The following is a 288358-nucleotide window of genomic DNA, read 5'->3' as shown; positions in this document are numbered from 1 at the left end:
TTATGTATATAAGTAACAAAATTTATTTTTAATATATTTTTAATTAAAACATAAAAAACGAGGAGCAACAAAACCATAAAACCAATGAGACATTTGACTTTGTTTTTGTGAAACTAATGCATCATTGTCTGGTTTGATGGCAGTTGTTGCAATTCTTAGTGAGTTCCCAAGGTGTTCCTCAGAGATTTTTGGTGAAATTTTACTCTTCCTGTGATTCATCTCTGAAAAGTTTTGTTCACAAATGTGCGTACCACCAAGAAGAGATGACATGAAGGAGGCATGACTGTGAGGTGAGAGATATTTCTCTCTGGTAAAGTAGATCTTTTAAAAGTCTAGTAAAGAAACCCAATCAAATTATTCTTTGAGTTGAAAGTCTGATTGCAATTCTACACCTTCGATTAGAAATTGTGCAGGTAATGTATTTATGTCAACTGAAAATGGATTTGCAAGTATACAAAAAAAAAGGATGATTTTTTCAGAAATCTATCAACCTATTCTCAAAGTCCTTTATCACAACAGGAAGCACAGCTGCATATTTTTTGCTGTTCACAGGACTGTGTTCAGCTGACACATCAAAATGCATACAATTATTTGCCATCACTTGAGCTTGCCGTAATTTAAGTTTCATTTCATGTGGCGTTATGGTTTGAAACATAGCATAGACAACTTACTTTTCACCTTGCAGATACATGTTCAACTCATTTAAATGAGCCACTTGTGAGACATTTTTAATCTTCATGTTCTGGCACAAATTTTCTTTTTGCTTCCATAAATGACTTGATTTTATTTCACAAATTGTAAAATCTGCTTAGCATTTTACCCTGACTTAGCCACCTTCCTTCAGAAAAGTAAATGATGTCCCCATAACCAGCAGCCATACTTCTAAGAAACTCCTGGATCTGGCAATGATTTGGTCCATTGGACATTATGAAATTCACAGATTTGATGACAACTTGCATGACATTGATCACTGTTAAAGCTTTTGCATATAATTTTTCTTGATGCATGATGCAATGATATTTTGTCATATGTGAGTTGCCAGTGGCAATTGTATCAACTATTAATTTTATAAGTTCCTCTTTTTTATCACTGTCACCTGGGTGCCAGCAGATACGTTGACAAGGTTTAAGAAAATTGCTTTCATATAATTTTTACTGCTTCATACAAATCAAGAGATTTAGTTGTGTCTTTTAATGGCACCAAAGAAACAATTTCTTCAGTGATACTGTGTTCATTATGAATACCTCTAATGAAAATGGCAAGTTGAGTAGTATCTGTAGCATCAGTACTTTTATCTATTGCCACAGCATAAAAACTGAAATCAGCAGCTTTACTCTCCAGATTTCTTTTGATAGATTTTCCTTTTCTTCTGTTCGTCTGTCTACAGTCTGATGAGACAAAATTATTTTAAAGCTGTTTTTTTTGTTTGTTTTGTTTTCACACAGAGTCACAGAATGGTCTGGGTTGAAAAGGAGCTCAAAGATTATCCAGTTTCAACCTCCCTGCTACACGCAGGATCGCCAGCCACCAGACCAGGCTGCCCAGAGCCACATCCAGCCTGGCCTTGAATGCCTCCAGGGATGGGGCATCCACAGCCTCCTTGGGCAACCTGTTCAGTGCATCACTACCCTCTGTGTGAAAAACTTCCTCCTAATGTCTAACCTAAACCTCCCCTGTCTCAGTTTAAAACCATTCCCTCTTGTCCATCACTATCCACCCTCATAAACAGTCATTCCCCCTCCCATTTATATGCTTCCTTAAATTACTGGAAGGCCACAGTGAAGTCTTGCAGGAGCCTTTTCTTCTCCAAACTCAACAATCCCAGTTCCCTCAACCTTTCCTCATAGGAGAGGTGCTCCAGCCCTCTGATCATCTTAGTATCCCTCCTTGGACCCGTTCCAAGAGCTCTGCATCTTTCTTGCACTGGGAGCCCCAGGTCTGGATGCAGGACTCCAAATGGAGCCTCACAAGAGCTTGGTAGAGGGGGACAATCACCTCCCTCTTCCTACTGGCCAGTCCTCTTTTAATGTAGCCCAAGGACGTAGCTGGCCTTCAGGGCTGCAAGTGCATACTGCTGGCTCATGTCCAGCTTCTCATCTATGAGAACCACTGCAAAGATAGCGCACAGCATGGGGTGGTGCATTGAGACCCGCGCCGGGCCGCATTCAACCCACATGCTGTGAGTTGGCCCTACCTGGTCTAGTCTCTGTCCTGAGCTGCTGGAACACAGTGTAGTGCAGAAAGGACTCTGTCTGTACTTAAAAGTAGAACTTACCTCTGATAAAAAAATGGTTTCTTGCTGTAGCAAGGCCTACTTCCAAGTGCTCAGTGTATAACTCCCACCACCTGTGGGATGACTTTCTTAAAAAGTTTAGCTCCTTGCACGCATACAAAACAAGCATTGCTTATTAGTTTAAATGTAACTTATTTTATTGTAATCTATGATAATAAATTTAGACCTTCCCATATGTCTCCATGTTTTGCATTTTAGCTTGAAACAACCATTATTTAAGAGAGAAAAATAAAGATCTAATTTCAACTGTAATGGATCCAGATTTTAATGAAGATTAACCAACCTTCCTCTGATCAGTGGAGCAAGGTGATTATACCAACAAAATGAATTTAGCAGCATTGCTGTTGCTATGTATGTCAACTTATTATATGCAGTAATAACTTGAAAGCATAATTTTATTAATTACCTCCAAGGCAGTTGATGTTTTGTTGATGGAAGGACACACCATGAATGCAGTCTAATTTCTCCTGCAATCATGTGTTTACATCCTCATGGAAATCAAACAAAATTAATCATTTGCTGAGTGCTTTGTCAAACCAAGAGCTGTAAGAGGAATGCCCACCAGTTTACTCTACAAAGTCCATGTATTTATTTGACATCTCCAAATCACAGGAAAACAGGAGCTGGGTGAGCAGTCAAACAGAAATTAAAGCGTTGTTTTAACTCATGGGTCACAAGGCAGAAAGACAAGAATGTAGGAGCAGTTGTCATCTCTACCTTAGGGACCAGATGGAAATTCTCTCTTCCATTGCCATGCACAGACAGATAGGGTTTGTGAGTGGAGAGTGGCAAAAGTCCAGGTCATCACACCCTGCAACCAGTTCTCTTCCTGGAGGTGTCTCTTCTACTGCATCCCCAGGGTATTCCCAGGGATATATCCCCATGTGGGGAAAATGATCGCATCCCACTGAAGCCAGCAGTGGTTCCCCCCCATTGTCCCTCAGCTCGGTGCGTGTTGTCCTCAGCAGCCAGCAAGCATAGGTTACACATGGAGAGTTATCTTTGAAAATGAATTCTGAAACAATGCATTTAACATATGAAAGACTGGGAATCCAAAATGAAAGTTTTTACATACTTGGCATTCATTTGTAAGTTGGCAGTGACAGCTTTCATCCTACAGAAAACATTTTTTATCTCATGAAAGTTGAAAATAGCTTTGTGCAGTATTGGTGCCTCTCGCTAAGATGGGGCTTTTCATCCGTGACCTACTTTGCTTTCTGCACAATATACCTAATGAGTAATAATGACTTTGGAAAGGGCAGCACTGGAGAAGAAGGTGAAGTTAATGCCTTAAGATGCTGTCTGTGAAAACATCAAACAGAATATTTTTCAGCAGGTTGAATAAGAGAATCCAGTTAGAGTACACAGTTTAAGAATTAAACAACACTGGGCTGTTGGCCAAAGGCTCATGGGGTGGTGGTGCTATGGCTACACAGGGCACAACTGCTTGACATCCACCTCCCTTTTCCCCAGCAGTGGGGGCTGATGCACTTCTCCAGCTTCTCTTGCCCTCATCCATCCCTGACTCTCCTTCCCTCCACATCCCAGCCCCACACCCCATTTGTCCTGCATTACCCTAGGGGATGTTTAGTATCCTTGCAGCAGTTTTAGACAACAGAAGGAAAATTTTACATTTCTATTAATACTGTTAGCATTCTCCTGGTCTTCCTTGACTGAAGTACTTTTATTTTGCTGGAGTGGAAGAGATACAATTTATTTCTCTTCTAGAGTGACTAAATATGTTCTACCTTCCAAGATTATTTTGTGCTTCAAGGTGAGCTGAGAATACTCTTGACTGCAAAACTATTCCTCGTTGAACAGTGTAGAAGAAAAATAATTTTACATACATTATATTTGAAAATTCGTGGCCGTCAAAGTCCCTGATGGCTGGAAAAAGGCAATGATTCACCCATTTTCAAGAGAGGTAAATAGGATGACTCAGGGAACCACTGGTTGATTACTCTCACCTCACTGTTGGGGAAGATCATGGTACAGGCTGGAAGCTGCACTAATGCACATTGAAGAGAGGAATCTGATACAGGACAATCAGTATGGCATTATCAAGGGTAGGTCTGAACTACCTAGTGGGCTTCTATGATGGCATAACTGTGTCTATGGACAAGGGAAGAGCCACTGATGTCATCCATCTGGACTTCAGCAAGGCCTTTGACACAGTCCCCCAAAATATCCTTCTCTCCAGGTTGGAAAGATAAGAATATGATGGATATGAAGCAACTGGTTGAGAGATTGTACCCAGAGACTGATGGTCATTGGCTCAGTGTCCAGATGGAGTCAATGACCTGATAGTGGCCTTTCAGTATCTGAAGGCGGGCTTTAAGAAAGAAGGGGACAGACTCTTTAGCCAGGCTCTGTTGTGATAGGACAAGGAGAAATGATTTCAAACTAAAAGAGGGGAGGTTTAGACTGGATATAAGAAAAAAGGGGTTTTATTTACGAGAAGTGTAGTGAAGCCCAGAGAAGTGGTGAACGCCCTATTGCTGGAGACATTCAAGGTCAGGCTGGGTGCAACTCTGAGCAACCTGATCTAGCTGAAGGTTAATTACAGGAGAGTTGGACCAGATAACCACTGAGTTTCTCTTCCAACTCACATGATTCTATGATTCTATAAGAAAAAAAAGCAACATGTGAGCTTCTAATTCAGTAATATGCAAGCCACAATAATCAGAAACCTGGGAACTGGTTTCTGATTTGGTTTCCCGAAAAGCATAAAATGTCTCCCTGAGAAGTGAGTAGTAAATCAAACAGGGCAAGTAGAGAACAGATAAGGGCTGCATGAGGAAGGAGAACAGTGAGCTTGCTGTTGGAAGGCGAGCAGGAGATGCAGAGGGGAGTTGTTCTTTGCCTCAGTCCCTGTCTTCACAAGGAGCTGCCTGCTTCAGGCTCAGCTACCGGCGAGGATTGATCCAGAGGATTTATGTGCGAGTGATCAGTGGGTCCAGGCTTGAGCATATATTCAATCTCATGCCAATTAGAGTAAATACATTCCAAGGAAAGTGAGAGCTATGAAAGCCATGTGAAGCAGAGAATGACAACTGGCTTCCCTCTCATTATGTCTGGCAATATAAAGCTGTATTAAAATACTGATATTTTGCAAGGCCCTTTATAATACCGACATGATCTGAAGTGGTGTTTGTTTAACGTACCCAGTGTTTTAAGTAGGTCAAGTTCAAAGCCTAGTCAATATTTGAAAAATCTCTGCAAGTTAAAAAGGCAATGAGAAAAATTAGCATGTGAGTCAACGGGAGCTTTTCTTCCCAATTGTACTTTGCATAGGGAAAATGAGGACAGTACACAACGAATTGCTATTTGTGTCCCAAATACCCAGTTTCTTCTCTGACTTTCCATAGGAGAAAAAAGAATTCTGAAACACTTTCTTTCTGAGCTCTTACTTGATCATTCTCTTCTCTAAATTGGGAAATGGAAACTTTGGTTTCCCGTTTTAACTTTGCCAGAAAAATCAGGAGCTAAAAAGTGAGTTTTATTTAACCTGAATCCCAAACATATGTACATCCTAATTACAGTATATCGCTGTGACTTGGAGATGCTGGATATCAGATATATGTAAAACAAAATAGAGGCTATGAATGACAGAAGGAGACATAAACCAATATATAAACTATTTATTTCTTTACAAAAAAGCTGAATTGGAAGAATTATCTAAGTGACTGCAGGATAGTAGGGCAAGGAGGGAAGAAAGGAGGACAGCTCTTGCTAGCACAGGCCAGTGACATTTAGGCATGGTTTTCCTTACATCCTTCATTAGCCAGTGGGCTTCCAGAGAGCAGCTCAGAGCAGGTGCTGTGAATCATTTTTTGACAGAAACTCTGGGTGAACTCTATTAGTACTTCAGTTCAGACAAGGAGCACACCATTCTCTAAGCAATTCTATGATTCTATGATTCTGATTATCCCCACTTACAGCACCGGTTTCCATGTCAGAGCAGCTCTTGGTGTTCTTCTGGGTAAAACCAAGCTGGAGGAGGCACTCTGCGAACACCCGAAGTGCAACAACCCCTACATCTAGAGCACACGAAGAGCAAAATTTCCTGGCTCAGGTGAGTTCAATAGCCAAAGCAAGGTGGGATAAACATCTCCCAGTGCATCTTACAACTGCAGCCCCTCTAAAACCAGCACCGTCCCTGCAGTACGAGGTAGAACATACTCCAAAGGACACACTGCTGATGGGGTGTATCCAGACATGTGACCAGGGGAGGTTCAAGTTGGATGTTCAAAAAAATTCCTTCTCAGGAAGAGTGATGAGGCACTGTAACCCAGTGGTAAGGCTGCCCAGGGAGGTGGTGGAGTCACCTGGACTTGTTCAAGGAAAGAGTAAGTATGGCACAGAGGGGTATAGTTAGTAGGCATGTGGGGATGGGATGGGGTTGGACAAGATGATCTTAGAAGTCTTTTCCAACCTTAATGATTCTATGATTCTATGACCTGAGATGCACATCAGCTCTGCCATGATCGAGAGGTACTTTGGGAGCCACAGACACTTCACAGTTTGATCACCATTTAAATTCTAATTTGATGTACAGGCACAGCTGTGGCTTGTCTGTATGACAAGTTATTGGAAATGAATTTCTGGTATCAATATATGGCCTTGGGAATTGGTCTCCTGATCACTGCCCAGTGTGCTTCCATGATTCGCCCAGGTGCAAAACTGTGCAGCAGGAAGGGTTTCTGAAAAATATTTTCAGACTAGACAATGGCAAGGAAGAAAGAAATGAAGCAGTGTACGATGTGGAAAGATGCCACCATTACTGTCTGGGTGCTATTCTGCAAAGCTACATAAAATCTGGATTCTGTGATGCTAAATGACAAAATTCCCACTGATGTTGATGGGGCCAGAATCTGATTCTTGTCAGTTTGGGATCTGTTAGCCTGGAGCTTTTCATCAGTATTTGATCCAAGTAAACCAGCGGACTGAAAACTGAAACCAGAATGCAGAAAAATTCTGCATTTCTGTGAGCAGCAAGTCAGTCAAATGAATGTAAAAATCAAACAATGTTAGTTTAGTTAAGATTTTCTTTATTTTATCTTTACAAGAGTGTAACAGGACTTGGATAGGTATTTCTGCATTTAGTTGTAATGCTAGCTGTGATACCAAGCTCCTACCCAAGTTTAATTCACTAAATGAACAAACCACAAACTGGAACAGCAGTTTTAAGCTAAAGCTATTGGTTATGATCCTAAAATACTTTGGATATAAGACATGTGAAATAGTTTTTTTGTGAAGTTAAGTGCTTGAAACTCTAAAAAAAGTGTGATAAAGAGACAAATTATTTTTAATGTGTTTTATATTAACATTGGGGATGTAAGGACTTTGTCAGTGTCACAGCACAAACAATGGATTATAGTAAAAGCAGGGACAAGAGTGGCAGTCTTTATACAAATTTGAGACATATTTCCCTCTTTCAAAAGAAAAACATGATGTCAGTGCGGTTAAATAATTGCAGTATTTTGAAAAGATTGTTGTAGTCTTCCGTACACAAATACACACAAATTCTGTGAGAGATGTGAATGCTAACAAACTGTCTTAGCCTCATATTAATTCTGAGGCAACATTGATGCGCTCCAGTTTTACACTTCACTAAGGACAAACAATGTGGCAAAATATTAAAAGCTATGCAAACACGGCTTCGGGATTTCATTTACAAGATTCTTTTGAAAACAATATTTTTTCTCACCTAATGCCCTCATGAGAGTATATTTCTCATTACATTTCTGCCAACTGGAGAATTCCAGTCAAGTGAGAAGAAATAATGAGCTACATTACAACAACCAGCCACAAGAAGATATGAGTAATGCGAAGTACTCCCCACTACCAATGCTGCATAAATATGCACCTTTCAGGGAAATGACAGAAAAGGTAGTGAGGATATTTCCCTGCACACACCTACTCTGACCACACAGCCAACCTTTAAAGACTCCTTTGCAAATACAACTGCCCAGTGCTTGTAAGCCGCTCTCAGATGGTGAGGGTAATGTCATGACTCTTCAGTGCCTACTAAAAGAGGGAATGAAGGTAAGGATAACCCTTCAGCGTTGTGAGACAATGAAAGTTTGAGTGATCTGCCTCCTCCTCTGGGGACCATGGTGTCTTGTGAGCTAGTCTTGCCTTAGGAGAACCTAGAAGCCAGCCCCAAACATACATTTCAGAGATCATAGAATCATAGAATCTAGAGAGTTGGAAGGGACATCTGAGGGCCACCTAGTCCAACTCCCCTGCAGTGAACAGGGACACCACAGCTAGACAGGTTGCCCAGGACCTTATCCAGACTCGCCTTGAAAGCCTCCAGGAATGGGGCATCAATTACAGCCCTAGGCAGCATGTTTCAGTGCCTCATTAGAGTGCACACAAAGAATCACCTCTTGCATTATTGTTCCTAGAAGGTAAAACTTTCGCATTTGTTGTAATGTTCCTGCAAGAAGCCTACACATCACCTGGTCTTTCCCATGCCACAGAGAAAAAATATATATACTTGCTTTCAGAGGCACACTCACCATGCCTCAGTCTGAAACATTTCTATGATTGATCTATCCAGGCTGCAAAGCTTTAGGCAATTGCTTAATTAGTCATGAGTTTTACACTCCTCAAGCTATTTGAATTACACATACAGTATGAGCAGCATGCACCTTTCATTGTAAAATTCTTTGATTCTTAGTGTCATTACTAAATATGAATATTTGACCTAGGATGACTAAAACAACCCCTGGGTCTGGACAGACTTTCACATTTACCCCAGTCTAATCTTCAGGCTCAAATGTATTATCTTAGGTAGTCTGGTTTAAGTAATACAGTGAACAGACCATTCACAGGATAAGAATTTGACTCGACTTGACTGGACGGTTGCACTCAGAGAGCTGTGGCCAGCAGCTCAGTGTCAAAGTGGAGACTTGTGACAAGTGGTGTTCCTCAGGGATCAGTGCTGGGATTGGTGCTATTTAACATCTATGTAAGTGACATGGTCAGTGGGATCAAGAACACTCTTGGCAAATTTGCAGATGGCACCAAACTGAGTGGTGCAATTGACATGCCAGAGGGAAGGGATGCCATCCAGAAGGATCTGGACAGGCTTGAGAGATGGGCCCACGCCAACATCATGACGTTCAGCAAGGCCAAGTCCAAGGTCCTGCACTTCTGCTGGGGCAATCCCAAGCACAAATACAGGTTAGGTTGAGAGTGGCTTGAGAGCAGTCCTGAGGAGAAGGATTTGGGGTGTCAGCTGATGAAATACTTAGCATGAGCCAGCAGTGTGAACTTGCAGCCCAGAAGGCCAAGCATATCCTGGGTTGCTTCTAGAGAAGTGTGACCAGCAGACTGAGGGAGGGACTCTGCCCCTCTACTCTGCTCTCATGAGACCCCCACTGGAGTATTGCATCCAGTTCTGGGGCTCCCAGCACGAGTAGAACATGGAACTGTTGGAGTGGATCCAGAGGAGGGACACAAAGGTGATCAGAGGACTGGAGCACCTCCCTTATGGGGAGAGGCTGAGAGACTTGGGGCTCTTCTACCTGGAGAAGAGAAGGCTCCGAGGAGACCTTCATGTGGCTGTCCAGTACCTGAAAGGGGACTACAGGAAAGCTGAAGAGGAAATTTTTATATGAGCAAGTAATGACAGGACAAGGGGAAATGGTTTAAACTGGAAGGGGGTAAATTTAGATGAGATATTAGGAAGAAATTCTTTAATGTGAGGGTGGTGAGACACTGGAACAGGTTGCCCAGTGAGGTTGTGGATGTCCCCTCCCTGAAGGCATTCAAGGCCAGGCTGGATGGGTCAGTGAGCAACCTGGTCTATAAGGAGGTGTCTGCCTATAGCAGGGGGATTGGAACCAAGTGATCCCAATGGTCCCTTCCAAACCAAGCCGTTCTATGATTCAGTAATTCTATGTCTCAAGAAACCAGCTGGATTACAACCCTGCTTGAGTTTTTCAGCAGTTTGGAGGACTTACAAAATAGGGAGTCTGAAAGGCACATCTAAGCATTATTGGTGGGACTCAGATCTGCAAAAGCAGGACAATTTTACTTGCTGCTGTAGGATTTTCATTGCAAAACTCAGATATAGGGAGAGAGGACACTGAAATGGAATTAAATATTCACATAAAAACACAAATCAGGATTTTTTTTCACTTAGCACATGGAGTTTTTTCACAATTCTTGCAGCCAGTTTGACAGACAGCGTATCAGTGCAGAACTAACGCTGTCAGAGCCAACTGCGTGTTCTGCAGCATAGAACAAAGTAAGAGATTACTGTGAGAAAGTTTGCCTCAAGGCTGTGTTTCTAATAGACTTTAAGACCATAAGATAAAAACAAAAATCTGTGAAAGAAGCATTAAAGAGATGCATTCACGGGAGGAAAAATAATTAAACTGTGGGCAACATTTCCAGTGTAAGCAAGAGAGAAAACAAAATGCACTGCATTGAATCAAGTTTTTGGTGATCCTTACCTTTAGCCATTAGTCTCTTACCTCTAGTACCGCTCTGTGAGTTCATTTTCTAAGGCCACCCCCTTCGTCTCCTCACTGCAGAGTGGAGCAAATAACTTCCTGATCTGCTCTTCTCACCTTCCCTTCATGTCCATTGGAGAGCAGGCTTCAGCACTTTGTTTGCTTGCAGGAAACTAGTTTATGGTGATAACATTACGCTTTTCAGGATACAGAATGAGGTCCCCGGCCCAAGGAGATTCCAGACTGCAGAAACACAATATAGGCAATCGCTGGAGAGAGGAGAAACACCTTGTGAACGTGTGCAGAGGGAATGGAGGAAGTGGAAGTCTTCCCAGGGCCCAAATAATAGGGCTGTGTATTGGTAGGACAGATGATTTATTTCTCTTCTCTTCTTTCCCTCATATGCACAGAAAAATGCTCATTTAATGATTGCAAGCGTACACAAGCATAGTCTTTCTTTCAGGACCAGATAGAAAGGAGATACTGATTATGAGGATGCTATTGCTATACCTTCAGCTATACCAAAGGGAATAGTGAAAGCTGCTGGCAAAATAAATTGCTTTTTTTTTTGCATCAGAGTTCCCATATATTAAAAATGTCCCACTGTGCAAATTCCTCTTTGAAAGGAAAGCAAGAAGGACTGAGGTTGGAATTAGCTCTGGTAAACTGTAAAGAACTGAGGCTTTCTAGAATTCAAGTGCTGAGGCGGATGGCAGAGCTAGAAGGATTACATTAAAATTAAAAAAAAAAAAAAAAAAAGCAGAGAAACCCACTTTCAAACTAGCACATTTCAATTACTGACATTATTTAATATTGAGCCATAATTTATTTAAGCTTCTTACTTTGACAAGTTACTGTATAGCAAAAGATTCTGATTCTGTTCTTATGCAATAACTTTGTTTTCATTGGTATGTGATATGAAGAGCTTTCCATGCTCCCTTATCACGAGGAAATCCACTGGAAAACAATTATTTTTCAGACATAACCCCCCACAGGAGAAGTGAGATCAGACTCTGTGTACATATTTTGAGGATGTAGTTAACAAGCAGAATTAATTGCATTAGTCTTGTAAAGACTTCATCTTTCCCAACCTTGAGTTCACACTTTAATGATGTTTTATGAAGTCTTCTGATCTTGAATAGCACGGTAGTTTAAAAAAATCCTCCCATTATCACTCTAGCTGTCAAAAAATAACTAGATGCTCAAGACACTTTCACTAGGGAGAAGAAATTGAGGAACTGATGATAGAAATAAATTGTCTGTATGGGTATCATTTTGCCTTCTCAATTAGGTCCCTGTAAGAAAAGATTCTGGGAGTTCTGTGCTCATACAAATTCAGACAGTGTTATATGCTTCCTCAGAAAACAGAACTGAATATCAAGGGTCAGGATAAACTGCATGGGTTCAAGGCACAAGCTGGATTATGAGATGTGCTTATCTGTGGATGGATTCCCAGCCATGAGGGTTTTCCCTGCAGCAGTGGGCTTGTGCTGAGCACCAGGCTGACATCAGATGGTGGGATCCCCACTCTGCATGAGCTTCTGCTTTGCCCTTTCCCTCATCCTCCTTACAAGCTGCCAGCAAAACCACCATGCTCTACAGAAATAACTGGCAAGGAAGATCCACAGTGATTGCTCCCAGATTTCTGTCTGTGAGAAAGATGTTTCTTATTATCATACAAAAATATAGTCTTTTCCAATTGCACTTCTCAGAAAGTAAAGTGCTTCCAGTTCCTTTCCTTTGTGGCCATTTTTGGAGGTTACTCATCCAAGTGGTGTTCCCCAGGGCTCAGTATTGCAGCCAGTTTTGTTTAACATCTTTATCAATTACACTAATGAGGGGATGGAGTGCACCCTCAGTAGGTTTAAAGGCAACACTAAGTTGGGTGGGAGTGCTGATATGCCTGAGAGTAGGAAGGCTTTGCAGGGGAGTCTGGATCAGCTGGATCAGAGAGCTGCATCCAGCTCTGTAGCACTCAACAAAGCTAATGCTCAGTGCTGTGCTTGTCCCATAACCATCCCATGCAGATGGGATGAGAGTGGCTAGAATGTTGCCTAGCTAAAAAGAACTAGAGTGAGCTGGTGGACAGCTGATTGAACATGAGTCAGCAGTGTGCCTAGGTAGCCAAGAAGACTTCTATACATGCCATGTTCATCAGTCAAGATGTTTGATATGTTATTTAACAATAGGTTACAATCTAATGGCATGAGTTCTTGCAGATTGCAGAAAAGCAGAAGTTTGGACATGAAGCCTACGGTCTGTATCACATCAATCTAGGAGAGAGGTGAAAATGGAGTAAAAGTAAAGCACCCAGTAAAAGATGACAGAATCAAACAGTGATTCATATTTAATGTGGTGGAATTACAGGATGTAGCCAGTGAATCACACACTGTCATAAATTGATGATTTATTTAACAGAAAACTGAGGATGAGAATGACTAAAATGTAAGAAATTTGTATTGGAGGAACTGATATTTGCAAGTTTATAAAGAAATAGGTTAGGTGAATCAAGGACAATCATGATTGGATGTCAATAAATTTGGACAACGGTTGAAGTTGAAACAACTGGGGATGGAAAATAATGCTTGCAAAGAGACATGTGGCTGTTTCTCCAAAGAGCTGCAAGAAATTGTCAGCCTGTGGGGACATTCAACAGCAGATAAGATTCACCTCCCTCTGGCTGCTCTATGGAGAGCATCAGTCTGCCTTTCTGTCTGGAGGTTCAGGTCAAGCTGTTGCATCTGGTTAAGGAAAAGAAGCCCTTGGTCAAGACATGGATTGACTGACTTCAGCCCCTCATTTATAAAGAGAGACTGGAAGGCTCAAGTGACTGCAAAAGCCTTCTTAAAGCTTAATCTAACATTGTTGGTGAATTTGGTGAGGAGCTGGTCTCTGAGAACTTGGCAGAAAGATTGATATCCCTTGTCACTGTTATTATATGATGGGTAATAGAATCACAGAATCATTAAAGATGGAAAAGATCAGTAAGATCACCTAATCCAACCATCAACCCATCCCCACTATTCCCACTCACCATGCCCCTCAGTGCCACATCTTTACTTGAAAACCTTCAGGGATGGTGATTCTACTGGGCAGCCTGTAGTGTTGTAAACAGCAGATTCAGGGGGCATAAATATAAAGATAGGAAGGGGAAGAGCACAAGCTGTCTGGTGTGTCTGTAGGCATGCAGAGGGACAAATACAGCAGCTCCCCAAGCCTGGAGCACGTTAGCTCATTGGACCTTCCAGCTCCAATAGCCATATTTTCACAGGGCTGGGGTCTCCCTGGGGGCCACAATGGAGCTCAGTGCAGGTCCTGGCAGCCCATCCTCTCCTGCTGCCCCTGCCAGACCTGAGCAGCTCCACCCCTGGCACCAGACACATCCCCAGGAACAGGGCTGGGCATGGCCGAGGCAGGGGCAGGACATGGGCTCATGAGTGAGCCCAGCTGGGCAAAAGCCATGGCTGTTGCCTAGCCCTGCTGCAGACTCAATGGGGCAGAGATTGGCAACCCCGAGCAGATGTGGAGGCCTGTGCTTGGAGGAAGCCTGTAGGGCTGAAATGGGGTGCTGGAAGTCCCCCTGGGACTGGGAGGGACAGCCAGGCCCGGTGGTGTACACAATGTGAGCAGTCCAAGAGATCTCTTCAGTGGAACTGGTTTCCTTTTCTTATTTTCGCGTAACGTACTGCTATACAGGGAGAAAACAGTCAGGCTTAGTAAAAGCCGAGTTTTTATTTACTCTTTGTCTGACATGGAGTCAGATGAGTTGAACAAAACCTGGAGGGTCATGCAAGGTTTCTGGTCCTTCTTCTCAAGACTGCCGTTACTGGCAGTGCCATCACAGTCATACTAGCACAAATAGGAGGCCTATTTGTACTTTTAAACCATTAAAATCTTTACCAGAGTATTCATTTCTTGTGGGTTTTCCAATAAGATGGAATACCAAGGACAAGTCAAACAGCAAAGCATGATCTATTTTATTTTTCCCAACTTTCTATTACTAAAAGAGCATGAGAAACACTTGAGGGCAGTTTGTGGAGTGCATCTACCATCCAACATGACAAGTAGGTTAATTGGAATGAAAGAAAATGTGACCCTTGACTACAATTGCCCCTTAAGGGTATCGAGTTTAATGTTGTTGTTATTGTGTTCTGCAACACTGTGAGACAAAACACAGTGATGGGCTCTTCTCTGCACAGGAGCAGTTCTTAACAAATAGAGCTGCACCGAGTGACTTGGATTAAATTTGACTAAGTCTTGCCCGAAGAAATCTTTCCCTAGAAAATCCTGTAGCACTCACAAATATTTTAGGAGTGACAATGCTGGGTGTCCAGCTCAGTGGAAAAGCACAAGTGCCGTAAGGGAGCAATACAATATGCATCTTCCAGGCATAAGTATGTGTGGATCACCTGCCATTTCTGTTACTGGCTCTGCGTGCAAAGGAATCTACCTTGTGACTCTGTATGAATGTTGAGGGGGAAAATAGCTTGATTTTTTTTCAAAGAGGGAGAAAGTACTGCAAGAAAATATGTGCAAATTAATGTTATAGAATAGCGATTTTTAGTCTAATCCACTTGAATGTTCTGCTCTGTTGAATACAGACAGTCTCTATGGAAATTCAGACAATAAGAGTTGGGGCTACATGTATTCAAATTTGAGTTGACCTCATTACAGCTCAGTGTTAAAGGCTGTTACTAATATCGTCAGAGCTTATTCGCATAAATTGGCCCTTCAGTTTCTGTGGGAGTGCTCCAGTGGAACTGGGTGTTGAAGAAATAAGCAAGTTGCATTCACAGAGCAGGAGGTTCCTTTTTGCCTAAATGAGAAGTGCATGAAAATGCCAGCAAAGTATGGGGCAGGTTTTGCTCCCTTGGCTGATGTCCCTACAAGCTTACGTCTCCTTCCCTTCCTTCTTGCTCCCACACTGCAGCAACCTGAGGAGGCCTGCGCTGACCTCATGCTTGGTGTAGGAGGAAGAAGATAGTGACTGATGGGATCCCACTTGGGTTGACCCCAGACCTGAGCAGCTCCCTCTTGGTCTTGTCATTGAGGCCTATTCTTAACAGTGTACTGAAGACCATTGGGAGCCATGTTTCAGCTCTGGCAGGAGTCTCTGACTAGAAATTGCTTTCTGAGGCAAAGTGTCTTTGTGAGGGCACAACTGTGGGTTGAAAGGCCTCAACCAGGGTTTTAATTTCCTGGGGGAAAAAAATCCAAACAAGGTGCGTGTAATGATCTGAAGGGCAGTGTTACCAAAAGAGAGAGACAAGATCATAGTCTGTAGAGCTCCTGAGATCAACTGTGCTGCGTAGACACAGGTGTGGCCAGATCTGGAACTGCTAGTGGAACTTTTATCCAGGTAAATGCCATTTTTAATTGGACATGTGAATATTAATAGAATATATGAGTAAAGAAATAAGGTCTAAAGAGCAAGCAATGGGCAAAACTGTAAATTAAGTCTGTAAATAGAAACCTATCTACTTTATCTATGATTTTCTGTATTGTGCCTACTCTAATAATCTTTAACTGCCGCTGTGAAAACAGAAAAAGATGGCTCACTTCTGTATAGGAGGTTTCAAGGAAAAAGGTAAAAAATGTTCCCTTTGAAATGAACATACCTGTAAAGACCTGAGAGCTGAATTCAAGGAAAGGGAAATATTGTTCTTGTTCCTTTTCCTCATCACAAAACAGGATTTTCCCAAAACACGTTTTTGTCCATTTGCATATTACTGTATTATTCACCTAGTACAGAATCTGTTCAGCCATACAGGTGCCACTGGGTTCAGGCGTGGGTTGGGTACAGGATGTGTTCTTCACCTTAAATGAACAACAAGCTATAAAAGTGTAAGTGTTCCCTAGAACAAAATCTGTTCTCTAGCAACAGAGAAAGGTTTCAAAATCTTCAGAAGGTGAATTATTAAATGAGCTCAAAACATTTCTCAAACTGTGCTAGAAGTTGACCTGTGACCTGATGAATAGTGATTTGAATATTTTGAATTATCTGAACATTTTTTACATCTTTCTTGGGTTTCTTTGGGATTCATAGACCACTTTGCTGAAGGCTGCATTGCAGGGGAATGTTAGCAAAAGCACAAGAGCCACTTAGGCACTCGTCACCTGTTGAAATAGTACAAAAGATGCCTGTCTTACCTCAGTGTGGGCTTCTCTTTGACACCTCCACAGAGGACAATGTGACAGCACAGTCTGATATGATATTCTTGTTGTTAATGTTGGTTGCTGCTTCTGTTCTGCTATAGATGTTTGTTACTCCCTTACTTCCCTGGCCACTGGGTACCCCTGAAGAACAGCATGTCAGCTCTGCTGCTGTAGCTTTGCCCTATCACTCTTTAAGACCATTCTGCTGGATGATCCCTTTCGCTTTTATGAAAACCAAACCAAAACTCCTCCGTAATAGGATAGAACTTTTAAATCTGAGGTTTAGTGGCACAAACTGAGGAGTAATTAAACCAGAAGAACTAATTTGGCAGCAATATTGGGCAGTTAATGGAGTATAATGGCTGAGCTCATGTCACCGGTGCTCTGCTCAGTTTGCCTGTCTGGGATCCTACATATTGAGGATACTGCAAATGAAATAATTCTTGAGCTGGTTTCTGCTTATGCTTAGCATTGGTATGACAGTACACCTCTGTGAGCTTTCCTACCTCACTGTTCCAAAAAGCAATTTTTAGTTTGATATTTGCAGTTAAAGATTGAATGGAATAACGGAGCAAAATCTTGTGACTTCTGCTGGCACATGAAGAAAGCAGAAAAAAGAGAAACTGTATTGTTCTTATATATAAAGCTATTATACTGATAGCTTTGTACAGATAAAGAAATGTTTGGAAATACATTAGCACTGCGATATTCCAGCTGGGACGTGGAAATAACTTGTCTTGTTGGTGCTCATTTTCAGACAACAGAAATGAAATCATGTCTCCAGCGCGAAAAGGTCAGCCAACAAGATTTTGCTAAATTCATCAAGCCGTGCTCCCTACTGAGCAGATACCACTGGTGTGCACTAAAGTAACAGAGGGGCTGATGATGTGGCCAGAATAGAAGCTGAAAAAGATGCACTGATCTTTTCATTTCCTGCATACTGAGAAATAGGATTCCCTAGCTGAAACTTAACATAAATCTTTCTTTCCTCCCACATCTTTTATCTGGCAAAAAAACATTTAATGACTTCAGAGAGAAAGCACTGTTCCAGCCAGCATCACCTGGCAGTAACAAGGCACAAGAAAGTTCAGTACTTTTAAAGAGCAGTAAAAGTCCAACCTGCTTTTTCTTGTGAAACAAAGAGTAAAGAAACCACCCAGTACAAACTCATGTAAGGATATCTTTATGCATTTTGAAACTGGTTCAAAGCTACAACCGGTATTGTCACAGCATCCACAGATTAGATGACATTTACAACAGTTTTTAATTAAATTTACTTAATTTAGATATTTATCAGCCAGAATCCACTGGCATACTTTCTTCCAGCTTTTTTAAAGGTTAAATGAGCAATATGTGTAATGAGATCTTTGAGAATACAAATTGTGTCATTCTCAAATTATCCCCAAAGCCAGTGCTGTGCTGGAGGATTTGTGGAGCCCTGGCAGAGGGGAATCTTCCTCCTGGTAACTCTGCTCACTCTGCTGACACCAGAGTGCAGTGTCTGACCTTTACACTGCCTCTCCTGCCCAGGTTGGAGCGTGGGATGTGATCGTAGCACTGCTCCTTGGTTTATTGTACGTCACGGGTGAGCTCTCTGCATCTACTGTACCATTCAGCATGGCACTACTGCACTTCTTAAGAAGTATGTGGTGAAGTATGTCAAAGGAAGAACATTACTGCAAGCCAGCACAAAGCAGAATGAAACGCAATACTCTGAAAAGGGCAATTACAGTGAAGCTACATATGAGAGCTGCAGATGGACACAATATGTAGTTGAATGACTAACAAGGAAACACAGTAGATGGCCTCCTAACAACACATGGACCATATGGTATCAAAAAACTGGGGGAATCATTCTTGTCAATGTGGCAGTTTTATAAACGCCAAGGTAAAAAAACACATAAGCTCTTTTGAAAATCCCACTGAGTATCTCATCTCAAGCTGACAGATTTTTTCAGAGCTAGCCTTATGGGTTCAGACATTATAGCATTGAATACAGTGAGAGAAGGATAGGACAGAACAGAAGACTCCCGGTAAAACTCCACACAAGGTGGTAGAATTCCACTAAATTCAGCATCATTGCGTTCACTAAATCCAGCACCAGCACTGTTCAGATTTTGGTCAAGTTATTTGCAAACTAGGTTTTACTTCTTCACGCAATTTGGTGATAATAATTTACTTCTCATAATATAATGTTGTTACATGCATATGTTACATGCAAGAGACACAGATTCTTTCTACCTGACAATGTATAGCAGTTGTGCAGGAGTGGCCTTCTCCATAAATAACTTGTTTGAACATACCATCCTCTGAAAACAAATGCTCAGATAATCTGTGTTATCAGATACAGGAGATGACTGGAGTGACTGTGAAAGAATTAATGGCAAAGAATGATGGGGAAAAGGGGCTCAAAAGTGAATTTGCTTTTACATTACCCATCCATGAATCAGCATTATTGTTGAAGCATAGGCTGCCAAGTGCTTTAAAGAGAACTTGCAGGCGTTATGGATAAAATATAGTTGAAATATCCTTGTTCTTGTCCCTGCTGTAATGAGCGCTAAGCAGCTTTACTTTCACTCTGTCTGCAGAAAGTCAGTGGAAGCATTCATCCATTCCTTGCAACAGGAGTTGGTATGGTTAAACAAGCAACACGTTGAAAACTTACTTCTGCATTTCTTTTGCTAGGATTATTCAGAACTCATAAGAGATGAGTTGTCCTCCAGCACATGACACCAAAGGGAGGCCTGATTTACATGCCTCTGCTTAAGCATACAGGCAAATTACTTTGGCTCCCATATGTATGCATGCTACAATCCTTAGGTGTTATTGTCTGATAGCAGAGTTCTAGGGTTCTATCGGTAGCTTCTTATTGAAAGCTGTGGCTTGAAGTTATGAACCAGATCCCTGTGATGGGTTCAGCTGTGCTACCCAGCATTAAAGTCTTTTCTCAGCTTCTCACTTGCCCTTATCAGTGTCAAAACCACCACTTCGAAGTCTGAGGTCCTGAGCTCACCATCCGTGCCTTATTTGATCCTGATTATCTTAAACAGTCTGACAAGACACTGGGAAATGGAAACATGACATTTATTATTCTGCAGAATGAAGGATTTTATGTTCTAGCATATTTTTGGCAAAACACAGGAAAAGACTCACATTTAGGGATATAGCAGACAGCTCTTAAGCAATATGCTAACTTATTTCTTTCTGTCCAAACCGTAAGCTATATGACAGCTGCCTTTCTAATGAGAAAAATGCAGTAATCATTACTTGTGTGTAGTGGTTGGCAACAGTTGATTGAGTTTCTGGTGAGCGTAACTCTCTGATCTGTTCTTCTTGTGGTAGTTTACATACAGTTTCTTAAGTTTGCATTGTTAATCATACCTATATTTAGAACTTTCATTAGTTGGGACTCAATACGAGCAGAAAAAAAAACAAAAACAAAAACAAAAAAAGACCAGAGAAAAGATATGGCCATAAAATTCTGCAGTGGTGAGCAAAAAATGTATCCCAGATTTCACTCTATGGGACTGTGCATCTTGATTTCCAACTGGAATTGATTTCAACAGTCAGAAATGTTGTAAAAATAATTGGCACTGCAGAGAAACTTACTTATAAGCCGATTTTTATGCACTGATTTTTACTTAAATTACAGTAAGTGCTTTCTTTCTCTGATTAAAAAGGAGCTAGGTTAGGTTAGGTATTCCTTTATTTAAGTTAAGTGATCTGAATTCATTTGTCAGATAGAAGGGGATGTTGGTGCAACCTTTTGTCAGAGGAAGGTCAGTAAGTAAAGTCAGGTTTTGCTGATTTGTTTTTCTAAGAATATACAGCATTTATATAGAAAAAAATGTGTATTCTTCTCCCCGATCTCCCAAGTACCCCTCAGGGCCTCTTCACATTGCCATAGGAATGCCAGGAAGCCCCATACTGTCTGTGGCCTTTGCCATTGCTGTCCCAGATAGCATAGCAGCATTGAGTTTGAATGGATTTCCATTATGATGGTAAATAAACTGCTGACAGCATGGCACACCCAGGTTTGGTTGGCCAGGTTTGATATGGCCTAGGTATATTGGGTGATCCTTTCAGAAAACCACCTGTGCTCTTTTTTTTTCCCTTATCTTTCTAGAAACATATAATAGTCTCCTTGTAATCGAACTGGCTCTCTTGTCAAGAGCTGTGACCTTCAACAGGTAAATGAAACATGGATGGCTTAAGAAAGGGTTGCAAAGATCTCTGCTGCAGCCTCTCAGTCTTTATGCAGCCACCTGGGTCTGTGAACTTCTGCAGTATTTCATATTAATAATCAATAAAGTATACAGTGGGATTTTTTCTTCTTTTTACAGAAACAAAACAACTTTGAAGGGAATAAAAAAGTTGCTGTGAAAAGAAGGGAATAGACATGAAGAGGAAAGAACAATATTGCAAAAAACATACTGTTTTCCTCATCTGTATCTTAAAAGCATCATGGATTAATTGTAGTTAGAATGTAGATGATGTAAGACATTGACCTAATTCTGCCCTCATCTTTATTCCAGCATTGCCTTTTACTTTCTCTGTGAAGGAGGAAATGCAAAATTTCAACCAATTTCCTAAAATAAAATAAAATAAAAAATTAAATTAAAAAAAAAAAAAGGAGTTCTCCAATTTCTGCATTATTTTGAGGGTGAAATGCTGCCCAGAATTAACTCAGTCATTTGGGCACTGCAAGGTCACTCCTAGACATATTTCACAAGAAAAGATGAATTTACAGTTGATCTAAATTAGTGCAGCTTCAGTGAAGTCAATTGAATTACTCTTGCTCAGCTCAGGTCTTGTAGTCAGATTGCCTCTGGAATATGAAGTATATCTTGTCTACTATCAGTAGTGAAACTAATTTAATCTTTCTAGGTGATAAAGAAGAGGGGCCAAGCCGTTCTCTCTAGAAGTAAGAAAAATGAACATGCATTTGGAGGCACACTGAGGAATATTAAAGTGACAAAATCCTGCAGAGAACATCGTGTCACTGATATAAGGAAAAACTGCATTTATGTGGATATCCCAGGAATACACAATGGGTGCTGGAGGTGGGGTGAGGTAGAGGGCAGAACATCTGGCACTGTGCTCTGTTAACAGGCAGGAGGTGCAACAGGGGCCACTGACTGCTCCTCTGGGTAGGTACATCCCCAGGAAAGGATGGGGGTGGTCAGCTCACCACTGGCTCCTGAAAGGAGGTTGTGGTGAGGAGTGGGTCAGCCTCTTCTCCCAGGTAACAGTGATAGGAGGAGAGAGAATGGCTTTAAGTTGTGCCAGGGGAGGTTCAGGTTGGATATTTGGAACAATTTCTTCTCAGAAAGAGTCGTGAGGCAGTGGCACAGGCTGCCCTGAAAGTGGTGGAGTCACCATCCCCAGAGGTGTTCAGGGATGTAGATGTGGCACTGAGGGACATGGCCAGTGGGCATGGTGGGATGAGCTGACAGTTGGACTGGGTGAGCTGAGAGGTCTTTCCCAACCTCAATGATCATATGATTCTATGATCACATAAAATATGCTAGTGAAGAGCAGGACAAAACTTTGCCTTTTTCTGACCCAGGAAAGTATTCTTAAAAGGATGTGCTCTCAGACATCTTTGTTCATGCAGATAGCTTAGTTTTCAACCACTCTTCTCATAGCTCAGGGTGCAGAATAGACTTGCAAAAACTCACAGCTTAAGTGAGGTGTCCAAAAATTAGCCTCTTCATATTGTATATTTTACTGAAGTACAGTATCGAAGTACCCAGAGATAAAAGCAGTCATTATCCATCAACAAATTTAATGTCAAAGGGGGACCAAAACGTTGCACACATATGTATACACAAATCCACAAACACATGGATGGGGCATGGCTGAGATGTCCCAGTGTCGGGTGTATTTTGCTATTCTAATAGCCAAATGATCATTCTGAGGCACGTGAGTATGTTTTCCCCAGTATTTTCCTGATCAACTCAGTTTTGGTGAGTGCTGGGCTTTAGTGAAATATCAGAGTTAAATATCAACTTCTCTTTGGAAATGCTGTGTGATAGTAACATAGAAGGAAAATATTTTCCCTTGCATTAAATATAGCTATTTTTTAGAGATTATGAACAACTTCAGATATATATATATTTTTTTAACCTGAAGAGTGTTTGCCTCAATTCAGAAGAGGCTTTAAGACTACCATAGCATACTGCATTTACGAGGAAAGGGCACACAAAACATAAAAGCAAAAGTAAATGCTAGAAATTATTTCATAACATCCAACTCATCTGAAGGAAAAACAGAATGGGCCAAGGTGGTGCCCTGTTTTGTCACCAAGTAAAATCTTGCTGTTGTGAATGAGATGTGCTCTTGTGATACATTGCCACTTAACCAAGGAAGGGGTTTTGTGAAATGCTGCTCCCAAGGAAATCAATCTGAAAAGGAATTTAATGCAAATACCAAAGCTGATTCAGAATGCTTTGGGCCAGAGGTATTTATCTCTTGTGGAGCCACTGTAGGATGGTGACAGTGTTGACAAATCTCAGATTTTGAGATGCAAGCACTATTAAACACATAACATCTGTACATTCAAGTATGCAGACTACCATTACCATCCATTTGTGTCTTCAAGGTGGAAACATTTTCCCAATAAGTATCAAATACCTCTTTAAAATTCAGTTCAGAGGGAAAAGAGGACTTTTATGCTGTTATTATGGATATTCTGCCATCACAATGACATCTATCTCAACTATTCTCTGTCTCCCAGCAAGATGATAAGGTTTCTAGCTGCCAGCCTAGGATAGGAGTAAGCTGGTGGCAATGGGGACTGCTTGGGTCATCCCTGGGGTCAGTGGCGTGTGACAGCTGTAAAAGGAAATTTTGCCCCAGGGTAAAAGAAAAATATAAAATTCTCAGTTCATTTATTTATCAACTTCTCTGATTCCTGCCTTCATATTTCTGTTTCATGCCGTTTCCATGCAACATAGCATTCAAAAAGCCAGAAAGATTTTGCTATCAAAATGCCAGCCCTTCTTTCTGCAGAGTCACTGGGTGAAGGTCTTTTTATTCAGCTAGCAGTGACTGACTACGTTTTTTCACACAGACAGAGATCCTTCAAAAGAATAACACTGCTTGTCGTGCAGTGATTTATTTTTTAAAAATTCTCTTCAGATTTATCTCTATTTCTGAATCATATTACTTGGCTTAACCACTCTGCACGTGCAGAATGTCACCTTGCACTGCTTTGCTAAAAAAATATGGGTGAAAAATCAAACCTACCCTCTGCTGAGAGTGTCCAAGTCTATCCTTCTTGGTAACGGGGAGAAGGTCTCCATGAAAGGAAGCTGCATCACATACTAGCAGTGCTACCCCTGCTAGACTTACAAGGTCCATTTAATCTCCAGTTGATGTGAACACCTCAAAGCACGTAATGTATAATGGAATAGCAAAAAACTGCTTCAGAGCTAGAAGTCTAAAGCATTCCACAGAAAAATAAAAAAAAAAAAACTGACACAAAAATTGGTTTAATCTCCCAAGAGACAAAAATAATACAAATCACACTTCAGCAGGTATTAAATGTCTCTGCAGGTTAAAAGAGGATATGTCAACCTGTGTGGGCTTCTGAGAACACCCAGTGCTGACTGCTCCTCCTGAGGATGGCTCTGGGATTGGAGAGGTTTTTCTCTTTTTCTGAAAAAAAAAAAAAAAAGCAATTAGTATCTGATGGTAAATCATGCAATCATCTATCTGATGATTGGTAAAAAGCTTTCTATACGTGTATACAAACAGGTACAACCTCATTGCCACCAAACACTATCACAGTATCTCCACAGGTACTCTCCATTAACCACATCTCATGTAACTTGGCAAGCAGGGGAGGAGAAACTGGGACTTACCTTTTAGCCTGCTCCAGCATGCAACTACCTTGTGTTGCAATTAGCCTTTCTCTTTAACTCTTTCCAGACTGGGGCAAAAGGCAAGCTATTGCACTGTTGTGCACAGTGGATGGTTTTGGGATATAGCATGTCACAGAGATGAAATTTCTGGGAAATCATAGAATCATAAAGGCTGGGAAAGACCTCTCAGATCATCTAGTCCACCATCAGTCCATTCCCACCATGCTCACTGACCACATTCCTCAGTGCCACATCCACACGGTTCTCGAACACCTCCAGGGATGGTAACTGCACCACTTCCCTGGACCACTGCATCACCGCTCTTTCTGAGAAGAAATGTTTCCTGATATCCAACCTGACCCTCCCTTGGCACGACATAAAAGCCATTTCCTCTCATCTTATCACTGTTACCTGGGAGAAGAATCTGACCCCAGCTTGCCACAACCTCCTTTCATGTCATTGTAGAGAGCAATAATGTCTCCCCTGAGCCTTCTTTTCTGCAGGCTGAACAATCCCAGTTCCTTCAGCCACTTCCCATCAGACTTGTGCTCCAGAGCCCTCACAGTCTTGTTGCCCTTCTTAGACGTGCTCCAGGGCCTTGATGTCCTTCTTGTAACGAGGGGCCCAAAACTGAACATGGTACTCAAGGTGTGGCCTCACCAGATCTAAGTACAGAGGGATGATCGCTCCCCTCGTCCTGCTGACTGCACTGTTTAAATCATGATTTTTAATACAACACAGCTGAGATTCCTGGCTCCCCTGGTTCAGCCACGGAAGAGAGGACTGCTGACATTGCTCACGCACTGCTGAGACCCCACTCAGTGCACTCAGGACCATGCTCCTTGCTCGCTCTCCCAAGCAGGCCACCTATCTCTGAGACTATAATCTTAACTCAATGCCTGGTGCAGCTGAATCAAACAGCAATCATGTTTTCCCACTGCGTCTCCACAGGTTGGTTGCCACAGACCTTGATTCCTAATGCAACGAGGCATTACTAATTAGGCTGACTTTCTCCTCTTCAGCTTATTAACAATATGCTCCATCCACTGAGCTGAAGTGAGAGAAGCACAATTAAGGTGAGGAGGGGGACATCTCCAAATCACTTTTTGAAACCTTCAGTGACAAAAGAAATAAAAATGGATGTAATAAAATACAGGTAATGAAAAATTGTAAGTGAAAATACGTTGAAAGTTTTTCATTTCTTGTGGATTTGAACACTTTTTAGCAAGCCAAGAGCATAATATCTTTCGTTTTTCCAAACTTCTATGCATTTGGCTTGCGTCACTGCGTATCCAGGAGTGGGCTAATTAAAATTGTTTTGTTGCTAATGGTAGTGCATCTTCTTTCACTAAAGAGTTCAAACTTCAGCCATCTTCTTGATCTGCTCTGAGTTTTTTAATCTGTAAATTAGAAAAAAAAAGCATATGCCCTTTTAATGACTATAAGAATTTGAGCTCATTAATGCAAAAAAAAAAAAAAAAAAAAAAAAAGAAGAAGAAGGAAAAGTAGGCTTTCTATTATAGCTGTTCTTTAATTATGGAACAGCATGTGCGAGAAGGCTCTTTACTCATAACTGTGTCCTCAATTCTGTTACACATTTTAGTGGAGAATGCATGTAATAGAAAAACAGCAATAGAGTGTGGAAATTGTCCAGAGCCCTGCTCTCCTAGGGAAACGATGCCAATGGTACTTTTGTGCTGCTGCTCCTCGGCAGCCTCTTTGCACTTTCCTCCAGGTTACATGCACAGCATGACTCACTGCCTGATGGTTTCATTGAAATAGAAAAATATAGGCACAGTAATGATTGCATTCAATCATAAACTACAATCAATACAGTGCAGTTTAAATGTTCTGTGCCCTAGCAGGCCATTATGGGGTCCCCCCACTCCCCCTTCCCTATCTGATTCCCTGAAGAAATGATTTTTCATTTCTAAAGGGTAACAGTTGTTCCAAGCGATCTAGCAGATGTAGCCGAGTCTCTCTGAATGAAATATGTAGGTCAGAGCAGGAGGCATTCATTGTTTTCTTTGACGTACCTTCATGTCAGCCCTTCATTGGATGGAAAAGCCACTTCACAGTGCTCACGGAGTGCCCTGTGGGAGTCTGATGGGGGGACCTCACAGTAACCCCCCCCACAGAGTTCATATGGGGGCAGCTGCAGGCAGGGATATTTTTGTGCCATAACGAGACTCTGTGACCTTTTATTTACGTGCACTGGGATATAAATCTCAAAACAAGTTCTCAAGTGTGCACAATTATCTCAACAATACATTTCTGTGTGTGTGTGCATCTCAACACCACGGCAGAGTTTGGCAAACTTGCGGTATCCGATGAAGGACTGCTCCCAGGAGAGCTGGGCGAGACTGAAAGCAGGATGAGGAGAGCGGGGAAAGTGGCCATGTCAGGATGCGGGGAACTTCTCCAGGAAAAACAATAAACATGACTTTTGGCCTTTAGAGGCATCTCATGTGCCACTGCTGATCACAATTCCCTGGGGCAAATATCCTCTTTTCAACGCCAGCAAAAAATCTGGCTCAGTATTAAGTATGTACTCGCTCTTTTGCAGTATCTTCAGAGGAGAAAGAGTCCAAAGGATTCTCATCTTCTCCACAGTTGTGATGCTTTGACAAAACCCACCGCTGCAGTGTTTCCTTCCCAACACAGGTCAGGAAAAATCCCTCATGACGTACCAGATCTCACCCTAGCAGACCCCAATTCCATCTTTCTTCACAACCACCTGCACAAGGAGCTAATAAAGAAAGGGTTTTCCCTTTTCCTGTTAGCAGTGGCAAATGCCTAAAGATGAAAAATAACTCCCAGAAGGCTGGTATAAAATGAAATCATGCCAACAAACCCTAAATAAAGGTTGCAGCTCCAACGTGTCTTCTGTTACGCTCAGGATGTGCAGTAAATGACAGCTGAATAAATCAAACCCCCGGAGTTCCATCATAATGATCAGGTTAAAAGTGTTATTATCTCATTTCAGCTAAAAGTTCTGATTCATATTTTTTTTTTTGCAAAAACCTCAGAGATCTTGGATTGTATGTCAGTCATATTAGAGCTGGAAAAGGACTAGCATAACTTTCTGAAAAACAGACTTTTCTTTGGTCATAAATCAGCGCTCCTAGTTTCATTCGGCTGCCTGTCTCCCTTTCTTCCTCTTTCCCCCCCCCCCCCCCCCGTTTCCTCCTCCCACTCGTTAGTCTGTTCAGCACCTTCGGTGAGTCACACAGAGCTGGCTGACAAGCGAAGTCAAGTTCGACTTCACATCAAGTTCCTGCAGAGCCCTTCTGCTGCACGGTGTGCTGAGCATCATTCTGGCTCCCTCCTCCCAACCCAGCTCAGATGGACCTGCACTCCTGAGGATGAGCGTTTGGGACCAAGAGTCCCCTGCACACCTGGAGACCAAAACTGTGTGCATTGATGTGAGTCAATTAGCAGAAGATTGCAGGTGAGAGAAGCTGTGATAGGTCTTGAATTATGTCAGGTTAATTTAAGCCTGAGGGATTGAAAGAACAGTCACGGTGTTGGTTAACTCTGCCTCCTGTCTCTACCCCTAGCTGAATTATATTGCCTTAAAACTTCCAAAGTGGATCTTGCCTTATCACATGGAGAGTCAGTGCAGGACACGATAGTTGGGACCCTAACAGCTTACTGTGCAACACTCCCTGAAGCAAGGACTTGGTGCTGTGTTCTACAACCCCATTTCAGCAGTCTGTAAGCACATGCCTGGCCTTAAACAAACAGTGATCCTTGAAAAACCTGGAACACTGTACCAAGGTATGAGGCTTATGCCAGTTATAGTACTTGTACAGAACTGTCCTGAACCAGATTTTAGTACATGATTCCATACATTTCTGGCTTACATTTCACAATTCTTAGCAATTGTTGAGAGGCACTGCCCAATCCCTCGCTGCTGCAGCTCCCATCGCCAAACTCCATCCCCATGCCATGGATTTGCCAACTGGATGCCCTTGGGCATCCAAGTGCCTAGCCTGACCCAAAGCAGCTCCTAGGCCAACCAAGAGGTGCCTGCTGAGATCCAGGGGTTTTTGGGCAGATGCCCAAATGGTATTGAGATCCCAATGCAGATAGTAATGAGGCAGTTTGATCTCACGATTAATGCTCAAGCCTTAAACAAATCTTACTCAATTCTTGCAGTTGCAGAAAGGGCAGTAAGTCCTCATTTCACTTTTAGCAATGATGTAATTTTACAACTCCTATAGAGGCAGCTACTAACAAGGCTTAGAGAACTATTATAAATGCTTCCTTTTCCAAAGCCTGGGAAAAGTCTGATTTGTTACCAGGAAAAGGATCTTTTAAGTCTGGGATTGATTACTGCTTGCTATTTCACGTACATGTAAGTATTAGGTCAGTTCTGAAAGGTGCATAAATTACTGAAACCAAACTGTTGAGTTAATAAGAATGATATTTTCAAACTCTTATGGTTCCATTTTAAGTTCCCATGCTATTAATGCCAGTTGAATAAGTTACTGAAACTGAAATGAACCACGTTCAAGGCTAAATTATGCTAAAATAGGTCAAGCAGCAGTGAAGGCAGTTATTTTGACTAAACTAGGGTTAACAAGATGCATGTAACAAATGCCTCAGGAGAACAATCACATGTGCTTGCTGCACATGATACCACAGCAGGATACCCATAGCTTCAGGTTCGAGCTAAATGGCATCATGGTGTGCTCTTTCGGGCAAGAAAATAGTTTTACAATTGTTTGAATATTATCCCCTCATTTTATGTGATGTAACCTGACAGTTTAAAGGGTCCCATAAGCACGTTTTCACTGAAGCCTATGCAACTTCTACATACTCAACTAGGCTGTTTTTAACATAAAGCAGAGGGAGAGCAAAGAAGTAATTAATGAAAGAGCTGATACCTTCTGAGACTCCCGGCATGACAGCATGCCCAGCTGTCTTTCCACTTGCTTCTGAATAAAGAAAGAAGTCAGGAGGCAGAAATTAGCCTGAGGTGTTAAAATTGAATATCCTTGGACTTCATGATAAACAGAGATGAAATACACGTCTAGTGTTAGTCTTCTTTGTAACAACAACAACAACAAAACTTTTCACATAATCTCTTTGATTTCTCAGCACTCAGTTCCATAAATCTCATGTGAAAAAATCTGTAATGCTGATCTCCCTTCCCTTCCCTTCCCTTCCCTTCCCTTCCCTTCCCTTCCCTTCCCTTCCCTTCCCTTCCCTTCCCTTCCCTTCCCTTCCCTTCCCTTCCCTTCCCTTCCCTTCCCTTCCCTTCCCTTCCCTTCCCTTCCCTTCCCTTCCCTTCCCTTCCCTTCCCTTCCCTTCCCTTCCCTTCCCTTCCCTTCCCTTCCCTTCCCTTCCCTTCCCTTCCCTTCCCTTCCCTTCCCTTTTGTTCCTTTTTTCCTTTCCCTTTTTCCTTCTTCCCTTTCAAAAGCCTCTATTGTGTAGAGCTGCACTTGAGTTTTGAATACTTTTACCACATCTCCGTGTTAGGGTACAAATACCTTTCAGTGGAAAAATGAAGTAGAGGAAAACACATAGACATATTGATTGAGTCTGCTCTCACCAAGCACCTGGGCTGAATACTTATATGTACACACTCTCTGAGTAGAAAAAATTCTGCATCTAATGTACCAGATGCACATCCTTTTTCAGAAAGTTGACATGCACGCAGAATATTACATTTAGGAACATTTATGAATGTGTATTGGATTTTGCTTATCCTAGAGCACTGGATGTTTTTCTGTAAATCTATTCGATGATACTGAGTACCAAAATGTTAAAAATTTCCACTTTTTACAGCTGTGTCCATTTTTATGAGGGGCTTTGAGTTTATCAGTTATCCAAGCAGAGAGACAGAATGGGAACAAACCTGTACTCTAGGAAAGTCTATTGAAGAAATTGATTATATAAAGAAAAAAACTTTCTACTGTATACAAAAAAAAAAACTGATTAAATTCATTTTCTTCATGAGATTTTCTGTTGCTTTTTCATATGTCTGAGCTGGTTTTATTGCAACGTAAAGAGAGTGCAAAAAATTCACTGATGAACAGCCATTCCACCTCCAGCTTCAGGTGATGAAAAACATCTTTTAAAATCCAGAAAAGCTGTTTTCCAAATGGAAATGCTGAATCAAGAAAACCAGTAATGTTCTCCAAGGTTGGATTAGTTTATCAGTCCTGTTTAGGGATGATGATAGCTATTTTTTTTTCCATTGACACGGGATGTTCAATACTAGTGATACTGTTTTGACTTTTATTTCAGAGTAGAACATACTGAAATGCTTTTAATAGTGTAATAAACCAGTAATAAACCAGATTACAAGTCAAAATAACTTATTTCAACTTACGTTGAAATTTTAAGCTTGCCCTCACCCAAGGTGATATATCTAAGTAGAGTAGGTTGTTAAATTTGTAAGACAGTACCTTGTATTATTGTTCTGTGCAGTGTCTGATGCACAGACTCAGATGTGAACGATCCAAATCATTTATTACAAGTTCTCACATCACTTATATACCTGCACAAGTTTTCTTTTTCTAGCTTTCCCATCCACCCCTACAACTTTCCCATCCACCTTTACTTGTCAACAGAGCATTCTACAAAAACTCTTCAACCATTCACGCAGGCGCTTGTCCAATAGAGCCGTGAGACCTTCCTCCTTCTTTTAGAGGTGTCCTTGGTTCTCATGCTATTTACCTTGCTCCACAGCTGCTGGTCTGTACAGTTTTTGTTGTATCCCTACAGTCCTGCACAAAAAAAAAAAGTAGGAGATTCCTTTTTATTTCTGAGAGTTTAGAGATATGTTGACTTTTTGGCATTTCTGACTTTCCAACAAGAGGGGAACCATAGGTTTTGGACACTGGAAATTAGTGTCACTGCTTGTGAAAACTTTGTTTAATTTTATTGTTGAATTTGGTTCAGAATGGGGGTTTTAATACTGCCTTCATATTTCAGTCATAGGGTCTAGCAAAAGACCTTCTACCTTCTGTTTAGAAGCTATTTCAGTCTGCCTTTGATAATCCAAATTGGATTCACCTACCTGGAGACAAAATTTCCTTTACCATAAATGAAATGTGCAAATTAGCTATGATAATTAGACTTGACCCAGTTACTGGGTTTGGGATCATCCTTCTATCTTGCCTGGAGCTGAATGTCCCTACAGAAAGCAAATCTCTCTGTTAAGACAGAGTTAAAAACCTTTCATCAGGGACACAAAAGAAAATGTAACCAAAGCACTATTCCATCAGCTGGCGTTGTCTGTTACTTTTTTTCTGCACCATGAATTATTGATCGTGAGTGATTTAGAGTTCTCTTGGTTATTTACATGACACCTCTTCCTCTCCCCTCCTGCCATGTACACACTTTAGTACAGCAAGAACATTTATTACAAATAGTGATGTCAGATCCTTAAACTTTTGTAGTAAGTAACAGCCAGGTATCAAATGGCTCACCTAATCCTTCCTCATCCATCTTAAAACTTCAGTGAGTTGCAGGGTATCAATGGCTGAGTATTCCACCTTTGCTTAGAGATAAGCCCCATGTACACAGCAGCATAATAATGCCTGACGGGAAACTTGCGCCCAAGAAAACTCCCATAGCAAGATTGTATTGTACTAAGAAATTCTGTTTGTTGCCTGGCTGGCTTCAGAGACGTTATTTATCCCTTTCGAGCTTCCAAGTTAAAATGCAGGGGCTTATCTGCTGGGAGTGTAATCTTGTACAAAACCAGAGAGACATTTAGATTCTGTTGAACTCCCTAAGAGTTACCATCATGTTCCTAGCACAGACTTTGGGATTAGCTGACATCTGCTCCCTGGACTTGCATTTTTGCAAGGTTTCTGGTGAATAGAAGAAAGAAATAAAATGTTCCCATGCTACAAAAGAAATGTGGTTTTTTTTTTGTTTTGTTTTCTTTTGGTTTTTTTTGTTGTTTTGTTTTTAAAGAAAGAATGAATAAGGAATAAAATACAGTTTCTTTTGGTGCCTCATTCTCTAGAAGCTGTGGCAAAATATAGGATTCTGTCCAAAGCTACAGTATTCATGGCCTTTGGTACAAAGTGCAGGTTCAAGACATTCTTCTGATTAAAAATAAATATCAGTAAAACTCCTAGTCATTTCACAGCTTCCAGAGGCAAAAATCTGCTTTTGCCAACAGAGTTTGTACCAGATCTGTGATCAGAACAAAAAAGCACTTCTTCCAGGTAAAAAGCTGTGGCTACGGTGTGAGATTTTGTCAGCACATGGATGTACCCATTCTGGCAAACCCTCTCTGGTGTTAACTAGACCTGACTCCAGAACGGACAAACACAAGCAGATATTTACCCGCCTATACTAACTACTTCATGTGTAGAGGGAGAAAGTACATTGACTCATCTGAATTAGGATTGTATTGAATAAAATGATTAGCCTGAAAGAAGGAAAACAAGCACATGATGAAGAAGCTCTTCCAGACTGGGATGGGTGCTGGGAAGCTGAGATAACCTGTTTTGTTCAGCCTCATCTTAAGCCAGGTTCTTTGCACTGGCACACTCCCAGAAGTATCAATTCAAGCTAGAAATCTCTTTTAAGACTGCTGAAGTAAGGAAGCCTCTCCACATTTTTTCATTTATGATTTATGAGGGCAGAAGAGCCTTCGCACAAAATTAAAGGCTGAATGAGAGAATCTGGAAAGAGGCAGGACCAATGAACTAAGTTTATGATTAAGTGCCAGAAATCTCCTGAAGGTTGATTCACCTTCTGTTTTAACTTACTCTTTGGCCTTGGGCAAATTTTTTGCCTTACAAACATTTCTTTTATCTGCTGATAAAGTTTGCAACACTGAATATACCAGGGAACGAGGACACATCCATTTTTGTGTGTAAACTATTTTGAAAACCATGACCATTTTTTATACCTATTATGCAAGTACTTCAGTTCTTTATATGGTAACTGAAGAGTCATAGGCTTGTAGTAACTATCCCAGTCATAGTGCCACACTATAATAAATTTGATTGGGATAGCAGCTTGGAGCTACTTTTCAGTTACCCGAAGTCTTCACGATCAAATGAAAATGCCACAAAAACTGATTCATTTACCAGCTGGAAATATTAATGTAGGAATAGTGATGTTCTTTGCCATTAAATCAGACTGGAGTTTGTCTGTAGGGTCTGAAAAATCTGTGGTCACTGCTTCCATTCCTGGTTTTTGGAAGCTGGAAAAATTGAGATTAATTAACTACGCTTTTTCCTTGAAAAAATATCTCTGGGTTTCTTCTTTTGAGGAGATATTCTTGGAAGTAAACTAAATGGAGATGTGTGTTTTATTCCATGAGAAATCAGACTGCAAGCCACACATGAGGTTGGCAACTCAGTGCTTTTAACACCAGTATTCATTCCCCCAGTTGATATGAATATAGAATCATAGAATCAATCATAGAATGGCTGAGATTGAAACGGGCTTTAAAGATCATTGAGTTTCAATCTCCCGCCATGGGCAGAGCTGCCACCCACTAGAGCTGCACAGGGCTCCATCCAAACTAGCCAACATCCTGTATCTCAGAAAGGTATTTCCCTGGGACAGACTGGGTACTTGGTTCCCAGGAGAAAAAAAATCAGCTGAAATATTAATCTGTGCCTTACTGAGCCACTCCTCCTGCATATTAGCACACAGTGGGATCATCCTGCAGCCCCTTTTGACCCATTCCAACAGGGGGTTCTATAGTAGCTTCCTCCACTGCTTGTGGGACCCTTGAGGTGAAGCACTGCTCTGCTGACTGTCCAGGAATGACAGATAAGTGAGATGCACTTAAAGCTAAGAGAAGAAAGGCAAGAGGCAAAAGATCATCTACCTTCTTTTTCATTCAAAATGTAATTTAAAAAACACCTTATATGATTATATACATCCAACAGTCCTTAAAAAAAGAAAACGTCCAAAAGAACCTTCTTTACTTTTAAACTCCAATTACTGGCAGGAGGAAAATAATAAGTTACATAATCTATACTCTATTTAACAGGTACTAAGTATAGTGTAGTTACTCAGAACAATACAAAACATAATAATATGAGAAGCAGCGCCGAACAGAATTCTGCTGTTGTAGATAGAGGCATTTTTAGCATTATGTTCCTCAGGAAGAACATCAAATATTTTTCTGAGTGACCTAATTTTCTTTGCCTGATCAAATGTGCCAGATGCTTCCTTATTCAGAATTGCCACTCTAAGTGAAAAACTGTTTTCTGGCAACCACTTGAAATCTCGTCTTCAGTTTTCTGTTAGGGATTATTATACAATCATTGCCCGGGCAGACTGAAAGCATATGGTAACTGGGCTGACATTATCTCTGCTATTTCAAAGTTCCCTAAGGATGTGTGGGCACAGCTACAGTCTCAGGTATAAGCCAGCCTCCCCAGTGCATTCAAAATGTCACCCAAACTCAGCAGTGACCACACAAGCTGTGGACAGAGAGCTCAGCAGCCTGCTTTCCATCTCCCTAGCAGGGATGGGTAGCTTTTCCCTTCTGTAGATATGCCCATGACTCAACCAGGAGAAATGCTAACGGTGGCACAGTGTCATTTACTGTGCAGGTCCCAGGTACAATTGCAACCCTTTGTGACATTGGTAAAGCTGGAGAGGCTGTGTTTTAGTTATAGCCACCCAGGTCTTATCTCCTACACTTAATTCAGGCTGTACAAACTTGTCTGTCTTGGGGGACTGTGACAATCACAACAATTGATTTAGCCTTTCCCACTGTTCCTGTTGCAGGCACCAGGGAGTCAATATTTGCGGGCATCAAGAGTCAAAAGGCTGCAAGCAAGCCATGCGCATCCTAATGTCTGTTTTTGCATCCTCCTGACAACCAAGTTAGCTGTGGTGGTTTCCAGGTGCTGTGGACCTTCTCAGCACCTCTGGCCCTTAGAGGGAGCATCTGCATTGCTAAATAAGAAAGACATGGCCTGAGCTCAGGCACTGAACCCTTTAGAGTAAATGTTCAACAAATACCATCAGCTTGTTGATGAGCAACTGGAAGGCTCCATTAATTTGTGAATGAACTTCGTGCTCATACACAAAAAGATGACAATTTTGATTTTACAGTTACTGTCATCACTTATTTTGTGCTACCTTTCCTCTGGTGGCCCAAGACTCCTACTGCTCAAAAGGTGGTCACTAACGTTATGTGTCTCTTCCAACCAAGAGAGGATCAAGAGCAATGAGCAGTCGCTTATAAGAGCTCTTAGAAGGGCAAAATTTGGTGCTCTCTTATTCATACTAATTTGGGAAGTATATCTTATGCATACAAGTGTTACGAGGATCAGCTAAGAGAACTGGGATTGTTCAATCTGCAGGAGGTTCAGCTGAGACCTTATCTCTCTCTATAACGACCTGAAATGAGGTTGTGATGAGGTGGGGGTTTGAATTTTCCTCCAGCTGTATCAGCTCAGCACCAGGCCACGGAGCAAGCTAACAGACAATCAGCATCTGTAGTCAGGACACTCAAAAACCCCCAACGTTTGGCTACACACATCTCAGAGTAGTTTACCTACAGGTGTAGCTTTAAGGCAGCATAGGCAAATGACTAGACATGTGGATGCTCTATAAACACTTAAGTCTCTAAACCTGATTTATTTTTGTATATCTAAGTTGATTACAAATTGATTAAAAATAAAAGAAAATGAGTTGCTTTTAAATTGTAGTATCTACATAGCCAATATATTCTCTAAGAAAATCAGTAGAAGGCTCTACATTAAGAAAGCCATCATCGAAATGGAAATCAGGCTTCCAAGCTATTTAAATTTTAGTTTCTTTAACTTATTCTGAAGATAAACTATTACTAGTACTGACTGTCTCAACAAAAACAAGTGGATCAGAATCCAATCTCATTTTGCAAATTCTATGCACAAATACAATTCAACATACTTTTTTTTTTTTTTTTCCTTTTCAGATTTAAATTAGCACCTATATACAGCTCAAGGAGCCCTGCAGAATTTTAAACAGGCAGTACTGAAATAAATAAATAAATCTGGGAGATAATGCATTCTACAGTATTCACAGCTGAGATTGCTCATTTTCTTCTAGACAGTCTGTAATTTTACTGTAACTTAATCATGACCTACACTGTAGTATGATTTTTTAACACATCACTACAGGCAAGTTGTCCTATTCACACCCCAAATGGAAATTCATACTAAAATATCAACAACTTGGAAGACAGATGCCAGCTCAGTCATACCTGTAGCATCGCCAGGATCTGTGAGACAGACAAAGAAGATACGGGAACAGATTTATAATCTAAGAAGTAGGAGCAGTGCTGGTTTTAACAAACTCTACCCCGGGACAGAAACCCTGGAAGTGCAATGATTTTATTGCCTAGAAGCATACTAAAGAAATTATATTAATAGCTCCCCCCAGTCTATCAGGTATAATAGGAAAACTAATCCCAACTGTGAATTTACCATTCTGCTGTTCCAAATTGCTTGCTGGTGAAGGTAACTTGGTTTCCACTCCTCCCTTCAAAGCTGTCACCTATTCCTGCTACCTTGGAGTGCTGCTCAGAGCCGAGCAAACAAACGAAAAGAACCAAATGTCCCTACTAAATGTGGCTCCAGAACTTTCACAAAGTCGATTTCTTTCAAATTATCTATCATTAAAAATGACTGTCAGGGGTTATCCTGATTAGCAGCTGTGCTGCAGAAGGTCTGTGCAACCCCAGCCCACTCCCAGCTGCCTGTTTCCCAAGATAACATTATCTACTTGGATGCCTTTGCCAGAGTTTCTGTAATTATTAGTGATTTGCAGTGCTGTTCTCCACCCAGTGTTTATCTGAGCAGAAGAAGGCAGGGAAGTCTTGCAAGACTTCTTCCCTTCTCAGATCGTTTACTTGGCCAAATTCAAATCCCTCTTCAAGGAGCTTGGTGTGATTTTTTTTACATTTGTATGTAAGATGTAATTTTACTGCTCCTCAGTCCTGTACTCTTAGAAAGCTCAGATCATTGTTCCGACAAGCTTTCTTCCATGTGTGTTAGACCTTCCTGTAAAATCATAGAATCATACAACCATAGAATCATTTGAGCTAGAAAGGGCCCTAAAAATCATGCAGTCCAACTCCCCTGCTACAAGCAGGGACACCTACAGCTTGATCAGGTTGCTCAGAGCCCTGTCCAACCTTAGATATGCCCAGGAAAGGGACAGCTGCCACCTCTCTGGGCAACCTGAGTGCCTTATCACCCTCACTGGAAAATACTTTTCTTCTTATATGCAGCCTGAATCTCCCCTCTTACACTTTGAAACCATTTCTCCCTGTTGTCTCACATCAGAGCCTGCTATGCAGTCTGTCTCCTTCTTTGTTAAAGCCCCCCTTTCGATACTGAAAGGCAGCTTGTGTCTAAATCCAGTGTCTTCTTTTTGCTTTGCACGCTGCCCTGTGTTTCAGCCTTGCTGCCTGCTCACTCCAGCTTCCCTATCAGCAGTGAATCCTCTGTCATCAATAATCCACTACTTTAACTGGCTTAGAGTTTCCTTCCCTCTCTCTCTGTCCCAGTCAAATGCCAGATTAGAGCCAGCAGAAGCCCGCTGCTATCCCTGTTGTGTGCATTAATCTTCTTACAAGTATGGTCTGTTCTGTATTTAACCTCTCTGCGCCGCACAGCCAGGTGATACCGAGAGCTCAAGCAAAGTTATTTTCCTTTGCATGTTAATGAGTAAAGAACCCATTAGTAGCACATGATTGTAATTTTATATAATAGATTTAGCTGAAATTGCTCAAGCCACTAATTGCAGACTACCAGTCAGACTCTTCTTCTCCCAGCAAACTTTGATGCTCTAAGGATTTGAATGTCTTGTTCAGTACTGTGAAGCCAAAAGCCATCAGGTGAGTGATTCCTTTGAAATCAATGGGTCATATGGCTCAGCCAGAGCAGAAACATTTGACTCCGTATCTGTGCTGCAGAGTGCTAGGCAGCTGCCTTAGGAAGCAAGATCAATCTTTGATTTTGGATTTTCTTCCCCACGTGGATTACGGCATATCTGGGGATGTGAGTAAGAGAGCAAGACTGGAGACCGGGAGCCCTGTCTTCTATTCCTGGCGCAGCCCCAGTTCACTGTGTGACTGTGCGCAAATCGCTTAAGCTGTCTCTGGGATAATAATCGACACAGCAATTCTAGGAGGCTTAATTTTTAAAGTGTCAACTCATATATTTTCACCAATGTGCCTCGGGAGATGTCCTCTTCTCCACTGGAAGCAGGAGCAGGGCTGCAGTACTGACAGCAAGATTTGCAACCCTTGACCCGTTCTCCTCCAGTCTGCTGTAACTACTTCATACAAAATGTTCAATGATAATAGTAATGCCAGAAATGCTGTCCCGGAGCTCTGAAAGCCTCTTATCATCTTCAATTCCTAAAGTAGAGTGTACAGAATCCCGTGCTCTGGTTTTCTTTTTGCTACTTTCAGCATTAATTCTTTTTTTGTTATACCAGCAGATACATAGTCTGCTGCAGCTGCTTTTCGGTTTTGGCCTCACTGATTGCATGGTATAGTTTTGGACAAAAAATGTGGATTTTTTTTTCCAGTGTTTTTTGTGTGCCTGAAATCCTAAAGTCGCAGAAGTGACAAGTGATGGGCTGTAGCTTTGTTGGGGTAGAGGCTGCAGTCTACATGCTCTCCTTTTGAGAAGAACTGTATACCATGTGGTTATCTTTTCATGGATCTTTCCACTGTTCATCTTTCCACTGTTCCAAAGTGGAAGCTCAGGAATCATAATCACTCATGAATATCCAAGATTTCTACAGGGTGGATCAAATGCAACAGCAAGATATGTTTATAGACCATCTCCCCTCACATGGACTGCTTTATCTCCCAGTCATGGCAACATCTGTGGCAATTAGACTAAAACAATTAATTTCATGGGTAAAGAGCATTTGGAAAGTATTTGTTACGTTTCTCTTACTGCAGTTTAGCAGCTAGAGGCAAACAAGGGCAGCGAGAGCTCAGCTCTGCTGTTCAGGACCAGTGAGCAAAGGAGCACCCTTTGGAAGTTGCCCTTCTGGGCATCTGAAGCGGGGCAGACATCAACAAAGTCAATGAAAAAGCAGTCGTTCAGACTCCGTCAGGGTATGAGTCAGATCTCTGGCTTCGGCTGCAAAGATTTTTATTTATGTAGTTTGCTACATCACAATATGGTGTCTCAAAATGTCTGCCACCACTCACTTTTAAAGCGTACATATAGCACATACAGTCTTGTCACAGCTGACACCTTTTTTTGATTTCGCTACACGAGAGTACTCTGTTGCTGATGAATCAAGCTGTTTTCAAGATTGGTTTACTTCTGCATATTTTGGGGGAGGGAAGCTAAGGGAAAAATACAGCTATTTTTCAAATAACTATTTCCATCTCTATCTTTTGAGCAATTCTTCTATCAGAGGCTTTTTTAACAGTCATAAACACAGTGAAGCATCAATTCTTCTGAAGTCTGATGAAGAAAAAGATTTTACAGCTAAAAGCCTTGGCTCAGGAAACCACCTTTCTTTAGGACAACACTTAGCATGGACCATCAGGTCCCAGCTCTGGGGAAGAAAAATGCAATGATGCAGTGGTTTGTCAGCCATAACTAGAAAGAACACCAAGGGGTCACCCATGCCATCTCCCTACCCCATGACAGTCCTGATGACATCTCTGTCACTCCTGCTAGAAAAGTGTTGAGCCCTTTTGTCTAGAGTCCAATACACTCATCTGCCAGGGACATGCCCATGGAGGCATTTCATCGCCCTTCTTTGCAGAACCTCTCTGCAAAGGCATCAGCTCTAGCTGTACAAAGAATTACAGTTTCAGTCTTTACAAAAAGGGAAGGAAAAACACTGCAGGTCATCAGCACGCTAAATAATTTAGGCGTGCTTTCCTCTCTTGTTGCACAGCACTGCTGCTAGCAGCAGTGAGCGCAACGTGCGTGCTGCAAAGAGAGAAAGGGCACGCTGGGCCAAATTCTGCCCTCAGAGGCATACGTACAATTTCCAGTGACATCAGTGGGAATCGTGTGTGTGGATTGAGGGCACAATCTGGCCCTTTATTTTCAGCTGCTGTATTATGATCATGACATGCTAATTTCTAATTCCTTTAGCAAAAATAACACAGGAAGGCTTAAATATTCATGTTGCCAAATGTCAGAAACACCTCTGCGGTATTCTTGAGCAAATTCATGAATACAGATTTTAGGAATGATGGCCATGCTCATTATTAGAACCTGACATCCTCAATCAATTAAAACCCTCCTTATCTTCACTGGGTTTTTGCCAAGCTAAGAACTGAATAAGTGCTGTGGGATTTAGCTCCATGCTGGCTGCTTTGGACATCAGTCTCCTGACAATCATGGTCACAACTTTTCACTCACGGGGATGAGTGTAAAGGCACAGATGTCATTATGGAATGCTAAATATTGAAGTCTATCTCTTCAAAAACCATAAACAGAAGTCAACCAATTGTAAACTGATATGATGAAAAGCGCAGGTAGAATCATAGAATCATTAAGGTTGGAAAAGACCTCACAGATCCCCTAGTCTAATCATCAGCCCACCCCCACCATGCCCACTGACCACGTCCCTCAGTGCCACATCCACATGGGTCTTGACCACCTCCAAGGATGGTGACTCCACCACCTCTCTGGGCAACCAGTTCCAATGCCTCATCACTCTTTCTGAGAAGAAATATATCCTAATAGAGGTAGAGAATTGTTGAAGGAAGGAAAAAGAGAGAGAGCTTAGCTCCTCACCAACCCCCCAGCAGCACTTTCTCAGCCACTTGAGGGAGAGAATGGAGGTGTTGGAATTAATGGCAAGGGTAGACATTTTCCCAGCTGCCTACTTTCCCTTCAGGAAGTGTTACAGATGGGTCAGGACCCCAGTGCTTCAGCACCATGCTGGCTAAATTGGAAGGTGACACAGTCACACAGTAAGCATGTGCTGCAGAGTACCATGGAATGTAGTACAGCAAGCCGGATTAAACACAGAAGAGAAGGGGCAATAAACAAGAAAGGTCAGGAGGTGAAAAAAAGGAATAAATGGCAGCAGGACCTTGCTTTTGGTTATTGCTCTAAGCCCTATGAGCTCTGCCTGCACGCTGTCATCGTGCGCTGCCCACGTCACCCTGCTCCAGCTGTCCCTGTTTCATTCTCGCCATCTCTTTCCATACAGACAGCAAGCTGCCCGTGGCACAGCATGGCTGGGAGCCCCATGCCTGCAGTGTGAACTCGTGCTGGCACCAGGAACGTGCAGCCTGTCCCTGTGTGGCGCTGGATCCTAAACTGCTCGTTATAAATAAACATGCTCCTAATAATAGCTTGCCTGACCTGACTCGCTGTAGGAAACGGCCTCATAAATGAAGAGGACAACTTTCAAGCGCAAGAGTTGTAATTTTACATGAATAAAAAATGAAAAGGGCAGCGCAGGATAGGCTGGGGGAAAATTGTATCAGGAGGACTTAGAGTTACAATCTCAGGGTGTTAACGGGCATGTCTGGTTGCCAGGTCTGATGCTGTCTCCCCCTGTAAGTTCGCTGGGGCTTGATGGATGGATGTGGAGAAATATTACTTGAATTGTCAGATAACTGTTAGTCACCCAGATTAAAAACAAATTCCATTGACATTGTGTCATACCTTGGGAGCCCAAAACACATATTGATGTTTTCATCTCGTTGCAGGGAGGAGGGAGGTGGGAGTGGGTAAAGTAAGAAATCAAAATCGCCCGGATAGAGCAAGCCTTTCAGCTTTGTTTGAAAAATGACACTGCAGATCAGTGCACCAAGCTGAGGGCAAGAGATAACACAATCCAGCCTATCTCTCTCACTCTCGAATGAAGGGGAGACAAAGGCAGTATTATCATTAAAAACAATACAAAACAAAACTTCTAATGCCTGTGGAGAATTATAAGCACAAGTGTAAAGAACAGATTCACTTGCTGTGAGATCCATCTCTCAAAACACCCTAATGTCAGTGGGATGCCTGGGGGCTCAGAGGAGGAAAGAAGTGATTTTCTCACCTTCCAGAGATGAAGCAGAGGGAGACAGCCCATGGAGCATGAGGCACAGGAGGCACAGGAGGGAGCTGCTCTTATCCAGCCTGGAGGAGAAATAGTTCAGAAGGAACTAAAAGCCCCCAGCATCCAGGAGTGCCATCAGCAAGATGGAGCCAGGCTCTTCAAGGCGTTACACAGCAGGAAGGTGGAAAATTTAGAAAAAGAGAAGTTCATTTTAAAGAGAAGTTCATTTAAAGAGAAGGTTTTGCCCATGAGGACAGCCAGGCAGTGGACTTAGTTGTTCCAAAAGGCAGCGCTACCTCTGTCCTTGGAAGCTTTGAAAATCCAAATGGAAAAAGCCCTGAACAACTTGTTCTGACCTTAGGGCTAGCCATACTTTGAGCAGGAGCTTGGACCTGAGATCTTCAGCAAGACATCCCTTCCGATGAGAATTTTCCTATAGTTCCTATGATAAATTCACAAGCCGTTTCTGCTCAGTTGACTTCAGTGGTGACTATGCTGACTTACTTCCACAGGATATCTGGTCTTGAGTCTATAGTTAACTGTCCCAGTATACAAAAAGATTGGGATATGTTTTGCATCAATTGTTTGGTGGTTGAAAAGGTCTTGAAAGACCTCTTTGTGATATGATTCCAACAGTGATAAATCAATAAAATACAGCGTATACATCTTGTGACAATAGAGGTTTGAAAGAATCTTGTCTTTGATTAATGCTATGAACATGTAGAGAGGTGACTAGGACTTACGCAAGCTGTGACATGCTGAAAGAGAGACTGAGACTTTCTTGACACAGAATTCGGCACCCGAAGTTGTAAGTGAATGTGTATGTGTGTCTGTGAGGTACATATCCATGTGTCATCTACATCGATTTGGGTAACATGCACATAAATCTACATTTTACACAACTTATAAACTATGTTATACCACCATTACTGCCTTTGCAAACTCAAGCAGTCCAAAATTAGATAATTCCTGGTTACTCTCAATGTGTCTCCCTTAAAAGCGATATGACAAAGTTGTATACTAAAAAGTCAACAGGCTATATCAAACATGATATAGTGTTATATATGATTGCATACCTTTCCTTTTTTTCTTATTCAGTGGGCAGATCCTTTTCTGATTTAATGAACATTTTTCAAACTCCACTTTGAAGTTTGGTGTGCAAATTTGCTTGTGATATTCTCGCAGTGTCTATAGTACAAGCAAGTTAATATTCACAGTAACCTGTGAAGTGATCACAGACATATTGCTCAGGGAGGTTACAGTGGCTGATCACATAATCACAAACATTATTGCCATACATACTTACAGAGAATCCAAATTAAGTTTCCACAGGGATCATAATTCTAGCTAACATTTGGTTGTTCGATGCTGAACCCTACTGATATTCTTTCTCTACAGAGTGTTTTTTTTAACTGAGTAAGTTTATAAAAAAGTCAAAGAGAAAGACTGAAATTCCACCCTGGGCCATCATATTGATTACAACATGCTTCACCGCTGTGGTTTGAACTGATACCCCACACAGACACTCATCATTTGAGATGGTAAAGAAAAAGATATCAGGAGTGACCTGTCATCCAAGCCAGGTCCTTGTTCACAGATTGACCACATCGTTGGGGAAAGAATGACTTGTTATCCAGTTACCTGAAATCACATTTAACTCAAGTTAAGCTAAAAGGCAAACATAGTCACTTATTCGTAACACCCAAAACACAGTCTCACCATGTAGAAGATAACAGCAAAAGCTTTTCTCAAGGTGGGATTGAGGTGGTTGTCTTCTGTTATCAAACCATCCAAGAGACAGCTGAGAACACAAAGGCTGGCAGATGGGTCCAAAACTGAAAAGTACAGTAAGAATAAAATAGAATAACCTGCTAAATAATTGAGCAGTTCTAGTAAATCAGGTGGAAGAAATTAAAAGACATCTTTCATACTACCAAAGACAATCATTCTCATTTTCTGTTAGGGCACAAGGCATAGAGCAGAAGAGCCATGACATACAACTTCAGCTGCAATGTGAATCCCAACAAATTCGAAATGGTTATGTGACTCAAGTGTGTGTGCTTAAAATGTCTGCCTACACCATGACAACTGCTTTTTCAGGCTAACTATCTGCCTCCTTTTTGTTTTGGCTTCTGGTTGAAAGTGAATTGCAAATAACAAGGCAGGCAGTCTACCTTGCCAGATAGCCTTAGTAAGTAATAAAGAGAATAGTGCAATTCCTGCTTTCTTTTCAGAGCAAACCTGCAGCATCCCCATAAGGGCTCTGCGCTGCTCAATCTAATCAAAACACAAGAAGTTTGGCATCCATTAGAGCCTTTGAAGTCTCACAGAGACCCTAGTAAATATCATACAATAGACTTGGCAAAAGAAGTCACTCCTATACATCAGGTGCATGACACACATCTAATCTGTTTTTTACGGGAGCCAGCCTGAAACCTTCTACTCTGTAAATGCATGTCAGTATTCTCAACAACACTGTGGAGACACTTCTGCTCAAGCAGAGTCATCACACTTAATGTGGGGGGCTCAGAGAGATCTAACACCACGTCAGTCACCGGAGGCTTTCTTTTAGAGTCAGTGGCTACAGCCAGGCACTCCCCAAGGGCAGCAGATCTGACCTTGCATGGGGATGAGACATACGGCCCTCTGCAGGTGATGGCCTCTGTCCTTTGACTATAAAGGGAGCTTGGGTGACTAAGCCAGACTTAGATGTTTGACGTTCAGATGTGTGAGTTACAGCAGATGTATCCTGCCTAGACAGGGCATGGCTGGAGCAAAACATATAAAATATGTTGGAAGATTAATAAAGGTTAGTGCATTTCCAAATTTGGAGCTTAAAAAGCCACGGTGGTGTGTGTCTCCCTCCCCCAGTAGCAATTCATCTTGAGGTAATGCAGCTCTCTCTTTCCCATGTTTATGTATCTTGTCATTCTATATTCAGGAAGGAACACCATGGGTTTCTTCCATAGTTAGAAGAATTTATGAAAAATAAGCATATTTTTCCTAGCAGCTGAAGTAAAACAGGCTCTTTGGAAACAAAATTCCTGACAGTTTGCAAATTCACCTCCTCCTCAGGAATTTCAGGGCTCATGGTCCATTTTAGTTGGAGATTGTTTGGTCAACCAAGGAACACCACAGTATATTTGCTGTACCATGGATACAAATATTAACTGCCATATCACGCATTTTAAATGCTGACTGTAATGATAAACAAATATTTCCTGAGGGCCAAAGGAAAGGCCTTGGGAAATGACAAAATGTTCTAAGTAAAAAATGGAGGACAAATATTAATAATCTCCAAATTACTATTATTTTTCTCTGGCAATATGTTATCTCGCTGTAGCTGAAGAAAGCAGTCATTTCTTTTTATTAAACTGCATGATTTTTAAATATGAGCACCATAAATCTTATTTGAAGAGTTCTCCAGAAGAAAAATGTTGAGCTGCTCTGGGGCATTTTTAAACTGTGTCATTTTTAAGCCAGACAATATCATGGTTTTGTAACAAGTCACATGAGCCTGGTCCAGCCACGGGAAGAGCACAGCGTGCAGGGGATGTGCGGGCACCAACTGTGGGTGGCTGTAGCCAGGAGCCAGGCTCAGTGTGCAGGGATGTGATGGAGGAAGGAGCAGCAAGGCAGCCTAGGGATAGGAAGTATAAAACTGTGCTGCCTGCATCCCACAGCAGCTCTGTCCCCACAACAGAAAGCATCCCCTTCAGCATCCAGCTGCACTGCCTGGCCAGCCAAGTGCCTAGCCTGAGATAATAGGCGTTTGCATCCCTTCCATGCATTCTTGGATTAGCTACTGTAATGCTTGTCCCAGTAGCATTAACAATGTACACATTTGTCAGTCCCAGGAAATAGCAGCGGAGTCACAGGAAAGAAGAATTACAAGTAGTTCCAGGGCTAGAAATCTGAGTTTATAGTCACAGTCGGATGGAACAGAAGTTCTGTAACTGCCAGCCAGAGAGGAAAGCAATTCCCACAACTCAAAAATCATTAATTCAACCAAGAGTAAAGATAGCACCATCTTCTTTCATTATCCCCTAATTTAATTGTCACAGATTAAAGCCTGGCATAAATGTTGGCACAGATTCCTGTTGTCAGACTTCAAAGAGAGCTCCTGAAGTCTTCTGCCAGAATCAATGATCATCGCTATATCCTTTTCTTATGCAGCATCTGTATCTTCCCCAAAATTAATGAACATTATTTTTGCATGCTTCTGAGAGGCTGAAAAACACACTCTAGAATCACATTTCCCATGTGAGGGGAAAAAGGAATCCTTCTACATTTGTTATTCTCCTCTAACAAGGATTAAACCATGCTGTGGATACTAATGAGTGACTTGCGGTTGCCCGCCTCTCGCTTTAGTTCATTCCTCAGGAACACTGAAGACAAAATTTCTCAACAGAAATCATAACGCATTCTATGGATTGAATGTCTCAGACCTGTTCTTACAACAACTAATCAAGCTGCCGAGACTGCTTGCTATGCAGACTTGCAGACCTCTCAAGTCACTGTTGCCAAGGAGTAATTTTCTTTAAAGTAGACTTGCTTGTCCATTTTACAGAAAGGGAAAACAGAAATAGTAGGTTGCAAGGAACTTGGCGTGAATGATGCACATAAATTTTACATCAATTTGCCTCCTCTATGTGCTCTTTCAATACGCACTGTAATTGCTAATTACAAAGAGAATTAGGCTCCAGAGCTGAATTAAGGTAGAAAATACCTGGAAGAATTTCTGATAGAGCTATAACTGAGGATAACCTTGCTTCTGTAAGTACGTCCATTTTTGTTCTCATGGCTATTACTACCATATTATCATTGACAAGCAGAGGTCGCAGAGATGATTTTCCTTTGTGTATATGTGTGAGCGTGTCAGTGTCAAGGAAGTGCAAGATAAATTAATATTTTGGCTCTTTACTGCCCTATTGATATTCCCCTCAGTACTACGGCAAAGTTCATGGTGCTTTGTTCCTTTTTCATCCACTGCAGCTTTGTTTATGGAGTGGCACATTTACTACAGTGAAAAATCTGTTGGAAAAATCTGTAGGCAGAGGGTATAAACTTAAGATGTGCTTCATTAGACAAAGTGTTACATAGTTCTTTCCAAATAACTGGTTTCCTAACAGCAACTGACCAGTTAAGGCCCCATTCATTCAATTTGAAATAACCAAAAAGATCTGTTGGATGCAAGTCATTTGTTTCTCACCACCTTCTAAATGGGAGAAGCGTGGTTCCTGGAAAAAGGACTTTGGATTAAACTACGGTTCAGGTTTCATTTATTCTCCCTAGCAGTGTTATCTACTTCTTTGTTTATGACTACCGAAGAACTTGCTGGCAAGTCACAGGACACTGTTAAAGTTCAGCGAACGTGTGGCTTTGTCATAAACTTGCAGAAGTGTGCCACGGAGTCAGGTCTGCTGGGGCAGAGTCCCCCTGTAAAAGGGAAGGCATCCTGGTTTCACAGTTCATGAGGAGCCCAGAACCACAAACTGCTGCAGACGCTGGGAACACTGCACGATCTAGTAAAAAGAGAAGAATATATAAACATGCATGTTTCGAAAGGGATTTAAAGCACATGTACACAATGAGAATGTCTGAGTAAAACGACCTGATAAACTATACAAGGAACAGACCTCCTCGAAGTTTAGCATATAAGATAAATAACCATGCCCTGGAATTAGAAAGAGAGTTTTCCTTTGGTAGGTCTTTCCATAGTGATCTACTGCCTGGCTGCTTATGCTTTCTTCTGAGGTTCAGCTTACCGTCAGCATGATCCTCTGTCATTTTTACATGTAAACAAGTAATAATGTGCAGATTTCAGTTGCTCTCAATGAGAGGATTCATTAAGCTCAAGATCAATCTTCAGTTCTCACTCTTCCTCAGGTATTCATGGCACTACACAAAACAGATGAAAATAAATGAAAAATTCATAATGATACTAAAAAGTGAACTAAAAATGCTTAATGCTGGACAGGATATTTAGTTACCGTTAAAAAAAAAAACAAACAGATAATGACAAGGAAAGAAACAAACAGGTCCTCCTATGTGTCTTAGCTTCTAATACCCACCTAACAACATTCATACCCTACAAGCTCCACAAGTACATTCAGAGATTGCAGGAAGTCTGGGTATGATTCAGTTAGATAAAGCAGTCAGTCAAGGCCATGGGAAGCCACGCATTCAATAGAATAACTCATAAAATTGCCTCTGATAACTCATATTAACTGAAAAGGATTTCTGCTGCCAGCACAAAATGACCACAATTAAAATACTAGTTTGCAAGAAAAAAATGTAGTTTCTAAATGAAGAGATTCCTAACAGAGGATTCGTTCAGAAAAAAAATGTAAGGGGAAAATTCAATAAAAATACAGATCCTTTTTTTTCCCAAAACCTTTTATACTTCTCCGCTACAGTTAGTTGAGATCATATGAGATCAAGCAGCTGATTGCTTCAAATTCCATATTCAACCCCACAGAAGAGTACACTGCAAGAGCTGCCTCCTTCCTTCGAGCACAATTCACCAGCATTATCCTGTATCTTCAGTTGTGCTATGAGATTTGCGTGAGAAGGCGGGTACAGGACTGAGCCATTGTGTTAGTGTCTGAGAAAGGGACCCTGCCTGCTCTGGGAGCTCATTTCTCTCTGTGGTTCCCTCCCTTTCCTCCCCCGCAGTCTGCTTTGTAGTTTACTGGCCCCTTTACAACTCAGACTGGGGGACACATTTGTGGGGATCGTTACCCACCCACTGATATCAGGATGAGTCTGACGGCACTCGATATCTGTTACTTTATGAAAGAAAAATAAGGAGGAAATGACCAAACCTCCTGTAATCGCAGAGCATGATTAAGCCTTAAATAACAGTGGAGACTGAAAGAAAATCACGATGTTCTGGTGCTGCTAATTTTTGCTCTTAATGGAAAGAGCAGAAGGCTCAGACCTTCGTGCTACTGAGGATCTCTGGGAAGCTGAGGGCCCTTGATTTGCCTTGCTAGCCTGCTCCCAACCCACCAGCAGGGAGATGAATGTAGCACTCAGCTGAGCTCGGAGCTGTATTAAGGAAATGGTCACCAAGAAAAGTTTTCTACTTCCGTGGACATTATGAGGCTGAGAACGATCTGTCTCTGGGCAACCAGAAATATTCATGCTGGACCACAGGCTTCAGCCACTAGGATCTACAGATGAAGTGGGCACTGCTCAAGGACTAGAGATTGCTGGCAAAGACTCTACTGGGCTCCCTGGGGCTGCCACAGCTTCTCCTATGAATGCTCAGGAGAAGAACTGGCACTGAGCATAGGGTATTTTCAGCAGAGACTCAGGAAGGACAAGATGGAGGAGATGAGATGTGTTTCATTTGCTGTGCTGCCTGCTAATGTGACCCAGCAGCAGGTAACATTCTTACTAATTCTGTTGTGGCTGGCAGGAGCATAAAGTAGATCATGCAACACTTCATCAAAGTGCACGATTGCTGCTGTGCTCCTAGTCAGTGAGGACATTAGCAATTACAATTCTAGTGACATGATTTCATGTCTGGGATCTGACCTGGCTCCTTCGGTTAATAGTACAACCTCCACTGGCTTCAGCCTCTGCAATATCTCACTCTAGATGATGCAATATCTAAGCAAAAATCTTCCACCTGAAAGTAGGTAGGTAACAACTCTCCTTTCTGAACTATCACTGGAGTTAGTGAGGAGATGAAAGGTATTTTAGTAAACTTTTCTATTTTTACACATCTTTTTTTTAATTATTATTATTATTTTTTTTTCCCAAGTGGTGACAGAATCTCCAGGCTCTCGTAATCACAGAGGCAGAGAAAGCAAAATAACTTGAGAAGTTATGGATTTAGGATGGTTTGGCTTGTGGCATAGCGTAGTGCCAGCCAGCATTGGATGAGATTAGCAAATCCACTTTCAGTGTTTTCCAGAGTCCTTTAGGTAACCTGTGGAAACAGTTTTAGCTGTTATCTAGATCTCAGGCTGCAGGCCTTGCTGCGTTGCAGCCCCAGGTGCTGTCAGGTGATCACTCTCTCCTACCAACACCAGCTACGCTGGGGGATACCAGAAGGCTGCGAGGTGAAGGTTGCATCCGATGCTGACTGCTGAAAGGTGGTGGAGAATTAGGGTATACATGTCATTGAAATCTTTTGCTCTTTTTCCATGGCACCTCCGTGGAGAGGTTTCTCTGACTCTGAGCAGAGCACTGTTCAGAGAGAGCCACAAGCACCAGAGGGCCAGAGAAGCTTTCCTTATCAAAAGAGTTATTTCCAACCCACAAAGAGGAGTATTTTCTGCTGTAGCATATCCCAGTGAGCTCATCGTGCTTTCTGAAATCTGTTTTTCTGGGTAGAGTCCTATGGGAAGAATATGCAAGTTCATCTGCCTCAGCTCTGCAGTTTTATTACAGCTCAGTCAAAACGCTGAGGTGCCAATTCTCTTCCTTTTTTTTTTTTCTTTTTTTTTTTTTTTTTGCTAATTGTTAAAGGAAATATCTTAATTGTGTAGAAGAATGTGCAAGTGTAACATATGACTTATTATTGAGAACGCATTTTTTTATGCACTGTAAAACTCCATCTGTCCTGTCATCTGGAGTTGGCTACTTCTCTTGTAACACACAAATGCAGATCAAGAATAATAAGTTTTAAATATCCAGTGCATTAAGCAAAGCAGGGTCTGATTTTATTTGACAGAAAGGATTGAAATATCAGTCTCCGTGCTCTGGATGTCAGTGAGGGGAGTACACAGGTGTTTGTGATCCTGACATAAAGTAATTTAACTCCCAAGTTGGAGAGGCTCTGTGGCCATATCTTACAGGTTGCAGGGATTTTTATTCCCTTTGGAGAGAAAATGGCTTGTTGTTCCCTATTGCTGATAACGAGGGGGTGTTAACACGTAAAGCCACTCCTTGGCAGAAGTTGCTGTCAGCATCTTGAGATCTGTAACCTCCTTAACGGGCATGTCACGCAGACGCAACCTGGCCTGTCTTGTGGTCACCAACCAGCCATGCACAGGGCCCACATCTGCACTCTGTTCTTCGCATAGCCTCAGCGTGGCTGAGGCCTCACGTGTTGCTGTAGCAGATAACACATCTCTGTTACTCTTAATTATTTCTAACATTGTATTTTTAGCAGTGCAAATTCGTTTATTGCACGCAGGTTTTGATCAGTCGTTAAGGGTTAGGGTCACTTAGATAAGTGAAGGAACAAAGTGTGCACTGAGTAATTAAGGCTTGGACTCAGCAAAACCAAGCAACTTTACATATTTCTAGCTGACGTTAAGGCATGACTTATCCTTAAATAAACTGAACAGTTGTATTCTCAGTCATGCACGCTGTATGGATTAGGCCTATCTCAAAGAAATGAAAGCAATAGTCATCATTGAAAACTTGGCCTCTCCTGTTCTTTCCAGTAAATGTGTGGTGTGCTGATGAGTGTGAGGCAATCAGTGGTGCCTGTAGGAAGCAAGCAGAATAACAAAGGCCTCTGAAGAAATAAGAAGCATTTCACTTTTCCTCCCCCACCCCCTCCCCCCAATGTTAATCAGTAAAACTAAGTGTTGTTACTAAACAACAATATTCAGCCTTAGATATGTTCACCTCCCGCAAAATTCAGATAACATTTTTAAGAATGGGATCAAAAACTTCAGAAAATAATTTAATTAGGAACTGGTTTAATGGATATTTGGCAATGACTTCATGTATGAGAAGATTCATCTCTATAGTCAGTAAGTTAACAATATGGATCTCCAAGAAACCATATGGGATAATAATAGGACTAAGCATAAATAGGTATTACATAAATTGTAGATTTTTAATAGGACTTTACATAGAGTGAAATGAGCTTTGATAATTCAGCAAAATCATGCTATTATTTCCACAGAATCATAGAATTGTTTAAATTGGAAGGGACCCTTAAAGGTCATCTAGTCCAACTAGAGTCCTACAGCCTGCAGGTCAGGTCTAGTTACTGCACTATTACTTCCATAATGGTTGACTTAACCAAGTCTACTCTGGGACAAGTGCAGGGAATGGAGCATCCTCCTGGAGCCACGTTTCTGTCACCAAACAGCTCTGATAATACACAGAAGTACTGCAGGCATGCAGAAGTGACATGCAAGGGATCCAACCAGCCAGGTGTGTCTGTACATCTAATAAACATGTGCAGAAAAACAAGCTACTAGCAGGAAATTGATGTAGATAGTATAAATACTTTTCCCTAGAAGGCTAAATATAGAAAATACAAATTCCGGTGCTGGCAAGGAGAAATGCGTCCTCTTTCCCCAAAATGTAGCAAGGATGCATTGTGCATAATTGGCAAGATCAGACAGATCCAAAAAGGAAAAGTGATGAGGGTGTAAGGAAGGATCCTTTAGGGAAGGAGAATCATAGAATCATAGAATGGCCTGGGTTGAAAAGGACCACAATGATCATCTAGCTTCAACCCCCCTGCTATGTGCAGGGTCACCAACCACCAGACCAGGCTGCCCAGAGCCACATCCAGCCTGGCCTTGAATGCCTCCAGGGATGGGGCATCCACAGCCTCCTTGGGCAACCTGTTCCAGTGTGTCACTACCTTCTGAAAAAGAAGAGGGAGGAGCCATCAATTTCCATTGATATTCAAGCCAAGCAAACACATCTGCAGGCCTTGATGAACAGCAGGGTTTCCTGGGACCCCAGCCCAGCCACCCAGGATAAAAACATAAGAATCAAGTGGTGAGACAGTCCCACTTTTAAAAGCAACAATATTATTGCCACACAACAATACAGCAAGAATTTGCAGGGATAAAAGAAAGGCAAACAGAATTGCAGAGGAGTATATAAATAAGCACCCAGTCCAACAAAACCATGAATGCAGGTGGTCCCCAGTGCTCAAGGGCCCAGTGCTCCTCTTCTGTCCCTGGATTAAGAGCAGCAGGGATTTGTAATCCAGTGTAACTCTCGCAGTGTCTGCCTGCCAGGGTCAGCTGAGGACTGCAGCGGCTGGGAAGCACGGCTGACACCGCCAGGGTAATTCCTTCTTCCTCCTCCCCGCCATCACTTCAGCCGGCAGCAAACACAGTCCAGGCAGGTCTGCACGCATCCAGGCACGCATGTTTTGGAAGGTTAACCCAGGAATGATGTGTGGAGGGAATATATTGGGATTTGTGGCACTCCAGAAGTCCTTGTCTCTCTGTGAAAGCGGTGACCTGCCGCAACCCCTTCCTTTTGCTGCTGTCAGCTTACCGAGTGCGGCTGTCTCCTCAGCTGAACTGACACCGTTCTGTCAGATGTGGGACTGTGTGATCACGTAGATGAGTGTCCTCAGGATGTGCCTAAAGATTGCTCTTTATTCACGACTCAAAGGCTTTCAGGAGGAAAAAGAATGCATTTGAGGCACTATAGTGGGCAACTATTATTATTATTATTGCTATTATTATTATTACTATTATTATTATTATTATTGACCTGTTAATTACAAGCCTGTCAGTCTCACTTCAGTGCCTAGTAAAAGTATCATAGAATCATAGAATCACAAAATTGGAAAGGACCTACAAGATCATCTAGTCCAACCGTCCACCCATTACCATTGCTACCACAAGCTACTAAACCTTATCTCGTAGCTCCTCATCACATTCAGATCATTTTGGGAGTTGCTATAAAACACCTGAAAGACAAGGGAAAGTCCTGTTTAATTAACTTAAATTTCCTTTTACGACAAAGTTTTACCCACTTAGTTCACCAAGAAAACCAGTAGACATAACCATTTGGATTTCAGCAAAGCTTTCAATATTGTTTCCAATAGTACCCTTCTGGACAAAATATCCAGCATACCAATAGACAAAAACATAATGTGATGAATGAACAACCAGCTGATGGGTTGAGCTCAAAGGATTATAGTAAATGGGGTTATATCAGGCTGTGCCCTGGCAGCCAAAAGGACAGGCTGTGCCCTGGTGTGCTCCGGCCCGGCGCTGCCAGGCTACAAAGATGGTGGAGGCACTAGAAGGGAAGACATGAGGAGCCGCTGAGGCCCCTCGTTGTGCTCAGCGCAGAGCAGAGGAGCTGAGGGGAGGCCTGATGGCGGCTGCAGCTCCTCACAGGGAGCGGAGGGGCAGCGCTGAGCTCTGCTCTGTGTGACAGCGACAGGGCCCGAGGGAACGGCATGGAGCTGTCAGGGGAGGGCAGCTGGGGGTCAGGGAAAGGGGCTGCACCACAGCGCGGTGGGCGGGGAACGGGATGCACAGGGCTGTGGGCACGGCCCCAGCGCTGGAGTTCAAGAAGCATTTGGACAACACTCACAGACATAGGGTTCGGATTTTAGGTAGTACTGAGCGGAGCCAGGAGCCGGACTTGGTGGTCTTTGTGGCTCCCTACCAACTTGGGATATTCCATGATTCTATGGATCCTATTGAATCTGGATTATTTTTGAAGAAAAGTTGGCTATAAACTCAGACAGAAACTGGATTTCATCAGTAGGCCCACACCACACAGGCACATTTGAGGAAGTTTCCAAATGCAGCAGGATTGCTACAAAGGGAAGTAAAAGCAGCAAAGAAGCATTCATAGGGAGGAGCAGCAATCATGAAAAAGAAACAAAACGCATCTTCCAAATTTTAAAATAAGATCAGTGCTATTGCTAAATACATGAGTTCAACTTAGCTTTGCTTTTCTCATATTGAAAATAAATGGATAGCTGTGGTTCCGAATCCCATCTTTTCCTCACTAGAAGCATCCACCTCTTTTAGGGCTGCCACAACACAGTGAGGAAGTTTGCAGCTCAAAAATCTGCTTCCACTCATTTGATTTGCTTTTACATATCCTCCTTTCTGCCAATGTTACCGTGCTGCATGGAATGAAAGAGCTAATTTAACATGGCGTTCAGCTGTGCGCTGCCTGCAGAGCCTGTGGGAATGGTTTCATAGGGGTGCTCTGTGGAGGTGAGCCAAAATTAAGGCAAAATTTTATGCTGCAGCACAGATTCAGCACGGTTTTCTACCTTGAAGAAACCAGTGGGAGGGTGCAGCTGCTAGAATTGCACAGGTGAAATTGATGGAGCTACCTCAGATGCTCTGGAATAAATTTTCCAGTGTTATTTTTCTTGTCTGCCCTTTCTCCCCTCCAAAAGGAATCAGAAAACGCCGTGCTGCAGCGTTTTCTGCTGCCACCACACAGCACTCAGCTGTCAGGAGTAGTTTTCCTACAGGCACAGGGTTGCAGGCAGTGCTTTCATTTTGAGGAAAACAGAAGTGTTTAGATGGTAGAGAGACCTTGGCACCAGCTGCCTAGCTTATCCTTTTGCAGGTAGATGATCCTACCGTGCTTGGACAGAGGAAAAGCATAAATCCTCATCATTTTGTGTTTTGCTATATGCACTCTAGTTTTTGCCCCCTGCGGCTGTCCCAGCTCTTGGGTACATCTTCCTTGCAAAAGGAAAAAGCATCAGGAATGACTGTCAAAACACAACAGAGTTTTGCCTGCAGGAAGATGAGTGATGTTGCTGCAACCCACAGCCTGAATGCTATGTAAAATACCAGTTAAAATAGAATTGTTTGCATAAGATAAAGCTCAAAGTTTTCTTAAGCCTGATGTTATTTACAAATAAACAGTCCCAGAATGAAAAAACCCTGGGCACATATGATTTGTAAAATGACAAAAAAAGTCAAATGACCACATAGTCTTATCTTTTTTGCAGAGGTTTTTCAGCTTGCTCATTGTCCTGAGTGTTAAATAGCACCTCTGAGCTTCTGAATGTTACCAACAACTACTGTTTCCTTGACAAAACCATAAGAGAGAAATAAATCTCACAAAGAGATTGCTAGGCAGCTGTTTGTTAATGGCTAAGTGCTTGCAAGTGTTACACAGTATTACCTCTGTGTTCATGCAGCTCAGCACTTGACTAGGAATCAGGGGATGTGAGCTGAGTTTCTCCAGACCACCTGGCTGCACAGCAAATTTTGGTACATTTACCAGTGTCAGATCCCTCTCTAAAAGAACTACACCATTTCCACTACTGTGCAAAACCCAAATCCTGCGCATCAATGAAGAAAAAGACCCATGACCCTTAGCTAATAAGTATGCAAGTGCCTTTCTGTGCAATAAATGAATAAATTTTACTTGACATATAACTCTGTATGCCTACTGTGGAAAGATGGTACACAGTTTCTGCAGTTGTGAAATTGATCTTGTGATGGTTGACTGCAGCATCCTACAAATGCGTGGGGACAGCAGGGCACTCTGCCCATCTCTGAAGGCCATCTGGGAAGGTATCCCTGCTAGCACCAGCACTGCTGGCAGCCGATCACCCTCACCATGCACTGTGGAGCAGAACCATGCCTGTAGGGAATGGCTCACCTTGGGGCACTCTGGGCAGCCCAGCTGCAGTTCCACCATCACCTCACTCTGCGTCATTGCTGCCTCGTGTGAGCTGAAAGCACTTGTCAACCCACAGCCAGAGATGCTAGATGACAGGTCGCTGCCTGGGGCTCAGCTTCTCCATCGCTCCACACTGACCCAAGCCTGCACTGCTGCCAGTGGGGCCGTGTGTCCCTGCTCCATCCCTGTCTGCATCACTGGCCAGTGGGTGGCCAGCAGGGACCCCCATGCAAACACAAGCCCTGCTTGCTGCGCAGCCACTCTTCACTGGCAAAGAGGACCTGGGAGATAGAATCAATCATAGAATCATAGAATCACTCAGGTTGGAAAAGACCTTAAAGATCATGGAGTCCAACCACAACCGAACCATACTACCCTGCCTCTAACAACCCTCCACTAAATCACGTCCCTGAGCACCACATCCAAACAGTTTTTAAACACATCCAGGGATGGTGACTCAACCACCTCCCTGGGGAGCCAATTCCAGTGCTTAACAGCCCTTTCTGTAAAGAAATGCTTCCTGATATCCAACCTAAACTTACGCCGGCACAACTTAAGGCCATTTCACCTCATCCTGTCACCTGTCACCAGTGAGAAGAGACCAACCCCACTCTTGCTGTAAGGATCTTTCATATATTGGAAGAGAGCAGTAAGATCTCCGCTCAGCCTCCTTTTCCCCAGACTAAACAGCCCCAGTTTCTTCAATCTCTCCTCGTAGGGCATATTCTCCAAACTCTTCACAAGCCCTGTTGCCCTTCTTTGGTCCTGCTCCAAAGATGACATGGCTGGCAAAACAGCACAGTCATGTGTTATCATGGAACTGCCTAAATGAGGGTGGTGGTCCTCCCTGTTAGTCTAATGATGACTATGAGTGGCCTAGATCTACAACGCTAGATTAGGGATGCTCTGCTTGTGGATGATGTGAATTCCCCTCTCCAGCAAATTTTACAAGCAGATTATACAGATTTCTATTGAGAAAGACAAATAAAGACAAATGGTTCAAACACTGCGCTGGAGGGTCTACCTAAATTGGAGCTGACCCTATCTTGGTACTAGAGGAGAGTCTGGGTGTCTCACCTGGAATGCTGGGGTCCAATTAAATCTTGATAGAAGTAAACAGGCAATAAAATCACTGTACAAGCAACTGTGGTGTGCTACTCTTCCCATAAAATCATAGCTGAAAGAGAAGACTTAAAGCAGATTTGGGTTAATCAAGTGAAGCTATGCCAGTCTCATCCTTGACATATGCATGCACTCAGGCATGACTCACCCTTCAAACAATGATTCATCATTAGTTTTTATGAGTCTGTGTGTCTTTTGTCCATCCTTGTTACAGTCTCTTGCCATTGTCTCGCAAGTGCAGTGATAGTTAAAACAATATTAAAATTAGACTTTTAATTGGGTCCTCACTGCAGCACACGCGGTGAGGGCAGAGAGGCCATGTGCCTGTATTCTGATGAGAAAGGGGGAAGTAAGCTGCAGTTGATGGCTTTAAAATGGGTAAAGGGAGAAGGAAAGGGGCTAGGGCAGCTATAAGAGAACTGATTTTGGAAGGGCAATGTTGTCAAACCATGCAATACTACATTCTGTCACTGCATAAGGAGCTGCAGCAGTCTGGTGAGCTTGAGAGGAGTACTGGAGTAGTACTGGCTAAAAACCTCAGAGTTTTGCATCAGCACAAATATGAGAAGCTAAGTGCCACACTCTCTGCTTCTGTGATCTCCAGGAGTGTGCCTGCTCTGACAGCATTAGGTAGTTTGAAGCATTTGGCTTATTTCTTCCTTGGCACAGCACAGCGTATGGCCTCCTGTGCTGTTCATGCCAGGCTGGAGCAACGAGCCTTCCAGGGAGCTGGTGAGAGGTTGTGCTGCCAGCAAGCAGGTCTTTCAAGTCTTTTCACCTAAAAAATATATTACCCTCTGCAAAATTGCTCAGTGTTCAGTTGTTCTCCATGTGACATTCAGTGATAGTAAACAGAATAGACTTCTACATCTCAAATAGTGAGAATTGAAGAAAATTATTCTTTTTTCAGGTAGATCTTGCAGCATAGTGTTTTAACAATTTGTCCTCTGAGAACTGAAATGTGGCCAGAAGATTGAGGATCTCTGCATGGAAAGAAAGACAAGCCTCTTCTCACTTCAAGCATCCAGGTCTGCTTGTGTAAGCAGAGGGTAAGAGTTTACAGTGGATTACAGGTCATCATTTCTAATGGCATTTGCTCTTAAATGGTTACCAGCTTTATTATCTGTGCCCATTAAAAGCGGATTTGAAGGAAGGGATATTAACAGCAATGCCAGACTGTACATATGTTTCATTTCATACTGAAGAGGTCTAAAGAGAGAAATGAGCTCAGCAATAAGTTTCTATAAATCCAACTTTTGCATTCAGTATTTTAAACTGTGTTACTTGCTCTGTTTCCCTTTGTTCCACCTGCTATCTTTTTCTGCTTCATTTTCCTTTGCTCTCTGTGCCTCTTTTGTATGTCAAGCTTGTAATGTATTTAATGTATTTCTTAGATTCTAGTACTTTTCCCTCTTTAGAGTCAGCCTGCTCTCATCTCTCTTTCTCTGCAAGGAAGTCTTCTCTTTCTGATTGTGTCTTTCTTTAGCTCCTTGTTCCCCATTTCTTCCCTATTTAATGCATTGCTAAGACTTCCCTTTTCTTCCCTTTGTTAAATGTCTCTCTTAAGGCACTGCTCCTCATCTCATCCCCATCTGCACTTCTTCCCTCATTTACCTGCTCTTTCAAATGCTTAGGGCTTCTCCCCTTTGTTCTCAGCTTTCCATCCCTTCCACTCCTCACCTCTCCTTGTTCTCTCCTCACCAGAGCCTCTTCTTCCCCACTTTTCACTCTTTTCTTCAGCATAGCATACACTTTTCTGCCTACTTTCTTTCCCCTCTCAAGAGGACGATCAAAGTCTGAACACTCTTCCTGACTTCTCAGGAACTATTCAGGAATACATCTCTCTTCCCAGAAAACTCCAAAAAGGAAAACCAGGAGAGTTAGTGGGATCTTCTTTGTATTACTTGAGACCCTGGGTGAGGATAAAAACTTCTGTGCTTTGCAGAGGAAATTGCTTCTCTAGGTATGTGGTCTGCCAGTGTGAACAAGGGCATGAGATTTGCTAGCTGATCCTGCACCTTGCAAGAACACCTCTCTCCACCAGCCTTGGTAGAAGCTTACCTTGGCCATCTTCTTCATACTTCGCAGCTACAGGGGACAGACAGTGTGGCCACCTCCCATCAAGCAGTGTTGGCACCCCACAGGGATCCCTTGTCTCCTGTCACTCTTTTAGTACCACAGTACATGTACAGCAGCCCTCAGATGGGGACCAAGCCACTGCAGGTTCATTATCTTGGTCACTCCCAACATCTCTTCCAGACTTTGGTCCCTCTTTGTCTACAGGATACTGGAGGAAATCCAAGCTCCACAGGTCTAAGTCCTTTCTTCAGGGTGGAGACAAGGAGCAGCAGACCTCAGCTTGCCTTGTATTTCTGTAGAATCATAAAATCACAGAATGGTTTGGTTTGGAAGGGACCTCACAATCTACTCAGCCCCAACCCCTGCCATGGGCAGGGCTGCCCCCCACCAGCTCAGGCTGCCCAGGGCCCCATCCAACCTGGCCTTGAGCACCTCCAGGGATGGGGCACCACAGCTTCTCTGGGCAGCTGTGCCAGTGCCTCACTGCCCTCTGAGTGAAGAATTTCTTTATAATGCCTAAACTAAAACTACTCTCTTTCAGTTTAAAACCATTACCTCCTGTCTTGTCATTTAGCTGCCTGAAAGTGCTGAGGTTTATAAAAAAACTGGAAGGTATGTGCGTGATAAGGTCCTGGGAAGCAGATACTGGCTCTTGCTCTTTGCATTGTGCAGGACGTGGGGTACTGACAAAGTTTTGAAATGTTTCTGCAACAATAGTAAAGTAATCAAAATTAAGAAAGCAATAATTTATCACTGCCACATTGCTAAAGAAGTTAATCACACTGAAAGCAACAAAAGGGACTGAAGAGCAGGAGGGGCAGTGGAAGAGATTCTCACTCTGATGAGAAGGATTCTCACAAGTGCTGTCAGAAGGCCCTCAGACCCTGTGCTGCCCAGCCTAGGAGAGCCAACACGTGTAAGTAAAGCCCAAGCAATTATTGCAGGACTGAGCCAAGTGTGCCGTGAAATTTAATTAAGGTCAGTAGTCTCTAGTGCCTAGTGGGGCCTGGAGAGAGCCCTGTCACTGTGCAAGCCACCCGTTCATCACTGGTGTCCCGGCACATGCAGCCCATTAGAAGCAGCTGGGAACGCTCTTGTCCCCTCAGCAGTTTTCTGTCAGGCCTAGTGCAAATATTGCAAATTAAGCAGAAACACATAACAGGGTTCCCTGCAGACTCCTAATTAGCTGTCGTGTGGTGGCATCTCCGATCCAACTGTCTGCTCGTTGTGATGAACGTGCTGTGATGGGGCACGCCTGTGACAGGCTACTCATAGGGCACAATTTCAAATGAATCCTACAGTATTTTTCAGCCCCACTGGGACTGCCCACATCTGTGCTCCTCTTTCTGTGCCAGCATCCAGTCCCAAGGCAGGCTGGAGGGCACAGGGTGCTCCAGCCAACACTGAGACGAGAGAGAGCAGAAGGATGGGTCAGAAAGCTGAAGGAGAGAAGCCAGGTTCTTCAGAGTCCTCTTGTCTTACAGGATCAATATTTGTATAATATTCATGTCAAAGGACTAAATATTTGTTATGGGACTAAATATTTCAGTGCTGCTCTAGTGACTTCGCCAGCCTTCAGCGCCCGGGGCTGCTGGTAATGAGCTGGAGTCACACACCATGCAGAATTATTATTGCTAACACGTATGGATGCAGCCTCGTACCTGATGAATGACACCTGCTGTGAAAACTGAGTGATGCTATTTTAAGAAGGTATTTATCTGGTATTTGGTGGGGAGCTTTAGACATATGCAATTCAGATGCATTTCTTTAGATAGGATAGCAATCCTTACATTATCATATTCAATGAAAGTGTGCCTACAAATACATCTTCTGTACATGCCGTATGTGTGCAAAATGTGTATCCTAGATACCTAATGGCAGATCCAAGCTGTAAATAAACTGATAAGTCAAATGCGCTTTATTGGGCCCAGATCACTAAAATTGGTAGGAGCCAAGTATGGAAAAGAGTGCAAGATTGGATCAACCATAGTAAACTCAAGCATTATTATTTCCTTTTCGGAGATTAAAGCAATATTACAGATTTAAAACTGGATGACATTTTGAGCACCGTTTGAAAAATCATGTTACAGATTTACCAAGGCACTTTCAGCTTAAAACAGTCTTCTGGAAGAGTTCTTGGTGCTTCTTTTGAAATCTGCAGGTACTTTCTCCTTTTCCCTTCCCCCTTCGTCTACTGCTCTTTCTAATTGTGTTCCACTAGAAAACCAAAATGAACGGGTGAAATATTCAAGGACAATATTTATAACAGGAGTTTTTTCATTTATTCTTATTTTTTTACTTTTCCTGACTTGCAGGTTAAAGTGAGAATTTACTGTGGGCACCAGTGTGTTTGCACATCTGTCTTGCTTGATTGGTATTGATGCAGGCATTACTTGGCCAATATTTAGAGTAAGCTTGAAGAGGGATGATGCAGATGTCTTTTGTGATTTCTCATGAGACACCACTTTGTTTCCTGGTAGTGTCACTTGCACATTCTAAATAAATCATTGAAAAATAAACTTCTTCTCTGTCTCCCATGAAAAACGATAAAAGCTTCTGAACAGCTAGGTTTGGTTTGTCCCAGGGTTTTGTGATGGGCAGGTGCATTGCTGCCACTAGGAATGTGTCTAGAGCAGTGTCCTACTGCAGGTTGGGTCAAGAAAATACCTCAGACTTGCAGCATGCAATGGGATGCAGCATGCACTGCTGGGACTGCACAATGGCAAAACCATGAACTAAAGCTAAAGCAAAGTCAAAGACTAGGCTGTTTCTTAAACTTCCTTCTGGTTGAATTCATGGTTTCCTGCCTGTGTCCTGCTGTGGCTAGAACACAGTGTTTTCCCAGGCATGTGCCTGGCTCCTAGGGTTGCTCCTGAGATCAAAGCCATAACTTAGCTTAGGTGCAGAGCAGCTGAGCTCCTCTATCCCTCTGTCACCAGCCTCATCAGAGTCCTGCAGCCTGTGTAAGGTAAACGTGCTGGCACAGAAGGGAAGCACTTGCGCTGTGCAAGAGCAGGACACTGTATTTTTACTGCCTGGAGCTGCCTGTCTGCTCACAAGAGCAGGTAGAGTCCCTGTCCCTGCAATGAGGTTTATAGGTGCATGCTTAGACCATCCACCAAAGTCCAGCATATTTGCATCCCAATTAGAACACATCTACATCTAGCAGACTGCAGGCTTGTTTGACAAGGAGATGGACTTGGTGGCTCTGGTGGATTAAAAGCTGGACATGAGCCAGCAGCGTGCTTTTGCATCCCAGAATGCTAACTGCGTTCTGGGCTGCATCAGAAAAGTGATGGCCAGCAAGGAGAGGGAGGTGACTATTCCCCTCTGCTCTGCCCTTTGTGAGGCCCCATGTGAAGTACTGTGTCCAGGTCTGGGGCCCCCAGCACAAGAACGGCATGGAGCTCTTGGAATGGGCCCAGAGGAGGGCCGTGAAGATGATTAAAGGATTGAAGTACCTCTCCTATTAATAGAGGCTGAGGGAGTTGGGCTCATTTGGCATGGGGTGGAAAAGGCTCTGGGGAGAAGGTTGCAATGATGAAGCCTTCTAGTACTTTAAGGAAGCTTATAAGCAGGAGGGGGACTGACTTTTCACAGGGTCTAATAGTGATAGGACAAGGGGGAAAGATTTTAAACTAAAAGAGGGGAGATTTAGGTTAGATATTCTGAAGAAATTTTTTACTCAGAGGGTGGTGAGGCACTGAAGCCTCCTGAAGAAGTCATGAGTGCCCTTTCCCTGCAGCCATTCAGGCCAAGTTTGGATGGGGCCGAGGCAGGCTAATTTGGTGGTTGGTAACCATGGCAAAGGGGTTGGAACTAGATGATCTCCACCCCAAGCTGTTCTGTTTCACTTGATAACCTACTTCCATGCAAGCTGTAGTTGCTAATGGGCTAAGATTCATTGGCATGCTTTTGAGATGCACATGGTGATCTTGCAAATTTCATTTCCTTTTCTCCTCTCCAAAAAGCAGTTAGATTTTTATACCCCTCTTTTTTTTCTTCTTTTTTTTTTTTAATCAGCATAGCTCAAGATAATCACTTTCTTCTTCTTAATTAGCAAGTTACTTACCAGTAAAGTAAAAATCATTTTACTCAATTTTCTTTCACAATTTCTTCTTAACTTCCAAGAGTTTTGCTTCACAAAACTTTTTTTTTTTCACTATACTGTAATGGTGTGTTATGGGATCTCAGATTTCTCTATACAGCTTTAGGTACTTAATGCATATATTCTTTAAACAGTGTGATTTTACTTCTCACAGTAGAAAGCAGACATCATTCATAAATTTCCTATTTCCTCAGGAGATCAGCTCTGATTGATGCTCTGCACAATTAAGCATTTTAATTGCGTGTACGAAATCTTGAACCTGGAGTTGCTTCCAGACCAGGTCATGCTTTGAAAAACTGTAAGAAAGGTGGGTGCTTCAGGAAGGTAATTTGTTTGAAAAGATTCATTTCCCTATCCTAAACTCAATGTTTGTTGGATAATATAGCATGTCCCAAAAGAAAGAGTTCCATGAAAAGCTGTGATGCACTAAGAGACACAGATAGAACACACGCACAGCACTAGGAGTCATGTGGGAGCCCAGAGGTTGAGAGCCTGAGTTTTCCTTCAGACACTGTAAAGAATCTACTCTAAAGTAAATAGAGTTCTCTGTAATTTATGCTACATTTATTGGTGCTAATTTCTCATGCTCATCTATCAATTTCCAATCTTCCTCTCAATAATCTGCATTCAGTTTTTCAGTTCATATTCCTGTTGGTGGTTGAAATTCTCACTCATAAGTACAGCTCAGAAGATCTATTGATACTTAAGGAACATTTACTGTAAAATTCATCTGAAATTCTCCTAGTTAATTTCCCCAGATTGTGTCAAGCAATGTGTGAACAGAGAAACAATAGAAATAGATTATCTTCCTCCTTATTTCATGACTGAACAGCACGCTCAACTACCAAAATGCCATAAAATAAGTAGACTTCTCTCATCTTATTACAAAAGATATGTACACCCTCTATCTAGAACTGCAAGTTAATGACCATTAGGGTTCTGTATTTGCTTATGGCTGTATCAAAAACTGCTGTTAAACGTGACATCCTGTGATGACTGAAATCCCTGCTAGGGATTTCATTTAATCTAATTTAATACAAAATATATATAGACAAGATTTATCTAAGCAAAGGGTTAGCAATATCCATTTACAAATATTTCTATTTTAAAAGGTATACATTTCATTCCTGAGGATGAAAACTCAGGAATGAAGAAACCACTAGTAATGCATTTGGCTTGAGGGTATTTTGTGAATGGGTAAGGATTTCATACCTTAGATATCATGTAAGAATTAAAAATAATGGGAAAAAATATATATTCTGGTCATCCCACATGTCATTGTTTCACATGAACTGACAAATTCCAGTACTAAGAATGTATGACCAAATCAAAGGAATCTGCTGGGGGAAAATCTAGTATAGATCTCTTAAGATCTTTTTTTTTTCCCCCAGATATTTTATATTCATTAGGGATGTCTTCCTGCAATGTGCTCTCACTCAAGTTCCTACAGCTGATTCTCATATACGGTAATGTCACTTAAGCATTTCCAACTCATTATAAACAACATTTGTTCTAGTAGAGACAGAATATGGTAGACATCCATAAAACCAGAAAAGTGATGGGGAAGGTGAGTCTGAAATGAATCTTCACTACTTTTCACTGTTTCTCATGATGGTAGAACAAGACATCTCTGAGAAATACATTTGAAACAAAGGAATACCTATTTCACATTAAATTTTAATTATAAGGTTTACTGTCACAGCACTAGGTCCTGAATTTCTCAACCTGAAGAAACAAATGTTGAGGGAGTTCAAGGGATGGGCAGATTCAAAAAAAGAGTTCAAATAGTTTCAGGGAGGAGGGAGACAGTAGGAGCACTACACAAAATTTCCTGGGTGTGTTTTCCTTCTAACAAAGCATCTGAACTGCTGATTGCTGGGAGTAGAGAAGACACAGAAGGGGAAGGATCACTCCCTCTAAAACTATTTCCTAATTGTATTGAAAATAGGGTGTGAGGTTAGATGGAGATTGACTCTGCCTAATGTGGACTTCTTAAGCCACTATGATACGTGTCAGTGGCAGCCAGCCCCATTATTTAAGGAAGACTATTTTAGGATCGTATTCTTTCGAAGGCACATTCAGGTATTCTTTAGCATATTTAATTTTAGTTCTTTGGAGTCTGAAAGTCCAAATACATTTCATCTATATGAAGCATATTCTGAAGCAGTTTATTCTGTTTTGAGACCTGTCACTTCAATGTTCAGTCTTGACAGTATGAGAAGTTCTGCACCGAAGTAGTGCACGCAGAACAGAAGGCCAGACACCTGCCCGGACAAGTTTGACCTAATAAGCCCTTCAGAGAGGAATTTAGCTGCTGTTACAGATGCCTAAATTTAGGGCATTCCAGTAAAGGTATCTGTACACAAGCTCAGTGTCTAAACTTCCATTACAGCCAGGGGAAATTTGGTAAATAGACAATGGTGTTAAGGAGAATTCATAACATTATAAAGTAAACCCCAACATTTTCTTTGCTGGATTGCCTCAGGCTCAACTGACCTTACTCCTTAGATCTCCAGTGATGACAACAGAAGCTCAGACACCCAGCTGACACGTGGAGGCCAAAATATGAAGAGGCTTAATGGGGAAATGAATTCATTCACAATTTCAGTTAAACCGTGTAGAGTAATAAATAATTAATCTGTGCTGGACGGATTTGCTATATTCAGGAACCCCAGAACTCCCTTACACCAATCAGTGCATGTTCCTTCTGTGGAAGAAATGATTATTTCTGGAGAGCCTGGTGCTTTATGATGTATACAGTTCATTGGATATCTTCTGTAACATCAGCTAGCAGCCTAGGCTAAAATTGCCCTTCTCAGTCAACAAAGGAACTGTACCTTGGCATGTGAGAGCTTGACCCAAAGTGAGCAACCAAGTGAGCTCTTGAGATTTCATGATAGTCTTTTTTATTATTAGTTTTTTTAAGATTTTTTAAAAGGTAGATATTTTGTCTCTGAAAGGCTATGACTGTCTACATGCAGTTTCCAAAACTCTTGGAGTCACTGAAAGTCTCAAGAACTGGTTAAAACTTGACTTGCAGATTTGATATTTGCCTCTGTGGGGAGGTGGGTATGTATATAGGACAGAGGTGTGACACTGTGGGGCCATTTGAATGGAGAAAGTGATCAGGACTTGAGGCTGGCACCACATCTCTCACCCTGTGCTGTGTTTACACCATACTCAGCTTTTGCAGCCACGCTTGTATAAACAAAGTAATCCCCCTGTGCGTGATAAGGTGCAGGGTCAAAGACAGGAGAACTGAAAACAAACCTGAATATATCCATGAGGATATAGCCTATCTGATTTGGATTATTAAAACAAAAACAAAAAAATACTCACAAAGCAGCCGTGGAATGCATTGTTCCCAGAGCAGAATTACAGAGGCACTTTGGTTCCTTGTGCTCTATCCCATCACACAGGAGGGGCTGCTGAGCACTCTGTCTTTCTTTAGCAGCCAAAGACCAGAACTGGGTTTTATGTAATTCGTCCTACATTTATCTCTACCTGGCAACGACTTTGCCATTCTGGCTGCGTGCTGCACGTTTTGTACTTCATCTGTAGCAGCTTTCTCTTTGCATTTAGATCTGAGAACGTAACAATGTCAGATCTTCTGTTTAAGATCTAACTGAATGGAGTTGATGTCACCTCATTTCCTTCCCCTAAAAACACACAGCATCATCTTGCCTTTCTCTCAGATGTGGGCTTTTTATCCTCATCCTTAAGTCCCAGCACAATTTATCTTTCTTGTTTCTTGACAATTCATCATTGATGCTGATTTGGCAATCAGTGTTTTAAAGAAGTGAGGTGAAAATCTGAGATGTGGGGAGGTGAAGTGACTTGCCAGAGGCAGAAAGGCAGCTCCCTGAATGTCAGCCTTACGCTCAAATCACACCAAAGAGCTTGCATCACTAAGGCACACTGAATCCCTGCAAGCCTTAACACGTACCTCCCACCAACTCTCTGTGCCTCATCCTAGGTGCTTGTTCTCGTCTCTCCATTCCAGGCATCTTCTGGTGGCCTTTCATCCTTGCTTGCACGCCTTGCCAGTACATCACCCATACCCTTCTCTCAACCTGCCTTTCCAAGAGGTCCATTCCCTGCTGGTATGGCATGACTCCGTGTCATCTCTCCATGTCCATCTTGTACTGTTGCAGTTGTACAGCATGCACAGATTTGTTTGAATAGCAAACTGCTACTCAGCTTCCAGTATGAATAGCAGCTGCCTAGGGCAGGCATGCTCACAGAAAGGATCTTTGCTTTCTCTCTTTCTAAAAATAATCAAAGAAAGGGAAAAGTCAAAAGCTCGTCATGCCCCAAAGAAATGTCTGCATAGCCACAGAAAACCTTCAAATATAGAAAACAAGATAGAGCAGCAGGAGTAGAAAATTTTCAGATCAAAGGTTTAGAAAATGTGAAGTTCTGTTTGTGTGATATAGAGTCAGAGCTGTTTGCTCTTCTCAGAAGTAGAAAACAGGCAGGTACACTCCTGCCAATGCCATGGTGTCATCAGCGTTTGAAAGCTGCATGCCACTCCTGCTTGTTGCAAGAGTTTGGGAAAGGGTTACTTCAAAGCTTTCTGGCTATTTCACTCACTCCTGCAAAGCAGGCAGGGATACATAGGCCTAACTTTGGGGAGGCATTTTAAGGTAGAGGTTCGATTCTGCCTACAACAGTGTGGGTCCCCTTGGGTCAAATCCTCATTGGTGCATTTCCATCAATTTTTTACAGGCATTGGTTTCACCAAGCAGAAACTGAGACATGCTCGCCCTCACACTGCCAGACACACATGGCGTGTCATACACAGTGCAGATTCTACAGGTCTTTTTGTGGTTTGTTTGGTAAAGCCCATTGAGAAATTCTTATCCCCAGAAGGAGGAGAGGTAAGACTGAGACAGGTTGGGTCATTGCTGCTGGCTTTCTACAGCACCATGTCAATCTTACTTGATAGCACCAGCACAGATCTGTGGAACACAGATCTGTAATACACCTAGCAAGAACTGCAAAATGAAAACGAAACTGAATGATTATGATATTTGCAACAGTTTTCAAGCAATCCAAACATCTGACTACATCTTTAAGGGCGAGGAGGATATTTTTAAACAAACATGCTTCCTTCCTGCAAGTAATGGATTGCAATAGCAACTGGCAGAAAAGCTTAGCTGTTATTTTAGTTTTCTTCATGGCTTCATGGCTTTTTGCTTTAACAAAAACACTTAAAAGAAGATAGTAGCTTCTGTTGTGGGGAAGCAGTCAACATTTATTATTATTATTATTATTATTATTTTATCCTATCTTTATTTTCAGAACTCTAGAACCTTTTGAAAAATTTCCTCTTGCTGTCCAAGCTTTCTCTGATTGATTCCCCATTCCCATTGCAGAATGGTTATTTTTTTGTGTGTGCACAACTTAGGTACAGCCTTTCCAGACATTTTGGAAGTTACAGCTGATATTGTGAGCAGGGGGGTTGGAACTTGATGATCCTTGAGGTCCCTTCCAACTCAAGCCATTCTATGATTCTATGAATACATTTTCTCCTTAGCAATAATATATCAGTTATCATATTATTTCCATAAGGCTAAACATGTAGATAAATTAATGCAAAATTTTTTAGCATTTTATATTGGAATCAGCAAGGTTATTAAAAAAAATGTAAATGGAAAAAAAAAAATATTGTAACTTAAATTTACCTTGAATTTGAGACCTTAAAGACTCACGAGTCACTATAACACATTAGCAATTGTTAGAGAAGGAAAAGAAAGTAAAATAGAGAACACCACCATGCAGTGGTACTGATCGTTTGCCTACTTGAATTGCCTGTCAAATACTATGTGCAATCCTCATCCTCACTTTCAAGGAGATGGGGAAAACAATCAAAGAGCAGAAAGAGTTATCAAAAACATGGAGAAGTTCCCATATAAGGAGCAAAGAAGCAGCCTTTGGCTTTTCACCTTGGAAAAGGGTTGATGGAGAGGAATTATGACATTGGTCTAGAAGGCTTTGAGCAGCATAATGAAGGTAAAGAGGAACTGAGTATTCTTTCTCTTTTCCAATACAAGAATGAAGAGACTCCAAATAAAGCTAGCTGGTTCAAAATGAGCAGAACCAGATGGCTCTTCATAAAGTGTATAGTTAAGCAGCGGGGTTCCCTGCAGGAAGATGTTGCCCATAGCGGTTACATGGGCATAAGGAGAGCTTCAGAGAATAAACTATTGACAGCTGAGAGAGCACTCCAGGGAAGTGCATGATTGTGCTATTCTTACTCACTTCCTCACGCATCTCTTTCTGGTCACAGATAGAGGCAGAATACTTTGGTCTGGCCCTGCATAGGTAGTTCTTATTTTCTTAATTGCTTCCTGATAGAGCTAAGTTCCTTTCTTTGACCTAGATAGGAATAGGGCTGTTATTGCATATATGTCTGTTTGTAAAAAGGTGCTGAAGTCAATGATTTGCTGAAATAACAATCAGCAAACCTGATCAGCAGACTGTTTTGGCATTAAGAATAGGAAAAGATTATAAGAGTGTTAGGAATAAGGGAGTAATTCAGTTTTAGGGTCAATTGTAGGGTCTTGCAATAACTGACGCTGCAATAACACAGTCTGTGAAACTCAAAAAGATGTGTGAAACTAAGTTCTGTTCAGTGCAGGTAACGGATTGCTGTCCTCTTCATTCCATCTTGGCAGAAATATGTATTTGACCAATGTTAGCATCAAGAAGTATGAGATTCAATCCTCATCTGAATCACACAGGTGCAGACTTCCCTGCAGAGACCCGCCTCTGACACAGAACCATTTGGAAAACATTTTGCTGTATTTAGCATTTCATTAAAAGCGTTGTGTAAAATGAATTCTCCGTTACTCTGTGCTGTTCATCTGCATGTAATACGAATGGTAATTGATTTTCTGATGGTGCATGAACTGCTAATATAAAACCTCTGCAAAAGGCTTACAGGTGAAATCCATTTTCCCTGCAGACAGCTTACATAATCTGGTTTTACACATGTAAAAGACTGGTGAGGGCAACAGGCCCGGCACCCCAGGTCCTGCCTCACCATGTGGGGTGAGGTCGGCACCTGTCCGGCTTCCTTGCACCCTCCTCAGTGGACGTGGCCCTGACCAGCCCCTGCTACCACCTCACCCTCATTCCCTCAGTCTCTCAGACACGTTTTTTTTTCAATATGAGGTTGCTAACACACCCCCTCGCAAGCGGCTCCGTTAACTGCATATTCTGCCACTTAGACAAGAGAAACAAAAGGCGCTGTGTGTTTGTGTCCACACATGCAGCTGTGTTTGTGTCTGGCTGGGAACAGCCCGGCCTGATGCAGCTCCTGCTTCCAGTTGTCAATGGGAGCGAATCGGCGGGGCGGCGGGCCCACATCTGTGCACAATTACTGAGCGACGTCAGGATCAGGCCCTGCCTGTTTCTCTGTGAGAACAGCTGAGGGCAAATATTGCCTACAGGATCTGCTGATGCTGGAACACTGCAATTACTTCTGAAATCTAACCTAATTACAGTTGCCGAAGAATTCTCTCCATCCTCTCTGGCTCATTTACAACTCTCCCACATTCTCCTTTACGTCTCTTTTCTTTGAGTCAATATTTATCTCCATAACTCTCTCTTCCTCTGCTCCCTCCCCTCTGTAGTGCTCCGTGAGAGCAGAGCAGCACAGCCTCTGCCATCCTGCACCCATGGTTAACAAAGCTCCAAGGGGTCAGTGTCAAAGCTTTGACTTCACAAAAGCAACAGAATCACCTTAGCAATAGGAAAATTGTTTGCTAGGGTTATGTTTGCTGTTCCACACTATCCCAGGGTACTCACAGTGAAAGCAGAACTGCAGATGGCATGAGTATCACAATGAGAAACTGATGGTGACAAAAAAGAAGGAACAGGCCACAAAGAAGCCCATTGCCACTGACGAAATAGAAAACAAATCAACTTTTTACATGGCCTGATTGTGATAGGACAAGGGGAAATGGCTTTAAACTAAAAAAGAGGAGATTTAGGTCAGATGTTAAGAAAAAATTCTTCACTCGGAGGGCAGTGAGGCACTGGCACAGCTGCCCAGAGAAGATGTGATGCCCCATCCCTGGGGGCACTCAGGGCCAGGTTGGATGGGGCCCTGGGCAGCCTGAGCTAGTGGGGGGCAGCCCAAGGATTTTTAAGTCGAGATCAACATTCTTTAGGTTGACAGTATGACACCTGACCAGATGCAGTCAGGAAATTTTGCACCCTAGAGAGGCAAGAGGTCAAAATCAGTGGTCATGCTAGTCCTTTATCATGTGTAAGAGAAGATAATGAGAAGGATCTTGCTGTGTATGCGACAAGCATCCTGGAGTGAAATCTTCTGAGCTAATGTTTTAAAGTTAAGCTTCTATTTCCAGGTATATATTTTCTTGATACTTTTTGAAAATCATAGATGGTAAGATTTACATGCAAGGCCAAATCTATATGCCCACAGGTTTGAAGATTTTGGTATTATTTCAGTTATTTACATAACTTTCACATGTAATTTTTCAGTACTAATTCATGTTAAATATTTTGAGCTGAAGGTAGGTGCAAAAGCAGAGTGCTACAGAGAAAGCTGAGGAGAATTTTGAAGAGAAATTGTGGCGTTAAGTAGTGTACCAACAAAGTTGTAAGCAAGAACAGTAACAAGAAAAAAAAAATAGCGGGAGAATGTAATAAAGAATTTGGAAAAATTATTCAGAACCCTGAGCTGTGGCAGCTACAGGCCTAACCCATCTCCTCCTGAAGTGGAGAAAGGGATCAGGCAGCTGCTGTAAGGAGAAAGGCAATGGTAACTACACCTTCCTAGAGCTTCTGGAAGAAGTAGAAGTCTTTGAAACCTGCCAAGAATTAAAATATTTGTACAGAACCATAAATCCATCAATGCCATTGCTTTCTCTAGTCAAGGTAAAACCAAAGATGCTGCATTTGCACTGAGGCCTCTCCCAGCTGCGAGCTTAATCCCAGCTTAATTCAGCTGTGGCACTGCAACCCCTCATTATCTTCTGTCTCACTGGAACTTCCAGAGAAAAATGGATCCTTTACTGCTAGATTTCAGTTTGAAACTCATTTTCTTGAATATGTTTCAAAGCTATCCAAGCTTTGGCAGCCTAATTTCAGCTCAGAGACTTTGTCCCAGGTACAGCAGGGCATAGTAACTTGTTCACATTAACCAGCACAGTCCTGCTGGACCAAGAATTTACTATGAAGTGTGCTCCCATCCCAGCACAAGTGAGCATAATGTCATGTGTGGGCTGGCAGGAACAAAGGACAATCAGAGGGGAAGGGGACCATTTTTTCTGTCCCACACCAGAAATGATTATTGCCACAGCCTCAAGGTTGGGCTCTTCAGGCTGGTACACATATTGCTCTGCAGCAGCTGAGTGCATACGTTTAGCTTGTGCTGCACCACAGATTTGATTCACAGGAAGGCTGCAGACATTTGGCCACAAGAGCAGTGGTAGGATTCAGGGCTTTCTATACAACCAGCAACAATTTCTACCCTTTCAGACATGAAATCTATTCGAGGTTTAGTTACTAATTTTTCAGCCTTTCTTCCAACCTCCTCCTAGCATTAACCACTTAAAGAAAACCTGCACAACCTCTTTTGAACAAGCTGAAGAATTAAACTCTCAGGTAGGCTGTACATAAGGCTAAGTCCTTCCAGGAAGACCCTTTGGAAGGAATTTTTTCCTTCAAAATAGATCAGGCTACGCTAAGTTCAAATCAACACATTGGCTCTTATTTTGTAATAATCATGTAGGAAAACAGGCAGCTTGGTTTCCTAGTTGCACAGACTCATCAAACATCCTCCTCAAGCACTCGGGGCAGCACCGGCAGGGTGCATTTGGCTTCCATTTCTCTGTGGCACCTGGTTCAGGGGCGTGCTGCCAGGTGATAACTGTGCCTCTCCCTCTCCCAGGAACCTGTAAGCTGCAGAATGAGAAATAATGCTCATCCTCTAAAGACTGCTTCTTTCTGCAGAAATCTCTACTGATTACAGTACTGATTACAGAAGTGCATCTGTCTGTCCTGTCCATTAATTAATGCAAGGGTAATATTAATCAAATTAATCCTTGTTCATCTCCCTCTTACTTGTAAATGTCAGAGAATAGTGCCATATTCTATGTAAACTGGTCTTTTCTTGGAGGCTCCTTCTTTTCCACCATGCCTCTTCACCCCTTCCCCCACAGTGACTGTGGCACCATTCACATTGATTAGAAGAAGATTATTTGGGGGCCTTTTTCCTTCTACACAACCACCAACCCAAAAGTAGGCTCCATGGTGTAGATCACTGGAGCAGTAACACCCTGGGGGCAGCTGCTGTCATCTCCCACTCTCTCTTTGGCTCCCACCTTGGGAAGAACCTATCTGGTGGGTGGCAATCCATTGGTAGCCCTGGTGCATCTTTTCTGGGCTGCCACAGTTGGCCAGCCTATTCTACTTGAAACAAAGGGATTGCAACTTGGGATTGCAGGCTCCTGATGACTGAGAAGCAATTTACCAGTATTTTGTGATTATAAAACAATTTCATTCGTAAAATTGAATAATGGGCTCTTTCCCCAGTGTTCTTATACGTGGCACCCAGCAGAGTCCCTAGATTGGCTTCCAAACCAAACACAGCAGCGATAGCATCCAGTTATTTTCCATTGACGGCTGGATGGGAGGATGATCCGTGGACATGGAGAAGTCGTTTTTTCACAACAGGCTCAGGTATGTGCTGGGAAGACCCTGCCTTGCCTTCAGCCAACCTGCTGGCCGTGGCCGTAATTCAAGTACACACCAGTAGTCTAAGGGGTGAATGAAGAAATAAACCTTAACCAGTTTCCCTTCCCACCTGTGCAGTGAAGGCACTACAGATTCATGGGGAATCCATTAAAACCCAGTGCAGGCACAGTTTTGCATGCATGTCCCCGTGCTGCCTTTCCCACTGTGGTACTGTCCTCAGAGTGCTCCCTTTCTCTTTTTTGGAGATCGTTTCGGGGCAGGGTTTTGGAATGTTTTCAACAGGACCAAAACATCACTTTGTGTGATATGTAGTCCTGGGAAGGTCCTTTTCTTTATCCTTACAAGGCTTGAAGATTGTGTGTTACATACTTCAACACAAGAGAAACACCTCCAGAACAGCAATCTCTTTTATTCCACTCCCCATGTATCTGATGCTTTATTCCCTCCGGTGCTACTTGTTTGCCAAAGGATTGTTTAACCACTGTTTGACAATTTCCAAATGGGAAAAACTGCTGGGTTCCATCCAACGGAAGGGAGGAGCTTTGCAAAGTTTTCTATTTAATCTTGGTTAAAAGTAAACAACTTTACCCTTTCAACATTAGTCATGCCCGCTGGAGAAAGGATGGTGTGAAGGCGCTCAGCAGAAGAGTGTGACAGTTTCCTGTGATAATTCCCGTGTGCATTGGGGATCACAGTCACTGAGTATGGTGGCAGGGGGATGAGGGAAGCAGGGCTTGGAAGTACTCCCCTGCCCAGCTCCTGTGTCCTCTGGCAGTGCTCCTAGCCATCGGGATGGGCAGTGAGGGAGGGTGCTCTGGCATGCTCCTTATCTCTGGCTGGCTACTTTTCAGGAGGAGAACTAGGGAAAAAAAAAAGAAAAAGAAAAAAAAAAAAAAAGGAAGAAAGAAAGAAAGAAAAAAAATAAATGATGCAAAGAGAGGAATAAAAAGAATGACCTACTTTGCAAAGAAAAAAAAAAATAGAGCTCTCTCTTCAAGGTTTTGCTCTAATTGCCGGTACGGCGTTGCATAACCACGTCGGGACTTACTGCCTGTACCCGGCGAGGCCGGGACTTGCTTCGAACTCGTGGGGTGTTCCCTGCGGGCGGGGGATGTCCCCGGTCGCCGAGTGAGGCCGGGCCGGGCTGCACCTGGATGCTGCCCCTCCGGGGGTCCAACGGCACGGTCCTTGGGTCACAGATAGGGGGGTGTAGGGATGTGGGTGTAGGGATCTTAGGGATATGGGAACGTATGGATATGGAGATGGAAGGATGGGGGGACGTAGGGATATAGGGAGATGGGGATAGAGGAATGCAGGGATATAGGGATGTAGGGATATAGGGACATGCGGAGGATGCAGGGATATAGGATATGGCAGTGCGGCGCGGGGATGCCGCTCCGGACCCGCACAGTAGCCCGCACGCCGGTTTTGCTTGAGGCGCTGTGAAGCCATCCCTGATTCAGGGCTGGGTTTTTTGGTTAAGGTTTTATTTTTTTTCCCCTGCTTCCCCTTTCGTTCTCTTTCCAGCTTCTCCTTTTCTTGGATCCACGCCTGTCTCCTCCCACAGAACGAGAGAGAGAGAGAGAGAGAAAAAAAGGTCACGTATGTTTGGAAAAATATGTAGGTCAGTGGAACATTCCCTGCACTTGTGCAAACGGAGCCGGGGCGGGAGAGCTCCTCCGCAGCCCTCTCGCTGCCCACCTCTCGGCCCGACCCTCCCCGAAGCCCGGGCGCTCGGCGGCGGGGAGGGGGCAGCCAGGAGCCGGGATCCCTCTCCCGTTCCCTGACCCGTTTCGCGCACCCAGCCGGGCTCTCGGCCGCGGGCTCCGAGCTCCGGGAAAGGCGGGCGGGCGGCGGAGGAAGGCGGCGCGGGCGATCGGCCGCCTCCAGCCTCCGGGCCCGCGGCCGCCCATGGGCGCGGGGCGCCGGGCGCGGCCCCCCAGCGCCGGCGGCTGAGGGCGGGGGACGGCGGCCGGGGCATGGAGGCGGCCGGGGGGGGAAGCCCCCGCCTCACCCGCCGGGCTCCAACTTCGCCGCCAACTCCCGGCCCCGCGGCCCCCGCGGCCGCCCCGCTTCTCCCGGCCGCGCGTCTAACTTAATGCACCAGCGGCAGCCCGAGCCAGCGGCCCCCCCGGCCCCCGGCCTCCCGCCCCCCCCGCAGCAGCCCGGGCTCCCGGCGGCCTCCCGCTGCCGGCGGAGCCCCTGGCCCCGGCGCGCCCGGCTCCCGCGGCGCCCGGGGCGGCGGCGGCAGCGCGGCATGCGGCGGCCCCGCGCACCATGAGACACGGCACCGGCCCCGGCACCGGGCGCGAGGCGGGCGGCGTCCCCGGCTCCTCGGCGGCGACCGAGAGTTTGCCGGCTCCCGAGCCCGGCCTCCTGCGCGCCTGGAGCAGCGGCGGCCGCTGCCGCAGCGGCACCGGCAGGCAGCGGAGAAGCGGCGGCATCCAGCCCGGCGGCACCGGCACCCAGGTGGCCACCGCGGACAGCAGCAGCGGCGGAGGCGGCGGCGGCTGGGGCTTCCCCGCCGCGCTCCCGCAGCACCGGCAGCCCAGGTAACGCGCGGCTCCGCGGCCCCCTCGGATTACTTCGGGGTACCCGCCCGCTCCCTGCCCCGGAGCCCACCGGGACCCCGCCGCGGGGGGGGTGGGAGGTGGGAACGGGGCATCTCCCGCCGGCCCCCGGACTCCCGCGCGGTGAGGGGTCATCGCCTCACCGCTGGGGCGGGGGAGGAAAAGTTGCGGTGAGGTCGGGGGGGATTCTGCTTGAGGCCCGGTGGGACGTCTGCACGGGAGCAGGGGTTGCGGTGCTCGCTGTTAGCCGCGCATCCAGCCCCGGCTCTCTTCCCCGCAGCGTGCCCGATGGGGAGATGCTGAACGCAGCGCTCGGCAGCAGCGCGGCACTTCTTTCACGAGGAGTTGTGCGCTCTTTCTCTCCTGCACGGTCACCGTGCGGTTTGTCAGTTAGCGAGCACGTTCATCCATAAACTTTACTCGGCGCTTCGTAGCTGTCGGCAGGGCGGCAGCTTACTTTCACTCAAGTGACTCAGAAATAACGAGCGGCTCTGAGCATCGCGGCCAGCAGAGGAACTTTAATCTTTTCGAGGCTCTGCGTCTCTAGAAGGGCTGCCCGGACTCGTGGCTGCGGGTCTGCCCAGCCTGACCTAGTGCGTGGCAGCCCTACCCACGGCAGGAGGTTGGAAATGGATGGGCTTTGAGGTCCCTTCCAACCCAAACCGTTCTGTGACGCTATGGTTCAAACCCGGCTCTCAGTGCCCACTCAACAAGTGGCCGCATCTTGAAGCGGGAAGCCATCTCCCTTCCACCCCTGAGTGAGTGTTGGTTTGCATCCCTCCGTGGTGTTAGGCTGTGTGCTGACACTGATTTAGCAGTGCTCACGCCTCGCAGACGTGGCCCTGCTGCTCTGCTGAGCACTGCTCCAACCCGTGCAGCCAGCAGGGATGCCTAAAATTGCCTTCCTTCGCACATAAAGGTGCTGCCCTGCCTGTGTGATGCATTGAACCCATAGGTTATACTTTGTAGAATTGCAACTGTCCCATTTTCTAGCCCAGCACTCGAAGGTATTGTTATTTTATCATAGGCAGAGATGTTGTCTACAGTTAAAATCACCCTGTGCTTTCTAATACAATGCTCTGCTTTCAGGTCCTTATGCATTTGCTAGGCTTGAGAGTAGGCTGACATTTTCCGTGTTGAGTATTTGCTGAAGACAGAATCTCTTTGGGAAGTTTCAGATAAAATGGTTCAGCTATTTCTGAAAGCGTGGTGAGAGGAAATTGCATTCTTTGACCACGTATCTGACAAAGATGGTTTAGGTATATCCCATGCTGCATTAGGAGACCTTGATCTTTGTTTTTCTGTGAATCCGCATTTTTTGGCTCTGTTGAAAAAAACACTTTCATTGAAACCGTTGAATTCTTGTGGCTTTGTGTTTTGGAGCAGGAAAAAGATACTTGGCTCGGGATCAACCTTGTGACGGGGGTATGCGTCACATTGAGCCTATGAAAATCTCCCAGAATTTGGAAGTGGTGGGCATTTGGGGGTTTGCCTATGGCACTGCTAGAGATGCTCTTGGTGTTATGACACACTGAGCTCGTCCTCCTGGGAAGGATGGGAGCTGTCCTGCTTGTGGCTGGAGGGCCGAGCGGGCTTCCCTCCGCAGGTCTTCTTCCCAGATGTTGCTGCTGTGGTGAGCACCAGAAGGAGGGGACGTGGGGCTGTGTCTGCAGTGTCTGGGTGTGCCTGCTGGCATGGAGACCGGGTGGGGAAGGAAAGGGAAACTGCTTCATTCGCATGCATGGGGAAAGAGAGTGTGGGATTAGGGGGGAGAAGCAGCACTGGTGATGGAGGTGTGGTGGAAGGGAAAGGCAGGGACCTTGGAATTAAGTGAGAGGGCTTGGTGGAGTCTGTACATGGCAAAGTTTGGCAACAAGGTGAAGAGGAATGGCTGGAACTGGAAACAGAGGGGGAAACCCAGACCAAGAGAAGGAATGGTGAACAGAAACACGTGGTAAGAATCTGGTGGTGGACAGGAACAAGAGATCTTGGCCTGCAAAACCAGTGGTTTCCAAACTTTCAGTAATTGGATTGTATTATTACCACTCTTTGTCCTTCTCGTCTTCCCTCTCATACAGCCTTCTGTGCTCTTCAGCTCCTGCTTCTACCTTGCCCCACATGAATTGCTCTGCCATCTGGTGATGATCTGAATTTTGTGTGGTGCTATGTGGAGCCGGCAGTTGAACTCAATGCTCCTTGTTGGGTCCCTTCTAAGACAGGATACTCTGATTCTATCATTCTGTGGTCTCCTTGCTCTGAGGAGCAGCTCTTGTTGCTCATCGTGCATTTTGCACCACCTTCCCCTAGCTGTGGGCTTGCCAGAGACGGGATGGCAGCTGCGTGTGTCCCCATTAAGTCTCATACTACGCTTTTGTGCTGTGGACCTCCAGGATTCATCTCACTTACTCCTGCAGTAAGCTGATGTGGGTTTTCCACAGGAAGAATTTATAGCTCAGTATATTAAGAATAAATCAACACAGCGAAGTCCTGTGGAAACAAAACAGTATGTCATCACAGAGTTGATGCTGCATTGTAACATATTTGCTTCAAGTAGGAAAATGAAGATCAGCAGCTAATTGTTCCAGTTTGTAGCCTGGCATTCTTTAAGGATAGGACATTTTGCACAGCCGTAAGTTTAGAGCAAACAAATGACGTCTCTGTACAATTAGTAAGTGGTAAAAATAAAACAGCTGAGAATGGCATTCAAATGTGTATTTTATGAGTACTTTACTGCTTTTTCTTCCTAAGCTGGACATTAGGATTTAAGTAACTTTCATTTGTGTTTAACAATGTTTTGCTTTCAGGTTCTTAGGACAGATGCATTCAAATAGCAAATTTTGTAGGGAGATCATTATCTGTATGAAAACCAGGCATTTTCCTGGATTTGGCTTAGCTTTCTGTTGATCCTTGGTCTTATTACAACTTCTTTTTAAGAAACTAGGCTGAGGCAAATATTTGTATTTTAGCTAACTTAATTCAGGCTGGAAGTTTAGCAGAAATCAGCATCAGCTGAGACTGACTTTCTTGTTCTGAGACTGATTACAGAAATTTGAAAAGGAAATGCCGTGTAATACTGTTTAAGCAGAGTGGAGAGATGGTGGTGGATTTGTTTATGTAGTGGAATTATACAGGGATTTTTTTGGGACCCTTTGTTGGGACCTGCTGCTATGTGCCACGCAGGATGTGTATATTGATGTATCACCAGTTGAGTTCAGAGATGTAACAGTTGTAGGGCAGGAAGGACAATGTGATGTGATGTGACCCTGTAGGCTTGTGCTTAAGCATCCGAGAAGCTGCAGACATGATTTACTCCTTGCATTTATCTTATCATGGCTGAGGGATCTTGGTAGATTGGGCTGAGGGGTTTTGGAACATACCTTTCTTATACCAATACACGTAAATTCTGTGTCCTTTTTGGGGATGGATGGATAAGAGCTGCTTTTTATACTTCATTTCTTGTGTTTCTTCCCCTAAAGGCAAACCATGATGCATACGTCAGTCCAACCCAAATGTCGTGTTTAATAATACTTTAGAACAGAAAGACTCTTCTGTTCCTTTATTCAAGAACCATGGCAGAGGTCAGTATTTCTTCCAGACTGCCTGCCTTTAATTTTGGAATCATTCTGAAAATTCACCTGTGGCTTCAGAAGAGTAAACCTCTCCCAACATATAGGCCTCTAGTGAGCTTGGACATTTGTTAGTATCCATTAGCATTGCACACACTTTGCTGTCTGCTCTCAGTACCTTCCTGTTGTTCCTTGTCCTGTCCCTCATCTGTAAACTCTGCCATTGTTTTCTGCAGCACATGTACAGCAGGTGCACACCCTGCTCCATGCTGAGAGCTCTGAAATATTCCAAAACCTGACCTTGTAAATAGTGAGTACTGGGAGGTGAGCTCACCTTCTTCTGCTTGGGCACAAGTCTGTAAAACAGGTGGTCTTTTGCTGACACGATTGTGACGGAAAGGAAAGTGTGTTCATCTGTTTACCACTGTTCTTAGGGATCTGTGCATACAATACAAAAGTACCTAAAGGGATTCTACAAGAAAGTTGAAGAGAAACTTTTTACTAGGACGTGTAAGTGACAGAGTATGGCTCTAAATTAAGAGAGTCGATTTAGTTTGGCTAGTAGGAAGAAATTCTTCTCTCAGAGGGTGTTGAGGCACTGGCACAGCTGCACAGAGAATCTGTGGTGCCCCATCCCTGGAGATGCTCAAGGCCAGGCTGGATGAGGCCCCGGACAGCCTGAGCTGGTGGGTGCCTGACCATGGCAGGGGATGGAACTGGATGGGCTTTGAGGTCCCTTCCAATCCAAGACAATTTGTGATTCTGTAATTCCATCATATGGAAAAAAAGTGTGAAGGATGTTTATGTAGGCTTGAGATCAAAATGGAAACTTGGAAGTTCAAGTATGAAACTTCTTAGTTATTTCAAAACATGGAACAAGAGCCAGCATGACAAAGCATCATTTACCTAGACATCTAAACCATTCTTTCTCTTTGAGTATCCTCATGTCAAGTGCATGTAATATGTTTTGCATTCATATGTAATATGTCATACTGACAGTTAATGAAAGGAAGTATATGTTACCCAAAACAAAATCACAGAAATGCATTGCCACAAGTCACTGAAGATGCAGAAAGTTAGATAAAATCTTCCATAAACAACTCGGAAAACTTTCAAAGCAACATACAGATGTGAGTGTAGAAAACTAAACAAAACAATGGAAATAATAAAAAAGAAAATCATTAATTCACTGCAGAAACTATGGGTGTACCCATGTCTTTGAGATTATACATGTTGATTCTTCCATTCCCAAAAGCATATGGTGGCAGGGAAGAGAATAGGAGATTCAGGGTTTGGTGATCAGAGGAACAGTGCAGCTTCTGCATGGGAAGTGGCAAGGCTAATAAAGCAGTGATTGGCAAGAAAGGAAACAGAAATCTGTAAAATCTTGCAATGCATGGAGAAGGCAAGCTGGGAGTGACTGCTGTCAGAGACAGCCTTGAGGGCACCGGGTGAAGAAGGCAGTCATGGGGATTGAGACAAAGGGAGGTGGCTCCTCGAGCAGTGTGGTCAATGCTGAGCTCCTAACCACAGGATGTGGATGCTGAGAGGTTACATCAGCTAATGAGGTGACTGGATGAGTTCATGGAAGAGAAATCCATCACCGGCTATTAAATACAAAACCACTGCCTCTCGCTTAGGAAGCTTTGATCTGCAAATTCTTGGAAGCCTGGTGAATATCCTGAGGAAATACTGCATTTGATTTGCTGCATTCTTCTATGCACTCCTTGATACCACGGCTGGCTGTGCCTGGGCCAGGTGGTCCTCCAGCTATGCCTGCTCTGCTACATGAGGTGCACTGGGGACTCCAGTGCAAGCAGCTCGTGGTGGCTTGCACCTTCCTGTCCTGTGATGGTGTATTTGAGTGGAAAGAGCTGGTTTGACGAAACTGGTTGATATGCTCCAGAGCAGAGCCAGGGTATGAGCTAAAAGCTTATGCAGGGCTGGAAAAGCAGAGTACAGGGCTCAAGCTCGCTCCCTGGTGTCCTATTATTTAGCTATGCAGTCATGCCAAGGACGGCAGTCTTATCTCCTTGGGTTCAAGTGTGTTCGGAAAGCAATTACATTCATAGAAGCAATTCCGCCAAGAGCCACTGAATGCTGAGCTACAGTGCCTGGCTGAAGGAGTCTCTGCTGGAAGACTGTTGTATCTCCACATGCCTGTCCCGCTGCCCCAGCCTTAGCTGCTGCCCAGAATCAGAAAGATGGTTTGGGGCACAATGCTCTTGTTTCCTGACCTGGCAGTGCTGTCATTAGTTTTATCCATCCCTTAGAGAGCAGGCTTTGAAATTCCGACCAAAGAATGGGAGAATCTTTAGGATAATCATTTTCTTCACCTATCCACAGCACTCAGGCACTGTTAAAGAAACAGTGTTGTGTTTGCTGCTGGTTGCTGGACCAGAATTTTCTTAATCACCTGAAAGGCAGATTTTAAAGCCCTAGGTAATGAACACCACAGCCGTTCCAAACCAAAACCTCTGTAGTGCCTAAGCAGTGGTCAGAGTACTTACATGTAGCTTGTGCTGCTGTTATCCACTTGTTTCTAGATGAGAACTAGCTGTATGAAAATGACACAAACAACCTGAAATTCAGCAACGTGCAAGTCGTTGTGGTCATTTCTTAAAATTCCTCTGTGCTAGCTGCTAAGAAACTCAAAGCAGCGTGTGACTGAACTGTATGAGTGCCTGTATGTATTTTAGGAATGCCTTATGTAACCGAATGGCAGGCCCTTACACTGAGCAGGAGAGCAGTGTTGCGTAAGCAGCTGGGGAGCAAGCAGGAGCTCCAAGAGCACTCCTGGATTCTGTGGATCCTGCTGGATCTCATTTAATGTTATTTAATAAGCCATATTAACTTCTCTTCCCAAGAGTTATCTCGGAGCAGCGACACTGATTTCATTTCCCAGATAAGCTTCACTTTTTAGAAACAGCATCAAACTTTTCAGTCGGTTGAGCAGCTTAATGTCCTGGTAGCCTTGAATTTTCTGTAGTCAGCACTCAATCGAGTTGAAAATAAAAACTCATTAAAGTGAAAACCTTGAACGGGAAAACACTTGTTTTTCATTCGTGTTTCTAATTTGGTAACCATTCTTAAAGCCCATCACTATGATTTCCTCTATCTTGGGAAAAACAAATTATTATTCAAGCAGCTTTTATTTTCTTTAAAAATAGACAATACTGTTCAATTGTTGGGAAGAAAACCAGAACAAGAAAATCAACTTCAACAAGCATACAGATGGCAATGAATTTCTTTAACATAATTTTAGTCCTGCAAACAATAATAATTGAGTTTGATTTTTTTTTTTTTTTTATCTTTTTGTCATCGATGAGCCAACCTGAGGTTTTTTCTCTTGATTCACCCTTAGGTGTGTCATTAAGCTGGAGGACTATTTTAACAAGGAAGCTCCCACCTGTAATCTCTCAATCGACAGGTGGATGTGACTGCAATACCTGAGAAATGCCCGTTGTCTGATCAGCAGAAGGAATCCAACTATGAGTACATCTTGGACTTACTGATTTGGGTGGGATGACTCTCATTGAGAGTCATGGAGAACTGATGCAGCATGGATAAGACTGATGTTCTTGCAGAGAGCTGTAGATAATAAATATTATTAGTGCGTGCAGTGTGATCAGGTGGAATCAGGGTATTTTTGTGCTATTTGTAGTGCTTACACAAAATATTTGCCTTGTTGTTCGTATTGGTAATTCCAGATTTTACTTGTGGTATTTTGCCTGTTCCTGGTTTTGACATCTAAAACAGGTAAAAGGTTTTAAATTGGAGGCTTTACATTTGACATACCCACAGCCCAATTACGCTTCTTGTGAGAGCTCCTTTAATTTATGATTTATAAAGGTATACGATTTCTTCATGGGCCATTAAGGCCACCACTAAGCCAAAATCTTCATCCTGTTCATCAGATGAGCATCTAGCTTTTAAAAGTCGCTTTATCTTTGGTTACCAAGGTCAGAAGAGTATTTTGTTCCCCGATTTAGTTTTTGCTGTATCCGTGCCATATCTATGGAATACACTTTCTCGGTCTCTCTGCCTGAAAACAGCCTAATCAAAGAATACTTGTGTGAACCACATGGGTGCATTTCCAACAATTTCAGCAAGAGCAATGCAGATACAAAATAAATAGGTCACTCATATTCACTGTTGTATTTGTATTATTTTTTTAATAAGAAGGACTGGAGAATCTTGTTTGTTTTCAGAGCTGTCACTGAAGTAAATGGAAATTTTCCTGGAATAATCCTGGACCTTTAATTTGGTTATTTGCAAGGTGACATGAGTCCCTTTTTTCATCTTTTCTCTTTCTTACAGCATGAAGGGCTTCATTGTAAGCTGATGCACACTGATGTATCCCAGCTGGTTGTGGCAATTACACTTATACTGCCTAGCCCCTAATATCCATATTTCTTCAAAAATGCACTGTCTTTTTCAACAATACAATATCTTGCTGTATCTTGCTGTTATTCAAGTATAGAAATAAAGCTGCATTTGGTGCCTATCCTACTGTCCTCATTAAGGCAAAACTCCCACTGAAATCAAGGGGAATTTGGCTTGACAAAGAATTACTGGCTTGAGTTTCTGATAGCACTAAACTTTGTTTTTTTTTTTTTTTTTTTTATTTTTACTTAAAAAAAAATTATCTGTTTCTTCTCCTTTTACTTCGTTTTAATCTTTAGCTTTCTTCAAGAGGACCTTGTTTTTATTAATCTATTTCAGTTGGTTCGTTCTGCTTCTCCCCTTTTCCTCTCTTCCTTTCTTCTTCCTGCTTTCACTTCTCCCATTATCCCCACCATCACCGACTACAGTACTGTAAAGAGTTGCTATGGATCATGCATATATCAAGGAATTTTGTTGTCTCTTTTAGATTACTTCAACATATTGGTGCCTATATCCATGCACTTGCCTTAGGGTGATGCACAGGTTTATAAGATTGGTGATTTAGACAGAGATTTATTTGCACAAAATCCATCTCAGTAATCTTTCCTTGTATTCTGGCAAGATCTTAAAAGTTCCTCTGAAGCATTCATGCAGGGTCTTAGCAGTAAATTGGGTTTTGAAATGACAAAAATATTTGGCACAGTATTGCAGTCAGAAGAAAATACTTTGGGATTTTAAAGCCAGTGTAAAAAGGGTTTTGTTGATGGCAACAAAACTGGAAATCTCAAAGTAGATAGATTTTATTTATAATTGTACTGTGCAATGATATGAGCTTAGACCACAAACAAAATGCCTTTGTGCATCACTTCTCTTGTCTACAAACTAGGGCAGCCTAATAGAGAAGCGTAGGCTCCTATCAGTGATCAGTTCACAGCCATGTGTTTGAGGGGGTCACTGAGCAGGGGACTGAGCCATTACAAAGGGAAGTGGTGGAGTCACCGATCCTGGAGGTGTGGATGTGGCACTGAGGGACGTGGTTAGTGGGCATGCTGGGGGTGGGCTGACAGTTGGACTGGGTGATCTGAAAGGTCTTTTCCAGCCTTGGTGACTCTGGCAGAAAGAGGAGACACGTTGAAGCCTCTTCTGGGTGTTGATCCACCTTGGTGGCTGAGCCTCGTGAGGCATTTCCTTGTGCACCGCAGAGTGTTGCCTCCAGCTGCTCTTGCGCCTTACCTGTACCCTGTCCCTGCTGGTACCTCTGCAGTGTCATTCTCTCGCTTCTGTCTATTAATTGTTTTTGGCTTTAAGACAGAAGCCTTTTGAAAGTGCTAAGTATTGTTATTTTCTTGCAAGTGGAACTGATATTCAAATTCTTTTCCAAAAGACCGCCTTCATGCTTGTGAAGTAAATAATGGCTGTGTGCCTTATTGATGGATAGTATAGAATTTAGAAGTAAGGCCACCAGCTTGCAGTTCCTTAGCATCTGGATCCCTCCAGACATTCCATTTAATTTAAAAGGCAGAATGCTAAAGTTGCTTATTCTTCCTCAAATAAGCAAACACATTTTCTCTTTTTGTAAAGGTTACAAATATTGTCACATGGTGTCCAATTTTCTGTTACTCTGGACAACCTAAAATGTATTTAAAACTACAAGCAAAATGCATAGTGTAATGCCAGTTAGAAAGGTGTCACTTCTTCTTTAATGCAATTGTTATTTCCTTTGCTCAAAATTGTCTTTTTCCAATGGATGATTTAAGCTGTATCTGAACAATATTTATTGTTGTTGATAGTCTTCTCAATTTCTTTTCAAGATCGGTTATTTTTCAGAGTAGCTAGGGATATGAGTTCAGTGTTTAACTTTGGAATTCACATTTTGTTTGCCCGGTCTATGATATATGTATTTGCAAAGTCATAATTGGCATTAGACTTGCCATATTTCTCTGCAGATCTTTTCCCCACTGTGAAACTACTGCGGGGTCATCATGCTGGTTAATGAAAGAAGGATGATATTTTTTGTAAGTCATGAGTATTTAAATGTTCTTCTATGCAGATTCTTCCTTTTCATGAGAAAGTTTAAGGAAACATCTAAAAAAATTCTGTCTTGATAACGCTGGTTAAGTTCATTCAAAATCTAGATATCCAGTGGTGTAAGGCAATGAGACATTTCAAAATGGGTAGTGTGTAATTGAGAGGGGATTCCATATATGAGATGCAAGCATAAAAATTCGGTATAGCTCTTCACAATGCCGCTCGTTTTGCAGCTGAATTCCTCAGTACTGTTCTTAGAGTGTATAATCAGTTACGCTTGTGTTGATTTAATCAATTATTCTCGTGCACAAACAAACAAACACAAAAATCTGGCTAATTTCAGGCTCTCTTTGAAACACCAGACCTAGAAATTTAACTTACAAAGAAAGAAATACTATTTTCAAGCCTCTAGAGTGATTTTAAAAATGGCAAAGATATATTTGGGAAGTACCATACTTCTTGGTACTGGCAGCTGTGTATCCTTATGCAGAAGTGGATTTGGCTGAAAGACCAATTCATAAATATTGTATCCAAGGACTGCAGCAAGCTTTCATATTTTCAAGAGATAATGTAAAATGTGCAACATTTTTTCTTCACCCTCTGAAGTCTCAGCTTAAACAACTTGGTCTCCCAAGTATGATGAATAATGGCCAGCTAGCCAAAGTATCCATGGCTTCTTCAATCACACAGACTGGAGATGATTCTGCTTCCTCCAAGTGAGCCTGCATACGTAAAAGGTCAGCTTGCTGCGCTCAGTCTGAAATCCCTCCTGCACACTGGCAATCTGCAAAGCAGTAGGAAGGAAGAGATGTTGATAAAGAACTTGACTTTGTGACTTTGACTTGTGACTTTGACTTGTTGACTTTCCATCTCTCAGTCTGTGAGCTTCCAAGCAAGCTGCACAGACAGCTCCTTGCTGTGTTATGGGCTGCTTGGAAAGCCACATGAAAGATGGGGAATCTCTCATGGCTCTCTTAGGAAAGTTTTTTTCTTCTTGTCTCTGGACCTTCCCTCTGATCTGCAGTCTGGGAAAGCAAGGGCTGTAAGGGAGAAGTAAGCATTATCTTTGATCTGATGGCTCCTCTCCTTCTGGGCTATTCTCTGGGGAAAAAAATTCCTCCCTTGGGAAGGCAACATTTACTGTGGCAGAGGCTCTGTGTGCAGGAGCACTGGGGAAGATGCTGAGCGTGCCTGATGGGCACTTGACATTTTAGCACAGATTCAACAAAGCAACTTTATTTAGGTAAACACTTAGGCACATGCTTTTCATTACCCATTTGCTAAGAATTTTATCTAAGTCTTCTCCTGAATATGGAAAGATTTAAGTGCATATTTAAAGGCTGACAAGTTCCCCACTCTGACTCACACGTATGCTGCAACAAGGATGGGCTGGGTGGAAAGGGAGCAGACATCACAGTAGCACGGGAGCTGAGAAGCACATATTTTTTCAAAGATTACAGGGATTCCAAGGTAGGAAGGGACTCCATTCTGGCCAACCTTTTTTTCTGCTTTTTACTCTAGAGTTAATAACTTGTTGGATGTTTCTCCTCAGTTTTGTTTTCCAGCTAGTCTCCAGGTTTCTTTTGGAGAGTTTTGTTGCAGGTGAAACTCCTCTTGTTTTGCCAGAAAGCAAACCTCTTGCAAGACAATTTTCTTAGAGAAGAAAGCAGTAGCTGAGAAGTTGTGAGACATTTCTGGAATGAACTCAGGCAGCTTGTCAGCGTAGGAAATTCTTCCATTTAAGACCAATTTTCCATTGCTTTATCAAATGCTACCTTTTAGTACTAAAGCCATACCTATTTTACCTTAGTGAGTATGTACTGCTACTGCAAAAGAAGATCCTGCCCTACTCCTGAATTTGAATACTCATTTCTGTTATTTCCCTTTTCCAGGATCTGTAGGCAAGACTATGAAGCTGATCTTGCTGAAATTTAACCTTTTCTGTGTGTGGATAGATTAATTTTCAGCTGTTGTGTTTTCCTAAGCTGGTTCATGGCACAGATATACAAATGTTGGTGGCTGATTCAAGGAAAGGAAGCAGGACTTCCTTTGGAGCTACTGTGGGTTTAAGTCACCTTACAGTGTTCCATGAATATTTTTTTCAGGAGTGTCCTGGAGGACAAGATAAATGGGGCTGTTTTGTCCTGCAGGAAGCTGGTGAGTGGAGAGATGAAGACAATGAGAAAATGATGACCAGAGGAGAGGGAACACAGAGAGTAAATGAGGAGCAAAGAAGACCAGGAGCTTTGATCTGCAGATCATGGCAGTGGAGAGAAATGAGAGGGGAGGGGTGGAGAAAGAGCCCCCATTATGAGATGTGGCAAAGTGAGAGTTTTGTAGCCAACTGGAGGAAAAGAGTTGGAAAGAGGGCAGATGTGGACCTGAACCCTGGGAGGGGGAAGGTCAGGATAGCAACTTGCATGCACCACAGTGGGGAGAAAGAGGTTGGAAGAGAAGCCAAGGAGACCTTTGGGCTGAGCAAAGACTGGAAGTGGGATTGGAAAGCAAGGAGTGATGCACAGAGTTGCTTGGGAAGTACCTGAAGTACTTGGAAAGCCAGAAATAGAGATGAGCAGATGATTGTCCTCAAATGTGAGGCTGGACTGAGTGAGGGATCTGAGGTGTGAAAAGAGCTGGAGATCAGAGGGACAGACAGGGGCTGCTTGCTCACTTGGGCACCTGGAATGGAAAACTGGCAAACTTAGCACTTCTCTGCTGCCAGCAAATGCTCAGAAAGCCCAGAAAGGAAGAACACCTCATTCCTGCCTCTTGCTGCTTCCCCTGATCGCTACCTGCATCGGTACCCTGTGATCATGGCAGCTGCCAGAGCTTGTTAGCTGAAGTGGCTGGAAATCTGATGGTATTTTGGAAATGTCACAACAATGTCCAGTAAGGAGGATTTTCACGTGCAAAGTCACATGCTCCCAGAAGCTGCATTAAATGTTATCCACTACGGATGCAAAGTCAAGCGCTCAGAAATTAGGAAATAGTGTAATTAAGTCTGCCTGTGTGATTTTAATTTATTCACTTCCTGCATATTCATTATGATTCAGTACTTAATGATTTAATGATTGCACTATGCTTGCATTTTTTTTTTTTGTTTGTTTCTTGTTACCAGTCATTTTAAGTTATATTAATTTGCTGGCATTTCCCAACCAGTTCTGAGTCACTGCACAACTGCTAGCTTAAGCTGGGGGACAGGTCAAGCATGGGGCACTTCTGTGCCACCAATGCTGAGTTATCCTGGCCTGAACGAATTGTGAAATGACAACACTGATCTCCATGTAACAAGGTGGCAACTTTGATTTTATTAAATGTTGTCCTTCCAGTTGGTTTTTAAATGGGGATATCCTTGTTGCAGAGGCCACACACACCTGCAAAGCAAGATGTTGATACATTTCTCAAGAATGTACCACCTCTCCTTTTTAACTCTTTTGGCTGAAATCAGGAATAATCCTAACTCAAGGAAGATACCAGAATGGAAAATTTCAGTTCAAGTAGTTTGGTTATGGGAAAGTTCTGTGTGGCTGAGAGAAGTTCTCCTAGCTGGAGGCATGCTGCAAGTCTTCCAGGCAAGCACTATGCCCAGGTCACTGCCTAGAAAAGCCAAGAGGTGTGGGAGATCTGACAAGCCTAGCCACAAATAAAATTCACATTTCCTGCAGCCATATACATGACCCTTAATAAAACCCTCAAGACTTCAGATTTTCATCTTGATCATTTTGTAGATTCATTGAGCTAAGCTTTTCTTAGAGGAGCTCTTTCGTTTTCTCTTCAAATTATTGCTTCTTTATTTTGGAAGTGAGAGGAAAAAATGAAAATTAAGCTCATGGTTTGTTCTTAGTTCCAAAATCTATTGTCTTCAAGTGGCAAGGCACAAAAGCAGGGCTAAGAAGAGAATTTTATGAACAACACTGCCAGGTCATGAAGGGCAGAGTCAGTGAATCTAATGCAGATAGGGAATGGGAATGACTAACAGCTACCATCACTAGCAGCACTGTCCAGTTCCATTATTGTGGCTACTGACAGGCCCAAAAAATAGTTTGGAAGAACAGCATACATACAACACATATTTATGGGTCATGGCTGGTTCCCTTCACTTTGGGATGTTTTGAATGAATGTCTTCTGGGTTCAGATCTACTTTGCCCAAGCAAGCAGTGGAAAGCATGTTTACTATGAAATGCTGCCTCCTTTGAACTCCAGCGTGACCGAATTTTTGCCTTTATCACGCAGAGTTTTGTGGCTGCAATGAGGCTATTCAATGTTATTGCCTACCTTGCTCTGTTCCCTTCACAACTTTCCAGTAGTATGACTACTTTGGCCCTCTTTGTCTGTTTTAAAGAGGTGTCCTTTGTGGTTCAGCAAGCTTGAGGCAGGTCAAAGAAAAAAAATGCATTTAGTTTAGTGGAAAAGTATTTCCCTACAAACTTTTTCTAAGAATTTATATAGCTTTAAAGGTAGTTTAAAAGATTAAATTTGCTGTGGAATCTGGCATTTGTATTTTGAAGTTTACATACCTGAGAAATTATTAATACTGGGCACACAGTACTACTTTCTTGCTCATTTTCAGGTGTTTCTGATGCTGTGATATGTTTTGGTATGGTTAAATTAGCTTTTCAAGATTTTCAATTAAAAAATGTTAACTGGTTTTAATAGACTAATAATTTTTCTACTAGAATCTAGAGTCATCTTTATGACTGCTGATACAATTTCATTTTAAAGAAATGTGCACTGTTTTTGTATCTGAGAAAATATAAGTAGTATATGTTCAGACCTATATAAAGCTTCAACAGTTCTTTCTGATAGGAATTATTTCCAAAATTGTCAGTATGTAGCCAAACTCCTGAGATCAAATGGGCTTTTAACTTAGCTTTCTGATCTCCTAATTGCATCTTTTAGGAGCAGATTGACAGGCATTGTTGAAAAACTGTATATATATTTATACTTTGCTCCCTGTAGATCCCTGTGCAAAAGGGTTTTTGTTATCTGTACATCAAGTCGTTAACGTAAGAAAACAAACGTTAAGAATCTTGCTGTAACTAAGTTATTTCTTGCATCCTGATCAGGAGTTACATGTGCTGTTTTGTATTGTATCTGTAATTCAATAAGGTATAAAGCTTGTCCTCGAGCTGAAAGGTTATTTTATTGGTGAAGTGACTTGATTACTCCATGCATCAATGTCTTCAGGAGCATAATAGTCTTGTTTCTATCATATATTTTTATGCACCAAGTCTATATACATGCAAAAATACCATCATTTAGTTGTGAGATGTGTAAGAACAAAGCCTTACACATTTCTCTCTTGCTGTGCAAGGCTGTAATGCTCTGGAAAGAATAGTAACATAAACAGTAACAATAAACACCTTCACCATGTCCATGCATCACATCCTGTCAGATTGATGCATTAGCTTGTTGGATTATGGTCTTCAGTCAGCTAAGCACAAAGCATGCCAATAAATAAAATTTTGACCTGTTTTCCCATATCATTAAAACAGCTGGTAGATTTAAGACTGATGGAAGGCAGTGGACGTTGCTGGCGGAGCAGCGGAATTTGAGAGCAAATACGAGTTACCTGTTAGATAGCTCTTCAGGCGAGAGAATCATTCTTTCATTTACTGTGGTATAAGGAGACCAAAAGCTCCCCATGGACTTCAAGGGACCCAGCTGACATCTGAAGTCCATCCATTATAGCTACAGTAAATACATTGTTGTCATGGTAATCCGGTGATCAAAGTCTGAGGGAAAAACTCAGGCATTTCTCTGGTTCATAGTGTGAGATGAAAGGAGGACTTGATAAGAAATAAAATAGAATTGATCAGCATTTACTTTAAGTTGGCTTTGCAACCTTCCAGAAAGATATTGTGAATTTTAATTTAAAATTAAACTGCTTCAATTTAATTATGTGATATGGAAAACTATGAGGATATTTTTTGCACTCAGAAAAATGCTGTCTCAGTCATCAGGGTAAGGTGGAGGTGTTCTTTCCCAAATCAATTTCTAATGATGTGAGACAAAATTGACAATTGCCCCTTGTGAGGCCATGCAGGGAAATAGCTGTGAGTAGCTGGGATGATTCACAGATCTCCTAAAGGGGAAAGTGTGTTTTCACAACAGGCTAAAGCTCATTGATGTCCACTCTACCATTGGCTTACCCTAAATGGTGAAGGGCTGCTCCTATTTGCACCCTTGGTTTGGCAAATGCCAGCTTGCCAGCTCCCACCCATCCCCTGCTCCTAGCTCGACACTTCTGCCAATTGCTTTTTGCTACCTGACCTGGTGAGACTCCTGCAGAAGTTTCTTCTGCTCTCTAAATCAGAAAAATAAAAGCCAGAGGCTATCTTCTTGCCAAATTACTGAATTGAATCAGCCCGTAGATGGAGGAGGAACTAGCAGTGAAGACAAGCAGGGGAAAAAAAAGGAGGAGTGGTGGAAGAACTCCTTCATTTTCCCAGCCCCCAGATTTGGGCCTTGAGCACTCAAGAGCCAAAGCCTGGGTTCCTTACAGAGTGAGCAGGAGAAATGCATGTCCTAAAGGACTTCTGAGGAGAAAGTGGCTTCAAACCAAGCCTTGCTTACACTTACACGTGCCACATGTAGGATAAGGAATACAGAGCCCCAGTGCCTTCTACACTGAGGCAACAGATCTTTCCCAGTGGGTTGTGAATCCTCCCCCAGTGTGGCCCACTTCCCCATTATATTGCCTGGGAAACTGGGACACCACTTTCAGGCTTGTGATTTCTACTCCAGAAAGAGCTGCTTGAATATCAGCCCCAGCTCCGATCCCTTTTCAGAGGAATCATCTCCTTTGCCAGCATGCTTACAATGTGTTTCTAGTCCAACTCTAATATTACTTGCTCACAGCAAGTGTCCTGTTATTCCAACACAGCATCCTCCTCTTCAGTGGTGTAGCTTAATGGGGTATATGCATGCATGCCCATAAATCTTGACAGATCAAACTGTGCAAGCTTTAGACCCAGTGAAAGGGGATGACTCACCTGATGAAGTGCTTGCTAGTCAAGCAAAAGCTGTACAAAAGAAATCGTGTTAAAATAACCTTTTGTCAATAGGGATAGTTTCTGACCTTCTTAATCACAGTGACTGTCTCACAAGTATTCCCAGTGAATAAACTGAAAATACATGCAGAGTAATAATGAGAAAGGGTACCAAATTCTAGCTTTAGGTCATCCACCTTGTGTTAAAGTTTCAGTCCATTTAGCTGATGTATCATGGCTAATGTTTCATGATCATCCTTTAGTATATAAGAAAACAGCTTAATCTAAGGGAGCCTTCCTGGTGTGTTATAAATTTCATCAGTTTTGAAGGGACTATTGAAATTACAATTACAAAAAAAGAAAGCAATGTGAGATGGCATGTGACATGATGATGTTAACTTATTTCCTTGACACGGGGAAGGGCCTGCAGCCCATTAACCAATAGGCTGAGCTAAAGGCCTAAGTGTGGAGGAAAAGGCACACACACAAGGAAACTCCTTGAAAAAAAGTAAAAAGTAATAATTAAAAAAAAATGCTGGAAAGGACAATAATCAAAGAGAATTTCTCTTCCAAAGTGTGTGATTGTCTGAACAGAACAGATGAGAGTACTGAAACCACAAGAGTGGCCTCCATGCAGGATCAGGACTGCTTTCAGTGTAATTTTTAAACATGAGCAGTATGAAAATTTGGTGCATGTGAGCCATCAGAGATCAAACAGAAGGGTTATATAAACACCATGACTACAAAATAGGAGCCCTCTCTGGAATTTAAGAAAATTCCTACCAGTAAAGAATGATAAAATTTACATTATTTTATTCAAAAGTTGTGGTGTCAAGTACTGCACCTAGTTTTGAGCACCTCACTGCGAGAAAGACATTGAGGTCCTGGAGCATTCCAGAAAAGGGCAATGAAGCTGTGAGGGGTCTGGAGCACAAGTCTTATGGGGAGCAGCTGAGGGAACTGGGATTGTTCAGTCTAGAGAAAGGGAGGCTCGGGGGAGACCTTATCGCTCTCTTCAGCGACCTGAAAGGATGCTGTGGTGACATGGAGGTTGGCCTCTTCTCTCAGATAACAGCTACAGGACAAGAGGAAATTGCCTCAGAAAGACTAACCAAGCATTGGGACAGGCTTCCCAGGGAAGTTTTGGAGTTGGTGTCCCCGGAGGTGTTACATAACCATGTGGATGTGGCACTGGGGGACATGGCTAGTGGGCATGGGGGGGGGGTGGGCTGGTGGTTGGACTGGGTGATCTGAGAGGTCTTGAAATCTTGAATCCATGAAATCCATGAATCTTTGAAAAAACAATTTTATTTTGTAGATCTAAATGATAAGAAATTCTTCGTCTCGAGGATATTACTGTCTCATGCAGTTTTCAACATAAAGTAAATAGAAAAGTAGTTTTGTCTGAGTAAGGACTTTATTATATGCCCCAGAGGAATTAATACTCCAGGAAAGGAAATGGAAAAATCCAGAAAATGAGGAAAGACAAGCACTGCAATTTAATGGCATGTTTAAAGCATATACTTATTTTAGAACATGTGCTCAATATCTTTCCTCATCAGGTTTTCATTTATGTGAGAGTAAGTACCAGCTGATGTATATTACTAAATCACAATGCAAGGGGTCGATAAACATATCCGCAAAACTTACTTTTCCTGGACTGTGGCCTGGTTATTAAAAAAAAAAAAAAGGAGGAAACAAAGAAATGAAAGTATTAAGTGCACTTTTTTTTTTTAATCTCCAAATAGATCATAAATCAAGCATACAGTAGAAGTTTTCATCAGTCTTGAGGCAGCACTCGGCTGCATGGAATATCAAATATCTAAAGGAAATACCATAACTTCTGGGATGTGCTCAATGTTCTCATTTGTAATTTATCTCTAAAACATGCAGCCAAATGTTAATGCCCTTCAGTTAGGTTTTCAGAACCCAAGAAATACGGAAATCAGAGGGACATCTCTGCTTTGCCCAGTCTGACAACCATATGATTTTTCAGGAACGAACTTAGAGTGACTTCAGACTCTTAGCCCTGAATCCCCCATATAGTGCTTGTACAATTCTGCTTCTGAACGTTTAACACATTTTTCTCTCTCACTGTGAAATGCCCATGTAAGCAGAGGGCAAACTAAAGGACAGGGCACAAGTATGAAGGAACGATAAAATAAAGGATCACTACATACACAAAGTTAAAAAGACATTTTTCCCCCTTCAAGGGACTTTCCTTTTACGTTTTTGGAGGTGAAGAGGAGTCTGATTCAGGAATTGTGCACATGAGAAGGCTGAGCAAAATGGAGCCTGAGAGTCAGTGTGATTGCTCCTGGAAGGTAGATGAAGGAAAGCTATTTAAGTTAAAGCACAAATTATCCCAAGAGCAAAAAGGTTTAAACTTCCAATACATAGGTACAGAAAGTTCAGGCTATCAGGTAGGGTTCCTCTAACCATTGGGAGAAAGTACTGAAGCAGGTTCTCCGTAGGATTCAGGGTGGAGAATCATAGAATCATGGCCTGGGTTGAAAAGGACCACAATGATCATCTAGTTTCAACTCTCCTGCTATGCGCAGGATCACCAACCACCAGACAGGCTGCCCAGAGCCACATCCAGCCTGGCCTTGAATGCCTCCAGGGATGGGGCATCCACAATCTCCTTAAACTCCTTAAAATGGTTTTAAGTTGAGGGAGGGAAAATTTAGTTTGGATGTCAGGGGGAAGTTCTTTACAGAGAGAGTGGTGAGGTGCTGGAACAGGCTGCCCAGAGAGGTTGTGGATGCCCCATCCCTGGAGGTGTTCAAGGCCAGGTTGGATGGGGCCCTGGGCAGCCTGGTGTAGCATTAAATGGGGAGGTTGATGGCCCTGCATGTGGCAGGGGGTTGGAGATTCATGATCCTTGAGGTCCCTTCCAACCCTGGCCATTCTGTGATTCTGTGATTCTGTAAACCTAGCTGATTACAGGCTGGTACCTGTGAAGTTTGAATAGAAGATAGAAAGATAGAAAAAGAGAATAGAAGAATAGAAAGAAAATAGAAAATCAGTAGTGTGGTCTCATGAGGTACTGGGGGACTAGAGGGAGAGGGGGGTGCTTAGTCTGAGCCTTTACTATCAGGGCACTTCTCAAGCATGGTATATTTGATCGATGTTAATAACTTTCTTAGAAATGGGTTGAGGCTAAGAGTTGCTGTTTCTCTCCGCTGACTACAGAGGCCATTTTGACAGTTATCTCTGCTGTCAGCCATCTGTACTGAGAATACCTCAAGTTAGGTAAGAAGAAAGAATCCATGCGACTAAAAATTAGACATTGTAACCTCTAACTTTTTGATTTGTAAATCTTTACAGGGTCCAGTCCTGGAACCCTGCCTGTTTTGGGTATTGAGTTCAAAACTATGGATTTTTTTGCTCAGTTTCTTGGGAGAATAAAGGATTACTCGATCATGTTTTACGTGGTTGTATGTGTGCCTATCTAGCTACATTCTGATTTGTTGGCCAATATCAATTAAATTTGTGAGAAAGATAAAGATATCAAAGCTATGGAGCATCTTTAAGCTTTGTGATACTATATGCCAGACCCTACAGACCTCAGATGACCTTCACAAGAGCTTTCTGACACCATCCAGTAAGATGTTAACTTGTACTAGTTTCACAGCTTGCAGCACTTTATGATGTGCAATTGCTTCCTTCCGGATTTGAATTAAGTGACTTGCATCTACAGTGAGTTGCTCCACATGTGTAAAACTGCTCCTAGTGTAAGATTTAGAAGTCAGATGAAATGGAGCTGCTTGCTGGTGGTACCTGCTTACAACCATCTGTGGCTCTGACCATGATGTTGCCGCCTGTGGGCAGCGCTTGGGTCTGTGCAGGACTAGCCTGAGGCAGGCTTCAGGCAGACTTGAGTGCGTCCTCTCATATTTAGGAACACTGGGTTTTCATGTGTTTAGCCTTAAAAGATAAGCATTTTTAAAAGGAAAAGCAGCCAGGAGAGAAATTAAATAGGAACTGCTCAAAATCAGGAAAAGTGGATGGGCTGAGGGCCAGGTTTCCTGAATTCATGGTGGTTGCTCTGGAGAGCTTTTTGTGGGGTAACTGCGCACTTCATCTCCTCTGGCCACAAAGAAAAGAGATCACAAGTGGGAGAGATTACTAATGGGAAATGCTGTATTATTTTCATAGGTCCAGTGGATGATGTGAAAGAGCGAATTGTCAGGGGAAGCCAAAATCGCACTGAACACTGCAGCGTTTAGGCCTGCTCTTGGCTAGTTGCTATACTGGAGACATACAAAAAAAAGCTAGAAACACGGTGTTGTAGATTACATCGGCAGGATCCCCTGATCTGGGGGCTCACATACAACCAGCTGGCTTCTCTGAAGTTTCTGAGGCCAGCTCTGCCCGTGGCATGTGAGTTGGGTGGAACAGGAGAAAAAGGAAATCACCATGGAAAGGGGGGAGATAAAGAAATTCCCCTTTCGAGTGCCAGCACTGCAGCTCACAGAGCTGCTGACAAATATCACAGATTTTATCTGGAAGGAAGAAACCAAGGTTTTTCCTGTCTCGGATTTGTAGTTTTTCTCCTCCTCCACTGCTCAGCGTTTGAGTGCTTCTCAGTGCATGCAGGAGCAGGCTACTCTGATTGCCCTAGATGAGTCATTCCTCCAGATAAGCCTGACTGACTTCAAAACTGAAGTTACTCTGCATTGGGTGGAAAACACTGACATAGAAGAAAGCAGATTGTAAGTGAGGAATTGCTTCTGCCAAACTGCAGTCCTGTCACATGAAGCCATACTATTTCGTGTGTGAGGTGAAGTGCTGTTTTGAACTGACTTCAGCTGATCGTAAAACAAAAATGATGTTGTAATTGTCACATAAAGGCTCCTGACATAGCAGGGGAGAAGATTTCAATCTGTCGCAACCTGTTCTCTTTGAGGAAGAAAAGGTGACTGCGAGAGTGTTATTTGGCAAAGAACACTGACTCAGAAGCAGTGATACAGTCCTTTTTCATTTTTTTGGATGCATTTACACTTGCTAATGTGCCACTCAGTGCTCTTAAAAACTTAACTCTTCCTTCCCACCTGGCAGCAAACTGAGAATCTACTTTCCTAGATATGAGCCAGAAAAATGCAGCTTCTTCAAAACCAAAGATTTCAGTCAAATGTGCATTACAGCAGTTAAGACAGCAACTCTTTCACTGCCCTGCGTGTGGGCTGCTCTCCATGTAGGACATTCCAGTTGGGGCATTCCTGCACAGCCTTAAAGCAGAAATACTACCTTTGCATTTTCCCATCTCCACACTTCTAAAAGCATCCAATCTGCTGCCAGGAAGCTAGTTTATGTGGCAAACAGGGCTCAAGCAAGATATAAAGGTGGCTATTCAGACCCTCAGGCTTCGGCTGTAACACCTACTTTATCTTTACGGAAGCTGGGGAATGCCAGTGTAGGCGTGTGAGTGAACCTCCATAAAAGCCTCTTGGTGCAGAACAGCAATAGCACCGGGCAGCCACATCGCCATGAAGGATTTCCAAAGGAATTCTCCAATGGGACAAAAACTGAGTGATGCTTTATATTTTATGCAGATAAGGAAGAGAAAGATGCTGTGGAAAAAATCTCTTTTACGTTCTAAGTATAGCCATAACCAGCAACAGTATATCATTTTGGATCAGAAGGACTTGCAGGGCATAGTAATGAATTTCTCTCCTGATCAGAGGGCTATCCATAGCTATATGGCCCTCACCATGTAGCTCTCATAACATGCATCAGTGAACACTTTGGACTCAAATCTAATGTTAATATTAAGGAGTAGGAGTTTTCAGGTGATAATTAAAGGCAGGATTAGATTTAGGATGAGGGCTAGGGTTGAAAACAAGTGGGTCTGAGGTACTTGGTCTGCAGATATAGACAACAAGGCCTGCTGGACTACAGCAAGGACTAGTCCGTTTTTTTACTGGTGGCTTTTTTACTGACTTTGTTTGGCTCCATATTTGGCTTAGAGTTCATGTGCTCTTCTCCACAACACAACTAACATACTGTCCTTCAGTGCCAATACCAGCTGCCATCATCCATCCCTGACAAGCTTTCAGGATTTACCACTTAACACTCCTGCAGCCACAAGTCCACGTGTTGCCTCTAACACTAGCCCTTGGTCTCAATGTATTCTTGTGGCCCATATCTGCTCCAGCGTTTTTCACAAGCCATTTGCTCTGATGGCATTTGTACACAGGCCAGCCTAGTGGGCCTCCAGGGACTTCTAACTTGCTAGCTTCACCCTGTATAACATGACTTTAGGTCATTTGGGTCAAGGAGGACCCAGGTACAAGAAGAGGTTTGTCCCAGAGCCTGTGACATTCCAATCAGAACTGCTGCTTTGTGGGATTCAGATAACTGCATATGATAGTGGCAAGAATGCTAAGAAACTTTACTCATGAACATATGTTGCATGCAAGTAAACAAAGCCTAGAAAGCTGTAAGCTGCTTGAAATCTCACATCAGTGACTGGTGCTCCACTTGCTCATTTGTTCCAGCTGAACAAGTCACTGACCAGACACTGTTCTCTTCAGCAGCAGAGGCACAGTCTCAAGAAACTGTTACTTCTTCTGTCTTTTTAAAGTAGGGCTGCAGCCTTCAACAGTGTTGTTCCTACACTATGTGCATGCGAATCCTCATTAGCTTCTAGACGCCTCCACCCAGAGCAGGATCGCCCTTGCCGTAACATGTCTTTTTGGCAAGGCATGGAATCCATATTTGTTTCAGGTCATTTCGTCCTGATTTTGCACTGAAGCTTTTCATATGAACAGCAGTTTCATTTCAGTAAACTAATAATAGCCCTTAAAATCTTATGTATCTGCAAAAAAGAGTCCCCACAGCTCCAAATTGAGTTTAACAGTTTATTCTGTGCAAGGGTGAGTAGTGAGGAAGAATCATAGAATCCCAGAATCACAGAATGCCTTGGGTTGGAAAGGACCCCAAGGATCAAGTTCCAACCTCCCTGCTAGAGGCAGGCCCACCAACCTCCAGATCTGGCACTAGACCAGGTTGCCCACTGCCCCATCCAACCTGGCCTTGAACACCTCCAGGGACAGGGCATCCACAGCCTCTCTGGGCAGCCTGAGCCAGCACCTCACCACTCTCTCTGTGAAGAACTTGAGATCCAATCTAAATATTTCCTCCTTGAGCTTAAAACCATTGCCCCTTGTCCTATCACTATCCATCCATGTAAAAAGTTGATTCCCCTTCTTTTATAATCCCTTTTTAAGTACTGGAAGGCTGCAACGAGGTCTCCTCACAGAGGAGATGGATGATTATTTTTTTTTTTCTCAAAGCCCCATTGTAAAATGGGCACCAACAGATACGAGCTTTATGCTGTCGGCATTTTGACACTGATTTTGACGAAGTGGAAATGCAGTTAGTGTAGTCAGGGTCATTGTAGTTGTTCTATTAACATGATGCATGTTTTCCTGGGCATTATCTCCAAGCTGTTTTCACAATAGAGCTGAATCAATGTATCTAATTTCCGTTCACAAGCATTCATTTTACTTACCTGTGAAAACTGATGTTACCAGTCTTTGATAAGCACTTAAATTAATTCCTTCCAGATATTTCATTTAATGCCTTTCATCCTGATGGAGCTGAATTAGCAGGACTAACTACTTAAGAGTACAGAAGAAGAAAGTAAAACATTCTCGGATTAGATATTCAAGACAGGTTTTCACATTAGCATATTAAATCCGTAAAGCACAGGTGTTAAAAAGGCCTTTAGTTACCCTCTAGTTAGAAACAAGCTTTTGGTATGAGCAGAACCTGTGTATCCTAAGACACAGGCTTCCCAGGTGGGTACAAGAGTGTTAGACAAAAGGATGCATTCTCGATGTAACTCAAAATGTAAAATTATTTTCCTCAGTTTGTTAAAAACAGCCTTCAGAGCCTCCTTGCTGTTCTGCTCCAGCAGAACCATTTCCCCACTTGAAGCTTTGATACTAGATTTGATACTAGAAGGTCTACAGTTGCAACAGAAAGGTGGAGTATGAGGCAGCCCCACTACATGGCTTTACTATGGCTCTCTTATTGGAAGTCATGTCTGCTAGTTCAGAGGAGATGGCCCCCAAAGCTTTGTGGTTTAAGGGCGTAAGCAACCCATCAGGGACTCACTGTCCCTCACTGGTCTCCAGAACTGGGATCTGCATGGCAGTTTGCATTGTGCCTGCAGTGCCTCCTGGATCAAAGTCTCAAGCTGGTTACTCAGTTTGGGAGAAGAAGCTGCAGGTCATTTAGGACTACTTATACTGGGAAACACCTACACCAGTGGACACCACCTGCAAGTAACTTCTATGTTATGTGCAAATGAGACACTTCTAATGTGAAGAGCTGTTATGTATCTTACATCTAATTACTTTTTACTGAAGATTTCAGAAAATTTGAATTTGTCCAGTAAAGAGAAGATGCATTTCAGTTTTCCATTAACCAGATGACTGAATGCAGGCATTTACTGATACCTTCAACAACATATTTTCTCTCTGCTTTCCTCATTTTTTTTTTTTTTCAGTGCAAAATAGGAAATATAAATTTGGAAAACGTGAGAAAGACTGGAATGTATTTGAGAAACATACTCTGTCAGATTGAGCAGGAGAATGTGCAATGTTTAAAAATAGTGGCTGGAACTTTACCCTTCAAAGTATTTTCCATACAATAAAGTGTTTCCAGATAGGTTATTATGAAGTCACTATGCTGTATTAGCTATATCCTGTATGTGAATGCTGATTTTGCAAACATTTCTTCTAGAAAGATGGATTTGTGTCATATGAATTTATGCATTTTGATCTTAAACCAGCTTATATAGGGTCTCTGAATCTTAGGAACCTTCCTAATGGGTCAGTAATAGCAGTACTCTCTTTCCATCTTTCTAGTTATTTACTCATTAATTTTACTGCTTTAGAGATACGTCAACTAGCCAGAAACATCAAGAAGCACTTTGTGTGCATTACAGCTCTGTCTTTAATACTAGGCTGTATACAAAAACCAGGATTTTTTCTCTTTTTCTCAGTACTGTACCCTTTTTTCTCAGACATACATCTGGAGAATTTTATATGCGCAAACAAAATTAGGCATAATACTGTTCTTATTCATAAGGAGGTAAATAAAATCTAGTCTTAACAGGAAATGTGGAGGTATTTCAGTTTTTCCTTAAAGGGGAGAAAAGCTCAGGAAACTGTTATGTTTTATACATGAAGGCATTTCCAGAAAACATAAATCTTTGCCTGGACTCCATTTCTGTAGCTGAAATCAGTAAGTGCATAGGGCTAGATGTGCTGAGGTGGGAACGTGCATTAGGAGTGGGCAGCAGCAGGAGGCATGGAGGGTAGAGCACTGTAGCAGCAGTGTAGGAGGGTAGAGCAGAGATGTAGCACCTCTGGAAACATTCACTTTTGGGAAGTTTTTGCCCCTTAAAAAAAGAAGGAAAAAAAAAGGCATTTGCATCTGTGTTCTCCTAAACACACATCTCTGCTGTCTTTCAGAAACAGAAAGAATATATCTGAGCCCTATGTCATGTTCTTTTCTTTCATGTCTGCTGAGAGTCACAGAGTCATCCTTATCTTCTCAAACATGGTGAATGCAAATCAGCGTCCGTTGCAAACTCAAGGTAATTTAGAAGTAAACGGAGAAGAATAACTTTACTGGCAGCTTTGTCCTGCAGGATCCCTACAATAAAAACTAGTATAAAACTCCAGGGGAAACTGGTACGACATCATAGCATTTGTTTACCTAGTCCTTTCTAAGCTTTTTGCCTTTCTGCTCTTTCTGTTAAGGACCAGCTCATCACTCAGATTTTTTGCTTTCCAAAAAAGGGCAGAATCATCCCCATGTTTGCATGCAGGGAACATCCAGCATGGTTTAGTGAGAGGATTTTAGAACAGTTCTGTTGCTGACTGGCTTCTGGTGCACAGTGCAACTATTTCAGGGGGGCTTTGGTTCACGCCGGAGTCTGGCAGCCAGCCTTCAGAAGCCCATGCTGTGCTGCTTCTGCCCTGGCTGCATTCTCTGCCTGTGCCCTCAGCGCACAGCCCAAGAACCACGGGTTCCTCTGAAGTCCTAGGTCTTCCCTAGTCGCTCTGCTGTGGCGCTGCCTCGTGACTCTATGAGGTCAGCAAGGAGCCGGTCTCCACCTCCCTGTCGCTGAACATCAAACCTCAGAAATCAGGACAGGCAGAGGGGGTCATTCGCTCTTTGTGCTATCCTATTGTTTTGTTAGCATTTAGCGTGCCTCTGAAACAGAGCAAAATGCTTCATTATTTCCCAGATTTCCTGAGGCTGCGTGTTCCAGTGATGGCATTTGCCACTCACCTGGCAGGGGATCAGATACGGGGAAGAGAAGCAGAGCTTGAGTTAGATATTGCATCGACCAAGGTGCTCAAGTTGCTTGTGTGTGCTTGAGTAATGACAATGCTGAGAAAAGTGGAGAAGAATCCCCCAGGAACAGAACATGAACATTAATTATAGGGGGGAAAATATATTATTAACATCAGACCGCACACTACAGGAGATCCCAGTGTGACTATTAAAGGAAATTAATTACCACCTCTCTTTACCTTTCAGATCAACTCTTCTTTATAATGAGAATAATTCCTTCTTTGTTACCACTGGTATTATCAGCTGTGTGAGAACAGTTTTTCCTGGTATTCCATTCACTGGCATTGTGTATCTGTATAGTCTGAAAATAAATATTTGCAACAGATGCATTGCATTTCCTCTGAGGGGAAGTCCCACAAGCCAAGGCTCAGGCTCGGTAAAACAGATCGGCATGCTGAAATACTGCTTCCTCTGTGCTGATAAGTGTGAAATAGCATCAAAATCATTCTCTGTGGCAAAACCAGGAGCAGGATTTAGGAGATAGTACAGGAGACCTCTTTTCCATTCCCATTCCTCACTTTACATCAGAGTGGTTAAAAGCCAGGAGATGTTCTTACTTTTTTAAAACTAATCCTGCTTCACGAACCCTTTCCCAGATCACCAGTGTATTTTCCAAATACATCTTGTGTAATCTCACACAATACATTTTTGCTGGTAAAGTCAGAATTGAGGTCAAAACTGGACTAAAAGAAAACTCATTACAACTTCAACACCCGTAATCCACCCTGAGGAGAGAGATGAATGCAGTGCGCAGGCTATGCATGCATTGTTTCCATTGTGCTCTTGATTAACTTGTAATTCACAAGTGAGGGAGTGTGAAGGAAACTACTGAGTGATGGAAGGTCACCAATTCCAAGAGGAAATAAACGATGTATAGGCATCCCATTCATCACTTTATTTGTGTAACATCCTTTTGGAATCTGTCTCTCTAGGGTAAAGCCCATTTGAAATCTTTTAATATTTTGCAAAGACAAGGCTGGAAGCTTGTGTAATCTTAGTGACAAAAGAATCATATATAAAATCCACATCATCCCAGGGCTGCCAGCACCTTTATTTCTTGAAGAGGCCCCTAATTCCCCCAAATTCTTCCTGCCCTTGGATAGAGGCCAGAAATGCTCACGATTCTTTCAACCCCACATGAAGATCTGCTATCATCCTATTATTTCCAGATAATAACAGCCCTATGTGCTGCTGTATGGTTTGCCTTTGCATTCCAAGGAGCATCAGCTTCTCAGAAAATCCTCATTATGGGCATGGCTGTGATTAGTGTCAGGTTCCCTAATTCCGGTATCAAGAAATATTTGAATGTGTGCATGATCTCCTCTCCTCATCCATAATTGCACCCTCAATTTTTACAGAACAAATTTATTAATGAGCGAAAGCTGTACAGCAAAGAAATTGCATCAATTGCTCCCTTCATTTGTAGAATAGCAGCTACCCCTCAAATGAGCAACAGACTCCTGAACCAGTAGCTTCCTTTATCACCAAAATGGAGGCAGTATAACAGTAGCTGGTCTAAATGTGGAAATAGAGATCAGCATATGTATTGGCTATTTGTAAAGGCTGTAAGAGTTTGGCTAAAATAAGAATTAGAAACAAAAACAGGTTGGTAAAACAGATATCTGTGCCACACAGAGAAAAGACCTGTGTATATATCCCCAATCTGCTTCTACTGTTAAAGTAATACTATAGCAATAGGACAGCTAGACATGACTGAAACGCTCTCACACTTTATTTTCTTCCACAGTTTATTGCAGAAATAATAAACACACTGTGCTGCACAGAGTCAAATTGACGCACGTGATCTTCTGCATTATTGGTGGCTAATACGATTGCTCTGGAGCAGGTCAGTGCACATTCTCACTTTCAGTTACTTTGGACAAATGCAAACTAAGTGTACCGTGAAAAATTTCATCACAGAACATGGCGTCCAAAAGATGATGTATGTCACTACTGTGATATTTTTATTATGCCTCAGAGGAAACCCATGTTAATGCACAGCTGCAAAAAGAATCACAGGTTTTAGAGGAGACAAGATCCAGAGTAACTAATGTGGACTAGCATTTTCTTTCACGTGTACCAGCAGAGCTGCAAAAATGCATGAGGCAGGACATCATCTGCTTTTCTCCACATACAATTTTTTTTTTTTTTTTCAGTGGGAGATAGGATTGAATTAAGTCTTATCCCTGGATTTTGTAACAGTGCTTGTGAGGAAGTACTGAGTTGCTAGATAGAGAAATAAGAGAAAGCTGTGGCATGCATACGGGATCTTGAGGCATGGAGGAGTTGAAACATAGTATTAAAATTAATTCTTAAACTCTGCAGAGAGTTTTTTTGTTCAGCTCGCTATGCAACAAATAGAAGAGTCATGGCATGACAAAAAAATCTTCAGCCCAACTGTCACATGTCCAGGTGGATGGAGCTGTTGGTAATGGGCACATTCCTTGTCCAAAACGTGATTCCTCATTAGCAGGAAACCTGTCTGCAGAAGGGCAGCAGCTGCTGCTCTCACTCCTTCCAGCTCTGCTGTAGCGGCTTGGCATACAGGGTTAGGCCATAATTCCAAGCCAGGTTTACAGGGCTTTAGCTCCTTTTCTTTCAAAGGACTTGCTACTGCTTCTTACTGATGTGAGAGCAGAGCAGTCTGATCTCCTCCTCAGGACTGTGAGAGAGGGCAGAGAGGCTCCAGTCTCCTCATCCCAACTGAGCTCTGCAGGTGGCCAAACTTGGGGATGGGGTGATGCTGCAAGAGGAAGAGGGGAGGAGAAGGCTCTCCCTGGTGGAGGGGGCAGTTGTCAGGGCAGGCTGAACAGCTTCACAGACTCCAGAGTGGGACAAAATCCAGACTGAGCCAGAGATAATTGGTTTGATAGTCGAAGAATAAGGAAGCAGCAGATGCCTTTGAATGCACGATAAGAGCAACAGGTCAGAGACTTGGCTCACAGTGATTAGGTTTTGAGATAGCAGTAGAAGAAGCCTGTGTTCAGAAACTTGGCACAAAGCTACAGTCCTTTTTCAAACATCTCTTTGGGATGACAACCTATGATCCCTCTTTCTTTTCCCCCCTATGATTTCCACATGAGAGTGTCTACTGCGGTCTGCACTTAAGCCCCTCAGGAGCAGACTAGAGAGGGAAAAGTATCTGGATCTATGAAAAGGATAATACAGGGGAAAGTATCAGAGAGCCTCTGTTTCCCAGAGAGTCTTCTTAAATGTGCCTTACCATTGACTCAAATATAGATTGATATCCATGGCATAATCTGTGCAGTTCCTAGCAGCACCTGCGTTTCTTTCAAGGTTTCTCACCCACACTTTGCCCGGCCTGTTATTTCTTATCCTATATGACAAAAAGCCATCCTAGCAGCCAGGGAATTGGAATCCAATGGAAAATAGCTGAAAGCTAGCAATGAATTTAGGAGCTGTGCTAACCATTTGGAGATTTATTCTCTTTTTTTTTCCTGGATAATGGGTAAGTTAGAACCTTTCAATATTTCAAAAGAGCGCAGTAGAAAATATCCCTGGGGACAGGCTGTGTAAGCTCAGATCCTGTATCTGAAGTCCAGCACCAATATTTTCTCTAATGAAAAAAGTAATTCATCCAGCTAAAAGAGAGTGAGTTTGACTTTGAAAATTAAAATCAATGCTTTAATTCAATACGCATACAATTACCAGCTGTCAAATGGCATGTAATGCACTTTTACTTGGGGAAATAAAAACACCACCACAAAAGACCAGAAAGGAGGCATTTGACAAATGTTAGGGTTTTCATTATGAACATTTTTGGTGTTTTTGAAAGCAACGCTGCAAAGTTAAGCATCACAGATGACAGAACATTATGCAGAGGGCATAAAAGGACCGATGGTGTTTTTCAGAACACATATCACTGCTTCCTGTAATGTTCTGTTGTCACAAATATATGGTGATTAGCTATTTATCAGAGTGAAAGCACATCATAAAACATTCCACATATCATTGAGTTTCTAATAATCTGTGTCACTGTAAAGATTAATACATTAAGTCAGTCCACATAACTTCATAAAATACGTTCCTTTGCCAAGATTTGTGTTGGCTTTGGAAAACAGTGGATGAAATGGGAACATCTACTTTTGTTGTCTGGTCTGTGAAATTACAGACTTGTTTTTTCTCTCTGGAACAACACTGTTTTGAGTAATAAGAATGTCCCCAGTAGTGTTGTCAGCATGGGAAAATCTCACCTGCCTGCTTTACGAATACAGTCCTGCTTAGTCTATATTTTGGGACATGACTTACCCACACTGAAGCCTTGCAAATCCTTTCACCATGTTAAGGCACACTGAAGACCAGCACTGTATATCAAGGTCAATATTTTCAATTTTGGGTGCTGAGAGTTCAGCACTGAAATCCATATTTAGTCATCTAACTACCTTTCTGAACACCCACATGTTCTTCAATTTCAGTGATTTATCACTACCTGTGTTTCCACCAATCCTTCCCCAGAGCCCCATGGTGTCTAAGAATACACTGGAAGTTGTATTTTATTTGAAAGATAGCTAGTGTAATTGCTGTTTCTGGAGAGAAAAAAGAAAAAAAAGGAAAAGAAAGATACAAGCCAACCGTAACACTGCAAAAGGGAAATCGTTTCAAATCACAGAGAACATCTGAAAATCCATCCACATATTCACACAACTTAAACATACTCCCATCACTAGCTTAAAAAATGCTGCCCTGAGCCCACTCAGAAATGCGTGATTCAAAATGAGATTAGTGATGAATTCAAAGGAAATATAACCTTCTCAGGTTGGAGTGTGACTGATGACGCGCAGCACCAGTTCAGTGGGGAAGGTAGGAGTTCATTTAGATTGATTTATTAATGTTTTTCACAGCATCAGTAAAATACTTGATAATTAATGGCAGAGAAATATGAGTTCAGCTAAAATCTTCCATAAATTAAAAGTATTTAATTTAATAGTAATTTAGAGGATTTTGCAAAGTGCCAGAGCAAGATAACTGCATTTGCAGGGGAGGCAAGATTGAGAGAACTGCCTGCTGGACTGATGCACATAATGTATCTTTATGGCCACGCAATTCACCATTCAGCAGCAGAACTACTATCCTTCCCATCAATATTTCCATGAAGCGAGAGAAAAAGGTATATCAGGAAAAATGTTCTCTCGCATTTCATTCTTCGCTCTTTAGCTGACTAAAAATTTACTGCACGCCTCACAGTACAGTTTAGGACTCGGCATTATTTCTTGGGATAACGTCGGTTTTAAAATAGCCTGGAATTAGACTGTGGACAAATTGAACCTGTTCATTCCAGTAAAACATTTCTGAGTTAGGAGGGGATGAGTGAAGCCTTTTAGTGGCTTACCTATTCCAGCACCCTTCACCAAACCTAGCTCAGACCTTTTTGCCCACCTGAACAGCTGCAGCTAAATTCCATCACTCCATCTTCTTATGGCCCATATGTACACCGAGCTTTATGTGGCTTGGCTGTGCTCACAAGTACACAGACACACATCTCCAACATGCAGCATGTTACTCATGGCAATGCTGGTGTAATCCTCTGAGCCACACACCGGGTCCAGAATGAGGAAGGGGTATGGGGACAGAGTTGGCTTGCAGATGGGAGGAGGTGCTGGCTTGGGGTGCTGTGGGGAAGGAGACACAGGGCAGGGATGAGATCAGAAAACCTGTGGTTGGATTCCCAAAATATGCTTCTCAGCCATTTTGGCTGCCAGAGGTTGGAGCAAGAAACTTGTGTATCTTGATAGTGGGTAGGTTGGAAAACAGTGGAGCAACGTGTAAAAGGGTAAGTGATATATTAGGCAGATGTGCCTTGTGAAAGTGCTCATTAAAATTTCTGTGTCATCTTCACTAACTGAATAGAGAGCATTTCACTTAGAAAATATAGGTTTTATTTTTCCTGTCCTGTGTCCTCAAGAGTGAGGTGATTAAAAACAGAAGGTGAGAGTTTTCAAAGGCAAGAACTACAGGGATGGGACTGAGATTTGGATGAGGATTGCCCTCTTTTTCTGACACCCGTTTGAAAAAGCTCTGGTCTGCTTTGAGGGATTTGAGAGACTCCTCGCTGCCAATTTTAAGAGTACTGGAACACGTTCAATCATAGACAGAAAGGATAAAGTGTACTTAATTCTCTGCACTTTGGGGTGGTTTACATTGGCACAGCCTGAAAGGTTTAGAGTTCTGAAGTTTACACATTCACAAAGTCTTGGTGTTCAGATTTAACATCATGTACTTTTTTTTTCACTTGAAGTAGGAAACAATCAGCAAAGTTTTTTCAGGACTTGCCTATTGAAATATGGAAAGCAAGGTGAATGGTGTGGGGGGGAAACACCCGAGGGGGACCAAATATTGTTCTTATTATAAAAAAAAAATCTCCATACCCAAATACCCCATAATAATGTGGCAGTAGGATGTATGAAAATAAAGTGAAGTGCTGTCATATTGGATTTCATACTACTTTTGTCATAGTTTCTATAAATTGATATATTTTCTGCTGACGCTAAAGTTGCTGTAGTTTCTACAGACACCCTTGAGACTGCTTGAAACCCAGCAGACAAGAGCAACAACAGCATTCCCGTGACCAAAAATCCTGATCCATCTCATAACAAAAGCTTTTCTCCTGGTTTCCTAGTAATGCCATCAGGATACCATTTTTGTGAGGATTTTAGGGACTTTCCTTTTTTTCCCATCTGAAGCCAAAGCCCTGTGACTGCCTCTCCCAGGTGTTTTGCACGAGTCTGGGAAGCCAGGGGATCTGACCCATCAACCTCCAGGGTTTCCTGCCAGTTGTTTTCACGTCTTTTCTCCTTTTTATCTTTTTTGCTTCTTTTCCTCCTACATCCTAGCCATCATGTACGACAGTTTTGGTAAGCCTACACTGAGCCCACATTCTTGCTTCACTGCTTGTTCAAAGCTGGATCAGGTATGCTGACAAGAGCTGGATTCACGGTAGAAGGGAATCATAGAATCACAGAAGAATAGAATCACAGAGTGTCTTAGGTTGGAGGGGATCTTAGCTCCAACCCCCCTGCCATGGGCAGGGTTGCCAACCTCTAGATAAAGTTGCCCAGGATCCCATCCAACCTGGCCTTGAATGCCTCCAGAGATGGGGCTCCCACAGCCACTTTGGGCAGCTGTGCCATTGCCTCACCACCCCTCTGAGTAACAAATTTCTCTGAAATATCTAACCTAAATCCCCTCTCTTTTAGTTTAAACTCATTTTCTCTTGTATTATTACTATCAGATTATGCAAAAAGTTGGTCCCCCTCCTGCTTGTAAGCTCCCTTCAAGTTCAATGAGGTCTCCCCAGAGTTTTCTCCAAGCCAAACAAGCCGAGCTGCCTCTGTCTCTCTTGATAGAGGAGAGGTGCTCCAGCCCTCTGATTTTCTTTATGGCCCTCCTCTTGGCCACAAAGCTCCAACAGCTCTGCATCCTTCTTGTGCTGGGGGCACAGTACTCCAGATGGGACCTCACAAGGGCAGAGTAGAGGGGGACAGTAACCTCTCTCTCCCTGCTGGCCAGAGATGTTGATGCAGCCCAGGTACAGTTGGCCTCCTGGGCTGCAGGCACACTGCTGGCTCATGTGCAGCTTTTCATCCATCACGACTCCCAAGTCCTTCTCCGCAGAGGTGCTCTCACTGAGTTCTTCTCCCAGTCTGTACTCATATCTGAGATTGCCTCGACCCAAATGCAACACATTGCACTTGGCCTCACTGAACTTCATTAGATTCTCACGTGCCCACTTTTCAACCATGTCCAGGTCCCACTGGATGATGTCTCTTCTCTCTATGGTGTCAACTGCACCACTCAGCTTAGTGCAATCAGCAAACTTGCTCAGGGTAAACTCAATCCCGCTGCTTATGTCACTGATAAAGGTGTTGAAGAATAGATATACTGTAAAGTATTTTACTTTCTGCAAGCTAGCTAGTGCTGATTTTTTTAGATTACCTGAGAAAATCATGGTGTGCTGAAGATGTTCAGGTCCTATTTTTCCATCTGTGGTGCTTCAGTAATGGCCATGGCACTGTGTTTGAATTGAAATGCTGTTCAGCATTTTCAGCATTAATAGAAATCTATGCTTTTTTTTTTTTTTTGTCTCGTGATTTTTACCTCTGATAATTATGAATTATATGTAAGAACATGAAACAATTCAGGGTTTTTGGGACATCTACATACTGTGCAGATATATGACACAGATGGCAAATAAAACAGCAAGTCAGCCTGACATTCAGACAGCAAATTTGCTTGCAAGTGGGAAGGGTAAATGCACATTCAGAACTGAAAGAAGCACCCATCATAGCCAAAATATGCTTTCCTACCAATATCATTTGGCACAGAAAAGATTTGTTATTTTGCAATTCTAACTTTCACAGTACATGAGGTACATGAGTACTTCACTATGGTTTTCAGAGTGCCTTTATTCTTTCTTTTCAAAGTTAATATCTGGCATAATTTTATGCTTTGCTATAGGGCTTTTAATGACTTCTTTGTTTCTGGAACACAGCAGCTGAATGAATATGCTAACATTTAAATGCACTTTATACTCTCTGGACTACATCCTGCATTTAGCCTGTGTTCAAGAGGAGGACATTTTGTTGAGACATTCTGAAACCTCTATTCCATTTTAGCCAATAGGGAGAGTTTCCTGTAGAGTAAGAAGTAGGGAGATGCTTGAATATAAATAAAAAATGTAAACAAAAGCAGTTATAGTTTGCTCTCATTCCTCCATCTCATCAGTTTAAAGCTGTTCTTATGCCAAACAGTACTGGGTCACCAGAATGCATCTTGGCTAAAAAAAATCAAGTCTGAAAATGTATTTTCTTGCATGGGTGCCACGTGGAAGATATTATCTGGGGCCAGATCCATTTTAATGGATCCTAAATAACAAGATTCAGGAACTACGTGTCTGAATTATTTCAGATGCTGCATTTATATTGAATGAACAACTTCAGCCATAAAATCAGATGTCTTAAGCATTGCTCAGGATCCCCCTTTTCCAAGCAGCACCCTTCAGAAGAGTTGCCTGGCAGGAGGCTCTGCTCTGGGCACTCCATAAAGCAGCACTGGCTGCCTCACGAGTTGCCCTGCAACGCCACGTCACACAACACAGAGCTGTTTCACCACAAAAATAGAACATCTATCAATTACGGTTGAGGAGACAAACCTCCCTACAAAATTCAGACAAAATCCCCTGCCACTGCTGACACCGATAGCAGGAAAAGAGAAACAAGGTGCAGTAATGACTGATGAATTGGAGAATTTCCCTTGCAGGAAGACAGTGTTGCCCATTAAAGTTGGATTTGCACTGTAGAAGGGTTATGCAGAAATTTCTGCTGGTACTGTACAGGCTTTAGACTGTTCTCATGTTCTGTTTGTATGTTTGCCTGGGTTTTGCTAGTTTTCATTGTTGTCATTCTTCATCACGCTAACCTGTAAGGGTTATCATTACCCAAAATAAATAAAAACAGGAGATGTGATATGTTCAGTGCAGTGAAGATTTGATTTTTTTTCTCTCTTAGCATTTTGCTTTTCAAATCATTGTATTCCCAGTAGCACAACAAAAATCATTTGCTTTAGTGCAATCCCTAATAACGATGGTATCAACACAAACCTCTGTTTGTTCATATGTTGAGCTCATTGAATAAAGAAGCTTATCATTTATCTGTATAGAAGCTTTTAATTAGTTTTCTGAATTTACTCCAGAGATTAATGGGCAGATAATATTTAATATATGCTTTATTGTTTTCATTTCTTTATTGAGATATCTGAGTTTGTATGCTGTTCCACCTTTGATCTTTTACTCTCTCTGTGTTAGTAATGGTGAAATATTTGTCTGCAATCAGATTAATAAAGAATTCCACCAGCCCACTGCAACTGAGTGGTGGTGGGTGGTTTGTAATGTAGGACACAGCAAGTTCTATTCTGTCAGGGATTATAAACCATGCTCAGAAAAAGCCATTTGTACTGGTGTCACTTGCTGGTACATTTCAAGATTTCCAGCAGCTGGATAAATAGGTGTCTTTTCCTGCTCACACACCAGATGAATAGTTTGTGGATTTAGGCATTCCTTTTTTTACTGAGATTTCTTTTGACCTTTTCTCCCAGCTGCCCCCTTTTTCCCTGGTCCTGACCATCAGGTATGGTGCACAGCTTAGCAAAATAAGAGGAAACAGATGTATCAGGCTTCAGTAGTAAATCATACCTCTGTAGTGTGTCTGCCTCGCTGGTTTGGCTGGTACCAGCTGCATTGCAAGACGTGACACACTTCAGAGCATGCTGTTTAAAGAACTTGATCCAGGGTAAGCATGTGCAGAGCTCCTCTGGCTCCTTGCAGCAGTGCCATGGAATGTGGAGGTAGGGTAAAGTGGTTGTGGTTGCCAGGAAGGTGCAGGTGGACTCCTCATGGTAGCTGTGCTCTTCTGAGTTTCCATGGTGAGGACGGTGAGATGCTGACACAGCTGCCCAAAGGAGCTGTGGGTGCCTCATCCCTGGAGGCACTCAAGACCAGGTTGGATGGGGCCCTGGGCATCCTGATGTACTGAGAGATGTCCTTGCCCACTGCAGGGGGATTGGAGCTAGCTGATCTTCAAAGGCTCCTTCCAGCCTAAACCACTCTATGATTGCAAGATATCTCCTTCCTGCCACATGTCTGGCCTCCGCTGCACTGCTCCTGAAACCTGTCGCTCTCCTCTTCACTCACCATCTCATTGCTGGGAAGAGAAGCTGAGCCTAAGATGTTGAGTTCATCTTATTTCTTGTGTCTTGGGAGAAGATGCATATTCCAAGTGCAGATAAAAGAGAATGAAAACCCTAAGTAAACAACAGCGCATCATTTTTATTTAAAACTGTCCTATGTAAATATAAAGTTCAACATTATGGGTTTGTTGTCCCAGTAGGAGAAGGATTAAAATGCTTATTAATGGGATTGAAAAGCAGGAGTTCAGTTATATTAGCTAGAAAAATATAATTATCATAATTAAGATTGCAAAGCACTAATGAAGCTCTTTAATAATTATCCTTTTTCCTCAGAGATTAATTTTGTAAAACCTGATTTGAATTTTACAACACACTGGAGAAACTTTGTTGGTGTAAAGATGGGAACCGTTGGTAGCAGGAGAGGACTGAGAGCAGCAGCACTTGGTACATTGGTGGGATGTGCTGGCTCCAAGGCTTGGCCTGCACTGGGAGAGATTTGTGGTCACAAATGCATTACATGGTGCAAAACGTGTGTGCAGCCTTGGTCTGATGCTGTGTCTGAACTCTTGGTAGGCTTACAGACTTGGACATGAAGCTATGGGACAGAAATGGGAGAGCATCCAGTCACAAAGTCCTTGCAAACAGGCAGACCATGCATCTCTGGACTCCATCTCTCCAGAGCTTAAGAGTGCCCAGCCAGACTCTGAGCTTGATCTTGTCAGAGGTGACCTTAAAACCCCTTAGCTTACAAGATTGACCTGCAAGAGAGACCGCAGGTGGTAGAGGGCAAGAGCCTGTATGGTCACAGGCTTACGAGGTCCCTCCCGAGAGATGAGAGAGGCAGCAAATTCTCAAAATTAAATGACAACAAAGTGTCCGTTTAAAAATATCTCCCCAAAACAGATTTTCATGATTCATCTCCCTAGATGATTAAATATTTAGTTCTGCTGACAGGAATATGATAGTTACTATAGAGCAGAAAATTTAGTGCAGTGTGTGAGTTATAAGCAGATATGTTATCAAGCTGTTAACACAAAAGTGATGGGATTATTGGTGTTGATATCTGTATTTCTTTATTTCGTGCGGGGATTTTTTTTTTCCCTGCAGCAGCAGATTTAGGCCACAGCTTTGCATTTTCTCAGGACAGGGAAGCTCTTTCTTTCTTGCATGCTCCGCGCAGTAGCGGTTGTGTTTTGTCACAAACCTCCTACCTCCAGCCCCCATCAGTGGCAGAGGAGCTGAGTCCCCGTGGTTGTCACCATGCTGGGACACCTGTGAAGATGGGAAGGCCAAGAAAAGCACTCGCTGTCCAGCTTGAGTTCCAGGCTTCATTCCCTGGAAACGAGCCCATCAGGAAACCATGGTGCCACCAGGTGCCACCAGGACAAGGAAAAGGCAAGGCCACCAAGAGAGGATAAACTTTTATCTCAGGTCCTGCTCAATGGAAAGAGAGCTGCCATGTGTGTTGAAGTACCTAAGCTAGGAAGAAATTGGAGTTCTCATCTAGTCTCTGGACTAGTTTCGCTTTCCTGCTGAAATCTCCACAGAAACGCATGGCCTCAAATTTCAGCATCTTGAATGTGGAGAGGGCACCATCAAAGCTAGTGTAAATTTTGACAGCGCTGTCCAAAATTCACAAGTCCCTTCTGAAGTAAATTTCTCCACTGTTAGTAAGGTTATATCTGGGTCCAAAGTCTTTGAAAGTAGAGTAACTTAGTTCCTTGGGAGCCATCGCTAAATAGTTAACAAGCAGGCAAAAAGTGGGGGGAATGAGACCAACCTATTTCAGCTTCTGGATATTCTGCTTTACACCATAGTGCAACTGTAGCCTGTTTAATTGGATGGAAAGGATTAGAAGGATCTTGTCAAGGCTATTGCTGCTGGGAAGAAAAAAAAAATAGTGACTTTGACAACAGTCCCATCAGAAAAGACTGATTTTCTGTTTGTGTTAGTGCTTCCCAGTTAGTTCGTGCCAAACAACACGACAATCCTTGAGATTTCAACAAATAAATCTTCAGTGTTATATTCACGTATCTTGCCAGTTTGCCTGTTTTGGCTGAGCGTTTGACCGTCAGATCATAGGTCAGATGTTAGATTATTCTAACATTTAAATATTTGCAGGAGCAAATAAACTTTAACAGATTTTTACAACTGAGAATACTTTGTAACTGAGACCATCTTCCTTCAGGGGAAGGCTTCAGAGCTAATAATCACAAATAATTTGTGCAGCTCCACCTGTACGTTTAGGTCTGAATTTTGCAAAAATATAAGGACGTGGGAGAACTTCTTACAGCAGTATAGAGTTAAGCACATGTTAAAATCTTTGTACATTTGGGGTTTCTGATACTGTGAGGATTAAAGTTTTATGAATACCTAAAACAGATTAAAAACACGAGAAGCAGAGAGAGAAAAATACATTTCTTTTGCTGTTAAGGGCCTTTCTCATGACAGGTCTTTTTCTTCTTCTCTGTTTTTTTTTTTTTCTTCGTAATTCCATAATAAAGTGAATATTCTTTTAAATTGATGTCTAAAGATGACATGACAGATGCAAGACACACAGTGATGCAATGTTAAAATGTGTACCTCATGTTCTTTTCTCCTTGATGGCAGGTTTATAAAGCAGGAAAGATGTCAGTGTAGAGGAGACAGTGCACAAGGTGTTGGTAGCACAGAAGACAAAAAAAACATTTAAATAGATTTCAAGAATATATGTTATGTAGGAGCTTACTTATTCAGGGAGCACGAGGATGTTCCTGGTAGTAGCCAGCTCAGTAGATCCAGAACCACAGGACAGTTCATGTTGTATGGGACCACAGTTAGTCTCCAGGCCAATCTCCTACTCAAAGCATGGCAGCTGTGGGGTCAGGCTGTGTTGCTCAAAGATATCCTCTCAGGTCCTACCAGCCTCCAAGGATGGGAACAGTGCAGCTTCTCTGGGCAGTCTCCACTACTGCCTGGCTGTCATGGAGAAGTTTCTCCTTTCTTCTTTCAACTGATGCTCATTATTTCTTCCTTTCCCATTCTGCATTGTCATGATGAGCTTGATCCTAGCTTATCAACCCTCTGTGGGTTCTGGTGGGCCTGCTAGGTGCCTCAAAGCCATCCCTTGTCAGCAATGAACCATCCCAGTTCCCCCAGCCTTTCCTCATGGGGAAGTGCGTCAGGTCCCATCACTCTGTGGGCCCTCTGATGAATTCCATCCAATCTTTTCTGTGTTGAGGTGTCCAGAACTGGACAACCCTACCCTAGACAAGGTCTAACAAGTTCTGAGTCAAGAGGAATAACCTTTTCCCTCAAACAAGTCATGCCCCTGTTCATGCCACCCAGGGCACAAAGTCATACCACCACCTCATGCACAGCTTGCTTCCTACCAGGATTCCCAGGGCTGATCCACAGCAATCCATCTCCAGCCTGTATCAGCATCAAAAGCTCTTCCTTCCCAGATACAGGATATGGCTGTAGTCCCTGCTGAACTTCACAAGGTTCCTGTCAACTCTTTCCACCAGTCTGTTTGGGTTCCCCTGATGGCAGCCCTGCCTTTGAGCGTGAAGCCAATATAAATGACACCCAGTGCTCCCTTCCCATATATAGATCCTGTCATTTATAACAAGCAATCAGGTTGCTCTGGTATGATTTACTCTTGGTAAATCCATGCTGACTGTTCTCTTTCATGTGTCCAGACATGTGGTCTGTGGACTTACTCCATAATTTCCCAGGAACTGAAGTAAGGCTGACTGGCTTCTTGCACCCTGTTGCCTTGTGGTTGATTTTGTGCTGTTGTTGTTGTTAAAGATGGGCCTATCAGCCTTTCTTCAGTAATCAGGGACCTTCCCAAGTCTCCACAGTCTCTCAGAAGTGAGAGAGATCAGCCCAGTGAGGACAGCAGTGGCTCTCCCAGTATCTGCAGAGGCCTATCAGGCCCCACCGTTTGTATGGGTCAAGTTGCCTCAAGGTCCCTTGAGTTCCTTGAGCTGACCCTCAGCTGTTGCTGGTCCTTCTGCTCCTCTATGATCCTCCCTCCAACACAGAGCCCTGAGTGACCTTGTGCGGGAAGACTAGGATGAAGGCATCGGTACCTCATACGTATATTTCAATATCTAGAAGAGACTGTAAGTAAGAAGGGGACAGACTTCAGCAGGTTCTGTTGTGATAGGACAGGAGTAAATGGTTTCTAACTGAAAGAGATTTAGATTGGATATAAGGAAGAACCTTTTTTACAGTAAGGGTGGTGAGGTACTGGAACAAGTTGCCCAGACTGATAGTAGAAGTCCTATCCCTTGGGTCAGGATGGATGGGGCTCTGAGCAATCTGATCGAGCTGTAGGTGTCTCTGCTCACTGCAGGGGTTTGAACTATAAATAACCTTTAAATGTCCCTTCAACTCAAATGATTCTGTGATTCCTTTGCTGTCATTAATCCACCCACCCGTCCAGTTTTTTAGCAGTCCTTCCTTATTCAACCTTCTACTACTGTGATATTGCAGAACAAGCTGTTCTTGTTGCCACTGATGTTCTCCGCAAGTGTCAACTGTAGGTGAGCTTTGGCTTTCCAGACACCATACCTACACACCCAATAAAGTCAATACAGAAAGGCCGTAACTGCAGTGGATGATTTACCATCTCCTGCCACATTGCTCATGCACAGCCTTTGATAAAAATCAGGCTGTGCACCCTAGTTTTCTAAGTCCTATTTTTTCTGAACTTACAGTAGTTACACACTGCCCAATTTTGCATAGTTCTGTAAGAAGGGAGGAATGAATACACATACGCCAAACCAGTAATGATGTGGCCTTTAACTGCCCCATGCCTCAGTTTCCTTGTTAAAACGCACCAGTCAATTCCATCCCGCCATCCCTGTTTTGCCATATCCCTGCTTCTGTACGTGTTACCCTTCTGTAAAGGGGCTGGTCCTTCTCTCCAGAAGAACAGGCTGTCCCTCGTGAGGGCCATGTGACAAGCCAAGGTCCCACTCTACAGGAGAGCAGGCTGTGAGCAGACCATTGCAATCACGTCCTGCGTTCATCACACGCAGCAATGTTACCAAACTGACCTACTTTTCCCGTCCGCCCACGGAAGGCTAATCCTGTTCAGCATTGCTGGAAGGGGACGGGCACGTGGAAAAGTGCTCGGAGTTATACAGATGGCAGTCTTTGCTGATTAATGTTACTTTAATTTGTTTGCCTTTCTGTTTGCAGCCGTGTGAGGGGAGAGCAGCATGGGGCTGGACCCAGGGATTCACTTATCCTGCTCGCTGAAGTCTGAGTGGCGTTAGCCATTCGGTAACAATCATAATAAGATAATGAGCATGCACATCCTGATCTCCGTCAGGGACGCCAGGCTCTGCACAAACTTTACGCCTTGCTCACAAGCTGGAGATAAAGGATGCCCTGCGCTCACCCTGGCTGCCCTCCCTGCAGCACTGCACTGCTGGCATCATCTGTGCTCCTCCTAGTTCAGGCAGATGCAAATGATGCTGCACCTATGGGGGGCTCACACATCCCGCACCCTGAAATTGAACTGCCACCAGGGCAGCAGGAGAAGCTGCCAAATAGCTCACAGCAATAGGTGAAACACTTCTGATAGACAGAAAAGAATACCTTCTCTCACTAAATAAAGAATAAAATCAGAGTACAGTGTGAGCCCTTACTTCTTCTCATTATAATTTCAAAACCACTCAGTTTTGCTACCTGTGAGCAGTCCCTGCCAACCCTAGTTTGGAAGAGTGGAGCATTAATTTCTGTCATGTTGCATCATTTTCATTGTCTGCATTTGGATTTTTTTTTTAATGTTTTTTTTTTTTTTGCTTTAAGCCATTCACCATGTAAAGATTCACTGTAAACATATGTGTGAAACGCAGAGAAGCCCATAGTTACACGAGGTCCAATATTTCCTCCAAAAGTTTCCTTATTCTCTTTTTGTGTTTGGGTCTTCTTTGGAAACCTATAAACAACCTTTTCTTCAGTGCAAACAGAATGTAGTAAACCACTGACTAAAGGAAGATCAAATTGCACACTGTCAGGCAAAGACAGTCATAGCTCTAAACCCAGACTCATACCGTGATGCTGGAGCTCTCCTTTGATCGTAAAAACAGTGATTCCCATAACAATTGCAGCATTACATGACCTCTAGTAACTGCCGACTGCCTTTCTCCCACTGAAAATGCACAGTGCCTTCTCAAATGACAATCTATATCATGAGGAAAGTGAGTTTTTTTCCTTAAACTCTATTCAGTCTATTCTGTTTGCATTTTCATACATCACTTTGGATTGGTAGTGGTTCCTGTGCTGTATTTAGCTATGGATTCTGTGTGTTCTTGTAACAGCACAGAGATCTCCATCTGAAAACTAAATTTGGAGGGTTACGTTAAATTTGTCTGTGAATCTCTCGGTTTATTCTGATTTGCACTTACTTATATGAATCCTTCCTGTGTGTATGCACTATAGCTGTCACAGTGGGATGTCCGAGTGCTTCATCCATGTCAGAGAAACACAGAACAAGCCATTGTAAATGTCCAGACAATCGTTTGTTGCCTGTGACTCCTCGTTTCTCATTTGAGGTTGGATATTAGGAAACATTTCTTCTCAGAAAGAGTAGTGTGGCAGTGGCACAGGCTGCCCAGGGAGGTGGTGCAGTCACCATCCCTGAAGATGTTCAAGAAATGTGTGGATGAGGCACAGAGGGACGTGGGCAGTGGGCATGGTAGGGGTGGGCTGCTGGTTGAACTGATCTCAGTGGCCTTCCAGCCTTAATGATTCTATGAGGGCTGCCTGTAAGTTCTGGGACTTCTGCTGTCACAGGACAAATTGTGCTCTCTGGTCACCAGCAAAGCCTAGCTGCCCTGTTTTAGGCTCTCCAGCAGGTTCTGGCATAGCCCATAGGTGATGTCTGATGGAGACAAAGCACTTCTTCATCCTGTATAAACCTTTCATTATTCCTATCTTGCGCTCACTGCCATAATGGGCCAGGAAAATGCGAATGGAGAGGTGCATACTGCAATGTTATGGCACACCTTTCCAGTGCTGTGGAGCACAAAGAACCTATTTTTCTTTTTTTTTCATGCAGCAGTAATGCTTGGTGTCTAACAGTATATATATATATGAGAACTGTTGAGTCATGGCCTGAACCACTGATTGATCACCTGAGGAAAGGACTGAGTCAGCCATGGGAGCAGAGGGGAAGGCAATTCAGCTGTGTGACAAGAAGGGGTGGAACCTGGCTGCATCCCTCCTAGACCCTATTTAAGGGCTGGCTACCACTAGGAAGGGATTCCTCCTCTGAGGAGACTTTATTGTGAATCTAGATCTTTGGTTACAGATGTGCATTTCTTTCCTGTTTGTCCCACTGAGGGACATCCCACTGAGGGATGTGGTCAGTGGGCATGGTGGGGGTGGGCTGCTCATTGGATTGCATGATCTGAGAGGTCTTTTCCAACCTTAATGATCCTATGATCTGCAGTTCTTTCTTCTTTCTTCCCAGCAAGAGAAAGGAAATACTTCACTTTTCGGCCCATGCTACCTCCTATTAGAGCTCTGCCTTAGTTGAGAAGAAGGGAGTACAGCTGCTATTGCTGAGACACAGCACTGCTCCCCAGTGTAGACAAGCACCCTCCAAACCCATGCTGTGGAACACCCATGGGACAACCCACCATGCTAGAGAGGAAAAGGGAAGGAAGAGCCCAACCTTCTGCCTAAGCTGCCTGGTGTAGGGCTGGAGGAACACAAGTGCTGTGAGTACCCACCAGGCTTCCCCAGGCGCAGCCTCTGGGGGAGATTTACATCTCTGTCTTCCTCACTATCAACAGAGAGATGTAATTCAGCTGAATTACCCGAAGGTGATTGAAAATTCCTGTTAAATGTCAGGTTGATTTGTAGGAGCTGAGATTAGCCCGCCATGTGGCAATTTACTGAGAAATCAACAGCTGCTTGCTTGTATTTTGAGCGTCAGTCATGTTACCTCGTGAGCAATAGTAGGACAGTAAGGAGGGAAACCAACCTCCCCTACACAGAGGAGCCTAACTCACTGCAAAACACGCTTCTAGAGTACCATGAGGCGTTCCTGATCAGGACTGGAGGAATTTTACAGTGTGAGCTCTGTGTCCACTGGGAAAACGGTGTATCAAAATAAACACATGCAGTCTTTCTTCTGAGGAGTCCCTGCAGAGAGCTGGCACCATCCCTGAATTACTCCTTTCCCAAGCAGCAAGTGTCTGTATGAATGAATGGGGGGAGATGTTTGGGCTGTAATTCTCCATCTGATGACAAAGCCAGGGGTGTATGGATTTGTTTTCTGGATGCCCCATTTCCTCATTAGCTGAAGAAGCACTCATTTTGAAAAACTAACCGGAAAACACAAAATAAAATATTTCTATACGTGTTGTTATGACTTAGAGCCCTGGTGATGGATTTACAGCTTGTCCAGACTCCTCCTATTATGGGAAGCCCTCTGGCAGACCCCAGTGGCTCAGGGGTGGGGATGGCCATGATTTGCTACAAAAGGAACCTGGCTACCAAGCTAGTGTGCAGCTAGCAATGAGTTGGCCCTGCGTGTTGGGAGCCAGGTAGCAGTGCCAGATTCTGCTGTACCTATTTTATGGAGAACAGCTTTAATTTCAGATGGTACATGTGTACCTACAAACGTTGTTAGCAACGTTTATGATACTCTGGAGATTTTGCCGTGTGAGCAAACAGAAGTAAAATGGCAATTAGGTATTGTCTAACGGTAGGGACAGCACAGTGGGTCCAGAATTTCATGTTAGTGAGTGAGAAACATTGTTTACTGGAGTCTGGCTGTGAATTGCTGTATGGGTCTAGCCAGGTCCCTGTCAGAGCAGACCAGTCAGACCTGTTGCTTCCTGGTAAGAGTAGGGGCTTCCCTGCAATGTAATTCCTTGACAGTTCATGCAGTCCAGCTACAGGAAATCACTTTCCAGAGGACCAGTGTGCCTTGCAGAAGCAGATGGGGCTGAGTAGCACCTATCCCAGTGCACCATCTATCGCCACACAGTGCTCCTGCTTTCTGCCAGGAATCTGCTGCAAACAAAGGAGCCCCTGGTGCAGCAGAGGAGGATCTTCAGTGATTCACAGAAGGACCTCTGCTGACGCTGCCCTGTGTCTCATGCCATGTCCTAGATCACAGATTCATAGAATCACAGAATGGCCTGGGTTGAAAAGGACCACAATGATCATCTGGTTTCAACCCCCCTGCTATGTGAAGGGTCACCAACCACCAGACCAGGCTGCCCAGAGCCACATCCAGCCTGGCCTTGAATGCCTCCAGGGATGGGGCATCCACAGCCTGCTTGGGCAACCTGTTCCAGTGTGTCACCACTCTCTGTGTGAAAAACTATGCAATGTCCTATGCAATGGACCCTTGCGAGCAAAGCTCTAGCAAGCAAAGGCAGCAGTCCTAAATGACAGCCCTTGCTGTACTGCCGATGCCTTCTTTGCTCTCCAATGACATAGCTGGGCATTGCAGATTCAGTAAGTGAACAAATAACAGTAAAAAAAAAAACAACAACACTTAGTTTGTCATCGCATTTTTGCGTGAATTATTTGAAAATTCCCTTGTTGGGCTGACAGCTCCATTTTGGCACTTGGTGAATAATCACCCGTAGGATTTGTAGAATGCTGGTAAATAAAATTTAACTGGGACTATAAATTTTCCTGGTCTAAAATATGGATTGTGCTGTGGCTGACTTGCCTGTTTTCAAAGCCAAAGAAATATGTGAAGAAAACAAAACCCTAAAAACTACATCATGCTATTTATTTTCTGTATCACAGAATTCAGCAATTTAAATTTGCCAGCCCCTCAGCCTTCATATTTTCTATTTATGCTGCTCCATCAACACATCGAGCACCAGCTTTACCCTCCAATCAGTGACCTGTAGCTTTAATTTCTCCTTCCTCTTATATCTGATAAAAAATTGCAGGGTTGTTCTGTGTTCTTAGCTAACTGTTGAGTAATGAGCAGGTGGAACAGGACTGCAAAAGCACCACTGACAGAAGGAGGGATTTTATCCACTGTTCTTTCTATTGATAACTTTTCACTCCTGATTTTTAATAAGGCAGTTTGGAAACAGGCGCATTCCTGTATGACTCATAGGTGGAAAATACCATGGACTTAAATAATGCACAGCAATTAACTTCCCTCCTCCCCTCTCCAACTTTACTCATGTCCTACATTTTGAGGAAAAATTAAATAGCAAACTTGCTGATTTTTGTGAGTGCTGTCACTGCATGTCATTAAACTGTGCCTTTGGGAAAGATGCTTGGGCCAACCCAGCAGTGTGGTGCTGCCCATTCAGTAAATGGGTGCAGTGAGGGACTGGAGGAAGCATCTGGGGGGGATATTGGGAGCACCTCTAAAGCCTCCTCTACTTGCTCTCAGCCTGGAGCTCATTCAGCCTGCAAGCTGACAGAGAGCATCCTCAACACTGAAAATCCCCTGAGAAACGTCTGTTTCTGTACAGCGTTGACGCGCAATGTTGTGCCTGGGAGCCTTGATCCCTGGCTGCAGACCCTACAGCTAGTGTGACGCTGAGGAGTAATGCTGTCTGCAGTGGATGTTTCTTAAAATCATGGACTGTGGCTTAAAGCACTGCTGACACATTTATCTGACCTGGATATCATCACTCTGTTATTAGAATGAAATAGCGTGACTCTGAGATTAACCTGAAAGTAGAACTAACAACGTGACGATTCATAATGGTTCTCACATTCCTTCCACAGGAAAAACTGCTTAGACAATCTAATGGATGAAGATGAGAAAGACAGGGCAAAGAGGTGAGCACTTTTCCTTTTTGAACCCTCTTTAACTCTTGGTGAGCTTGATGGTGCTTGTTGCTGCAGAAGCTGCTTTATCCATAATCAACTAATAAAAGAGAAGAGAGGAAAATAAAGCCAAGCTCAATCTGAAAAACTGTCGTATCAGAGTGCAAGTCCTGGACACCCTGTAAGAGGAAAATAACTTACCAATTTCCTGTAGAAACGGTCAAAAAAAAACAACAAAGGTGTGTTTTTTCACACTAGTGAAAGAGCACAAGGCCTAAAGAATCAACAAAGCAGTCCTGCTGCTGTAGCACATCATCATAGCTCTCAGAATGTAGAAAATATGTGACTTTCTTTTTACAAGAAGCATATTGCAAAAGAAAAGGAACTTTAAAAATGTGGGGGTTTTTTTGTAATATGATGGCCACTTACTCAGCAATGCCTATCTCACGGTGATGAGAACACCCAGACGTTACCTTCATAACAGAGAAAGGCTGTTCAAAGTGCTGTGTCAGCCCTAAAGTGACAGAAACATTTATTTCCATATATTCTTTGCTCCACGATAAAGTCCCAGCTGATACGTAGGCAGGAAATTGTTGCGAGCACTCTGTGGGCTGGGGAGGGCTGTGCTTCAAGGCAGAAGAGCCGTGCAATAAAATGCTAATAACTGTCCAATCTGGCTGGCATCTGCAGTGTCACAAAGGCTGTTGGAAAGCATTTTATGTATTTATTTTCTGGAAGCATTATCAATACTGCAGCCTGCAATCTAATTGTTTAAGAGGGAGACTCTGGTTGCATGCATTTTTTTTTTTTCCCTGGTTCCCCCTAATGAGAGTAATTTCCAGTCCAGGCACAACTAGTTGATCCATTTTCATCTCTTTTGATTCCTTCTCCTCTCCTTCCTTCCCTGCGGCCTTTTCTCCCTGATATAGGTCAGTACACACTGCAGCCACACTCAGCCTCTCTGCTTTGCTCCCTCCTCCAATGTATGCAAGGCTGCAAGGAGTCACCTGCTTTGCCCTCTGTGGGGTTTAGCTGATAAAACAGGGACACTTTACTGCATGTGGCTGTGCTGAGACATCCACAAAGAACACAGATGCCTGCAGACAGGGTGGTCTTGGGGAATGGATGCCTCCTGTCGCATCGCATCACCAAACGTTCTTTCTTTTTAGTGCACGAGGACCTGAAGAGTGTAAGATGCAGGGACCTTGGGTCAAGGAGGTGGAGGGCAGTAGGCAGCCCACATCTAGCTGGTCTTACCACTCGTCGTGCTTAAGACCTCATTTTTCAGATATTAGCATTGTTGAAACAAAAGTGCATTAAATGAACACGCAAAGGACAAAAATAGAATTAGGCGTATCCTCACGATCGGCGATTGTCATCACCATCTGGTGTGATTTTCATGCCATTTGTTCAGGGAGGAAGTTTTTGATGTGCCCTGGGGCAGGCCTGCTCTAAGGTGGATGAAAGAAAAGATAACTTTTAAGATGTAAAGAGGAAATCACTTGAATTGCAATGTAAGCACTTCTTGGTTTTTAGAAATAAAACTAAATTGGAAATTAAGTCTGGAATTGTGGAGTCATAGAATATCCTGAAGGGATCCACAAAGACCATTGAGTCCAACCCCTGGCTCCACATAGCACCACCCAAAATCCAAGCCCTATGTCTGACAGCGTGGTCCAAATGCTCCTTGGACTCTGGCACTCAGGGCTGTGACTGCTGCCCTGGGCAGCCTGTTCCATGCCCACCACCCTCTGGTGCAGAACCTTTTCCACACCTCCCAGCCTGATCATAGAAGTCTACAGTTACTGAAATATACGAGAACCACCAAGACTCATTTAAAAGCTGCATGGTTTGTTCTAAAGCTTTAAAGAAAGACAAGTGTGGGAGAAGCCATTGGCTGAACATTCTGATCTTATGGAGATCAGAAATTGTAATTTCATTTTCAATTTTTTGATGCTAGATTAAGTATACTTAATTTTATAGATATATTAATATCAAATGAAAGGTATTCTTTGTTTTTTCTTAACCCTTTTTCTTGTAGTTTCCTTTAACTAATAGAAAATTTTATATATATATATATATATATATATATATATATATATATATTTAACAATTCAATTGAACTGCAAATTCCAGCCAAAATCAGCTTGGAGTAAACCTTGAGACAACACTTAATAAATTAAGGCTAGCAGTTGCCATTTTCCACTCCAATAAAATGTAAATTTAAGACTCTGAATTAAAGTATGTGGTACAGCTACCTGCTTCGATGCATATGCAATGTAATCCATTGGACAGCCAAAAGAAATAGGAAATTTAGTGTAAAGTCACATTTCATTGTAGATCAGCATCGTGCAATGGCTGCCGGTCAACAAGTATCGGCCTATTTCTAAGACAATAAGCAGCAAGTATGTGATAATAAAAATGGTTATTGAGAACACATCTGAATAGGTGGGTTTGATCTTTCTGAATTTGAGCTGTCCTGTATTGCCTCTAGCTGTATTCACTACAATTCCAGATTTTATTCATACTGCATCTCCTTCCCTTGAGTATGTGTGTTTTTTTGGAGTAGCGGGGAGAGAGGAGAACTGGGATGAGCAGTGTGGAATTAAGACTGTTTTGGCTTACTGTAAGTGATATAGCCTAGCAATGAAGTAAACAAGGCGCGGGAGCAATCTTCCAAGGGAAGTGATGAAACCTGCATTATTTAAGGCATTTACAACTGGATTGAACTAAGGCATTTACAACCATATAGGGATAGTTTAGATGACCTAATTGTGGGCTTTTTTTCATCTTTTTCCCCCTTTTTAAGATTTTACTGTGATTGTCGATTCAAATCTTGGAAGAGTTCTTTCTGTCAAAGGAGTTTTTATGTTTCCTTTGTGAATAAAATGTCAAGTATTAAAAATAGGTGCTTTATATTTCTGTCAAAGCATCTTTATTTTGGCAATGCAACACTTTCCTGGTACTTTATTTGATTTTCAGGAAGATCAAGACCCTTTGAGCTTAAAATGAACTGAGGACTGAATTATGAGAAAGTAAAATGTTGACATTCTTTAAGTCCCCTTGAACTGTACAGAAATAGGATAAGGATGGAGCTTTTGACATCTTGTTCTGACAGCCTTTTGCACTGCAGTAAGAACAGGCTGGAATCAGTCAGGCAGTATCCACCCAATCTCTTGTGTTCCAAGCTGTAAAATAATCAAACGTTGGCTTCTATCCAGTGCATCTCCAAGTGTGTTTAGGGTTGAGAGCAAGACAAACAAAAATCACCCAGCCCTCTGTTGGTAATAACATCCAGAAGCCTCTGCAGTGATTTCTCTGATAAAATGTTTATTGCCAGACTGGTCCTTGGGGGGATGTAAATGCTGGGCTAAATTCTGCTCTCATTTTCACCAGTGTGTGGACAGAACTCCTTACAAGGTACAGCAGAATTAGCTGTGATGAGACACTCAGAAAGAGAACCGGCCTCTTGGCTTTTCTTTCCTGCCTACATATAACCAGATTTTTAGATCTTTATGTCATTAATGAGGCAAATCTTGCCTGCTTGGTGACCTCTCAGAAGAACAAACACATCTTCTGTATTATGCTTATTTTAACATAGCTGCAGAAGTCTGAGTGATAGTCTTCATATTGAAAGACTGTCATATTTTTGGGGGTCATTCAGAAACCTTTATTTGTGCATAGTTTCATATATGTTTAAAAAATGAATGAAGTACACAAGCTGAAAAGATTATCAATAGCTTAATGACAGTGTCATGAAGTTGCCAAAAAATTCCAGATGAAGTCAGGTCCCTTCTTCTGTTGAGCTCTTCAAATACAGCAGTAGAAGTCGGTTTTCTCTGATGAGCCAGCAATGGAAATAGACAGGACTGGCTGAGAGTTGTAGAGTCATCACTTCTTATCCAAAGAGTTTGGACCTAAAGTGATTTGCCCAGTGGCACTCGGGCATTATGGGCAAGAAGCTATGACTCTGCTAGCACTTCTGATCCCCACATCCAGGTATATGTCCTGGCCTTGGCCCCCATCCATGCTGAGATGGGATGCACACATCAGCCATCCCTCCTTTTTTGCCCTTGGAAAGGAGACTGAGCTAGGGGGCATATGAGCCAGGTGGGAGCCTCTGCTAAGCTCCCTGATGTGAATGACTGGAAGACAACAGCCCCATGGCTCTCTGTAAAGCAAGCTTAGATGTACCCAGAGGACCTGCATGAAGAGACAATCTCTGGGTGGACCCCATTCCAGTGCAGTGGCTGAGCTGAAGGACTGGAGTTCCTCTCTCCTCTTAAAACTGCCCAGATGGGTGTGCCCCACAGTATTATCAATCTGTACTCTGCTCTTTTATGAATGATTTGCCAGTGCCAATCTTCACATAATGAGGCCTACTGCATGCTGATTTCCACATGCATGCATTACAAAGAGGAGGTGCGTGATGATTCCTCTTCTTGCTCCTCTCATCTTTTTTTTTCTCCATCTATAGGGCTTCGCGTAACAAGTCTGAAAAGAAGAGACGTGATCAGTTCAATGTTCTCATCAAGGAGCTCAGCTCAATGCTTCCGGGCAACACCCGTAAAATGGACAAAACTACTGTGCTGGAAAAAGTCATTGGCTTTCTGCAGAAACACAATGGTAAGAGTTACTGCAGCTCATCATGCACTTGCCAAGCGCTGTTACAAAATCCTGTTTCCTTCAGTGATTATCAAAATGGCTCAAGGGGTTTAAAAGTGCCAATGTAAGGTACTTTTTTCTACCTCTTGGCTTCTCAAAAGATAATTTACGGTCATTGCGCTGCCCAAATCCATCTCCTCAGTTGTTCTTTAGTTGAGAATGGCTCTCAACCTGTTATGGAAGGTGGTGAATGTCAGGAATGGAGGCAGCTGTGCCTTGCAGCTTATGTGAAGAAAAGGGGTGCTTTGAACAAGAGGAGTTTGGGGACGGAGGGAAGATTCCTCTCCTTGAATCTAGCAACATTCTGAGAAGAACGAAGCACTCACCTCAGCTTCTCTATGGAAAAGTACCAGGAAACAGTCTGATCAGCCCCTTGCTCCTCAGTGGACTCTGTAGGACTCAATTTCCACAGACAGCAGAAAATTCAAATCAGGAAAGGCCCCAGGTTTTTGAAGTCAGTGTCAGCAAATTGCATCCAGAGAAAGCTTTGCTTGGTTTACACAAGCAGAAAGCTATGTCATGTTTGTAGAGCATGCAGTTGTGTGCAATTTTCGCCTTGGAAAGGCAGGAGCTTGTTTTAGGTTGCAAACACGGTGACAGTGAGGTGTCTCAGAAAGGTTCCCTCACTGCAGAAATCCCTGACCATACTGATCTATCCCCATTGGTCTTGTTTCCAGTCAGTGCATGAGCATACATGGAAGGCTCCCTGATGCATGCACATCCTCTAGCAGGAAAAAAGACTTATGAAGTGCTTCTCCTCTATAAATCAGGACTGACATGGAGTCCTCTTGCTCTCCTTCCATGAAGAAGAGGCTGAGAATTTAGCAGGCAACTATAGGGAACGTCCACAAAGTGGAGAGCGCTGTCATGGCTGATGCACTGCACCACCCGGCTCACCTTGTTTGTCAAACATCTCCCTCTCTGGAAGTGCTCTGTGGGAAGTGGAAAAGAGCACAGCAACTCTTCTATCATAGCTCCCAACATAATGGAGTTGCAAATGCCAAACTTATTGAAGAAATAAATATAATGATTCTGTTGTTAAAGTTTCTTTTTTTTTTTTTTTTCCCTAGACAAGATGCCCATGAGAAAGCATGACTGGGGCGTCTCAAAGTTTGATAATTGTATATATTTATTAGAAAGTAATAGCAGTAACTTTTTTTTTTTTTAGCTATCTGAGACAGAGTAAAGCAAAATATGAGTATGCTCAGTTATAAAAGCCAAGCAAAGGGCAATCATACAAGTCTTGAAGAAGTGTAGACAAGTGTGGCTGATAGCCCAAATGATTTACTACAAAAGGGACTTCATTTCTAGAAGAACAAACAACTGGGTAAAAGAAATCCAACAGTCATAAATCCTTCCCCAGAAACTGGGTCAAACTGTGACTGGTTTTGTGCACTCGCTAAAAACAGTGAATGTTATCTATTTTTAAACTAGATTAGTAGTCACACAATATAATACAAAGCATCACCATTTAAAAAATGTTGATTATCTTCAGAGTAGTTTGGATCTGCTTTATTCAATCGCATTTCCCTTTCACTTAGTAGGCTAAACCAAGATTTTAGTTATAACAGAGGCGCAGGTCAATTTGTAGAATTTTTGGTTTCGTAAACAGTCTCTTTCTTTATAATCCACAGAATCTCCCAAATCTCAAGTAATTCTTCTAGCAGTTGATGTTTTGTGTATATCAGCTTTCCCAAGCTGAAAGCATCCTTTATTTTGAGACCACATAATGCAAATCTGGCTGGGGCTGATCTCTACTTTTCTTTCGTCTGGTTTTCATATCTCCATGTAAGACCATCTCAGCTGCCCATGACAGCCCCAGCAGTGCAGACAGCAAGCTGAACTCACTGTCTCCGCTCATAAACCTGGAACAGAACTTTCATTTATTTCTAGGAGACAATATGCACAGGCAACATTATAAATTTACTCTCTTTAATAGCACTGAGCTATTTTCATTTCCCTGGCCAGTTTGCCTATGTGCTTGGAATAAGGAGCATTGGGTATTGCGTGCTCTGTAAGTGTTAATCAATGGGATTAATTAGCAGGTGGTGCTGAAAGGAAAAGGCAGGCTGCACTCAGCATCCCCTCACTACTCACTACGTCAGTACTGAACGACGAAGCCCGTTTGGAGAAGCAGAGTGAGCAGTGAACAAAAACAGCACCAGATTCTGTAAATCATAAGATCTACCCCATAACACTGTCTGACAAGTCTGGCAATTCTCAGGCAAAGCTAGCACAAGTCGCTGTTTTTTGGAGCTTACCACAGTGCACCCAGCTATCCCTGGTACTGTGCCATGTTTCACTGCTACGTCATGATTTGTCACTCTGGTGTGCCTGCACTCCACTCAGGCACCACTCATCCATGGGCTTTGCTGACAGCAGGAGCATCCTCATGGGCACCATCCAAGTGGACATGGAGGATGCCTATGAGGGCTTGACTCTTACATTTCCCAAAGTACAAGTGATGCAGTTCCTATGTATCACTTGCATTTTGGTGAATGGAGGAATTCCTCTGGTGTTTAGGGTTATAGGGTTTGGGTCTTCTCTGAAGGGGCATTTTTGCTATTCTTCATTTGACACAGTAGCTGTAGGCTGAACTCTAGCTCCTGGGTGTCCTAATTTTGAAACAGCATGTTGTAAATTCCAATTTGGCATGTGCCAAACCTCATCTTGATCTTCATTTTGTGCAAAGTGTTTTTATCTTTGAACAATACTTTAGTAATGCTAACTGATGCCAATGGCTAGGTGAATACAAGTTCCCACAGAAGCTGGTTCAAGCTGAGTTGAACAAAAACAGAGGAAAATACTTCAGGCTTGGGCCAGTTGAGGCAGTCATTATTCTCTCTGTCTGTATGCAAAACCCGTACTTGAAAAATGGAATTTTTGAATATACAGATAATTTCTACCTTTTCGTATATAGTCTTGCAAAATATAAGTTTCTCTGAATTTTAAAAAATGAAATGTTTTATTTATCTAGAAGTGTCAGCACAGACGGAGATTTCTGAAATTCAGCAGGACTGGAAGCCTTCATTTCTCAGCAACGAGGAATTCACCCAGCTGATGTTGGAGGTGAACGTGCATACAGCTCTGCTAATTTTGCCTAGCAGTTGTGGAAATTCCCATGCTTCTAGAATAAGATGTGGCTCGCAGCTCCAAAAGAGGTTTCAGGTACCCCTGTGTTTGCCCATCAAGCAAAGGGGTGAGAGTTGGCTCATGGCGCTGCTGCTCACCCTTGCACCAGCAGCACTGCTGCTGCAGCACCCTGCAAAGAGCTCCAAGAAATGCAATCCAAAAGAGATTTGAATCACAGATTACATTTTGTTTGCACAACCTGGGGTGAGGGAAAGGGCATGCAGCAGTTTATCTCCTGATCTCGTAATGCGCTATTATTAATATTTATGCAAGAGTAGCACCTACAACACAGCAGTGTCACGTCCCTTTAGTGCTAGGTGCTGTACAACCAGATCAAACCTGACAGCTCCTGCAGGCTTGATGCAGTTAATACTTCCACTATAATGAATTTCCAGGCCCTTATCAAACACTTTTTATTCTAATAGAGAGCGGGGTTATTTTGCAATGATAGGTTTTAAATTATCTTTAAATTACACCATAGGTGCTTTTAACACTAGCAGGGATTTCAAGGGAGGTGACTCAATGGCGCTTATGCACATTTGAGATGAAATGCAAATGAGCTGCTAAAATGCACTTTTCTCTCTTAGTAACAGCTAGAACCTTCTTTAACAATGATCTTCTCCCATGGTAAACATGCTGAAGTTCACTGTGATGGGATGCCCCAGATTCAGGGTTGAGAGATGCTTCGCGCATACTGTACCCATGACCACTGATTCCAATGTAGTGCTCAGGAGCACTGACATACGTTGCTCTTTCAGTCTGCATTAAAAACAGTTCCCTCAGGAACCAACATGTTGGTAGATGTCTTGACTGTTGATTCTGCTTGTATCAGCCACACAGTTTTAAAGTAAGAAACACTTACTTTCAAACTTCCTGGTTTGTAAAATACCTTCCTGCTAATGTGAGTTTCAAGTTGATGTTGGGGATTGGGATGTCCTATTGAGACAGATGTTCAGTAGTCACTTCTTTTTTCTTTTTTTGCCTTTCCTCTAATCTTATTTTATTAGCATTTGGACAAGACTTCTTAAAGTTCTTCCTGTTTTGTTAACAAAAGAATGGGAAGGATTTTTTCAAGCATTGATTCAAAGAAGTCGTGTCCTACCACAGAACTACGTCAGCTTTCCTGAAAACAGCCCCTTTTTACTCAATGAAAAGTAAGGAAATTACACACGAGTGGGGACCAGATCTGTTGGTCCATCCATGATTGTTGCAGTACAGAAAGCTTTGATGAGCCACATGCCATCTTCATGCTGGAAGAGGACTGCAAGTAAATAAACACAGAATTATGTATGCACATGTTAACTTGATCTCACCACAAAAGTCTGATATGAGTCACTTTGTATGATTTGCATTGAATATGAAATAAAGACTCGGTTTAAAAAAAATAATAAAAAGAAAAAACATCCTTCACCATAGTAACATGCACAATCCAGCTGCCTTGTGATACCACTGCTCTCTTCTGAGGGTTAACAGATATCATGCCTTTTAGAAAACAGCTTGAATGTACTATACTGAAGAAAAACATATCCTCTGCACTTAGATTAACAAAATCACAGTAACTGGAGGGTTAGGCAGCTGGAGGGTTTTCAGAAATGCTAAACACATACTCTTCTGCTGGGGTGTAAGTTATTGACCTGCTTTTCAAAGGATTGTAGCACCAGCAGATTCCCATTGACTTAAATAGTTGTGGGTGCTCAGCATTCTCTGAAAAAAGGAACATATGTTTGTGTCTTTATTCAAGGCTTTGTGCTCTCCTATGTTTTTTTTTTTACCAAACAATTAGCATTTCTAGTGTTCTTAGAATTCTTACCCTTATTGAAGTCAGCAGGGGAGAAGGATGTTCGGCAGCTTGCAGGATGCAAGCCTGTCTTGGAGGGGGGCCCAGCTTTGCAGGGAGGGTTTGTGACCCGGTGCCACCGCCACCACCACCACCAGGCTGTTGGACACAGACCTGTCTTTGGAGTGCACCTGACATTTTCAGTCCTGCTCGTGGCACTTATGCTGCTCCAATAGGGCAGTCAGCACCAGCTTCACCTGTGACCTGGCAGAGAAACCACTGACCCATTCCACCTGAAAGCACTTTGCCAGTGGTTTAATATTGTCTCTGAGCATCTGCTATCGACTCTGAATTTTTGAGGTGATCTGCTCAGAGTAGGTGAAACGTTGCTTTAAATCTGGAAGTCTACCTAGGTTTAATTTAGAAGGAGATTGATCTCCAAGCTTCCCAGCTCAGAATAAAGAAGGAACTAATTTTGGAGGTGAAATTGCTGCTGTGCAGAGGATTGGTCCTTTCAGTGCTAGGCATGAGGGGGCTCACTGCAAGGTGGGACCCGAGTGAGGAAGAAGCTCTGTGGAAGGGGGAATTTCTCTTTGAACGAGTAATCCAGTACCATGACCTTTAGAGTAAATCACTCAATTAAAAGTCAGACTAAGGATTATTTGATCATTTGCATTGCTTTTACTTACATGAAAGCCCAGTAACGTACAACATTACATTTATACAAACTGAGATTTATGAGTTTTGAAGAGAACTACCATTTTGAGATAGGACTGCATCCTTTCATCGTCCTTTGATATTTACACAGAGCTCAAATTTTCATTTTAATAACTTCCAAGGGATCCAGTCTTAGTCATTTTGCATTATTAAAATGTGTGATTAATTTAAAAACTGAGACATGAAATATTCCTGGGAGCCCTTTGTTGCTTCAATAGTAGGTTTTGCTAGACTACAAAGAGTGTTGTAAAAGTTAAATCAGACTGTAAAATCAGAGAATTACTGTTCTGCAGCGTGAGATAACGTTTCTACGACTCAACAACAATACGGTGCTGAAGTAAAATGGTTTTGATCAACATGCAGTGAGACATGCTGTTTACTCCCCCCTTCCCTACTAAAGCACTCTCCACTTGCATGTTTTCCTTAGGCATTGGATGGCTTCATCATAGCAGTAACCACAGGTGGGAGCATCATCTACGTGTCTGACAGCATCACACCTCTTCTAGGGCATTTACCAGTGAGTAACTCTGGCACAAGCTTTTTTCTACTAAAAACCATAGGATTGGGCCCTGCCGTGTTAAAAACAGACACAGGAGGGTGGGAGATGGGGTGAGGGGATGTTTTCATGCAAACGCAGGGAGAGTTTTTGTCTCTACATTATGCCAGTTGTTGCTGTTGATCTCCTTTGCTCCCTCTCAGCATGATTCATGCACTTCAAGTTTTTGTTGCTATGAGGCACTTGGGTTTGAATGGAAAAAGCTCTGTGGGAATCCTCTGGCCAAGGGAGGGATGGGTTGACCTGGCTGATCTTTTCCATCTTCGATTTCTAAGCTAGTTCAGCCCAGCAAGGAGCTTGCTAAGGGCCTTATTCTGCTCCACGGAGGTAAAAGACATAAACCCCACTGCACTCAGAGGGGCAGAAGGTAGCTGGCAACTGTTCCCCTTCTTGAGCTGCTTGTGGAGATGTTGCTGTGAATGCAGTAGAGAGTGGCTGCGCTGGACTCTGCTCCTGTTGCTAAGGCTGCTCTGGGAGGAATGGTGCAGTAATGAAGTATTAATCCAAACACTCATTTTTAGTAGCTCAGTCTCAAATAAATGCGTGCCCAGGAGAAAACAATACCTGCCAAATCATTATTTCACTGCCACCGTTCCCATGTTCTTCAGAAAATTACAATTATTTTTCTCTCGTTTACTTTTTCACCAAATACGTGCTGTTTTCCACCCAGCCAAGTGTATTTCACACACACTACCTTCCTGTAGTACAAACAAAAATTATTTTCTTCTGAGGCGAAAGGAACTTGATGAAAGGCGGCAGCTCCTGGTAAATGCAAGAATATTGCTATGCAACAACAGATTGAACTGAATCTATCTACTCCAGTTTTCTTTAATCGTAAACAGTTGAGAACCCAGTGGTTGACTATTTTCTGACATTTGTCTTCAAATCAAAGGCAGAGAGAAAGCTGTCCTGCATGCAAACTCCTGTGTTTTCATACGCTTACTGATTTATGTGGAGCTCTTGGAGCGGGTCCAGACGAGGGCCACAAAGATGATCAGAGGGCTGGAGCACGTCTCTCGTGAGGAAAGGTTGAGGAAAGTGGGCTTGTTTAGCTTGGAGGAGAGAAGGCTCTTGGGAGACATCACTGCAGCCTTCCAGTACTTGAAGGGAACATATAAATAGAAGGAAGAATGACTTTTTACGCTATCTGATAGTGATAGGACAAAGGAGGAATGGTTTTAAAATAAAAGGAGGAGATTTATGTTAGATTTTAGGAAGGAATTACCTAATTAAAGGGTGATGAGGCGCTGGCACAGCTGCCCAGAGAAGCTGTGGTACCCCATCCCTGGAGGTGCTCGAGGCCGGGTTGGATGGGGCCCTGGGCAGCCTGAGCTGGTGGGGGGCAGCCCTGTCCTTGCAAACACTGATCTTACTGGACTAGATGGTAGATCTGCTGCAGATAATTATCTTTTCAGGAGGACCACTGATGTCAGGCCCTTGCCAAAAACAAGCAAGCTACCTCCATAACTGCTCCCATCAAAGCAGCTCACTGCAGCCAGGGTTGGGAACCAGCCTGAAGGCAGCAGCAGAAGTCCCACAGACCTCAGGGCTGACAGAGCAATAGTGGCAAACCCTGCCCCACCAGTCTGTACCCATGCAGTATGTTTTGCAAGCTGGCTTCTACCAGCCCGAGGTGCGCAAATCATGTGCCCACGTTCACTGTGCGGCTCATGGGAAATTTCAGCTGTCCTTTCTATTCGTGTTCTGAAGTTCTAAAACTAGTCAGAGCGCTATCTGGAAAATCTACATTACTTACTTTGTTAACAGCCAGGATCTACTGGTAAGCTACATTCAGTCACTGTTGGAGGGACACCATACCAATTCTTCCTCCTCTGTGAGTGCAGGGGAAAAAGAAGATACTGTGTAAATCTGCTGCTTTGAGCACAGAAAGGAAGGCACAATTGGGCAGAGCACAAAGCAGGGCTCTCTGAGGGCCCCTATCCACAAATCTGATGTATTTTTTTTTCATTAAAATCATGGAAGACTCTGGTGCTGAGAGTAAATATATCCAATTCTCTTTTATTCAGCTTCCCTAAGTTTCATGGAGCGTTTTCAGACACCAGCTGCCTCTGTGGTAATTCTAAATAGTCTATTATTGCAAGATTTGGAGACTTCTCCCAGGGTTGGCTGATGTGAAGAAAGGTTTAGCTAATGTGGTTAGACTGGCTGTAGTTAAAGTGAAATGAACTACTGTAAATCTGGTCACAACTCAAAGCATTTAGCATCAGCTGATACACTACACCTCTGAAACCATGCTGGCCTTGGGAAGAGGGTCGCCCCTGCTTCTTCTTATCAGCTTTGCTTCATGAAACAGCTAAATGCAGATGGCAGAATGCCAGTTTCCAACCCACAGGAGGAAACTCTGCTTTCTTTCTACTGGACTTAGGCAGAAAGTGCTGCACCTGCTCACTGACCAAGGGCTGTGGTGGGTGCTTTAGTTAAACATCAGGGCTTACAGAGCTGCTCACTGCAGAGCAATTGGGCAAAGCTGCAAACTTTCCCCTCCACCATATGCGTTTTTGTCAGTGGTGATTACATTTTGTTCCCCTCACCTTTCACCTATTTGTCATGGTACCAGGTGGCTGCCTCTTCAGGTCTGGTACAGAAAGAGCTTGCATGACATTTTCTACAGCTCCAGTGAGACTGGTATATTTACTCGTCTCTTTATTTTTGGCCTGTCAATAGGTTCCTGGTTGGCATATTGATTCAAGAATACTATTGTATTCCTGAGTTGGATGAGATCCAGAAGTTGTTCTGTGCATTTCTCCACAGGTGTTCCTGACCTCTTTCAATAGCAAAAGCTGTAAAATACGTGAAGTAGATTCTATCTGTTCTGTCCTGTCTCTAAACAGAAGGGATACTGCAGCACTTGATCATAATATGGAGACAAAAGGCAGCACAGAACCACAGACTGGCTGTTGCTGGCAGGGTCCCCTGGGTCTCTCTGGCCCAACACATCTGCAGCAGAGCCACCCAGAGCAGGGTGCCCAGGGCCTTGGAGATCCCCAAGGAGGAGACCGCACAGCCTCCAGAAAGCCTGTGCCAGTCCTCTGTCACCCACACAGCACAGAAGTGCTCCTGGTGTTCAGAAAGAACCTCCCGTGTTCCAGTTTGTGCCCACGGCCTCTTGTCTTGGCACTGGGCACCTCTGAAAGTGCATCCCAAGGTCACCAACAAAGCAGTAGTGAATGTGAGGAGCAGTGAGAGCTGACATCAGGTGCGGAGATGGCCTGCATTTAGCAGTGAGCAGGTCCTTCCAGCCCTCCCGCAGCTACTGCTGAGTGGATGAGAGAGTAATTAACCCTCATGACACCTGTCTGAGACTGGTAGATAAGCATCATTATCTACCATTTACAGGTAGAAAAGGATTGGGAAGGAAAATTACTTTTCCAAGACTGTGCTGTAAGCCTTGAACTGAACTCAGCACAGCGGTTTCCCTTCTTTGGTCTTCATATTCTCAAAATTATGTGAACAATGTAAAATATTTTGTGTGACTATAATGTGGATATTTATATATAACTGTATCACATGCAATATCAGTGGGTTGTGTATTGAAGAGGTACATATTGAAGTCACAAAAATAATTTTCAAGTATTCTTCACAAAAGGAGTATTCAAGTAGCAAGCACGCTTAATAAATACTTGTGATTGAATAAATTAATATATTATTGCATCAAGGTAAGGGTACAAACTGTCCCACTCTAATTTTCGAAGTATGTTCACTGCATTTCCCTACCCCAAGTAGGAATTACGTAGAGAAGAGCAGGCCTGGGTAGAAAGCGGAGGGAAACCAAAGCATAATCTTAAGTAAATATATGAATAAATGATGATGATTAATAACTTGCCAGTCTCGTACAGGGCTAACACATTTTCAGCACAAATGTGCAGTCTGCTAGCAGCTGCTCTGATGATACAGTGGGGCTGTGTCAGTACGTCAGCTTGGTCCTAGGTAGTCTCTAGTGAGATGAATGCAAGTTAATGCCATTAGAGGGTTACTTTATCTCACAACATCCTTTCAGGTAGGCTTGTCAGGCACTGTGTTGGTCACTGCACTGAATACAGGGAGATTTTTTTCTTGGCAACCTTGTGACATACTCTTGTCTTATCCACCATGGGCCGGTCATGGCCTTGTACAGAAATGGTTCCATCTTTCTGTTCCCCAGTCCCTGTACCAGTGAATAGCTCTCACTCATCACAGTTGGATGCATTTTGAGTTCCTTCCCGCTGGCCACAAGGCTGGAAACACCTGGGCATTCAGTTCCAGAGGGCTTGTGCTGGTGGCACCATGAATTCATGGAATCATTAAGGATGAAAAAGACCAAGATCATCTAAGTCTGTCAGTTTATGCCCACTCACGTCCCTCAGTGCCACATCCACACGGTTCTTGAACACTTCCAGGGATGGTGACTCCACCAGTTCCCTGGGCAGCCCGTGCCACTTCCTCACCACTCTTTCTGAGAAGAAATTTGTCCTAATGTCCAATCTGAGCCTCCCCTGGTGCAACTTAAGGCCGTTGCCTCTCATCCTGTTTCTAACTCTGCAGGAGAAGAGGCTCACCCCCACCTTTCCACAGCCTCCCTTCAGGTCGTCGTAGAGAGCGATAAGGTCTCCTCTGAGCTTCCCCTTCTCCACACTGAATAACCCCAGTTCCTTCAGCTGCTCGTCATCAGGCTTGTGCGCCAGACACATCACAGCTTCATTGCCTTTCTCTGGACTTGCTCCACGATCTTGATGTCTTTGTTGTAGTGAGGGGTCCAAAACTGAACAAAGCACTGAGGTGAGGCCTCAACAGTGCTGAGTACAGAGTAACGATTACCTCCCTGCTCCCTCTGGCCGCACTATTTCTGCTACCAATTAGGATGCCATTGGCCTTCTTGGCCACCAATTCCCCATCCTAGGGGGATGACAGTGCTACAAAGTGATGTCCATGGCAGAACATCTCCTGGAAGAAGGATTCATCATGCAATGTGAATGTCATGGTGATGCTTGTTGTGACATTGCTGTTTAATATCAATATTTCTGTTGGTTTGTTTTTGCAGTGTGATGTCTTGGATCAGAATTTGTTAAATTTCCTCCCAGAACAAGAACATTCAGAAATTTATAAGATGTTATCTTCCTGTATGCTTATGACAGATTCTGCCTCATCGGATTACCTAAAAAGTAAGTTTTATTTTATCTTTCCCAGTAAATCAAAAAGCGTGGGTAGGATAAAAAACTTTTCACAGAAGGAGGTTTTTTTTATGAGGCATGCATTATAAAACTTACGTTCATAGCATTTCAAAGAGATCTTGCCACCTGGCATGACCCTTTGGTACTATTTTTAAATTAAACTCATTGCATTTATTTTATAGGCAAAGTACTTGCAGTTGTGTTAATTATTAAATATAGCATCTTTTGAGACAGCTGAGGAAAATAGGTTAGCCAGTGGTAACAGTTTGCCTGAGACAAATCACATCTTAATTGATATTTCAGCCCATTAAAATAAGATGCTGTTCAAAGATATGCTAGCGGTGCATACCTTTGTTTTGCATTATAGTTGAAAAGTGGCTGTAAAATCATCATAATTCTTTTTCAAATTGAATTTATTTTTCTTAAAAATCCTTTTTATTTGCCTCAACCTTATTCACTCTAGGAGGTAAGATGAAGGAAAGCAGAAAGCACACAATAATGTGAGATGTACAGCTGCTTAATTTACTGCATACATAAATCTTGCAGCTCATAGTTAATATGCTGAAGTTATTTTAATAGATTTTTTGAAATAATTAGGCATAGTTTTGCAACACAAGATGTAAAACAGCTGTGAGTCATGAAAAACCTAAACAGAAAACAAAGTCATAGCTGTAGGATACAATTCTCTACCTCAATATGCCAGTGTTTTGTCAGTGCTATGGTGAAGATGGTGGAAGAGAAGAGGCCCGCATAGGTCAATTACACCCAGAGCTCTTGCAGGGGCTTTGACCCTGCCACTTATTGCTTCTTGATGTGTAGGACTCCGAGTGGTAACACACTGCTCTTGTGCTGCAAGATTGGGGTTGTGTTTAGCTCAAATAGTATATTTATTTATTTCTTCTTCTTCTTTTAACAATCCAGCTGACAATGAACTAGAGTTTTATTGTCATCTTCTGAGAGGAAGTTTGAACCCAAAGGAATTTCCAACATATGAATACATAAAATTTGTAGGAAATTTTCGGTCTTACAGCAATGGTAAGCTTTAATCGTTGTATAAATGTTACTTCAGCTATGTAAAATGGTCTGTAAGTATTGCTCCTTTGAAAAACACAGGCTTGTACTGCACGGGCTTTTTGTAATGTTGTGGGGCAGATTTCGCTTCGTGTGGATCTAACAGCTGATTTGCAAAAGCTGAATGAGAAATGGCCAAAATTGTCAGTTCCTGTTGTTTATGCCCTTTGTTTGCTTTGGACACTGGGCAAATTTGCAAATACCGCCAGCTTCAGAGGAGGGTTGGGTTGTACTCTGCAGTACTGCGAGTTACAGCTGTACCCATTAGACTACACAAAGGGAATGCCACCCTATCTACTGCTTATGTGGAACACGGATCCCAGCCTGTGCCAGAGGCAATAGCCTATCAGATTTGCCCTCTCATCCCCACAGAGCCATTGTGGGGAAGGGCGACGATGCGGTACCCGAAGGCCTCCCTTTAGGCTGCCATTTCCCACTCCTACCCAGCACCACTGAGCCTGATGCCACAGCACGGGGAGAGAAATGCACTTGGCACAGCCCGCACTGTGGCATGGTCATCCTTAGGAAACCATCTTTCAAGGGACAAGGGGCAGATTTCTAGCTCATGTGCTCCCTAACAAACAGATTGCTCCAGTTCTTAGTGTCAGAAATGAAATATTTTTTTTATATCGCTTTCCCCTCTCCTGCCTGCTCGAGTTCGCTGTAGTTACTTGTCTGATTGAACTCTGGAGTGGCATTTCAAAAGTTGCTGGTATTGCTCCAAATAGGTCATCCTCAGCAAAAATTCCCCACTGTGCTTTCCAGAAACCGCACACCACACTGTGAAGAAATGTCCCTGTCCCCGTTTAACTTTCTGGTCTTGAGCCACATGACTAGAATAGAAACCTACGTGCAGCATGAAGGCATGTATTTCTTACTTGGTGCCATACGGTTTGGGGCTGTATTTGTATAAAAATGCAATCGCCTGTATGCTTTCTAGTTTGAATGGAGAGAAATGCGGCCGCGTGGCAGACGCACACACCAAGCTGTTCTGTTTTCTAGAGCAGAAACCGGATTTCAGGTGCTGACTCATAAGGATACATTTCTACCGGGGGAATTTCTGATCCATTTTCTCAAGGATTCTCAGCCTTTTATTTTCATGTGACTTTAACATTGTCCTCTTCCCAGTTAGAGATTTCACATCCCTGCATTTGGATCAGTGGCTATTTCTCAGAAGAAAGATGCAACTTGCATTTTTCTGCTGCTCCAGATATCTCCCCTAGCTTAATGCACACAGACTAAATGCGAGCATATTGATTTCAGAACATACAGAAGTATTTTGCAAGGACTCCAGCTTATAGCTCAGAAATAAGACACAAGCTTTCTGCTTCAATTTTCTGCTTTTTCTTCCATGTGCCACTTTTCTCTAAATTCTCCACTTCATGTCACCTCTTCCAGTTTCTCCCCAATCTGCTGCAGATGGACTCTGGTCAGGAGGGAGGGCCTGGCACTTGTCCTGATCTGTGAGATGATGCTCCCTCTTCCCATTGCAGAGGCTAGGCTATGATAAAAAAAAATGAGGTAGCGGAGGACAGAAATTGCAAATTAAGCTTAATTAGCTGGAGATGTTCCTTATGAATGTATTCAAGAATGCTTTTCCCTGTAGCTTTTCACAGCACTAGAAGTGTGAGCATGTTTTTACGCATGGGAGACGGATACAGGATGTTCTTCTCTAAATACAAGTTTTTGCTGCTCCCTTTAGCTGTCCAATGCCAAATTTTACCTTTGTTTTTCTGCAATTTGCTGAGCATTTCCTGAGCCTTCTCTGTCTGCATGGCCCTGCTGCCCCAGCACGGGGTCTTCCCAGAACACTAAGATGCCCATTCCCACTGGCCTAGTGTTGTGGTAGGGATGGTCCTAACAACAGTCCTAACCTCTTCTTCTCAACCTTTGTTGAGTGTTTTGAAGTATGGGTAGGTGCATTTTTGGCCTCTTTAACAGAAACGTCACTAGATTTATCCTACTTCTACATAACCTTTTACATGACCTACCTCTCAGACTTGTTTTACTCTTTTTCATTGCCAACATAACTGCAATACTTATAGGAAGAGGGTGATGTGTGTTGGGGTCTCACAGTTCAACCCTCCTCCCTTGTACCTTCTCTGTTAATCACATTGTGACTTATGGCTGAGAACATCATATAGGGATGGGTTTGAATGGATTAAATTGAAGGACTGAGACTTAGACAGTCTTAGGGGCTTAGCTGCTCTCCCTAACTTCTTTGGGAACTGTGGGGCTAATTCCCTCTTCAGCTTTGAAGGCCGTTTTACTATAACACTGAGATGCCAGTGAGATTTATTTTTTTTCTAAAGCAGAACAAATACCTGATTTATACCATGGCGACTTGTCACCAGGATTGCTGCTGGGGATCCAGACCTTACGTAGCCTACACAGAGCCTGTGTAGGAGTAGCTTTCCCCCCATCTCGGAAGAGAGATGGCGCAGGGCAGGGGGATGCACATGCAGCTCCCAGAAACTGCCGGTGAAGTTGCCATTGCTGCCGGCATGTGTTCAGTCTTTCAGAAGATCACTGTCCCTAGAGCTCTCTGTGCAGCTATAGCTGGAAGCGAGAGGAGCTGCTCCAGCCCAAGCCAGGTTTACATCAGCATTCACCTAAGCTAGTTCTAAGCTGACAACAGTGCACCCCCTCAAATTAGCTGTGTCCAGGCATGAGGGGTCGAGCAGCCAAGCAGCAGTGCAAGCTGTGCTGAGCAACTAACTGTATGAGTCACTGCCTGTGCTAAATCAAATACAAGAGATTTGATTTTCTATTTGGGAGGATTATATAATCATCATTAATTAAGCTTCAGTGAGAAGAGCTGGGCTGTAACCTGACAAGAAGACTGAGGAGTCCCTAGAGAACTGGTCTCTGGGCCACTCAGAACAGGAGGGTTGTGTTCCATCTCTTGTGTACCATCAGCTTTGGTGAGAAAGGCCTGGCTGCTCACAGAAGAAAATATTACAGGATATTTTTTGGTTGTTTGTTTGGTTTGTTGTTGTTGTTGTTTTGTTTTGTTTCAAAGAGGAATGCCTTCCAGTATTCTGAGTGCTTAAATCTCAGACTCACAGGCTGGCTGAGGCTGGCAGGGTCCCCCCCTGGGTCCCTCTAGCCCAACCCCTGCAACCCCAGCAGGGCTACCCGGAGCAGAGTGCCCAGGGCCACATCCCTCCCAGGATTATCTCCATTCACCTAACTGAGGCCTTTCCTGCAACCTGGAGAGCTGAATTTATCAGATATCTGAGGGAACTGAGTGCCACCACTGCCCCTGTTGACAGGCAGGATGTGGTATGGGGCAGACTCAGGTCAGCATTACCAACCAGTGCGTAGTGTAGTGGTTCCCTGCCAGTTTGATCTGAGGGCTGAGAGGGGAGGAAAGAAATAAAGACAATTCTCCAAAAAGTTGAAGGAAATATTTATCTTCCAGTATGAAATGTCAATTTAAGTGAGCATAAATTATTTTACAAAGCCGCTTAATAGCTCACTCCGATTATAAAAGATAAGGAGAGCCGGATTTGTCTCCCCTGTGAAAAATTGTTTGTTCGTTTATATACAGAAGATCTTTCACAATCATGTAACCTAATATTGACTTTGCTATTGTATTCCTGAGGTGACATACTTGCCTAAACACTTCTGAAAGGGACAAAACCTGAGATCTGCCTTCCAAATAGCTTACCAAAAGCAAAAAGAACCACCAGCATCTTTAAAGGGGCAGATGTGGCCTTGTAGCCAAAAGGCCTGAGGTTTTGCTCCTAAAGGAGCAGATAACTGTTTTGTGGAAAGAGCTCACGATCGAGTAGTAGAATTAAATATTATAGTGGGATTTAAAACCCTGCATCTTTGTTTCCAATTATCAGGAAACTCAGGAATTATCTTGTTACTGGGTGCTAATAATAGCAGATAGCTCCACTGTTAGCTGATGTGTCTCTTAGAGATAACAATAACCATCAAGGAAATGATTATGCCAGGGAGGAGAAAAAAAAACAACAAAACACTCCCAGAATGATTAACTTAGTCTGAATTCCATTTTGAAGGAAATAAACAGATTTATACAGAAGACACACTGATCTTGAGCCTCTACAAGCATATGCGGAAACATCTGATAACAAGAATAACTCAAAATGAATGTTTTGATGAGAACTGACAGCCACATATTATTATTTACTGTGAACAAAGTGGTAGAAGCTGCAGCTAGAAACATACATTGCTTACGACAGGCTCTCTGTGGACACATCAGCAAAAAAATTCATGTCCTAAACAGTCTGCATGGGGTTTGGATCCACATAGGATGGCAGCATGAAGAGCAGGAGGAGGAAAAAGGAGAGAGCAGATCCAAATGGACAGTGATGTATGGAGACCGTCACTGTTGTTCACTCAAAGCTATTGAGTGCAGCCTTGCTTGCCATTAGCACTTTAGAGTTCTTCATTACATATATTAATTGTTGAATGTTCTGTTTATCTGTGGTCTGAGTTCATTTATATGAAGCACTCTTGGTTTTGTGCTGGTCTGTTTGCTCATGTTTTTAGAAATTACCATTGAGTTTGTTTGGCAGTCACTAAAACTGGTTCTTTAAACATTAGCATTTACTTGCAAAATAGGAAAGAAGGATTTCTTCTTTAAAATGACATAAATGAGAAGCTTGCTTTTACAGAAAGAATATGTTTTAAACATCCCAAGTTAAAATAAGATGACCGAGCAACCCGCGGCTGTACTATTATTAACAGAATAATGTGTCATCTGTTTTTTTTTAAAGCATGCTTTCATTCATTTTGTGTGGCATGATTTGAATCCCTGAGGGCGAAAATCTTTTTAATCTGTAGCAGCTAAGGGCTTTATATATTACTTATTTTTAACATCTTGTCCTTAATGTTCCTGGTCCTTTTATTTTTAAATTCTGTGTACAAGCAAATCAGTTTATTTCTATCTTCTTACATGATATTTGCAGGTCATTTAATACCTCCACTGCAAACAAATTGTCATAGCTCTAGCGGCAGATCTGATAGGTAACCACAAAAATTATTAGAACTCATGTCAAGGAGCACAGTCAGCTAACCAATAAACATTTCCCTATTCAGGATATGTTGTCTAAATCATTTAATTGTGAAACACACGTGCCCTCTGTTACCCGGCCCCACCTGGTTATAGCCTGTTCCAAATTTTCATCAGACACTTTCTGAGAAAAGCACTCCAAGACTTCTAAGGGTAAATATCATCACAGCCTTAGACTTCATCCTATGTAAACTGTTTTTCTGTTGTGCTCTCAAAGAGCTCACTATTGAACTCCTAAAGGCACTGTGTGTTTTTCTTTCCAACGGACCCTGCAAATTATAAAGTATGATTTTTAAAATGTCTGTTTAAAAGATTACACCAGGATATCTTTTTAAAATGTGTGCACAGATCTCTTTTTAAAATTACACTTCAGATCTCAACAGGTACCCAAGGCCAGGTTGGATGGGGCCCTGTGCAGCCTGACCTGGTGGATGGCAGTCCTGCCCACGGCAGAGGGTTGAAACAGAAACTTTAAGGACTTTTCCAACCCCAACCATTCTATGATTCTGTGAAACAGAACAAGTTGGAATTTGCTGACCAACTGCAAGAGAAGAGGCAAATTGGCTGTGCAGATAGAGCTGTGGAAATAACAGATAACAACAAAATAAGTCAGGCAGAAACTAATCCAGAAACAAGTGGCATGTATTTGTTACTTTTAGTCATGGTAGTTGGTACTTTCAGATTGAGATTCACATTTCAAGTTGGTGGTTATGTGCCTGCATCATGGAGACTTTTCATGCTTTGGACTTTGTCAGAGACAATTCTGTATGGAGACAGCACAGATCAGTTTGTAGGCTGGTTGACATCCAGCCAGACCATCTCTACCTCATCTCCTCGAGCTCCTTCCCTCACTGCCTCCAAGTTTGACATTCTCAGTGATGAAATCACAAAAATGCTGTACAGCTATATTATATGACAATTATTACCCTTTTAGGATTGCATTTACTTCTTGGAAATATAATTCTACTTTGTAAATGCCACATTCAGGGATGTATTCTGCTCTCTCCTGGGAATAGAATGTCTGATTCGTGTCCATTTACATCAAACAACTTACATCAAAAGGGCCATCTGCTGTCTTTGGTGCAACTCAGTCATCTTCCAGCAGTTCTCCTGGAAATGGAGTCATTTGCAAGCCCATGGCTTCAATAACTAGGTTAACTTTTTATACCTGAACTTTGGAGACTGATTGTGCTTATCTTATTTTTATTTCTTATATTTCGTGTTCCACTGAACACAGCATAGCCAGCTAGCCAAGAGAGGTGATTCTCCCACTGTGTTTAGCATCACTGTGGCTTCACCTTGAATATAGTGTGCAGTTCTGGGCTCTACAACATAGAAAGAATGGTAACGTCTTTGAAAGTGTCCAGAGGAGAGCTCCAAAGCTGGTAGCAGGGCTGAAAGCATGTTCTGCGAGGAGAGGCTGAGGGCAATGGGCTGTCCAGTTTTGGAGAGAAGGAAGCTGAGAGTTGACCCCACTGCTCCCTGCAGTGCCCTGAGGAGGAGAAGCAGAGGGAAGTGTCAGGCTCTGCTCCTGAGAACCGACGGGAATGGCACAAAGCTGGGCATTAGGAAATATCTTTTTCATTCTGTGGGTGCTCAAACACTACAACAGGCTTCCTAGATAGGTTGTTGGTGTCCTCTGCCTGCCAGTGTTCAAGAAGTATTTGGATAATGCCCTCAATAACTTCTGGTGAAGTTGTTAGGTTGGACTCAATGGTCTTTGAAGGTCCCTTCCAACTGAGCTATTCTGTTCTATTCTATTCTATTCTATTCTATTCTATTCTATTCTATTCTATTCTATTCTATTCTATTCTATTCTATTCTATTCTATTCTATTCTATTCTATTCTATTCTATTCTATTCTATTCTTCTTAGATCCCAGGCTATTTGCTATTGAACTTGGCCATTGTAGAGAGAAATTGGCCCATTGACTTCAGTTTGAAAGACATACTAGGTAGTAAGCTTGGAAGTAACTTCTTTACAATGTCCTTAATGTGAGTTTGTAGCCATATCATTAATTTTTAAACATTAATTTTCAAACAGGACTGACTCCAGAAATCAACAGACTTGCATGAAAGAATCTCATCAGAGCAGAACCAATAGCTCTTTACTAAGGCTTCTCCTGTTTCCAACAGCTCTTAACTCTTCCTTCTTTTTTCCACCTCTTGTGCTAATAATCCTGTAGAAGCCCTCTTATATGCACATAACCCCAGGAGCAGAACTGGAATTCATATTCCTAGAAAGTTCCCAGAGCGAGTGTGCTTTGCTGGTGAAAGGAGGAGAATTTTGCCCATGTTTTTTATCTTAATATCCAGTCAGCCGTGCCCTCAAGACTCTTCTGTAAGAGAGCTGCAGTCTCTGTGGATGTTCACATCTGTGCTGCCTTCTCAGATGAGGAATCTTTCTTCTCCCTTTTGGCACAATACATTGTGCATACAGTGGTCTAAGTCAGTTAATCACAGGTGTGAATTCTCCCCAGAGTACTTACTTTACTGTCTTATACCCTGTTATCCTTGTTATCAGCTGCGTATTGTTATGCTAAGGTTTTCAATAGGTTTCTGGGTTCCAGAAGCACATCTGATGAATAAGCTGAGACTTCTTCAGTCTCTACAATTTACGGCAGTGAACTAAAGCCCAGTGCAGAAACATCCCAGAGTAAAATTTGCTATTGAATTCCTCCCCAGACAGATATAACACCCTTCATTTTCACAGGAGCCAATGTGCTTATCCCTATGCAGAATAAATTGTAGAAAACTATTTCATAAAGTTGGATATAGAAAAAAAAGAGAGCGGGTAAAGTTGGATAACGGAAAGGGAGCTCCATATTAGCATTAATCACCATTAACATTAGATTAACTCCTTCTGGTGACCTCTGGCTGCTGGATGGGACCATCTGACTCCAAGGGGGACAGTGCAAGTTCAGTTCCCACTGCAGCTTAACACACAGTTTATTACAGTCCCATGGGAGTGGGATTACCGTCGCTAAACAGCTCAAACTTGGATGACGAATTTGCGTTATGTCATTTTAACACGGGATTGTGGGCAAGTGTAAGGCAACACATTCTTTTGGCAATACATCTCTATGGCAGGATGTACTAACAGGCCTGCAAAGCAACACAAAAACCATACAGTCATGAGAGACAGATAAAAACACGCATACTCTATCTGCATCACACTATTTTTCTTTCTGCCCAGTGTTTAGGAGACACATACAGATCCTTGAGAAATGCCCAGTTCTGGCAGATAGTGCCATATACGGAGTACTCGTGTACTTCTTCAACACAAGCAGAAATAGAACAGGAACAAAAACTTCATTCTTCATCAGCTGAGGATCCCAGGCAGGCTCTGTTAGCTTGTTGAAGCCTTGCTGGCATTGGTCCTCCATGTTTGTTCACTGACAGCGTGAAGCATTGCCTTCACCACCTCTCTTGCCAAATGGGACTAGTGCACGCTAGGCTTGCTGCAGCATGTATTTGCATTGTGAGTGGTGAAAAAGAGCAATTGGATGTATGGGGTTTCTTTTCATAAGCTGGTTTATGCTCTGTGATAAGGTTTGGCCTTATTTTTATCAGGATTAACCTCTAAGATCCATACTTGAAGTTAAGCCCTGATGCCTTTCTGCCTAACATGACTGACTTGCAAATATATATATAGGCATATCAGCTTTAAAAAGCTTTTAGAGCACTTCTGTGAATAAAATTAATACTAGTATGCTTCAAGTGTGCAAAATATGTTGGGAGAGCAGATCTGGTACGAAGCATGACGCTGGGTCCCACTTTTTGTCCTGCCAGTGCCTAATTCCACCTGCAATGGCTTTGATGAGGCTGTTCCCAGGGCTTACAGAGCATCACCAGGAAAGCAGATCTGCTTTGTCGCTACTGTTCGTTTGGCTACGCCTCAGTTTTTAAAGGTAAGGGCATATCTTCGATCCCATACTCTCCTGGAGTTATCAAAATGGTAGTGTGAGAAATTCTCAGTTTTGCTAATTGAATGGATTACGGCTATCACATTTCATGCACAGAAATCCAGTGAAGAGGATTATCAGGGTGAGTAAGGATCTGCAGAAGCGGTGTCTCTTCTGCCCCTCTTGCACTGTGAGCCCTGGTTGTGTGAGGAACAGTAACGTCACCTCACAGATATGCTGTTTGAGTTCTGTTCCTCCGATGGGACAGAGCACAGATGGTTCTCATTTCGTGTCCCTTGGTGTCTTCAGGTCACTGCTTCCAGTTTACCTCCTCCCAGATCTACATAGTAAAATGGTTGTTTCTGGAAAGAAAAGACATCACAACCTGATGCCTGACACCATGGTTCCCTAATTAACAAATGTGAGCTGCTGCATCGGGTGTCCTGTCCTCAGGGGTTAAGAGGTTAAAAAGCTCATCTGAGACATGGTCTGGATGAAATCACTGCCCCCTGGCATGGCTCTGTCACTGCACAGAGACTCAAGGGTTCTCCTGACTGATTCACGGCCCTGACAGCACGTAGGGTCCCTGCTGGGTGCAGGAGGACACCTCCCATTAATCTAACCACAGTTGTCGTGCTAGGAGCAGATGACAGAGTCATGGTTCTCTGAGAACACTGAAAGCAGTTCCCTCAGTGTTGGGTAACCATAATGTTAAAGTGCACACAGAATCAAAATGGGCTGCACATGAGGACAATTGACCCAGGGATTGTGAGACATCAGCTGCCAAAGCACCCAGGAAATTCTAAACGCTGATCTCCCCAGGTCACCTGGATGAGTCACATAACCCCCGATCCTGGCTCTCTCCTCTCAGATGGAGGCAACACTGTTTATCTGACTGGCTGAGCACAGCAGAATCAGCACATTGGTTTCACGTAACAGTGTTCTCATGTTGCACCTGAGCAACTCCTGAACTGTAGAGTGTATTCTTGGCATCAGCATGGATCTGGGCGTAAGGTGGAGAGAGGAAGAGAGGAATTGAAGCTATGCATGAAAGCCTTTGGCCATTGTGTGGCCAACAACTTTAATCACTTACTTGGGCATTAATAAGTATAAAAGGAATGCTTGATGACAGCTTCTCCTCTCAAAGAGGGTTGGTGGCCCAAAATACTTCTGTCCCTGTGGGCAACAGCAGAGAGAGGAGTAGTGGAGGAGATGATGGGAAGGTGTTGCTGAGCCCACGGTCCAGTGGGACACAGTACCAAGAAGCAGGGGGACATCAGGGGACAACAGACAGGATGTCCTGAATAGCACCAATGGAGACTCTCCCGTGGGAGAAACTTTCACTCCTGATGTCATCCCATGCCTTTGTGCTTGAAGCCAGGCCTTGTTTCCCACTCAGAAATGAGGGACAAATGCCCACCAAAGCCAACATCCACCTTGGATGGATGGGGGGAGTGGTGAAGATATCAGATGGGGTGAGAGGAATTGGGGGCAGATATGACCCCAGTGAGGAGAAAGGGCTCAGTGACACAGAAACAAGTGTGATAGATTGCTCTTTGGAACTAGCAGGGAGTGTATGAATCTTTTCTGTGCTAATTAGTTATAGCTTACAAATCTAGATGTAGAGGTGTGAAGCTGCAGGTCTCAATAAGTTGTTTTTCTTCACCATATAGGAGATGTGCATTGTGGAAGAGCCTTTAGAGGAATTCACGTCAAGACACAGTCTGGAATGGAAATTTTTGTTCCTGGATCACAGGTAGGTGACAAGAAGAGCGATCCTATGTTTTGTGTTTGTTTACTGCTATTTTCCTAAGCACAGTTCTCTCAAAAGGTGTTATGTTTCACATCTAAATCACGTGAATGGGAGAGTTACCGCTAAGACAAAAGCTAACGTTTACTATTCTACCCTGCATTTATTTTTATCTACCTTCTAAAACAAACCACTCTGTTTCTCATGTTGCATTTGTGATTAGCTTGTTCTTGTTTGTTTTACAAATATCAGTGGACCAAAGCATGTCCCGCAGCAAAAATATACAATTGTTATATAAACGTGGAAATAATTCCCTCAAAATTCAGCCCGTGTTTGCATGCGCAGTTCCCACTGACTTATGACTCCCATACCACGGGTCCTCACATGAAGGCCCCTTAGAAACCAAGCTAATTTCCACAAGCACTTTTTCCCTGAGAAGAAGGGGCTGTCACAGGCCTTTGAACGTGCCCACTCTTTGGGCTTTTGGCACATCCCCATCAACATGCAGAACTACTGTTTGTTTTGTGGTTGTATGGGTTCACTTCTGTTGTGCCCAAATGCAGAGCACCGCCGATCATAGGATACTTGCCTTTTGAAGTGCTGGGTACTTCTGGCTACGACTATTACCATATAGATGACCTAGAGCTTCTTGCAAGGTGCCACGAACACTGTAAGTATCACATAGCCCAAGTTTCTGCGAATTAATCAGGATACCTTTTTCAGTGACATATGGTTGCTGTTAAGGTAGATGTAAACTCAGACAGGGAAAGGTATACAGGCACACAGCCATGAGACCTTTGCTTCATTGCTGTAAGAGTTGTAGCAGATTGGGTGCATCATTGCTGATCAGCTGTGATTGAGGCCAATTCCTCTAGCTCTGAGAAGTGCACTTTCGCCTTCTCTATTCCAAGCAGCAGTTAGTGAGACTCACTGAATGGATAAAACATGCCAGATTTGACTCCTGCTTTATTAGTCAAAAATATACAGGAATAGTTCAGGCAATCTCTGAGGAGATTGTATTTTGTAAAATTCTTGCAGACTGTTTAGCACAATGCTGCTCACCATGTATTTGGTGCTACCTGTGATTATTTGAATATAATCTACTAAGATTTAAGTGGAAAGCTCTTTTGTGAAGTGAAGAAAAGGAGGCAATCCTTTTCAAATATTTGGTTTTAGATCTGAGTGGAACATCTCAGTCTTACTGCCTCTGGGTGGCCTGAAAATATCCAGCCAAAATTAGTTTTTATAAGTTGACATTAAAATATAGAAAGGTTAAATACATGCATGTTTGGGATCCCCTTGAAACCCTTAGAACAAAAGCAGAGATTAATTTTGTCCTTGAATCTTTGAAGCCTATAATGCAACACAGTTTACTACCCTTCAAATTCTTATCTATCTGTGAATTTTCTTTCAGTTTCAAATGATTTCTGTGTTTGCACAATGTTATCTCCTGTACTCACTTCATTCTGTACGGTCACTAACATCCATCTGTACAGAAAACTCATCTCCACAAGCATTTTTATCCAGTATTTTACTGCTACAGGTCTTCAGATGATCACTGCTAGAAACTAATCCCGGGTGCCTTATTAGGGAGTATGTGATCAGCACATAAGCCAGCAAGAGTTATGTTTAAGTTGTAGCAGACATTAATGTGTTAGTGTTAAAGCTAATTTTCCTGTTAAAGCATGTGCTGTTCAAATTGCCAGAAGAAGGAACCCAAAAGATGCTTAGGAGTCAGTGGGGCTGTGGACACCTTTGTCCCACTTCTCAGTTTTCATGACCTTTTCACACTGGTGACTACGCTACTAGCTGTGTCTGCTTTCTTCTGACAGTGATGCAGTTTGGCAAGGGGAAGTCGTGCTGCTATCGGTTTCTGACCAAAGGACAGCAGTGGATCTGGCTCCAGACCCATTACTATATCACATACCACCAGTGGAACTCCAAGCCAGAGTTCATTGTGTGCACACATATGGTGGTAAGGTATGGAAACTCCCATCAAGAGTGGGACATAAAGGAGAGTAAGATATGGGCATCCTCACAACTGCAAACCTTTGTGCTTAGAAACAAGAACTGTCTTCTATACAACAAAAATGAAGCCTCAGCTCTCTGAATGAAACATGTTCATTGCAGAAAAACATTGGGACTAAGTGTTACTGTATGCTATGCTTCATTTGTTGTTCACGAGCTTAGGAGTAGAGTAACTCCTACATTTTTTCCATTTTCTGCAAAAACAGGGAACAGATAGATCCCTCAACCATTCCATTCCTTAAATCCTTATGTGTTGCTTTTTAAGAAATGTGTGGAAGCTTTTCAGTGAAATTACGGAGTAGCCTTAGGATGTGAACTTGACCTCACCTGTTTAATCCAGTTCTTGACTTCAAGAAGATAGGTAGAGAAAGAAATGAAAATTAAAACGTAGTCTTTCAAATGCTATGGAGTTTCATCTGATGCAAGTGAGTTTTTAAACTACCTGTAAAATTTTACAGTAATTCGTTTCTCTATTTGCTTGAAGCACATTTTATGACCACCACTTTGATCCACGGTATTTTACGTTCAGTTATGCAGATGTGCGGGTGGAGAGGAGACAGGAGATGGGCTTGGAAGAAGTGTCCTCAGAGGTTGTGTCCTCAGCGCTAAAGGTACCGTGAGAAAAGTTTTTTTCATGAATACATGTAGGAATCACAACTTTTTCCTATGCTAACATCACTGAAGTCTTCAGCGCTGTCTTTCTGGGTAGGTTCCCTAACAAGTTCAGTATTCATTGCTCACTTGAATAATTTTAAATTACATTGGATACGTTCATTGAAGCTCGCCTCAGCAACAGCTCATTGGACAATACATTAAGTAGGTGCTGCTTGGAAGGGACATTGACACTGGTGCCCTGGTCTTCTGTTAGCCTCCCTGGGATTAGTTCTGCTCAAGTTATAAAGGCCAGAATAAGAATTGAGTCTGCAAGTATTGGTAGATGCATTTTGAAATGTTTTTCCCCTGACAGATGCAATAGCTATTCACATTTTGTTTGTTTTAGGACAGTGGCTCCAGCTTGGATCCTGAACAGCACTTTAATGCGCTTGATATTGGTGCCTCAATCCTCAGTGCTAGCCGGACACCCTCGGTGTCATCCAGGAGCTCACCAAAATCTTCCCACACACCCAAGTCTGACCCAGCAAGTGAGTGGCTTTCCTGGGTTGTTGCATTATTTTACATTTAACCAAGTTATAGAATAGTTATTGTTGAGGTATTGATAATACATGTGTTTCACTGACAGTGAAGTGCAATGGTAATGTACAAGAAAGAAGGTCTAATGCAACCATCCATACACTGGAAAATGAATATCAGGACTAGCCATGAGACTTGCTGTTTAGATCTGATTATGAAAGTAAGGACTAAGGTCTTCAGATTTGAGGATGCCTGTATGAGCAATGCAAGGCCTCTCCTGACTTACCTGAGTAATAGCAGCCGGAGGCAAGAACTCTTCTGGCCAAGATTCAGGATGCTCCAGCCATGACTTGGGTACACCTTATGTGCTCTTTCTGCTTCTTGGCCTGGAAGAAAAGACAGTGAGCTAAATCTAGTTATTCAGTCCATACAAAGGGAGCTTTTGGGTCCTTTTCTTCTGCTCATTGGAGCATAGAGCCATAAGCTGTCTCTGACTTTTGTCTTTGCCCAGACTCTCCTTATCAGTTTAATTCTACTGCCATTGAAGCCAACAAGAACAGCCTCAGCTCCAGCTGGAATTCAGCCAGGTCTCATAATCTTGACTTCCAGTGGCGATGATTTGCAGTCTGTGAGAACTCACCAAAAATCACTTTTCTTGCAGCTACACCAACAAAGCTGACTGCAGAGACAAGCACTCCCTTGCAGAGAACATCCAGCACGCAGCAGGACTTAGCTACACACAGGCTCAGCCAGCCTACCGCTCTGCAGGTAACTTCCAGAGAGCCATAGGGACAGGCAGAAGGCAGAAGGCACGTGTCATCAGCTTAGCAAATCCAAACAAATTGCACAAATGCCAGGGCATTAGAAGAAACATGGAATTCAAAGGAGCCAAACTTATAAATAAAGTTTTGCTTTGTTTGTTTTGCTTTGTTTTTAACCTAGGCTTCCTTGCCTTCTCAACCTTCATGTGAGCTTCTCCCACAACAGTTGCTGCCTCAAGCAACTTTGCAAAGTCAGCCTGCACCACTGGCACAGGTTAGTTGGGGGGTGGGAAGTGGAATAGGTCACTTAACTCTCTTCTGCTGCTTTCTCCCTTCATCTAATAAATAAATTCATTACAGGAGTCCAGGCCCTTGAGGGTTTTTAGACAATCTCTTTAGTAGCTAAAATCAAAGTTCCACCAGCTCTCGAACTCTTAAAATGCTGTGGGAAAGTAATCTGAACTGTACACTTGTGTGTTTAAATATTTTTCTGCAAACATTCTCAGCACAAGTCCAAGTGCATATAGGTTCACACATCTACTTTGCAGGATAATAGAAAGCAGAGATGGGAAATCAGTTTTCAACTTTGCTTCTATGTAATCACATCCCTTCAGAATCAAGGTCACAGTGAGAATTAAAAAAACTAAAGCTAACAAAAGCCCTCCTAAAACACCTGTTTGGCTGCATGGAGGCAGAACCAGCCAGCAGTAAGGGACACACTAAGAGCACAGCAGCACCCATTTTGTGAATGTGCTAGCAACAGCAGGACATGCTCCAGACTAACAAATTCCTCCACTTAAATCTTTAAGCCTGTATCTCACATGTGGGTGATGGTTCAGAAAGCCATCTCAGTGTCTCATTTTGTTGGGTTGATGGTTGATGATTGAACTAGATGATCTTAGTGACCTTTCCCAACCTTAATGATTCTATGATTCCATGATTTGCAGTAGATTTGGAAGGAGCAAATTGGAGCACCACGTTCCCATCTCATTGTTTGTGCCCTGCAGTTGTGCTGCTATGAGTGTCCCATCACCCTCTGATTTCAGAAATGACAGAGTCCTGGACCTAAGCTGCTGCTGCTGTTTGTATGCTGTCTTCTCTTGCAAGATCGCAGTGCTTCTTCCAGTAACATAAAAAACATAAGAAGTTCTGAGGATCCCTGCTTTAAAATAACAAATTCTCATTTATCTTTTGTGTTTAATATTCTTTTCACAATTCCACACCAGCATGCAGTGAAGGAACAGCATATCAATTATCTGCTCTGAGCAGTCATTTTCTTCTACAGATATCCCTCTCCTTTACTCATTAATGCACTTCCAAACATCAATTAGTTTATTTATTGTAACCCTGTGCATGTTCTGCATGACTTTTTTTCTGCTTTCTTTTCTTCCATCCCGCAGCCTTTGCTGGAGGGATGCTTTCTGGTTGTTAACCAAAGGCCCTGCCGCCTCCCTGTCCCAGCACAACAATTTTTGGTGCTGCAGCTGCATCTTCACCACCAGAGCGTGGTGCTGTTCTGTTGCATGGCCACAGGTGCAGCCCTGACTGGCGATTTCTGAAATGGGGGAAGCAAACCTTGCCTACCGAATGAACCTTAAAGCACTAGGTGCTGCCTGAATGTAAATGGTTCACATTAAATGAAGTGCTCCCTATTAGAATATTTGTTTGTTTGTCTCCCTCATTGTAATAAATTCCCTACAACACAGCGGATGCTGATGACTGAATAATAATCAGCGCTAATAATTCCATTTGGGATTGCGCAGGTGTTGTTTGGTAGCAGTGAGAATGAACGAGTTGTTCCATGAACTTCAAAGGCAATGAAACCTGGCTTGCAGGGACTGTGCCCTATAGGGCTGTGCACTAGGGGGTCCTCCTTCTCACTGCCTGGCCAGAGCTCACGTGGCATCACAGCAGCATGGTGGCGTTGAGGCTCTCACGACTCTGCTGCATGTGTCCAGCATTAGGCTTAGAAGTAGGAAGGCAGAAGGAATTGAAAGGTTCGTTTCATTAGGAAACCAAGCAAAAAAATAAATAGTCTCTTTCCTTTACCCAGCTACCGTTTTAATGAAACTTGCAGGAACAGAATGTCTTTGAGGCACCTGTCCTGCTCAGCACACTGCAAATGGGGGAACACCTCAGCTTGCATGGTTCTGTAGGGATCTTTTTCTCCCTGGATTAAACTGTGATCGTCTGCAATTATAGATATCTCATAGGTTAAGTCTGTCATGTTTGGCTGTACCTGGGAAGCTGGTACAGTTACCTGTACCATGCACTTCTCTGAGGATCCCAAGAAGTTTGCAGTTACCTAAGTGAGATGAATGTCAACTTTATCTGATGCTAATGGCAAAGTTAAAGCAGTGCTGTGCTTTGTTGTGGAACATTTTGAGTTAAGCTATTTTAATGTATCATATAATTACAGATTTATTCCTTAATTAGTAGAGTAGCTGATGATCTTGAGATAAATACTTTGTGGTGCAGGTCAGTTGCTGTTAGTTTCTCACTGCACGAAAACAATAGAAGCTTTGTAGTCACAGGGATCAGTGCAAGAATTATCAATAAACTTTGGTCTTAGAGTAGAAAAAAGCAAGGAAGGAGTTTCTCATCCTTTTCCTTAGCAGCTCTCACCTGGTAGGCCAGCTAACTGCTGATGCTGTTAAGTGGGAAACAAAAAGACAATACTAAACAAATATGTTACATATAAAAGATGCTGAATAAAATAATGGACTAATGATTTAAAATCAACAGCAATATATTTTTGTGCACTTCATCCACCAGCAGAGCTACAAAAAAAAACAAAACAAGGGAACAACATGCCATCTTCAAGTTCAGCAAGTCATAGCAAAATGCCCTCTTTCTTTTTTTCCTTGCTCTTTTCCTGGATGCTCCCAGCACTGTGTCTTTTCAAAGACATTTTGGATTCTTTGATACCCTGATAACAGAAAAACACACTGATTTTTTTGAAGCCATAACATCGTGGGTTTTTCTCAAAGTGTGTTTTACTTTTGGAATATGAGCTTGTGCAAAGCAACAATTCCAAAGCCAATTAAAGTAATAATGAGTTTTGGTGGACAATGAGTCATATCTGTAAACACCAAATAAAATGGGGAATTTATGGCCATGTTTTCCCCTCTGTGCTTATGGAGCCATTCCACTTGGTGTGAAGCATTGCTGCTATGGAGGCTGCACTTTTTTCTTGACTTTCTTGACCCTCATTAGTGATCTCCATTCTACATTATTATTTAGAAAAGCCTTTCTCTCACTGAGCTGTGCTATTTGTTTTACCTTATGTACAAAAATAGCTTAATGAGTATTTCTTGCAGCTTGGCCTCTACACAGTGGCAGAAATCTAGAACATGTTTACTGTGGTGAGCTGTGGCACGATCTTATAATACGTGAGCAGCAGAATAAAGCATTGCACCACAGCTATTTCTGCATGGAAGAAGTTGGTAAAACACATTTGGAATATACAGCTATGCTGTGCTAAGGGCTCCAAACTACAAACCGATGATAAAAATGCACTCATTTGCCATCCATTTAAGATGCTCTTGATATTCTAAAGCAGCATACTCTCAAAAACAGGCATTCTGATAATTCCCTAACAGAACAGGGTCAGTTGTAAGCAGATCACTGTAAGTGAAGCAATTTAATATATGGGCATAAAATTGAAAATAGAAAAGATTTATCTCTGCCTAGATGGTAGTATATTACAAACACATACTTTAGTCCTTTGACTGTGCTTTGCAGTCAAAAAACCAATAACTTTTTTACAGAATGATGTTGCGTGATGGCCTGTTTTCTTTGTAAAGACTCATTTTTCTTCCTTTTTTCTAGTTCTCTGCCCAGTTTAGCATGTTCCAGACCATCAAGGACCAGCTAGAGCAGCGAACACGAATCCTGCAAGCCAACATCCGCTGGCAGCAGGAGGAGCTCCAGAAGATCCAGGAGCAGCTCTGCCTGGTCCAGGATTCCAGCGTACAGGTGCGTTGCTGCTGGGAGGACCAACTACCTTCCCGTGAAGCACTTGATAGGGCTGGTGACTTAAAATGAGCCCCAGGGCCTAAGTGCACTGGTGTCCAACCTTTTCACTTTCTTGGGTCGCATTATGTAAAGAGGAATTGTCCTGGGCCATGTACACTTAGGATGCTCCACAAGCAATGCCTCCTATTTATTTCCATGGTAAATATAACCCATACAAAGAGCACAATAACACTGTTTGATAGAGCAAGCTCTTGGCTACAAAACACTATTTTTCACCATAGTTACCACCACTAGTTATGCATTTTCACCAGCCAGGAAGAAGCACGCCTAAAAATGTGCATCAGAGGAGGTGACCCACTGTTCCACAGCTGTTCTGATGGCATCACTGCTGATACACACTACCCACCACATCACCATGGTGATATATTTGCTAAAACGGGGCTTATGAAAGTCCAGTAGAGAGACATGGTCAGATTTTTGAATTATCTGATTGCAACTCTATACATTCCACTTGAAAATTTTCAGTTAATGTATTTGTGCTCATTGAAAATGGAATTGCAAATATACCAAAACACTGATGATTTTTTTTGCAATCTTGAAACCTGCTCTCAAATTCCTTTATCACAATGGAAAGCACGGCTGCATACTTTTTGCTGTTCACAAGACTGTGTTAAGCTGATGCATCCAAATCCATAACATTATTTACCATAATTTGAGTTAGCACTGCACTGCACCCCATACCCTGGTATATGGTTAATAGCACACAGTTTGGTCCTTGCTGAGTGATGGTTGTGCACCCGAGCAGGAAGAGCCACTGCCTTTATAGTGAGGGGTAGGGTGGCTAGGGGATGAGCTGACAAAGCTGTGCCTAGCCACCTGCAGCCCGTGGGCCATGGGTTGGACATGCTGGGGCTATGGCATATGGACATGAGAAAGCCAACTCATCTGAATGAGGATGTTGCCCTCTGAAAGCCTCTTGAATAACCTACGTCAGGAAAGATTAAGAGCTCTCTGGAGGAAGAGAAGAAAGAAATATCTCAACCGTAGTGGTGGGGGAAAGAATTTGAGTCATTTACACTAATGTTTTAATACTTTATCGAGTGAGTCTTCTGAGTGAGCAGCTGTAATGGAAACATGTTCATGTTCATATTCAGCACTGATTGTATCTCTCCAGTTCATTAGTTTCCATCAATCCACTGCGTGTTTCATGGGGACATTAAGGGTGCTCAGTACCGTGTCTGTCCCTCCCTCAGTCACCAGCCCTCCTTCAGGCACTCCCCAAGTGCTCATCTCTTTCATATCACTCATTCCCTGTTTTTCTGGCCCTACCACAGCTGGGACACAGAGTACAGGAAATTAATTCCCTTCTCATATTAAAACCTCCACAACCTCTGCTGCTGTTCATTCCTTTACAGCTGGGAGGTGTCTAAATGCATTTGTCACTGGACCAGCCCAAGCCTTTAGGGTGAAACTGGCTGGGGCTGCTGTCCTTATGTCTTTGATATCTTCTGCACAGAGCTGGTACAATGTCTACTTTGTACTACCCCTGATCCCTACTGCACCAGCAAGTTCAGTTTGGTACATCTCAGGTTTCTTTTAATGACAAATGTAAGAAATCATCCACTTTTATGGAAGTTTCCTAAAAGCGGGTTGATTACTGCTCTGTTCCTTATTATGTAACTATAAATACCAGGTTAAATGACCCTTGCTATAAATGTTGCATTGGGGACCCACTGTGAGTATTGTATTAACAAGATTTTTAGAAGACAAGCTCTGCCACAGAAATTAAGGTCTCAAAGAACATTTTAAGCACAGGATGAAAACATGGGACCTGGTGAAGCCAATGGGAAATTTGCTTCTGACTCGCACAGAAATAGAATCTCACCTCTCATCAGCAGCTGTGAAATGCATTTTCATGCATTAAAACCATCTGGGATTGTATGTTTAGGCAATTAAGGGATTGGTGAAGCCAAATTTGAAACTTTGCCACCTAAGATACTGCAGTGTAGCAGTGTAGGGTCCTAGAAGCAGGGCTCCCTGTTTCTGGTTCCATATAAACATACAGGCAGACCAGGCTTAATTTCAGTGTATTTTTTCTATTGGTTATGGAATGACATTGACTAGCAGGAAGGAGAAGTCCCTCTGCAATTGTCCAGAATATTCAGAATCTTGGCATGTGTCTGAAAGCTATTATCGTTATTATGAATATCAAAAGACATGATATTTTCACTTCTTCTAATTGTGCAAAAAACATAACTCTCCCTCTGTGAAGTCTTCAATATTTATATACCCTGATCCTTTTTTTCCCCTTTTTTACATAATCCAGGCAAAAAATAGAAAACGAGAGCACCTTCTTACACGCAGGAAAGAGATTTTATATAGTTGGATGGGGAGGGTCCTCCTGCTCTGGGATCTGACTGCCTCTTGGTCCCCTCAGACCACTCTCACGAGGCAGCAAGCTATGAGCAGTCACACTTTTACTTCTCCTGCTTTCTCTAGATTGAAAAAAAAAAAAAAAAAAAGAAAGAAATTACCATGCCATTACAAGGATGGAGTGGGTCTGGGGATTAGTTCTGTCGTACTTGGCTAGGGGCAATTTAAAATAAAGCCTAACAATTTCACTTGTAGCACTTTTGTGACTCACAGGAGGTTGAGATTAAACTGTGGAATCGGAAATCTAACCATGTGCTCTGCCAAACAGATTTCATCACTGAGGGAGCTGCATGGCTGCAGACATCAACCTGTATCTATTAACAAGGTTACAAAGCATAGCAGCAAACTGAAGAGCCTTACTGTTGAGCAGATTTCTGGTCTTCTTAATATTCCACAGAGAGAATAGGGCTGTGCTGGTTGTGAGCACAGGGGAGTGCCGTGGGCTGGCCACAAAGGGAAAAGCATTCCCTGGTTTTCTCTCGTTAGCTCCTTTATTAGCATATTGTCCCGAAGTGTACAGGTAGCGCTGTGGAGAATTAAGCCCAATTTCCATTTCCTTCAGAGGTCTTCAAAAGTGTAGTGCAGCACTTCACCAAGAAGCACTTTCCCAACAGGACGGATGTCAAGCTCAGTTGTCTGCATTTGTAACTATTTCCAAGAGCCTGGTGCACTGAAAGATGAAACTAGCAGGAGGGCCGTAGGCCCTGAACAAAGTACTCAAAACCCCATTAAGTCCTTGGTACTGCTCTCCTGACCAACAAAAGCAGTAAGGGCAGCAGCAGCAGGAGTAACCTCAGAAGTCTGAAGGATGCCGTGTCTGTGCCAGATTTGAACAGTCTGACTAATGAATTGCGGATGGAAAGGAAGGCAGAAAGAAGAGCTGAGACTGAGCAGCTTGCAAGAAGTGAAAATGTGAGCATACATATCCACCCATAATTTGCAAGCCAATCTCTCTTCAAAGTCAGTGAATCTCAGATCCCCAGTGCTGAACCTCTCTCCTCTGCAGGTATTTTACTGAGAGAGCCCTGATTCCTCTAACGAAGAGCTGTCATCACCTGCTTATCCAAGCAGCAAAGAGTCAAAGAGCTGTCTCCCTCACATCTTGCCAGTGCAATTCACCCATTAGCTGCAGAGACCGACTATCGCAATGAGTGTCAGATGGCCCCTTCCCTCTCTTGCAGTTTTGCTGCGTATGTTAACAAGCTGGCCAATTAAAATATATTTGTAAGATGCTTCTTTGGTTTTGCAGTCCACAAAATCAGCCACAAGACATGTCATTATTGGCAGCGCAGTTATGGGGCTGCTGATTTATCTGTTTGGATTCGTTCCGACTGGAAAAGATTTCTTTCTTTATTATGGGGTTTCTGTTGCTATTTAAAGCTGCAGTGTTTCAGAGGAATCCAGGCAGGACTATCATGAGAGATACATTATGAAGAAACTATTTTGTACAAATGGAGTACATTTCTGCTTTCAGGCTCAACTTGCAGGTAGCAACTCCTTACTTCAGTATTCTCTCAATTAAGTTTTATTTTATGAGATGTCTTGGGTCTTCCAGTTCTGCAGGGATAAAGGTTAAATGATACCATTGCCTCCTGCCCTCGGCTTGTTTTTCCCGGACATTTATGTTCAGTCAGTAACAATGCTGCTTTGTCCATTTTAACGCAACGGAGAGCATCCCTCGGTATGAAGCACTGCTAGGCCTCTCAGGGTATGAACGCACAAACAAAAGAAATTGGTTTACTGCAATAAAGTTGGTTGTAAATTCATAGTGTGGCTGCCAACTGCGCACATTCCTGCCCAGTGGCACACTCTGGTAATTGCAAAGTAGGTTACTCTGCTTCCTGTCAAGGATAAGCTACTTAGCCTTTGCCTTGAAGTAAGGCAGGCACACAGGCAGTTCACTGCAGAGCAAGTCATCTGCTGCAAGTTTCACTGTGTCCAACTTTTGCACTGATGGATACTGAGTTCGCATTAGAAGGACTTAATATTTCACCAGTACTGCGCACCATATTCAGGAAGGACGCTTAAGACGTTGCTCCTTAAGGTCATACCTTGTGCCAGTCTTGTCAGGAACAACGGGCTCACAGTGCACATGACATGTTTGGAAACAGGCCACTTGCTCTGCCTCCTCTGAATTTTACATCAAACATTTTATATCAGCGGAGAGCGGTTTCATTGCTGGAGTTAATCAAGTTCATTTACCAAACGTGTCCAAAGCTGAGCTTCTATATAACGAATATAAACAAGAAAATGAATTTTCATAATTTCTGTCTTTGATTTATTCATAATAAGACCTATTTACTTGGCAGAAGTTGCAAGACCATCTGTCTTTCTAGTATGTAATGGCTCCAAACCCAGTGAGCAGTGTTTTTAAAAGAAAACACTTGGAGCTAATTTCAGACCTGCTGCAAGCAGCCACAACTCTGTGACTTGACCCATTTATTTCTGTCAAGCATCTCTGAGATTAGCCTGCAGGACCTGAAACACACCACACCATTGCTTTAAGTCCATTAACATTTTCATTAATTGCCCACTTCTCTCATTAAAGTAACTGATTAAAGTAAGATTTGTCTCTACCTTGCTTCTGCGTTAAATCTTGGCGCACAGAGATTCATTATATTTGAATAAAAGCTATGTTTTTAAAGCTAGATAAATAAGCACAAATATGGTAGATCAGCCGACGCTTATGCAGAGAAAATCAATGCATTTTGTCGGTTCTTTGAAGAAAGGTGTGGGTTTTTTTTCCAAAGAAATGACAGGGGACATGATAGTTTAGGGAATTGCTAATATAGCAATAAGCTGCATAAAGGTGTACTAATTACTGGGTGTACCTCAGACGTACTGCTATGCGTGAGACTGATGGATGAATAATGATGAGAATAATTGTGATTCTGATTTCATTTAAACTCTCGGTAGCTCCGCTTACATTAATGGAGTTCCACACTTGTAGTAGTGGTGTGGGACCAGAATCAGAGCCAAAGACGCCTTCAACTACTTTGGAAGCGTCGCTTTGTACAGCCCTTGGTGGCAAGAAGATAGATTTGAAATATTGTGAAGATATCCTGTAGCATTAATTATTAATAGTTTTAAAAGAAATAGCCTCTAGGAAAGCAAAAAGATTCCAAAGCCCTGCAACTTTTGAAGAAGAAAGATTCATCTTGCAGTGAAAGAATGGAGAGTACATCATTTACAGAAGGGCTTCTAGTTCTCCTGCATGAGTTGAATGCATGGCATGATTAGGAAGAACACCAGGTGACAGCTACCTGATGGAAAATCAGATAAATGACAGAGACTGCCTGTTTACACATCTTCTCAATGATAAGGACACAGTCATTCAACATGGACAACTCTGGCCTTGCTGTGGCCTCATTAAATACATTCAGTTATCTAACTGTATAGTAGGTGTTGAATTTTCTGAGACAAATTCAATAGCAGCCTTGCCTGAAAGACAAGCTGATTTGCTGAAAGGAAAAATGAAAGGATTAAAAAGACATGGAGTTACTCTTTGCTTTCTGGTCAGGGTGCCCCAGAATATGACAAATGCACAGTGAACCGTTCTCAGAAAGGCCCTGCCTGCCCCATGGAGTGAAGGCTTTTACTTTCAGGACACATTTCACAAGTAATGATGCACTATTAGAAGAAAAAAGAAAGAAACCAGAGACAGCAGAATCGTTAACATAGGAAATACATGATTTCCAACTAACAGTAAATGCATGGTGAATTCAGAGCTGTGATTACTTTAGGAAATATCTCTAGATTTAAATCCGTCACCTTTGTTACTTGTAACAATTGGCCTACGTCAATAAAACATCTCCCCTGTTCTTTTCCAGATGTTCCTGCAGCAGCCAGCAGTGTCCCTGAGCTTCAGCAATATTCAGCAGTCAGAGCCACAGCCGCTACAGCAGAGGCCGGGGGTCATTTCTCAGCAGCAGCTTGTCCCCAGTCCTCAGCTCCCAGGGCAAATTGCATCTCCACAAACACCGAGCCAGCAAGTACTGAGGGAAGCAAGCGTGATTCTGAGCCAGGTAATCATTTATTTGACTACAGAAGCATTTATATGGAAAGAAGACACTGAGCTGTTACAAGACAAGCAAGTAAAATCATGTCAGTCCTGCAGTTATGCCTTTCCTTCTCTATTCTTCTAAGTGCAGACTATATAAAGCATGCCCCTACAGCATTTACTTCACCTTAAACCCTTTTTTAAGATCTCAGTCAGGAGAGTTACCCACTGCCTGCCATGCTGGCATGCTGTTGGAGTGGTTGGATGCTGATGCGAGATGCATGGGGAAATGGAAGCGCAGCATCAAGTGTTTGTAACCAAGACCTGTGGGAGTGAGCAGGCCTGGCACAGCAGTTCTGTCTTACTGCAGACTTCTGGGCATTTCTTTCTTTGCTCTTCCACCCACCAGCTGTGCCTCCCTTCAAAGGAGCCACAGCCTCTATTGCTGTTGTCAGAGTGCACAGTGAGTGTGGCTGTACCACAGTGAGGTGACAGCTTAGAGCACTCAGCCTTAGCATTTAACCTCCTACCAGCCCACATTAACGTAACTGTTTAAAAGTGAACAAATAGAAAGACAATTACATTTTTTCTTAGAAACAGTCATTCAGGTTGGATGTTGGGAAAAACTTCTCACAAAGAGCAGTGAGGCACAGGCTGCCCAGGGAGGTGGTGCAGTCACCATCCCTGGAGGTGCTGGAGAACCGTGTGGATGTGGCACTGAGGAATGTGGTCAGTGGGCATGGTGGGGGTGGGCAGATGGTTGGACTAGATGATCTGAGAGGTTTTTTCCAACTTTAATGATTCTATGATTCTTTGATTCCCATTGTGGGGCTCTCATGGAAGGGCTAGCCAGGCCTAACACCCAGCCACCTCTCCTTGTTCTCTTGCAGGGCCCAAAGGCAGAGAGGAGCACTGAGCTGACAACAGGCAGCAGCCGCCCAAGTCGCAGCACGGCCACACTGTTCGGCCCCTCCACCCCTCTGTCACGCCGAGGCCCTGGCCCCAGCTCTGGTCCTGGTGCATCCGCTGCTGGCTGCAGCCACGACCAGCAGCTCAGGTAAGGCGCAACACAGACCATTGCACTGTCTTGAGATGTCCAACACCTCAGGCTGCCCGTTGGGAGTGAGGGAGGGCGTCAGGCTCCAGCTCCAACTGAGCGTATGAATCTTGGTTGGAATATTGCCCAGCATAAAAGGATCTGGGGGTGCTGATCAGCAAATTGTTGAACACAAGCCAGCGGTGTGCCCAGGTGGTCAAAGAGGTGACCGGCACCTGGGCCAGTGTCAGAAACAGTGTGATCAGCAGGTAAAGGAAGTGATTGCCCCTCTGTGTTTGGCAGTGGTGAGACTGCACCTTGAGTGCTGTGTTTTGGGACCCTCACTACAAGGATGCTGGCTGAGCTGGTCAAACACACACAGAGAAGAGCAGTTAATCTGGAGAGGGGACCAGGAAACAGGAGATATGAGGAGCAGCTGAGGGAACTGGGGCTGTTTAGTCTGGAGAAAAGAAGACTCAGGAGAGATCTCATCTCTGTCTACAGTGACCTGAAGTGAGGCTGCAGCGAGGTGGGTGCCAGTCTCTTTTCTCAGATGACAAGGGACATGAGGAAATGGTGCCAAATCACACCAGGGGGGTTTAGTTTGGATATCAGAAAGAATTTATTCACAGAGAGGGTGATCAAGCATTGGAACAGACTGCAGAGGGAAGAGATGTGTAGATGTGGTACAAAAAGGATATGGCTTAGCAGTGGACTTGGTATTAGGTTGATGGTTGGACTAGGTAATCTTGAATGTCTTTTCCAACCTAAGTGATTGATCAAAAAAAAAAGACAGCTGGATATTGAGGCAATACAACCCTTTCCCACTGAAATCAGCAGGAACAATAGAAGTTTCTCTCTCCTGAAACCCAGCACCTCAGAAGGGCATAGATGTGACCCCAGTTGGAATGCATGGTCCCAGACCTCCACTAAGCAGAGCTGAGGTTACATCTCCTACGCTCAGTTTTGTGCCATATCTACAAAAGCATCTTAGTTTTCAAAATAAGGCATTTTTATGGTCTTTCTCTTACAGCAGTATCACTTTTTCTTTTTTCCATGTGCAAGACTGTTGCTCAGCCAGCCTATTCAGCCTATGATGCCCACATCCTGTAATGCAAGACACTCTTCAGACCTCAGCATGGCTGGATCCCAGGCTAAGTATGTGGCTTGTTAAAGATAAAATGCCAAAGTTACTTTTGAGAGAAAACAGCCTTCCTTAGTAAGATGACAAAATAGATACAATCAGGAGCTCATTACAGTGCCGAGCCTCGTTTCCAGCATCAGGGTCAGCCTCATCTGCTTGGTCACATCAGTAACAATTACAGAGAGAAACAGAATGTGTCAGTGGATCTTAAGAAGCCCGGGCTGGGGAATTTTTCGCCCTCATGTGGCGCTGACTTCAGTGCTGGAACTTCTGACCCACAGAAAGTAAGTCCTGACCCAGCTGAAATGACCAGCACTAAGGAAGTTCTCCCCCTCTGCACAGCGAAGTGCTGGAGTAACACCAATGGAGGAATGCCTAATTTAGAGCAGCAAAGCCAAAAGAATCAACAGACCCTGCATCAGCACTCTCTGAAATGCTGCTAAACAAATGGCATTGTTTCTTTCTTTAAACTTTGGGTGAAGGAAGCAGAAACTTTCAGTCATAAAATGCTTTTCTTCCCCTTTAGCTGTTTGTTTTTGCGGTCACTGTCCCTAATTGTGAGCTGTCAAAACGATTGGTTCTTTATACATAATGAAAGTGATTCCATAAGTTACCTCAGGAATGTAGGTATTCAGTACCTCTTTTTTAAACATAACTGTTGCTGCTTAAGATTACCTTGAATTAAAACCTTTAGCATACAGATCTGCAGTTGAGATCTACTTTTAAGCCTCTAAATAAACAGGCCTGATATTCAAACATACCTCTCCCCATTCAACGCTTTGCTTTTTCTGAGCTCACATCCTTTCATAAGTGCCCAAATCTTAGCCATTTCTGACTAACCCCTAATTTTGAACAGCTGTTAGAAAACACACAGCACAGTATGATCTCATCACCCATTACAGGATAAACAGAATTAGGCTGGGTTGGCAGTAGCTCCATTGTGGTTTTACCCAGAGCCTTCTGCAAAACAGCACATATTTGGCATTTGCTATGCAAAAGCAGCCTAGCAAGAGGAGCTGAGTGTTTTGTTTTTGGCATGTCTCTCATTCTACAGGACTTCTAGAGGCTTCTTGTGTTCTTCCTTAAAAAGGAAGAAACACACCTTAAAAGTAATGAAACGTACCCATCCTTCTGCAGAAGACTGCCACCCCCACAGGCAGCCATACCAAAGCACAGGCAGCAGAACAGGGAATGTATTTACTTCTCAGCTGCCGCAGTTCAGAACTCATCTTATTAATAAAAAATCAAAGGCCATTTGCTTTAATGAGCCTGGGATGTGAACCTGTGGCTGAAGACATGCATAAACCAGAATCTCTAATGAATCTAAAATGTGGTCTGGATTTTGAGGTGCGATGTGCTCTGCCTTGCAAGCCCAGCTCATGCACAGCATTAAGTAGAGCAGTGCTGCCAGTGGTGCTGGTTCTCATGTGCTCAGATCTGATGAACTGGAATCTTTTACTAAGACTTATTTATGAAGACTATTGGTGTCCACCTTGTATCCTAGGAGAAGGCCTTTGTTTCTACTGGTTTATTCTTGATTGTTTTTCTTCTTTCCCACACAGATATTCTCAAAACCAACAAATGTTTCAAAGTTTGGAAGTGCAGGCTTCCAGCAGCAGCTCTCCAATCGTTCTGATGGGACAAGCAGTGTTAAACCAAGGGTTTGCCACAACTCCTCCTTCCCAGTCATCCTCTCTGCCACCTATGCAACTCCAGCACCAACAGCATCAGCAACAACGCTACCTGCAGGTAGGGAAGGACAAAGAAGACAATGTGTAAAACACATGCACAGAGTAATGAGGCAAATGGGCTGTGCAAACAGGCCTGCAGGCCTTGCCAAGCTGTAAGTTTCAGCAGGAGCCTGATCACGACAGAGATGGTCATTTCAGAGATAATGAAATGTGCAAGACACTGATACAGTGTCGTGTACTCTTCCAGTATAGCAAGGGAGCAGTGAGAACAGTCAAACTATTTCAAAGGAAATTACTAATCCTGCATATTGGAAACATAATCAGATTATCCTGGATGTATTAAAAGTGTATTTCTAGATGGAGAAAATTGCTGCCTTAGGATTTATTTTGTACTCTTTATTAAGTACAAGATTTGCTTAGTTTACAAGTCAAAAGATGATTTTTAATTACCAGCACCAACATAAAATGAGATCTGGATCAGATATCCAGATCTCTTCCATAAATTAAAGTATTTCTTCAACTCCACAAAGCAAAGAAGATGAATTGGAGCAGATCACCTGGAAGCACCAGGTGATTTGAAGATGAAAAGTACCATGATATTTTGTTTTGTTGTGTTTTACCTAACTCAGCACATACTAATCCTAAGGGGAAGGGGGGAAAAGATGTGTCTCTTTAGGTGTCTCAAAAGGAGCTGAACTGAGTGTATAAAACCTGATCATAACTCCACTGCAATCACTGAAAGAGTATCATCGAACTCAAATAATTAAACTGAAAAATGACATCCTTACCATAGCTGAGAATGGGGGAAAAAAAAAAAAAAGGCAGATCCCATTCTTATACAAGCATCTGCAAAATTCACATGGACTTCAACACTGCAATGTTACACCCTATCGTGTACTCACAAAAAGAAAGGGCTAGAAGGGACCTCATGAAGTCCACTAGGATCCCCCGTGTCATTTCTGTTTCATTTCTACCATCTAGCTATGTCATTTCTGACACGTTTGTCTCAGCCTGTACTTAAACAGACTTTTCAGAGTAATCTGCAAGTCCTAGGCAGGGCATGCCTACTGGAAAACCTTTCTCAATGCCTAATTGTAGTCTTCTTTGCTGCCATTTAAGTCCATTCCTCCTAGCATAGGTAAGCAAACCCCTTACCAAGCAGACAGCCCAGAAATAAAAGCCAGCAAAAGAGTAATGTTTTTAAGCATGCTGTACATTGAGGACGACGAGCTCTAACATGTGAAAGAATCAAACAACGAGATGAATTTTATTTTGTCTGTAGGTACAAACACCAAGTTCTTTGCACAATGAGCAAACCGATTCTTTGCTCCTGCCATCTTACTCACCACAGCAAGGAAATATGGGGTATCATCAGACACAGCAGCAGCAACAACTACCAAGAAGAAGCAATAGCTTATCAGAGTCATCAAATTTACCACAGCCACTGCGATAGAGTCCCACCAGCACAATCCATGCACGATTAGCTTTAACCAATGGGCACATGGGGCAGGAGAGAATGACTTTGTCCTCACTGTTTTGGCTTTTGCACGAGCCTTTGTTTCACAGCTCTGTGATGCCACAGAGGACAGACTGCTGCACACAGTGCACTGATGGCACGCTGGATTTAGTTTGTGCTGTCTTGTGAGTGCAGCACGTACTGGCAGAGCAAAACAAAGAGGAATACTATCCTGTGCAAGCTCCATCATCACTGGGTGCACAGGAGGAGGAGTTCTAGCTTGGCGTGTCACTTGGAAAGCTGTCTGGCAATTCCAAAAGACTGTTGACAGACACATGAGGTACATGGCCTTCACTCTTTCAGTTCTTCTTTTGTGTATGAAAAGCACTGCATCAAAGGTCTATTGAGGAGAGAACAAGAGATTATTTTTATTATGATTATTGTTATTATTTTGCACAACTGCACAGAGGACAAAACCTAGGCACTTTCTGTAAAGAGAAGTTTGTTTCCTTATTCTTGTGGCCAAATTAGCACATCCAATGGAAAAGAAAGCCTGGTCATTGGTGAAGATGGTCTACAGCTCATAACCCTTGATTTAGAATCTGAAAAGTATTATGCAGCTTACCCTAACTGTTCTTTGTGACTAAGAACAAAACAACAACAAAAAACACTGGACTGTTTTCTATATGAATTGTGATTGCAAAGGTGAACTCAAATTGTAAGCACAATCATACATCTCTCCCGTAATACAAGATGGATCCTTCCTCAAGCTAAATAACTCACTCACTGCAAGTCTCTGAGAAATATGCACTGTGTTTTGGCCCACTGACTCGGGATGCTGCAGACTATTACATATCTCCTTCATTATAACATTTAGGGTTGAATTTTCCTTTGGGGGGGAAAGAAGAAATGCACTTTTCGCTTTTTTTGTATGTTTTCTGTTGATATGTTTCTAAGAAAGATTTTATGTAATTATTAAATAAAAAGTAGTGTATTGTACAGCTGTTGTAATAATGACCTATTTCTATATAAAATAAAATTATATGGAATTATGTGGAAATTATTTTGTATATGAAATATCAACTCATTTCACAAGTATAAAGATTGTGCTTGTGCTTTTTTGTGAGTGGATATTTTGTAATAAACTAATGAATTAGAAATGTTTTTTTGTGAATGGTACTACTGTTTCATGCTATATACATCTCAAGCTATTTTTTTTCCATTTAATGATGGACAGTGTCTTTATTTGTAGAATAAAATAAAATAGCCAAAACGCTTTATTGCAGGACTTGCACACATTTTCCTGTGGCTGTTCAACTACGTGATTCACTTTAGATTTTTAGTATTAGCTATAGACTTACAGCTGTAATTTGGCATCCAGTTAGCAAAAACAAATATCCTATGGGATCTGGGGTATGGCACAGACAATGAGAATGATAGCTTAGGAAGTTAAAATAGCTGCTAGCCAAGACAGCTAATTTTATATTTTCTTATAATTCTGATGGCCGTAGCTCTGTACTTCCAACCAAACAGTTTTGGACTGGGACAAAATGCAGAGCACAGCAAACAGTTTACAGCAGTGAGATGTAGCCTATTCCCAGGCTTTGACCCGTGTTTGCTAAGCAGCTGCTTCAGCGCTTAGAAACTTGGCTGTCCTGAGTTTTCTGCTACACCTCTGCTGGATTAGCTAACATACCCTCACTGAATACAGTCTAGTCTCCACTTGGGCATCCTTGTGCAGACTTTTTCATGTTAAATTCAAATTGACAAGATGGGGCAGCCGAAGCACAGACCTTCTTTCCCTCTGCAATTCTGCTGCAGGAGCAGCAAGCTCCAACAAAGAACAAGATGGACAACTAGGTGTAAGAATGTCTTCACCTGCCACAGCAGGTTTGAAGGGATGGTTCCCAGAGCCCCTCAGGACAGCCTGCATCTGCCTGACACAGCCTAACCTTCAAGAGAGCACAAATAATTCTGTCCTTCTCACACTTCTGCACTGAAGATGTCACAGGGCCCTTGTATTCATCTCTGACCTCTACAACAGAGATGACGGGGTTAGGAGCTGCAGATGGTGAAAGTAAACTTTCAGAAAAACAACAACAACAACAAAAGCTAAAAATCTCCAGGAGAAAACCTGCTGGCAAAATGACCCCACTGCTGCCACAGCAGGACTGGCTGACAACAATTGGTACACAGGTATTTTAGTTTGTACTGAAGGAAGATGAGAGAATCAAGTATCTGTCTCTAAGAAGTGTATTAAGACTACATCTGGTCTCTAAGAAAACGTTTCTACCACTAGCTTCTGTCACCTCTCCCAGATATCTGAGTCACTGCGCACACATTTAAGTTCTTACATTCAGTGAAGCAAGAGTGACCCCTCCAGATGAAGATTAAAGCACCAAACGCTAAGGTTCTCTCACCTGATGTCTGAGGAAACTTTTTCCTGCTAACTATAAACAAACCTTACTGAAGGCATATTAGCTGAGTAAGGGCTAACTTCATAAATGCCTTCCACTTCTGTACAGACATTCTTGGAAATGGGAAAGGAAAGCTGTCTGTTTGGAAGCCAGAAAGTTCATGCAGTGAAGCGGTAATGAAGGAACAGAGAAAACACCCATGGAAGTAGCACTTCTTAATGGCTACAAAGACGGTGAGGGGGTCTAGAAGAGAAGATGTGTGAGCAGCGGCTGGGGCCCCTCGTTGTGCTCAGGGCAGAGCAGAGGAGCTGAGGGGAGGCCTGATGGCGGCTGCAGCTCCTCACAGGGAGCGGAGGGGCAGCGCTGAGCTCTGCTCTGTGTGACAGCGACAGGGCCCGAGGGAACGGCATGGAGCTGTCAGGGGAGGGCAGCTGGGGGTCACGGAAAGGGGCTGCACCACAGCGCCGTGGGCGGGGTACGGGATGCACAGGGCTGTGGGCACGGACGGAGTGCGTGGAGTATTTAGACAGTGCTGTCAGACATGGGGTTTGAATGCTAGGTGGTCTGTGTGGACCTGGGAGGACCCGTGAGTGGACTCTGTGATCCTTGTAGGTTCCTTCCGACTTGGGATATTCTATGATTCTATGACTCTTGGATCTCAATTATTATGACAGAAGCCAGAGGAAGAGAGAATCTCTTTGAGAAATTGTTTTGCTCACCCACATCTTTCCTGATTCTCAGTGGCATGCCCGAGCTCAGCCTCAGACCAGCAGTAGCGCAGCAGTTAACAAGCTGTCAATAGGGTGGGGTTGTCTTCCCATAAGCTGGCTTACACTGTTGTTTGGAAGGACACAGGGCACTTGTGAGAGCAGATTTACGTCAGTATCTCATTTTTCATGCTCTGTCTCATTTCTCCTCTGTACACACATTCCAGCTCTGGATTATTGCCCTTGCTCCCTGTTGCATGCACATGGATTGCCAGTCCTCTTTTACAGAGTGGTTTGTTGTTCCGGTGTAGTATAGCTGTCCCAGTGGAATTGCTCAGCTCTGGCTATTTCCTTAGGCAGACAGGGAAGTCATCATACATTGTGCTGTGTCAGCTGGTGCCCCTTACTGTCTCAGGGATGAAAGGTGCAGATTGAATGGGCTCTTCCTACCAGTGGGATAATCTTCAAGCCAAGCCACTATACAAGGGCCAACCTATAAGAAAGACCCGAGGCTGTGGATGCCCCATCCCTGGAGGCATTCGAGGCCAGGCTGGATGTGGCTCTGGCAGCCTGGTCTGGTGGTTGGCGACCCTGCACATAGCAGGGGGGTTGAAACTGGATGACCATTGTGGTCCTTTTCAGCGCAGGCCATTCTGTAATTCTGCGTTACCCCTATAGATGGATGGCACATGGGAAGGCAGCACTCAGAGCCCAACACGGAGATGCAGGTGTAAGTTCCTCGGCTGTGAGAACATTTAGCCCAGCAAAAAGCAAACAAACCAGGTTAGCAGAAGCATGCACCATGTAGTAGTACAATCAGAGCAGCCTACACCTAACATCCTAAACCCCAACCATGTCCTGCCGGGGAGCAGCCTGGTCTTAGCGGGCATCGGCCACAAGCGAATGCGCATGCACGCCGCACACCCCCAGCCCGTGTCCTCCCCCCCCCGCTGTTCCATTTGCGCAGGCGCAGTGGGCCGCAACCCGGAAGGGTTCCTTGCTCCCCCCGCTCCCTTCCGCCTTCCTTTCCGGCCTGCTCCCGAGCGGGGTGAGTGGTGCTCGGGGCCTAGCCGTCCTTTATCCGCTGCCATCCGCTCCTCAGGGCTCGCTGCGGGAGCGCTTCTCCATCCGGTCCGGGGCGGGGGACGGCCCTGCGCATGGGGCGGCGGGGCATTTCTCTCGGCAGGCGTCCCCGCGCCCCCCGGCCGGAGCTGGGATGGGTGGGGAGCGGGCTCGCGGAGGCCGCGGGGCAGCTGTGCAGTGGCTGTGGTCTGTGCAGGGCTCCGGGCTCTGCTGGGGTTCGGGGTGGGAGCAGGATAGCATAGGTCTCTCCTGGGCTGCCCTGAAGGAGGAGGGAGCTTGGAGATACAGTGGCAGGATGGGGAGGGAGGGTGGTGGTTTATGGTCACCTGGGGAAAGCGTCTTGGGAAGCAGCCATGGAGCCCAGTGATGTGACCCCAGGGATTCTGTACTGCGAGAGTGGTGATGTGCTGCAGCAAGCTGCCCAAAGAGGTTGTGGGTGCCCCCTCCCTTCAAGCGTTCAAGGCCAGGTTGGATGGGGCTTTGAGCAGCCTGATCTAGTATTAAGTTTGGAGGTTGGCAGCCCTGCTTGCGGCAGTGGGGTTGGAGCTTGATGATCCTTGAGGTCCCTTCCAACCCAAACCATTTCATGATGGGTTAATCAGAAATAACATCCTGAATGTGGGAGTTGTGTGACCTGTAGGGAGCTGCGGGATGGAGGAGCTGGGAATGTGACATTGGAAAAGTAATAGGGGTGTGTGTTTGACGTATGCATGGATGCTTTTCAGTGGTGTTCTGATGGCTCCTGCAAAGAAAGGCAGCGAGAAGAAGAAGGGGCGATCTGCCATCAATGAGGTGGTGACCAGGGAGTACACCATCAACATCCACAAGCGGATCCATGGAGTGTAAGTGGTGTTTTTTTAACTGGTGAAGGGTTGCGTGTGCAAGTGGCATTTAGGACTGCAGAGAACAACAGTGCTTACTGGCACGGGGATTGTGAGGGGTGGTGATGTAGTCTCTTCTCCTGCAGTTGTATCCCAGAGGACCAGATCTGTACCTCTGTAGAGCTGGACTTGGAGATGACTTTCTGAAAAAAGTTGTTTTTTTTTTTTTTTTTTTTTTTGTCAGTGTTCCTGGACTTAATTTGAAAGGAAAGGTATTTGCCTCTGTGCCTAAGTCACTGTTATTTCTCAGCCGAAGTATAACATTTATCCCACTGTGATAAGTTTTAGAAGTAGTGCTGTAGTCATATAATTGGATCTGTTCTCATTGTTGAATTGGGTGAGGTGTAAATTGGGGTATGATTTGAGTTGAGTGATGTTTGTTGGGATTTGTGTTTGACATCATCCTGAAGCTCATACAGCTATGCAGCAGCAAAGTGCTTGAGAAGACTTACTGCAAAATTCCCTTCGATTCTCCTCATATGTGTATGGCTGCGGTCACACGGGAACTAAAACTGTAATTGGTGAAATGGCAGAAATTAACTTTGAACAAGAGAGAAATGAGACAGCAAACTGACAGTGATGGTTGAAGTTGTTTGAATTGCGTGGCTGGTGGACGATTGCTGCAACGAATGTCCGGTGCTGACAGTTTGCTGAAGTTCAATAAATGGTTCTTGTGCTTGTCCTAGTGGCTTCAAGAAGCGAGCACCGCGAGCCCTCAAGGAAATCCGTAAATTTGCAATGAAAGAAATGGGTACTCCTGATGTTCGCATTGACACCAGGCTGAACAAAGCAGTCTGGGCCAAAGGAATAAGGTACATTTCTGCTACTTTCTGGGTTGGGTGGGGAGAAACTTTGTAATAATGTCTTTATGTATACAGGACTTAGAGGGCCAAACAAATCTGTAACCTTGCAGTATTGTAGTACTGTAGTACTCCAATGCTTATTATAGCAGGAAGGTTTTAGAAACCCGTTGCATTCCTGGCCAGGAACCTGGGATCTTTAATCTGCTTGAAGAGAATTAAGTGTGAAGCGTGGTGAACAGACAAAATGCTGCACGAGAAAATGATGTGCTGTGTTCTAAATAGGAAGGTTTTTCTTGTGTTGAGAATATAAAGAATAAAGTTGTTTGGGAATCAGAAAACAAAAAACTTGTGTTAAATTGCTGCCAGAGAGGCAGTTGATTCACTTGGCATGTATGAAGGTGGCCCAAAGGCTATTACTGCACTGTAAGGAGTGGAATCTTTTACACTGTAATAAGTTACCTGGCAGGGATTCATACTGTAAGTGTAAGTCTGGCCCGTGCCATATTCAGAGTCCTTGTGTGCTTTATCAGCTCTTCCTTCCTTCTGGTATTAAATGGGGAGGTTGGTGACCCTGCATGTGGCAGGGGGGTTGGAGATTCATGGTCCTTGAGGTCCCTTCCAACCCTGGCCATTCTGTGATTCCTTCCAAGGACTAAGTTATTGGATAGGCTGTTTTTCTGTCCTTAGTATTAAGCTGTTGTGGTTTGTGTGTGAAGAACTAGCAGTTGTTCAGTCAGGTGACAGCATAAGTTCAGAGTTTAGTCGTGAGGCTATTATCCAGGATTTCTTTGTATTGATTTGTGAAAGTGCTGCTAAATGCATTCAGCATAAAAGAGCAGGGAGTCATCACATCTGCTTTTCCACCTTGAGTTTAACTGCAGTTGTTGCTCTTCTGGGATTAACATCTTTTGGAAGGATGAGGAGAGACTAAAATCACAGTGTCAGCTAGTGCTATGGTCAGTGAGCCAGGCAAAGTAGTAAGAAATGCTTAAGAGATGGGAGAATTGAAGCAAGTGCCTGTGTCTTAATTACAGTATGCATGAAAGTGCTTTGTGCTGGATCTGATTTAATAAATATGCTCTGAGAGCGCACAGCAAGGAATTTCCTTCTCCTGAGTGAAGTACTGAGAGCAAGACTTGTCCAAAATCCTGGGTTCCTTTGAGTGGGAGGCTACTTGACAGATGGTCTGAACAAACCATTTTTTGCCTGCCCTCAGCATCAGACTTAGTGCAGTATTAAGGGAGGACGCTAGGCTGTGACTATCACCAAACAGAGCAGTTCAGCTGTGATTCCATGGGCTTTGTGAGGAAGAAACTCTGATCAACTGTATGTCCGTAGGTATGACCTTTGTTTAGCTCTAATGCATACTAAGGTTACACTGACTTGTGGGATACAGATTGAGCGATGCTCTGAATCTTTAAAGGCCCTCTGGCTTTCAAAGTAGTTGTGGGGTTTTTGTTAGTTTTTTCCCCTCTCGCTCTTTTCTGTTCAGGTAAGAATGCTGGACACAGAGAGGGAGATGAGGGGCTGGGGCAGTTCATTAGGAAGGGAGATGATGGTGCAGGTGGCAGCAGGCTCAGTGTGAGCCAGCAGTGTGCCCTGGCAGCCAAAAGGGAAACTGTGTTTTGGGCTATATTAAACACGGCATGGACACTTGGTGAAAAGAGGTGATTCTTCCACTATATTTAGCGTTGTTGTCTTAAATATGGTGTGCAGTTCTGGGCTCCACAACATGAGAAGAATGTCAAGGTCCTGAAAAGAGCCCAGAGCAGGGTGCCGGAGCTGTTAACAGGGCTAAAGGCATGTCCTGGGAAGCTGAGGGCGCTGGGCTGCACAGCCTGGAAGAGGACAGGAGTTGACCTCTCTGCTCCCTGCAGTGCCCTGAGAAGCAGAGGGAGGTGCTCTGCTGCTGGGAACTGATGGCAGAAGGGAAATGACACAGAGCTGCACCAGGAGAGGTTCAGACTGGGCATTAGGAACAATTTCTTTATTGCGAGGGAGCTCAAACACTGGGATAGCTTTCCTAGAGAGGTTGGTGACGTCCCTTGCCTGTCTGTTTAGGAGGCATTTGGACAATGCCTTCAATTAAAATACACTTGAACTTTTTGTTGGCCCAGAAGCAGTTGGGCAATTGGACCCAATATATCTTTGCAGATCCCTTCCAACTGAGCTATGATATTCTGTTCAGGTAAGAAATGCTTGTTAGTTACAGCTGCTTGCTGATGATAATCATCTTCATTTTGTCTATTTGCTGGATCAGAAGTAGAGCAGTGGTGCACTTCTGATGTTATGCTGCCAGTGGATGATCAATATTCAAGGCTCAGTTGACTCTTAATGGCACACTTAAACATAAAAGCTCCTTTAAGGCAAGCAGCATCAATTCCAAGGCACAGGCTTTCATTCTTGTTATGGTGCTGCTACAGAAACAGGATTGACTCATCATGTCTTTGAAACAGGCAAAGCTTCAGAAATCAGAGAGGTTAGTAACCATGGAACAAAGAGCTTTTTTCTTTCCTGTTGACTGAAAAAAATTCAGTTCTATTGAATTGTTTTATTGACAGATAATGATGTCTCGTTTTAGGAATGTTCCTTACCGTATCCGTGTGCGTTTGTCCAGAAAGCGCAATGAGGATGAAGATTCCCCAAACAAGCTGTACACGCTGGTTACCTATGTACCAGTCACAACATTCAAAGGTAAGGTTGCATGGCATCTCTTCCTGAAGGAAGGCACAGCAGTGAGCAGCTAGTGAAATAGGATAGCTCCCCTCCTGCAATGCAAAGTTAGGATGAAAAGTGCAGAAAGGGGTCAAATTGCTGATTTAACTTAATCTACTGTAGAGAGCAAGCTAGCTTGTCTGGTCAGTATTAAAATTGTAAGCATGGAATTATGTGAAATAATATATACAAATGTATTTGAAAGGAAAAAAAAAAAAAAAACAACTGTAGATGTTAGAGTCATTTAAGATTCATGTTTTCCTATTTAAAGTATGTCTAATGATGTTGAAGGCACAAGCAGGTAGAGCCTTTGTGTGTGTCAGCTGAAAAATACCTTATCTCCAGAATGGATTTAATGTGAAGCTTCCATTAGTACTTCCCTGTGTAATTCTTCCAGAAGTAGATCAGCAAACTGGCTTTCATACCATAGGTGGATTTCTCTTGGGAAGACCTGCATGTACGTGAAAGGGAGTTATCCTAGGAATAGATGATGGTACAACTTCTTGTTTTGCAGGTCTACAGACAGTCAATGTGGATGAAAATTAAACCGATTTTAATTACAATAAAATAATTAAAAAGAAAGTTTACTCTTAAATTTTTTTATTGTCTGGTCTCTTCAAGATCTCACCCGGGAAGCATTGAGTTGAACAGGTGACAACTTGTTTTCTTGGGGCTTTGCATAATGGAGATGTTATTTTTTTATTATTTATTATCTGGGAGGAAGTTTTTCACACAGAGGGTGTGATGCACTGAACAGGTTGCCCAAGGAGGCTGTGGATGCCCCATCCCTGGAGGCATTCAAGGCCAGGCTGGATGTGGCTCTGGGCAGCCTGGTCTGGTGGTTGGTGACCCTGCACATAGCAGGGGGGTTGAAACTAGATCATCATTGTGGTCCTTTTCAACCCAGGCCATTCTGTAATTCTAAACAATAAAAAACTCTGCAGACTTCTGTTACACGTGAATGTAATACAGAATATGGTGTTTGGCTGGCAAAGTCCTTGGATTTTTTTCCTGTAGGTATAAAGAGCCACGACCCAGGTATTGTAACAGTACTTTGTGTATGTAATCTCTCCTAGAGTCTGCAGCTGTTCTTCCTTTGGTGTGCTTTGAGTCAGAAGGCTTCTGTCTGCATACTGCACTGAGATGCGGGGCTCTGGCCAGGCTATTAAATGGGAACACACTACCTCAGGGAATTTGAAGTAGGAAACTAATGGCACTTAGCTCCCATCAATCCAGAAATTGTTAGTGCAAGTCTAGTACAAAAAGGGTTTATTGAAAAGTGCATACTTTCAGAGACCAACATCAAAAGCACAGTCCATGTACACTTAACTTTTCAGCAAGACATACAAATCGGAATACAATCAAATATATTAAAATAGTTTCAATTACCAGCATTGAAACAGTTTTCAGTTATTAGTGCAAAAAAGGCAACCTAAACAAACTGCAGACAGTAGCTGAATAGTTTCCCTGTTTTTTGTGTTGTTTTTTTTTTCCTTTAAAAAAAAAGAAAAGGGACAACAGGAGCCAGCCTCTGCTCTCCCAGTATGGAAGAGGACTTCACTGTCTTCACGCTGTAGACAGATGTTTCCTTTTAACATCCAGTGGATGGCACAAAATGACTTACTTACACACCCTTTAGCTTTAAAACTCTTCAACTGAAAACCACAGACTAACACACTGTTTATCAGAAGTCCACTGCTGACTGAAAGCCTTGTACAGTATGTGCTTTGGCATAATTTCAGTGCATGTTCTTTTTGATAGGTTTGTTGCTACTGTGTGTTTAGTTTTGTATGTTCGCTCCGTGACTGGCAGCTCATTCCATTTGTTTTGAGACTATACTGATTCAACTTTGCGTTCTCAAGTTTTGGTTTTAGCTCTAGGGGTTTTTCAAAGAAATTAACTAAGGACTGTTCCGTTAAGAGGGATGCTAAAATATGTTCAAAAGAGACAGTCCAGTCCCCTTCGGTCACAGGTGAAGACTGAGAGTCTCTGTGAAGGGTCTTCACAGCGTCACTAAAAACAGCATCATGGTCTGAAGCAGAGGCCTGGGCCTGCAGGTCCTCACTGAATTCATCCGATCCGCTCCCCAGGCTGATGCTCCTTTGTCCTACTTCTCCAATCTGAAGTAACAGGGTGGTCACAGTGGCAATGGCTTGATATAAGTCATTCTCCTCTGGATCTTCGTGAAACATGCTGTACAAGGTTTTGCAGAACTGAATGAATTCTCTCTGCAAAGGATGAAAAACCAGAAGTAAGGTGCTGAACAGCTATGCCATGGGTAACTAGGAGTCAGGGGAAGGCAGAGCATTGCTCATTGCTCTCAAAAAGCAGACTTGCAAGCGGAAGTCAAAAATGAGCTTTAGAAAACTGCAAGCAAGGGGATTTCAACCTCCACTCAAGCTAAGAAACACTGGAAATATACTGGAAATCAAAAGGGGAACAGAGCAGGAAAGTACTTTGCTTCCCTGCTTAGAACAGGACCTCACAGATGACCAAAGGACAAGTGGAGATAGATACAGTCCATTACTGGCAGAAAAATCACAGGTTGTTAGAGTGACTCACAACCACAGTAGCCACTCACAGACCTGCAAATATCTTCCCTTGCACTGCTTCCCCAGCTCTCACCAGTTGTTTTTTTTCTAATTATAAAAAAAAAAACCAAACTCCTTCCCTCACTCACACTTCACAGATGCTTCTTAAGCCATGAGCTATTCTATCTATGAGACCTGAAGTTTCACACAATCAAAGGTTAATTCAAGTTGAAAGGGACCTCAGGAAGTTCAGTCAAATGCTGCCCTCAGATGGTGTGAGTCCTGCTAAGCTTATGTAAGGCTAGGGCCATTATGTAAGGCTACCCATTAAAAACTTTATTTAGCTGTACCATTGCAGAAGGGATTCTAGGCAGATTCTCCTTTCTCTTTGTATGTCCATACACATTTTAATAATACAGGGTCCCTGTTCCCCAGTATCAAAAACATACACAATACTGGCATTAGGAAAGAGATGACAAGGTGAAGAGCCTTTGGCTGCCTCATGCAGTTCAGGTCAGCATTAGGCTAAGACAGGGCAAGTCTCAACTGTTGCTGGACCAAGAAGGTTACCCTTCTGTGGGGAGGAGATCAGAAGAGACAGAACAGCAATATGCATTCTCAAGAATTCTTTGGGTTTATGAAGAGTGCTTTTTTTCCATCCTGTTAACACTGTACATTTACCAGTGAGTCTGTGGAGAGGAAGCTGCTTGGAAAGGTGGCTGATTGTTTTTTGACATGATGCCTTTTCCCTCCATCGGAATAAACCAGTCCTAGATACCTAAAGGACTGAATCTGGGCTTGGGCTTAAGTTACCCTAAGAGCTAAGCAGCTGTATTTAGACAGTTGATTTGTGAATGCTCTCTACTTCAAAAACAGACCGCAGCCCCTAACATACATACCTGGCTCATTTTTGGCAATTCTTTTTCAGTTTTAGCATCCTTTTCTTTGGCTAGGTCCTTCAACATCTGTTTCAATTGCTTTTGGTAATCTACTGCATCTCCTTTTACGGAGCGGACACAAAAAGGAGAATTAGTTTTCAAGTTGTTGCAGTAAATCAACATTTCAGAATAAAACCCAGAGAGTGAAGATAATGGAGTGGGGGTAACATGCGGAAAGTCCTTATCTCAGACACACACGCATACAATAGAGAACCACTTCCTCCATACCGTTTGATTTCCCAATGACTAATGGTCTTGAAGTTGACAGCAAAGGATTCTTCAGTGGTGACTGGCTGTCTCTCTCATCTTCTGTGAGAGCTGTCCAAAAGAGGTATCATTAATCCTTCTAACGCTGCATAGTGTTATTTATGTTTGTAGAATCTACATACTTGAAGAAAGCTAAATAACAGGACAAATATATTTTTAAGCAGTTACTTCGTTAAATCATAATGTAAAAATACGTTAATGTAAGTAAAGCTGGAGCTGCAGTAAGAGTAGGAAGTCTGATAGGAATGGCACACTGAATTAAAAACTTCGACCAGAGAAACCATTGCAAAATTTTGTCACCTCATCACAACTGGATCAAGATGTGATGAGGACATTTCTACTGCAAACTGAGTGCAGCCATTCAATAATGTAATCCCAGTTTGTATTTATCTAGAAATAACCATAGAACTGGCAGCAAAACATCTCCGGATACAGCAGATGTGAGCCTTAACGTTTTGTATCCATAAATTCCACCCAAAAAGCTTTTAACTGGAGTGAGCGTAATTACAAACGCAAATCCCAGCTGAAGGAAGCAAGACAGCTCATTAGGCAGCCCAACAGTTTTCATTGGGTGGTTTGCTGATTTTTTTTTTTTTTAATATATTTTATTTTTTTAAGGGTAACTGAGGTACATCCTTTCAAATTTCTTACCAGGTGGGATGTGCAGCCTATACAGGAACTTGATCTTTTCATTCATTTCTCCATTATACATGACATCTGTGAGAAGAAGTGGGGGAGGGAGGGTGAAGAAAAACAAGGAAGTGAACTAGAGCATTTACTCCCACAGCTTAAAATAAAGCCATCTCAGTGCAGAAAAGATAATTGTTTGCAAGAACGATGTATGAAAACAAGCATATTACTTTGAAATATTTTAAGTTGTGCCTATTAATGAGGAACAGCAGGTGACAGGCATCTGTCGTGCTCTTTGTTGTTGTGAAATAGAATGGGAGTACCTACCCTATGGAACTTCATCATCAATTAAAAATATCAAGGAGAATGATAGGGAATCTAGTGAAGGCTGTTTGTTGCTGCAAGATAAGCAGGAACAAGAAAGGGGAGAGGCAGAAAATTCTCTTCCTTGGGGTTCCATAACGTTTTTAATGTTTCTTCCCTTTTGCCCTTATCACTGTTCTATAAAATAAGCCCCAACAAGATATCTACTTGTAATATAGCTAATATTTTCAGTGATTAGAAGAAATGAGATTCTTTGAATGGTTTGGGTTGGAATGAACCTTTAAGATCACCTAGTTCCATCCCTCCTGCTATAGGCAGGGGCACCTCCCTCTAGACCAGGTTGCTCACAGCCCCATCCAGCCTGGCCTTGAATGCTCCATGGAGGGGGCATCCACAGCCTTGCTGGCCAACCTGTTCCAGTGGTCTCACCACCCTCACAGAAAAGAATTTCTTCCTAATATCCAGAATAAATCTAACCTCTTCCAGTTTAAAGCCATTTCCCCTCATCCTGTCACTACGTGCCCTTCTAAAAAGCCCTCCCCCAGCATTCCTGTAGGCCCTCTTCAGGTACTAGAAGGCCACGTCAAGGTCCTCCTGAAGCTCTCTTCTCCAGGCTGAAGAACCCCAGCTCTCCCAGCTTGTTCCCTTAGAGGAGATGCTCCAGCCCTGTGATCATCTTCATGGCCCTCTACTGGACCTTCTCCAACAGCTCCACGTCCTCCTTATGTAGGGGTTCCAAAACCGGATGCAGTATTCCAGGTGGGGGTTTCACAAGAGCAGAGTAGAGAGGTTGAATCACCTCCCTTGGTCTGCTGGTCACACTTTTCTCAATGCATCCTAGGATATGGTTGGCCTTCTGAGATGCAAGCACACACTGCTGTTTAACGTTAAATCTTTCATCAACTGACACCCCCAAATCCTTCTCCTCAGGGCTGCTCTCAAGCCACTCTCAACCTAACCTGTATTTGTGCTTGGGATTGCCCCACAGAGGTGCAGGACCTTGCACTTGGCCTTGCTGAACTTCGTAAGGTTGGCGTGGGCCCACCTCTCAAGCCTGTCCAAGTCCCTCTGGATGGCATCTCTTCCTTCTGGCATGTCAACAACACTGCTCAGCTTGGCGTCATCTGCAAACTTGCTGAGGGTGCACTCAATCCCACTCTCAGTCACCTACAAAAAGGATAAATAGCACTGGTCCCAGCACCAATCCCTGAGGAACGTCACTCCTCACCAGTCTCCACTTGGACATTAAGATATTGACCACAGCTCTCTGAGTGTGACCATCCTGCCAAATCCTTATCCAGGGAGTACTCCATCAAATCCATTTTTCCCCAGTTTGGCAGCCAGGATGCTGTGCAGGACAGTGTCAAATGCTTTGCACAAGTCCAGGTAGTTTGACATCAGCTGCTCTTCCTTTATCCACTGACACTGTAACTCCACCATAAAAAGTGAACAAGTTTCATCAGGCATGACTTGCCCTTGGTGAAGCCATGTTGGTTACCACCAATCACCTCATCTTTGTTTTCCATGTGCCTTAGAAGAGCCTTCAGGAGGATCTGCTCCATGATCTTGCCAGGCACAGAGGTTAGCTTGACTGGCCTGTGGTTCCCTGGATCTTCTTTTTTTTTCTGTTCTTGAAAATGGGGGTTATAGTTCCCCTTTTCCAATCGGGGAACTTCACCAGACTGCCGTGACCTTTCAGATACAGACAGCGGCTTGGCAACTTCCTCCACCAGTTCCCTCAGAACCTGTGGATGGATCTTGTTGGACCCCATGGACTTGTCCACGTTCAGGTTCTTTAGGCAGTGTCAAACCTGATCTTCACTTAGAGTGCGCAGATCTTCCTTCTCCCAGTTCTTACCTTTGCTTTCTGCAGCTTGGGTGGCGCAGCTGGAGCCCTTGCTAATGAAGACTGCTTCTAAACTTTCAAAAGCACTGAAATACTGTGGAAGCAGTATTTCAGTTTAAAGAATGTAAGAATTGAAATCACATAGTAGTATGGTTGATTTGGTTCACATAAAAAAATTCTAGAAAGCTTAAGTGACAAAAATATGGATTTACTTAATTTCTTGAGGCTTTGACTGTTGAAGCATTTTTGTTATTTTAGGTCAGGCAACAGCTGAGATGTACTACTGTTCTTCAGACAGATTTCAGGATGAACAGCCTCATCTCAGCTGTGGCCTCAAGCTCTGCTCTCAGTCCCCTCTGCTCTCAGTACCCTCAGTCTCAGATGGTAAATTTTTTTTTGTTCTGCTTACTGTCAGCAGCAGCAAACTCAGATAATCTTAAATGAGATTAAGATAAATATTGAAGAAGCAATTACAGATAATGTACTGCAATTTCAAAGGTATACTGAGTACAGCAATCTGGCAGAGAAGATTTCCTAACCTTCCACACAGACCCAGGTATGATTTTGATTCATGAAATACTTTCAACAAAATTACTAACACATATTTTAATCCAATATTGAATGATGACCTCAGGCGTCTTTTAAATCTAACCTACTTACTGTGAATAGAACAATGAATATTAGTAAAGGTCACTGGTTAAGTGAATTACACATATAAGAAAAATACTTGCTCACATCTTCAAAGAATCATATAATGGTTTGGATTCGAAGGGACATCAAATCCTACCCAGCCCAAACCCCTGCTGTGGGCACAGCTGCCCCCCACCAGCTCAGGCTGCCCAGGGCCTCAGGGTACCACAGCTTCTCTGTGCAGCTGTGCCAGCACTTCACAGCCTTCTGAGTAAAGAACTTCCTCCTAATACCTAACCTAGATCTCCCCTCTCTTAGTTTAAAAGCCATTCTCCCTTGTTTTATCACTATCTGCCTGGGTGCAGGGTCACCAATTACGTGACATCTGTCTCACCCCATGCCACCCCACCTCTGTCCACCTTCCACCCCATGTAAGAAGCCAATACCTAGGCAGCTGGCAAGCCCCTTGAACTCAATGAGGTGGTCCATATTGTCATCTAGAAGGCGGAATGTTCTCTCAGCGAGGATGTTGGTGTGCTCCCCGCATGTCCAGGGTGAAACGAGCTTGTAGAGGTTAGTAAACTGCTGGGCATCAATCCGGTACTGCTCGGCGTATGGCCTGCTGGGGTCGTGTCGCTCAGCGGCAGGCCCCGCCGTGTCCCAGTAGCATCTTATTAGATGTTCCCTCTAGGAAAAATCAAATGCAGGAAAGGGGAATTGCAGTCTGCAATATCAAAGGGAGCACGACTGGCAGAAAAAGGCATGCACATCAAAGTGTGTTGGAAATGCTCAAAATTCTCTTTGTGCGCAGTGTTATAATGATACCGAGACTATTCATGTGAGAAAAAGCTAAGTATGAATCTTTAATCAGAGCATCCAAGTGCTCTTATTATCGCCAATAAATAATTAATAAATTTGAAAAGAAACTGGACGGACTCTTGGAGGAAGAGCTGCTGACACTCTCTATTGGCTGTATCTGGCTCAGGACATCCATCTAAAGGTACAGGAGAGTGGAGAAAATTCAAGGTGTCAAACATGCTTGACCCGCTCATAATCCTCTCCCAGACCTCTCAGTTTGGATGCTGTTCCCATTATTCTTCTCTTAGGGCCAGTCAGGTTGATGCACAACAAAGAGTCCCAACAAAAAAAGCTGTCCTGAGGGAGCAAAGGAGGTAACAAAAAAAGGAACCACAAGGAAACCAAGTGAGAAAAGAGAAGGAGTGCAACTAAGAGTCAAGGATAAAAAACAGCAGTAAGGAACAGGAGGAAAGCACTACAGAATGCATCACACTACAGCAGCATCATCTTACCACAACCAATGGAACAAGAATACAACTGCTCTTAGCCACAAAGATACTTAACACTGGGTACATACATACCACAAGAATGTTCTCAGTGCCTAACATTTATGGATGAGCAACAGATCAAAAGAAATATACATTAAATGTCCATTACATGTGTGGAGCTCTAAATCATGCATATCTGTGTAATCTTAAATGTTTCCATCTTCAAATATCTTTTATAACAGCTCTTTTAAATATCATCCTGACGTTAAGGAACTGAAGAAGAAAAAGACAATTGGGAACTAATAGGAAAGAAGTAAGTTTCTGGGTTTCCTCCTACTCCACGGACAATTGAGAGTGCCTTTCAAGAGCATTAAGAGAGCAGGACTTAAAAGTATTACAGATCTCCAGTGAGCAGAACTACATAATAAGTCTAGTCTGCATATGAAAATTACAGGGACCTAATTTTTCATGGACCATTACCAAGCAGAAAGTTAGAAAAAATGTTCTCAGTAGTTCTCCATTGAATTATCAGTACATTAGCATTACTCTTTTGCAACTGGACAACCACACAAAGGACAAAATGACAAGTTCCAGCTAAGATCTCCTCCAGGTAACACAGAGCACCTCTCCAAGGCATCCCAGACATGAAGTGCAAGATGGCTGTGCTAAGCAATGGCGAGAGGTTACAGCCAGGTGCCTCAAATAGCTTAATCCACTACTTTTTATGTATACCAACCTTGAACAGGTCATACAATTCCTCTAAATCTTCAGGAAGAATCGAAACATCTGGGATGACAACTCGAAGCTTAAAGAGAATACATGTTAGTCGTAATGCTTGCTACTGTCATCACTGGCACGAACAAGCAAGCACATGAACCCTCCCAGTGACTGTTCTTATGTGGTACAGGTACAAACTGGAGCACTGAAAAAAATCTTTGCAATTTCCCCCCCCTCTTCTCTAGGTTCCCTGGTTGGACAAATCTGTGAGAAAAGAAATCCCCTAAGGGCTATTAGAAACAAAGACAGGAAGTCCCTAAGCAGCAGGTCACAGGAGGCCGGGGAAGCATCACATCACGAGCTCTGTTCTTGCTCTTCCCCAGGCATCTGCCCAGGGCCACTGCCATACACAAAGCATTAGGCTGGACTGTCCTGCAGTTGTTCTTAATGTTATAGCCACCCTAGAAAATAATGCATGTGGCTGCAAAATAAAAACATCAAGCATCCCAGAAAAGAGCTTTTTCCCAGAGTCAATAATGATTCCCCCTTTTTTCATAATCTTGCACCTTAAGAAGACTGAAAGCTGGTTGCCACAGAACATTGGGGAGGAGGGGAGGTGTTAAATCTCAGCCTAAACAACATTCTACTCACCACATTTTGCTTGGTTGTGTCTTCATGGCTTTGCAGAACACGGATTCTGTGTTTGTAACGCATATGCTCTATCTGTTCCACAGAGTGGTCTCCAAATTTCTTAAAAGGAGGAACAGAAGTTATTGTTTTGTATATTTCACTATACTGATAATTCCAGTGGATTGTATTTCCAATAGATGGGAAATACAACTTTTAAAGTGTCGTGACTCCCCCAAGAACGCACAGTTTAAATGTATTCAATCTCTAACTGACCTCTCAGTTCATGTATTTATTCTGCACCTAGTATTTTGCATTTGAGCCCTTCTTCAAAGATCTTTAAAAATGTGTATTAACTGTTGAAACAACTATGTTGAATTTAAAGCTTTTTCTTTTACAAAATTGTAACTTATCTGATCAGAAGACAGCAAGCTGGATTTTACCTCGTAAGAATCATGAATGAGATTAGCTATTTCAGTCACTGGAGTGGCTTCTTGATCATCGCTGAAAAATGCATGGTGATTACCAATAGGTGGAAGAGGGCTCTCCTCATTTTTTACGTGCTCTAAAAACCTAGAGGGAACAAGTACAAGCAACACAGATTACTCTGTACTACATTTTTTTCAATATAAATAACAAGTCTTATGGCTCAGACTTAAATTTTTTTTTTTTAGGCTGCTGTGTTTTTCAGAAATGCCTTCAGTATTACTCATCCTAGGAAAAAACAAGCCCGCCAAATGACTAAACGCTGCCCAAGGAAGAAAACTTCTGTCTCCTCGAGGTCGGGAGCGGGAAGCTCGTCACTCCAGGGAAGACACAACGAGCAGCAGTATATACTGCACACTGACACAGTGTGTGCATGTCTCGGCACCGCCAGGAAGTGTCACAGGACATACATTTGTCAAATTTACAAAGCCCATTGTTTGAGATAGGCACCGGGAAAGCAGCAGCAGCAGCACGTTAACACAGAGGGTGCCTACAGTTGTCATGACAACAGCACCCAAATTCCTTTGACTGCAGAAAGATTTGCGAGGGAAGCAATGTTCCTGCAACCAGACGCGTGACGGTACCTGCTCAGAATCATCAGGGCCTGCCCATCATCTTTGCTGTTACACAAGTCCACCGCATTGGCTTCAAGTATGGCTAAGCCTAGCTGGAAGATGGCTTTGATCCCATCATAGAAAAAGCAGTCTACGACATTCACAGCACTTTCTAGAGGCATAATGCTAAGAAAAAGGGTGAGGAACCACGAAAGAGAAATGGAAGCTAAGGTTGTCAGATCCTTCATATGTTCGGCCAGTTCTGGAAGCTGCTCTTTTATAAGCTCTTCAAACACCGACTGGTCTACCTGAGCACCTGCAAGTGCAAGGAAGCAGCATTAGCCAGGATTGACACAGGAAAAATATTCCTTAAAGCCAACGATTGTTTTTTAACTGCACTGACAAGATATGCATATGGCTACAATGAAATCCCCATTATCTTCCTGCTGTGATCTCAGCCCCAACCCTTACGCCAGTGATCCTCACTGTGCAACATTCTGCAAGACCATGATGGTTCTGCTAAGTGCCTTTAAGGTGCAGTAAAACAGTAATAGTAGCAGCTGTTGTTTTTGGCTAAAACAGCACATAAGTGACAGGAAAAGCAATCTTAAAGCATTTTACCGTTCAACTTGGGGTCTATGTAATGAAAATGAAACAGTACAGATTCCTCTACAGCATATGTACTCAAGCAAACAGGCAGCAGAGCTTTCACTCCAGGTAACAAAATATAGATGACCACATTCATTAAGCATGAAGAAGAGATTTACACATATATGAATACATACGTATACACATATGTACACAAATATTTATAGGTACACAGGTAAATGCAAAGATATATATTTATTTTTTTAAAGAGAAGATTTCTGCAATGTCTGTATACAATCTTTCCTGTCCATCCAAACCAGGCCTTCCAGAAGGAGCAGATTTAGGCCCCGTTTCTTTTTTTTGAGCTGGAAAATTGTGTTATCTTCTGTTTTTACATCCAAATCATAAAAAAAAAACCAAAAAACCAGGCATGATAATTCTCTGCTTTCGCATTAAGCCACAAAAAGCTTCTGCTGCTCTCTGAACAAACATTACAATATCCAAAATTGAAAATAAGTACCCAGGAGCATCCAAAGAGCTTCTGAGAAATACCAAGCACTGTGACTGCTTTGAAGGGACAGTTTTTTCATGTCAGATGATAAGGGAAAAGAAAACAGAAAAGAAAGCAGACTGGGGTTATTCTGCAGCATTCGTCTTTTTTAAGTGCTTTTATTTTGTTTTTAATAAAGAATTTAATAGCTTTAATAGTTTACGGATCAAAAAAGGTACAGAAAGTTTTAGGGGTATTTGAAGAAAACTAGAGACAGGTAGGTGGACACATTCAAAGATCCTTTCAGACTCAAAGGCAGTACAGGAGCGCCTGGCAAAAGCTAAAGTTTAAAAGAAATGTACAATGCTGACCAGATCATTTGCAGAATATTATATTGTGAGCAAATGTTGACATTGTAGATGAAAGTTAAGTAGGTATATTCAAAGATATTTTTATGCCTATTAGGATCCCAGAAACCACGATAACAAAGCAATTGAATTTCTGGGGTTTTGGCATCATGAAATCATAGTGAGGTAGGAAAATACTAGGGTGTCCATTTAAAAAAAAAGGATGATCCAAATGACTTCTCCAGGACTGAAAAGGCAATTCATAGAAATGAAGTGGGGTTTTCACAGTCTGAAAAATGATAATAGCAAGGTGATGACAATCTAACAGATACAGTGTAGTAAATTGGTCAATACATTTAGGGAGGGGATGGAAGAGCCATGGTAACACGAGAATTGGAAATGCATTACTCCTGTATTCATTCTTGACTCAAGCACAACTTGTTTCTAACCTGACACCATAGTATCACACAATCACAGAATGGCTCGGGGTGGAAGGAACCTTAATGATCATGCAGTTCCAACCCTGTCATGGGCAGGGCTGCCCCCCACCAGCTCAGGTTGCCCAGGTCTCCATCCAATCTGGCTTTGAGTGCCTCCAGGGGTGGATGGAACACCACAGCTTCTCCAGACAGCTGTGCCAGTACCTCACCACCCTCTTGTAAAATCTTCTCTAACATCTAATCTAAACCTCTCCTCATTTATTTTGTCCTATCACTATCTGCCTACATAAAAAGTCTCCTTCCTGCTTATAAGCATCCTTCAAGTACTAGAAGGCTGCAGTTAGGTCTCCCCAGAGGCCTCTCTCTAAGCTGAAGGAGCCCAACTCCCTCAATCTTTCCTTGTAGGAGAGCTGCTCCAGCTGCAGTGTTAGCGACAGGCAAGATACAAACTCCAAGTACAATGCAAGGGTAGTGATATGACCAGCTGTATGGGAACATTCAAGTTTATTTGTGTGTGAGGAATTCTTTACAGACCATTAGCCAGCAACCACCGACATTAAGACAGGCCCTAGGCTGATGATATCTAGGAATGCAGAAGGACAAATAGACATGCTGTGTAGTTTATTCTTTTTCCAAATAACAAAAAGAGATGCATGTACATGGGAGTAAGTCATCAGGATGGCAGTTTATAAAGTTAGGCCTGGAGACAAGAACTGAAGTTCAAACAAGTGTGGAGAATTACAGTGCCAAATCCACTAGCTGAAAATACCAATGACACTGGAAACACCACAAAACATTCTAAGCATCTAGCTGACTATAATTCTGTTTTAATTTGCCTCACCTGCCAGTTCAGTGACTGTGCAGCTGCACAGCATCAGGAGGTATTACAATCCCACCCTGAAAGAAAATGATTAGAAATCTCCCCAGACATCTTATCCTGCTCCTTAGGAAGCACCAGACTGCTGACACAAACTCTGTGCTCCAGAGCCATACTGCCAGGCCCTTCCTCCTATCTCCACCTCCTCACAAGTGACTAGATCCCTCCCTTTGCTACAGCAACAGTGTAATGGCAGACACTTACTAAAAGAGTAAGATTAGCACTGAAGAGGAAAAAGCTATCAGATATTTCTGTAAGAGGAGGAAGTCAACAGACTGCAAAGAACAAATACTTTTTCTTGCATGTCTGCGTGCAATTACTCTTTAAGCAGCTCAGCTCCTATGCATGAGGCAGGCATTAGCCATTTACATGATTATTTTCACAACAGTCTCTAAAACAGCTGCATTGCAAAAAGCAAAGACGTGCCACGTGCAATACAAAGCATGTGCTCCAGAGGGGCTGGTGTTATTTCTTATTGCTGCACCTCATTTCAGCTATCCGGTTTTGTACCAGCACTCGTTACAAAGGGTCATTTTAGATGCATGTCTAAAATTACCCTAGCAGCTAGGCAGACACATCAGCTCAAAAACAGCCTGCACATCTTCCCTAAACTGACCTGAAACAGCTAGAATCTCTAGCACTGCTAACCAAGACACACAAGCTCTTCTATTTTTATCTAACAGGCAAAAGTTCTACTATCTTCTGACCAACAGGAGAAAAAAAAATGACAAACTGTAAAAAGCAGTCTCTATGGTTATGGCTCTAGCAGCTCAAACTCTGTGAACCAAAAAATAACACTGGAACTTAAGCAGCCACCACTGCTGTCTTTCCACAGTACACAAACATATGGATCACCTCACTCATGGGTTCTGCGTCTCAGCAGAACTGCGCTTAGTTCTTCCAGTGCCATCCAGCTGACCCTTCCCAGTTAGCAAGAAGAGTGGAAGAGACATCAGCTCACCTATCACTCGGTGGTTGAAGTAATCTGGGAGCATTCGTTCACACACAGCAACCAACAGCCAAAAGGCTTCTTCCTCTTTGGCATATAACAATAACACGGAGGTCAAAATATTCATAGACTTACAAGGGGAAAAAGAAAATCAAGATTTATTAGCGACAGCAAAACCTACTGGCAAAAGCTAAGTTGTGGATATTTTAAAATAAAAGTAGCCTAACTTGATCTACATGGCTGACAAAAACAGCCAAGGAAAGGTAACAGTCAGTGAATACATAATTGCAACCCAAGAAAAAGGCATAACGAGTTTTTCAAGCTTATATATGCTGGTTTTCCTAAGAGCAATAGGAAACCACTGAGAAAGGCACAATTCTGGATTTGCCCTGATGCAAAGCATGTAGCTGACAGTGCAAGATGTTTTAGGCCTGCTTTTCCCCCCCTCCCTGTATTTGTATTTCAAAAGAAGAGAGGGAATGTGGAACTGTTACGACGTTAGCTAGAATTCAGAGAGCTGCACAGAAGGCAAAGATATTAATTTAGGAGACAGTGGGTAAGGAACTTCATCATCAACATCATCAGTTTTGGAAAAAAGAGCAGAGCTTCACTAAACCTCTGCCCAAGTGCACTATGCAAATCTCATCTGTGTAGGCCAGCTCCCTTTGCACTGTCTCCAAGTATTGTGCAAGAAACTCACCCTCAAACAAACAAAAGCATCAATTTATTTTTTTTTCCCCTCCTCTAACTCTAATTGCAGTTTGCAGAATGCCGAGGGAATGCTTTTGGTAAAGCAGAGCATGCTTGTTTTCCAGAGTAATTCACAGTTAATGCCCAAAGTTATGCATTTTCCGTAACTGAAGACATTATTCATCAAAAAACAGAGTTTAAATTATTCCCAGTACAACGATAAAAGTGAGAAAGAAGAAAAAGGGGAAAAAAAAAGAAAGAAAGAAAGAAGGAAAGAAAAGCAGCATTAGCCCTCTAGGAGCTTTTCACCTGGCAGTATCCTATTTTGGGGTTTCTGTGCGCATACGCAGTCAGCACCCTCCTGAGAGCCGCTATCCCCGTCTCGCTCTGGAAGGCTGGGTGCTCAGGCAGCGAGCGGTGGAGGTCACGCTCAATCTCCTCTGTCACTATACAACACTTGCCCATGGAGGCCTCCACTAAATGTACGTAGTAACCAGGATGAGAGGCGAGATCTGTCACAGCGTCTGGAAGCAGCCAGAAGGGAGGAAGAGACAAGTGGATTACAGAAGTTGTACACTTTACAAACGTTTGAGCATGTTGTATGTTGGATTAAGGACCGCATTTGAGATCACCCCGCAGGAACTTTCTGGCTCTGCCAGATCTGTGGATGAAACAAGTTGTTTTTTTCCATCCTTAGTTTCTATTATTCCTGCCAACTTTCAGCTTGGAGCAAAAGCAGCACTGCTGACTTGAAGATGTCATTATTTTGCAGTAATTTGATTTGAGTAGGGTTAAATCAATATTTATGCTAAAATCAAATTGTTCCTTGAAGGAGAGCATTACTCTATGAAAACATGACGTTAATTTTAAATTACACGGATGAAGCAGATGTTATTTCATTTTTTTCTGCACATTGTGCCATCATGCCGAGATAAAATTCTTACCACCCACCTAATTACTTACTTGCTGTTATTATTTGATCATTTGTCCTCTAGAAGCACATAAACTCCATGCCTAAGACATTTAATTGCCCTTGGGAAATTTTGTACCTAAACGTTTTGCTATGCACAGAATCAGACATGACTACAGCCAACATGTCTATAAGTGCTCACCTGAAAAGAGCAGCCATAGTTTGCCTCTTAAGGATTCAGGGATTCCCATAGCAACAAGTTTTCTGATCTTCTCTGTGCGAAACATGCACACGGTTCTCCCATACTCCACAAAATGGTCATCCCATAGACTCTCTTTGATTTGCTCCCTAGACTGCAAACAAGAAGGTCTCTTTAAAAGAACAAATCATGTGCATGTGAGAACTTGTAAAACAAGAAACATTCTATAACTTAGAAATTCTGCAAGATATTTCTGTTACCAAAGGATATGGGAAGCGTGCTCTAAGGAGTTAAACTACGCCCATTTTGCATATGTGAATCACCACATAAGGGAGAACAACTAAAGATAGGGAAAAACATTATAAATATTCATCAGAAAGGAATGGGGGAGGAAGAAGAAAAAAAAACAAACATGCAAATAAAAAAATAACTATTTTATACTTAGCACACATGTAGCTTCTCTAGGCAATACAGAATTTTATTACACTAAAATTACCTGTCTGCATTTTGAATTACCTGTTTGGTTTTGTTTGTTTGTTTGTTTTAAGAGAAACTTACAACATCCCAAAAATTGTACATACCTTTCCAAAATCAAGGCCTGCCATTCCCGACTGATGAAAGTCTGATCTCAGTGCTTCAGCATTGAGCAAGTAACTGCTCTCCTTGTCGCATTCGCTTCTGTCCTTGCTTTGGGCAGCCTCCATTCCTGGACTGCCAGGCTCACAGCCCCCAAGCACACATGCGGATGTGAACGCAGGAGCGTTCTGCAGTGTAGATCCACAGGAGGTGACAAACGAGAAGAGATTAAGAACTGCCTCCCAAACAGCATTCAAAACAAGCAGCAGCCTGCTTCCTGGGCTAGCTCTAGCTGTTGCATCAAAATGTTTTATACCTTCCAGGAGGAAAGGTCTTACTCAAGATTTCATTCATATTATCATTTATTTGTATGCCAGAGAAGAGTTGTTACATTGAAACCATTGTTGTTAGTAATTTCTAAGTATTCTTGCTGACCTCAGCCTCACCTCATAAGGCACGTACTTCAACCTACAGTCATGTTGTGGTGCTCCAGGGCACTTTCTAAAGGTTGTCACTGTTTTCTTGTTTGGTGAGGCAGAGTCAAAACTGGACACTGCATTCAAGATCACACTCAGAAGCACTGAATAAAAAGAAAGCAATAAAGTCTCATGGCCTGCTGGTTACACTCAAACCCACAGTCTGGTGGCCTTCTCCACTGTAACAGGGCACTGCTGACCAATGGGCTCAGCCTGGTGTCCACCACAAGCTCCATGCTTCTGCTGCCCAGTTTCTCTCTAGCCAGCCAGCCCAGGCCTCTCCTTTGCATGGTGCCACTCTGCCAGACCTCACTTTCAGTTTTGCTGAACTTCACAAAATCTCTATCAGCCCTCACATCAGATTTTTGAGGCCTCTGTGAAGGGCAGTGCTGGCCTTCATCATATTCACTGCTCCTCTCAAACAGTGCAGCCCACAGCTGCACCATGGGTACCCTCTGCACCACTGTACTGGTCAATACCAAAGGCATCACACAGCACCAGACCGAAACTGATCCCTGAGAAAAGCAGCACAACAGACCGATGGATAAATGCAACGAATTCATAATTCAAAAAGCCACTGAAGTTCAGTACCTGGTTCTTACTTTGCAGGTTGTTACAGTGCACTGGGTTGCTGGAGTTCACTTCTTTTAGCCTCTGGAGCAGGTTCTCCACCAAAGCATCCCGTTCCTTCAGTTCAATGAACTGAAAGGCAGTCTTGCTCCTTATGCTAACAATGATGGGATTAGGAAGAAGACTGGTGTCCTCCATCTTCTCTATACTGATTACCTTTTCCAGAAACATCAACAGAAAACACATAATGCACACATCTACAGAAATATGTGCAAACACTGTACATGCACCTCAATTTACAAAAATGGCATTCATTCACATGCATGTTTTAAAAGTGGTTATTCATATTGGCTTTCCTTAGCCAGACATATTCTGCCACCCAAAGTTTATGGTATCTTCAGAAGCTCGTATAGGGCAGCAGAAAGTATCCCAGCTGTTTTTCCTTCTGTTTTGTTTTTATTTCAACTTTGCCACCCACTTTGGGAGAGCAGACTGAGGGGAAAGATAAGAAAGGAAAGCAATGATTAATATTAGATTTAGAAAAGGGTCAACTCAATCAAATTCTATGGGACTGAGGAGGAAATTTATGTTCAAACTTTAGAGGATGGGGGGAAATAGTTGCTTGTGATGAAGTATTTAATGCTATTCTCTTATTGTTTTCTATTTCTGTGAGAGTGGAAGATAAGTCACTGCAGTTAGGATATACACCATTTGGATGTTATTCTGTTATTAGCTGAGGATGAAAGGAAAGCTTTAGTTAAGAGATCACAACATATCCACAGCAGATCAGGCAGATGTTTGCTGACAGTTCCCCCTTCTCCTCTACTCCCACCACCTTCCCATGCACTCTCCCTCTGCTAGAATAAGCCTCTAATTTTATGGAAATTTAGCAACACATCACTCCTTCCAGAATTCCCCCTTTTCTCACTGCCCCACAGGTTTGCAAAGTACACACAAGTTTGCTAGAGTCTGTCTGTGGAGGGAGAGATTCAACACTTCTAAGCATGGATCTCAGGTAAGGATGCCTTTATGTTGCCAGACTGGGTCCAAGCTGAAGTCTCCACCAACATCAAGTTGGACTTACACATTTCTGGAGCTGGGATGGGAGCACTGCCCCAGTCTCGGACCAATCAGACTCCAACCACTGCAGTGGTATGTTCTGCTGCCCATGCTTAATTTTCACAATTTCATTAACTCACCCATGCATATTCCTGGGAACTCATGTTCTAATGAGTCCCAGAATGAACTTTAAACAGTCTTCTAGGCACGATACACACAAGCACCCTTCTCTTTCATCAAGTAATAGTTTGTGGATAAATCAAGTGACAGCAGAAAAAAGGCAGATAAGGACTTGAAATGAAATAATCAACTCTACCTCTCTAAGTGGGATGATAACATTGCAGGAGCCATTTTCCTTGCTGGCAAAACAGATATAACTGTCTGAAGTATACATCCTTCCCACTGTGTGACAGCGACTGAATGGTGTCCAGAGAGAACAGTCTACAACTTCATGTAGCTTCTCCTTCCTGGGCAATCTGAAGAAGGCCCGAAAGAATTCATTCTGTGCTCTGGCTTCAAGATCCCTTAGGAGAAAGCATTAAAAGAAAATCACAGGACTCTGAAAGCCAAGGCACCATGCACAAGGTTCTTCTTAGTCTCACCAAGGGACAGAGAACAAAAGCACCACGCACAGCAATCTTCAATGCCTACGTGAGCAGATCAACAAAATACTAACTTAGAAATAAAAAAGAATCATCATCAACAGTTTCTTATCAATAGATCAAAAGCAATTACTTGAACAATAGAAAAGGGAAGAAAATTAATTTAAATGAGTCGTCTCTTTTATTACCATTATTATTTAGCCATACACTTTCTCTGGCTGCTATACCACTTTCCAGCCTCAAAGAATTACAGGTTTCAATGCCCAGGAGATAACTAAATCTTTCATCTGATGAATGCATATTGAGCAACAGAGATCAGCTTTGAGTCCCTTGTTTCCTGTCCTGGTAGAACTACCAACATCACCTGCATCCAAAAGCGATGCATTTACTCAGTAAGTACCACCAAAAACGATCGGTAACAGAAGAGTTAAGGATGGTGACATAATTGCATCACTAACTTAAAAAAGTATCTGCCTCTGAAGAGTTGCAAATGCAAAACAATTGCAGGCCACTCAGACTTAGGAAGACTTAGGAAGGAACAACAGCATCAGCTACATTCATATTGGATGAGGTTTGCTTCCATTCACCCATCCACAGTTATGTGGAAATTAAAAAAAAAAAAAAGAAAAGAAAAAAAAAAGCATTAAGCTTTCATTGCTGGGCTATGGTAACACGGAATCGAGTTCAGAGGATTTTTTTTTCACCTCCTTTTTTAATGAGGAATTCTGCAGCAGTTTATTAAGCTATGCAATTACAGTAGAAACAGGCCATGACTGTTATCTCACCAACAGCAATTCCAGAAACTACAGGACTCAAATTCTATCATTCTCTTTACAAGTAAATTTTTCCAAACGTGATTCACCTTAGGAGGGGAAAAAAAAAAAGAAAAAAAAAAAACAAACAAACTGACTTTGTTAATTTGTTCTACAGCAAGAATTTAAAGCAGGGCTGAAGTGCAGCAGGGAGTGGTACCTTGTCGCTGTAAAGCCCCACTCCACTCCCCACTTCCCCCTCTTCTGCAAACACCCTCCCCTGCTCCAGCCCTGCTGTTTAAGAACAAGAAGTTTGCACAGATGTAGCCTCTTCCCCAGTAAATAAATCCTGTGTTTCATTTCAGTTTACTCTACAAAGAAAAACAAACAGAAATGAAGGGGGCGGGTCTGTAGCTGTGACAACGGACACACCACACTTCACAGCGTTTGGCTGTTGTTTCCTTCTAAAGCATTATCATCCTTCATAGGATTATCCAAGGAAAACAGACAAACAGCCTCCTGTTTTTCACAAAGAACAAAGAGAAGCACTCTCCGTAAAGGAAGAGAAAAAGTTTGCTCTGAAGTTAAAATTCCACAGCAAAAGAAATTCGAGTAAGTGCCCATGGTGATCTGCTATTGTGACAAAGCTAGATCAGGATATGCCTCCTAGTTAACTCAGCACAAAAATATTTTCCATTCCTGCACAACACAGATGAACGTTACTGATAGCATCCGCAGTCAGGTCTGTGTGGAGCTGTTCTCTGCTGCTATTGTGCCAGGAAGGTAAGACCCTCCCTGAAATATGCGGCTGCTGCAGTTTCTATACCTTTATGCTAAAAAATGCATTGTACCAGAGAGCGGAACCTCTGTTGACACAGAGGTTGTCTGTTACTTGGGAATCATTTACTTCCAATGCTCCAAAATCTGTAACTTTTGTCTAGTTCCGAGTGTTTTGCGTTTTGCTGCATATCCTAGGGTTGCAGGCTCCTTTCAGACAAGAAGATCCATTGCTACAGGTTTTCCAACTGAAATATGTCTTTCCATATCTGAATCTAAGTAAATTCCTCAAGGAACTTTCACCAGGACACGGCATCCAACCCCACACGTTCAACATAATCTAAAGGGGGAAAGACTGCCAGCCCCAGAAACAGAATCACAGAATATCCCAAGTTGGAAGAGACCCATAAGGATCACAGAATCACAGAATTTTAAGAACTGGAAGGGACTTCTGGAGATCATCGTGACCAACTTCCTGCTAAAGCAGGTTTGCTGCAGCAGGTTGGCACAGGTAGGCATCCAGACAAGTCTTGAATATCTCCATAGAAGGAGACTCCACAACCTCTGTGGGCAGGCAGCCCGTCACAGTGCTCTGTCAGTCCCAAAGAAGTTCTTCCTCATGTCCAGAAGGAACTTCCTTGTGTTCCAGTCTGCCCCTTCTTTTATTGCTGCACGCCACCTAAATGAGTACACCGCAAATGGACTTGACTTCTGCACTTTAGATAGTAATAAACAGCGATGAGACAGACCCGCTCTCACCCTTCTCTTCTCCAGTCTGAACAGCCCCAGGTCTCTCAGCCTTTTCTGACAAGAGAAATGCTCCAGGCCTCTCGTCTTCGCAGCATCTCTGCTGGACTCTCTCCACAAGTTCCCCACGTTTCTTGGACTCCCTGGGAAGCCCAGGACTGGTCACAGCATTAGGGAGGAAGGAGAGCAGGATTCGCCTCCCTTGACCTGCTGGCCAGGTTCTTTTCCATGCGCTCCAGGATTCCATTGGCCTCCTTGGGACACCACTGGCTCACGGCCAACCTACCACCCTCCAGTGCTGGACATGGAGGGACGACCCAGACTCCTCCACTCTTGATGAACCTCACCAAGTTCCTCTTTTCCCAAAAGGAGGGCTCGTCCGGGATTTGAACCCGGGACCTCTCGCACCCTAAGCGAGAATCATACCCCTAGACCAACGAGCCAGCTGGCTGATGTCGTTTTGAAGTCCAACTCCCGACTCCACACAGCACCACTCAAAATTCAAACCACATGTCTGAAAGCACTGCCCAGATGCTTTCTGAACTGCGGCTGCTTGGGGCTGTGCCCGAGAGAAAAGCGCTGAAAAGAGAGCACAGCCTGCTGGAGGGTGGGAGCCCGGAGAGAAAAACGGTAGCAGAAATATGGGCAGCACTTACTGCTGTGGAATCAAATTAAGGGCAAGTGGCACACCGTGACAATACTTCCTGTTAGGCAGGCAAATTGTAGGGCTTCTCGCCTTCAGAAACAGCAAAAGAGAAAACGAGACAGCAGTTGCGTAAATATGATATAGCAACGACTCAGGCCAGATCCCACAACTTCCATTTTGAGTTTCACAATACCTGCAGCACTGAACAGAAACACAACTTCTCCACATGCTGCCCAATCTGTTTGAAATTTTCTTCTCTAGCTTCATTTGCTATGTGCTTCTCTAGCACATTTAAAGTGGTTTGGCTTGTAAGCAAATTCGGTACACTCAGCTACACCTAAGAAAAGAAGGAAAGCTATCCCCGCATAAAACTAACACAGATCAAATGTTTACACGTGCCTCAGAAGAATAAAAGGCTAAAGGATGAAACTGCTTTGTTCCTCGCTCTTCAGAAAAATCAGCAGCTCTCTCCAAACGCAGTTCCTGACTTGCAGGGTGCGGGGTTCTTGCAGTGCCTTTGCCTTTGGCACTTGAAAGGGTCTGCCAAGTCAAAGCTGTGATAACTCCACCTGTGTGACCTACTGTTACCTAGCAAGAGTTTTAAACTACAGGAAATAACACACAAGTCTAAGAAAAAACTATCACGACACTTAAAATGCTGTCCTTGCTGTCAAATGTTTTTTGGGTTTTGTGGTGGTTTTTGTTTTTGTTTTTTTCACTCTGCTTTAAATCCAACAGAAGTCAACTTGGCAAGACTTTGGCCCTGCTGAGTCACCCACTGTTTGCTGCCAGACAAAGAATTGTATGGCATAAAGTCAAGCAACAGACATAGGGAAGAAAAAAAAAGAAAAAAAAAAAATAAAAAATGAACAGACTGCTTGACCTCTCACTTTTTAGAGAATGATTACTGCCCTGTTCTTGCTATTCAGCCTTCGGAAAGCTGATTTTGAAAATAACAGCAATATATATCTTGTTTCTTACCACAGAAATTCAGCAGGTTTTCTGAGAAACTTCTCATAAGCAAACTAGGAAAAACCATGTAACGAATGCCAATGTAGACTTGTCAGGACAAATTAAACCCAACATCATTAGCTCACACAGCAGGAACACTAGACTTATAAATGGAGGAGATGCAACAGATATTTCAGCCAGACTTCATGAAAGACTTGATACTTCCTCACAAAGGAACTAACACAACTAGACTGCAATGAAAATGTGTTGTACCCAAAAAGAGTACCCAAAAAGCAGCCCTCCAAGGCACACAGTTATAGTGGAAGGCTGCATGGAGAGGATCACCTGGGAGTCTGTCTTACACTGGTGTCTGTTCAGTATTTTCATCAGCAACCCACACAGTGGAGCAAAGACCACTGTTATCACATTTACACATGGCGCAAGGCTGGTAGAGACAAATGAGCAAAAGAACAGGATCACAGTTAAGACTGACAAAAAGCCATACAAGATGATGGCATCCAGTGCACCCTCAGTAAGTTTGCAGATGACACCAAGCTGAGCAGCGCAGTCGATACACTGGAAGGAAGGTAAGCCATCCAGAGGGACCTGAACAGGTTGAAGAAGTGGGCCCATGAAAACCTAATGAGGTTCAATAAGGCCAAGTGCACAGCGCAGCACTTGGGTCAGAGCAATCCCAGGTATTTATACAAATTGGGGGAAGGTCTCCTTGAGAGCAGCCCTGAGAAGAAGGACTTGAGGGTCCTGGAGGAAGAGAAGATGAACGTGAGCCAGCAGTGTGCGCTTGCACACTGAAAGCCAACTGTCCAAAAAAGGGGTGGCCAGCAGGGAGAGGGAGGTGACTGTTCCCCTCTACTCGGTTCTTTTGAGGCTCCATCTGGAGTATTGCATCCAGGTCTGGGACCCTCAATACAGGAAGGATGTGGAGCTCTTGGAGCAGGTCCAGAGAAGGGCCACTAAGATGATCAGAGGGCTGGAACACCTCTCCTATGAGGAAACATTGCGGGAACTGGGATTGTTTAGGTTAGAGAATGGAAGGATCCGGGGAGACCTCCATTGTGGCCTTCCAATACTTCAAGGGAATGCATAAACAGGAGGGGGAATGGCTGTTTACGAGGGTGGAAAGTGACAGGACAAAGTGAAATGGTTCTAAACTGAGACAGGGGAGGTTTAAGTTAGATATTAGGAGGAAGTTTTGCACACAGAGGTGACGCACTGGAACAGGAGGCTGTGGATGCCCCAACCCTAGAGGCACTCAAGGCCAGGCTGGATGTGGCTCTGGGCAGCCTGGTCTGGTGGTTGATGACCCTGCACATAGCAGGAGGTTGAAACTAGATGATCATTGTGGTCTTTTTCAACCCAGGCCATTCTATGACTATGACTCTATGTAAGCATTTTCAGTTGTAGGAGGAAAGCTGCACAAATACAGGCTGGGAACCACCTCTACCAGAATTCTAAAAAACCAACAAACAAGCAAACACAGGAAAAAAAGAAAACCACCCTCCCTCAGGATTACAAGAGATTGCAAATCAAACACTAGCTAGCAGCCTCATGCTATGGGAAGAGAAGTATCACCACACCAGGCAGCACGGGGAAGCTTTCAGCTCCCAAGAGGCAGCAGGGAAGGCCTGGGGTTGTGGCAGGGTCGGCAATACTCCTGCACTCTGCCATTGCACTCCTGCAGCCTATGGGATTAATGGCACATATCCAGAGAGGAGCTAAAGACAAGATGAGTAACAAACACCTGGATAAACCCGAGTAGTGCAGATTACAGAAGTAAAAGGAGATGCACAGTAATCTCCAAATATACAATGGTTGCTCTTAAGAGAAATATTTGATCTCTTCCATTGTAATGGATAGGATAAGAAGCATTAGACTCAAAAACCAGCAAGAAAGTTCCAAAAGACTTCAAGAAAGCCCTTCCAACCAATGGTAGGGCAGTGAATTACCACTATGGGCATTGCCATTACTGGAAATCCTTAAAACGTATTAGGCAATCATCTGTCAGGAATGACATGCAGAGATAATCCAAACCCTGCCTTCTGCCAAGCAGATGAATAAAATGAGGTTCTTCCTTGTCACATCTTTTGTTTTCCTCAAGGTTTATGGTGTTCCTGGAATCAATGCACACTGAAGTGACATTTACAATTCAAGATACTTCAGTTTCTGTTCACCTTAGGTCGGTGTTAAAAACCTTGTTTGCTCTTTTTGTAGCAAATTCATCCTCCCTAGGAATTCAGAGTTAGACATGAAAAAAGAAATCAGGCCTAGAAAAATGTATTACGTTTTTGAAACCTTACTGACAGAAGCACTTGAACTTTTAAATCGTGTGTTCTGACCAATTTCCTCATTACATTTGAAGAATGTGATGAATATCCTTACATCCTGAAAGAGATGGAAATAAGAAATACAATAAAGCTATACTGGAGATTTTAGTGACCTTCTTTCTGGAAAAGAAAAATATTTAGCAATGTGCTCAAGTAAAGTTGTATGGTGCATGTGAATACATCTGCAAGAAACTGTGTTTATAGTTCTCAAACACCTCTGCTTTACTTCACTTTTTATGGCAATTAATTTAATTCCTATTAATCCCTATGTAATCCATTGTTATCCTTTCATCAGGCACCACTAAAACTTGTGTATGGACTTGTTTGACTCTGGTCTTGATACAACTGGTGTCACAGATTGCAGGTCTAATCCCCCAGCCTCTCGGAGTCTCGTCCGTGTTCAGCAGGATGACACCAAGAGCCTCAGGGAAAGCAACAAAGATTGATGTTTTTTAGAATGTATATAGACCATAGTAACATTAAAAACGCATTTTATACACAAAGACATCGTGATGAGCTTCTTGTAAAAGAAATCCTAGCAAACAAAAGAAATATAAAGCATTAATTTGACACAGCAGGAATAACTTTAATGATGCGTGGACTACTGCTTTCATTTTGATAGACTACTATGTGCTTCCTAATCATGCACAAGAAATAACAAAGACAATTATTAGGGAAAAATGTCAAGTGGAAAATAATTATTCTTGTAGTACTACAATGGTTCCAGGAAAAAAAAAAAAAAAAAAAAAGCAGCAACAAAAACCTCACATGCCAAAGAAGCTCACCCCCCCCAAAACACGTTAGCATTAAAAACCAGTTTATCTACTATTCTAACTGCAGTCTTGCTTAATCACATCACATCAAAGTGTTTGCTGAAGTGTGACAAAGGGCACAAGAAACAGCAGCTCATCCAGCTACTACCTCTCTAAATCACACAGAGGAAATGGGATTTCAGCATCTTCCACATTCTCATTTCTGCCATCTCAAGTTACAGCATATCAGCGTGGTTAAGAGAACATCTTGCTCAGGAATCAATTGTATTTTTCTACTCCCTTCCACTCTTCTTCTCCCTCTCCTCTTTTTCTTTCTTTGTTTCATGTGTGTGCGCGTGTGGTTTTTCTGTTTGTTTTTAAAGTTGAAAGAAAGAAGAAAAAAAAACGCTTGAATAAATGTGTGGGATGGTTTCTGTTACTTATTTGCTAATACACACCACATTCCAAAAACCCCACAAGGTACATAGAGGTTGATTTACCAAGAGCCCCGTATTATAGGATCTTATTAAGCCTCTAATTTTTTTTAATTGTCATTCTAGGTTGGTGGGACTCTTTGTTTTCTTTCTGTTCTCTTTTCATTCTGCTCATTTATTTGAAACAAAAACCCCTTTGAGAAGAGACAGTTAAGGGTTAAAAATCAGTAGATGCTGAAAATGTCTCCCACGGATTCTTACACTTCTTTTGGATTTACTTCCCTTGTTTTATGGATCTAACTTTTCAGCCCAAAAGCAGGAGGGAGGTAGAATTGTAAAGCATGGAAACGGGTTTCAATACAACCTATTACTCAAAGTCATATCCTACATTAGTCAAAGGACATAAACTACATTTCTTGGGCAAAAAGCCCATAATGTTAACAATATCCAGTTACACACACACAGTGAAAAACAATGACAGCCTTTGTGTTTAGAGCAGTCCTGGCTACAAAAAAAAAAGCCTGTAAGGAAGTTCATGGCTGCTCACCACTGTATCACTCTAACAAACAACTTCAGTGAACTCCTTGATGATATCATGGATGAAATCCTGGTGTCAGTCATTTCCCTTATTGTGTGTACATAGGAAATTAAAGGGAAAGATGGAGAGAACCTCCAGTGTCTTCATGTTTTAAACAGTTTTAAAACAGTAAGACTTTAAAAGTTTAATACTAAACTTTGCACAACTGTTTCCCTAAAACATATATCCAATATATATATATCCTCCACTGCAAAAAATGCCACCCAAAAAACAACATAATGGCTACTGGATATGTTTCTGTTTGTTGGGAAACAACACTCTGCATTTCCTACATCTCACCCTGGAAACAACACCTGGGTAATTCCCTTTGTACCTCTGGCAGGAGGACAGGAAGGAAGAGCAGGAAATGTTATCAGCACTCCAAACAAACTCCATTCAGAAAACATACGTTACGGATGAGCACAGGAACACTGATGCCCCAGGCAAATTCCAGTTTTGGATATTACACTGTGCCCACCTAAAATTCCTCCCTGCAGTTTCTCTTCCCCTTTCACATACCAGCAAATAAACACAAAGTTCTGTCTTATGCTACTGGCAGAAAAATAGTTACCAATCTTCTCCCTGAGCATTCAGTGCATTTCTACAGTGGGAGAGGAATGCATAGATGCATTTCAGGGATGCAATGTGTAGAGCTGACATCAGCACATCAATCTGTTGCAACAGCCTGTCTGTTTTTGGGTCCTATAAATGCTTGCTAAGTCAGCTATGGCAATCCTCCTAGTGGGAGATTCCACATATAAGCTACCATTCTACAAAAATGTCAGCACTAGGAAAGCCTATCCACTACTGGTATTATCAACAAAGGAATGCCATTCCTCAGGAACGACAGAAAATATCCCTTACTGTCATTTGTGCTACTACAAGAAATGGTATTTTCAAAATTAACAAAAAACTACAGTGATGTTCAGTGAAGAAAGAAAAATGGAAAAAAAAACAGTACCTTGCACACAAATTAAAATTATTTGATACACTGCAGTACACTGTAAAATGCACGTGGGTTTTTTTGCCCAGTCAAGTAAACCTTTAAAGCCTTATCCAGCAAACAATGCAACCCAGAAAATCTACTTTTGAACCTCTGCTTACACACGGAAGAGCAGTTTTGCTTCTCACCTCTTGGTAATCTGAGTAGGATCCTGTAGGCCTGGATCCAGCTCAAAGATCTCGTTATCCAGTAGCCTTCGGAGAGTTACATCTGCCAGCTGCTCCATGATCCGGAATGCCTCAGCAATATTGAGGAACGTGGAGAAATCACGCTCTTTATTTGGTGTAGTGACACGGACCGTGTCAGTCATGAAGACATTGGAGGTTCTCTCCAACTTCTGGACCTCAACCCAAGGAATGATGAGTTTCACTGCCATTGCAGAAAGACCAAAAGTGAATTAGAAATTCTCCTTTAAATTGTTCATATGTGTTCATACACAAATTCAGGAAATGCAAACAGCAAAGAGGATAAGCTAATCCTTACAAAGGCCTAGGAAAAGATGAAATGCTTGATATCACTATGCATTTGTTCTCCCTCATTCCAACAGACTGTCTTGTTGAGAATCTCTCCCTCAGAATTTCATCTCTATTCTTAAGAAACATTAAACTGAGGAGCCCTGTCTCTACTGAACCTTTGCTTTTAACTTCTGTAGAAGTCAGTTCTGCAGCTTTCATTACTACCAGAAGAAATGGTGGATTTCAAGAGTAGGGAGGAAAAAAAAAAGGGATAGGGCTTGTAACCTTGCAAAAGTAAAGTTTTAGGCAGTTGGGAAACCTATTCCAATTACATACACTGTATTTTAAAATTAAAATAACTCTCCTGAAAAATAAGTTTTTGTACATTAATTTCTTTTGTAAAGTTTACATACTGCTATAAACATGGTGTCAAAGAAAACCGCCTAGGCATTGGGATCTTCCTGTTTTGGTTACCTTTTACTTAAAAAACACACTGGCAAGTTTTGCCATAAACATTAAATGCATTTTAAGTTGTTTACAGAAAAGAAAAAGTACAGGACACAGTTCTCCACACTTAAACACTCTGTCAAATCATATAAATACAAAGAAAAGAATCAGCTTATTTTAGACAGCCACTAAAAGACGTTGCCTCTCACACGAACCTCCGGGTAGAAATTAGTCTGGAAAGATCTCTAAAATAGATTAAACTCCTACTTAGCTGTTGGATGCTTCCTAGCATTCCATGCACCAATAAACATCAAGGCTACATCTCCTAACATCCCTAGCTAATCTCCTGATGCCAATAAAGTAATAAAAAGGCAGTAATAACAAGCATTGTCATGTATGTATGACACTTATCCACAATCGTTAATTATATAAGCAGCCACGCTCAGCAGGTTTTCTGTATTAAAAGAACCACAGCTGTCGAGATTATTTGCAGGTTAAAGTTTTTCTTACTTAAGTAAAGCACAGCTGCGTCAACACACACAAACTGTTGCAAATGGTCACAAAGTCATCCGCATCGGCACAGCCAAGGGAAGAAAGATTAAAGAGTGCTGTAGCAATAGCACTATTGTTCAGGCAGGTCAGGAGCAAACAGGCTGTGCGGTGCTTGTCACAGAACAGCAGACTGCAACAGGCCCCGACTTCTGACGGAAAGGTACGAAGTCTTCAAAGTTTTAGCACAACAAAAGTGTAACTAAAAAATGTAAAGGAACCCTGGCGTGTCCTTGTAAGAAACCTGACAGGCAAATCCTACCGAGTTCTCCAAATACTTTAAAAACTTCGCTAAAAGGAGACTTGCCTTGAAAATATGTTCCGTGTAGTCTATGCTCACATAAATTTTATGACAAGCTGAAAACAGGTTCCAGTACTGCATTCCAAGTCATTTCAACAAAAAATAAAACATGGAGAAGGCAACAGGCTTGCCAGAAGCTGAAGACTTAACACTTTTACTATAAAGAGATTTCAGTCTACAATTTGGGGGAATTTTTATAGAGTTAAAACACATAAAAGAAGTATTTCTATTGAAACCCTCTTTTTTTTTTTTTTCCCAGGAAGATGGGAAGTAATGCAATAAATACAATTTATTAGCAATATTTGCTAGACCGGAATTAGCCAGATTTGTGATTGCTACTTGAACAAAGGAAAGACAATGAACCATTTGTTCTACTTATGATCAGCAGCAGCCTCTCAAAGAAAAGCAAAAATAGCTATGGCAAACACAGCTACGGCAAGTTCAGTGTAATACAAGCATTTCATCAATATGACAAAATGCCAGGTTTCAAACAGAAGCAATGATCTTTATCAGAATCAGGGAGCTAGATACCATTTCCACATGTAAGACTTGCAATTACTTTTTATTTTACCCTTCCATGCATGGACCACAAAGTGATGCCGTTGACTGTAACAACAAACAGCCTATTTTCCATGTTCAAAATGAAAGGTTGCAAACATGTAATTATTTGAGGTTGGGCTGTTGTTGTTTTGGGTTTTGTGTTTGTTTGTTTTTTTTTGTTTGTTTTTTTGCATTTTCACAATGAGTTATAATTAAAAAAAGTTAAAGAATTCTTATAGAATACAGTGTGAAACTGTACTTCAAGTATCATTTAATGAACTGTGATACTGCAGAAACAAAACTTCTGGAACAGTACAGAGGACTTTCATCTCTGCTTCCTCCTTCCCCCATTATCTATCATCATAAGTGTAATTTCTGCATTGCCTCCTTTGGCAGACTGGATATCTCTGCTTAATGAGAGAAAGGCTGCAATGACAGCAAGCAGAAACAAATCACAAAGCATACTGTTTGACACTAAACAGAAAACAAGAAGATCAATCAAGGACTCATATCTAGAAACATTGCTACAGTCTTCCAGGAAAAATTTAGCTTCTGTATTTACGAGGCATACCATTATTTTAAATCTAACTCTGCCTGCCACCTTTTGCACATATGACAAAATAACTGGCATGAAACAAAGCATGAAGAAAAAAGACCCCTAACTCTATGTATGTCCTTCTGTGCTTTAAGTTGGGGGCCTACAGGAAAGGTGGGGAGGGACTTTTTATGAGGGCGTGTAGCAACAGGGCAAGGGGAAATGGCTTTAAACTGGAAGAGGGTAGATTTAGACTATATAACCAGGAATAAATTCTTTAGTGAGGATGAGGGTGGTGAGACACTGGAACTGGTTTCCCAGTGAGGTTGTGGGAAGCATTCAAGGCCAGGCTGGATGGGGCTTTGTGCAACCTGGTCTAGCGGAAGGTGTTCCTGCCTATAGCAGGGGGTTGGAACTAGGGGATCTTAAAGCTCCATTCCAACCCAACCCATTCTATGATTCTAAGTTTCCACAGTCACCACTTCCTATCTGTTATCTTTCCTACATTTGCACTAGTGCACCAGTAAATGGTACAGCTTTCCTAATCGCTGTCTAATTCTTGCCACAGTCACGGCAGAAGAGGTCGATACTGCCGTGCTCCCTACAGCAGGATGGCGAGGACTCAGAGCAGCAGCAGTGTCACTGCTGTGCTTCCTGTTCTATTTTCAGCCTCGCAGCAGCCTCACGCACTCCTAGCACGGCGCTCTCTCCCCCAGGCAGCACTTCCTTTCCTGCCTCACGGCCCGACCCTGCGCTCGGCGGTGCTGGCGGCGATGTGCTCCCATCAGCTCTCGGCTGACTGTTTGCAGCACTAAAACCAGCTGCTGAAGCTGTAGGAGGTCTGGTACATTTTAAGCCTGCTTCACATGAAGGAAAAAAAAAAAAAAAGGACTGGAGAGTAACCGTAACTGCAAACTCGTGTTCTTATTTGTATTACCAGATTAATGCTAAAATACAAACACAAAGGAAGAAGTAAAACCCAAATTAAACAGGATCTTTCATCTGAATAATAAAAATCTCAGGGAAGAATTACACTTTTCATAAAAATCCCAACTCTTTTTGCATTTCAAAGCAGTTCTGTTTATCTCTCTCCACAGTGCTAGATTTCTTACATATTTACACTTACATTCTTTGCCCAGGAAGAAGGAATAAAAACAGAGATGATTGATACTCAAATAAAGCCAGCCTTGCCGAGGAACTTTTCCTTTCCAACAGCAACAAGAATAATAGGTGATCAGCTTCTCTGCTTCAGGAAAATTAAACCTGGACTCAAATTTCACCAGGGCTTCTCGGAACTTTTCAGGGTCTTCCTCCTGCTCAGCGAGCTTACTGCTCGTTTCCTCTGCAATCAGTGCCTGATTCAATAAGAAGATAACAGATGATAACCTACAGTATTCGCATTCAAGCAAGTTACTACAAGCTTACCATTCAAATTTTAATAACACAACTCCTTCTGAAAGAAGAAATTCAAGCTGATTTGCCATTTTCACAAACGGATGCATTTCTGCAGTGGTTGCATCTCTCATACGCTCTGCACGCTTCCAGATCAAGAGTCTCAGTTGTGGCTTTTCCTGGGATTTTGTTTGTGGGGTGTTCTGTGTTTTGGAGTTTTTTTTTTGTGTGTTTTTGTTGTCATTGTTGTTGCCATTGTTCTATTTTGGTTTTACCTGTTTTTTTTTTTTGTTTGTTTTTGTTTTTTACTTTTTCAGTACATCTGGCAAAATCACCTACTTACAGTTCATGAACACTGGGTTCTGCTGCATACAGTGAAAAGATACGATAACAATTTTGTATGCTGATCAGTTCTGTTTTCCTACAAAGAAGCCATGCAGTAAGATGTCAGTAAGTAACTACTAAATGTCATTTCAAGAACATCTCTGTGGATATGATTCAATGTTGAGAATTTTAACAGTGATGTTACAACGCATGAGTTAACCAGAGGACAAAGTCCAGCACCTGAGTTTAACATTAAGTAATGAAACCTGAAGAATTTTAAATATTCCCCGTGCTAGGCAATCAGCTGCTACAACATTATCAACAGAGATTAATTTCATTTGAGCCTGTCAGTGCACTTAGATATGTGATCTGTGCCAGGAGAAGGCCTCCGCACCACGAACAGAAGCTGGCACAGCAAGTTTAAACTTTCAGCAAGGTACAGCACATCAAAACTGCTCTTTTAAAAAAGCAGGATAAATGCTAAGGTTTATGCAGTGACGTACTGTGCTTCCTTCCCCATTTCAGAAACCGCTGAGATCACAGCAGCAGGGCTGAAATTTGTCAGAAACATTACATTCCCACCAATTTTCCAGACCAAAACAGTGGATATGGGGGGGGGGGGAGAGCATCATTCTTACTGATGAGAAGGCTGCAGTAGGATCTCAGTTACAGTGGTCCCCAGCAGACCTGCACCACTGCCAGCCCTTGGAGCGTGTGTTTTATTAGAAGGAGAGCACAGGATGCCAAGCTTTCCAAGTTTCAGTGCACATGCCATTATTATTGTAAATCTGTTCTTCATCATCTAATTCCTCTATCCTTAAAATTCTACTTTTGCCCTTCTAAAAAGATGCCCATTCAGACATCCGGCAGCTAGCCAGAGGCGTCACTGCAGTCACTTGCCATGATGTTGACACCCTGCAAAGCCCAGGGTGATTTCCATGCCTTAGGAAGAGAGTCCAAGAGAGCAGCACGACAGCCTCACAGCTCCAGCTCGCTGGGCAGAGGCCAGCTCTGCACCAGAGGACAGCTGTCCCTGTGCACTAGAGACAACCTCACTGTCCACGTGGCAGCAGGTTCTGCTACTCTGACTGCTAACGCTTACTGGAAAAACAACTTTTCTCTAACCATCACACAGAAACTGGCCAAATGCCTGGCATCCTTTTGACTGTGTGACAGAAAAGATAGTTTTCATCTCGCATCAGATCAAGGTGAATTTGGTTTAGAAGTCGTGTCATGGGTAAGACCGCCAGTGAGGAGCCTGCTCAGGCAGGAGGTTCTCCTGCTCCCCTTGGAGGCACGGTCAGCACTGCCAAGCCAACAGTGAGACTTAGCCAGAAGAAGACCGAGGAGTCACTGCTCTACAAGAAACCACTACCTATAGAGTCACTGTGTGAAAATACAACGGCATAAACACTTTCTTGCTTCTTACAAGTCTGCATGGAAACAAATCAGTAAGACTACAGATATGCAGAAGTAAAATAATTGAACATGAACAAGAAAAATTTGGCAGATTTGGTGATTAATTGCATTCAGAACGAACACAAGCTGGATCAGCACACTCAACTGAAAAACAGTATTAAGAGGAACAAAGACAACTATGAATAACTTCCTGCAACCAATTGGACAAAAGTAAGACAGTTTCCCTACCTTTACTTTCCCCTTGACAAAACTAACAATATCTTCTTTATTGTCAAAAACAGACAAAGTATGGAGCAAGTTTTGTTCCAGCCACTCCCAGTGCTGATTTATCTCCTCGGCAGTGGCACCTAAAAAGGTAAAAAGTAATGAATTAAAATTCAACCTATAAAATAAAGTTGAAAGGAAGAAAAAACTGAAAGCAATAAAATGCATTATTACTGAAGTTCACTTTGAGAAACTGAACTTGCAACCTCAGAACTCTCGGTAGCAAACAGGACAGAAAGGTCTAATTTGTAGCAGTATACTTAGAGAAAAACAAAAAACTCATTGTTTTAGGAAAATAGTTTTAGTGCTTTTATCTTTATCTTCTCAAACATTCTCAGCCAGCAAATGCTGCATTAAAAGTCAAAGCAGAAAAACCAGCAAAACCTCTTACTGGCCTGTTAGAAGACAGCTTATTTTGACACAGCATTCCATAAGCAGCCACTGTGAACCACTGTTATATGTCTTATTCCCAGAAGTCTCTGATTGTCCTTTCTCCCTTCATATGCACATGCACACACACACACACACACACACTTGCCACACATGCATGCATACATGACATGATCCTACTTGAAAAGTTGTCTGTAATAATTAAAGAACCTAAAAATGAAGGAGTTGGATTCAACACCTACAGGGTCTGCAACAGCATCTTTTCAAGGTTTAGGGGAGAAAATCGGTGAACAGAAAATCACTGAAAAATAAAGATTTTCAAATGTAACGTGTTCACTCCAAGTCCAGAAATAATATTTCAGTCATTACATTACCTATTTGTTTTGGCTCTTTCTGCTCGAAACTGAACTGCTTATCATTATGACAGGAGAGTTAGAGCAAGAGAGGTGACACAGAGGACAATTAAGAGAAAATATGGCCACTCCACTCTACTGGTCAATGGTTAAATATTATATGTAAAAAGAGTGCAGCCAGTAGCTTTTCTTATGCCTTTCTTATGAAATAAAGGAGAAACGTAGTTTGATGTAAGAGACATACAAAGCATAGAGGAATATACTTATAAAATCAATCTCAGACAGAAAACTTGTTGTCTCAAAATTGTTTTTGCGTGCGCCTCAGAAATGCATCACATTGCCTCACAACAACAACAAAAAAAGACAAACTGAGCTACGAATTTTCCACCCTCCTCTGCTCTGTTTTCCATAAAGAATGCCAACTGGCAGGAAAATTTTCCAAGCTTTAAGTTCCTTCACAGGAAGGTCTTGTGATGGAACTTCATAAATATCATTAATCAAGGTCAGATATCTAAAAAAAAAAAAAAAAAAAAAAAAAAAAAAGAAAGAAATCAAGAAAGAAGAGAAACTCAAATGGCCTTTTTGTAAGGAAAACAAATCGTGTCGATTGTTAAGGACACCAGAAACATACTTCACTTATATGAAATGTGAAAAAATATATTGAAATGGCTGCACAAAGACAATACTGAGTTTGTTCTCTACGCCTGGGCAACCAAAAAAATACCAACTGTATGGGAGGGCTGGTGGGTTGTCTCTTGGAAAATCAAAGATACCTCACTTAGCTGATCTCTGTGGTTCTCTTTTGCCCACAAGTCTGAAGTATTACATGGATGAAGACAAGGCCTGAGGTCAGGCATTTTTTTTTCCCCCTGTAGTGGTATAAGATGATTAGCCATCTGGACTGAAGCATCTCTGCCAGAACAGGCATGCTGGGCATGGATCAGACTTCCCAGCAGCCCTCAGAGATTTGCAAAAGTCTGTAACACAGATATGAGCCCTATGCATAAATTATAATTTCATCCTACAGCTCCTGGAGCACAGGACCGCCAAACATACAATTGGAAAATGTCATCTTAATTAACTGCCTAATGATATGATGGTTATCCCTAATGCAGTTACACTGGGAGACTGGAAGGAGCTGCTGGAGCTGTTCCTTGTCTTTGCTACATAGCAGGAACTTAATTTGACCTGCTGCTCCTTCCAAATCCAGTAACAAAACCCTGTTTGCACAGAGCAAACAGCCCAGCCAGGGCAGAGCTGGGAAACCAGTGACAGCCACTTCTGCGGCACTGGGGAGAAAAAAGTCCCTTGAGGAGCTCCAGCTTTTTAAGAAAAGGGTCAGGTCGTGCTGTTCCTCCATCTGCTGTTGCCAAAGTCCATTCTCCCCACTCACTTCAGGGTTTCACAACAGAGATATTATTCAGAAACAGCTCCTGCTACCATGGTTCTTAATTTCCGTGCAGCTCTCACAGCGGTGTACGCGTCATGCCCTTATGGCATACAAAACAGATCCCTCTGCCTTCCACCTCATTACTGCAAATCTCATTTTCTCAGTGCTGAGTATTCATTTAAGAAAGCAAAAGAGAATTTTAGAAAACAGTAATCAAATAAGTTTATCTCAGCAAAATCCTTAACTGTTCCAACCAGAAAAGCTTTTGAGTTGTAGTTGCTTTATTATAAAAAACTTGTGAATACACAGATTGCCCCCTTCATGTGAAGGACTGCTATATCAAAAATCATCAACAACATGTCCATATTTACCTTGGCTAACTATTTCATGGCTTGTAAGAAACGGAAGCAAAACACGCGCTGTCAATTTCAGTGCTAAGATTTCAGAGAGTGAAGAAAAGATGAGAACTGCCCTGCAGACTGCTTAAGCAAGGACAGAATGAGTTTAAACACTGGCATTTAACATGCCCCAGTAAGGCTGCTGCAATTCACATCCATATCAATTTCCTGAAGATGGGTTTGACTTTCAAAAGTTGCAGAAACGTTGTAAAATGGATTACTGCACAGCTATTAGACATTCTCCCTGACAACTCTATTTATTACCTACTTCAGGTAGCATTTTCTAAGTGTCCAAGTTATATTTCATTATAATCAAGTGTTGTAAGATATTTCACAGGCAGTGAGCAAAAGACAAGACAGATGAAAGCCAAGACTACACAGTTTCTTTCTGTAAGCAACTATGACTACCATACAAAAAGATATGCATATGAATTGAATTACAACACTTCGCAAGAGACAAAGAAAAATAATGGAAAACAACCTCACCTAAGCAAGCTTTCTATTGAAACGTTTCCCTATGTAACACTTTTTCCACAATCAATACCTGGGATTCTAACTGAAGGTTAATTAGATAGTTACATGAGCTGTAGCCAAGAGCTTCACACCTGCACACGACCAGCTGGGGTTACCTTGAGTTTCTTGGACATGCAGATGCTGAGCATGCTCAGATTTTTTTTGTATGTGACTCACCAATAGCTATGGCCCAGTAAACTTCTGATCCGTTCAATAACTCACCACATGCAATGGCAGAGTAAACCTGTGAGCCTGGGACTTGCAGTAAGATTCTGAAGGGAGCAACGCGCGCATTGGAATCCAGAACAGCATCCAGGGCACCCACCAAGCGACCTGCAATCATGCAAAGAGAAAAGTGGGAGAAAAGAGCATTAGCACCAACCTTCACTGCCACCAGTTCTGAAGCCTGCAAGTCTTTCCACATCTAAAACCAGAAAACCAAAACACAGAACATGACGATAACAGTTCTGCCCACGTTTTAAGCTGCAACTCGCAGTTACTCAAAATGCAAGATGCAAACCAGATTAGACGATCAAACACATAAGAAGCATTTTGTGCTTCTGGTTCTGCCTCATGTATGCGTATATCATCACAGAACTACGGTGAAGACCTGAGGGAGCCCAAAGAAATTACTGTTCCAGCCCACATTCTCAAAGCGGATAAAAGAACCTGTGCCATAAATAGTATTTGCCTAACCTGTTCTTCAAAACCTCCCACAACCAAGGTGTAACCGCCTCCCCAACAGACTGCTACCAATAGTGTCAGGATGTATTCTTGCAGCAAAAACAAACAAACAAAACAACCACCACAAACTTAAACCTTCCTGCTGGAAATGAATCCTGCTCCCCAGAACACAAAGAGTAATTGACCAAAGCTTTTGATGTTCATACTCGATAAACTCAAAAAGCATCAACATAATTTGCCACTGTTTCACAATTTCTCTTGTTCCAGACGCACCCCAGTTGACCCATCTCTTCCTTAGAGGTCAAAGTTTTCAAACATTTCATTGCTCTTGAGCTAATCTTTAAGCATAACACTCAGAACCGGACACAGTGTTTGCTAATAGTCAGTTCTCAGCTGTATAAAGAGTGGAAAACCACCTCCTGTATTTTGCATACCCACAACTGTATCCAAATAGGCTTGCAGCAGTATCCCATTCTAAATTGGCACTTGATTTAAATACAATTCAAAGCTACATTTTCCCTTTACATATTTAACTTTTCCAACCAAAACACTGTATTTGGAGTTGTATTTTTGCTCTTTTACCATCAATCCAAAACAAAATCAATTGTTCTCAGTCTCCAGAAGTTTTGCCAGTTCTTTATAACTGTATTCACCAATCCATCATGTAAGTGACTAATGGAAACAATCAAATGAGACCTACAAAGTCCTACTCTGATGTACCACCTCACTTGGAGGAAAAAAACCAACAACACAGTACAGCACAACCAAATAGCATTGTAGCAACTTCCTTGTCTGGGAGTTAAAAGAATCCCACATGGAACACTGTCAAAAACCTTCCAAAAGATAAAATAATCAGACCAACTACTTCCTTCTTGTGTTCACACACACCGGTCATGCCACCAAAACTAAGCAGAAGTTGGACACTGGTATGTTTTAAAACTACACTGTGAGAGATGCGAGAGATTATTCAGCTCCTCAGCTAAATACACATTAAGAGACAACAGCCATGTGTTTAAAATGGAGACCTGAATTGAAGACTATTATATATTAATCAGAAAACGCAAAATGCCCTCTCAAAAAACAAAAGTAAAAAAAATCATCCAAGTATAAAAGGTAGCAACGTGTCCACACTCACAGAAAACACAGCATTAGCTTCAGTGTGCAGTCTTCAAAATAGCTGGATGAAAGCCAGTGAGACAGCATCAAACGATGCAGAGAACAATACTATGGTTTCACTTCCAAACTTCAAAAGACTTGAGACATCGCATGAAAGAAAAAGAAGAAACTTATGAAGGGTTGTGCATGATTTCCCCTGGTGATAGATCTAGCAGAAGAATTTCTTTTTAATTTGACTGAGGTAACTGAAAAAGTCAACTAACAGCGCTATGAAAATCCCAAAAGAACACTTAACTAACATCTGATTGGAGAAGTAATTGTTTTCAGAAACTCTGAAAAAAGCCATGCAAGTACACAAGGAGCTACAAAACTGCACTTCTTAGTCTGCACAGAATTAATTCCTTTTTCTGTTCCTGAGAAACTGATGAGAACAATTCCTCTTCTCATTGCTTACTTCTGCTTACAATTTCCATCTTGCTTATCAACTATCACACACACAAAAGTTTCCCCCTTCAACTGAAAACCATACAAATTAAAAGTTTTGCTCCTGTCCCTGCTGTCTCAGCCACCATCTCTTCCCCATACCCCTCAGCCCGGAGGGTTTTGTTGGGGAACAGTAAAGGAGAGCACTGCCCAAGTAGGGCAAGCAAGCTGGAACCTGAGTGTATAAGTGCCAAGACATGCCGAGGAGAGACTGATGGAGGCTGAGGGTCAGTGGGATGGAACTTCTAAGGATGCATTTTCTAGGGCGTAAAAGGACACAACATTCATAAGTACATCCAAGCTGGATATGGTAATCTACTGGAAATTATACAATCTGCACGTCTCTGGTGCACACACCGATGTTAGGATGAAGCAGATCTTTCTCACAGGCAGCGGGGAAACCATTTATATCTCTAGGACAGTCAAAAAATTAGAAGGATTCAGAAGAGACAACTGCTACAGAGGCTTCCTTCCCAAAATTCCTTGTTAGTGGTATTTTGTTGTGGGTTTTTGTTTGTTTGTTTGTTTGTTACTCTGTGTGGGTCAAGACTTGTGGAAGAAATTTAAACTTGAAAGTACTGCTTTCCCCTTAACAAGCTGCTCCGCCAACTCCTCATCAACTTTTTGACCTCCCAGGACACAGAACTACTTCAGGGAAACAGTTAATGTTGCATGGACTGCACAGACCGATTTGAAGGGTCGGCAATAGAGCACCCAGGGAACATCTTGGGGTATTCAAAACATACAAGGGCTCTTCAAACATAAAGAACACTGCCATGCTAGAATTCAGACACAAATCTCAGGTTTAATGTACGCTTCTAACAAATAGGAGGAGAGGACAGAAGCGGGAAAGGAAACATCTCCACTGAAATGAAATGTTCCACCTCAATAAATCTGATCCCTTCTAGTGGAAAGTCCAGCAGTGGGAACTTCTGCCTATACTTTTTTTTAGAAGCAAACCTATACATCAAAGTTCCCTATGGATCCCACACCATACACAGTAGCTTTCATTTCATCCCTACTTTTGAAACATCTTTGTGCTTATTTTTCTGCCCTGATATTGGAAACTAGAATACCTCAAAGTAAGGCAAAAGTGCTATACTTCTACTTGCAAATCTATTTTATATGTGCATTATGGATACAATGCCACAAACACACTCAGGTATAAAAACAGCAAGGAACCTGGGGATCCTTTCCCATTCTGCAACAGATAGGTAGTGTCTCTCTTCTACAGAGGTCAATCTATAACTAAATGGAATGTAAGCAGGATACTGTGAATCGCACAATCAGATTTTACTATCTAAATAAGTTTCAGCTGAATGATGTGGAACAAAACTTTTGACCATTTCTTCAAAGGAAAAAGAAAAAAAAGCTAACTAAAGGTATTTTATAACCAACTGGTTCTCAAATGCACAAAAACACATTTATTCTTTAAAAACAAGTTTCCTTATACCCCCATAAAAAGATTAAAAGTTCCGTTATGAATTATCCTGTGTCATGCCCACAGCTTGCAATCTAGACAAAGAAACATGTTTACAGTAAGTTAATCTAACATCATTTTCTACTAAACATACCATATCTTTCAGACTAAAAAAAACACAGGCTTATTTCCTGAATTGGTGTTAATTATCTACAAGATATTTTGAAAATTCACAGAATCACAGAATATTTTGGGTTGGAAGGGATCTCAGAGCCCACCCAGCCCCAACCCCTACCATGGGCAGGGCTGCCCCCCACCAGCTCAGCTGCCCAGGGCCCCACTCGACCTGGCCTTGAGCCTCCAGGGATGGGGTCCCACAGCTTCTCTGGGCAGCTGTGCCAGCACCTCACCAACATCAAAAACTCTTTTAAACCTCTGAGAAACTAGATAGTGGGTGATCAGAGCTGAACTCCAATTAAAAATTGGAACTAGTTTAAGAAATAATACCTACCACTTCCATCTTTTAGGACAATACTCAAGAGACAACCCAAGACACTAACAATTTTTTGTATGCTGCTCTGCTAGGTATAAAGACTCTCTCCATAGAACAATGAGAAAGTCTCTGCTTACTTCCATCATAATTTAAAAGGCCCGAAGGAGATAATGAAAGGTCTTCATTGAATTGGAAACCAGCACAACTGGGCAGGTATGCAATAAGGCATGTTTTAAGGTTCCCTGTCAAACTGAACCCAATAGAGAATATGGGGAGAAGAACACTATAGCACCTGCCCCTGGGGACTGTGGGGACTAGCTTAAGACTGTTCAGAAAAGTGACTGGTGGCTATGCTTACCTATATTATGCCAGAGCTCTGTTTTAAGTGCCTACAGTTTCCACTGAATCAGGCTGCATCACCTTTGTTAGATACAAACACCGATGTTGGATTCAAGGATTTAAAAGCAGAGTGACAAGCTCTCTCTTCAGAACAAAGTGATGGAGCATGATGCATGTCTCTGAAAGTTCAGAGCTCCCTTTTACTGTTGCTTGCTATTTCTGATCCCCAACTGATATAGAGGCAGTATGAAAAACAAGCCTGGGCAGCAAAAGCTGCAGCTTGACAAAACACTTTAATCAATAGGAAAACGCTCTTACTGCAAAGTGGAAGTAGTCAAAACAGGTTAGTTTTGAGCAAACACTGATTTGCAAGGAGAGTTAGCAGCCATAAGCACAGCTGCTCAAGCATTAGAATTTGGAGGAAAAAAAAGAGCAAATCACACAATTTGGATTTTCATAAAATAAAGTAGGAGCTGCACTACAGCAGGCACACTCGGCTGGACAAGCAGCTATCACTGTGTGGTGATTCAGATGGAAATCAGGAGTCCCCGTGTCCATCTGTCCACTCCAGCTGTAGCAGAAGGGTGGCCTTCTCCCTTGGGGCAAGACGAAGAGCAGAGGCTCCCTGAGAACTACTCCAGCACATCTTCATCCTCATGTCCTGCACCTTGGCCAGATCAGCAGCCCATCCCCAGGAGGACGGAGACAGCGCAGGACACTGGCAATGAAGCTACTGCTTACCAGCAGTGGCTCCCAGCAGAACACCTGGGGGCTTCCTTACATCTTTCTTAACATCTTAACAGGATTTTTCTACAAGTTCGAAGCACGAGTTGCTGCTTTCACTTAGATTTTTCTAAAATCTATGTTTTTGTTAGAGAAGAGCTGTCAGTTGCGAAGGCTACTAACAGAACCTTGCTGTCTTAGCTTAACACCAGACATTGTCTTTGTTGAATTCTGCTGAATTATGTACATAGGTTTTGACACAAAGCAGTATCCAGGAGTCAGTCTCTCCCAACAAGCTTCTTCTCACCCCCCCAAAATAAAAGTTAACAGAACTTATTTGGGTAAGCATGCAAGAAAAAAAAGGTGAAGGAGAGCTCCTCCAAGAGCTGCACAAAGACAGCATTTCCCTTGCAGCAATAAAGTCTCACAGATGCTTCAAGCATTTATTAATCCAGGGAAGCTTAAGCACTCAAGTCCTTCAATTACTTCCAACTCGTGCTTTTCCAGATCAAACACCGTGACTTGGGTAGGTTTTCTTCTTCCTCTTTTTATTTATTTGTTTACTTTTTGAACTTGGCACATAGAAACACAGGGTTTAAGTGCTGGTCCCCAGCCAGTGCTGGGTGAGCATTGAGCTTGCCCTGGCTCCTGCACCAGGTGATATGGCCGCACTCACAGCACACCCTGCCTGTTCTCAAAGCCCCAAGGGCCACAGAACTGAAGACCTAGCCTCTGGCATTGCAGAAAGTACAGATGAAAACAGATTTCTGCCAGAAAACTGTTGGGAACAGGAACGCACAAGCATATAGCCCTGTAAATTACTCAACACAGGCCGCCGCTCTGGGCACCGTGATAAAAAACTACCCCTTGTGTTTCTGACAGATGCTGTAAATAAAGCTAAAGCGAACCAGGCAGTGTTACTTGAACTCCGCCAGTAGGCACTCTCAATTACTTTCCTGTTGTCTTCTAGTCTGTTTGGCCTCCACAACTGAAAAATACAGAGTTACTGTGGCTGATGACTGGTTTGCAGCATTGCCTAGACTGGCGGGCTGAGCAAAGACAACCTGGAGCCCTCTCTCCGCACACAAGTGCATTCTCACCCTTTGTGCAAGAATGAAACAGAGACACAAAAAGCAAACAAACAGAAGGAGCCAAGAGCAGCACATGGATTTAGATGTGATTGCTGGGCTTGGTAGGGAGCAGTCACAACCTCTGTTGCCAGTGCCTGAGCCACGTGCTCTGCTGGGGAAAAGCCACATGAGCAGGAAAGTTCAAAGCATGCTACGCAGAAACACGGGGAAAAAATGAAAGGGAAGAGGAAATCACTTGCCTGTCTGAATTCCAGCTGAGGGCAAGGCTAGATAAAATTCTGACAAGAGTTTAAGCTTTTGGTAAACTGTTTGCATTTCCTCTTCTCTTCATGCAAGGTTTCCAAGAGCTCTTCCTTACGAAAACAGAGCCATGAACACAGGCTTGGGCACTACCAAGTATCCTTTACTAACACTGTTTTCATGTCATCTTCCTCTCCTCCATCTATTGCATAAGGATTTTTTTTTTTGGTAGTTAGAGCTCAAATTTAACTTTTATCTATCCAGTAACTTCCGTTGGTATGACAGATAAATTAATATTAGAAGGCAACTTTCCTTGATTCTGGTAGCCAAGCTATTTTGAGGTCTGTATCAGGATACATCCTTTAAAAAACTACTTATTCTGCCTTCAAGCTTTCAAAAGGTTAAAAAAAAATAATAAAGGATATGCATTTGCATACACTACTGAAAATCGAAGTCTTGACTGCATTTTTTACCCTCTCCTTCTAGAGTACAATAAGTAGAGGCAATCAATACAGGATTACTATCTTAGACACAGGAAACGTCAACTTCTGTGGTCTCCCTCTCTTTCTCTGAAATAGACTGCATCACAAGATTATTTATCCTGACCCTGGGAAAGAAACAGGGCTAATAAAAGCTGACTGCAGTACTATTCAGATTGGCAAGTACAAAAGAGCAGCAAATCACCTTTTGCTTTTCAATTACCCAAAAAAAAGGACACCGAATTTACCAACACTCACTTTGTTCTATGCATTGAAATTTCAGAATCCAGCCAAAGGGAAAAGAAGGGACAGAGTTCTTCCAGTGTAACTAATCACAACTAGGAGGTGCTCTATGGACCAGTCTGAAAGCCATCGCTCTGCAAGAACGTTATTTAAAAGAAAAAATTAAATCCTAAAGCGAGGAGTTCAATACAACTGCTGCCAATAGCTCAAGCTGCTCTCACATTTACTTTTATTGAAAAAATAATAAGGTTCAGATTCATATACAGAAGATGTTTCTTTTTGCCAGTGTGTTATTTGACATCTAAGACTGTATAAAGTTTTATATAAGCTCAAGGAAAAAGTCATTTACCTTTAAAATCTTCATCCTCTGAGAATTACAAAAGATTTAAGACCACATCCATCTTGGAAAGTGCCCTGAGATGAAAACAGTTGAATACTAGAAGAATATTAGGGAGAACTAATCATAACTAAATAAAAAACACGAGTAAAAGAGGAACAAGATGTAATCTTTTATTTATCTACTTCAGGGAAGAAGCTGAAGAAGCAACTATCTCAAAAAGTAAAGACAAAAAACTGCTTGAAACAGTTTACCGACTTCAGAGTTGATTTTAAAGTTTTACTTAACATTATAAAAGGTAAAATTCACTAGTACTTAGAAGACTCCAGAGGTATTTATACACTAAAAGCATGCAGTGTCAAGTACTGTGTAAACAAACTGCAAAATTAGCTGCTTGGGAAGAGTGAAAAGTTACTCTTAATCCAGTGCCCAGGACAAAAACATTCCTAGCAAGTCACAGAACACACAGCTTTGCTGTCAAAATTCACAAAACTAATCTAATCAAAAAGGAAGGTATTCAAGGTATTAAAATTAGGTTAAATATTAGTTGTTAATTAAAAAGAAATTGTAATTCAGTTTCTAGGTATTTCTAAATGAGGTATTTCTAAACATTACCAATTTCCCTCCTGAGTCTCTAATTCAGTCTTAGTCTCAAGTAGAGATGCAGGCTAACTGGCAAGTTAAACATTGACTCAAAAAGCATGGGAAGACAGAATTGCATTGATCAGGTCATGAACAGTTAAACACTGTCTCCATCATTTTTTGTACCTACTGTTTGCAAATCCAGTGTACTCTCAATAATTGCCCTAGAACATAAATCAAATTACAGTAGCAAATACAGTCTCTCTCTTACCAACATCTGCTCACAGTCCAACTGAAACACAGTGCCCAAAGAAAGTAAGGCGGGTATGGAAGGAAAGCACTTTCCTTTGATAGATGTTCTCTACTTCATCCTTGAGGAATTAAATCCACGTAAAATACCCCCTCCAGCTGCGCTAACTTACTCTTACATAATGGATAAAATGCCCTCGTAAGGAAACAAAAGAGTCCTAGAAGGAAAAAAAAAACATGCAAGAATGAGAACAGGGCAATAAAACAGATGTTCTCTCATAGATTCAGGGAAAACACCACGTTGCAGCAGCAACCACAAGGGCAGCTCAGCTGTTGCACGATCCTGACGCCACTGTTCCACTCTGCTCAAAGCTAATTATGCTGGGTGGTCCACTGCACCATCTGCACACTCTGCTTATGAAATCTAGCCTCCTTGGTTTTGTTGGCTGCTTTTTTTTTTTTCCTTCTTGATCCCCAGATGGTTTCTAACACAGCCTGAGCACGTGCAGCCTCAGGGCAGGACCTGAGAGACTTCCTTTGACAGCCACCTTTTTTCATGAAATATGCGGGGCCTTCACCTCTTTCCAGCCTCTATCCTTCTGTCAAATTTAGTTCCCATTGGCCAAGGCTCAAGCTAATAGGTTGGATGTCAGGGGGAAGTTCTTCTCTATGAGAGTGGTGAGGTGCTGGCACAGCTGCCCAGAGAGGTTGTGGATGCCCCATCCCTGGAGGTTTTCAAGGCCAGGCTGGATGGGGCTTTGGGCAACCTGGTCTAGTATTAAATGTGGAGGCTGGCTGCACTGCCAGCAGCCAGAGGGTTAGAGCTTGATGATTCCTGGGGTCCCTTCCAATCCAAGCCATTCTATGATTCTATGATATTAAAGGGAAAAGAAACCAGATATGGACAATTTTCCCACTTAAGTCTTGTTCCGCCAGCAAAATAAACTAATTCTTCTAACCTATTGCTGACAAGCTGTAGAACCATTATTCTGAAATACAGTAAAACTTTTCTAACCTTTGCATCTGTCAGTTTGGAAAATGCAGGTACCAATAACGTCTCCATAAAACAAGAATTACGATGCAGGTTTTGCACCAAAAAGGAAACAAATGTACCAGCCAACCCAAACTGTTTCTCCACACAGGTCTCCATTTTGAATGTAACCAATCAAAATTTAGGGAAAAAAATTAGGGGAAAAAAAGTATCTACCTTCAGCTATCCTTAATGCTCTCCCACACTTGATATGGGACTCTAATTTCCAATCCCTTTTACACACAGATATATTTCAAAACCGTTTATGAGAGTCAGAATTCACAGTTCCCTTAGCCAATGTTTTCTAAGACAGGAGTGGCTCGGCTTTGCCAGCCAAAAGGTCTGTGCAAGCCCGTGCACCCTAGGTTCAGAAAATGATTCACCTGAAATGTAACCAGATAGAGAAGCATTTTGTTTTCTTTTAAGTTTGCAAATCTCTGCCACGGAAAGCTCGGGCACGAGGAGTAGTATTTGTGGCTCCCAACCTCATGATTGCGCTGGACTCGAATCAAGCAGCTGTAAAAGGTTATTTTTAACTCTGAAAATTAATCCACACAGCCCTCATGGTCACAAAAGAGCGGCCTGCAGCTTCCTCACGGGGGGCAGGGGAAAACCTGGGGACAGGCTTTCGTCTCACTGCGAGAGAAAGCCACTGAGTTACCAATGCTTGCATTTCATTCACCGGTGCCTGCACTTCAACCTGATACAGCGCCTCCAGTTCGGAGGGCTGCAGCCGTGCCCACGGCTGCGGTTGGAACTGGATGGGCTTTGAGGACCTTTCCAACCCAAACCATTCCGTGATCCTGTGATGACTAACGCAACGGGAGCCCAGCCAACGACAGGTTGGGGGCTTCGTCGTGAATCCGCCGCTAGGACACAAACTTCGGGAGGAAAACACGCACAAAGCAGCACTACCTACTGGCGAGGGTCGACAGTTCAAGAGCAGAAGGTTCCGATAACACAGACCTAATAACGCAGACCTGGAAAACACTGTGAGAAAACCTGATCGTTCTCCCAAACACGCCAACCACCTTTTCAAACGGCGATGCTTAAAAAGTAGAGAACAAGCTTCGCATCTGCTTTTAAGCCCCGCTGCCGGGAGGGCGCAGCCTCCCCCAGGCGTTTCGGTGTGAGCTCCGCTGCTCGGCTCTTCGCTCCGACTTCGCCCGAGCTCCGCGCACCGCCGCCCGCGGCCGCACGCCGTGCCGGGTCCGCTCCCTCGCACGGACCCCGCCGTCAGCCCTCGCTCCCAGCCACGGAGCACGGCCCCGCTCCGGAGAGAAGGGAAAGCGAGAAGAAAGTGCAGCACCGAGCTGAACCCCGAACCGCCGGCGGGCAGCTCCCGGTCACGGGTTGCCGGGAAAGCCGCCTCCGGCCCGAGACTCTCCCCGCGCCTCCCGAACAAAGCGGCCGCTCCGCCCGCACGCCCGCAGCCCGGCTCCCCGCGCACCGCCGCCAGCGGGCCCCGCCGAGCCCCGCGCCCAGGTACCGGTGAAGCGCCCGCCGCCGTCGCCGTGCCCCCGCCGCCGCTGCAGGACGAAGTAGCCGCTGCTCTTCTGGGTGACCCAGAGCTTGAGGGCGTTCTTCAGTAGCACCTCCTCGGGCTTCAGCCACATCTCGCCCTGCCCGCCGCCCCCCGCGGTCCCCCGCCGCCCGCTCACATCGCCTCCCTCCGAGCGGGCCCGGCCGCCGGGAGGGGCGGGGGGCGGAGCGCGGGCGGGGGCCGGCCTCCTGCTGCCGCGGGCTGAGTGCGGGGCGGGGGCAAGGTCCGCTCCTCGGCTTTGGGTCGTGGGTGAGGAGCTTGGGGAGGTCGGGGTGCTGCTGCGGGAGCTTCGGTTTTCCGAACTGTGAGCTTCCTGGAGTCCGGGGGTGGCCGTGCGGGCGTCCAGCGGCCCGCGGGAACGTTCACGGGCGGACTGCAGTTGGCTGCCGCCTCGTAAACGCCGTGCGGTCTGCGCTCCTTGCCATCCCGGTGTAATGCGGTGCTCCATCTCGAGGCCATATCTCGACTGCCGTGTTCACCTCTGGGCCCCTCGCTACGAGGAAGACGTTTAGGCCCTGGAGCGTGTCCTGAGAAGCGAAACGGAGCACAAGTCCGTGAGGGGTCTGGAGCACAAGTCTTATGGCGAGCGGCTGAGGGAACTAGGATTGTTCATTACGGAGAAGAGGAGGCTCGGGGGAGACCTTATTGCTCTCTGTAACAGCCTGAAGTGAAGTTGTGGAGAGGTGAGGGTCGGCCTGTTCTCCCAGTTAACAGCAATAGGACAAGAGGGAATGGCCTCAAGTTGCTCCAGCTGAGGTTCAGGCTGGGTGTTAGGAAGAATTTCTCCTCGCAAAGAGCAGTGATGCAGTGGCACAGGCTGCCCAGGGAGGTGGTGCAGTCAACATCCCTGGAGGTGTTACAGAACCATGTGGATGTGACACTGAGGGACGTGGGCAGTGAGCATGGTGGTTGGTCTGGGTAACCTGAGCGGTCTTTTCCAACTGTAATGATTGTATGATTCTACAATATGCAAGCTGTGAGCATACTACCTGTCTGCTATGAAAAGAAAAGCTATTAAAAGGAGATGATGGGAAGCCATATAACAATGTATTTAAAAATTAATGGCAGTAAGAAGTGGTTATTTAAAAAGCTCTTACAGGATAAGAATAGCTCAGAGGTTCCCCTGCCCCCAAAACAATCCTGGGGGACAGTAAGTCATCAAATGCTTGGTGAGGTGTGGTGGTACTTCCTCCCTTCCCAGACAGCTGATCAGTAATTTCCAGTAGTGTTTTTGGAAGTTTTTTACATTCAGCTTTGGTTTGGGTCACAATGATATGAGACCTAACGGAGAAGAGAACCACATTGTGCACATTCACTTTAGTTAATGCTGTCTTGAGACATGGTTCTGGTCTGTGTTGTGGAGTCCAACCAACGGGATCGCTGGCTACACCAGACTTGGCCTAGCCATCATCAATCAAAATGTTAAAGCTCATGCTTTCTTAGAAATGGCTGAGAAGGGGAAAAAAAAAAACGGAAGGATGGCCACAGACATAGGAAAGAAGCAACACAGCCACTTCGGCAACAATCCTGGGTCAGCAAGGGTTGCAGAGAGGAGTTGAGCATGTTTATTATACTATTATTGTCTTATTTAGCCAAAAAACATGCAAGGAAAAAGTCGCCGCACATACGTTTCTTGTCACTGAATGATGCAGCCTAAACCTGCTAACCAAGCAGTCTTAGGTAAAGCCAAGGGAAGGTTTGTTGGAGAGAGTCCTGCAGGGATGCTCTGGCAATTTCCATTCTGTTTGAAATGAGTTTGGATGGTGTATGGGCAATAGTTTTATCATGCTTGTGTCTATAGAGGCAAACGGAAACAGAGAGAATGGGAATCCAGTAGATTTTTAGATACATCATGAGATGCTGTGAAATTATGCACTTTCCCACCTGCTTTCTTACATGGTCTAGGAAAGAACAGGGCTATCTCACACTGCGTTACTCAAATGCCTCAAAGTCAGAAGGCAGAGAAATAACTTAAGAAATATGTGAAAATATAACTGGAAGGAAAGTTCTGAAAGAGAATGAGGTTTCTGGCCTTATCCCTCCCTTGACACGTGCTCCGAAATGACAGTACTGGAGGTATTTATAATGTCATGTATCGTTCTTAGATTTAAGCAACTAATAGCACCAGGCAGGGAGCCTGCTGTTCAGATAGCTTCATCTTTTTTCATTCATAAAGCACGCTTGTAATTTTTTTCCCTGCAAATCACTGAGATGCTGGGGGAAGAGAGATTCCTCATGTGTGTAAAGTGAACTGTGTGTGTATGGGCAGCAAATGAGCAGCCCCACATGCCCTAGGCTGGGAGAAGTAAGTTCATCCTGTTCCCAAGGCTTGGTTGGTGGAACTCCTAGATGACAGAGTCCAGATGGAGCAGAGGCAGCAGTGAGTGTGGAGAAATAATGTGTGGGGTTTTAGGAAATTAATGCATATGAACTAATGCAACATTGGAAATTTAAGCTCCTGGCAAATATATATAAGGAAAGGTAACTAAAATACTTTTATTCCAGGATTTCAGGCACCAAAGAAAAATACTTCATGGAGATTAAACAACAGCTGCTGTTTTCAGCCCTTTGTGATCTGCAACCCTCAAACTTTTCCACTCCAGACTCCAGTGGTGCAGTTCTCAGCAGGTGTCAATGCTCTTGCTTCTCAGAGTTGCATCTCCCCTTAAAGCCACTCGCCAATTCAGAGGTCCACAGCCCTTTGGCTGGAACCACTGGGCTCACTGACAGCAGAAAAGAGATTTTTCTAAAGAACTGAGCCACAATTCTGCAGATTCTCTGTACTGGTAGTTGGCTGTGTTTGGAAAATACTTTACCTCCCAGCTACGTTGAAACAAGGAGCAAGTTACACCCTTGGTCAGCACCCAGCAGCAGGCTGAAGCACCCAGCACACTACTCCCAGGCACAGGGTCACCTTTGAAAGGACCTTCTATTCACTCACCAGAAATACCAGGTTTTCACATAGTGTGGGGTTGTATTTCATAGAATCAGCCGTTTGAGTTGGAAGGGATTCTAAAGGTTATCCACTCCAACCCCCCCCTGCAACAAACAGGGACAAATACAGCTAGGACAGGTTGCTCAGATCCCCATCCAGCCTGACCTTGGAAGTCTCCAAAGACATCCACTACATCTCTGGTCAACCTGTGCCAGTGCCTCACCACCCTTATAGTAAAAACCTTTTTCCTTATATCCACTCTAAATCTTCCCTCTTTTAGTTTGAAACCATTTCCCCTTGTCCCCTTCCCTTTGTATTACCTGCTCTGTAGTGCCAAGTCCACAGCACAGATCAGGGAGAGAGCAATTCTCCTCCACTAAAGTCTGGAGGGACCATGCTTGATATATCATATTAATTTCAGGGAACTTCAGTGTTTAAACAATGCAGATCTAGTGGAAGCAGATTAAGAAATGAACAACAGAACTTTTTAAAGGTTCAAAGCTGACTTGTGAGCTCAGATTGGGTGCATTTGATGTGTGAGTAACTTGCCTGAACGTAACAACTGGAGTACAAAATAGCTGCCTGCAAATATCAGTGTGTTGAACAGAAAGAAAGAAGACAATGTATTTACTGCATTTGAAAAGTAATTCACTAAAAGCAGAGAGGCGTTTTTTGCAAAAATTGAAGGCTAGGTTAAATACTAAGCAGATCCTGCTGACCACATGTTTTTTTTTTCACTGTGCAGAACAATGTGCTGAGGGACCAGTGTCATTTTAGAAATAGTAAAAGATGGATCATTCCCTATAATGTAATTTGAGGATTAGAAAGATTAGATAACTAAGTAAATGCCTCCCGTGCCCCGCTAATGTCTTCCGTCACTACAAGAAATCCCCTACAGGAGGGGATTTTTTAAGATGCTTTGAAAGGCCTCTGTAAACTTTTTCTCATCAGACGCCCTCCCAGATATTGTCCCGTTGGAAAGAGGCCATGTTTGCTTCTCACTTGCAGAAAATCCACTTCAAATTTGGTAGAAACAGGAGGGCCCGAAGGGAAATCACAGTCATTCGCAAGGAGCTCCCAACTCCTGGCAGCATGCCTCCATTGAAACCACTCTGCAAAGACCCTTCTCTCTAGACGTATCAGATCCTGGGAATCTGCAAACATAATTCTTATGCTTAGATCTATTTAAAAAATCCAAACACAAGACACGTGTGGGTTTGTAATGATCCAGGAGGTGGCAAAGGTACGCTACACCAAAGGTCTTCTACACTAAGGACAGTTGTGGAAGTGTTGGAGAATTCTCAGCTATGTTTCCAGTGTCCTTAATGATGGGATTGCAAAAGCCAGCTCACGTTTATGGGGCTGCATGTTTTTGTCTTCCCACCTGTTCTGGTAAAGTAACAAAATTTATGACCTGTAATTAGAGGCTTTGTTTATTATCTCTGATTAAATTAATGCCTGTGCAATAATGAAGATATAAGAAGTCATAATATACTCTCGGGAGTAAGTGCAATTAAGCTACAGGCATCACTGTAAAAGCAGATTAGAGGTCTTGACTCATGGTTTTGTGCAATAATATTTCATGACTTTTTCCCAGTCAACAACATTATAATAAACATGTTTATATTTCAACCAGCCAAACTCAGTTCTTTTCTCAGATCTTTTACTGAACCACTGAGGAGAGAAAGTAGTTCAGTTTGTCCCACCTATTTTTGTTGCTGATTCCACTTCTTGTTTTACTTCCAGCATCACTCCATGACTTCCAGTTGCAATTTCTGCAATTTAGAACTGACAAACCTCTTCTGGGAAGCGGATGATTGAGGGGAAACCCAGGCAGGGGTTTTCAAGTCACACTTTTCTGCAAAGGATGGCGCAGGGACCGTATCTTGCCCTGCCAATCCCTTGACCTACTCTGCAGTGAGTTGGGTCTCACCTGCTTTCCTCCCCATCTGCAGTGGATGCAGAGGTCTCTTCACCACAACTTGACAAACCTCATTGGTAAATGACCCCTGGAAGCCAGAAGCAGAGGCAGTCATTGGTGTGGAGAAAAGGTTCTTCTCACATTCCCATCCAAGATATTCTCCTTGCCTGTTTTCCAGGGCACCTGGACTCAGAGGTGTTTTTATTCTCAAATACACAGCTGAGGGTAGACCAATCCTCCCAGCACTTTCCTTCATTACTTACTTTGACACTGAAATTATACCGGTACAAAAGGACAGCCCCAAGAAAGATGCTGCATTTCAAGAGTATCATTTATTTCTGGCATGGAATAGTCACTGCATTGTAGGGAAAGGAAGAGCTGCCCTCCTAAAAGGGAATGAAACAAGCAGCCAATGTTTTAATACCTTTTAGAATTTAATGAACTAAACTGAGTGATGTGGGATCTTGAATGACAGTTGAAATAAGTAAGTGGTGGAAGAATCAGCAGTGAAGGTGTGAAAGCTCTGTAAGCTGTGACAAGGGAAAAAGCCCAGGGTAGGCAGAACAATACTCCCTAAGCAGCATTTTCAATGCCATTTCTCTAATTGCAAGTTTCTGCACAGCAGTGAGGTTTTAGCTGGGAAAGCAAGTGACCTTGAGGTATTTGGTCAATACCTTGAGGTACTGCTGAGCCAACACACCACTTGAAGTGTGGCGGCTGGCACTGCAACCTCAAAGGAAGCTTAAAGTGGAGCAGCCACTTAGTAGCAACTTCCTCTAAAGCTGTTTCCTGATCCAAAATCCTCATATTAATTCACGTTTCAAGATCAAAAACTCTTCAATTGCTCAGCAATAGTTAAGTGATTCTGGGGGTAAAATGGAAAAAAGCCCCCGACCGCATGCCAGCTTTTCTCATAGTGCTACGTTTCGTTCCTGTGTAAAGATGGGCGGTGGTATTTCTGCCATAGCTGTCTTCTGCTGGTCCTGGTACAAGATGCCACACCAAACACAAGATGCTGGCAGAATTTGCACTTTGTTTTGCAGCAGTTGGAGCCAGGGCCCTTGTTGTTTTGAACATTTCCTTGAGGTGCTTACTGTGTCTTTCCTTTGAATATCCACACACCAAAATATCACCCAAGTGGTCAGTACAGCCTTTTTGAACCCCTGAAATAGCTTTGACCTTTTCTCTGTCCATGCTGACTCAAGGCACACAACAGTTTCAGCCCAGAAAGGCATAACAGTATGTGGTCCTGCTTACAGCTACAGTGGTCTCCATCCTGCCTGTTCCAGCAGGGTCTGATGCTGCACTGCTGCTCCGTGGGATTTATCATTGTGAACACAGGATCTGACAACCAACATTAAAACTGGAAAAACTCCACCACTTTCCCTTTTCTCTGATCCTGTTTGGTAGTTGTGGTGGAGACAGTAATAACCAGCACAGAGCTTGGCACTGTGCTATGACCTGAACAGTCCCAGTGTCACTGTTGGTAGAAGCTACCATTTTTGCTCTCCTCCTGCACATGTCAGCCCACCTGGGGGAACAGCAACTGCAAGAATGGCAGAACAGTGCCATAACACAAACCCTGTATCATGAAAGTGTCAGTGCTCTGACACAACTTTTGAAACGTGTACGTGAGTGCCTTTGAAATACCCTTTCAGGTAATTTTTCAAGCAATTTTTGACTCACTTTTACACACAGGGGTATCCCCAGAGGAGCATTTCTGTTTTGATTCTTACATCTTCCACTGATCTGCTATGACATCCAAGGCTGTGCTGAGACTGCTCGCAGCCCATCACTGATGCTGCTTGGGAGGAAGCGTGCTGCACGTGGCAAGGGCTGGGTTTGAACCTGCTGACTTTGATCAGCATTGTACTTCTGCTTCTACCTGACATTGTATTTTGAAGCTTTTCTTAGCATGAAAATTCTGTGATTTCCTCCTGTTCTGGCTGCTGGCCAATTTCAATGCGACTCCCTCCATTTCCACAGAACTTGGAGGCCCTTTTTTTGCCACCTTCGCTTTTGAGGGTGGGCAAACAAGGGCTTTAGTCCTTGAAACAAACATGGCCACAGAGCAATGAGAATACAACTCCAATGAAAATAGCTACTTTTCTTCCTTACTTTTAAAGTGTTCTGCTATAAATTGTATTTTACACAGCTATATGTATACATGCATATATTCACTGGATTACCAGTTCACGTGGTTTGTAAGGAAGTCTTGTGTTGTTTTCTTCTCACTTCAGCAAAGCCAGTAACTGAATGTACCTTCCTGGTTTATATTCTTCTCAGGAATAAAATATTCATCACACACTTAGGGAAATGCACCCAAACCATCTGCCTACCCTTTATGGTAGGAGCAGAAAGATTTGAAAACGTGATCCACTTCCCTCCCTGTTTGCACAGATGAATGGGTTCACTTGGAAGTCTTTTCTTTTAACCTTAACTTTTAATTAATCCTTTTTGTAAATCTTAAATCCACAAAATCTTGATCTTATTAAGTTGCACTGTGGCAATAGTGACAAAATCTTTCTATGTGTCTATTTACCTCCCAAAGCAGTATCTCCTTTTACACATTGAAGAAACCCAACAAGCCAACGAAGCCTGAACCTTCAGCAGCTATTCTCAGCTGCTTTGGAGCATGCAGGTTAAAACCTATTTTTGTAGAAGTAATCAGTCTCCCATTGACAGTGATGGCAAATGTGAAATCAATTCCTTTGGAGTTCTGGTGCTGAGCATCAAGTGAAGCCCTAAAAAGTAGTTTGTGCTTTTGAAAGCTCTGGACTTAAGCCAGAGCTTTCATCTTCTTATCTATAAAAATGGAATGTGGCTTAAATACCTCTCTGACAGCTCATGAAGATTCGTTAATGTTTATAAAACACTCGGAATTGAAAAGTATTTCTGATTATTTATTAATTCCTTCTTCTTCCATTTCTTAACTCCTTCTTCCTTCACATTCCTTTCACGTGTCCTAGAAGAATATTTTGTGAGTAACACAACCAGCAAAACCCATAATGGCCTCCCACCAATGGCCTCACTGTGGCAGGCTCCCCATACCTCTTCCCCAAACCTTTGCATGGCCTTTGCATTGTTGGTCCCCTCCGTTTTTCCTTCTCTCCTGCCCAGCTGATGCATCTTTCAAAGCTGGACTTCCTGCAGGCCTCTGATCCCCTCATCATCTCATTTGGATGAAATGTGAGTGCAAACATCAAGGTGAGCCAAGCTCGCTTGAAAACATTTGGTTCATGCTTGTAAGTCCGTGCCAGGAGTTTTAGAAAGATGGTGAGGACGTCAAGGCCTCACTAGCATGAAATACCGAGGGAACTGTCTCACTGTCCCTCAGAAAAGATGTGTTTGTCTTTCCTCAGCTCGTGTTCACAAACGTTCCTAGCCCATTATTAAACTACCAAAAATAAAACGCTTCTGGTTCAACATTTTGTCCCATGTGTCCTCTCCAGCTGTTGCCCAGGCACAGACCCTGCACCAATGAGCGCACTGTTCCTGTTTTGGGCTGTGATGTTATCGCAGTGGGATGAGCACTGCCCATGAAGGGCACTAAAGCAGTGCATTTTCTTAACCCTTACTTGACAGTGATAGTTCTTGGCCAAGAACATATCTGACATAGAACGCTGACATAGAAGAATGGAGACGGCTGTTGTTTGCCTCAGCCCTTGCCAGCTGAGGTCTCTGGTGCCACAGTTGTGAATTTACAGCACTATCTAGAGTAGGAGTGATGGGCAGCAGCTACAGTTAGTGCATGGGGAGAGCTGCCTTCATGGAGCCCTGTGAAAAGCTTGCTCTCACCCACCAGTGCCATAATAAACCAGAGAGGGGGACCAGCGCGTGAATGAGGCATCACTGCTGCCTGCAAGATGGCTGTGCCAGACTGAGGGAACCACTGTCATGTTGATTAGATGAGTTTTAATGCTGTGATAGTATGATGTCTGTGCTGTGGTTGCTGATGCCAAACCACAGGCTCCAGCGAAATAGTAGGTGGCTGAGGAACAGTGCCCTTCTCCAACTACACAGACTGTGTGCATACATCCTTGGTGTGATCTCTGTGAGAAACATGGGAATGACTGGCAGCCAGGGGCACAGCTGGATATTTCTGCAGATGGTGGCTGATCACAGGGAAACATTTAAGAACACAAGCATGGGATGCATAGTGCATGAAGCAAGGATCCTGAGAAGAGCCAGCATTTCCTCCTCTGGACAAGGCAATGTCATATTTATAAGTAGGAGGCTTCTGCCCACTATTCCATTATTTGACCCACCTTACCATCTTTTGTCCTGGCATGCATAGTTATATGCTGAGGTCAGATCACCTGATGGGAAAAGAAGGTTTAATTGTATGTGAAACGCTTACAGAATGGTTTCAGCTGCTGAAGGCAAAATGGCTCAGCCTCCCAGCTTGTTTGGATGCCAGTGTGCTCTGTGCCATTTGTGTTAACACAGCACTCTGCTTCTGCAAGAGAGTCAGTGAAGGACACCAGTCTTCTGCAGTAGGCAGGGAGAGCAAGGGAAACCAGGGATGCCATACGGCTTCCTATCTCTGTGTTGCAAGTGGCACACTTGTGCATTTTTGTGCACGCATGTGTGTAAGAGTTTGATGCTGTAGATACTTGTTGCCTCTTCTTCCTTTCCCATGCACTCCAAGGCCAACAGCATTTTTTATTCAAAGTCACTAATCATTTGCAGAACAGGGAACATTTATTCTGCCCCCAACAGATTCCTGCCAGGTTGTCTTAACTAAGAAGAAAACTGTACTCTACTTCCTTGAGTAAAAAGTTTCTTTTTTTTTTTTTTAATAGAGGAAAATGAGAATGTTCATATTTACACTGTTCCTCATAACAGGGTCACTGCTTTTGTGGTACCTCTTCTATTGTCTCACTTTATCCATTAGCCTGTTCCAAACCTCCTGTTTGTAACTGTGTAAGTTAACACAGTTGTTTCCAGACATGGCAAGATTTAAGCTTGAAAAGAATTGCAGAAATAAGTAGCTCAGGCTTAATGTAGAAACAGAATAACTTAGGAAAAGGCTCATCACCAAAAGTAGTTTAAATGCATTTTTAGGCTACTGACTTGTTGGAATTCCCTGACAGGAATAGAAGCTGCTTCACAGAGGTGTGACAGAAGAACTCAGGATTTTGCTAAGGAGATGTTTAAACATTAGCTACTGTTCAGCATATGCATGAATAGGGAAGAAATAAAGGAAGCTTAATCTCTTAAGCAATCTTATCTATTTTTCAATAAAAAGAAATGCTCACGCATCACCGTAAGGATGTCAGAAAGGCATTAGCAGAAATTAGAGAAACTTAGTAAAAAGCAAATCTGCACTTTCTTTTTCCTGTACGCCTTTCTTCAACATTCAGGGCATCATGCTATGCATCTCCAAGGAGTTTACATGCTTCCATTGACAAGGCATTGGCCTATACTTAAAAGTAAGAGCATACTCTCTTACAGCAGAAATATGATCTTATGACATTGGATCTATAATCATAGTTTTATTTTAATGCTCCTCTCCAAACATCATTGCAAATACAGGTAAATAGGTAACCATGCTATCTACATGTTACATGTATGTGTTATGTTCTCCTTCCAACACAGAAATGCAGGCACTGCTCAGGACCACACCTTACAGTGGAGCAGATGGGTGGTCAGGCAGCCGAGGAACAGGCTGGGCTTCAGCCTTGATCTGAGCATACTTGGATTGTTTGATAGGTAAAAGTCCCCCAGCAATGACACTGAAAGAACTCAGATTTCCCACAACTTAACATATGGTCAAATTTACAGTCTCCTTTTGAGGTACTGTATTCGCTTGCAACGTTTTTCTAAGATAACTGGTCAGATGTGAACCTACCCCCGTTTTTGTTGTGCATTTGGTTCTCCATAACAGGAATTACCTATAAAACACTTGCCAGGTAATAAGAGAGATGGTGATGACCCCTTCTCTAGCACTTGCTTTGCATTTCGTTTCCACCATGTTTCTTCAGACACTGCTGAGAAGCTCCCTATAACATCACCTCAAAATTCAGTCACTTTGAGGTTGAGTCAAGAGTCTGACAACCCCAGCTGCTTCTCTTCCCTGGCCTGTGAAAATCTCTGAAATACTGCCAGGTACCCAGGAGTGTCCCTCTAGGAGCACCTCTGTCACTCCAGCCCTTCCCATCTTTGTGACTTAAGGAGGTTACATGCATCTCAGCGGAGTTATAGCTGCACAGAAGTTGACTTGCCAGCAAGTTGTTGCTGCCTCTCAGCAGAATTCAGCCAGTGCTGACTTCTCCAGGGAGGGAATGGATAAGGTCTCTTCTCTGTCCCAGCCACTGATTGTCATAAAACGTGCATACGTTCTGGAATACTTTTGCCTTTTGGTCATGTCCAGCTAAAAAAGATTAATGGTCAGAAGATGATGGGGGGAGGGAAGGAGGCAAGGGGGCTGGTTTGATAGACTGACAGACAATGTGATTACATCAGTCTCATTTCCTTAGGAAACTAGGCTAAAAATAAAAGGCTTTATTTGCTCCTGGGAATAAAGCAGAATGTCTCTCACATCTTTACAAAACATTTGTTTCTATGTATACTTACAAACAGTCAGGATGGGAGAGGAAGTTTGCACTGGGTTTTGAGAAGAAAGTTACAAGGAAGAGCTAGAGGTGCGTGAATTTTAAAACCTGGGATACCTTTAGACATACAACACAGCAACAAATGCAGAGTCTTGCACACCAGTGCAACATTATTGATGCATAAACTGTTGGCCTGCAAACCAGCTTGCCTGTTAGGCAATTTTTTACCTCTCATCAGAATGAATACACTTCTTCTTCAGTGAAGATGGATGGTGGGCTTAAGCCAAACCCTGTGTGCACTCTGAGATCAGCAGACTCTCACAGACGTAAGTGAGCAGCACAGAAGTTGCTGTATTTGATCAGATTTACTGTTTACAGATTTACTGCTGTTATTTGATCAGTCTAGAGATTCCTGTCTGATGGTGACCAAGACTAGCTACTCCAGAGGAAACACTCCCCAGAAAGGTCTCTCTTTTTACACATTCTGCATAGAAAATTCTTCTGGTTTATGAAATCTAAAATTACTATTTTACAGTTTTATGAACTGGTAGCATACCGGAGTCGTGCTTTTACAGTAGTACTTAATGGACAGGGAACCAAGTAGTTCCACATCCTCCAGAAACCTCTGATTGCTTGCTATGAGAGATGACCAGCAACATAACATCCAAAAAAGGGAACAGTTCATACAGCCCAGGGGGTCTTCCATCGTGGCAAATTGGCTGTGTGGAAGCATTTGTATTGTCCATCTCCTTTGCTTGTGCACTACCTTTTCATTTTTGTTTCAGTGGCCTATGCATGGAAGCTCCTTCTTCCTGGGACATGCTATAATTTCCATTACAGGAATACTAGGTAATCTCAGCAAACACTGTATTAAGGACTACATAAACACGTCATTAGAGGTGGTCAGTTCTTGTCAGGATTTACCCTCAGCTCAGCTGCAAATTTGTTCTTGCTTCCCCGGGATGTTCAGCATGACTTCAGGAATGGGATCGCTCTATCCCATTGTAGAGGTCAAAAATGTGACGTCTGAGCTCATCCTTCTACAGTCCCTCTGCAGTCAGCCAAGCGACTTAGGTGTCTGCAGGAGAACTACTCACTACTACCACCATCTATTAAAAATAAACAATGTTTCCCATTTCAGAATTTCAGAACCAAATGATGCTTTTCTTGATCATTTTTTGCACTAGCCAAAAGCTAACATCTCTTGTTTGGGCAGAAATTGAACTTCATATACATTTTAATATACGGCACAAAGCACGTGCCTATGTCTGCCTTAGGTACCTTATCTGTTGACTGTTTTAGGATTTCTTGGGTAACTTCTTAGAATCAAGTATGGCATCTTAATTTCAGCCTAACTTGCACATTGGAAACTGTTACCTGATTCAAAAAGCTTCTTAAACTTCAAAATCATTTACACATTCTCAGGAATTTTTCTTCTGTGCTTACTTGCATCATGACCTTTAATGGAAAGTACAAAGGCTGGACAAAAAATGAAATAAATGGTAATTAAAGCAGCTAATTTTTTTTAGCTTGATCACAAAAACTCAGTGTAGTTTCACTCAACTGCAGTAATATCTGAGTCGAGCCCTGTCAGGTGATCTTGTTGGTGGATGTGTTTACAAACCAGCAGCTGCATAGTGAGAAAGCGAATAAACTGAAGTCCTTACAAATGCGTAAGTCTTCCATATATCTCCAGTACTTCTCTGTCTCTGTCTCCCTTTGTGTCTCACCTTCTCCCTCTCCACATTACTGATATTCATCCAACCCACAGAGCAGGAACAGGGGTTGGAAGGGACCTCTGGGGACTAGCCCACTCCCTGCTAAAGCAGGTTCCCTGCAGTGGGTTGCACAGGAAAGCATCCAGGGGGATTTTGAATATCTCTAGAGGAGACTCCACAACCTCTCTGGGCAGCCTGTTCCAGTGCTCTGTCACTCTCACAGTAAAGAATTTCTTCTTCATGTTGGTATGGAATTTCCTGTGTTGCAGTTTTTGCCCATTATCCCTTGTCCTGTCACTGCACACCACCAAAAAGAGCCTGGCCTCATTGATTTGACTCCCACCCTTTAAGTATTTATAAATAGTTATGAGATCCCCTTTCATCCTTCTCCAGGCTGAAAAATTCCAAGTCCCTCAGCCTTTCCTCAATACTGGAGATGCTCCAGCCCCCTCATCTTCTTTGCAGGCCTCAGCTGAATTCTCCCAAGAAGTTCCATCTCTTCCTCTCTTTCTTGAACTGGGGAGCCACAGTACCTCACAAGGGCACACTGCTGGCTCATGGCCAAACTGCTGTCCACTAGAACACCTAAGTCCTTCCCCACAGAGCTCCCTTCCAGCAGGTCAACCCCTCATCCGTACTGATACATGCAGTTATTTCTTCCCAGGTGCAGGATCCTGTGCTTGCTCTTGCTGAAGTTCATCAGGTTCCTCTCTGCCCAACTTACAGGACTGTCCAGGTCCTGCTGAATGGTAGCACAGCCATCTGGTGTGTGTATGTGTGGCTGGTGCAGCTTGTCAACGCTGCTGTTAAAGCATTACCTCCAAGTGGTCATACATGCAAGTGACACTTGTCTGAACTGAATGGCTGCTTCACATCCTGCTCATTGAATACACAGAAACTTCTCCTGAAAGCACTGCTCTCTGTAGGGTGTAATTACCAAGTTATTCAGCAAATGAGAATGGTTATCTTATCTTATGGTGATGTGTATATTTGACAGTTTTATTTTTCTGTTTGTTCTCCTTAGCCTGAGCTAGTGTGTTCCATAACTCAGCTAATTCCTATCCAGAGAGTATCCTGAAGCAGCTTTCTTCACTCTGAAGCTAAAACACTGCATTCACCAACAGCACTGACTGGGTATGCATCATTAATATCTTCACTGTGACCACAGTAGATAAACAAAGATATGTGTAGATACAGCAATCTGTTGTTTTTCCCTTTTACTTTCTTGTACCAAGGATTATGGTTTGCTTGTTTTAAGACATTGAAAATGATATACTTCTAATGCAACTGATTGCAACAAACATTGTAGGGGAGGATGGAGGGACAATTCAGTTGGAAAGAGATAGTGGAGCTTTTTTTAGCACATAAATATTGTAGTGCATTTGCCTTGTCTTTGAATCACATTAAATATACACACTCTTAAAGCACTATTGAAATGTTTGAATGCCAGTGTTGCAAATGAAAATCAATAGCATGCTATTAGGCTCATTATATTGCTGTTATGCATCATTAAAATGTATTTTAAAAGCTTTCAACATAAAATGGGAGATGGGATGAATAAGAAGATGTTTTGAAGAAGTGCAGCACACTTAGAGATGGCCACAAGAGAAACTTTGTATGCGGTTGGAAAGAAAGCCCTGTAAGGAACTCAGTAGGTATAGGAAATAAATGGGAACACTACAAAATGAATGAGGCAAAACTCTGATACAGACGAATCAGTGGAGCTTCACCATTGCTAGAGGAAAGCAAAATCATCAAATACTTGTAAGATACATTTGCAATTTGAGGTTATTTCTTCGACTAGGCTATAAATATCACTATACCGCAGTGCTCTGTAATGCATCTAAAATATACCTTATTGTCCTGCACAAAAGAACTGTACTAGTTCCTAAAAGCATGTTTAAAAATTAGCCTTTCCAAGCATCCTTCTGACCAAATGTCACTTGGAAAAGCGTCACATCATCAGATACTTCAACCTACTTCTTCTCTATCTGGTATAGACACATAGTGACAAAATTTTGGTCTAATATTTAAATGGCTGCATGCTTTTAAATGAGTAAGTATGTACGCACACACACAATTATATTTACTGGAGAGAGTTTCTTTCTAAAATTCTGAAATGTTCTTTCTAAAGGGAAAGAATGAGAAGAAAGGACTCTCTCAATATCTGGGAGTTTAGACAGGCAAAAGGAACAACAGATTTCCATTCCCCACATACACACACTGTTATGCTTTCATACCTGACTGCCTTTACTTGCATTGTTCCTGGCACAGGACCAGAACACAAACCCTCATCCTGCATCTCACCAAGCACTTTCTCACTAAAACCACCAGATCCTGTGTTTCTCCTTTCCTTCCAGGAGTCCTCAGTTCCTGTAAACAAAGCAAAGTAATTTTAGACAGAGATGAATATTCTTCCCTACTCCTAGTAGAGCCATTGCCCAGATTTGAGTTCAGCACCCTACAGGCAGAGGAAGAAACAGAACCTGAAAGTCCCCCTTTTCGAGGAACAGCTCTGATCAGCTCTGAATTATTGAACACTTTTTCAGAAAGCAGGTTTCAAGTTTGTAGTTTAAGCATAAAGCCTTTTCTCCTGCAAAGATGCAACTGATATTGATTTTAGATGAAAACAGAAACAAAACATAAATCGAGTCACTGAACCAGGGAACAGAAATAGTGCCAGGTGAGTCAGGCGTGCAATCGCAGAGCTCAAATTATAAAAGCTGAATACTCAAAGTTCAGAGTGAAGAGTTCCCAACCAACGTTCACACAGAACACATGCTCACCTATTTTTGAATTACAAATGGATTTTTAAAATCCTTGTCTAATGAAACATGAAAAAAAGAAAAAAGAAAGAAGACAAGTGAAAGGATTGTTTTGCTTCAAATCATTTTCCGAAAATGTTTGTTATCACAAAAGGGTTTCCTGGCCAGAATAAGGGTCCTTGAACAGATGTTTACGCCAAAAGTCATATTGTATGCTGCTTTTATGTTCTAGTATCAAGAAACCAAGTAATTGCATGAACAATGACTTCACGTGGGTTGACATTTAAAAACTGCCTTAAAATACAGAAGTGTCACTAAAATTCACAGAAGCTAAAGAATTCATCAACAATCACGTTTGTTTCTGAATGACCATGGAGCAGCACTAATGAGAAGCTATTGTAAAACAATATTTGGGCTGTTTCTAAAAAAACATCCAAGAATCACTTGACATCTTAGAAGTCTGATGAAAAAGTAAAGATGTATTCTCATATAGTTACTAAGGAAGGCTTTTAGGCATTATTAGCATGCCAACTGTTGATTACTCCAGCACTAATAGATCTGTTTCTACACTGGTTGCCTTGTTTTGAATTGAAGAGATGAATTAGGAAGGATAACATGCAGTGATCACTAGAAAGCTGCAGATGGAAAGACTCTCACAAAACCTACCTTCTCCCTCCCCTTTTGGATATGTTGCTATTTAAAATATACTGCAGATGGGCTGGGTCACTTAAATTATTAAGGGAAGGAATTTGTGTACAAGAGAAAAGTCTTGTGAGAATAAACAAAACAATCTGGAAGTGTTCTGATTTCCCCTTTGACTTCAAGGTGTGACTTAATTCCTTCCCACCATGTTCTTCCCATGTGAAATATGGGATAAAAATACACTGGTGGAAGTTGTTTCCTAGCTGAAGTATTCAGCTTCTTTGCTAGAAGAAACTCAAGTATTTGCCATGGAGCAGGTCAATTTAATATAACTTCGTTGCCAGTTTTTCTTTTGCCTCCCTAATGCTGTCATTTTCTGTTGCTCCCTCATTAGTTTTCTTTCCCCAAGTGCCCACAATGCAGTTTCTATTCCTTGGCGTTAACTAGAATACAATAGCAAACAATAACATAATCAACTGGAATAAGGAAAGGAGAAAAAACAAATTCTACAGTTAAACTGCATGGCCTTTCCCGTAGCCTTGCCTGCTAATAGCAAATCAGATTAAGTCAAATCAAATGTGCTCCTTTAGTTACAGATCTAATTTTCCAGCAGCAATTACCATTTCTCACAAGATGATGTCAATCTAAACACTAAACAAAGTTCATATGCACAGTGACATGACATGAAAGGTTTATTTGTACATGCAAAGGTTGTCTGAAATCTGTGCATTCGTATTAGTATTCATGAGCCAACAGGACAGAGTAACAAAGGAGCCTGAGAGTCAGTAATTTAAGTATAGCCCCAATCCCTTTATCCATCCTTAGGAATTCAAAGCATGATGTTTACTGAGGTTCTTACTCAAGCCCAACTTAAAGAACAACGGGTCAAATTCATGCTTTTATTGATCATTTAGAAGCTCTTTTATAAGCCATCTTGCAGAAATGAATCTACGTTCAGCCTGCTCCCAGAGAAGCTGTACTGCAAAGGCAGCAACACGAACCTTTTCCTTTAGGCCACAGGGCTGTGCTGTGCTGGACTGCCAGCCTGAACGAGCTGGGGGCCCAGCCGTCCCCCCTGCATGCAAAGTGATCCATTTGAGAAGTCAGGTGTGTCCCATGACTCCTTCAGCCTCCATAGTATCACATGCTGTTGCTTCTTTTTTACATAAATGTTGAGTCCAAGAATATCCTCTTTTGCAGCACATTTATTACACTTCTTGCCTGGGAAGTATTCTAGCCCCACTTTTTTCTTAGATTTTTTGCTACTCTGAAATGGTAATCTGTATTCCATCTTCCAAACTGTTAGCTTTCCTGCTCTGACCAGAAACCTTTTCATTTGGATAGAAGGATTTCAGATGGCTGCATTAGCCACGCAGAAGTAGCTTTCTTTTTTTGCTGCCTCAATCACTGGGGAGACATTTTATTGCTCTGATGGCAATTTCTGCAATTCTACATTCATTATTTCAATAAGAACATTATGCAAGAATGGTTTGCATTTCTGAAATTTATGGGAAAAGGAGAGAGAGCTTTTTCTTTCTCAACAGGTTTCTCCTTCTTGCAGCAAATCTGCTCTGCACAGTCTGCTATTAGCAGCAGGCTGACCAAAAAAGGCTACCTGGGCAGAAGCACCACAGATCTACTTGACAGTGGATTAGCACCCAGAAAACTGTCCTCCACTTCATGATGCCTAAAATTGTACCTTATTTCTAACCACAAACTTCCTCCTACCAAAAAAAAAATGAACAAAGAAAAGGTTTGCCAGCACAGCAGAGGCACAAAATCTGCTGCTCAGTTTCAGGTCAACAGATGAGTGCAACGTACAAAAGCACTGAGGGAAAGAAGCTAAAAGAGAAAAGCTGAATTAATTCCTTGCATCTCTACAGGGATCTTGGAGTTGTTCCCAGGCGTTACTGACAGGGTGCAAGTCAAGAGAACTGTCTCACAGTGAAGAGTTATTAAGAGAAGTGAGATGAAGTGTATAAAATGAATCATTATTCATCCCCAGGATCTGATGGGACTCACTCAAGAGATTCATTTCAGTTGAAGGATGAAGATGTTATATCGCAGTGTGCAACCTTCTCATCAAAATGGTCACAGTAGCAAAAAAATAGGGGCAGAAAGTATGCAATCAATCTTTCAAAAGGCCACGGAGAGAATCCAAGAAACTTTAAGCCATCAAGTCCAATTTCTGTACTGATAAATGCAAAAGAAAATACTGTGATGAGGGTGGGGTGGAAAGAGAAAGAATCTATCCCTTGTGCAGCAGTGGATGATTCCCAACTATTGCTGCTGAGGAATGATACGAAAAGTCATTGAGGACAGTTCTTTTATAGTGTCAGGTCAACGTTCATGGCTTAAATAGAGCAAACAATGTGGAAAAGTGAGCAGAGAAATAAACAGGACTCATTCTATAAAGGTATACAAATATATAAATCTGTGGAACACTCACAGTTAAATAAGGATAAGGCAGTAGTAGGAAAAGCTGAGAAGGGCAACAAGGATATCAGAACACATAGCTTAGAGGGGAGCAACTGAGGTGTGCTATGGGAAGAGATATGCAGAACGCGGTGAGCAATGAACAGAGTTAAGAAATAAGTACTGTTTTGTGCAGTATGGCTCTTGAGCTGCAGAGATCATTGCCACAGCGTGTTATGCATGCCAAAAACATAAGCTGGCTTGTGAATGACTGAAGATGAGCTCAAAGAGGAAGTGTTCATCAGGGGCTGGGAATGATGAGCATTCAACCTTTGAATTGGGAAGTACCTACACTGGAGATGGCCAGAAGCCAAGAGCACATGGGAAAGTGCCACTCTTGCTTGATCTTTTCTCTAGCAGTTTCTGCTTACCAGTCATGGACTAGGTGAATAACTGTCCTGTGTTCTTATATATAGTTACGGACATTTAAAGCTGCAGTTAATCATGCGAGTTTCTCTCATTTATACCAGCAACTCCTATCAGGAAAACTTAAGTTTTGCTGTAATGAGCTATCTCCCAAGTTTCTGTATCCTTGGATCAAACCATATTCCCTCATCTCTGTAGGAGGTGTACCAACACCTCCTACAGAAACAGCCACAGAAACAGCCACCAGAGCCTTTTCCACCCTGCAGACCACTGACATGGTTTCACCTTCTCGATTTATTGCAACAGTTCTTCAGACCCAGAAAAACAAACCTCTCTGACAGGAACAAAGAACTACAACAGTTTCTCTGCAGCTCAGCAAAACAGAAGGGAAGATAGGAGTTGGCCAATTTGGCATGTTCTCAATCACTGTTACCCAAAATGTCTTCCCAAAGACCAAGAATTCAAGGCAGCTGCCAAAGTTCATCCTTCTGCCTATTTTGCCAGAGATCTATTTGACCTATAAAGAATTTTACTTTCCCACAGCACCTTCCTCTCTAAACTACTCAGTTTTCACCTTTTTTGACTGAAGAGATTTTTGACTGCTCTGTATGTGTTGCAAGTAAGGGTAGAAAGCCTTTGTATATACCCATGCTTTCCCAAGTTCTCCAGCCGGCTCTTCTGCACACCTCCAAAGATTATTTCCTCAGCAATTTGCAATTCTTTTATCTTCCTCCTAAAACTTAAAACTTAAGTCCTTGCTGCAGCTGTTAGCACACTGCAAAATCCCAAGGATTCACTCTTCTTTTTCCTAGTACAAGCTGGTCATGGCAGCAAGCCCAAAGGCATCCTCTGCCATTTGCTTTACTATTCTAGCTACGCTTCACACCACAAGCAGACCTCTCAGTGTGATCCACTCAGTCAGTGAGTAGCTACTCCAACAAGAATGCTTTTAGATTATCCCTTACATGTCTATAGATCTTGTTATTTTTGTTTTGATTTTTTTTTTCCTTTCTGGGGGGGCAAGAGGGGCAGTTGTTGTTGTTGGTTGCTTTTGCTTGTTTTTCCCAAAGCAGTCACTGGGCATGAGCCAGCAGTGTGTGCTTGCAGCCCAGAAAGCCAACAGTATCCTGGGCTGCATCAAAAGAGAGGTAGCCAGTAGGGAGAGGAAGGTGACTGTCCCCTTCTGTTTTGTGCTTATGAAGCCTCATCTGGAATATTATGTCCAAGTCTCGGTCTCCCAGTACAAGAATGCAGAGCTGTTGGAGCAGGTCCAGAGGGAGTGCCAAGATGATAAAGGGCAGGAACACCTCTCCAATTGAGACAGGCTGAGGGATTTGGTCTTGTTTAGCTTGGAGAAGGCTCCATGGAGACCTCATTGCAGCCTTCTAGAACTTGAACGGAGCTTACAAGCAGGAGGGGGACCGACTTTTCACATGGTCTGATAGTAACAGAACAAGGGGGAATGGTGTTAAACTAAAAGAGGGGATATTTACGTTAGAAAGTTAGTAAGAAGAAATTCTTCACTCAGAGGGCAGTGAGGCACTGGCACAGCTGCCCAGAGAAGCTGTGGTGCCCCATCCCTGGAGGCACTCAAGGCCAGTTTGGATGGGGCCCTGGGCAGCCTGAGCTGGTGGGGGGCAGCCCTGCCCTGGTAGGGAGTGGGGCTGGATTATCTTTAGGGTCCCTTCCAAGTCAAACCATTCTAAGATTCTATGTATGTGAAGACTTCGCACCTCTCAGATCTTGTTTTCCTTCTTATTTGTTACCATTACCCTTCAATTTATATTACTTCATAAACAAAATTCCATTCTGACTCCATGAATGGCTCACTGGAAAGCCAAGGTCTTCTGGGCCGTGCAACTGGGGGTGCTCATCTGAGGGAACGCAGTCACTGCTTCTACAAGAATCAGACCACAGAAGCAGCGTCTGTTCTCGGGACCTTCCAAGTCCTTCTTCCTCAGTATGTACCGCAATCTCAGCTCCATGTACGGTGGCAGGTGGGACAGGGCCCGAGGGAACGGCACGGAGCTGTCAGGGGAGGGGCAGCTGGGGGTGAGGGAAAGGATCTGCGCCAGAGGGCGGCGGGCATGGAACGGGATGTCCAGGGCTGTGGGCAGAGCCCCGAGCTGTTCCTCCCTTCCTCTCAACCCTCCACCGCTGGTTTATAGCCCTGGAGGCGACGACACCCCTCCGCTGAACGACCACCCTCCCTAAGCCGTACGATGCCGCACCGGCGCTGCCGCGTTCCCCCTACCGGCCCCAACGGTCTCCGCGCTCCGGCCCCACCCCGCCCCGCCAGGCCCAGTCCAATGGGAGCGCGCGGTGCCGGCCAATCCCCTGCTTTCCCCCGCCCCCCGAGCGGATGGGGCCAATCCCGTCTCGCGAGACATCGCCGCGGGCCCGAGCACGGCGGGCGGATCGCAGCCCTCCCGCGCCGGGGCAGGCCGTCCTCACGGCTCCTCAACGACCGCGCCGCCTTACGGCCGCGCCGTAAAGCGCGGCCGGCGCGACAGCGCGCGGCCTTCCGGTGGCGGGCAGCGGCGGGGCCGAGCCGGGCGCCGTGAGGCGGGCAGGGGCGGATGCCCGGGGGCGGGGGCAGCCCGGCTGAGGCGGGCGGCGAGGCCGGCGGCGCGGCGGGCGGCGGCGGCGGAGCTGCGGGCGGCAGGATGAGCCTGTCGCCGAAGGAGCTGACGAGCCTGCTGGGCATCGTGTCGGAGGAGGCGGGCGGCAGCACCTTCGAGGGCCTCTCCAGCGCCTTCCACCACTACTTCGGCAAGGCCGAGCACTTCCGCCTGGGCTCCGTGCTCGTCTTGCTGCTGCAGCAGCCCGACCTGCTGCCCAGCCCGGCGCAGCGCCTCACCGCCCTCTACCTGCTGTGGGAGATGTACCGCACCGAGCCCCTCGCCGCCAACCCCTTCGCCGCCGTTTTCGCCCACCTGCTCAACCCCGCTCCCGAGCGAGGCGGCGACGAGGCGGAGCGCACCCCGCTCTCAGGTGCCGGGCGGTGGGGCTCGGGGGCAGAGCGGGGCGTTGCGGGCTGTGATGGCGTTGGCGCGGGTTTCTCCCTTTGCGCCGCCGTTTGTCGTTGGCGCTATTTTTACCATACTTTTTCTCCACCCTCGAGGACCCCGCCGGGTAGCGATTGCCTCAGGAATCAAGGCTCGCTTCTCCTTTCTCTCCCCGCAGGCTTCTTGCCGCCCATAACCCCGCCCGAAAAGTTCTTCCTCTCGCAGCTGATGCTGGCCCCCCCCCGAGAGCTGTTCAAGAAGACCCCGCGCCAGATTGCAGCGATGGACGTTGGAAACATGGCCCAGTCGGTGGATATAAGCGGGCTTCAGCTGGCCTTGGCGGGTAAGGAGGAGCTTCGGCACCGTTGCGAATGGAAACGTTAATTGCCGTTTGACTTTGAGGCGCTCCTGTCTGTGTGTGTGGAAGAAGTTAGGCTAAGCTGTAGTGTCTTCAAGCATAGAGAAGCTAAACGTAGTTGTGGCACAGCTGCCACTTAGATACGTCACTGCCTTACAAATAAGACCGATTTGCAAGTATAGGAAGACTTTCACCTAAAGTTTGGTTTGCTTTTTGTGTGCATCATTATCTGTTTTTTTCCTTTGCCGTGGTTTTGGTATGAGAGAACATGAGGTAACTGCTGTGCAGCAGTACAGCAGCACCTGGCAAACAGGCTGTTCCAATTGCATCTTCAGTTTTCTGTGGTCAGATTTTGCAGTTAGCTCACCGGTGGGAAGTGGTCTGCCTTTAGTAGGCTATAAGAAAGGAACTCAGTGCTCATTCTTGGGCAGGAGGAAGGGAGGAAGGATATGATTGTTCTGATCGTGTGGAGCAACAGGTTGCATCCGAAGCTAATCTGAAATGGAAAATATTCATTGGAACAAGTTGCCAACTCAAGCAGTTTATTTAAAGAATAGTAAAAATAAGTTTATTTCCTTGGCACTTACGAATGGAACTACTTCAAAACTGATCATCCCACTTCTGTGAACACTGTACTTTCTCTCTGTGAGGACAGGCATTACTCTTTCTGTCCTGCAGTCATAGTTTGGTGCTGTCATTTTTATGTAGCACTTGTCACTGACTTTTACACTCTGCTATGCTGTTCTCAGCTGCTGTCTCCAGACAGCAGGATCTTTGGGAACTGCAAATAGAATATCCAGGCATATCTGCAAAGAGGGGAAACAAACCATTCTGGTTCTTCTGTACGTTCTGTCTGTATTTTCGAGACTGCTTTCTCTGTCTTGTAACTGTAGCTCCCTAGAATAAATACCTTCTATTAGCTTTCTTAAGAGACAGCTGCTGTTGTATCTCTGTTAGTATTGTGATGCTTCTCAACTGTCTGTGTGCAGCGTTTCAGAAGGTCTGTCACTTCTTCAGAAGCTGGCAGTGTATGTCCCTTATGTAAGGAGGATGAAGCCAAGCTATTCACAGTGTATAAATACTTTGTGTCATGGTGCTTAAATAGGTGTTTGGGGTGTTGTATTGCATTGTTTTCCCACCTATTTCACAGAACAGCTGTGGGCCTTCTAAAATTGTGGCCCCTGACATGAATTCAGGGGTTTTTAGAGCAGAATGATTGACTTGCTTTAGAATATACCTGCGGAATAGAGTACTTGGCTTCTGAACTTCAGTTCAGTTGGTGACACACTGGAACAGGTTGCCCAAGGAGGCTGTGGATGCCCCGTCCCTGGAGGCATTCAAGGCCAGGCTGGATGTGGCTCTGGACAGCCTGGTCTGGTGGTTGGTGATCCTGCACACAGCAGGGGGTTGAAACTGGATGATCTTTGTGGTCCTTTTCAACCCAGGCCATTCTGTGATTCTATGATTCACTGTGACAACTTTTCTTGTAGGCTTTTTGGCTGAATGTCAGCTGTTGTAATAGAGCATCTTGGGAATCAGTATTAAAACTTGCTTTGTTCTGTTCTCTCTTCAGTCCACAGAATATTCATTCAATCCTTGATCTATCCTTATAACTTGATGGTGTATTACTGTATCAAAAGTTGTCACCTTCTGCTTGCTGCAGGGACCTGAATTCTAGTGAAGTCCTCAGAAGTGTCTGTGTGCTAACTTCCATGTGATGTAAGGGTAATTGGCCTGTACTGGCATTTGGGCTTGTAATAAATGCATTGTAGATCTTCCTGCTAAAAGTCAAAGAAAGCTTCTTGCTATCTGTTAAAAGGAAAAGAGAGCCTGATAAACCATCATAAGTGATTGCGTTCAGACGAATTGTTTTCTTCAATTTGAATGTATTCAAGTTGCTGTTCTCTTCTGAAATACAACTGTGTTCTAACTAACACTCATCTCTTCCTTCTGCTTACTCTGGGCTGCCCAGGGCAGTGATGGGGTCACCATTCCTGGAGGTGTTTGGGAGCATTTAGATGCTGTACTGAGGGACATGGTTTAGTGGGCAGTTTGGTGGTGGGTGAACAGTTGGACTGGATGGTCTTGGATGTCTTTTCTGATCTTGGTGATTCTATGATTCTATTGTGATTTTTTTGAAGCAGCGAAAGTTAGAATGTCAACCCCAATGTATGTAAGTAAAGGGCTCATTTAGGCTTAAAAAAATCACTGAAATACTGTATCTTAAACTTTTTGTTCTTCTAATTAAGCATCATTAGTCATTTAAAATAAGTAGATTTGAGGGGATACAAACCAACCAGTGACTTTATACCTATACTGATAGGTGTAAGTTCTAGACTATAGATGACAAGAATGAAGGACTCCCTATGTTGCCTTGTTTTCCTCTCAGAGAACTTCTTATGTTAACCCAGCTGATCCCTCCAGATAGAACTCACAAGCTGGAATTTCCAACAGAAAGTGTACTCTGCTTAAATGAGATAAGGACAATGTACTGCAGCTGAGGGCACTACAATCATCTGGATAAGAAGTGGTGTTGATTTCGTGTGGGACCAGCAAATTTGGACTTCAGATTACTTGGGACTTAATCTGCTACTTAATATCCTCTTTGGGAGGGGGAGGGAAGGAACATAAGGTGGCATTGTGTGGTGGGCTCTTGGCTTTCGTGCATGTTGTTGGGTTTTTGTTGGACCGTTACCATTACAGAAAGTAAATGTATCTGCAGATTTCTCTCTTTGCTGCTCTGAGAAATGATTGCAAAGTTAGATAGAGTTATGTGAACTCTTTCAGGACTATCATGTGAATGTACCAATTTGATGCAGTCTGATACTAAAAGCAGTTACTTAACTTTTTAAAGTCAAAACTGTCTGAGATTCATTCCTACTTTCTTATTCTTGCTGCGTGCCGCTGGCCTTCTTCTGTCAGCTGGCATTCTGAATACTAGCAGATACTGTACTGAATTTCATGTTGTTATGGTTTTTTTGTTTGTTTGTTTTATCAGCTAAAAAACTCTTGCTTAACTTCTAGCATTCTGGCATCTCTCTTTCAATTTCACACTTTAACATTCTGAACTGACCTTCTTGCAGAGCGTCAGTCTGAGTTGCCAACGCAGAGCAAGGCCAGCTTCCCCAGCATCCTCAGCGATCCTGACCCAGATTCTTCCAACTCTGGTTTTGACAGCTCTGTTGCCTCCCAGATCACTGAAGCATTAGTGAGTGGACCAAAGCCTCCTATAGAAAGTATGTATGTTTTCACATCTTTTTGTTTAACTCACGATGTGCCCATGTTGTTATTCATCTCCAGATGAAGCGTAGTATGATTCAAAAATATTTTCAGGGTATGAAATGGGAATGAAGATGAGTGAAGCAATGCACAACTGTATTAAACTGTCTCCACATCAGTCTCCATCATGTTCGCATTTCCAGGCTTTTCAAAATCTGGGGTCTGACTCAATCTGTTATCTGTGTTACCTGATGCTCCTCCACTCGTAGCCCGTTGCACTAAGATCTGTGCTGACTGTAACACCTCAAAGAATCGGGTAGTGTGGCAGGGAAAAAAACCATTCCTCAGTGGCAGAAGCAGTAACGTAGTGATCCGACTCAAGAGGAAAAACATGCTGGCGTAACAGCGTCACTAAAAATAAGGAATAAATACTTGTCTGGGAGGAAAATAAGACTGTAACACGCTTCCCAGTGTTGTTATAGCTGAAAAACTTGAGGACCTTGGAGATATCCTTGTACTGAAATAAAACAAAGCTGGAAGTTTAAAACAAACGTTTCACATTGTTGTCTTTTTTTAGGTCATTTTCGGCCAGAGTTTATTCGTCCACCACCTCCACTCCACATATGTGAGGATGAATTGGCGTGGTTAAATCCAATAGAACCAGACCACACAATTCAGTGGGACAAGTCAATGTGTGTTAAAAACAGCACTGGAGTTGAGATAAAAAGAATTATGGCCAAAGCTTTTAAAAGTCCTTTGACTTCCCCACAGCAAACACAGGTAAGTATCCTGCAATTTTCTGCTTAAGTTGATTTTCTAACAGGCTGTTAAACTTATGTGTTTCCAATGTAAATTAGCCAAGTTTTCTAATTCAGATTTCTGAAATGACTTGGTAAACACCAAGTAATGTAAGTTCTCAAAACCCAGTGCTTTTGGTTAGGGTGTGTACGAACAAGGTAAGTCTTTAAACTTCACAGCATTGACTGGATGTAGTTAAAACTGATCAGTAAGTGAGTGGCACTGATATTTTTCTGTGTGAAATCTTTTGATAACTAAATTGCTTATGCTTCTGTGGAAGCTTTTGTTAAGAAATTAATTCAGAAATGCCAACACTGAATCTTTGCTCAATTTGGTAATATTACCCCCTTCATTTCAGTGGGATTTGAGATATTCATTATGCTAGCACTATAGAATGTGTGGCATACAGGACTCTTTCTGACAACAATGAACTTTAAATTGAGCTTTGTTTTTTTTTTTCCACTGGACAGAAAAGTAAAGAAGGAATTTATTTTTTCCTTCATTGCCATCTGATCAAAAACTACTACAAAAACTGATAAAGGTTTTCTTATCGTAGAATCATAGAGTGGCTTGGGTTGGAAGGCACCTCAGAGATCATCCAGTTCATTGGCACAGTTGTTTCTAAGTGGAAGTGTTAAAGAAATATACCTGCAATATATTTCAATAGAGACATCTGTAGATTTATAATTCTCCTCTAGTTTAGATGTATTATAGCTGTTACTTCAAGCCGCAATCTGAATAATTAAGAAGAAAATAATTCAGACTTCCTTTTCCCCTTTACAGCTCCTTGGAGAACTGGAAAAGGACCCCAAGCTTGTTTACCATATTGGTCTCACTCCTGCCAAACTGCCAGACCTCGTTGAAAACAATCCTTTAGTAGCCATCGAAATGCTGCTCAAACTGATGCAGTCCAGTCAGATAACAGAGTATTTTTCTGTCTTGGTCAACATGGACATGTCTTTACATTCAATGGAAGTTGTCAATCGGTGAGTACCACCTCAGATCACAGAATCACAGAATCACCTGGGTTGGAAGGGACCTCAAGGATCATGTAGTTCCAACCCCCCTGCCTAGCAGGGCCACCAAACATACACATTTAGATCAGGTTGCCCAGCACCCCGTCCAACCTGGCCTTGAACACGTCCAAGGACGGGGCATCCACAACCTCCCTGGGCAGCCCGTTCCAGGGCCTAACCACTCTCCTTGTAAAGAACTTCCCCCTAACATCCAACCCAAATCTTCCCTCCTTCAACTTGGAGATCTACTCAACTCAGATCTAAGAAAGTTTCCTGAAGTTTGTAAAATAAAGATACAATCTACTGAGCAGTTAAGTGATTGTGAAGCTGGCTGCAGGCTGTAGTTAGATGCGCTCCAAGGAACACCAGAGGTAACAGAAATAGCAGGAGCTGAAGAAATCATCAGTAAAGGAGAAGAGCATCAAATTCTTTTCCATCTCAATTTCTCAGCTGTTTTGCTTTAAATACTCCTTTAAGAGTAGGGCTTAATGTGCTTTAACTAATCCTGCAGAGGAACGCAGTGCTATGGATTTGTAGCTGTCTGTGACTGCTGCATTGTCTGTTTCTTTCATAAAGGCTTTATTTGCTTTTCATGCAGTTTCTTGTTGGTGCCATTAGTTAAAGGGAAAAAAAGCTCTTGTTTTGATCCAGATTAAACTTACGTATCTAAGAATCAATCTCACCTCTACTTTGTCTTCTTTTTCAACTCTGACAGCAGTTGTGTTCTATTGGGACATCTGGAAATGCCAGTTGTGACCCTTAAGGTATACTGGTGTGGAAGATGCAGGTTGTGGTAGGACAGAGGGCAGTTACTGTGAGAAGCATTTGCAAAAAATTACTGCCACAGAGATGTTTGCTTAAACAGAACTTGCATTCTTTGTTCAGAATAAGTGAACAGAAAGTGTTACTGTCAAATAGCCATCCTGCTTTATGCTCTGCCTTCTTTGGAAGTGACTCCTGCACATAGATAAAACCCTTTTTCTGAACAAAATGCTAGCACTTGAGCTGCCTGAGTTTTCCCATTTAATCTCAGCGATCTAGAAGAGTGTAGCTTTTCTGCATTCTTCCATTTCTGCAGTGATTACTGAATGTGAACTGTGAAATTCAGCCTTATTCATCAGTCACTTTGCAGTTGAACAACACCTCGACTATCATTTGACAAAAGAATCCCATATGCCACCTTACTGGTGCAGAATTAAGCAAGTTAGACCCCTGTTGGTGGGGATTATCATTACAACAGGGAAAAACAGTGGTAAGAAAACAGTTCTTATTCCTGTCTAGCATAGCTGCACAACTGGCCAGGCTTCCTGGCTTTTTCCACAGTAGAGCTACCATAGGAAAAAATTTAGATTTGAAAGAAAAAAGGAAACTGGTCTTTAGATGCATAAAACAGTTACGCTGGTTGTATTCTTCAGGAAGGAATGCCTGGATTCACTGAAGTCCCAACATGGATAAGCCAAATTATATGAAGAATCTCGTTACTCAGGAAGTATGGAGGACTGAAATTATATTGATTCACTTCTGTAATTTATAGCAAATGTTTGTATTAATGTCAAATACACTGGAGCCCAAGTTTAACTCAGCTTCTGTACTGTGTTGGGTTTAAAAAAAGAAACATGATCAGCAACAAATTAATATCGCAGGTCTAACTCTGTTCTGCAATGGAACCATTGAATTTATGGCTTCATAAAGTATTTGATATCTTTAATTTGAACAGGCTGACTACTGCAGTTGATCTCCCTCCTGAATTTATTCATCTTTACATCTCCAACTGTATCTCCACTTGTGAACAGATTAAAGACAAATACATGCAGGTGAGTGCTCTACCTAACCAAAGAGAGATCTTTGGTTAGGAAAAAAGATCCTGTATCTTGCTCTGTGTAATACATTCTTAGACAGATAAATACATGCTTAGAGAGATAGCATTATAAGTTATTCTGTCCTTATTTATTCCTAAGCATTAAACAGTTAATTTCTGCTTAGTTTTGAGCTTTAAGGCTTTTTTTTTCTCTGACATATGTACATCAGTTCCATACCTTTTGAGGTAATGTTACTCATGTAGAAGCCTCACCCCTCAGTTCTGCCTATTACTGACCTACAACAGCTTGCACATATCAAAGACCTAAAACCTCTTTTCTACCCTTATAATGCCACGTTCTCTGCTTCCCAAATCCATCTTTCTTCCTTGGTTCCAGTATGCAAGCTGTAGCTCCTTCACAAATCTTTATCCCCCTTGCAGCTGTTGTCTGCATGCTGCACGAGGTATTCCTTCTATCCCAAACTTGCTCCCATTCATTTCACCAAGTGCCCAGTAGGTCTTGTTTTCCTGGATATGTTTTTAGTAAAAAACAATTCCATGCTTAGTTCACACCAGGCTTGGTGAGTCTTAACCAATTCCTCCCTCAGCCTTCTTCCCTTCATACTGAAGGACTGCAGCCTCATTAGGCTCATGCAAAGCAGCCATTACATTCCTTTAAGCTTTCTGATTTCTTTTAGTGCCTTCTGTAGCTCTCCTATATCCTTAAGTTGCAGAAACCCAAGGTAAATGGGATATGAGGACAATGTGGTTTTAGATAGCAGCAAAATCTCCTGTCATGATTGTAATCTGGAGAGGCACTGAGAACAACCACTTGTTAGTTTTTGGTGGCTGCTTGAAGCATGTCTGCTTTGGGACTTTGCCAGATGTGCATGGATACGCTGGCCTGTGACCTTTTGAATAGCTGGGCCTATTACATGAGGTAGCAGAACAGGAAAATAGAGCTGTGCTGTGGCTGAGAACACACTCAGTACCGTGTTCTACTCTGGGGCCTTGTTAGCAGCTGTGTTTCAGGCCCACGGGACAATAAAAGGAGGAACAGAGGGCCAAGGAGCACGTTCTGATCACTAAATAGCATTTAAGACCTGGGGGATGTCACTTTCGTTAATCCTGCATGAGGTCTCACAGCAACTGAAACAACATGTTTTGCAATGGCCCCAGTCATGACAACACATCTTAGGCTTTCATTAGGACTTTGGACTTAGGACTCTGTATATAAGGTTGCATAATAACAAAATGAAATGCAGTGTATAAGTGAATGTGATCATTTGTTCAGGGGGCTAATCTTGAAGGCACCTGTATCTGTAAATCTGTAAAGCAGAGGAGTGAGTCCACTTTTAAATACAGTAGTTATAGGAGAGGTAGAAGAGCACGAGCAGCACGTTCAGAGCTCCAGAACAAGAAGACTGCTGTACCTGAATTTCCCCTGCAGGGGCTGGTGCAGTGCTGAGGGCCAACACACTGCACTATGTGCAAACATGTATGAGAATTGTGAAACCATCTCTTCTGTTTCAGAACCGCCTGGTACGTCTTGTGTGTGTCTTTCTTCAGTCTTTGATCAGAAACAAAATTATCAATGTACAGGACTTGTTTATAGAAGTGCAAGCATTCTGCATTGAGTTCAGCCGGATCCGAGAAGCTGCTGGCCTTTTCAGGTTGCTGAAGACCCTGGACACTGGGGAAAACCCATCAGAGACAAAAACTTCTAAATAAGACTGTGCTGTCAGTGGAGGGGAAAAAGCCTGGCAGCATTCTGTACTAATTAATTGTATATTTCAAACTGAAATCACTGGATTAATAATGTCAAACACTATAAATAGCATTTTCTGCATTGATCAATAAACCTTTTTCTCAGATGTGTGCTTAAGTTTCAGGTATTCTGGAGTACAGGTTGCATTCTTATACTGGACTAGAAGCTCTGTTCCTAGAGTGGAATGTAAATACTACTTTCCCTTCTGCATTAAATTCAAATACATACTGGTACTTATTGCCTCTGTGTCCAGAACTGCTCACAAATAGCTGAAGGCAGCCACTATCCAAATAATTAACTTCAATTCATATCCTTTCTTTGCTCTGTAAGGCCTTCTGAAAAGCAGATGCAACTTCCAATGAGGCATGTACTTCTCAGCAGGTAAGGGGAAGTCTGTCCTGATGTTTAGAATAAGATGAAAGGATAATTTTTAATGCTTATAATGGAAGCGTGTTGAGGTGTGAGCTGTAGGCTCAAAGCAATATACTCTCTTTTCCACATTAATGAACCTTTCTAGAATACAGGCTTGTATCATCAGTAGTTGAAGTACCACAACTTCATGCTTTTGAGAATGCTCTGCTGTGGAAAAAAAATGGCCCTATTTCTTCTGTAAAAGCTGAAAGTCATAAAGCCTATTCTCACTTCAGAACTTGCACAGCCACTTGCTTTGTGGCTACCAAAATTAAGATAACCTCCAGCTCATAGTGTAGAGTCAGAGACAAAGTGCTGGGGAAGGCAGGGAAAGGGTCAGCTAAAGTCTCATTTTAAATTCATGGTAAAATAATTGCTGATATTTAAGCCCTCAAATCTGAGGGGAAAAAAAAAGAGAAGAGGGCTAGTCCTAATTTAATGCTGCTTGATAAACAAAAGCTGTTTTATAGTTACAGGATAGCCACAATTATAATCTAAATCTGCTTCTCAGATTTTTATGAAGCAGAAGATTGATAATGTAAGATGAAGGCTTTTGGTGTTATCTGAGTACTGCCTGTTGCTAAATTCCTTGGATTGATGGGATTTTTCCAATCTCCTATTTTACACAACGTAATCTTTTTGTAAGACGTCCTGTAAGGAGTTCTCTCTAGGCACTGGAGGATTAGACTGCTATAGTTTAGTTTCTCAGAGTTAGGATGACCAATTAAATTAGCATTTCTCTGTGCTGAGGTGCAGATGCTGGGCCCAATTTTATCCTTCCAGAAACTATGTTTTAAAACTCCCCTAACACAAACCCTGCATTTCATTTATTATTAGTAAACAGTGCAAAAATCTTTTTGAGCTGTTGTTTTGTGAAGGACTGGACCCAATAGAAAGAATCCACATTTAAGCAGGGGAAAAGTGTGAGGAAGGAGCAGCTAAAGCCTTACAAACTGACCACACTCCCCACTGCCCCCTGGTTGCTCAGAGCAGGGGGTGGAAGAATGGGGAGAAAGAATAGAAACAGGCTGAGAAGGGCAGGGGAAACGAGATGTTTTTGTTTTGCCTTTGTTTCCAGTTAGGAAAAAAAACTTCCCAAAGTCAAATCTGCTTTCTTTGCCTGTGACTGATTGGAAAGGAATCTTCCCATCTTATTTTCTTCCCCTCTTGTCCAGGAGAGGAAGCAAGAGAGCAATGTAGTGAGCCTTCAGCAACCAGCCAAGTTCAACCCACCACAGCTCTGTTTACACATGTAAAATAAAGAGAATGCTGAAGTTCTTCAGAACATTGCTTTTTAAAAGGTCTGTATAATTTATTACGGATTTTAGCTTTTAGCCATTAAGTTACATCAACAATGCATAACTTGACATTCTTATAATTGTACACACACAATGGGAAAACCAACAGTTTGGTGCTTAATCCAATCAATCAACGCAACCAAGTTAGTACAAGGCTACCATAAGAGCTGATTGTCAATAGTTGTTGACAAAGACCAGCAAGTTGAAGTGGTTATCTGCACTTGTGTTTCTAGCAGAAGTGAATTCAAAGTTTTGGACTTCAGCTTCAAACTAATGACATGATGGAAACTCAAATTACTTTGCTGTTGTCAATTCAGAAGGATATGCTCATTTAAAAATACAGTATCATTACCGTGTTTCAGATGGTGAAAACTAGCTTCAGGTCCAATGGAAGTAAAATGAACAGCTTCCAGGCAATGCATTCTTCACACAAACACATGCAATCATAGAGATATTCTACTCTTAAACTTTTTCAAATCGAGTTTTGCAATGCAGCAGGATATCCGAGGAGAGAGATTAGGACCCATACTGAACAAAAACAAAAGCCATCAGCTTGATTTGTGCATTTTTGATCAACGATTCCAATTCCCAAATCTTCATGTATCACCTGTGAGAGAAAAGAACAACTAGTAAAGATGAGCATCAAGGATAGAAAGATCAAAGAGGAATTGCCCTGCCCTCCTCCTCCACCTCAATGGCTCATTCCCTTAGCCCAGCTCCAAACTTCATCTTGTTACACAGTAAAAACATACACCTTCCTAGCTTGTCAAAATACCACTTGGATGGATTTATTTTTCTACCATTTAAGCTGAGTTAGTTTATCACACTCTTAAATTTGAATGCCAGAACTAAGTGAATAGTTCAAGCATAAAAGGAAAACTGGGAAAGGCTACCCTTCTGTATCAGCAAATTCAATTGGTTTGGGGCATCTTGTCAAGTCTCACCGAGACTGGTGACTGAAGTGTGTGGAAGAGAACAGTCTCTCATCAAGCTGCCAACATCAAGAACACCATTCCCTCCAGGTTAACCTGATGAGATAATGACAGCTATCCCCCTCTACTACATTTCAGTTCCACCTCTCCTTGTAGTCAGTACTTCCTTAATAACCTCAGCATATTGTCCAGCACGGAAATGCTGCAGTCAGTACCTAGCTCTTTGGACTTCAGCTTCAGACTAAGGAAATAACAAACTCCAACCAAAGACACCCAACCTCTGACAACTACACACATGACCTCCCCGCTCAGAAGACCATCAAGATCAAGCTCTTTTGAGCAAGAATTCCCAGTTTTACTGAACACTAGGATACTGATGTGTACCAAGGCCATGTATTTATGGCATGGCTGTACTTACTGATTCACAGTGCCCTCAACTTCAAAGTAATGACTGGTACTGCTAACAGCAGCTGTCTAGACTTGGCTAGACAAAAGAAGTTTGTTTTTATGGGGCAGTTACACCTTCAGCTCAATATGCTATTCTATTTATTGCCACAATCATACAAAACCAACATTTTTGCTTCTGATTGAGCTTATCAAAACCTGTGAGTGTATATCCCACTTGTCTCAAGCACCCTCTGAAGCACAGGGATAGAAGGGGACAGCCATCACCACACGCATGCTGGGCTTCTTTGCACCGCCTGCTACTGCCTTGCCTTAGAGAAAACCTAGAAAGCTGGGCAGAAAACCAGAAGACCACCCCTAAAACAAGAAGAGGTCAAAAAAAGATACTTTGCATGCTTCCCTAAGGTTGTTGCAACAGTGTTTCCCTATGCCCAATTACATCCCTGAATAGGGAAGAAATTCCTTAAGCACAGTAAGAAGCCAGCTTTGGTAGGAATATAGAAGCACCCAGTTCATTAGGTAAGTAAGAGTTAAAAACATTCTCACTGTGAACAAACCATCCTGCAACTCCTCTGGCATGCCTTCTCTTAAGAATCTAGCACTGATTACTGGCAACAGGCAACTGGACAACAGTCACACACTCGGCAGTAGGGCCCAGCTGAAGGAGTTGCTGCTATCTAATCAAATACTACAGAGAACCTCATCCAAGCATTGCTTGAAGCCCATTTTTGCTTAGAAGAATGCAGCCTTAATTACAGGTAGTTAGTGGAAAAAAAAATCCAAATTGTCTTGTTAAACTGGTACCACTGGTAATTTAACTCACAGTTAAGATGCATTTAGATATGAAATGTCTACAAGTTCATTTTTTTTCTTGCCAACAGGTCTAAAAGCTGAAGCTAAGCTTTGAAAAAATTGCTATTACATTTTTCTTCAATTTAGCATTAGTATTAGTAAGATTCAGTCTCACTTTAAGCATCAGCTCATTTGATACTTGTCTCCTTTCAAAATCTTTTGCACTGCACAAGTTTGCTCCCCAACAGTACCACTAGAAGTAATGAAATCATACTAACGAATGCCATCCCAATGAAATTTAACATCCTGTTAGAAGTACATTCCTTGGTGCTGCTAGGGATTTTCCCGTTTATTTACTTAACGCTGTCCAGTGTGGCTGAGCATTTCATCCTGTTCACTTCATAATCACACCACATGGATGCCTCCAGCCACTCTGGAAGGTTTCAACGAAATGTAACAAAGGGACAGATCTCAGAGAAAAACCTCTGCATGTTTTAGGAAAAACATGCAGCTAGAATGAGAACCCACAATACATACAGCATTAGCTCACACATTCGGCAGGAAATAGCCTCAACAGAGAGGCCGATTATAGATTCTACAAATGGTGGGGAAGGAAGTTAAAGGACATCTACCCTACCATAGGTAAAAATTACATATATATATAATCTGGGTACCTGTATTTACCCAGAGCTGCCTTCACCCACTTACTCTAAATGATCTGTTTCAGTTCTAACAATATGCTTCTAAGCCTCTTGGCTACTGCTTTAAGTTCCATAGACCGACTCTTTCCTGTTGTTTATTTTTACACTACCACTATTTTTGCTGAAGTACACAAGCTTTCTGAGGTCAGACCAACATTCGCTTCGGACAATTTTGTCATTGTGCTTCCAAGGAGAGCAAACTGCTTTTTGGAGGCACTGCAATTCGGCCTTTTATTGTCATCATTCCTCAGCACTACAGCTGTGACAGACTACGCACAAAGACTCCTGTGACATTTTGCATGAAACAGGTATAGTGACATTAGCAGACGTGTTTCAGGAACCTTTAATATTTGTACACTTCACCACAGTAGTCAACACTTCAGATTTTTTCTAAGCACACGTGTCAATTTGCAGCTTCTCTACCCTTCCTTCCAGATTTCAGCTTCAATTCTAAACATAAGCTTTTTGTTTTAGAGCTATTACTTAAAAATTTAAATACTTACCATAATTCTCCCCTCCAGCATGAATACTGCACTGCAGATATCAGCAAGATACAATCCACAGATTAACAAGACTTCTCTTGGTAATTCCTCTTGGTTCCTCCATGAGCTAGAGTTTAAACCCTCTCAACATTTACTAACAGAAACAATGTTCAATTTTGTGTTAAGGAAGAGGGAGAAGACTTAGTTTATAACGTTGAAGAGATAGTTGAAAAGGCAGTTCTGGAAATGTTGATAGGCTTCTTTTGGAGACAAATGTCCCTATATATTGTCTGTTTTAGTTGTGGGCTGTTTTTTTTATTTGTTCAGTTTCGGAGATGCTTGGTCAGTCATATTCCATTCTCATGTGCTTCTTGTAAGATAAAGGCATCACAAAAACTTGCACCTGCTGGTGACATCAGAACTACAACCTGACAATTTTCCAGTAAACCTAAAAATTACACTCCTACAAGGAAGAGGCAGATTATTGTCAATAAGCAAGCATTAACAGGAACATTTTGAAGTAAATTTAGGATGAAACATCTGCTCTGCGAAGTAGAAGTTCAGACTGTATTTCCCCAGATGAAATCTCTCATTTCTGGAACATTCATTCTAAACTTAAGAAAAGTTATTGCTTCTATTGAAGCTCAATGTAAGTTAGAAAAAGAATTGCATATTTTCATAAAAACATTCCAAATGTACATTTTAAAAACTAAATGCGTTCTGAAACAAATGTCTGGTAACAGACACCGTTTTAAGCAACCTGTAAGACCAGCTTTACCCAAAATTAAGGAACATAGCACATTTATAACATGACAATGCTAAAATCCTAAGCGATTCATTTAAGACCCTTATTAAGTAGTGTTTTAAATATACATATTCCTTTACAAAACAGCTTAGCAATTCCCTATACCGCTTAAGAGTACATAAATATAAGAGGTCATACTGGGAGATGTCAGGGTTTATATTTACTCGGATGCTTCAGGTTTCACAGGTGTTTGACTATAAGGCACAGTACTGCTAATCTGAAAGAAAGGGATGAAAGGTGGTGACAAACCCAGTCAAAACCCCCTATTATGGAATCTCCAGGAGAAGAATTCTAGCATCTCTACACAAAGAAAAGGTGTCTGTAGGTCCTAAGAAACAGTTTCAATTTGCACATAAAGATGGGAGCAGGAATAAGAAGGAATTAAGTCTTATAAATAGACTAATAAATACGTTTTAGCTATAGTTAGCCCTTTACCTCTGTTCTACTGAGTTTAAGATTGGAAGAGGTAATCAGTGTGCATATACCTAAATAAGTCTACATGCTCAGCACGTGAAGACCACTTAGCACAACCTATTGCTGCCAAATTCAGTATAAAAAGCTAGTGAGACAGAGTCCCCTTTTGCTCTCAGTGGAACACGTTACAAGATCAAATTATTATTTATTATATGTACAGAAAGTTGCAACTACTAATTTTTTCATCCAAGTGGATATGTATTATACCCATTAAGTTGATTCCTTCAAAGACTAGATTGTGTCTTCTTTTTTAACAATGTCCATCTCCAATTACAACAGAACTTTCAAAACATTTTAATCGTTGTAGTCTTGTAAGTGTTCTCCATATATACATGCTGAACATGAGTAGTGCTTCCAAAATATTTATCCATTAGACATTCTACATTGTCTCGCTGCCTCGTCTTCATCTTGTTACAGCCCTCTGAAACACAATGACATTGTAATAATGCTTACAGAAAAAGGGTTATTGCATCTCTTTATAGGATGAGACATCCAGAGGAAGTTTTATAAAATCCTCTTGCGTACAAAATTTTTAGTTATTAGCCCTTTTGGAACACCAGCTAGAAAAGTTTGAAAGGTAAAATAATTTACATTGTTATTTTTCCATTAACCAGACAAAAGTTCATACTACTTAAATAAAAAATAGTTCTTCGACAACCTATCCAAGGTATCTTCCATGAAGCAGCTCAGTGGGAATTTCCATTAGATAGATGTTCTCCATGCCGGTTATTACTGACATCCACATCTAGAAGTCAGAAACCAGAAGAAAATCTGTTTCTAGATTCATCTTCTAAATTGCTTTATCTAAATTCTGGAAACAAGTAGTCATGTATATGTAAGGTTCAAAATGCTCCACGTAAGTAAACAGGTGTTTTGGGAAGATTGTATCTCTTCCCTCCCCAAACAATTTTTTTTCCAATCTTGACAGGACTCCCTCATGATCTACCTGCCTCTGTTTTCTGAACATCAGTACAAGCACCACTCAATCTGCTCTGCAGTGCAATACTAAGACTACTAACATCATTTGGAGACCTTCCAGAGATCATTTGGCATCTTCCAGTGCCAATAATGGCACCACGGGTTATGAAGTGATAAGCTGAATTATTACTTACCAAGTAACGCTGTGGTTTCACCTGCATCCTCTTTTAAACTGGTACACTGCAATACAGATTCACTGGTGGAGGAAGCTGACAGTTCGCTTACTTCATTTCTCTCATCTTCTTGTAAAGCAATACTCAGACTTCCAACTGACACACTGCCACTTATTGATTCAGGTATTGGAACTTCTAGTGCATCTTCAGGGTCCCCCTTCAAAATTAAAATACATTAATTGACACTTCGGTCAACCATTACACATCAACATTCTTCCATATTATCACTTCATATCTTCACCTTATTGGAAAAAATGACTTTTCTCAGCTAGTGTTGCCTATAAGCTCACAGGTATAGTATTTAGCAGTGTCTACTTCAAATGTCAATGGCAGATCCCCAAAAAAACTCAGAAAACCAAGAGTGGTGGCAATGGCAGGAGTCAACCCATCCAGCTGGAGTATGTCAACACTTCAGCAATAGTATTGATGCAGTCTAAGTGCACACTCAGCACGTATAAAGTCCTTGCTGAGCAAACCTACTGATTATGCAGAAGATGATATAAACTGCTGTTTTTTCACAATAGTAGTTTGGCAAGGTGCAATTTCTCTTTTCTTAAACTGGAGTAAACAAAGTTTGACATAGGAAAAAGCTTCTCTCCACCTCTTCCTCCAGCCTAACTGTAAATGCTGGTCTGAAAAAACAGAAATAATGCCAGCTCCTTACATTGCAGGAATAAAACTTGTGAGCAAAGGAACTTTTTAATCTGGGGGGAAACACAAGCTACTTCTCATAACTTTTAGGATGGATCCAAGTCCTACATATGCAATTCTGTTCCTAAAATTGAACCTTAAGCTATTGGTATTAACACAATCAGACTATTTGAATACACAAGTACAGTGCAGCACAAGTAGCTCTTCTGCAGGCTACAGAATTAAGCTTTAAAATTTTAATTAAAAATTAAAAATTTTTTTAATTTTTAAAATTTAAAATTAAGCATAAAATTAAGCTTTATCTTAAGCTTGTCTTAAGATCCTATGCTGTTCCTCCCTTTGCTCTTAGAACACCACACTTTATAGCATGCTGGATTTTAATAAGCTGTAGAACAATTACATTTGAACACAAGTTGAGACACGTGACACTAAACTCCAAAGGGTGTGAGCGTCAAGGAAAAGACCAGTGACCTTTTGTTTTCAAAGCTTCAGCAGCCAAATAAGCACTGAAGATTCAACAATGCTCGCCTAAACCAGAAAGTCAGACATGCTGAACTCTCATTTTTCATAAGAACTAGTAACTAGTCCACTAAGTACACAATTTACAAAACACAAAGTAAGTAACAGGACTTCCTGTCTTCTTTCTACCATAAGCATTTAAATATACGGAAGCATCTGAAGTGTTTACCATAAAACTGAATTCAGCCTTCAAGCTCTTAGCATGCCTCAGGAAACTTCTGTAATAAGGCTGTACCTTCAAATCTGTTGTTACAAGTCAGAAAGCACCCTACTGAAAGAGCTGCCTTGCTCTTCACACTTCTTTGCTCATATTAGCAAAACATTTACGCAATTGCTCTGTGTATCAGAATGGACAACCTGGATGAGGCTGAAGACCAAGCTAGAAAAAAAATAGCTGAATGATATCTCACACTACTAATTCCAGCACAACTTGGATGGCTGAGATGATATTTTCTCCATTCCACAGAAAAGCGAACTGGGCTTCTGTGTTTAATACAACTTCATTCAACCTGCTTCCAATATTTTTAACCAACAAGCAGAGTCATTAATCCTCTTGGTTAGCATTGGTATCAGTACCTCCTGCAACAGTAGGAATTCAAGGAATAGGAGTGTTCTGAAATGTTTCAGCTTTGAGATTGTATATGAAAGGATATAACCTTTCACATACAACATGAGTTATGTCAACATCAAGATTTGAAAACAAGCAAGAAGCAAGTTATTAACAATAGTAATGTAGTTATTTCATGTGAGAAGATTGCAACTCCTAGATAAAGCCTTACTAGAGCTATACAGAATCACCATAATTTGGTGTATATGTACACACAGAATGTAATATATACACACACACTGCATAGCAGGAGTATTGCCATCCTTCACAAAACACAGAAGTCAGTCAACCGTATACCTGCTAAGTCTCTGTAACAAAATAAGAGAGAAGCTAGTCATAACGCAGACCTAGCCAATGAAAGGAAGGCCCCTGAATCCAAGGAACACCCCTGCTTCCTGAGGGTCTCTGCAGATCAGTAGAAGAGAAAAGGTACATTCGTGTCTAAGGCATCTTAATGGAACTCAAGACTATTTACCAGCAATGACCAAGTAACCTACCGCGTGTGTCTTCATCTCTCTTTTCTGGTGCTGTCAGGAAGAAATGAGAGCACATCATTTTCTCTATTTAACCAATTTCCAATCAATGTCTTTAGGAAGGTTCTCAGTAGTGCCTCATTTACAGGGATAAAATACTGGGTATATGTGGAATTATATATAAATGTGCTCAAATACATGAAAGTTATACTAAATTTACTTCGAATTGCAGTTCTCAACAAGATTGAAAACATACATGAAATCTATTGAATTAAGTTAGTTTTTGGTAGCTTGAGCAAATTGCCTCATTTTTGCTTTAACTTCATTACTATTGTCAGCTGATGGCAGGAAAAAAAAAAGATCACCACAATGTACACAGAGGATTCATAAACAGTTCAGTATTCTGTTTAAGCTCCTATCCACAAAATTCCCTTTTTTTTTTTTTTTCATATTCTCATTCACTCTTGTATCTGTGCTCAGCTTCTCCAGCTAGTGAAGTAGTAACTGTTCTCATTCTGAATAGTTACATGAAGGCTTGCTCAATGCATTACACTTCTTTCTTGAAGATTAAAACAAGCATGCAACATACCCAGTATCCCAAAGCTTTGATAACATCCAGTTTACACATTGGACAAGTTCGGTGATCCAACAGCCAAGGGTCAATGCACGTTCTATGGAAGATGTGTCTGGAAAAAAAAAATACCCTTTAGAACTTATTATGAAAACCACACGTTGCTTCTTCAAAAGATATGCAAGGCACTGCCTTGACAGGTAACCCAACTCCTCTGTAACCCTGACACTTCGGTACTGCTTAATTTACTAGGACAAATGTAACCATAAGCTCTGGAAGCATCTTTTCCAGGTATGTTAACCTAAAATAAAAGATAGCACTAACTACAAAGACATCCCTGAAGTATCATTTCAACTGTGTACAATTCAAACTTACAGTTCTATTTCATTTTTACACTTCTCCCAATTGTTTCTTTTCCTCCCATATGTATGAAACTCTACATTGTCTCCCAGTGCCCTTCTATGTGCAACAGGCCATAGGAATGGCAGGATTTCAGCTCTGATAGCAGTTTCAAGAGTCTCCAAAAGGTTTGTCAATTTTTGATTAGGTAAAACATAGCACAAAGAGAAAAGAATAACAATGTTAACTTACTTGCAAGGCAGAATTCGGACAGTATCTTTCAGCTTGTAGTTCTCAATGCACACAGCACAGTTTTCCACATCAACATCTAGACCCTAAAGATAATAACATTTAAATGCATTGCATTCACGTCATCACAGAACAAACTTCTGAGTTCCCATAAAAGGTGGTATAAGTTAGCTTAGCAAATAAAAACACATCCCTCATTTAATTCTAGATGAGCTGATTTGATCAAGTGATACCAAATACCAAAAGCCAGGCCCCTAACTCAAGAGTTTCTAATTGAAATAGCTATATATGGTATACTAAGCTATCTGTTAGACCTCAAACACTGGCTAGGAGATTGGCTCCCATGAACAGCTTACAAAAAACACAACAATCTAGAAATTTTTTAAAAAAGTCAGCATAAATGAGCATCCAGTCTAATTTTTAACTGATCCAAGACTTGCAAGAGATTAAGCAGAGAGTGGTCCTTGAGGGTAAATACTGTGAACCATCTTTTTCCATATATACTTTTCTTCTACCATATCTAATATATATACTTTGGAGGCCAAAGGAGGAGAAGTAAAATTTTATAATGATTTTTAAGTCTCTTCTCCAAGCTTACAGCATAATGAGTTCAAACAGGATTCCCCCCATCCCTACTTTTTTTAGGGGTTATTTAAATTTTCTTAACAGGTCTTATTGCCTCCTTGAAGCCTTACTTATGGTTATAGTAGGTACAATAAATACCTCCTGACAAGAGAAATAATTCAGTGTTAATTGAGTTGTTTAAAAATAAGTATTAGAAGAACACATAGTGGGCCAACTCCTTTCATCCTTCACTGATATATTTCACATTTACTGCTGACTGAAACAGTTAAAAATTACCACAAACATTCAAATGAATTAGTATGACAAGGAAACTCAACTTCAAGGCAAAGTTTCTCCCTCCTTTACATGCTATTACTTTACATGATGTCTCAAATTCCCAATTTTTTATTTTTTTATTTATTTTTTTAAATATAAGCAGTTTAGGATAAATATTTTCCTATCATAAATGTTTTTTCTTATTCTACACAAAAGACAAAACCCAAGCATGCAGCACATGACCGAATGAGTGTCCATTTCGCAATAATCCCATAAGCTTCTCAGGAAAGATCTACACGATAGCAAACAATTTTAAAAGGTTGACCTATTTTTAGTTAAATATCTCGACTACGAAAGAAGTGACAAGAAAAAAACCTGTACTTTGTCACAATAAGCAGAATAATTGCACTCTTTCTGTCATAAGGACAGAATGAATGGAAATATGAATGGTACCATTTTTCTTTAGAGGCAAGGCCGTGTTTTCAGATAAATTCACATTAGTTCAAAGGTACATTTGCACCACTAAGTTACCAAAATTTGCTGGTAGTTGGGTGACTCAAAACAATTGGTAAGATATGGTTCACCAAGCCGAAAACCTTTATTTTAGATATTTTTATCTAATTTCATCCTTTGCTTGATCAATGCGCCACTAACAGCTGCTATGAGCAGACTGCACAAGAACTTTGTTAAATCCCCCTGTCATTTACTTTGCTTACAGATACATTAATAGGAATGAACTGATACACTGTAAAATCCCCCCTTTCTATAGGCTGATTGAGAATCAGCTTAAAAGCAATTAACAGCTCCATTGTGGTCCTCATGATAGAGTTTACCATGACTCCTCTACATCCATTTCTTTCCACGCAGATGCTACACTTTGACACTACTTCATGTAAGTTGTTATACAGTTCTATATTTCCTTCTTTCTAACTTCACCTTGTGAGGAGTATGCACATTCCCCATTCCAAGCCTGGCAGGTTACTATTTGATTTACAATTTAGTTTAAAGCAAGAAATACTTTTAAAGTACTAAACTAAAGTACTCAATGTACAAGTAAAAAAATAATAATAATAATAATAATAAGGCAGGCTCTGTGACTGTTTTAACCTCAAGCTAGTTTGCTATACGCTATGGAAAGCGTGTCCTTTGTATAACTTAAACTAAACAGCATCAGTTGCACCACATCTTTTGAAGTTCTTAAGCACCCTTTTTCACCTTAATTTTATTCATGGATTTAAAGAAAATTCTTGTTTTCATCTCTAAACAAGTCAGTCCTTAAGTAAAAGCTGATCAAATAAAACAAATAAGGCTGGGAAAGAAACGTCTGTATGCTAGCAGAAATCTTCTCAGAAGTTAATTTAGCTTTTAGATTCACAGCTGCCTGAAGCTAAATTGTTTCTTTCAAAACGCCTTTTTTTTCCTACCTCATATTTGTTCTATGAGTTATTAGTTTAGGCCTTAAGCTGGTAAAATTAACTTTTTGAAAGCTATACTGAATTTTTAGAATCGCTTATTCTAGTGGAATTGTTTTAGCTTCTTACATTTGTACTTGAAGTCTTTATAGCTCATGTATCATATGCTGAAAAAGTTGAAGTGAGTGTTTTGCTTTTCAAAGTTTTTTAGGTTTGTAAGGCCCTCTGAAAAATAAAATGGGATGTTCTCTTAAACGAAAAGCTTATATCAGCTACACAAATTATGCAACCAATAGTCCTAGGAAGAATTTTGCAATCTACCTGTTGATGTTTTCAAGTGCTTCTAAGATCAATGTTACCTTATCTTTATAGTACTATCAGCCCTTTCTTGTCCTCTGTAACTAGATACAAAGTGCAACAAACCAGCCTTATGTTTCAGAAGCAGTTGAATTTTGACTCTTCAATTTTAAAATTGGTCTTCTAGCAAAGGCAATGAAATTAGCCTAAAATTGTAAGAATCTCACCACAGTTATTTTGAGATAATTTCAGACTAAATTCCAATAAGGCATTATGACACATCTCAAATCATTCATCAAAAACCAAAGCCACCAAGTTACCTTGTCTCCACGTTTCACAGTATGCAGTTGAAGCTGGCTGATTGCTTTCTTGGTCTCTTTCCTATGTCCCTTGAATAAAGATGTGAAGCATTAGCATAGACTTGAGCTTTAAGAGATGCATTTCAAAGCTTTTAAACATCTTCCACATGGATTACTAAGCCTGCTGAATGCATCAGAAAATTCAACTCTGGCCAGATAATTTATTTACAAAGTACTTCCAGCCAGCAGAGGCAGAAGAACGACGAGTCTTGCATTCTTGGGGCACAATAGTAAACATTATCTATAGGCATACCGCTCTAACAATGGCCTGAGCTGGCACAGAACTAAGCAGATCAAACACACATACAGTCTTGTACAGTAGCTGCCTGCATTAAGGGCCTTCCCACACAGGAAAATTGAAGTTAATTTATGCTTTAGAGCTGCAACAACAGAATTAACCAGACCTTCTTGTTAGGCCAAGCAATGAGCAAGCAGGCTGTAGGTTTTACACAAGCTTGAGAGTAGGTGGAATCCTGCTGAGTAGCCTACAGCTGGCTACCAGGTCAAAAGGCTGCTTGTAGCTATTCATGCCTTCCCTTGTTAAACACTGTCTAACACATTATCCAAAGCTTTACACTGAAAGGACACATTATGCAAAGGAGACAACAAGAAAGGCTTCACAGACATGAGACAACATACTGGACTCCTATACAGTAACAGCCCTAATTATGCTTAGAGGGGAAGCAAGCAAATAAAGCAGTACTGTATTCTAAGACAAAGACATAGCTACTGCTAGAAACTGAACATTCCCAATTAAGAGTTTGATCAACCTAGCAAGAACTCCCACTGATGAAATATAATAATAATTAAAAAAAGCAGCTTTTCTCTTGATGTCACAACTTATACCCTTCATACGAACTTGAACTACCTTTCTTCTCCCCTCTCAAGTAATCACAGAATGGTTTGGCTTGGAAAGAGATCCCAAGGATCATCACGTTCCAACCCCCATGACAGAAAGTAGTCTGAAACTTCCCCTACACTGCACTTCACCAGCAGCAGTTTCTTCCACCTTCCGTACCAGCTCACATTTCCTGCACTGGCCTGCTTCACCTCCAGCAGCAAGAAGCTGTTCAAAGATTTACTGCTAAATTGATATCAGAATGTGTCACAAGACACCCTTCCACAACCTCACTAAGCAGCTGCAGAATAGCTTGCTTTATACCATGTCATAATTAACTTCAAAGTTTTAATTGTGCTGAAGTCAATAAGCCAAACAAATAAGATTCAGGTCACGTTTCCAAATTTCTCTCAAGATTTCTAACACTATATTTTGACCAAAGATATTCAAAACATCTCACAGCTTCAGTTTCGTAAATCGGTTTTCAACAGTCGCTATAAAAGCAGAAGATCTGGGGAACATGGCATAACAGTCTAACGCTAGATAATTCCATTTCATTAAAAAGCATTTAGATGACAAACTGTTTATGGTACATATTTTTGGGAAGCATCCCATTCAATCTAAAATCTACAAATACAAAGCATTTGATTTCCCTCTAGGGTGAACTGTCCTCAGTTACACGCAGGCAGGAAGAAACGGCTTTCTTAACTTAAAACTTAGAACAAAAATGCACTCCTTCTTCTCTAAGTACTTCATAAGAAAATACTTTTCTTAGAATTTACATTCTGAGAATATTTTCAAGGCTTAAATATTTGAAAAGAAAAAGGAAAAGAAGACTACAGGGAATCAATACTTCATGACTTCATGTAGACTGCAAGTTTAACTAATACAGGAACATAGAAAGGGCAAAGCAGAACAGAAGTCATTCCTTCCTGACCTCTCCTGTCCTCCCATCATGCTCTCCACTTCTAACAGTCCCACTGAGCACAATCACACACAATATGTGCTCCTTCCAAAGCACTGCTATTCACAGCAGGTTTTGTAAGGCATTAGAACCAAAGATTTTAGCTCTAATTATTCTGTCTTAAAAATAAGAATTACTATGGTCTCCTTCTTCATTAAAAAAAAAAAAATATTCTGGTTAGTAAAGTTGATACCTTCAGAATGAAAATTACATAAGAATGAAAATAACTTCCACCCTTTTAACATTAAAAATTAACTTAGGTGACAAATAACACAAGAAACTGCCTTCATTTATTTTTTAATGACTGGCTAAATTAATTTCCCACTACTTCATACTGGTTTCTATAATTAAAACTGTCCAAGCATATAGTGCTAACTAGCAAACTGTTTATTAGCCTCACTAATCATCACTGAATACTCTCGGAGGGCTATAAGAAAGAAGGGGACAGACTCTATAGCAGGAATTGTTGTGACAGTACAAGGGAAAAAAGATTTCAAACTAGACTAGAGGAGATTTAGATTGAATAGAAGCAATTTTATTGATTTACGTTTTACAATAAGGGTGGGGAGGCACTGGATCAAGTTGTTCAGAGATGTGGTGGAAGTCCTATCCTTGTCAAAGTCAGGCTGGACAGGGCTCTGAGCAACATGATCTAGCTCTAAGTATTGCAGTTCGTTGTAGGAGAGTTGGCTTAGATGACCTTTAAGGGTCCCTTCCAACTCAAACCCTACAATTCTATGACAATGTAGTAACAAGATGGAACAGATCTTTAAAAACGCTTCAATAAAACACGGAAAGTTAGGCAACTGATCTGATAGAAGACTGCAAGTACTTGTAAGTTGCATCTCCAATTACCTGGTTTCCAAACTGTGATCCTGTGTACAGGAAACGCTGGATATAGTAAAAGATCAGCCAAGCAAGCGATATAATCATCATGGTGATGAAGGCAATGGCAACAAACACAACCGACTGACCGCTGATGTATTCCTGCACGTGACGCGTGCCAACACCAATGGTCATTCTTACTGGAATGCCTCTTCGTACTGGCTCCAATATCTCTATTCCTTTCGGATAACCAACCATTATCACCACTGTATTTCCTGTTCCTGTTAGAGGGGGGGAAAAAAAAAATTTAAGTAGAAATTTTGGCATTCTGGCTTGACAGTAATTTGGGCCTCTTCAATTAAGAGCAGGGAGTAAAATTACAGGAAAGTGTCCTCATTTTTTCAAGCACAGTAGAACTTACATGAAGTTTAATAATAGAGAACCCTTTACTTACATTATGAAACTCAAGTGGGAGATATTTAGGAGTTTACACTACTAAATGTATTAAAAGCACACTTTACTTTTATCAAGGCCCTACACTCCTCATTCCACACAGCAAGAGGAGGTGTAGATGCCATGCAAAAAGCTGGCAAGCAATAAAGATCTTATCTTGAATTTGCTAAGGTTCTAATATACAACTCAAGAACAGTTGGCCTTCGTTAACATAGGAACTTGAACTGCAGATGTAGACAGAATGTAAACTACCACAAAAAGAGAAACATTCAGTTAAGTTTGAATTGGAATTGACAGCACAATTAGACTGCACACAAGACAATAACAGAAAGACTGGATAATTAATATTCAATTACATTATTCAATACTAAGTATTCACAATCTAAAGGGACATCAAGGTGAGAACTTGTCAAGAAATACTTTTGGACTCTTCTGGAAGCATGCAACAAAAATATGTATTTTCTTAAATACTAAAACTCAAAAGCATCCCATGCATATGGAAGAGAAAGCACCTAATTAAAGAAAAGAAAAAAAAGCACCATATTGCAGCCAAACAAGCTAAGATACTGTCAAGACCAAATTGCATGAACAAAGACTCCTTGTGACTAGGGTTTTACTCAGTTTCGTCTGGAAGTGATTCCAGTATTGTCTCAAAATCTGATCAGTATTACAAAATAAATGGAAATCAAATATACTTGTTACGAATGTCACCTTTTCACTGGTCCATGCTGTTTTTATTTGAATAGTTCTTACTATACGCCCTTGGTAAATTACGGCTTTCTAGTTTGCCTTGTACTCCTGACTGAGAAAAATCAAAACAAAGCTTGATCCAAGGAAAAAGTCATGGAATAAAGAATAGAATTTCCCCAGCTGAAAATAAGAAATTGTAATATCACAGCTACCCTTTCAGATTCACAACTTTACTGACTTGCTACTTGCAGTGAAGCCTCCCCGCTGAAGATGTAAAGCCTTTTCCATTCCCAATTGCATTAGTGGCACTATTGGCAAGTCATGTTAAAAGAAACTGTCGCTTAATGTATGACATTATGTTCAGTGGGATTCTGAAAACTTGGAAAACCGTTTTGGACTCACCTACTGCCTATTACCATGCAGAGTTATTTGCCTTAAATATTTCAGACATCTTCCAGCTGAGACCATTCTTACTGAGACACCCACTCAACCTTGCCACCTCAGTAACACTCCAAGGGGAATGGGCTCACAGTGCACTTCTGCAGGCAGCAGCTTCCAAACCCTCCCCAGAAGGTGTGATGGGCAGCTGTGGATGAAAAGTCGCAGGTTCCCAAGCACAAGCTGAATAACCCTCCTGTCTGAATGCCAAGTAAGCTTTTCCAGCTCCACCTTATGCAATCACCCCACTATTCGCCTACCGTAAGAACTACTACACCCATCAGCTGCTTCCAGACCTGGCAAAAGAGCAGCATTTCCAAATAGGGCTGGGTTTCTCAAAGGTCTGAGAAAAAGGTGCTGCTGCAGCAAGGCCCAGCTTATGTCCCTGCTCAGCCATTCCGCATTTGCTCACCAGAAGCTATCTGCCCAGCCAGCATTCACCTAGCTCCCAGCGTGTGCTGTCTTGCATACTGGGTGTATTCAGGAGATGCAGAGCAGTGAAATTTAAGACAAATAGGGCAAATCCATGAGCAACTTGCTCCCTAATTAGCTCTACTCACCAACAGTGTGATTATTCACACAATACCACACATCCAAGCACACTCAGAGTTGTGCAACAATTATTATTTTCCTCCCTGAACTAGCACAAAAGCATTACCAGAGAAACTAATGAGTCTTGTAGAGAAGATTGCACGATACTCTCCTTGCTTTGTGACCTCGCACTGCATCACTAAGTCACCAAGAAAAGAACATATTAAGTTAAAAATGTATCCCACATAACCAAGAACCATTCTCTGCAAGCCTTCATCTCCTGATTTAGGTATATGGTTAATTAATTGCAAGAATTCAAAAATACCAGGATGGGTGGCACCAGCATTCATGTATTTTCACTCTGACTTGAAGAATAGAAGGCTGGAAGCAGCCTAGATTTTTTCAACCGACACAGACTTCCTCTTCAAGCCCAAAATCTGCACTCAGTTTAAACATGATACACAGACCTCTGCACAATTTCTCTCTCACACACACACTTTAATACCCCACAGCTCTTAGCAATGCCTATATCTGTAGTGTCACTGGCATGGCCAAGTTGCAGTCAGTTATTTATTTGAATTGGAAAGCAGGGTATTTCTGCACGACTGCTAGGTACTGTGACAGCTTCTAGTTTTAAAACTAATGTAACTACTGCAAATTTTATTAAATGTCCATTAAAAGCATTTTAGCAGCTTTAAAGACTTCGTGAGGAGCCTGCTAAGATGCACACAGTTAAACATGATGACCTCGAAGGTCATGAGACGTAAGGAAGAACAAAAAAAAAAAAAAAAACCAAGATCCACTATTACAAAAGCAATCTCAGAGAGACATTGCCCTGAGCAGCCTGCAAGACTGAGGACTTTAACTCATTCCTCACTCTAATTTTAGACTTCTGTTCTGAAACGCATAATTCAAAGACAAATGGTGTTGAGTCATTCCATCAGCTTCAACTGCAACACAACTCAAACCTGAAAAAAAAAAAAAAAAAAAAAAAATCACACTTTTAAAAACCTCAAAGTCACATATGCTTGTTGAGAGCACATTTTGCTGGCTTTGCTATTCTATACTTGTTTCTACTTCTGCAATCACCAACCACATTTTTACCCCATTACAATAAACCTGGATTATTTGTAAGATTTGCTTCATGCTTCAGCAGTCAGGTAGATTTGGAATCTGGTGTGTGCTTTTCTAACCATTATCATCTCAACTGAGTGCTGGGAAATCCTTAGGATACCTGAAAATAACGACAGAATCACAGAAACACCAAGGTTGGAAAAGACCTACAACATCATCCAGTCCAACCACCCACCTATCACCAATAGTTCTCACTAAACCATGTCTCTCAACACAAACTCCAACCATTCCTTGAACACCTCCAGGGTCGGTGACTCCACCACCTCCCTGGGCAGCCCATTCCAGTGCTTACAGAATCACAATGTACACGTTTGAAACTCTGTTGAGATGAAGGTATGTACCCTGCTACTGAGCCAAGGTCAGTTCTACTGCATATATTGTTACAGCCATATCGTTACAGCCTCCTCTTGCAGATGGCAGCCAGCACTCTCCTCACAAGGAGAAAGCTATACAGATAGAAGCCCCTTGATTACACACAGCCTACACAACCACCCTTATTCCCATTCATGAACACACACAACGTAAAGATCATCTTCTATCATCCAGAAACCAACCACAGTCGTACTCAGTTTCTGTCCTCATGAGAAGCATCTGAAGGCTCTCAAAGTTTGAGGGAGGTGAGCCCTTAGAGCTAATTAAAATATCTTTCTTACATTGCCACAATTAACACTGAATATGTTCTGCTCCTGGCAGCAAAACAAAGTCTCTGATCTTTGCCAGTGCCATTTACAGCAGCAATCAGATGACAAGCTTTTCCCCAGTCACCCAACCCCACCTCATCTTCCCAGATCCTAGGTTTGTGTGTTGTCACATGCCTCAAGAAGCAGGTATACAATCAGAAGAGTCAAGCAGCCAAGCAACTAATACAGGCCCAAGTCCCTCTTTCCACATGGGCTTCCAACATGTATGTACTTTTACACACAGAATAACACAAGCATCTTGAAATTACTTTCGTTTCTTTTGAAACAACTTAGCAGCCCAACACAACAGCTGTTGTCCAGGTTAAGTATGCCTTCGATTTCAGTTCTGTCCTTTCAGTAAAACAGCACTAAAGCCTTCAGTAGTGAGCAGTGTTAACACAGAGGATTCTCAAGTGGTACATAACTTAAGTATCACTCAGGTCTCTGAAAGAAAAGTGGCAAAGAGTTGAAGTACGTGCCAAAATAATCCTAACTCTGCCCCTTGGGAGCTGGCAAGAGCTTTTAGAATTGTCAGTACAAAATCATTCACACCTATTTTGTTCAATGTAGCTGCGTAAAAAACACGTCAATGAACAAAAGAATTAGCTGGGTGTATTTTGGCAAAGCCTCATTAAAAATAAGTTACATAAAGAAAACTGTCTTAAGTGTATGATTTCAGCTATGACCCAAGCTTCCCTGAAATCCACAAGCCACGCACTGAAGCTCCATTCCAGACTCATCTTAAACGACTGCAGCTGGTCCCCATTCCTCCATACAATAGTACAGCTGTCAAGCAAAGCAATACTTCATATTTTACTCCTATTTACATTCTGATCAGGATCCTAAAATCATAGTTTGAGAGAGTATTCACAAATGGCTGGATGCCCAGCACAAAGTATCAGTCTCTTCACTTCCCTATTTCCAGGCCAGCGCACACAGAGCACACCCCAGCTCATTGGTCTACTCCCTACAATTCTCTACACCTTGACAATCCAGACTCCTCCCCAACCCAACCTCTCCCAGATAGTATTTATATATTGTATTTATTTTCCTTTCAGAAAGGAATTTTAAACCTTTGCATTACATTAAGTTCCCCCCCCCCCCCCCCTTCCCTCCAAAATAAACAGAGTTCAAAACACCTGCAAACTCTTGTATTTCTGTGAACCTGAAGATGGAGTTTAGACCATTCAGATACACTAACTGAAGGATTGAGAACTCCTTGAGTCATCCAAGCAAAACAAATGCTTTCCACTGGAAAAAAATGCTCCACAGCCACACGTGAAGTGGTTTCACTATTACTTCCCTCAGGGAGACAAGACATGCAACATTCTAAAGAACTTAACTCAGAGAGAGGCCTGAAACATAGGAGACATCAGTAAAAAGCTGTGTCTGAAGAACCTTCTTTTGCAGAAAGGAACAGGCCTGCAAGGCTAAGTGCTCAAACTCCTGGCTGTGATGCTCCAAAACTACTAACTGAAATCCCTGCTCACTGCATTCTTGTGACGCATGTAGGGCACCCATAAAGCAAACAACTAATCTGCAGATTATTTGGAATTTTTGTCTTTAGTCAAATGCTTTGACACCAGCTAGCACAAATCACTTCTTGGCCTCACCAGCAATCTTTTTACACAAGCTGGAGAAAGCCTAAAAACAGGCAACTGCCACCACCACGTGCACAAGAAATGTTAAAGGCAAGGATTTTTAGAAGAATGGAAAAAATGAACCTTAGAGATTGGAACAGTCCCCCACTTATCACCTGCATAGTATTCAGGCTTGAACGCACATTTATTGGCTAGAATAACTACTCTGTCTTGCATCTTTTCCAGTGCCACAGCTGCAAATCCACCAAGTGGATGTTCTTCATATACATGCAACTCCACTCCTCACATACAGCACTACAGATTTCTCATAGCGTTCTATGCCCTCTGCTCACAAGTAGGATTTTCCTCATGTCACCTCACAAATCTGTTCAGAGGAATGGAAAACTCACATCTGCAATAAAATACTTTTATATTCCACGTTCTCCCTTGTCCCATTTTTCTTAAAGCAACACAAAGCCTGGAACACCAACAATAATTCTTCCCTATATTCCCAGAAGAACGCACTGAAAATTTCAGTAGCTATTTCAAACATTTACATGTTTAAAAGTTCCCACTGTGAAGCAAAAATCTGTTACTCAGAGATAGTGTTTATATTCTAACACAGCACATCCCCATGCTGTCCTGACAATCTCGAGGTCCAGCCTGCATTTGTGAAATCACAGTAAGTACAAATGTGTAACTGTATATAACCACACTAAAGCCTATTCTTCACACAGACAGAGCTTTTATCAGCAAAATTCCAACAGATTACAAAGAGAAATGTTAACGGAATGGCAGCAGTCAGGGAGCATTTGTTTTCATATTGCTGACAGATGCAACTATACTAGCAAGTCAACACAAGGTCTTCCACTGCACAGAGATGACAGGAAAAAAAAAAAAAGAAATAAGATAAGAAAGATTTCACAGAAAAAAAAAAATATTCATAAGAGGCTATGACGGTGCACGAAGTGGAATGCAAGAAATTCTCACAGGACAAAACAAACCTGTACTTATCAACCAAAGTGACAGCAAGAATAAAAGAAAAATGAGCAAAGAACAAAATAGTTGCAAAAGAAAGAACCTTTACTGCTACACAGGACCTAAATCAGAAGCCCACCTTACCTTGCAGCCCTTCTCTTTCACAGCAGGTAAAGAATGGTTTGGAGCACAAGTCTCAAGGGGAGCAGCTGAAGGAACTGGTATTGTTCAGACTGGAGAGGAGAAAGCTAAGGAGAGACCTTATCACAGTCTACAATGATGTGAAAGGAGGTTGTGGTGAGGTGGGGGTCAGCCTCTTCTCTCAGGCAGCAGCAATAGGACAAGAGGGAATGGCCTCAAGTTGCACATTAGGAAAAATTTACTGTCAGAAAGAGCAGTGAGGCAGTGGCACAGGCTGCCCAGGGAGGTGGGACGGTCACTGACCCTGGAGGTGTTCAATAAATGACTGGATGTGGCACTGAGGGATGTGGTCAGTGGGCATGTTGGGGGTGGGCTGCTGCTTGGACTAGAGGATCTTAGAGGTCTTTTCCAGCCTTAATGATTCCATGGCCTACTTAAGCATGCAGCAGGCAAGAAGGAACAGTGATCACAGTCCTAGCTGTGCCAGCAGGAGCTACCTTTCCCCCAGTATGCTGTGAGGCAATTTTCAGCTTGCCACATTCAAGTAACACTGTTTTCTGCAGAAACACCTTACAGTTCTGCTTCAACCAAATCCCTGGTCCTCCCTCTCCTCACCACCAGAAGGACAGCCTGGCCACTAACCAACTCATCACACCAGGAACACACGTCACTGATACTTTTGGCATGATTTGCTTCACCTTTCTATCTTCCTCAAGACCCTCCAGTTCCTCTGAAACCTACAAACGCTAACAGATTTTTATAGGAGAGCTTCGAGGATCTTCTCCTTTTGCTCAAGCATTTGATCTTGTCACATCTGTTAAGCCAGCACTGCACTCCGGGCACAGGTCGAGCCGCGGCTGCAGCATCCATCCCAGCTCTGACATCTGCAGACAGCACGGCTCCTTTCCGTAGGCTAAAGATAAGCGCGCTCAGACAAGCCAACTCAACGTTTTTCTCTAGGTATCAGTTTTTTCACCTCATCCCCAAGCTGGAAGCACGTTCTCCCAGCTTTACCTTCCTCCCAGCCCTCACAGACCCGCACGGGAGAGGACGACGAGCAGAGCAGAGCCGGCCCCAGCCGCTCTCCTCACAGAGCCGCGGCTGTGCACACCGAGGCAGCGCGGCGCCCTGAGGCTTTCGGCACAGCCCAGCTGCCCCGGCTGCCGCACGCCTGCCGCGAGGTGCGGGCTAACAGAACCACGGCCCCAAGCAAGCCCTGCCCTCAGCAGCGATTTAAGGGACGGAACGAAGGAGGCTACGACCGGCTCTTCGCGGCGTCACCGCGAGGGCCGCTTCCCCAATCGCCTGCCCGCCGTCCCTCAGACAAAGCCGCCGCCTCCTCCCCGCTCACCGAGGTGGGACATGGAGACGGTGCTGTTCCCGAAACGGGCCTCGTTGTAGATGACCACAGCCGTCGCCCGCTTCCTGGCCGCATTGGTGATCTTGTCCTTGAACGTGCAGCCGCCGCGGGCCACCAGCGCGATCCACGGCGGCGGGTCTCCGTCGGGCGCCGGGCGGCCGCCGGCGGGCAGCGGCACGTCGTAGTCAGTGTCGGCGGCGCAGCCCTCCATGTGGCGGGGCGAGGCGCCTCGGGGGATGCCCACGTGGCCCTGCGCGCCCTCCTTGGGCGAGCTGTCCCCATAGCGGCCGCTCTCCGTGTTGCCCCGCACCGTGCGGTTGCTGAGCGGCTCCACGTAGCTCGTGCTCACCCACGCCGTGTACCACTCCAGCGCCCGGGCTCCCTGCCCGCCCGGCGCCCCCAGCGCCACCAGCGCCGCCGCCACCAGCGCCAGCCGAGCGCGCCGCACCATGGCCCTGCCGCCGCCGCCACGCCGGGACGGCTCAACGGGACGCAGCGCAGGAGAGACGAAAGAACGAAGACGAGGAGAAAATACAAAGGGAGGCTCTCGCCTCGCTCAGCCCCGCACCCGGCTCCGGCTCTGGTCCCGCCGCCGCCGCCGCGCAGGTGAGCCCTCCCGCCGCCCGCTCCCCGCCCCGGGCGGAGCCGAGCCGCCGGCGCCGCTAATGGCGAGGCAGAGGCCGGGCCTGCCGCCCGCGCACGCGCCCATCCGCCCCGCCCCGGGGGATGCCGGGAGGGCACCGCCCACCCCGGGAACGGCGGCTGAGAGGGGGCGCCTCGGTTCCGGCCTCCCCACTTCGCTCGGCTGGGTTCGGATCGGCTGGGCTCGGGCTGCCTCGGTCTCGGGCTGGTCCGCTCGGCCCGGTCCGCTCCCCGGGTCAGCCGTGGGGAGGTCTCAGGGCGGAGGAGCGTCCCGTGCTGATAGCTGCCCCTGTAGCCGTACGCGCGCCATCGCCCCGCACCAGCAGGTCCTCCAGTGTTGTTTTCCCTTGGCCCTAGCCGGAGATAACTATTTTTAAAATTAAGTCCGGTCAGTCGAGCCCAGTGGTACATGCGTGAATGGAATGAATCATCGCCTCCACCCTTTTCCTCACCCACGTTCGAGGGTA

General features: G+C 42.7%; 5 protein-coding genes across 5 annotated transcripts; 3 read left to right on the top strand and 2 right to left on the bottom strand.

Moving 5' to 3' along the window:
- Positions 1-77442: 77442 nt before the first annotated feature.
- Positions 77443-174001, top strand: NPAS2 (neuronal PAS domain protein 2; the record flags this gene model as incomplete). Its single annotated transcript, XM_079536694.1, has 21 exons — positions 77443-77717; positions 126518-126571; positions 131037-131185; positions 134202-134293; positions 137278-137367; positions 142445-142565; positions 143496-143609; positions 152484-152602; positions 154270-154352; positions 154910-155016; positions 156179-156326; positions 156904-156985; positions 157375-157516; positions 158167-158273; positions 158448-158540; positions 162098-162244; positions 168508-168702; positions 169568-169734; positions 170779-170871; positions 172420-172606; positions 173831-174001. 21 exons carry the CDS (start codon positions 77443-77445, stop codon positions 173999-174001), a joined length of 2736 nt encoding a protein of 911 aa, XP_079392820.1.
- A 4945-nt stretch (positions 174002-178946) lies between these two features.
- On the top strand, positions 178947-183156 carry RPL31 (ribosomal protein L31; the record flags this gene model as incomplete). Its single annotated transcript, XM_079537283.1, has 4 exons — positions 178947-179053; positions 179779-179904; positions 182477-182589; positions 183125-183156. The coding sequence occupies 4 exons, from the start codon at positions 178947-178949 to the stop codon at positions 183154-183156; spliced, it is 378 nt and encodes a 125-aa protein (XP_079393409.1).
- Positions 183157-184345: 1189 nt separating this feature from the next.
- Positions 184346-231598, bottom strand: TBC1D8 (TBC1 domain family member 8; the record flags this gene model as incomplete). The annotated part of the gene is made up of 20 exons (XM_079549728.1): positions 184346-184838; positions 186041-186141; positions 186308-186397; positions 186998-187063; positions 190223-190463; positions 191799-191867; positions 192431-192529; positions 192850-192979; positions 193477-193762; positions 197150-197267; positions 198137-198351; positions 198940-199090; positions 199518-199700; positions 200580-200774; positions 201934-202141; positions 211332-211572; positions 215157-215385; positions 217394-217512; positions 220651-220806; positions 231472-231598. The coding sequence occupies 20 exons, from the start codon at positions 231596-231598 to the stop codon at positions 184380-184382; spliced, it is 3483 nt and encodes a 1160-aa protein (XP_079405854.1). The 3' UTR covers positions 184346-184379.
- Positions 231599-253483: 21885 nt separating this feature from the next.
- CNOT11 (CCR4-NOT transcription complex subunit 11) lies at positions 253484-262832 on the top strand (the record flags this gene model as incomplete). The annotated part of the gene is made up of 7 exons (XM_079549238.1): positions 253484-253898; positions 254091-254255; positions 257354-257506; positions 258067-258269; positions 259071-259273; positions 261021-261117; positions 262635-262832. 7 exons carry the CDS (start codon positions 253484-253486, stop codon positions 262830-262832), a joined length of 1434 nt encoding a protein of 477 aa, XP_079405364.1.
- Positions 262833-269855: 7023 nt separating this feature from the next.
- Positions 269856-287958, bottom strand: RNF149 (ring finger protein 149; the record flags this gene model as incomplete). The annotated part of the gene is given in 9 exon segments (XM_079550829.1): positions 269856-269914; positions 270282-270477; positions 273160-273256; positions 273733-273815; positions 276599-276667; positions 279295-279545; positions 287241-287749; positions 287751-287818; positions 287821-287958. Coding segments are annotated over 9 exon segments (1470 nt in total).
- Between the last annotated feature and the right edge of the window lie 400 nt (positions 287959-288358).

Source organism: Tetrao urogallus, assembly GCF_951394365.1.
Source record: "Tetrao urogallus genome assembly, chromosome: 1".
Taxonomy (NCBI): Eukaryota; Metazoa; Chordata; class Aves; order Galliformes; family Phasianidae; genus Tetrao; species Tetrao urogallus.
Note: the sequence above shows the minus strand (reverse complement) of the source record. Positions and strands in the feature narration are given on the sequence as shown.